Source organism: Sander lucioperca, chromosome 22 (genome assembly GCF_008315115.2).
Source record: "Sander lucioperca isolate FBNREF2018 chromosome 22, SLUC_FBN_1.2, whole genome shotgun sequence".
NCBI lineage: Eukaryota > Metazoa > Chordata > Actinopteri > Perciformes > Percidae > Sander > Sander lucioperca.
The window spans coordinates 8,296,623-8,584,980 of NC_050194.1; the positions used below are offsets into that span (position 1 = coordinate 8,296,623).

Genomic DNA, 288,358 nt, shown 5'->3' on the forward strand with positions numbered 1-288,358 from the left:
ATGAGAGTGCCAAAGTCGGCTTTGAAGCGGGGCGAGCCCGGGTAACCACATCGGCCACTACCGGGGTAACATTCGGCTTCGATAGGGCATTGAAGCGACTCGAGAGGCTGAGGGCAGGAGGCGATGGAGCCCTACCCGAGGCTCTCTTTCGGCCGCAAACCACTTCAGTCCAGGATGACCTGATGGCCGGTGTCGAGCAAGAAGATGGATGTGGGCAGGCGGATGAATCCCAAGGCGCAGTATACTGGAAGGCCGCTGAGAGAGTTGTGATTTGGAGTGATTGATTATGAGCAACGTCCAGTTAGGCGGTTAACAAGGCATCTTTGGTTTTTAAGTCCTCGGAGAGCCGACGAACTTCTTCCCTAAGGTCAGCAATTTCTTTGTTTGCATTTTCAAGCAACGAGGAAATCCTGTGGGGAAGTGGGGACTCGCCAGGTGTAGAGGTAGCCATGGAGCTGGCGTTAGCCTGAAGCTAATGTTTACTACTCGTAGAAAATGTGCGGTCCACCACACACAGGTATGTAGATTTGCGTAGATGCTGGCTCTTTCTAGAGACTAAAGGCTACCAGGGGGCTAAAAAGAAATAAAAAACTAAGCAACTAGTACAATATTTTTCTCAAAATAATACTATTTTCATCCATCTGTCTTCTCTCTCCCTTCACACTCTCACACTGCGTTACCTTCCGGTTACCTGGGACTAACCAAGTTGTTTAATTTAATGTTAAACATACATGTGGCACTGTGAATCCTTAGGAATAACTATCTGTGGATGGCCTTAGTGACTACCTTACCTATAAGCCAGTAAGCCTATCATCAGTGTTAGTTAGGACTTTTCTAATTTTTTTAAAAAACTTAAAAAATGTAATCATAATTTGGAGGCCCCCTGCATTGACTCTGAGGACCCCCTAGGGGTCACAGACCCCCTGTTGAAGATCCCTGGTCTAATTAATCCACCATACACCCGGTGACAACTGCAACTAACTGGTGAACATAGCAGAGTATATGTTACTACCTCCCTTTCCTAAGCATCTTTAAGATTTGCGTGCCTTGCCGTCTTGAACCTCACTATGAAGCTTATAATCATTAAACCAAATCAGGTAGCGCCATCACCTTAGTGGATTCGCTGTAAGTTCATGAAGTGCAACACACACGAAGAAGTCAGCAATTTCTGCTCACACAAATCAGACACATTAAATATCAAAATCAAAATTCGGTCTGTAGCCCATTTTTTTCATTTCTATTTTTGACTTGAGCATACAAATTGAAGTAAGACAAATAAATCGATATTCTTATTTTTTTGTTGTTGGTTGGATTCATAAATTAATAAGAAAACAACGATTTTGGATGTCCAATTGAATATGAAAAGAACAAATTTTACACGGATTCTCCCAGCTCACTAGTATCGTTCAATCATATTCACACAGGCAGGTGTCCAATGTGGCCATTAACACCTGATTCTTCTGCGTTCATGCACTATACTCCTCCTTATGTGCTAGGTTTTTGGTATTGTTGATTAAGCTAAGATTTGACATTGATGTATGTCTTTCTTGACATGCAATTAGCTCTCTCAGCAGAATCCCTGGAGCTGATTAGATTCTTTGAGAGCTCCCTCAAAGAGCAGAGCATTCTCTAACCATTTGCAGAACCATTTGCTATAATTGGCCAATTCCTTGACCCAAATGTCTGACTCAACTCACAAATGCTACTAATTGGTCATTTAACCTAATTTGCCACACCTTTGTAATAATGTTTACAACTGCAATGAAGTTATCTAGAATTAAAGTCCTCTCTCACAGTGTAATTAGATTTTTTTTTTGTATTCCTGCTCCATTGTGTTTGCTTTGCAGCAGCACATTACTGAAACATGTTTTTATCTGTGTCATCCAATGGACTATACCCTGACAGCTGTGCTTTTTCTGCTCATAAAAAGTATTCCCTTTGGCATCATTTGTATTACATTTCTTACTGCCTCGATAGTGCTGTAAAAGGATGACATTGCGGATTAAAGTTAACGAAGGGCTTTGTGGTGACTCATCCCAGGAATCCCCACCCCACCCACCCCCCCTTAGCTGTCTCATCCTCTCCCTGGTTTCTACATCGATGCCCAACTGAACAGGCTAATTTCTCATCACCAGTATTCGCTTGTCACTACTCTTCTCCCTCCCCATCACTCTTTACTCCCTCCATCCCCCACTCCTCCCTGTCTTCCCCCCAGCCTCCCACTCATCCTCGCCCACTCTGCTAAGCCCTCCCTTTCTCGTTTACCATCTCCTTCCCCAGTCTGGTGGTCTGTCTAACCAATCTAATCTAAATGCTTTTAAAATGTGCACAATGACTCATCACGTTTCTCCTGGAGGTCACTGGTAATGAATACCAATAGTAGAGGAGCCAGATGGCCGGTGACTGGGTAGGGAGGATAACATTAGGGCAACAGCAACGAAACCAGCAGACAGCTCTGCTTTTCCTGCAGTCGGGGACGGCAGAGAGGGAGGAAAGAGGGGCAAAGGTGGGGCTGGATAGAAAATAAAAAATAAATTCAATTGCTATGAATTGAGAAAACCAATTGAATTATTAAAAATAGAGCGTGAAACAAGTTGTTTTTGTTGAAAATATAACATTTAGGAGATACAATTTTTCCCACAGCAACACACACTTTTCTTTTACTAGTATATGTCCCATTGAGATCACCTATTCTCACTTGATAGCCTTCCATCCCTTGGACATAACTCACTGTAAACATTTTGGGGTGTCTGAGCAGTGTTTGAATAATAGAAGCATTCAGGTAACTTCAGTTGGAATATAACTTTCATATTCATCTTTTACAGTTTTTGAGAGTGTGCAAGCTGCGCCTCAGCAACATTGTAGTTAAAATGAGCCAAAGGAAAGGTAATATTTTGATTTGAAGCTGTGTTCAATGTGTCCAAACTGGGGCAACAAACACTTCTTTGTATTTGTTTACAACACACCTTTATTTTAATGCTTAAAAGTCATGAAATGTTTATGGTGTGCCACACTGATGTAGCTATCCTAAGTTTGTGACGTAACATTAGAGAGGTGTGATAGCCATCCATCTTCGTCCGCTTATCCGGTATCGGGTCGCGGGGGTAGCAGCTCCAGCAGGGGACCCCAAACTTCCCTTTCCTGAGCCACATTAACCAGCTCCGACTGGGGGATCCCGAGGCGTTCCCATGCCAGGTTGGAGATATAATCCCTCGACCTAGTCCTGGGTCTTCCCCCTTTTCTTAAAGAGTAACATCCTTTTTGTTTAACATGAAACAGCCTGAAATTGCTGTCGCCAAACCCACCAGACTATATTTAAATACGGAGTCATTTTATCATCATAAAACACACTTCAAAGTCGACAGAAACTAAATAAAACTATCAAAAGCCGTCTTGGTTCGTCTTTCCACTGTTCCAACAATCACCGCTCTTGTTTGGTTGAGATTAGTCTATATCCTTGATGTTTCACTTCCGGGATATCTCCGGTGCCGCAGTAAATTCCGCCGGATGCATGTCTTTTCCATTTCCTTCCGCTTTCTTTGTGTTGGAATTTTATAGTCGGTGGATTTATGAGGACTGTTATTAACTGCTCCTCAGTTTTCTGCAGGGTAAATCCAGACAGCTAGCTAGACTATCTGTCCAATCTGAGTTTTCTCTCGTATGACTTTACTGCAGCGGCTCTGTGCAGAGCTTAGCACCACCCATGATGATTGTGAATGGTTTAAAGAAATGCCAATGCACCAGAGCACGTTTTTTTTCCCATCTCACCATGCTATGTGGAGTAGCCAGACTCTCCTCTGCTTTGCAGCGAGTGGATGGTCTGGCAAAGCGAGACTAGGTTGAGATAAACCCTTAATTCATCCATTGACATGTGAAAATAGGCTGGCTCTAAACATGTTAAAAGTATTGTTTATTTAAATCGAGTCTGAGGCTGTCAATGACAGAAACAGCCCTTTTAGTGGATGGAAATTGACGATGCTCGTTCTAGGAGCGCCCTACAGGATTACATTGCAGCCTTGTTCACGGCTGCCGGTAACAGCGCTCTAGCTCAATACTGGACCAATTAAAAAAAAAAAAAAAGTTCTTCCTATTAGTCACTTAGACACAAAAACATGGTAAAATAGGGTCCAGGTTGAAAAATACTAAAAACACCCTGTACATTTTTCATTTTAGAATAGGCTACTGTGTGAGCTGCAGTGCAATGATGAAAATGGTATTAGGCCTTAAATAAAAAGCAATGCTAAAGAGTAATAGATACCAATTACAAAACATTTGTGTTCACATTAGTCACGTAGACACCAATGCATGGGAAAATAGGGTCCAGGTTGAAAAATACTGAAATCACCCTTTAAAGAAACGTGTGTTATCTAGGTCATATGATGCATTTGTCTCCTTAGCTTCTACTGGGCTCCAGTTGTAATTTTTGTTTTAATTTTGACATTTACAGGTTTTGGCACTTCATGTGGCCGACTGTGTTAAGGATAAAGATGGTAATGGCTCTCAGCTGTGATAAGGTAAGACTGTACAGTGTGTATCTTAAAGGCTTAAAAAATGTCCAATAAAAGCAATATTTTAAATCTTTTTATAGGCTGTTAATTAAAGGTATATTTTAACTCTTGTTCAGGCTGCTCATGAATCAAAACCTCGTGTTCAGGCAGACTCATTTCACTTCAGAGTGATAGTACACCACCCCCAGAGTGTCACTCGGGTAATATCACAGCATTTAAAAATTAGGATTTTAAAATTAAAAGGCTTTGAAAATGTCCAATTAAAGCTATATTTTAACTTTTTCAGGCTGCTAATTAAAGCTATATTTTAACTCTTTTTCAGGCTGCACTAAAGACGAAACCTCCAGTTTAGACGGACTCATTTCACTTCAGAGTGATAGTACACCACCCCAGACTGTCAGTCAGGTAATATCAGAGCATTCTGATGTAGGATTTGAAAATGAAAGGCTTCATTTTATATTTTCAAAGCGTTTAATTTTGAAATCCACATCAAAATGCTCTGATATTGTCGGGTGACAGTCTGGGATGGTGAACTATCACTCTGAAGTGGCATGAGTGAACAAGAGTTAAAATATAGCTTTAATAAGCAGCCTGAACAAGAATTAAAATATAGCTTTGGTTGGACATTTTCAAAGCCTTTAATTATAAAATCCTACATCAGAATGGTCCGATATTACCCTAGTGACAGCATGGGATGTGTAAACCATCACCCTGAGGTGAAATTAATCAGGCTAAGCAGGACATTTCGTATTTAGAGTAGCCTGAAAAAAGAGTTACAATATGGATTTAATTAGCAGCCCAAAAAAAGAGTTAAAATATAGCTTTAATTGGACATTTCCAAGATTTTGACATTTGTATTGCTAAAGTGCTTGACATTGCACTGGCCCCAAATGGCCAAATATGGTTCTCCGTTGAATTTGAAAGCCGATTCATGCAGTACAGCTCTTCCCCTTCCCATTGATGCCCAGCATGTCCATATCTACCCTGGAGTTACGGAGAAAACCCAGCTCCACCAAAATCAAGATTTTGACAATTCTATTGCTAAAGTGCCTGTCTTTGCACTGGCCCCAAATGGCCAAATATTGCTCCACGTTAAATTTCAATGCCGTTTCACGTACTACAGCTCCTCCCCGTTCCAGAGATGCCCAGCATGTCCATATCTACTGTGGAATTATGGAGAAAAGCCAGTTCAAACCAATCAATCATTTCCACAATTCTGCAGCTAAACTCCCTGACTTTGTACTGGCCCCAAATGGCCAAATATGGCTCCCCATTGAATTTGAAAGCCGATTCACGCACTACAGCTCCTTCCCTTCCCACTGATGCACAGCATATCCATATCTACCCTGGAGTTTCGGAGAAAACTCAGCTCCAACGAAATTAAGATTTTGACAATTCTTTTATTCAACTCCCTGACTGTGCACTGGCCCCAAATGGCCAAATATGGTTTCCCGTTGAATTTTAAACCTGATTCACATACTACAGCTCCTCACCTGTCTAGGAATGCCCAACATGTCCATATCTACTGTGGAATTATGGAGAAAAGGCATCTTATAGAAGCCCGTTCATACAAATCCCGTTTTTCGACAATTCTTTTGCAGAAACTCCTGACTTTGCGTTGGCTCCAAACTGCCAAATATGGATTCCTATTGAATTTGAAACCTGATTCGCGTAAAACAGCTCCTCACATTTCTAGGAATGCCCAACATGTCCATATCTACTGTGGAATTATAGAGAAAACCTATCTTATACAAGCCAGCTCATAAAAGTCCCGATTTTGGACAATTCTGTTGCTGATACTCCTGAATTTGCGCTGTCCCCAAACGGCCAAATATGGATTCCCATTGAATTTGAAACCGGATTCGAATACTACAGCTCCTCGCCTTTCTATAGATGCCCAATATGTCCATATCTACTGTGGAATCATGGAGAAAAGTCAACTCATACAAATCCCGATTTTGAACAATTCCGTTGCTGAAACTCCTGATTTTGTGCTGCCCCCAAACGGCCAAATATGAATTCCCGATGAATTTGAAACCTGATTCGCGTACTACAGCTCCTCACCTTTCAAGGGATGCACAAGATGTCCATATATACTTTGGAATTATTGAGAAAACCTATCTTATACATGCTAGCTTATACACACTCTGATTTTCGACAATTCTGTTGCTGATACTCCTGATTTTGCGCTGCCCCCAAACGGCCAAATATAGATTCCCGTTGAATTTGCAACCTGATTAGCGTACTACAGCTCCTCACCTTTCTATGGATGGCCAACATGTCCATATCTACTATGCAATTATGGAGAAAAAGCATCTTATACAAATTCAGAATTTTGACAATTCTATTGCTAAAGTGCCTGACTTTGCACTGGTCCAAAATGGCTCCCCGTCAAATTTTAAAGCTGATTCACATACTACAGATACTACACTTCCCATAGATGCCCAGCCTGTCCATATCTACCCTGGAGTTATGGAGAAAACCCAGCTCAAAAGCAAATCCTGATTATTGACAATTCTATTGCTAAAGTGCCTGACTTTGCACTGGCTCAAAAATGGCCAAATATGGCTCCCCGTTGAATTTTAAAGCTGATTCACATACTACAGATACTACAATTCCCATTGATGCCCAGCCTGTCCATATCTATCCTGGAGTTATGGAGAAAACCCAGCTCCAACCAAATCAACATTTTGACAATTCTATTGCTCAAGTGCCTGACTTTGCACTGGTCCAAAATGGCCAAAAATGGCTCCACGTCAAATTTTAAAGCTAATTCAAATACTACAGATACTACACTTCCCATAGATGCCCAGCCTGTCCATATCTACCCTGGAGTTATGGAGAAAACCCAGCTCCAACCAAATCAACATTTGAACAATTCTATTGCTAAAGTGCCTGACTTTGCACTGGCCCAACATGGCCAAAAATGGCTCCCCGTTGAATTTTAAAGCTGATTACCATACTGAAGATAGTACACTTCCCATTGATGCCCAGCCTGTTCATATTTACCCTGGAGTTATGGAGAAAAACCAGCTCCAACCAAATCAACATTTGGACAATTCTATTGCTAAAGTGCCTGACTTTGCATTGGTCCAAAATGGCCAAAAATGGCTCCCCGTCAAATTTTAAAGCTGACGAACATACTAAAGATACTACACTTCCCATTGATGCCCAGCCTGTCCATATTTACCCTGGAGTTATGGAGAAAACCCAGCTCAAACCAAATCAACTTTTGGACAATTCTATTGCTAAAGTGCCTGACTTTGCACTGGCCCCAAATGGCCAAATATGGCTCCCCGTTGAATTTTAAAGCTTATTCACATACTACATATACTAAACTTCCCATTGATGCCCAGCCTGTCCATATTTACCCTGGAGTTATGGAGAAAACCCAGCTCCAACCAAATCAACATTTGGACAATTCTATTGCTAAAGTGCCTGACTTTGCACTGGCCCCAAATGGCCAAATATGGATTCCCGTTGAATTTGAAACCTGATTTGCATAATACAGCTCCTCACCTTTCTAGGTCGGCCAAACATGTCCATATCTACTGTGGAATCATGGATAAAAGTCATCTTAAACAAATTCCGATTTCGGACAATTGTGTTGCTGAAACTCCTGAGTTTGCACTGCCCCCAAACGGCCAAATATGGTGCCCAGCCTGCCCATATTTACCCTGGAATTTGAAATCTGATTTGCATACTACAGCTCCTCACCTTTCTAGGTCGGCCAAACATGTCCATATCTACTGTGGAATTATGGAGAAAAGTCATCTTATACAAATCCTGATTTTCGACAATTCTATTGCTAAAGTGCCTTACATTGCACTGGTCCAAAATGGCCCAAAATGGCTCCCCGTTGAATTTTAAAGCTGATTCACATACTACAGATACTACAATTCCCATTGATGCCCAGCCTGTCCATATCTACCCTGGAGTTATGGAGAAAACCCAGCTCAAAAGAAAATCCTGATTATTGACAATTCTATTGCTAAAGTGCCTGACTTTGCACTGCCTCAAAAATGGCCAAATATGGCTCCCCGTTGACTTTTAAAGCTGACTCACATACTACAGATACTACAATTCCCATTGATGCACAGCCTGTCCATATCTACCCTGGAGTTATGGAGAAAACCCAGCTCCAACCAAATCAACATTTTGACAATTCTATTGCTCAAGTGCCTGACTTTGCACTGGTCCAAAATGGCTCCACGTCAAATTTTAAAGCTAATTCAAATACTACAGATACTACACTTCCCATAGATGCCCAGCCTGTCCATATCTACCCTGGAGTTATGGAGAAAACCCAGCTCCAACCAAATCAACATTTGAACAATTCTATTGCTAAAGTGCCTGACTTTGCACTGGCCCAACATGGCCAAAAATGGCTCCCCGTTGAATTTTAAAGCTGATTACCATACTGAAGATACTACACTTCCCATTGATGCCCAGCCTGTCCATATTTACCCTGGAGTTATGGAGAAAAACCAGCTCCAACCAAATCAACATTTGGACAATTCTATTGCTAAAGTGCCTGACTTTGCATTGGTCCAAAATGGCCAAAAATGGCTCCCCGTCAAATTTTAAAGCCGACGAACATACTAAAGATACTACACTTCCCATTGATGCCCAGCCTGTCCATATTTACCCTGGAGTTATGGAGAAAACCCAGCTCAAACCAAATCAACTTTTGGACAATTCTATTGCTAAAGTGCCTGACTTTGCACTGGCCCCAAATGGCCAAATATGGCTCCCCGTTGAATTTTAAAGCTTATTCACATACTACATATACTAAACTTCCCATTGATGCCCAGCTTGCCTATATCTACCGTGGGGTTATGAAGAAAACCCAGCTCCAACCAAATCAACATTTTGACAATTCTATTGCTAAAGTGCATGACTTTGCACTGGTCCAAAATGGCCAAATATGGCTCCCCGTCAAATTTTAAAGCTGATTCAAATACGACAGATACTACACTTCCCATTGATGCCCAACCTGTCCATATCTACCCTGGAGTTATGGAGAAAACCCAGCTCAAAACCAAATCCTGATTATTGACAATTCTATTGCTAAAGTGCCTGACTTTGCACTGGCCCAAAATGGCCAAAAATGGCTCCCCGTTGAATTTTAAAGCTGACTACCATTATGAAGATACTACACTTCCCATTGATGCCCAGCCTGTCCATATTTACCCTGGAGTTATGGAGAAAACCCAGCTCCAACCAAATCAACATTTGGACAATTCTATTGCTAAAGTGCCTGACTTTGCACTGGCCCCAAATGGCCAAATATGGATTCCCGTTGAATTCGAAACCTGATTTGCATAATACAGCTCCTCACCTTTCTAGGAATGCCCAACATGTCCATATCTTCTGTGGAATCATGGAGAAAAGTCATCTTATACAAATTCCGATTTTGGACAATTGTGTTGCTGAAACTCCTGAGTTTGCACTGCCCCCAAACGGCCAAATATGGTGCCCAGGCTGTCCATATTTACCCTGGAGTTATGGAGAAAACCCAGCTCCAACCAAATCATGATTATTGACAATTCTATTGCTAAAGTGCCTGACTTTGCACTGGCCCCAAATGGCCAAATATGGCTCCCCTTTGAATTTTAAAGCTCATTCACATACTACAGATGCCACACTTCCCTTTGATGCCCAGCCTGTCCATATCTACCTTGGAGTTACGGAGAAAACCCAGCTGCAAAGAAATCAAGATTTTGACAATGCTATTGCTAAAGTGACTGACCAAATGGCCAAATATGGCTCCTCATTAAATTTGAAAGCTGATTCACATACTACAGCTCCTCCCCTTCCCAAGATTGAAAATATAGCTTTAATAGGACATTTTCAAAGCATACATCAGAATGGTCCGATATTACCCGAGTAGCAGTCTGGCGGTGGTCTACTATCACCCTGAGGTGAAATGAGTCTGGCTAAACAGTAGGTTTCATTTTACAACAGCCTGAAAGAGTTAAAATATGGCTTTAATCAGCAGCCTGAAAAAAGATTTAAAGTTTTTTTTTAATTATGTCTATGAAAATACAAAATTCTGCAGGTAACAATTCAAAAATGTTAATATAATGAAATAATGCAGTAAGGAAAAAGGGCTTTCACATCCGACTACACTTGACCACATCGTCCAGTTCATTTAATTAGTATGACATAATGGTATTTTTTTTTCCCCAAGGAGCACGTTTAGCTCCTTAGTTGAAAAATGTAGTAGTGTCTTACATAAGGTAACTGCTATTACTGTTGTAGCTAAGTTGTACAATAATACAATACTGTTACGAATACAAAACATTTTGAAAAAAGTTGTCAGTGATGTTGCATACCCTATAGACCTACAGTAGTGTAATGGACCACCCCTACGGTTTGGCATGCATGTGAACCGTGGATTAATAGCAAATGTAACCATCATAGTGTGAAATACAGTTTAACTGCTGCGGTTACGTGAACGGGGCTCAGCAGAGCCTCTCTGCAGCTTGTTCATGGAGTCAGTGCCACTAAAGCACTCAAAACTTTGGTTGTCATGCATACTAATGTAGCCTACTGCTCACATCAGGTGTGCCAAAACACGAGAAAATGTATTTAATGCTCCTACAATGTGTTTTTACAGGTTATTAAACAGTTTCATTTTAATACTGATCAACGGCAGCACAGCCTGCCTCGCAGACAGATAGCTTTCGGTGCTCCGACGGAAGCAGAGTTCTGCGTCATTTCAGCCGCGGTTTCTCGCTGCGCTGCCAGTCCCTAGAGAAGCAGGTTTACGGAGAGAGTCCGGTACTGTCTGATACTGCAAACAAAAATACCATTTATAGTATGGGCCTGTTACCGGTTTCAGGTTTACCACAGTATGAAAAAGGTTTCAAAGCCAGTAAAACTTTTCATCATTCTGTTCCTGAGGTATGAGCTGGAGTCCCTCTGCCTGCCAGTGTGCAGTGTAGAGTATTAAACTATAGCCTAGTCTTGACATACTATACTTCAGATTTATTTCATCTGATACTGTATTATTATTAGGGGTCCAAGCCCGAGTCTGCAAGAACCGGCGGTAGCAAGAGCTACGCCGTTTGCACATCAGGGCTGTGGAACCCTATTGTTTTTCTAAGGATTATTCATTATTCTTCTCCGCCTAAAACTCCGACTACAGCCTAAACCGTACATGGTGGGGGGTTGCCATTTTCAGGACTGGTCCGAAACTCCGCAAGGACCTCAGGCGCAACAATTGACCCACTTCCACCACTAGGTCATCCACATCGTCCTTGAATCAAGCTGAATCACATGATATAGGCCACGCCCATTTCCGCTCAAAAGTGTTTTCGCAATATCACGCAATGCACAAAACCAACTTTTTCGAACTCGTCCTAGGCCATGCGACGGATCAGCATGAAACCTGGTACGTAGCATCTCCAGATGGACATGACCAAAAATTACTCAAGGAATTTTGCTACGTTAAAGTATGCGCATTTGACGACCAAACAAATTTTCATAGCTAGCTACCACACACGTATCATATCATATCTCGGCCAAATTAAATGTTATCAGGAAAGAACTTGAGATCATTGTTCAACATCCCACTCCGATGCTCTGTACCAAATTTGGTGAAGATTGGCCTTTACGGGGCGCTATAAGCAACGTTTATTTGTTTTGGCCAATAACTCAAGGCATTTAAATGGGAAAATTGCAATTGCAATATCTCTGCCACAGTAAATGCAATCAACATGAAACTTGTGATGCTCGTTCGGCATGCCGCTCCGAGGCTCTCTACTAAATTTGGCGAAGATCGGCCATTAAGGGGCGCTATAATCAATGTAGACGTGTTTTGGCCCTTTTACTCAATGTTAATGACATATTTGCAATGGGAATGTAGCACAGACCTTGCAGCTCACACTTCTCAATATTTACTGATGTTTGCCTCCTATCGTTTTTACTTTTGCGTGCTCCTTTGGTTTTTTACAATAAACAAACTTCTTAACCCACCTGACAAAGTTTCTACAACCTTCACAGTGGACAAATTCAACTCTTTTCTCTCACCTTTTCAATCCAAAAATCAATACCATTCATAGGCACCAATACCATGAAATTAAACATTGCAGTTGGTGCTAAGTGGAGCATCTGTCATAGTGTGAATGGTTATGTTGGTGTCATTGATTTTTAATTTCCCACGAAGCACCCACGGAGGAAAACAAATCCGCGCCTATGACGCCATTTACAACAACTTGACCACCTCCCCTGCTCCTTCAACCACCACACCTGCCTCCCCCCTCCACCCTCTCGGTCACTCTCTCATTTCTCTCTGCTGTTCCCTGTGGTCAGGGGGATTAAGAAGTTTATTTATTGTAGAGAATTGTTAAAGGTAGTCTGTATATGCGTGGAGGTGAACTGTTGATCACTACATTTGACGTACCGCAGACGTCGCGGCTCACACCTCTCCATATTTACCGACGTTTGCCTCCCCGCCGCCCGGCTTCGTTTTCCGCTTTCGCACGCTCCCTGGGGCGTCGGGGGCGACTGCCGTGGGTGGCTTGGGCCCCGTCATAACTGCTTGCAGTTCTAGTTAATATTGATATTGTTATCAATGTTATAAATATACTTTACAATATTGCAATTGATTCTTATGGTTTTGTGCTGTTCTCTTCTGTTATAATAGATTATATTTATTGTTTATTTTCCAGCTTTATTAAACATTTAGTCATTTAGTCTGAACAACTCAAAGCCTGAGCACGCTCTCTTTACTTTCATTATTTATTCATTCATGGATACATTCATTCACTCACTCATTCATTCATACATCTGAAAAAAACATTGCACCAACATTTATCCAAGCTGAATAGAAAGACGCAGAATTATAGTGATGACATGGGGGCCACGAGAGACAGATAATCAAAGACCGGTTGGAACGGCAGCCAACATGGATAAGGCGCGACAGCCATGACAGATAAAGTTGACACAGCGGCAAATAACACACAGGTGAATAAATACGACACTTACTTTTTGTAGATCTACCTGAAAAAACAATGGATCAACATTTATCCAAGCTGAATAGAAAGACACAGATGAATGATTGTGATGACACGGGGGCCACGAGAGACAGATAATCAAAGACATGTAGGCACGGCGGGCAAACACACCACATAGAATAAAATACAGATATAATGTTTTTAGAATGAAGAACTACAGTTTAACGGAAAACTGAACTGAAAGGTTTCTGAAGGTGGAAAATATGTGACTTTGTAGTAGACAGTGTGTGCAATGTACAGATATGACAGAGACAGACAGACAGACATGCCACGGCGGCCAATAACACAACACATGCTTAAAAAAAGGAATATGGCACTTACTTTTTGAAGATACACCTGAAAAAAAACACATTGCACCAACATTGATACAAGCTGATTAGATAGAAGCAGAGTGATGATAGATAGTCATGACTTGGCAGCCATGACAGTAGGGCTTGGCGATATGTATCTCTGTATTTTTCTCAATGTAACTCGTATTATCTACAAAGAGGTAACGTTCAGTTTTAAGTCAAAGCAACATCACAATTTCTTTTCAAAAACAGGTTTGCCTTCTGTTTGAATCCGACCAGACACGCGCAGTGGCAAGTCAAGTTAACTTTCAAACATTAAAAATCCACCAAAGCACTTTTACATAGTTTTAGTAATGTAGTTAGACTGTCTGTTATGTTTAATGTTACAGTAAATGATGATGTAGCTGAAATCATTCATTAAAGTGTCTAATTTCTAAATAACAACTTGGTAGCTAACATTAGCTCAAGTGCTAAGGGGTATGACTGTTGAAGGTAAATGCTGATTTTGTTTAGATGTGCCAAACTGTAATTATATAAGTGAATATTGGTCGGACCGTTGAAAATAAAGTTATACTAGTTGAGCTACCACTTGTTGCCATAGCAACTTTAAACACCCTGCGCTGTATCCGTCTCAAGCCAGAAGACACATTGTGTTTACATTACATTATCTGGGTCATATGACAGAGATATTACTAAAAGATTTTTTTCCGGGGATTAATTCAAAACTTACATCTTTGAACAACTAATGACTAAATAAAAACATGTTTATATATTGGACTAAAAGAGAAAATGATATTGTTAATCTAACTTTTTGTCTAACATAACGATAATCAAAGACAGTTAGGCACGGCAGCCAAAAACGTCGTATGAGCGGCGGAAGTTGGGGTGCTCAGTTCTGACCAGTGTGAAACAACAGACATGAAATAATTTATTTTTTTGTGCTTGTTTTGTTTCATAAAAGGTGACATTTTGCTAATAAAGAGTAAAACTCTGAACCTGAATGAATTGTTGGTAGTTATGATCAAGACTAAAGTTGGTTAACATTTATCTCAGAGAAAATGGAAAATGAAATATTAATTCATAACATACTATGGCCATTTTTTAGGTGGACATGATTGTCCTCCAATGACACCAGAGGAACTTTTTATTTCAGATATTTTTCTTTTGGAGTTAACTCTTTTCTTGTTTTCAGGTGAACAGGTTTAAAATACAGGATTCACCATTTAACTCAAAAACCACTACAGAACAACACTGCTACATATAGTCCATTTAATTCAAACATCACTACAGAATGCATGACATCAAGCAGGTGTCCTCCTTTAAATACCTAGGAGTTTATATTGATAATGACCTGAGTTGGCGTACACATGTAACAAATGTCTGTGCAAGAAATCAGCATCGCCACTTTTTGCGCAGACTTGTGTGACAGAGTGTTTGGGGTCTGTAAAAATATCATGTTAATCTTCTATAGAGCAACAATTGAGTCAATTCTTCGGTATGGTATTACCAGCTGGTTTGGGAATTTGACGGTCAAATCCAAAACTCAGATTTTCAATCTGGTTAATTAAGACGGCAGGCATAATTATGGGAACACCTGCACCCCTCAACCCGCAGGAACTTTTTGATCAGGCAACAATCAGGCAGGCTAAGACCATTCTATCTGATAACTCTCACGTGTTGTTTTCAGAGTTTGAGCTATTAAACTCAGGAAAGAGGTACAGGGTTCCTCTGTGCAAATATAACGTATAGGGTATAAGCACTCATTTGTTCCTCTCTCAGTCAAGCTCATTAATGAGCAGCGATGAACGTATGACTATGAATGCATTAATGTATATCTGTGACTGAATGTATGTATGGATATGAATAGAGGAATTAATGCATATTTATAACTGAATGTATGGATATTTATGAATGGATAAATTAATGTTTATTTTACTGTATATATAGATGCTTATGGACGTAGGAATGAATGTTTGTAAGGCATGTATGGGAGAACAGAAGAATGTAGGAAGGACGGCTTTTTTGCACAAGTATAGAAAATGGTAATTTGCAATTTGCATAACTCTTTGAGTAGCCCAAATGTTTACTGCACATTTGTCTTTTCATTGTTTTAACCTGTGTTTGTTTTGTGTCTCTGTTGTAACGCTTGCAGCAATTTAGCTCAGTGCTCAAAACCTTTCTCCTTGGAGAGACTAATAAAGACACTTTGACTTTGCTACATACAGTCCATTTAAAGGAGAACTCCGGGCAATTTTTACGTTAATCTTGATCGCTATACTTTTTTGAGTACTGTCTATAAAAAACTATGAGCCGAATTGGTGCTAGCAACATGGAGCTTCTGTAGCTAATGCCCAGAGCTCCCGTTAGCTAAAACGGCAGTACCTTTGTGCCTCTTAACAGACTCAAAATGCTATTAAAATGTCTGTGCAACATGAACAGGGCCCTTACATGACAACAAGATGCGTTTAGCAACTTAGCCATTGTTGAAATTCACATACCCTGTTAGCTGCTAGCTGCCGTCTGGGATGAGTGAGTGTGTTCAGCCAGGCTCCGGTAATAATCATCACGCTGCAGTCCCGTGTGTATTTGTAACATAAATATCCATTTAGTGGATAGACAGTACTCAAAAAAGTATAGCGATCAAGATTAACGTAAAAATTGCCCGGAGTTCTCCTTTAACTCAGACATCCCTACAGAACAACACTGCTACATACAGTCCATTTAACTCAAATATCACAGAACAACACTAGACTTTAGTCTCTGCAGTCTTTTTCTTCTGCTACTTACTCCCAAAACAGTCAATGATCTGATAGCAAACATATACTCTACAAACACCATAAAACTTCAAATAAAAGCAGAGTCCCAATTAATCACCATGGCCTAGTGTGGCTGCATGTGAGTCTACTCCCACTGGGTGCCAACTTGAGCTGCTTAGCATATTATTATACGTTTAAACTTTTGTCAATATATGCATGCAACTCTTCTTTATTTATTCTGTTTTCATGCAGAGCTATATATATATTTTTTATATTTATATTTATTTATTTAAGTTGTTGTAAGTTAGCTTAAGACAGAAATGAACAGTTTTTCTCCACAAAAGTTAACATGGAGGTGGAGGAATAGTTTTCTCCAATAAACAAAATAAACAAAAAACTATTTCAGAGCCATTTCACAACAATATAACCATACACTATTTTGACTCAAGAGTCTCTCTTTTAACGAAACAACAAACTGCAGCAGACAGGTGAAGGATTGATCCACAATGAGCAGGTAACGCTGATTGATTAATGAGCTGATTGCTGATTGAACTCAACCTGTTGTTTAAACTGTACACCAACAGTCAAACTCACCGGAACCGGTGTTGCACCGAAATCTGTGACCCGTCGTGATCTGTGTCCCTCCTGTTAAAAGCGTAGCGCCCCCCTCCGTGGTTAAGGTTAGGGACAAGGGTTTGGTTCAGGTTGTGGTAGGGGGACACTGATCTCGATGGGTCACAGATTTCGGTGTAACACCGGCTCCGTTAGTCTCTCCAGAGTTTCACCGCTCAGCGGCTCAGGATTTGGTCCCAATAATCCGATAACTCACGGAGGGAGAAGTGGAAATGTTTGTCTGTTTTACAGCTGCTGGACTCGGCTGCTGTCTGAGCTAAGGAGGCCTAGAGGGGCGGGGCTACTGATACTGAGAGGGGGCGGGTCTACAGATACCGGAAGGGGGAGGGGGGGGGGGGGGAATCTAAAGTTTAAGTAAAAGGGATTGTCAAAACATCTTCTAACCTCGTTTAAAAACTGTATGAAACTAACCGCATGTGTTTAAAACACTTTAAATAATGCTTTAAATTGGTTTTATAAATTACAAAAGAGTGACAAAAGTGCTTCACAGGGGCAGAAAACAGGAATCATAACATAGTCTATATCCACGACATTCCACTTCAGGGATTGCTCTCGTGCCGCTGGATGTCCCTCATTTGGGCCGTATATCCATCACCTTCCTCTTCTCCGGTGGGTTTATGACTTAATACATCCATGGTTTAAGACTATGGTTAACTGCTCCTCAGATCTCTGCAGGGTTAGGGTTCCAGCAGCTGGAAATCATTGTCTTCTTCTCACTGTAACATATAAGGTTCGAACATAAAACTTTCAGTCTCCCAATCACTCTCTAATCACCCTGAGCTATCTGACTTAGTACAGTATGTTTAAAAAGTCACAGTATAGTATGTTGAAAAAAGACATAAAAAGACATATTATATAGTATGTCGTAAAAGTTAATAAAAAGTCATAGTATAGTACGTTGAAAAGTCTGTACATGCCATAAAATGCACATAAAATATAGTTTCCATCCAAAAAAAAGGCACTAAATAAAAAGAATTAAATACAAATGTGCATTAATTTATTGTTTCTGTGATTATATTCCTGTATTTATTTCATTTTGCTCTGGTAGCAAGAAGGTTTGAACCCAACACGTGTACCTTTCATATCATATTTGACTTCTTCGTTCTGGGTTTTAGAAGTTAGAATGGTAACACTTTATTTATATGGTCAATCTGTAGATGCTCTACAAACTATCAACAGATTATCAGTACATTTCTCAACTGAATGTCCGCAGACTTTCAACAATTAATCTGTAGATGATCTAGAAACTATCAACAAAATATCGTACTTTCATAACTGAATGTCTGTAGACATTCTCAACTGAATGTCTGCAGACTTTCGACAATTAATCTGTAGACGATCTACAAACTTTCAACACTTTTTATTGTGATAATCTATATTATATATACAGATATATAACTGCTTGAAACAGCACATTTGTAGTGTATCAGTAATATATATACTGTATATACTCAACAACTTTGCTACAACACATTTGTAGCTTATCAGTAGCGTCTCGAAAGTATTTTTTAACCATTTACATCTACCGCAAATGTCTAAGTCTATTAGCATCACTAATGCATCTGTAACACCTTTACAACACATGTGATGTCATTCAAGTAACTTATCTGTAGGTATGCTTTGTGACTATCCAAATAAAATGAAACACAAGTGAAACTCAGTCGACTGTTTATGGCTTATCTACTTCGCATTAACTAAATATATATTGATCAACATGTTCAGTATATTCACAAACTCTAGAAATAATATATGATATGCCTTATGACTATCCAAATAAAGTGACATTTATTTGACTGGTTATGGCTTATCTACTTCACATTAACAAAACATCTACCAATCAACATGTTCAGTATATTTACAAACTCTAGAAATAATCAATAGGTGTGCCTTATGACTATCCAAATAAAGTGAAATTTAGTTGACTTGTTATGGCTTAGCTACATCACATTAACAAAATGTCTGCTGATCAAAACGTTCAGTGCATTCACAACCTAGTAATAATCTATATGCCTATGACTAAATAAAAAATAAATAAAAATAAACACAAAAGGGCCTGGGCGCCTCCCTAGGGAGGTTTTCCAGGCACGTCCAGCTGGGAGGAGGCCTCGGGGAAGACCCAGGACTAGGTGGAGGGATTATATCTCCAACCTGGCCTGGGAACGCCTCGGGATCCCCCAGTCGGAGCTGGTTAATGTGGCTCGGGAAAGGGAAGTTTGGGGTCCCCTGCTGGAGCTGCTACCCCCGCGACCCGTTACCGGATAAGCGGAAGAAGATGGATGGATGGAAAACAAAAGGGGAACTTTGTGGACTGTTTATGGCTTATCTACTTCATATGTATATATCTGCTGATCAACATGTTCAGTACATTCACAAATAACAACATTTTAATGAAACAAAAACTCACAGCATTGTATTGCCTGGTATATTGCCTGGTCTACCAAAATGTACACATCTTATACAAAAACAGAGCCTCTAATACAAACGACGCACCAAAATCTGCCGCAACATTGCTGAACATAATTTAAGAAATTATGTTGATCATTATGTTGAATGGTGGTTTCTGAAATTCCAGTATACCATGCAACACAAGTGCATATGTGTTCACCTCTACAAGTAACATTTGGAGGTCACACATAGTGGAGTGTTGGATGGCTAACCTTAACATCAAGAGATGTTAGTAAAAGAGGAGGAGAGTATAAACTTTACAATGGCTAATATCTACAATGTGTCTCCCTTTATGAATATCTTATGTCCTTAAAAAGTCTACCACGGATTCCATGTTTATGTCTTTTGCCCAACCAGTCGGTCCATTCTATGAAGCAGAGCTGCCTTTTCAGAGACTTTTCTGTTCGGTTTCCACGCAACCGCCATACCTCCTTCTTGTAGGTCTGCCATGCCCTCTCCGTGTGTGTGTAGACCTGTAGCTGGGTTTACATAATTTTGACTGTGGTTGACCTTCACATGTCTTTAGCCTTCCTGTGAAAGACTTGAATATGCTCTCCACTCATCACTTACTACCGTACTCTGAGGTTTTATGTGCTTCTTGATAATAGGAACCAAGGTAGCCTTGTTCCTCCTCTTCACAAGACGAAGGACGGGTCGTCTGGAGTTGCCCCGTATCTCCAACATCCCAAATACCCACATCTTTCTCCTCCATGTGTTACCAAAGCGTCCTCTGGCATGCTGAATTAAAATAATGTTTAAATATAATGAGTGGACAAGAAATCTTCCAACACTTTTTAGAGACAGTTTGCAATTAAAACAATACAAATCATTTTGTAGAAGATATTGAGCTGGTTTGCAAGATCAATTTGAATAGAAATGAATAGAATTGAATGAACCATCTTGTTCGTACAGATTTGTAGATAATGTTGTGTTGATATTGCAGATTTTGACTTAAAAGCTATAGTATAACTAAGCAACAGAATACATACCTTTCTTTTATGACAGAATTTGCTTTCATCAATGTGGATAAGGACATCAACACCTATTCTCTGCCCTTTTTGCTTCCGATGCTTTCTCATGCTTTTAAGACAGATGTGCCGAAGTTTCTTTGCCATCCTTGAGAGTGTGGCGCTACTCTTAGAAATCCCATCTTGCAGCATGTCCACTTTCCGCATACACAAACCTTGTGAAAATCTGGAAACATACATTTTTAAAACACAGCAAGTTTTACAGGTAATTTAGCATTATGTGGCTAATTATCAGTGGACATTATACAGTTTGTGTGAGCTCTTGTATAGTTTTCAGGAAAGAAATTGAGAAACACCTTCATTCATCCACTCAAAACAGGTCTGTATATTTGTTAAATTCACAGTTTCTCAACTATGGTTTCAACCATCTATAGTTAAAAGCACAACCAAATTCCAGCAAGTCAATACCCTAAAATAGATAAGAAATATAGCTGCATAGTTGAGGACCTCTGAACCAATGGCAGAATCAAAGTTCCATGAAGGTGTCGAACCTTATCTGCAGGACCCTCCCTGAAGCCATTTTGCACTCTTCTCCTCCTGGTAGTTTGGTGACAAGGGCTGTGATTTTTCCACCTAGGCCAAGATCTCTTTGTCTGTGTCCACATGTGCCACATGTGTGTCTTGTCTCCAGAGGTCAGTTTAATCTGAGGCCTTTAGGTTACAAATCAGGTTTAACACAACTACTGGTCCCAACAAGGTACTGTTTACGTTTAGTGTTTTTCTTTACTCTCTTGACCGTGAAGTGTGTGCTGTTTGCACGACACATGGATGTATAATAATAACAGCGCAACATGGTTTTTTATAATAAATCTGTGGTGAGCAAACTCGATCTGGCCCTAAACATCCAAGTTAGGGCGCTGATCAATCAGGAAAGAAAACAAAACATCTAGCACCAGGGCTCCAGACTGCGACCAAAATTTGAGAGTGTGCGACTGAATTTTACATCCAGTCGCACATGTGCGAGCAGTAAATTTGCCCCCTTTTTTACACGTTAAACGTCGAAATTTCGGTACCTGAGAGCGCGTAAGCTCAAGCTTATCTGTCCTCTCTGAAAATTGACAGAGAGCGGAGCTCTGACACAAACGCACGCACACGCATAGCTGCGGACGGTGCAAACTACGTCGGCTCTGCAGTTTTGTTGAAGTCACAGTGAGTCACGGAAATGCCGATAAAGTGGTTTCAAGTGTGGTTACAGTTTTTCAAAACTTCACGCAGACAGCGTTTGCTGCGATATGATATCAATGGAGAGCCGAAAGCAGTCGCGTTGCTGTAGACTTTACACTTCCTAAGCAGGCACAACGGTGGTTCTGTGCCCTGGTGAATGACTGACAGGCTGAGGTTGTAAGGCAAGGCAACTTTATTTCAACAGCACCTTTCAGCAACAAGGCAACTTTATTTCTACAGCACCTTTCAGCAACAAGGCAATTCAAAGTGCTTTACATGAAACATTAAAGAGCAATTAAAAACGGTCATGAAAATAAAACAGGCTAAAAAAGAATATACAAATACAAGAATAAAAGTTACAGTGAGTAAGAAATGAATAATTATTCAATTTAATAGGTTGTAGGGACGGGTTTGGGAGGAGAGAGGGAGGGGTTTTATTTTTATTTTTGTTTAATTTATTTAGAGTGTAACATATTCTAATAAAATAACATCATGTTCTAAGTACATAGGATAAATAGGTTTGACAATATTTTTTACAACTGAAATAATTGTTTTGTAATTATAGAGGGAAAGTACCAAAAAAAAGGTACCGTTGAGTAACGGAACCGAATTTCAGGTATCGGTACCGATATTGGTTCAGTAGTAGCCTAAACAATGCATGTTTAATATTAAGTTGAATTCATTGTAATTGTAGACTAGAGCTGGTATATATATATATATATATATATATATATATATATATATATATATTTTTTTTTTTTTTTTTTAACGATGGTGCTGTTGGTTAACCTTCTATGTTGCATCTTCAAAAGTGACACTGAATTTGAAACAGCACATTGTAATTTCTGCATCTATTATCAAAGTATTGATTAGTAATACAGTGGAAATTAGTAGAAATGTGAATATTTGGTTAGCATGTTGATTTACGGTGTGTGCCCCTAAATTTTCTGGTTGTGCCCCTAAAATTTTCAGTTGGGGGCCACTGTGCTCCTAGTGAAAAAAGTTAGTCTGGAGCCCTGTAGCACTATGCTACTAACAAGCTTACGTTAGCTCGTCGGTTAGAATGGCAAAGTGTCTGAAGGTCTGGCCAAAGAAAGAAGGACAAGTTGGCAGCAGTGGAGGTTCTAGACAAATTTAACTAGGGGGGGCAAGGAGGGGCCAGAGTTTAACCAGAGGGGCACATTAAAAATAGCAACAAATGATATTTAAAGATTATAAACTTTATTTTACTTTAAAATCATATAAACATTTATTTTGTACAAGCGTGAGTGCAGGTGCAAGAGAGGTAGGACAATAAAAAATGAAAAATGAAATACGTCTACATGCATAGCAATATGTAGAGTCCATCATGACAGAATACTCAAGCCATGGATGAAGATTATAGCAGTTTGGCCTGAAGCTCCGTCTTCTGTCCCCCATCAAAATGGTTGGGAATATATTCAAGTTGGGCTGTACTTGTACATCATAAACATGAGCACAACCACAACATTTATTTACGTATGCATGTATATCTGCATGTACTTCAAATGTACTTAAAAAAAAAGAAACATTAGAGCTATATTGACACAAAAAAGAATTTACAGCAGAAAGCATTATTTTAAGGACACACAGTAGGCCTACAATGAAATTGTAATTGCACTGCTTTGCAAATAGTAAGAACCTTTTTCATCACAAACCTGATGGTGCAGTACTTGATCCACATGGATCCACTTGCTGTCCCTCTGGCTGTTCCTCTCTCTGTCCCTGTATGCTTTTTTCCTCCTCACCCTCTTCTTCATCCTCCTCACCCTCTGGAATTTCCCTCTCTGTCAGAGCCCTCACACTCACATGCCCTCTGTCCAACCTCCACCGACTCCTCTGGCTCTCCCTCTTCCTGCTCCTCAACACCTTGATTTGTTTCTCTCACTGCTGTTTTTCTCACTTTTTTGTTTACTGGGGCAAAAAAGTACACTATGTCCCTTTCTTGTTTCATGATAACTATTAGAAGAAGAAAAATGTAGGGACATGCATTACATTTCGTTGCCTAACCATCCCTCCCTACTTAACACGGGCAGATAGCCTGTTGATTACTTTACTCAAATGTATTTGTTATCGCAATGCAACAGCCAAGACGGATGAAGTTACGTGGTTTACATCACAACATTGTGTAGACCTAGCAAGCATACTGACATTTGGATATTCGCTTCTGCTTCAATGAGTTTGCTTAGATATGATTAAGTTTCTAAACACATCGAGACCAGACATTTACAAACTTGATTTCATTATCAGTGTGAGGAATAAAAGTAACACGGTTATGTGCAAGAACAACAAGTCACTTAGGAGATGAAATCGTTTTGCTTAACAACAGGAGTAACTGTAGCTCCTCTGCTCTCTCCAAGAGTAGTTGCTGTCTCATTCACCGAGCAGCACGACAGGCATAGACTGTATATAAGAGTGGACCAACAGATCCCGTTGCTCTGGACGGAGACCAGTGAAGGCCTTTAGAAGCACTTTTCCGGTGAGCGCTGAGCGTTACTGCGCAGCCTCCAACTGAGAGAGATGACGTAAATGTGACGTGAGCAACGTGTCTGAAAGTTGTAAGTCTTCTGGTAGCTGTGCCAAGAGAAATCTCAATCATTCCCAATCTAGCAGAGACGGAGAGATTAGGTATATGTAAGGAGATAACATAGGCACAGGCTAATTATTGCTAACTAAAATGCTAGTTAACATTAGTAATTGCACTTAAACAGCTAATGTGAGATGAAACTGCCTGCGCGCTTCTCCTGTACTATACGGTAATTCCTCTACTATGCGACAGTAAGTCGCGTGGTTATGACACAATCGTATTTTTATAAAAACGTCTGCTACGGAGCCATAACGTGAAGTACAAGGTAATGGAGCCTTTTATACATTGTCGTGTTTCTTTAGAAATAAACAATGGACAAATAGAGTCTTTAAACGCTTCAGATGTAAAGTTATTCGCTGTCAAAGTGGCGCCAAAATGAATGGCAGTCAATGGAATGCTAACGGGGGGTGATCGCTTTGTAGCATTAAAATGGCGCCATAGGAGGTTCGCGGTCCGAGGAGAGGCTTACCCCCTTGACCACAGGTTGCAGGCTGCAGGCTACAGGTCAAGCCCCCAGGAAGAGCGCCATGTCTAAAAGCCACCATAGGGCTGGTACTGCACCCCATGGCCCAGAAAGACTTTTCACATAGATTTTGCATGGCGAAAGAAACGTCTATATTTCAGCGGATCATTTGTTTCGGGGTATATTAACTTACCAGCCCGAACACTTTAAAACGTCACGTTTTTAACATTTTTAACATTCACTAGTAGCGAATCCAGAACGCATAATGGACGCGAGCAGAGCCGCGGGACTGCGCCCGCCCACTCACATGACTGTTCTCCCGAGGTCATGTAGCTAGCTGTAATAATGGATATAGCTAATGGTTGTAATTCACCATGTGTTCTATTAATACGTCCATGGTATTATCTTATGAAGTTATGATACATCCGAGGGATGTATGTATGCTGTAAAGCCTGTTAGCTACGTGGATGTAACGTCATTAGCATTTCCCAAACTGGCGGGCTATCGCCTAGCTAGCTAGTTGCTAACATCAGGGGTAGCGAGCATGGCTGTATTAAGATCTATAGCTACATAGCTAGCTATATGCCTACATAACGTTACTACAGACATTGGCCCTCATTTATCAACCTAACGTAGAAACCAACGCAGATATGAGTGCAGAAATCATCTTATGACAGGCTTCACGTGTGAGTCATGAAACGTTCGTATTACACCAATCAGAGCGTAAGAATGGTCGTACATTGATAAATGCAGTGGCTGGAAACGATCGTAATTTAAATATCACGCCCCAATATATTCTCGGTTTTGAGGCCTCGCCCCTACAATTTACGACATGGAGATACGGATCCGGCTAAGAAGCGGCACTTTTCAGAGGTGGAGATTGAAACCCTGATATCTCAGGTTCACTTGCACTTACATTTGTAGATTTGGCAGCCTGAAAACTGGTATTAAAGGCTGTAGAAAGAATGGGGAATGGAAAGAGATCACTGATGCAGTCAACAGTGTTGCCGTGGTAAATCAGACTCCAGCTGAAGTTTATTTAATTTATACATCCTTGACATATGTATGCTATAGTCCTAATAGTAATATACAGGCTATATGGTTTACCTATATTTAAATAAACACACAGTAGCGGCGTTTATGCAGTGTCTTTTATTTTACTTTTACTGTTTTTTTCATGAGTCAGAGCCAGGCAACAGCTGTGAGGGAGAGCGTGTGTCCTCTGCCCCCCCGTGCTGGACCACCACCCCGACCCTGTCTCCTGACAGCAGAGGGGCTGGAAAAACAAGCCGAAATATGTCGGTCAGTGGCAGAAATAAATCGTTCACTTGTGGCCATTAACCACACTTTAAAAGAGAAACAAAACCTGAAGAATAAATAAAAATGTTGTGCATCGTCATGTTTCCTGTATTGAGTAGGCTATCATTGCCAAACATAACACCTTTTAAAAGCGAGGAATAATATCCTGTCTCCTTGGTATAGCCCCAGTTGGGGCTGTGATGGACACTGCTCTCTGGGCATCGGGTCATCTGGCTCCAGAACCCCACAGGCTAAAACAATGTTGCAGAATTTTTCTGCCGTGTATAGTAGGGTCCCCCCGCTGATGCAAGACCATGAGCCATCTGCCCTTAATCAATCCGATGGAGCGCTCCACCGTGGCCCGTGCGCGTATGTGTGTACTGTTGTACCGGCGAATAGAGGTCTTTTAAAAGACCCAGATCTACCATTGCTGATAAGTGATCAACTGATGACTTCTCCTTCTCCTGTTAAACTGATTATATGCTGCACCGCAAGTCCACACTGACTCGAAAACTTGCGTACACAAGTTCAGACCAGACGTGAGATTTTATCGCAGCCTACGCTCACGTTCAAATTGATAAATCCCTTGCTTTGCGTAGGAATCGGCATACGCCCGTCCTACGCATGTTTTTGGTCATACGCACGTTTCATAAATGAGGGCCATAGTGATTACATCGCCTTGGTTCTCTCTTATGATAGATCCGAGAGCCGTATGCTGTAAAGCTTGTAACGTGGATGAGAGCTGAAGCCATGGATGAGCTTTGTTCACGAAACTGCAGGCTAACTGCTAGCGCTAGTTAGTAGCTAGCTAGCTAGTAGCACAACATAATTATTAAATCTCCTTGGTTGTCTAGCTAAATACATCTATCGTTTATTTAGCTAAGCATGTAAACGATAGGGAACAACGAAAACACAATGTTTAACGTTAGTGAATATTTCAGACAATGAAAACGGCAAGTTCATGAGTTCGCCACTTGTAAGAGACACAAGAGATAAGCTCATGAACGAGCATGTTGCTACCGGTTGGTAAGACAACACAAACAAATTGTTGCTAGTGCGCGTGTCCATTATGACGTCATGGGCCAACAATACGGAAGATCCGAGCTCCATGTTTGCTTTATGCGCTTTTGAGCACTCTCATTGGAATGTACGGGGCTTCAAACCGAACACTGTATCCAGTTCTCTTAATACATCCATGCTACAGGCCATTGACATATATAAAATGGACCAACAGATCCCGTTGCTCTGGACGGAGACCAGTGAAGGCCATTAGAAGCACTTTTCCGGTGATGGTTAGCGTTACTGCGCAGCCTCCAACTGAGCTCGAAGACGTAAATGTGACGTGAGCAACGTCTGAAAGTTGGAAGTCTTCTGGTAGCTGTGCCAAGAGAAATCTCAATCATTCCCAATCTTGCAGAGATGGAGAGCGTAGGTGTATGTAAGGAGATAACATAGGCACAGGCTAATTTTTGCTAACTAAAATGCTAGTTAACATTAGTAATTACACTTAAACAGCTAATGTGAGACAAAACTGCCTGCACGCTTCTCCAGTACTATACGGTAATTTCTCTACTGTGCGACAGTAAGTCGCGTGGTTATGACACAATTGTTAGCCTATTTTTACAAAAGCGTCTGCTACGGAGCCATAACGTGATGTACAAGGTAATGGAGCCTTTTATACATTGTCGTGTTTCTTTAGAAATAAACAACGGACAAATAGAGTCTTTAAACGCTTCAGATGTAAAGTTATTCGCTGTCAAAGTGACGTCAAAATGAATGGCAGTCAATGGAATGCTAACGGGAGGTGATGGCTTGGTAGCATTAAAATGGTGCCATAGGAGGTTCGCGATCCGAGGAGAGGCTTACCCCCTTGCTACAAGCTCGTGTTTGGGTGCGCCGCTCTAATTTACCTGTGTAGAACGTTGCGTCGCACATTAGTTCCGCTTTTGGCGCTCGCGTGTAAAACCGTAATAAATTCATAATTTTTTTATTTGGTCAGCACGGGGGGGCCACAGGGGAGGCCAGGGACATGTCTAGGGAGGCACGGGCCTCCCTAGGCCTCTGTCTAGAACCGCCACTGGTTGGCGGATGAGGCAGAGGATAATGGTGCTGAGGTTAACACAACAAGCGGATCGGCATGCGAGTCAGTCCAGCGCTAATGAAGCGGCGGAGCTGGAAGACTCGCCTGCAGGTTCCTGATCAGCTAGCGACGGAGAGAGAGTTGTGTATAGCACGAGGATGGTGTTGGCATTGTTTCACCATTGTAGGGCATGTTGGAAACATATCCAACGTGCTCACGCACATATCACCAGGGTGAGGAAAAAAACAAACCGGAGCCCCACTCTTTATCCCCGCTGCTTTCAAGCAGCCTAGGCGCAGAAGCAGAACAGGATGAAACAATCACTGAAGCAATTGGTATTTACATTAGCATATTGTATTACATTATATACAGTTGTATCTTATATAAAGCCAAGGTAGAACTAATTGTAACACATTATAATGTAGAAGCAAAATTTTTTATTATCCTATTTATTTTGTATTTTTTTGTTTCATAGCATTAGAAGTCAAAACAATTATTGTATTATCTTATTATATATGTTATTATAGTACAAACCTTACCTTACAAACCTTACACTATTGGGAATCAAATATGATATTTTGAGTATTATAAAAAAAAACTTTAATTAAATTCAGGTAACGTTACATGGTAAATAATTATTTTCTCAGGCCTAAAATTCACGTTGATTTTCCATTATATCCGTGAAGTTGGCATTAAATTTCATCCTAGGTGGTAGTAAAAAGGTCTTTAAAACTCTTAAATTTAACCTGAAGAATCCTGGGGGTATCCTGTCTGAAGCAGACCCATGCGTTGCTTTTATTGAAATTTATTGAAAAATGTTCTGGTACAGGATATAAAATCATATTCCAGAATCAAACAACACAAAACAAATATATATATATATTCTTACTTTAACATGTTTTCAAAAAACACATTATTAACATATTTCATGATTAAAAATGACTAACAATTCATAAATAACTTACATAAATTACTGACAAGCTTTATAATTGTACATTACACCTTTTGACAGGCAAAATGCATCCAACCTATTCTTAAAAGAGTTAACTGAAGGGGAACGCACAACTTCTTCTGGAAGCTTGTTCCATGATTTTACCGCACGGTGTGTGAAAAAATTCTTTCTCTTTTCAGACAGGCATGTTCTAGGGTAAAGTTTTAAAGAATTACCTCGTGTCTCATACCTATTGCTCCAAAACTGAAAGATAGGCTCAACTGTTACATCATATATTCCCTGTACATTGGGAATACCTGTACTTTGTGTCAATTATCTGTAAAAAAAAAAAAATAGAGATGAGCAGTGGGGTCCTTGGTAGCACAGTGGTTAAGGAGTCAGACTTGTAACACGGTTGGATTTCTGACTGGGCCAAATGTCGTTTACACTAAGTTGCTTCAGATGATGTCCCTGTACTTACTGTAAGTCGATCTGAAAAATCATGACTGCTAAATGACAAAAAGTACTGTACTGAGAGCAAGAAACACTTCAGTTGTGTTTTATAAACTCCTTAATACACAAATTAAAAATAATTTACAGTTGCTTCATATAAGATGTGACTTGACATGTTGTTGACCTTTTTTTTTAATTTATTGCCACAAAAAAGCCAGTCTCTTCCCCACCTCCTTGGCGTTATCTCCTAATTTAGGCCCTTTACTTTTCCCTGACCTTGGTTCATTTCATAGCATCCTTTCCTACTTACTTGGTAGTTGGTAGGACAACAACTCTTTGGCTCTCAAAGGTCATGTGTTCTACAATAAAAAACAAATGCCAGAAATGTACAGTACATCTTCTGTATTTTTTTCTGTCTGTTGCAGCTCAAGAAGATAAACTTACAATTAACCAAGAACAAATTATATGGAAAAATAAAGCAAAGATCCTCCAGGATCAAGTGGAACAACTCAAGAATGCTAAAACGTTTCTCGAGCAGCAAATGGCTGAGATAACTGCTGAAACTGAGGGTAGGTAACCTGACCACAGTTTAATTTAGTGGGAGGTCGCACAACTGAAAGTAAACGTAAGCGGGAGGTGACAAGATTTGTTTTGGATTTGCCTGGAACACAGTATTCAGTAAAGCATTATTTATTGTAATTTTCCATACACTGAAATCATCATAAATGGAGAAATGATAAATGTTTGCCTAGTGGTTTCTTTAAAAATAATCAGGTAGCACTGCATATTACGGCTCAGTAATAAGATGGTAATAGTGGGGTAACAGTGAGATAATAAAGAGGTAATATATAGGTAATAACATGTAATTACCAAAGTAATAACGTGGTAATACATCACAGTAATAAGATGTAATACTGGGGTAATAAGGTGATAAGTTAACAGACGTAATAACATGCAATTACCAATGTAATAAGTAGGGAAGGGTTTGATAATAACCATATGTATATCTGGGTAATGGTAATATAGTTATATTAATAATGTAATAACATGGTAATAATGAGGTAATATGTGTTGATGTTTTCACAGTATTATAGGCTACTATCAGCGCAATACCTTCCAAATTAGATAAAACTTCTTGGAATTTAAAATTGGTAATTACCATATTATAATGCTGAAATTCATCCACCCTTTATGTTCCAAAGATTTCGCTTTTGTTTCAAGGTAATATGTTACAAATTATATTTTTAATCTTGTGACTTCTTACCTGGAAACACATCTGGTAGTTTCTGTGTAATAATCATGAATCAGTGCTGCAAAATGCAAAACTGACTGTTTCTATTGTATTACATGGTAAAAATAGAATAACAGAGGTGTAGAGATTACCTGGAAATGATTCTGGTAGTTTCTGAGTAACTTCCATGAATCAGAGCCCCAAAATGCAAAATTGCCTGTTTATATTGTATTACATGGTAATATTAGAATAACAGAGGTGTAGAGATTACCTGGATATGCTTCTGGTAGTTTCTGTGTAATAACCATGAATCAGTGCTGCAAAATGCAAAACTGCCTGTTTCTTGGGTTGTGCTACATGTAAGTATATTTTAGTTCATTGAGATAAACAATATAGGTTATACTATGTACACTGTATAAAAATACATTACGTATTTCCTTTATTTCAGCTTACATGTTAGCTACTATATATACTACTGCATTACACTGTTGTGTAGTTATATTGTTTTTATAATTATGATTGTATAATGTTTGTGACTCATCAATATGTAAGCAACTGGTCATTGTGTTTCATTTCCCAGTTTCACCCTTTCTAAGTCAAATAAATTGAGTTACGAAGGTGTTTAGCTGCTGGTCAGATTGCACAGGGTTATGTGCATGCAGGAAAAGACACATTTCATGGTAATATTAGAATAACAGAGGTGCAGAGATTACCTGGAAACTACCAGAAGCATTTCCAGGTAATCTCTGCACCTCTGTTATTCTAATATTACATGTAATAAAATAGAAACAGGCAGTTTTGCAATTTGCAGCAATGATTCATGGTTGTTACACAGAAACTACCAAAAGCATTTCAAGGTAATCTCTGCACCTTTGGATGATTTGTTTAATCTAATATTACCATGTAATAAAATAGAAACAGGCAGGTTTGCATGATGCACCACTGATTCATGGTTGTTACACAGAAACTACAAAAAGCATTTTGTGATGGTTGGGACATTTGTTACCTGTTTCTGTTGTCTGTATTATTTATTTCTGTGATGGTTGGGACATTTTGGTTACCTGTTTCTGTTGCCTGTATTATTTATTTCTGTATGTTCCTGGTTGTTGTATATTTTATTCTGTATATTTCTGCCCCTATTTTGTATATGTTCTCTGGTTTTGTATATTCCTGTTATTTATGTTCCTTATTCCCCTGTTCATTGTGTTTCTGTTTATTCCGCTTTAGCTGTGTTCTTTGTATTGTGCATTCCTGTTCTGTTTCCTGTTTTATTTTGATAGTCTGTTTTCTGTCTTGTCATGTCTAGTTTTACTTTCTGTGTTTCCCGCCTCTGTTGATTACCCTGCCCCGCCCTGATGTGTTTCACCTGTCGTATCACCTGTCCCTCATTTGTTCATTACCTCGTGTATTTAACCTCTGTGTTCCCTTTGTCAAATGTCAGATTGTTTTGTGTCCTTGTGACGTCAGCTTGTATCCATTTGTGTCCAGGTCCTGCGTATTTTGCGTTCCTGCCAGTTCTTGACTCCTTGTGTTTTTTCTGCTTTTTGGATCCTTTGTATCCTGCCTTTTTGTTAATTAAATCTTCGAGTACAACCAACAGGCAGTTTTGCATTTTGCAGCACTGATTCATGGAAATTGCACAAACTACTAGAAACATTTCCAGGAAATCTCTACACCTCTGTTATTCTAATATTACCATGTAATACAATAGAAAAAGGCTTGAAACAAAAGCGAAATGTTTGGAACATAAAGGTTGGATGAATTTCAGCATTATAATATGGTAATTACCAATTTTAAATTCCAAGAAGTTTTATCTAATTTGGAAGGTATTACACTGATAGTAGCCTATAATACTGTGAAAACATCATGTATTACCATGTTATTACAATATTAATATAACTATATTACCATTACCCAGATATACATATGGTTATTATTGAACCCTTTCCTACTTATTACATTGGTAATTGCATGTTTTTACATCTGTTACCGTCTTATCACCTTATTACCCCAATATTACATCTTATTACTGTGATGTATTACCCAGTTATTACTTTGGTAATTTTAGGCCTATCTCCAAATTGCCCTTCTTCTCTAAAATTTTAGAGAAGATTGTATATTCCCAGCTCATGGACTTTTTAAATGAACAAAATATTCTTGAAATTTTTCAATCTGGTTTTAAAGCATTGCACAGCACAGAATCCGCGCTTTTAAGAGTTTTTAATGATATCTTTTTAGCTACTGACTCTGGTCACTGTGTTATCCTTGTACTTTTAGATTTGACTGCAGCATTTGATACAGTGGACCATGACATCCTCATTGCTCGTTTGGAGCAGTGGGTGGGCGTCGGTGGCACAGCACTGGAATGGTTCAGGTCCTACCTGTCACATCGGACTTTCTGTGTCGGCCTTGATGACTTTGTGTCCTCCACTGCTCCTCTCTCATGTGGGGTCCCACAGGGCTCGGTGCTTGGCCCTCTCTTATTTTCTCTATATTTACTCCCACTTGGTTCCATTCTCAGGAAACATGGCATTTCTTTTCACTGCTATGCGGACGACAGTCAAATCTACCTTCCCCTTAAAAAGTCTGATTCTTACTCTGTTAACCAACTGCTACAGTGTTTACACGACATTAAAGCTTGGATGTCTTTAAATTTTCTAAATTTTAATGAAGAAAAGACAGAAGTCATGGTCTTTGGTGGCTCATCTGTGACCCCCTCCCCCTAGTTGATCTGGGTTCTCTTGCACAGTATCGCAAGCCAATTGTGACAAATTTGGGGGTAAAAGTGGACTCAGACCTCAAATTTGACAGCCAGATTAAAGCTGTGGTGAAGTCCAGCTTTTTCCAGCTAAGGCAGCTGGCAAAAATCAAACCAGTCCTTCAGAGACAGCATTTTGAAACAGTAATCCACGCCTTTGTGACCACTTGGCTGGATTACTGTAATGCACTTTATATAGGGGCTAGTGGGTCCTCCATTGCTCGGCTGCAACTGGTACAAAATGCTGCTGCACGTCTTTTAACTGGCACACGCAAGTACGAGCACATTTCACCTATTTTAGCTTCACTCCACTGGTTGCCTGTCCATTTGAGGATTCATTTTAAAATTCTTTTATTTGTTTTTAAAGCCTTGAATGGCCTTGCCCCACCTTACCTCTCTGAGCTGCTGCACCCCTACACTCCCAGCCGATCTCTCAGGTCAGCTGACCAGCTGCTCCTGACGGTGCCTAAAGCTAGGCTTAAGCTCAGAGGGGACCGAGTGTTTGCCGTTGCAGCTCCAAAACTTTGGAATGGACTGCCTCTGCACATTAGACAGGCCTCCTCTCTGTCTAATTTTAAAAATCTTCTTAAAACTCACCTCTTTTCTCTGGCCTTTTAACTCCTGGTAGAGTGTTGATCTTATGTGTATACTTGCATATTTGTATGGTGTTTGTCATATTGTATTTTAATTATTTTACTTATTTCTGTTTTATCTTTTTGTGCAGCACTTTGGAAACCTTGTGTTTGTTAAAATTGTGCTATATAAATAAAGTGGATTGGATTGTCAATATCGGGGCCAATATCCGATTTTAATATCGGATCGGTGCACTTTTGCTTGTGCATATGAAACTACAGAGATAGCGCTAGCCCGCCTGGCTGAAGGTAAGGTTAAAAAGCCTACCTTTGTCCTCGACTCAGGCGACGTTTTGACTGAGTCGAGGACAAAGGTAGTTAATAGTTTAGCTAAAGTTTCGCGTCAATAGCATTTATTTTGGCCGAGATATGGCAAAGTTGGTGTTTTCATAGTTAGCTACACAAATTTGTTTGTGCGTAATATGTGCAATTTTTATCATATAAAAATTCTTTTGATAACTTTTTGTCAGGTCGGTCTGGAGAAGTGTAATAAACTTTAGATTATCCATCGTATATGAGGTGGACAACACTGATCGAACCATGTCCAGTTTTTAAGAAAAGGCTGTTGGTCTACTGCGTTGTTTTGTTCGCAGCTGTTTATTAAATGTCGGCAAAGTGCAAATGGCTCTCCTCGTTTCCTCCTTACACAGACAAAAGGTCAAACAGTAGTAACGACTTGAGTTTCTCCATGGAATGTGCTCATATCGAAGGTACAGGCCAGTCTACGTCCAAGACAATGGTGATGATGATGAGGCTCTCTGGCAAGTCCACTGTGACCCGCTTTCTGATTCATAATAGCATCATCAGCTTGTTGTTTTTGCGAAGAGGCATACAGAGAGACAACACCTAGACAGCTTTTATTTTGCAAATTATTATTGTCCATGGTACACGGGTGTAGGCGCGAACACAACACTCAAGAGGTAGAGAGACAATAGCATCTGATATTGTTTTCTGTCTTTCTGTAGTTTTTTTTTTTTTTTTTCCAGCCCATGTAATTATGCTACAGCTCATTGTCTTATACTCCCTCAGGTGCCTGGCAACATCCTCTCATGTCTTCATGGGAACATACAGGAAGAGCAAATTAAAGGTATAGGGCTCTTACCTCCAGTATTTCTGCACTCCACTTTGCCAAAAGAAAACCACACTCTTCATCGCAGGAGATAGACACGCAGCACACTCTCATCGTCGCTTCCTTTCACCACAAACCACTTCTTCAAGCCCACTTTCCCCTAAAAAGACCAAAGACATGTTCGGAGCAGAGAGTAAACAACTGCACGTTTTTGAACACGTACGTCAAAGACACATTAAAAAAGCTGAATGTGATGCAACTCTTTCATTAAAATGTAGGAACGTCAGATCAAGCTGTCTGTCAAATATGATACAGTATTTTCTGCCATCTACAACACTGACAAAACCATTCATCCAGTGAGATGAAGGTTGCTTTCACACCTACCTCGTTTGGGCCTTTTAAAACGAACCCTGGAGTGTTTGGTAGGATCACACAAACATATTCTGAAACTCTTGATCTGGGTCTCGGTTCACCTCAAAGTGAACTAGAGTTGGGTTCACTTCAGGTGAGAACGCGATCTGACCCGAATACAGGAAGTGAACTAAAAACAGAGCATTTACTAGCCTGCAATTTCAACCTTGCACACAATTATGCACAGATTTATATATGATTTAAGGGATGATAACTTTCATAAGCTGTTCAGATCAAACATCACTGGTCACATCACATCATCATCTCTCTCTCCATGTCTGTCAGCTGCTCATTGTTCGCCGTCTTCTAAAATATTAGAAACACTAAAGCAGAACCAGAAAACCAAAGACGTTATAAATTTGATGTTTGCAAAATGTTGCAACTTCACCTCCAAATCGCACCGAGTCCCCTGAACTATAGGTCTGAAAGCGCCCGAAGAGATTAGGCCAATGTCCTTAAATGTCATCTTGTACACCACTTTTTTTAAAATTTTATAGAGTCTGGAGACAGGATTTGGATATTGAGTTCTGGATGTTTTCTCTTAAGATCACTGATATGACGTGGCATTTAATTTGTTAGAATAACTATTGCATCAGACAGTGACAGAGTGTCAATCAGGAGGGCTGGGTAAAATCCTAATCAACTGCTACCATTTTGGGCCAGCACAAAGACCTGTGTGCTCACGATCACAGGCTGTCTCCACATTCAAAAACACACACTGATTCTAAAGTATCTGCTCCCCAGATTGATACAGTCGTAAGGGCATCCTGTTGAATTTCGACAAAAAAAACGTATGCAAAACGGAAAGCAAAACGACAAAGGGTGGTGCTGAGAAAGTTTATTAAAAGAAAAAACAAGTTGGAGCAGGGGGCTGTCAAGTGCACTAACATATACATTGGCCCTCATTTATCAACCTAACGTAGAAACCAGCGCAGATATCAGCGCAGAAATCATCTTACGACAGGCTTCACGTGTGATTCATGAAACGTTCGTATCACACCAATCAGAGCGTAAGAATGGTCGTACATTGATAAATGCAGGCTAAAAACGATCGTAATTTAAATATCAGGCCCCAATGTATTCTCTGTTTTGAGGCCTCGCCCCTACAATTTACGACATGGCGAGACGTAATCCGGCTGAGAAGCGGCACTTTTCAGAGGTGGAGATTGAGAGATGAAAACTGGTATTAAAGGCTGTAGAAAGAATGTGGAATGGAAAGAGATCACTGATGCAGTCAACAGTGTTGCCGTAGTAAATCGGACTCCAGCTGAAGTTTATTTAATTTATACATCCTTGACATATGTATGATATAGTCCTAATAGTAATATACAGGCTTATATTGCAATCTCTTAGGCCTACATGGTGTACCTATATTTAAATAAACACACAGTAGCGGAGTTTATGCAGTGTCTTTTATTTTACTCGTGTTTTTTTCATGAGTCAGAGCCAGGCAACAGCTGTGAGGGAGAGCGTGTGTCCTCCTCCCCCCCGTGCAGGACCACCACCCTGACTCTGTCTCCTGACAGCCGAAATATTCCAATGGCAGAAATAAATCGTTGTGGCCATCAACACTTAAAAGAGAAACGAGCACCTGAAGAATAAATAAAAATGTTGTGCATCGTCATGTTTCGTGTATTGAATGTCATTGCCAAACATAACACCTTTTAAAAGCGAGGAATTATATCCTGTCTCATTCATATAGTCCAGCACAGCCCCAACTGCTGTGCTGGACTATATCTCTCTGGGCATCGTGTCATCTGGCTCCATCTCTACATTTATGGCACCCTGTTTTCCTGCTCGATTATGTGCAGAACCCTACAGGCTAAAACAATGGTGCCCCCCCGCTGATGCAAGACAGAGCCATCTGCCCTTAATCAATCCGATGGAGCGCTCCACCGTGGCCCGTGCACGTTACCGCCGCATAGAGGTCCTCTAAAAGAGCCAGATCTGCCATTGCTGATAAGTGATCAACTGATGACTTCTCCTTCTCCTGTTAAACTGATTATATGCTGCACCGCAAGTCCACACTGACTCGAAAACTGGCGTACACGAGTTCAGACCAGACGTGAGATTTTATCGCAGCCTACGCTCACGTTCAAATTGATAAACGCCTTGCATTGCGTAGGAATCGGCGTACGCCCGTCCTACGCCTGTTTTGGGTTGTACACACGTTTCATAAATGAGGGCCATTGAGTGCAGGTTGTCAAAATGCTAAAATAATTGTCATTTAAATTGACCTCAAACACTATCAAATAAATTGATTGACTTAAATTAGCTTTAAATGGTTGTCATAAAATTAAGCAGTAAACTTAAGGGGATGTACTCAATATTCAGAACATCGGTATGAACCGGCTCTTAGACCACAACAAATGGGTATGGCTGGGTACCGAATTCAATACTTTTTAGGCACTGACCGAATTTCCTCCTTAATATCGAGTATCGAAAAATGCCTTGTCATTCAATACCAAATTTCAATACCTAAGGAGTGTTGGCGCGTTCATGCCACCTCGGAATGACAGGGACCGTTGTTTTTCCGACCACCCGCGTTCACATGGTTAGGATGGTCGGGATGCGTGTTCTTCTTCTTCTGTTATATTGACGTTTGGCATAACAACTTGTTGCATGACTGCCACCAATGGTTGGCCGTAGCCTAGAGCATCAGGTGTGTGAAAACCTGGTGAAAACATGGAGGCCACAATAATTTGCTGCTGTTTTCTTATGCGAGCATACATACAGCACATCGTCAGGTGTTTGTGTTATCTGCAGGACAACGAACGGGAAAGGACACGGATAAGGTGTTGGGTTTTTTTTTATACATAGGCTATATTTATGAATAATTTGAAACATGTCATGTCTGTGTATGTTTCTCAGCAGAGGCGTTTGTCCACAATAAATAAGTTTATTGTCATTGAAATATGTTCAGTGAACCAAAGTCGCCTACATCAAACGTCAGTTGTCAACAACGCGTCACCAACTGGGAAACTCTGTTAGCAAAATCTGGCCCGAGTTTCCCACCTCTGATTCCCACAGGAAGTGACGTGAATGGTGACGTTTTCACTCGGAAAAATGTTTTTCCGATGTCCATGAACACACGGTAAATCTCATCAGCGTCAGTGAACCAATAAGCATGCAGCATGCTTCTACCAAGCTCTAATAATGTCTGTGATTGGCTGTCTAACATTACACACCGTAGAGGCAGGCAGGACAAATTTGAAGATTATTGCCGTAATGTTGTAATTTCTTTTTTGTTAAAATGGATTCGATGGTATCGAAGTCCCATCATTGGTATTGGTACCGGTATTGGAATTTTATGAACGATACACAGCCCTACAAATGGGAGACACACCATGGTAAAGTTTTACAAACATATACCATCTACCAGATTAAAACCAAATCGGACCAAATTAAATGATTATGGAGAGGTGTGGTTGTCAGTATAGTCAGTGGTGTAAGTGTGCATGAGTGATGTATGTATATGTGTGAGTGTAAAGTGCAAACAACACATAAAGATAACCTAAAACAAAGACAACCAAACCAAAACAAACCAAGGGAGAAACAGGGAGAGCTGGAAAAGCAGCAACTGACCGAAAGGCAGGCAGAGAGAAACCAGAGTAGCACTGCAGCCTGCCCTGAACACCCATACAGGTGTTTTCAGTGAATCTGGCTGATCAGATCTATTCCCAGGACTGTGTGGGTGTGTATAGACTGATTGATTAACATCTTCCTGAGCCTTTTGTTAGCTCTGTTGCACATGTAAGAGAAGGACAAATGACAGCTGTATCATTCTTGTTGGTAGAAAGGATCTGTGACCTAATGAACTCCCATCTAAGCTCCGGCCCACCTTCAACCTGAGCAGAGGTCTAATCAGCCAGAGTAACTGAAAACACCTGTGTGGGTGTTCAGAGGCTCAGGTGTTCCAGCTTACCCTAACGAGCACCTGCAGAGTCAACAGAGACACAGGTGAAAAAAATCGGAAAATTGTGAAGTACGTGGATGTAGGGAAACAGTAGAAAATGTGTTAATTCGGTGTAATAAGTTTGTTGTAGAAAAGGAAAGATTAAAAGACAGAGTGGTAGAAATGGGGAGGGAATGGAGTACAAAGGGAATATTAGACATAGGAGAAAATCTAACTGAGGTGAAAAGGTCATATTTCAAAATACAATACATAAATACAATATGAGTAGGTAGGGGGTTTTTTAAAAAAATTTTCCATTACAATCAACAGGGTCATGATGTTACATACACCGATACAGTAGGTGGCGGCATACACCTAAAAGTTAGTTTGTAGCCCGCCATTAAATAAAGAAGAAGAAAAAGAAGAGGAAGAAGACGACGAAACCGTTCCCTTCCCGGTATTTTATAGTGGACTATATAGTGAATGAAATGAACCGCAGAGAATTCAAATACGCTGTATAGTGCACTATGTCCGTACAGTTTCGAACACAATACATAAACACAGCAGGGGGGCATCACAACACTAATATAGCAGTAAACTATTTGCTTTTTATAAATATAGTTTAGTAATGGGTTTTCTGAGCAGAGAATTAAGTCACACTCCCTGTAGTCTACAGTATACCCACAATGTTCCACTTCCGGGATTGCTCCGTTGCCGCAGGAAATTCCGCCGGATGACACTCTTTTGGGCCGGATGCCGTTTTGCACGACTTTTGAATGTACACGTTCCACCAAAACAAGTTCCTTCCCGAGGCTATTTTGCAGCGGCACGGTGGCTCTGTCCATGGCTTAGCGCCGCCCAAGACGATTGTGATTGATTTAAAGAAATGTCAATAAACCAGAGCACGTTTTTCTCCCATCCCGGAATGTTATGTGGACCAGCCAGACCCTCCTCCACAGCGCTGTGGAGGAAGGTCTGGCAAAGCAAGACTACACTCCCTCTGCGTGTGTGCTGTAATCTGAGCTTTTTCTGTTCTTTGTTTTGATAGCCAGTCCGGCTGTGCATGTGTGTTAGTGCATGTGAGTGCCCTGTGCATCGGTATCAGATGCCGAGGGCTGTGGCAAGGCGCCGGTATATGGCGAGTTAAGGGGCACGGTCTGTGATAGCTGTGTGGAGGCAATCCCAGCCCAATTTATTTTTTAATATCGAGTGCAGCCCCTTTAATTAGGATTTTTAGCAAATTAAGAATTGGCGTAGTAGACTGATCACTGGTACAGTTTATTGGTGTGCCCAAACATTTTTTTTCCAATCCAACTGTCAACATTTTGTAGCAGATTTTACTTACCTTTGGACAGAGCCAGACTAGCAGTTACTCTGTTTCTAGTCTTTATGCTAGCTCAAGGTAACCACCTCCTGGCTGTAGATTCATATTTTACAGACAGCTATTTATCTTGTCATTTAATTCTCTGCAAGAAAGCCAATAACCATACTTACCAAAATGAACAACTATACTTGACAGTGAGACCCACTCCACCACTGGGCTCAGAGTTTTCCCATAGTAAGAAATGTGTAAGAGAGTATATTTTACATTTCATGCTGTTTCTATCCCAGTTAGAATGATGAGTCATTGTTTTCACTGAAACCCTGGATGTCCTTAGAGGGGTTACACTATAGCCCTAAGCTCTGATAAACACACAAAATTCCTGAAATCATTAGCCAGCCCCCAAAACAGACAGTGTGTTCAGAATTTAACTAGTGCTAACGGATGTCTATTTTTAGCAGTTTACTTTACGACAAATGGATTTTGAAGGCCATATTGAAGGCCTGCGCAAAAAACAGCAATATTCTGTTTTCTGCTGTGATTGTAAGAGAAACACTTCAATGCAGTCTTTTAATGAGCAGCAGTGGCGTTTTTTGGCATGGGCAGCATTTTTTCATGACTGATGTGGGGCGGCACGAGAACTTAAAAAAAAAAAAGAATTCCTCTGCGCCGCAAAGCGGTTTTCTGTTATCTATCATTTCACTGTGTGGGGAATTGGCAAATCGGCGCCCCCTGCAGCTGCAGGCGCCCTGCAGCGAGACGTACTTGTGTACAGAAGCCGTGTGAGAAAGGAAAAGGGCAGGGAGGCGCGGGGGACAGTTCACCTCTGGGTCTCGCAAATGGAACGGTCCGGACAAGGAGGGGAACGGGGGACCACGAGCCTCCTTGAGCTCATCACTTTTATGCATGATACTATCGGAGATCAACCCCAACTTTTGAACTGCCAGTCACTGTGGCTCCAGCAGATTGGAGCTTTTCAAAACTAAAGTTGAAGTCGTACTTGAGGTCAACCATGTCCCAGGAACGGCTCACTGGCCTTGCCGTCATCAATATCAATCACTCAATAGGGGAGCAGATTTCACATGATAACATCATTGATGATTTTGCATCAAGGAAGGCCAGAAATGTCAGGTTTTAGTTTTAGTTTGTGTTTTCTGTTCTTAGTGCTATAGTGTAATAAGTAAATAAATAATAATAAATAATATATATTATTGTTGCTCTCTGCTCGTTAGATTTTTTTATATATCTGATTATATATATTCTTGGCACATTTATTTATATATATATATATATATATATATATATATATATATACTGTATATATTATTATAACAACATAAGTGAAAGAGAAAAATTCAAAGGAGGTCTCGCCCTGGGTGTAATTCAATGTAGAACCGCCCCTGATGAGCAGTGCTACACATGCTGGACAAAGTTCCAACCTTTAAAGGTTAGGACTAGGGTAGTCTATATCCTTCACGTTCCACTTCCGGGATTGCACAGGTGCTGTAGGAAATTCCACCGGATGCATGTATCCTGTTTCCTTCCGCTTTCTTTGTGCATGGAATTTTAAATTTGGTGGATTTATGAGGGCTATTGTTAACTGCTCCTCAGACCTCTGCATGGTAAATTGAGACAGAGTTTTCTCTCGCACGACTATTTTGGAGCGGCTCTGTGAGAAGTTTAGCACCGGCCATGATGATTCTGATTGGTTTAAAGAAATGCCATTAAACCAGAGCATGTTTTCCTCCCATCCCCGAATGCTGTGTGGACTAGCCAGACTCTCCTTCAGCGCACTTTGGAGGAGGGTCTGGCAAAGTGAGACTAGGACTAGGGCTATCTGCAACACTTCTCCATGGATGACAGACGCTGTCTGTAGCCTGAGACAGAGCGTTGCAAGTCATACTTTGCTAACCAATGCCTATCATACACTAGAAGACACTATCTGTCATGATATCAGAGTTTTTAGTCACAGACTATAAGATTTTTCTACCAAGACTTCAAACTTACGATAATATCACTTTTGTCGGAACGTCGAGACAGGAAAAAGACTAACTTAAGACAGCTCGGAATGAGTTTTATGACCACCTTACACTAAACGATTGAGACAACGGAGCGCACCCCATCTCTAGCAAGACTCTCGATTTCAATCCAATATTAGAAACTTTTTTTGTATGGTTGGCATTAGTTGCTTCCTCTAAAAGAATAAAATAAAATTATAAATAACATTGTTTCACTGTCACTCCTCACATTGTTTCTTTATATTGTTTCTCTTTTTTTTTTTTTTTTTTTTTTTACAGATTGTAACGAGTTCCTTACCTTCTTTGTTATTAAGGTAATGGCTGGTCCAGTATTCATCTTGGGACTTGCCCACCCAGCTCTAGCCCCTCTCACCTGCCTACTGTTCTCGACTCTTTTCAGTTTACAACTTCTGATGGATTTGATTCAGAAAATTCTACTAGCCCTCTTCATGTATAACCATCCTCTCTATTTTTAAATGTTTTACCAATTATTGGCCCTGCAGTTTAAGCTATTGTAAAGTCTTCATGTCTATAGTGTCCCTTCCTATTTGTACACTACCGTCCAGCTGATATTAAAGAAAACCAACTTAGATATTGCTTTGCCAAATAATTATAGGCCGATATCTAAACTCCCAATTATTTCAAAGATTCTAAAGAAGGTTGTGGCCCATTAACTATACCCCTGTAAAGCACATGGTGACAATGTATTTGAAAGAAACATTATAAATACTAAAATGAATAAAATAATTGTACTTGCCGTACGGTTGCGAAGCTAACCTAGGCTTGTTCTTGTAAGGACCCACATACTAAAGGCTAGCCTAGCAGATAACAATCAACTGTCTCCTTTCCCGGGGTGCTTGCGGTTGACTTGAGAATGAAACCTAAGCTAAGCTTGGCTGAGTGAGTGTCTGAGAGGGGTTGTGCTGTGTTTGGGACTCACCCAGCCATTTCTCACCTGCGCTCCGAAACGGCCTGCTCGCTCCAATGTCTCGCCCACTCTGGGTCTAGTTGTTCAGTCTTCAGTCTTCTCTAGGTACATCTCACTTCCCTTTAATTGCATCCACGGCTCCTCCACTTGCCTCCCTTCCTCACATTTTAGCCCTTCCTACGAGGAAGCACGGGAGAGACACAAGGAAATCATGGGAGGAGAGAGGAAACGAGGAAATGTGTTTTAGAGGGATGAGACATCCTTTCCTATAAAGCGTCACATGACTCCGTCAGCTGTATGGGCTGAGTTAGCAACGGCTTTCAGATGCATGGCTTCCGGGTAGGCTGCGCTCGTGTGTCCTCGCTCATAGCTCTTCAGAGCTCTCTCCTCGATCCTAGCTCCTCGGAGCAAATATAAGAGCTTTGAGACGGCCTTCATGGAGGAGGGACAAAACAACTTCCGGTTCAACCGAGGAGCTATCAAATAACGGAATTAAGATGCATCTTTGTCTTCATCAGTGTCCTCTTTCAGTGTGTCAGCTGGCAGCTTGTTGGGCTTAATTGAGTCAAACATCACACCCCTCATATGTGCACGTCAGTCTGACTCTGGACTCTCAAGGCCATCACACGCATCATAGTCTCGCATTGCCAGACCTTCCTCCACAGTGCTGCGGAGGAGGGTCTGGCTAGTCCAAACATCATTCCTGGATGGCAGAAAAACAAGCTTTATTTATATAACGTGGTTTATTGGCATTTCTTTAAACCAAACACAATCGTCTTGGGTGGCGCTAAGCACCGGACAGAGCCATGGTGCCTCTGCAAAATAGCCTTAGGAAGGAACTTGTTTTGGTGGAACGTGTACGTTCAAAGGTTGTTTTAGTCGTGCAACAGTAAACTCAGATTGGACAGATAGTCTAGCTAGCTGTCTGGATTTACCCTGCAGAGATCTGAGGAGCAGTTAACCATAGTCTTCATAAATCAATCGGAGTTTAAAATTCCAACACAAAGAAAGCGAAAGGTAATGGACGTCCGGCCGAAAAGACTGACATCCGGCGGAATTTCCAACGGCACTCTAGCAATCCGGGAAGTGGAACGTCGTGAATATAGACTACACGCATCACAACCACAATAGCACAGGACAACACACACCAGCTAAACAGCCATTTCACCATTCTGCCCTCCAGGGTCCTGTACCCTGGCGCAGGTACAGGACCCTGAGGTGCAAGAGAGCTCACTATGGTAAATGCCTGGTGCCTGGAGCCAATGGAGCCCTTAACAAAACACACATATAAAACCAATCAGTGCCACTATGTCTGTGTTATTTTGTGTCATTCAGTTATGGTGTACTTCCGTTTTTGTGTAAGCTGTCCACAATGTACAGTGTTGTCAATAAGAAATTCCCCTCGGGGACAATAAAGTCCAAAGTCTACTTACTTTTAGCTTGAATCATACCTGCAAACTCAGAAGGGCTGAAAAATGTGACACAACCCATTCAAAACGGCGAAAAGCTACTAGTTTGCAGGTATGTTGAATGTCTCATACACACACAAACCATACCAAAAAACAAACTATACTTGTCAGGGCAGACACTTAAAATGAATGTATTCTGTCGTTTGAAACAGCTAGGAGACATTTGCTCTGTGTTACATTTTTGTGCTGAAATGATGTAATAAGAGTCCAATAAAACAGCACACATAAACCTTACCCCCACTTCGAGTGAGATGTTCTGAAACAGCACTTGTTTCCATAAATAAACAGCATGAGGCTAACAGTTTTAATAGGAGTGGGTAGGAGCAGTGGGATTAAAGTGCAGAGAAGCGAAGGGAGCCAAACTAATGTGATTGAATGTAATTAAGAAAGCAGTTGGACCAGACAGATGGAATCAGTATCAAGTAATTAAATCACAAAGAAGACAATGGTGTTGGTCAGCACTTTTTTACTGTTGTACATACAGTAGTATTTCTGATTGAATAAATACAATTTAATACATAAATAATTGCAATGCACAAAATATATAATTCCTACAAAATAAAGCCTGAGCAGCACCATACAGTGACAGGGGCGATTACAGGATTTTTAAGTGGGGTGGCAGTCCCAGGTGGGGGGTGGGGGGGAGATATTGGATAGGATAGAACAACATAATGTAATTTTGCTAAATAAAACATCACATTCATTATTAGTTTCACTTGATTTCATTTTAAACTAATTGTATATCCGAATACAATACACATTTTCTATAGGCTCAGTCTGCCACCTTTTAAAAAAAAATTATTCCAGTGCTGGTTCCACAGTATCAGAATTTTGGATAGTCATCATGAAAACATTAATTGGTCATGTGACAATGGCTGGGGAAATTGGCAGATCAGGCAGCCAAGTGACAGTTCTGATCCAATGGAAATCACAAGTCAGAATGGCAGCACTCTGTGGATTGGGGGTGCCCCCCTTCTAGCCCCGCCCCTGTACAGTGAGCTTTTTACAGAATCCTTATTATCATCAAGGTTTGTCATGGCATGCTTTGGAAAGACAGCGTCAAACAATAACAATATTTCATTCAGTCAGTGGACAGCATCTTCAACGTGCTACAGAAGTGGGTTTTTTATACCAGAAATCCAGCAAGAAAAGTAGGATCAAGAGAGGGTGATTTGGATTATTAATAAAAAAATAAATATCTTTGGAAAAAGCATCTTGAATACAAAATAATAAATATCTGCTCAATCTAAAAAGGCCAAAAAAAGGGAGCATACGGGGGCTGTGACAGATGGTCAACAGAAGGCTTTGCAAGCTCTGTGAGGCTGACAGCTGTTGAATTTTAAAGTGTCATCTTGGCCTGGGTGTTACATCTGTGAGTCGTTTTCATGTTTAACAGCTTCATATTTAAGCGACCGAAGAAGAGGCAAAGGACAATGACAATGGCGACATCTACTGGCTGTTTGGCAGAGCTGCAGTCATAAAAATCAGTGCATGAGTACACACAAAAAACCATTCATCTCAATTAGTAGAACTAGTAAAAAAGATAACTAGGCTGGGAGGCCAACTAATATAAATACAGTACAGTTGATGCAAAAAAAAAAAAAAAATGCATAAATCATAAAGGCTTAGTGCTGTGACACTAAACCTGAGTTTACATTCCCACTTGGATCACTGAACAGTGAAATGTAACAAGTATGGATCACTCGACTGGATAGGCATGTCAACAAAACAGTTTATAATTAGATTACGCAATAAACAGGCACTGTTATCTACCCAGTGCAGAAGTGTTGAATTAGAGTAATCCTTTAATACATGCAATTCAAATGATTACCCACTCCACTTAAATAAAAACCCATCTATATTATTAACACCTTCGGAGAGTTTGAGTGAGTGTGAATGTGAGTTATGTGGCTACATTTGACGTATATAATCTTCTTGACCGCTTCCCTGTAACTGGAACCTCACAGTGACAGTGCTTCAATAAAGTCTTATAGGCAATAACTTCCTTTCTGATTCTGAAATTTCTGAAAAAATTCGCAGAGGTACCAAAATTCATAATGTCAATGACACTGCTTTTTGACTGACTAAGCAGAGTGTACTGAATGAAAGGGAGATGGGACAGAGTTAAAAAATGACATGCAGTAATCCTCCCAGTATTCTACTTTTACTGGAGAATGAGTGGACATTTGTATGCTGGTTCTTGGAAAGGCAATTTCATATTGAGCTTGCGGTTACGGTGTTATGCTACGAAAGAGCCTTCTCGTAGAGAGAAGATCATCACGTCATCGCTTTAGAGAGCACCAATTAATCAGTCCCTCCAGGATTCCGCGGCCTTTTTTTTTTAGATTGTTGCGGCCCAAAATGCCTGAATTTGTGGCAGCTTTTGTAAAAAGAAATTTGATAAAATTTGCAATGCCTTTTGTATTTTTGTTGCAATGAAGTTGCGGGAGACAAAAAAAATGTGATTTTTTTTTTTGGTATACTTCTTTAAAAATAAAAAGGAAACTTGTTTCGGGCAGAATAAAATTACTCTGGGCTGAGTTTTCCTAGTAACCTTACCAAAAAAGCTCAGGATGCTGCAAATGTTGGTATAATATGAAAATGGCTGGTGGATTTCAGACAAAAAATAATAATTGATTGAATTAATGAAATTTGAACATACGTGTCAGTGGCTTGTTGATCTTTACATTGTTAGTTAATTTCCTATCCTGGCCTGGGACACACATTCATACCGTTTGATAAAGTACTTATTGGACTTTAACTTATCATTGCACTTACAATAACGAGCGTAGCTGTCCTCAATTTAGGTCATCCTGTACGTCTCATCTCCGGTTTTTCCTGCATCTACCGTGTGTGTTTGTGTGTGTGCGCGCGTCAGTCTCGGGGGGAACTGAAATGTTTTGCATGGTCTTTCGCTGTACGTTTTGTTGGTAAATGATGGTGGTGGTGAGATGTTCCGAGTCACACACCTCTGGTCTTCATATCAGAAGCAAGGAAATTAATTTGGCGACGTACGTGTGTTACGTCAACCCGTTCTAACTACCGCTTCGTCAGTGGCTCTCAGAGTCACAAACTGACACAAAGTCTGGTACGTGGGACTACTGGGATTGGTTGAAGTCGTGGCAAACTCCGGTTATTGGTAAAATTTGCGGAAAAGTTGCAGTGATTGGTCAAAATTGCGAGTCGCACCGAATTCGCGGTGATTGGTTGAATTTGCGTGAATTGTTGCGATCGCGGCATCGCGAAATCCTGGAGGGACTGATTAACTGTCAGGATGCCTTTTCTGTGGCCATCCTGGAGGTAATTAACAAGGAAGTCTATAAAAGAGCATCCTGTGCTCTAAACACAAGTTAACTCTCTCGCTTTGAGTGGGCCTAGTAAATTAAACACTTCTGCTTGAACAGGACATTTTAATACTTTCCAATGACTTAGCTTAAAGCTATAGTGCGTAGTTTCTGTCTCCCCCATGAGGAATTCTAAGTAATGACAACAAAACTGTTGACGCATCCACTTGATACAAGCCTTCCGTGATCGTGCAGAGCTGCCACCCTTCCTCCACGCAGTTGCCAAGTAGGACACGGAGGATTAAAAAAACATGATGGAGAAGAGGTCATTGTCTATATCTTATCTTATATATTTTCTGCGCGCAAATGTCGCCGGATGACACCAGTTTCTGAACATAGCCATACTGAGAAATACAGAGAGAGTTGTGTGGAGCTGATAGTCCTAATTAGCAACTCATTTGGCAATGGCTTGAATGTAACAGATGTTCATTAATATAATAAAGTTACGAACTAAAGCTTTAAATTATCCGTCATTACCAGGGCTGCCCCCTCTTAGTTTATTAGTCGACTAATCGGTCGTTTTGGTCAGAGGCGACTAGGATTTCTTTAGTCAATTACTTATGTTTTCATTCTATTTCATGCCAATGACTTATTTACGAGAAACTAATTAGCACATCTCCGGTAAACACAAGATTTAAAGTGGTGCTTTTGCATGATTCATTGGGGAGAAACTCCAATTTACAGATCTGTTGAATAATTAGTCGACAAAATCATATGAGTGTTAGTCGACGAAGAATTTCTTGGTCGAGGACAGCCCTAGTCATTACACAGAGATCACCTTTCATGAATAGGACACTTCAGATTTCCACTACGGAGTAATCCTTTCTACACTGTAAGTGCATAAAGAAACCACAAAGGCACTTTCACTGGACGTCAAATATCAGTCTCTATTCTGAGGCCAGGGTCAGGTTTAGCGTCAGGATCTTGTGTTAGGCTAGTGAAGGAGTAGGCATTACCCAGCTGGTAGTCCTCCCCAATGGGCTCCTCCACTTGCGTGCCCGACCTCTCCTTCTTCACGCCATTCTTGCTATCAAACTCTGCAGTGATCTCAGCCAGCGTCTTGCCTTTAGTCTCTGGTAAGGTGAGCCCCAAAAACAGAGCGGACACCAAACAAACGGCCAAGAACGGCAGGAAGCAGAAGTCCCCCAGGCTTGTGACGAAGAAGGGGAACAGCATGCCCACCAAAAACAGGCTGATCCACATACACGAGCCAGCTACCATGTACGCTGCCGGCCGTGCCGCCTGGTCAAAGATCTCAGCGGGTAAGATCCCCGTCACCCCTGCAGGGCCCAAGCCGAAGCTGAGAATGTAGGCGAACACACATGCCATACTGAGGTAAGCCATCTGGAGGTTTAGAGCTACGGTGAAGACTACAGTCCAGAAACACATAAGAGAGTACCCTCCCACAAGAAGCTGCCTGCGTCCCACACGTTCAATCAGCAGATTACTCAGAATAGAGGCAGTTAGCTCAGATGCCCCCGTGCCTATGGTGATGTATTGGATTTTCTCTGGAGGGATCCCTGCTGCGAGAAAGATGTAGTAAGCGTAGAAGTAGATGGAGTCATTGCCACAGAGCATCATGGCACTGCTGGCCGCCATGACTGTTCTGAGCTGGCAACGCAGATCGGGGTCTTTAAACAGCGTCCAGGGCGTCTTGGCAGAAGCCGCGTTTCCAGAATCCAAGGCTGCAGATTTTTGCTGCTGCTGCTGCTCCTGAAGCATCTCCTCCATCTCCAAGACAGGCGCTTCCCCACCCCGAAGCCTTCCGAGCGCCCGGACACACGCTTCCCTGTCCCCCCTGTCAATGAGAAGGTATCTGGGGCTTTCGGGGAACCAGGGTAGGGTAAGGAGCTGGATCAACCCTGGCAAAGCGTTACCAGCAAGTAAGTACGGCCAAAGAGGCTCTGTGCCCAACAGCTCAGTGAGTCCCACAATCTGACCCAAGAAGATCCCAAATGCAGTGAAAACAGCAGAGGAAAACGCCACAGCACCCCGGAGATGTTTGGGCGCGCTTTCCCCAAAGTACATAGGCTGGACGTTCATACTGACGCCCGAGTTTATCCCCACCAGGAAACGAGCAAAGATGATCATCTCGAATGATTTCGCCACCCTGCACGCTAGCACCAACACAGCACCAACAAACAGGAAAGAATTGTTCAGAAGCAGCGAGTTCTTCCTGCCAAAGCGGACGGCCAGAGGCCCTGCTAGCAGGGCTCCTAGCAAACCGCCCAGTGAGAAGGCAGACACAATCAGAGTCCACATTAAAGTCACCTGAGGGGCCTCCAAACTGATGCCCCAGCGCTCCATGTAGGTATCATTGATGAAGCTCTGGATGTAACTGGTAGGAGCGTTGATAATAGAGATGTTGTAGCCATACTGGAAGGTGCCTCCAATGGCAGCAGAGCAAACAGCCAAAACAAGTGTCCTGTCACCACCTGAGGGTTTGCTGGTTTCTTCTGGCTCCTCTGTGGAGTTCATCTGAAGCCAGGTTGTCCCAGAGGGGAAGAAGGCGTGTCTGTGCCCTTTCCTCTGTGTCCTACTCGCACTTAATATCCCTACACGCACTGCAGTTAGCTTTAGCTTAACAGATAACTTTCGTGTTTAAAAATATGGTATTTGGAGTCTTTGGTATTCTGTAACCAAGCTAACGTTTTGCTGTCCTACGGGAAGGGGAAAACTGATTTCTCCTGTAAAAGCCGGTTTTAATTGTGTATTTTTTCCCCCTCAGTTTACCTGTCAGGCAATCTGCTTCAGTGACACAGCCACAACAACCAAGCAAATTGAAACACCAAGCCAGTGGAAAAGTTCGAACGGTAAAATTGTTGCAGTGTCTAAATTAGACTATTACCATTAAACATTAAGCTGAGATTTCTACGGTCTACTACCTAACCAAAATAGGAAAACAAAACCTGGCAGACTTAATGGGGGAAAGAAAATTATGCTTTCGCATAGCTGTGCATGTGTACAGCCAGTCTTTTGATTGGTTTACATCGAACTAAAAACATTACGTCATCTCTATGCGACTGTCGCGAGTAGGTGGAAAGATGTGAGTAAACGTCAATAGTTCAGTACCACTTATCGTTGCTTACTTAAAATCTATATATGTATGTTTTAAATAGCAACGCTATCACGTCAGAGTCGTACTGCAGTATTTTGTTTTCAAACGTGCGCATCTGAATATCAGCACAACGTAATAAGTCAATATTAGCTTACTAGCTAATGCTAACATGAACAAGTGTTTGTTAAGCTAACATTGGTTACCGTTAAATCGTATTTAATCCGCTCCGAGTGGATTGCTGTAGTCAAGTAGCATTTGTATTCAGAGGAACCACTTGAAGAAAATGCACAACAGTATAGTCGAAATAAATTATGCCATAAGTGTATTTTTCGTGTGCAAAGTGATTACTTTTCGTTTAATATTGCCCTCATTTATTATATGCGACAAATCAAATTCTGAGCAGTCAGTTCTGGCTCTGAATTTTCTGAAACGACGAGTAGCACTGAGTGTGGTGCAAATTATTTCAAGTATTAAGTTATTTTCAGTTTCAGTGGTAACTGAAATTAATTATCCGCTTCATGTGCCAAGTGCCATCTGCGATGTCTTCTGACATTATATCTATTTTTAAATTAAACCTATGTTGTATGATTAAGCACAATTAATTTTGCAACCGTAATAGTGTTTAACAAATCTAAACAATGTTGACATTGTATTTATTGCTCAATGTTTTGCAACTGCAGTTATATTTGCTTTATTAGTACTGTTATTACTGTTGTACGCCGATAACTATGCATTTAAATCTTAGATTGCAACTTTCAAGATTACTGAATAGTCAGTTTGGAAGTTTTTGATGGAATTGTTTGCAAACACCATATAGGCCTACATTAGCTACCACACATCTATTCTTGCATTTTCCGCCTGAAAGTGTCAGATTTCTGCTAAGTGTTGTCTAGGGATGTAACGGTAAACCACGATAAAAATGTTGACGATAACAATTACCGTTTTCATTTAAAATATCATTATTATCGCGGTGGATTACCACGGTGTGGAAGCCGTGTGTTTAATCCTTCCCAGCTTCATCCAAGGCTCCTGTAGTTGCCACGCAGGCGCACTGCGTAGCCTGCAACATGCGTTACTTAAAGTTGAAATCATGGTGGAAGGAGGAGATGACAGCGCTCAGGACATTTGATGTTAAAAGTTGCACTTTTGATAAGGTTTTGCCTATATTTTTGTGATATAATAAACACTGTTACACTTTTTTAAACTATTCAGCTTGTGTAGACCCATCAGTGCTTTCTGAACATATTGAATACACTTTTAAAAATACCACAATAATACCGAAAACCGTGATAATTGTGGTCACTATAACCGCGAGGTTACATTTTTATACTGTTACATCCCTAGTGTTGTCCAATGTCTCAAATCCTGACTTTTGTTTATTTTGTTCTCCTCCCTCAGGGCGCCTTCCCCAACAAAGAGGAAGGAGGATGACAAGAGTAAACAGCGAGTTAAGGAGAAGTCAGGCACCACAAAAGAAGGAGCTGACAAAGACCGGGGCCGAGAGAAAAAACGCACACGGCGCAGCGCGTCCAGTCGGAGCAGCAGGTCAGAGGCCGCTCTCGTAACCTAACGCTAGATGCTGCCAGCTTCCAGTTTGCTGATTCCCTGTTCTATTTTTGCAATAAATAAAAAAATGTTTTCCATTGGATGAAAAGGAAATGTTAGGCAAAAGGTGGTCTAATTTCAACACTCGTTGTCTGTTTGTTAATATCCAGATGCTCTGCATAAGGGCTGCACAATATATCGTCTTTTTTATCGTCATCGCAATATCAACTGCTACAATAAACGCATCGCAAAAGACACTGAGAGATTTTTTTTGTTAGTAAATGTCAGTAGAAAACTGCACTTGGTTTCATTTGTTTTTAATTCAACAAGCAATTTGTTGTATTTTAGCAGAATACTGAAAGCAGCAGAAAGGCAGAACTGAGTACATTTTAATATCTCTATTTATCGCAAGTGCGATTAACGCATATTTTCCTCGTATCGTGCAGCCCTACTCTGTATTGTGTCTTATGTTCTGACTTTGACACAAGATCACAGTAGTGTATATAAGGTGTATCCATCTTATTTGCTTTAGACAGTGGAGGATGGACACAACACAAATTGGTTCAGCCGACGGCTGTGCAATATTAATATTATATCAATATACAAGACTAGATATCGTGTTAGATTTGGGATATCGTAATATTGTACTATGACACAAGTGTTGTCATTTCCTGGTTTTACAGGCTTCGTTCCAGTAAAGTGATGTCATTTTCTAAACTTACCAGACTGTTCTAGCTGTTCTATTATTTGCCTTTGCCCACATATTATATCCACATTACTGATGATTATTTATCAAAAATCTCGTTGTGAAGATATTTTGTTGAAGCACCAATTGTCAGCTCTACAATATCGACATCAAGGTATTTGGTCAAAGATATCGTGATATCTGATTTCCTCTGTATCTCCGAGCCCTAGTTCAGCCACTTGTTCCCATCCTATAATGTGCTCTCGTTAAGGTCCAGCTCCAGCAGCAGCTCCGGCTCCAGCTCGTCCAGCGGCTCCAGCTCCTCGGCCTCCAGCCACTCGGGCTCCTCCAGCCCCCGCTCCTCTTCCTCCTCCTCATCCTCCTCACCCAGCCCCAGCCGCCAGCGCCACAACAACAGACGACGCTCGCGCTCAAAGTACGCAATGAGTCACTGCGACTTGTTTTTAGGAAAATGAAGCGAGTAGTGTAGTATATTTTGAATTTGTTCTTGTATAACGTATGGATCTCTCACACTGCAGTCAGGGAACACTAGGAAATATTCTGGATAATAGCTATCTCGTTATGGACTACGATCTTAAAGGAGATGTAAATGTCACTCTAGGTCAAAATCAGCAAAGAAGGATGACCGGGACCGACGGCGTAGGAGCCCCACACCCAAACCCACCAAGGTCTACCTGGGCCGGCTGACCAGAAATGTTATCAAGGTGAATGCTTTTACTGAGCTACGGAGCCTGAGGCACATGTCTTTGAGCCGGCTCGTAGAGATGCTGCTGCTGTTTTGTGCTTCTTTACTGACTGACTGTTGTTGGGGGATCACATAAACCGTTTGAAGTCTTTGCATGATCCATAGAGGCATCGGGCATCAGGGGGCGAAAGGCAACAACAAGCCCCGAATACATTTCTAACAGGGTTTTTTCCTGCCATTATACGGCTTAGGGGCAGCACCTTAACGTTTTTGTTTTCTTAAGGTAAAAGGGGGTTAGCAGCCGAGGAGCTAGCGACAACTTCAGCACAAGCTCACAAACTTAAGGTGGGCTGGCTTTAAGGTGGACCAGCTATTTTCATTTAAATGACAAGTTGCTCCTCCAAGTTTTGCTTTAGTGATCTCTCCCTCGCTGCAACCGACAACCACTGAGCTTAATGCAAATAATTGTGCGATGACATCACTGATATGCAAATGAGCGAATGATGTCATTTGCGCTCTAAAACCCCTAAGATATAAAATTTTCTCCTCACACATTTAACGTTGGGTACCAAAACCCGGTGCTAATATGGCACCGGTGCCTAAACGACTGGTATCTACCGGACCGAATAGCAATGCTGATTTCGGTGCCTCATTTCGGTGCCACTGAAATGCCTGCGCTTCTGTGCTCCGAAACGGACGTTGCAGGCAACAGAAGCATCGCTGCATGTGACACTAGTAAGGGTTATACTTGGCAGCAGGTAACGTTTAGAGTAGTGACCGATTTTACCGATACCGATAGCTAGGTTGGGCCGTATTTGCCGATAACCGATTAATCGACCGATAGTATTTAGAATTGATACTGGATAAAAACAAACATGACACTCCAAGTAAAACAGTGCTGAACTTTATTATAAAAATAAAAAAAAAAAACTGTATTGAACCATGAAAACATTCATTCAAACTGAAACAAAAAGTAATAAATAACAAATAAAAACAGTTAAACTCAACATGTAACTGTTTAACTGTACAGCAATGCTACACAAGCATGTGTGTTGTCTAAAACAGTTCTCCTACATATTTGGAGTCATCCAGTGCAAAAATAAACATAATGAGCATTATAATTCATATAAAGGACAAACTATTTACATTTCTTCAAAAAAGGCCCAAATGTATGCCAAATCTCAAAACAGTGACGCCATTCTTCTCTGTAGAACGGTTTAGAACGGTAACAGACGATCTCTGACCTGGAGGGATCTATCTTTCCCACTATATACTCTTTGTTCTCGCTTGGATGCCCATATAAGGCGTAATGTGTGACGGACCTGCCTTCCCATTGGTTGAAAACATAAACAAAGGCATCATGGGAGATTCCCTTGTCGGTAGCACCTACTTTCTATGAGTAGCACGGAGTTAGCGGCAGAAATGACCGAAAACGTGATGAATTATGGACATCAAGTGGATAAATCTTGGATGTAACAGTTTGGATTTAATGCTCAACAACCCCGAAAAAAGGTACAAGTTCCAGGCTGGATAGAAAATCACCTGTAAAGGCTAGAAAGACACCAAAGACACCCCCATGACGGCTAACTCGTTAGTTTTTAGCTGCAGCAATCAGTAAGTCTCTACGTTGAACTGTTATTAAATGATCTAAATATGAATCAGAGGTGCCGTTTGGGATCGTGGACGATCCTTTAGGGTTCTGATTCTGACATTTGGGTCGGACTTGCGTTTATTTTTGTCAGTGTTTTAACCGCTTGAGGTAAGTTAGCCTACTACTAATGTTTAGCGTCATCTCAGCCTCGAAAGCAAACAAACATACTGTTGTGTTGTTCTTTCTCTACTAATGCAGCATCTATTCAACAAATTAATAACTTTATAATGATATGACAAAATGTACTGTATACATACCTTTTTGCTGTCGATGCTTTAAACGCGCATCTGATGTCAGCCTTCTCCGTACAGCATGTGCTCTCCGTGCAGCGCGCAGTAACACGTGTTGAAAATAAAAAACACGAGGCATCAGTGATAGTTTTTTATTTCGCCTCTAGAGGCCGCTATTGTAACGCATGATGCCAGCAGACCCTTCTCAGCTCTCGCGTACTGTGTAATGAATGACAGCGCGCGCTTCTCAGCCGCTCCAGCAACGGACACAACCAGGAAAAACGGTATGGCTTTTTGCCGATAACGATAGTTCCACCAATCAACTATCGGTGACCTCTAGTAACGTTAGCTTACTGTTAGCTAGCAGCTGGATAAAATTGCGATTAATGGTGCAGCCCTACTTGACAGGTGTGGTTGAGGCGTGGCCCCTGCTCCCGAACCCAAGTTAACTTCATAACTAGGAGCTGAAATGTACGGTATTCTACCCCCCATAAAAAGAGGCTAATGAGGATCCTGTTTATATGTGTCTATTTGTGTCAAAAGCGTTCAAAGCGTTCTCTGCTGTGCCTTTGCAGGAACACATCCAGGAGATCTTCTCCACTTATGGCAAGATCAAAATGATTGACATGCCCATTAACCGTGTGCACCCTAACCTGTCCAAAGGCTACGCCTATGTGGAGTTTGAGACCCCCGAGGAGGCGGAGAAAGCCCTGAAACACATGGACGGAGGTAAGCGCGTGTTGAGGAACATGAACATGGAAGATTGAAAGTGAATAGATTGCAAAAACGTTGTTTTAGAGCAATTAGGAAAGATGGATGGATGAATGATTGTATAAGGCATTGTAGATGATAGGGCTGGGACGGTGATGTTTTTGTCCCGATTCGATTCTTTCACAATACATAGGTGCTGAATATGGCTGTTATTAAGCTCCCCAGAGCCAAGTTAATAGATTGCATAAACATTGTGTTAGAGATATTAAGATTATAGAGATTATATGCTGACAGACTGCTCAGTGATGAGCATGTTTATTTGTGGCACTTTTATTGTAATATACATGTATATTATTCAGGGCTCCAGACTGCAACTAAGTGGTCTCATTTTTGAACATTTTTTGAGATAGTGCGAGTAATTTTTACAACTGTAAGCTGTGTTGAAAGACTATTTCTATCTAACTAAACTCAAATAGTGCTTGTGGAAGTGTCGTGAGCGCTTCTCTCTCTGACTCCCTCATCCCTCAATATTTCCCACGCTGTATTAGTTAGATACAGTACTCCCCTTTCCAAGGAAGCTTAATCACTTTAGATATGATTGCTATTTCAATGTTACCAAAAAAAAGGAGGAGGGGAGGGAGGGAGGGAGAACCTGTATGAGGCAGAGGCAATAATACAGTACACTGACAGTAATAATACTTTGTTTACATTTCTGAATGTGCATTTGTTACGCACCATTCAATTAAAATGTGACTGTGAACTAAAATAAGACTGTTTCTGTATTTAGTACCAAAGCATTTATCAGTAATACAGTTTAAATGGGGGGGGGGGTGAAAGATTGCATTGCAGGTCGATTTTAGGTGAGCGCCCCTACATTTTCTGCCTGTGCCCCTAAATTGTTTTAGTTATGGGCTGGTAAAAAAGTTAGTCTGGAGCCCTGTTAATGTAAATGAATGTACACTTTTTCAGTTATGCCAAAATGCCAAATCTTCATTATTCTCGATTTCCACGATGGTTTTTCTCCCAGGTCAGATCGACGGTCAGGAGATCACAGTCACAGCTGTGCTGTCTCCGACAGTGCGCCCTCCCCCCCGCCGGCTGTCCCCTCCCCGCAGGATGCCTCCCCCTCCACCAATGTGGCGACGCACTCCGCCTCGAATGAGGAGAAGGTAAGCAGCGCGGGATGAGCACCGGTGCTGGGAATGGTGCAGCAGTGCTTGGTTTGGGGGAACAATGAATGCAGATGATCCATTGGCTGCTACTCCTGGTTGTTGGGCTGGGCGGTATCCACTTTTTAAAGTACATCGATTAGGGCTGCACAATATATCGTTTTTTTTTTTTTGTTTTGTTTTTTTCGTTATCGCAATCAACTCGCGCAATAAACACATCACAAAAGACACTTTAAAATGTTTTTTAATGGTGCCTTTTATGTTCAATTTAATGTTCACTTTGTTCAATAAAATGTTGGACATTTACTTTTTAAATTCAACAAGGAATTTGCTGTATTTTAAGCAGAACGAAAGAAGAACGACAGAAAGGCAGAACAGAGTACACTTTAAAATCTGTTTATTTATCGCAAATAATATTGTTATCCCGATACTCAACAACGTTATCGCACATTTTTCTCATATGGTGCAGCCCTAATATCGAAATATTTTCAACCGAGATATGGGATGAGACAATACTGTTTATATGCAGTGTTGTAATGTAACAAAATACAAAAACTTTCATACTGTACTTAAGTAGAATTTTCACGTATCTGTACCCTACTTGGTTATTTATATTTCGGGACACTTTTACTTTAACTCCACTACATTTCCCTTAAGCATCTTAGTTACTCGTTACTACAAAGTAAAATCAGAAGAGATTTGTTACACTGGAAAAAAGGAAGTTTGGCGAATCATTGCTCCAAAAAAAAAAGATCATGCAGGAGAGATGTGACCTATGACAAGATTATCACAGTTCATAAAAATGCAGCACAGTGACGACACGCCGAAAAAGTTGTCATGACAACTATGACCTGCCGATGCGCAATTGAACCTGCGCTGGACCTGTTCATAATGAGTCAGCTGTCACTGTGGGAGTAGAGACTCCACTCTGCAGCGTAGTTCAGACACTTCCCTGATAAACCAGAGAACTGTACACTGACAGTCGGCTTCATGATCAAAGAACGGTTTTGTATCATACGCTTAAGTCCATCGCACGCTACCTCGCTCTCGTCTTTGAGCTCCATTCAGCCACAAAATACCGAGATATGATTTTTGGTCCATATCGCCCAGCCCTAGTTGGTTGCTATGATATTCAAACTCTATAATACAGTATGTAAAATGTGGGTGGTTTTTTCCCCCCACTCTTGTTCTTTCCGATCTGTTTTCTCACTCCCTCTTGCTGTCTTTCGCTCTCTCCTACTGTAGGTCTCGGTCTCCACGGCGCCGCTCTCCAGTACGCCGCAGGTCTCGATCCCCCGGCCGCCGCCGGCACCGGTCACGCTCTAGCTCCAACTCCTCCCGCTAGGGAAAAAGGACTCCCCTTCCCCTTCCTTCGTCCCCTCTGGATCTGCTCTGCTGCTGTGTTATCTATTGATCAGTGTGACCAAACCTTCCAGTAAATCATGAGCCATTTTAGTGATGACAGCATAGACACCAAATCATAACTGTATGCCTGAGTAAATGGTTTTAGCCAAAAAACAGGTGAAAGGAAATGCACTTTCCTGTTTTACAGGCACCCAGCGTCACATATTGACGTCATGTAACTCCTGGAATCCCCCAGGCGCGTCTGCGCTGTGTTCAGGTGGCGCCGCCGCCAATCGCGGCCACTCAAAACAATGCTTGTGATTCCACCAGCCGCGCGTCCCAGAAGCGGCTCTCCGCTGCGCTACAAATACGCACCTGGGCTGTCTTTGACGGAGCCTCAGGGCGTTGCAAAGGCCGGGCAGGAAGTAGAAGGGCTAGAGCATCCGGTCAATTTTCAGAATAAACAGCCTATGCGGACTCCTGATCGTACATCACATCACTGCACCGTTTTGACAACTAAAACACAGCCACAAATGTTTGATCTGCGTCGTTCTGAACTGGACTACGTTTAACTATGTAGACTACTTGCTTTTATGGCAGAAGCACAAATCTTCAGCAAAAATGACCAAAACAATGAAATCTGCGAGTCGGGCAGGCAAAAGCTCCACCTCTGAGTAGGGTTGGGCATCGTTTGGATTTTAACGATTCTGATTTCCAATTCCGTTTCTTCCTTTCGATTCCGGTTCTTATCGATTCGCGATTCCGATTCTTTGAGGAGTGGAGTTGAAACGGGTCACATGCCTATTTTCAAAAATAAGAGGAAAGTTTTAGTTTGATTCAGTGGTGGTTTACAGTTTTACCAGGCTTTTTCAATGTCAAATAAAGCCACACTAGAGCGCCGCTTACTGTGCTCCATGGCTGCAACACAACAAGCGCCTGGCCGCTTCGGAAACCAAAAACTTGCGCATATTAAATTGGGAAGCGATGATCGTATTTGAAACCAAATCTTCCAAACGATTCCAATAAAGAAATGATTCTACATTTTACATCATTTTTGAAACAATTCCAAGTAGGAATCGGTTCTCGATGCCCAATCCTACTTCTGAGACGCTCTCGCTGTGGGGGACGGGGGGAATTCCGGGATTGGCATCGAGCACATCATCAACTGGGATCACGCAAGTGATTCTAGTGTCTGTGTTCTCATCTCAACCAGTAAATTGACAAATGGAAAAAAAGTCCTAAAATAATCCCACAGTACAATATGGCAATCAGTGGTCTGGCAGGGGCCCAGATGTTTACTTTTAGTGCTGTCCACCAGTGTAATGAATTACTATTACTCACTGACAGATTTGAGATGGTGCTACTTGCTTTAATTTAGGTTTAAATCAGTGTACTGTTTTAAAACGGTCTCCTCTGTAACCCTCCTCTTCATTTGATTGTCCAGCATCACTTCTCACAGTAAACTACAAAGGCAGCTATACAAGTCAGTCACATTAAGTTAAACACCAGTCAGCAGTATGCGTCTGCTTTAATAGAAATCTGAAAATGAGTCATTATTACATGGTCAGTACATAAAGGTCAGAGGGTTATTGCACGGATTACTTAGTGCATCAGGATTTTACATTTGAAATCGTCCAGATGTTTGTGGTTTTAGTCTGTGTCGTAATTTTAGTTTTTCCCACAAATCATATTGTGTATAGATGACTAAGTGGTTGGGATTAAATTTATGGCGTGACAATAAAGTTCATGATTTGAACTGTAAAAAAACAAACATGTTTGTCTTTCTGTGACTCTAATACATTACACTATTATTAAACTCAGTGTCTACTTAAACTCTTATCTTTTCGGGGAGCAGCATTGAGCATCGTAATGTAATGTGAGGTCTTCTGACTGTGTTCTGGTTGGAAGTTGGTGTCTGAATTTGACCTATCCAATATAACCATTTTTTCAATATTGGAATTTTCTGCCAGATGTTATTAACCCTTAATAAAAAATGTTTTTAAATAGCTCAACTTAAATTTCACACTGGGTTAGTGTTAGCTCAGGAATTCAGACAGACAGGTTCAAAGTTAAATATTTCAGTGCTGTTTAAATAGTGGTATTTGTTTCAACATGAGGGAATTAGTGTTGGTTAAAAGTGCACAAATTAAAACTGCAATAGTCACATGTCACTTTTAGGCATTTTTCCTAGGAATTGTTATTAGGCGCCCTTACCGAACACACCCTAAAGGGCGAGAACACTGATGAAATTATTGTGTAACCTCCCCAAACAGACAGCTGTGCTCCTCTTTATCTGGAATAAAGAAGCGTATGTGTCCCCCCCCCCCCCCCTCCACATTAGAGTTATTTATATCGCACCTTTTCTCTGGCAAGTCAAAGCTTCACTGTTTACTTCACTGACAAGTGTTGGATTATTGGCTCTCCAGAATAGCGTTTTTAATTTTTCACTATAATCAGATTTCTACTGTACAGAGACGATCATTTTGGGACCCAGGATGCCTTTCTCCTTTCACTATGGACTGTCTCTCATGTGTTTAACCATGCTGGTTACACAAGGTAAATGTGGTCTTTCTCTCATGTCTGTACGGTGAAAGCTAGAAGTCAGTTTAGCATATAGCATAATAACAGACTAAAACTAGCCTGGCTAGCTCTCTAATTAACATGTTATATCTATGTAATATCCTAACTGCTATTCTTTGCCTTCTATTTGAATTTCTTGATACGTACTGAAACTGTAATACTTTTTTTTGGGAGGGATGGGGGATAAAAATAGCAACAAAGTGAAGTAAAAAAAAACAGATCTTAAAAAAACAATCAGCCTGAAAGAGTTTTTCCCTCACATTGATAATATGATTCTGTGTTGTGTGCGTTGTAGTGTGTCCTCAGTGTAACCAGACTAACGAGGGCAGTTTAAAGTATGCAGAAGGACCCTACCCCCCCTGCTGTATGACAGCCAACAATGCCACCATTAATGAACCTGTCAACGACTGCTTTGTACATTATGAACACACGTTTCCTCATTGTCCAATACATGCATACATGTAAGTAAAAGTACACTCGCACAAGCTTCATTTTGTGTCTGTGTTTGTGTTGAGTCAGGTAGTTCCTCCTACAGCTGATCCCGAGCTGACAAACAAGAGTGATGTGAATGAGAGAGAGAGGGGCCAGCAGATACCTTGGCACAACAGCAATAGTTCGACATTTTGGGAAATACACGTATTTGCTTTCTTGCCGAGAGTTACGTGAGAAGATCAATACAAGAGCTGCAAAGATTAATTGGGTTCGTTGTCAACTATTAAATTAATCGGAAACTATTTTGATAATCGGAGTCATTTTTTTTATGAATAAAAGTCAAACTCTCTGATTCCAGCTACTTAAATGTGAATATTTTCTAGTTTCTGCACTCCTCTTTGACGGTAAACTGAATATCTTTGAGTTGTGGACAAAACGAGACATTTGAGGACGTCATCTTGGGCTTTGGGAAACACTGATCGACATTTTTCTCCATTTGCTTCTTTTTTTTATAGAGCAGACAACTAATCGATTAATCGAGAAAATAATGGACAGATTAAGCGGCAATGAAAATAATCGTTAGTTGCAGCCCTAATCAATGTCTACTTTGTGTGTGTTTTGTCTCTTACCGGTCTTTTCACCCCTAAAGCCTTCGTACTAAGAATGATGACCGGTGTGTGGACCCAACAGCCTGGTGGCTCCAACAAAGACTCAAGAAGTTAGAGGCGGTAAGTCAGATTTCACAGCTTGTTTGTAAAAATTGTTCATGTTTTTTATTTTCGTATTATGATGCCTTATAATATGGGACTTCTAACTTAACTTTTTTTTACCCCAGAGAGGAATATGTTGCAAAATCCTCTGAATGGTCTTTGGCAGCCACAAGGAAGATAAAGCATCATGAGCTCCTATGCAGAAATCTACAACATATTTTCTTTCTTTTCTTTTTTTTTTAATAATTCAAATTAAATGATCAAGTCGCTCTTTTACTAAATACATGTGCAGTTGTTAACATTGTCTTTGTAGGAATCTGTATTGTCTTCATAACCAGGTATCTGATTTGCTTTTTACATGAGTACATGACAAAGACTTAAGACTGGGAAAATGTCTATGTGCCATGACCCAACCCATCTATGTGTGTCTCAGTGGCTGATATTTGTGTGGATGTATATGATTGGTTGCCTTTTATATTTTCAGTTCTTTTTCTGCTCCATACCTACCCTATTTAAATGGTCTTTGTGTGTTTTTATGATCAATCTGATGAAGGCCTCAAGCCAAAAGGTGTTGGTCTAACAATAAAGTTGTTCTGCATATTGCAAGTGTTACTGGAGTTTTACCTCTTCTGTATAAACAGATTCTTTGAGTTTTCAAGTGTTCAGTAAATATAATTTACTTGTAACACACAAGAAAGCAATGGACTTTAATCATTTTCCGACGCCATCAACTTGCATTTTAATATTAACTAGGGCTGTCAATCGATTAAAAAATGTAATCTAATTAATTACATACTCTGTGATTAATTAATCGAAATTAATCGCATACATAATTAACGGTGCCTGAACCGATACTTTTTAAGAAAGTAAAAAAAGAAAAGAAAAAAAAGGGTACTAAACAACAGTCGGTGACATTGAAGAACGGCTTGTTTATTGCTAAGGCCATATGGTGACAAAAACAACCACCAGATGGGAAATGGACATTTACAATAACTTCAAATGCACCACGACGCTGTAGTTTACCAGTTTCATTGAAGTCTGTGTTGTTTCTCCGACGGCAGTTGCAGATTGTTACATCCCGGTGGAATCCTCTACAGTAAAACAGTCAAACTTTACACCGTTCAGCGTTAGCTGTCAGCATTTTTAACCGTGTTTAATCCAGCTACTAGCTAGCAGTAGGCTAACGTTAGCTACTGTCGAGTGTAGTGTTAACTAGCTAGCGGTAGGCTAACGTTAGCTGCTGTCGAGTATAGTGTTAACTAGCGTCACGTGCGGCGGTGTTTGTGTTACCTGTATTGTCTGTTTCAGAGCATCAGAGAGAAGAGCAGACATATCAGTGTCACCAGATTTCGGTAGCCAGGGTTGGCAGGAAGAAGATTTTTACAAGTAAATGTTCCAGTTAATGATCCAGGCAGCACATTCTCGTCTCCCTCCTTCATTTTACAGTCCAATGGCGGCTAGAAGGGCTCCGGGTCAAACGTCAGTATGGAATAGATTAATCTGCGTTATTTTTTTTAACGCATTATTTTTTCTCAGATTAATTAATCAAAATTAACGCGTTATTTTGACAGCCCTAATATTAACCAATGCACCTTGCCACATCTGTCTGGCGCAGGCGTCAGCAACCTTCACTGTCAAATTAGCCATACAAAAATAAAAAATCTATGTGGAGCCACAAAACATATTTCAATGAAGCCTATTCAATGCAATTTTATTTAAAGTGTCAAATTATAACAGATGAGTTACTCTGCTCTGTTTTCTGCAGCAGTTCTAAAAGTTCACTCTCTTTTCTCTCATCCCCAGCTGGATACTTTTTGAGCAAATGCAGTGTGCTTGTTCTGAAAATGTCTTTCAATATAACTTTTTGGGATTTGGAATCCATAGCTTGTCTATGGAAACTCAAGATCGCTATTGAGGTTCTGAGCTGCAAAAAAAAAAAAAAAAGTTGCCAGGGGTATGTATATATCCCATGAGACCAGGTTGACATGGGCTGTGACGCACATTTTAGTTGACTGGAATGTTATGTAACCTCAATGGAGAATGTACAAATGACTTTAGGCCTACAACAATGATACATGACAAGTAACATATTAAAAAATAACCATTATTCATTTCCTTATATTTTTTTTGTCAAAGCCACAGGGAGCCACTGGAGGGGGGCAAAAGAGCCGCCGGTTGCAGACCGTAGGTAATAAATTCAGTGTAGTCTCGCATTGCCAGACCTTCCTCCACAGCGCTGCGGAGGAGGGTCTGGCTACACAGCATTCTGGGATGGGAGAAAAACGTGCTCTGGTTTATTGGCATTACTTTAAATCAATCACAACCGCCATGGGCATTAGAGTCATTTATTTATGAATAATCGTCAAATTCTCTGATTCCAGTTTCTTAAATGTGAATATTTTCTAGTTTCTGCACTCCTCTTTGACAGTAAACTGAATATCTTTGAGTTGTGGACAAAACAAGACATTTGAGGACGTCATTTTGGGCTTTGGGAAACACTAATCAACATTTTTCACCATTTGCTGTAATTTAATAGAGCAGACAACTAATCGATTAATCGAGAAAATAATGGACAGATTAATCGGCAGTGAAAATAATCGTTAGTTGCAGCCCTAATCAATGTCTACTTTGTGTGTGTTTTGTCTCTTACCGGTCTTTTCACCCCTAAAGCCTTCGCACTAAGAATGATGACCGGTGTGTGGATCCAACAGCCTGGTGGCTCCAACAAAGACTCCAGAGGTTAGAGGCGGTAAGTCAGATTTCACAGCTTGTTCGTAATAATTGTTCATGTTTTTATTTTTGTATTATGATACCCTATTGTCACGGTTTTGCTCTAGGTCAGCTGGCCTTTTGACTTTTAGTTTAGTGTATTTCATTTGACCATGTGACAGTTTTTGAGTTCTTTGTTCTGGTGATTACCTCATGTGTCTCTGTTGTCCTGCCCAGCATGTCTACCCTTGTCAGCCCGTCTTTGTGTTATGTTGTCTATTTATTCCCTGTGTGTTAATGTTTCCCTGCTGTTGGTGCATGGTTGTGTGTTACCCGCGTTCTCTCTGTGTTCTCTGTTTTTCCTTGTTCTATTCATGTGCATGTTTCATGCTTCAGTTTCCTGCTTTACTTTGTAGTGTCTGTTTCTCCTGTGTCGTGTCTTGTTTTACTTCCTGTCTTGTGTTTTTCCGCCTCTGCGATTGTCTGCTCTGCCCTGATGTGTTCTACCTGTTCAACAGCCATCATGTCACCCGTCTCTCGTTACTACCCTCGTTACCTTGTGTATTTAGTCTCTGTGCTTTCTTTTTGTCTCTTGTCCGTTCATCGTCTTCGCTCCCTGTGTTATTCTTTGCGTCGCTCTTTCCTTGAGGTTTTACCTTTTCTAGTCTTTAGATTTCTAGTGGTTGGATTTTGCATTGGATTCCTTTTTCCTGCCTGCCTCAGGACACCTTCTGTTGTAAGCTTTTTTTTGTTTAATAAACCTTTAAACTCTACCTGCTGCCACCTCGTCGCTAGACTCTGCATTTTGGGTCCAAGCCTGCTGTTTCCTCAGACGTGACACCTAAGGTACATCTAACTTTACTTTTTTTTTTACCCCAGAGAGGAATATGTTGCAGAATCTTCTGAACGGTCTTTGCCAGCCACAAGGAAGATAAAGCATCATGAGCTCCTATGCAGAAATCTATTTTCTTTCGTTTATTAAAACAATTAAGATCAAATGATCAAGTTCCTCTGTTACTAAATGCATGTGCAGTTGTTAACAATGTTTTTGTAACCAGGTATGTGATTGGCTTTTTACATGTGTACATAACAAAGACTTAAAACTGGGAAAGTATCCATCTGCCATGACCCAACCCATCTATGTGTGCCCCATCGACGGATATTTGTGTGGATGTGTATGATTGGTTGCCTTTTTATGTTTTTCAGTTATTTTTCTGCTCCATACCTACCCTATTTAAATGTTCATGTTCTATGTAAACATATTGGTCTTACAAAAAAAAGAATCTGCATACTGCAAGTGTAACTTGAGTTTAACTCTTCAGTATATACATATTTTACTGTAACCAGGTCCCTACAGTACATGTACATGCATTTTCTGATGTGTTCATTAGATATGACTTACTTGTAACAAACAAGCATTTTTACTAGGAATTTTTATTAGGCACCATTATCCAAAACGCCCTAAAGGGAGGGAACACTGACAGTCATTATGTAACCTCCCTAAACAGACAGCTGTGTTCTTCTTTTTCTGGACTGAGGGGGTGTACGTGTCCCCGCACATTGGCCTCATTTACGTATGTCGAGGACTTTTCCTCTGGCAAGTCAGAGCTTCACTGTTTACTTCACTGACAAGTGTTGGATTATTGGCTCTCCAGAATAAAGTTGTTAATTATTCACTATAATCAGATTTCTACTGTACGGAGACAATCATTTTGGGACCCAGGATGCCTTTCTCCTTTCACTATGGACTGTCTCTCATGTGTTTAATCATCCTGCTTACACAAGGTGAGAGTGGTCTGTCTCTCATGTCTGTACGGTGAAAGCTAGCTGTCAGCTTAGCTTGTAGCATAATAATAGAATAAAATCTATTTTTTCACTAGCAACATATACAATTTTGTGTGCTCTAAAAACATAGTCAGCCTGAAAGAATCTATAAAACTATAATTCTAACTTGTGTGCGTTGTAGTGTGTCCTCATTGTGACTTGCCTGGGCCCAGGAGTCCAGCAGGACCTATCCCTAGCTGCTGTATGACAGCCAACAATGCCACCATTAATGAACCTGTCAACGCCTGCTTTGTACATTATGAACACACGTTTCCTCATTGTAAAATACATGCATACATGTAAGTAAAAGTACACTCACACAAGCTTCATTTTGTGTCTGTGTTTGTGTTGAGTCAGGTAGTTCCTCCTACAGCTGATCCCGAGCTGACAAACAAGAGTGATGTGAATGAGAGAGAGAGGGGCCAGCAGATACCTTGGCACAACAGCAATAGCTCGACATTTTGGGAAATTCACATATTTGATGAAAATAATCGTTAGTTGCAGCCCTAATCAATGTCTACTTTGTGTGTGTTTTGTCTCTTACCGGTCTTTTCACCCCTAAAGCCTTCGTACTAAGAATGATGACCGGTGTGTGGACCCAACAGCCTGGTGGCTCCAACAAAGACTCAAGAAGTTAGAGGCGGTAAGTCAGATTTCACAGCGTGTTTGTAAAAATTGTTCATGTTTTTTATTTTCGTATTATGATGCCTTATAATATGGGACTTCTAACTTAACTTTTTTTTTTACCCCAGAGAGGAATATGTTGCAAAATCCTCTGAATGGTCTTTGGCAGCCACAAGGAAGATAAAGCATCATGAGCTCCTATGCAGAAATCTACAACATATTTTCTTTCTTTTCTTTTTTTTTTAATAATTCAAATTAAATGATCAAGTCGCTCTTTTACTAAATACATGTGCAGTTGTTAACATTGTCTTTGTAGGAATCTGTATTGTCTTCATAACCAGGTATCTGATTTGCTTTTTACATGAGTACATGACAAAGACTTAAGACTGGGAAAATGTCTATGTGCCATGACCCAACCCATCTATGTGTGTCTCAGTGGCTGATATTTGTGTGGATGTATATGATTGGTTGCCTTCTATATTTTCAGTTCTTTTTCTGCTCCATACCTACCCTATTTAAATGGTCTTTGGTGTTTGGTGTTTTTATGATCAATCTGATGAAGGCCTTAAGCCAAAACGTGTTGGTCTAACAATAAAGTTGTTCTGCATATTGCAAGTGTTACTAAACAGATTCTTTGAGTTTTCTGATGTGTTCAGTAAATATAATTTACTTGTAACACACAAGAAAGCAGTGGACTTTAATCATTTTCCGTAACACGTGTAACATACACATGGTTAGCCAAATGTTTGTTCAGTGAGTTTTCAGAATCAGGCTCTTCATTATTCACTACTACCACATCTCCACTATACTGTACAGAGACCTATAGTACCTGGAACTAGTGGTTGAATCCAACCAAGTACATTTACTTCAGTACTGTACTTAAGTACAAATGTTGAGGTACTTGTACTTGAGTCTTTTCTTTTCAAGCCACTTTCTACTTCTACTCCGCTACATTTCAGAGGGAAATATTGTTCTTTTTACTGCACTACATTAATCTGACAGCTTTAGGTACTAGTTACTTTACAAGTTAAGATGTGTGCACATAAAATACATGCAGTTCATAAAATACAATGTTTTACTATGAATCAAACTACCCAGCCATATACAGGCCTACAAGTCCAGCTGAAATGATTCGTCGGTTAAACACAGAACTGTTTTGATCGTTTCCAGTTTCTAAAATGTGAGGATTTTTCTGCATTGAGTACTTTTACTTTGAAAGGCCCTGAACACCCATACAGCTGTTTTCAGTGAATCTGGCTGATTAGACCTACCTCTGGCCCACCTTCAACCTGAGCAGAGGTCTAATCAGCCAGAATACCTGAAAACACGTGTGGGTGTTCATAGCCTTTAATACCATGTAATTCTAAATACATTTTCCTGATGCTACTTACATATTTTTACTTAGCCTAAGTAACATTTTCAACGCAGGACTTTAACTTTTAACGGAGTATTTTTACAGTGTGGTATTAGTACTTTTAAGTAAAGGATCTCAATACTTCTTCCACCACACACTGGCACCCAGGATGCCTTTCTCCATTAGCATTGAAGGGTGTCTCATGTATTTAACTATGTTGCTGATCCTCCTGAGTGTGGCTTTGACTACTAGTAGTCCTTTAAGGGCAGCTGAGAATAATATACTCAGTGTGAAATAGCATGGTTATAGGCACAGACTGAATTTAGAATGTTTATCACTCCAGTTATATCATATGAAATTGTATGATATAAAAAAAAAACGAATTGGGCGCCCGGATAGCTCAGTTGGTAGAGCGGGCGCCCATATATAGAGGTTTACTCCTTGACGCAGCGGGCCTGGGTTTGACTCCGACTTGCGGCCCTTTGCTGCATGTCATTCCCCCTCTCTCCCCTTTCATGTCTTCAGCTGTCCTATCAAAATAAAGGCCGAAAATGCCCCCCCAAAAAACTAATTGGATAATACATTTTATTTTCATACAGGGATAATATGTATCTACGCATTCTTAATACTTGTATTAAATGTTAATGGAGAAGATCTCTGGAATGGATAATGGAGTGCCCAGTGCGTTATCCACAAAACTTTGAGGCAAATTTAAAAACACATGCTGACTACCCTTTACAATAAAAGCTCACCTTAAATTCACTCAGATAATTTTGCTGAGAGGAAACTCAATGAAAAGCAATCGGCCTGTTCCAAACAGGCACATTTTGAACGGGCACTGTACTAGTGGATTAAATCCATCCATACAAATGCAACACCAACACATTTCCAGCAGATGTCACCATTTTTACTATCAAACGCCAGAGTCAATCTACGTGCACAGTTTAGTTTAAAAACTAAATATTTTATTCACATAAATATCATCTCCATATATAATACATGTTATCATATGTACACAGTACACTTCTTCTCTGCAACCTCAAACTTCTCTAAGGCCACAATGCAAACCACACTATCCTCTTGCAGGCCCACATTCTCACAGTCCTTGAAGCCATTCTTCTCAGCTCCGCACTCACAGCAGTCTTTGCCTTCTTAATATGCTTGTGTAGGACCTGTGTTGACATCAAAAACAAATAGTTTGATATGTTTCGTCCACAGTCAGCGACGCCATCCTTGCCAGTTTTTGGCACATCGGCTGCTGTAGAGTAGCGGGGTCAGGGTTTAGTGTCTCTGTCTGCTTGGTTGGGAGGAGGATCCATCAGGTCTTTGAAACCCAGTCTGGCCAGAGGCTCCTTGGCCATCAGCTGACTGGAAAACACAACATAACAAGGAAACTATCTAGAAATTATGAAAAATGACAATTTTCATTAAAAAAGGTAGGTCTGCAACAAACGATTCACTGTTGATTAATCTCTCGATTTATGTTCTCGATTAATCAAATAGTCGTTTGGTCTATAAAATGGTGAAAAATGTCAGTCGGTATTTGAAAAATGTCAGTCGGTATTTCCCAAAGCCCAAGATGAAGCCATCAAATTTCTTGTTTTGTCCACAACTCAAAGATATTCAGTTTACTGTCACAGAGGAGTGCAGAAACTACAAAATAGTCACATTGAAGAAGCTGGAATTATGGAATTTAAACTTTTTTTTTAAAATAAAAAATTACTCAAACAGATTAATCGATTATCAAAATAGTTGGTGATTCATTTAATAGCTGACAACTAATTGATTCATCTTTGCAGCTCTATTTAAAAGAATCGTTAGTGTGTTTAACTTTACAGAGTCACCACATAAGTACTATAAGATATGTATTAGGCTTTATTTTTAATGAGGTTTCTTACTTGTCCATGCGGCATTCCAGGTAGTCTTTGGACTGCAGTCGGCACTTGGAGTTGTCGAAGCTGTTGTCTTTCAGGCATTTCATGAACCTCTCCTTGAAGGCTTTACACTCTCCTGAAAATAAGAAGGCCCATTTCAGCGTGAAGGTCCAGCCACGGATCATAGCATTAGACATTATTGCTTGACATTAGAGCTGCTCGATTATGGGAAAAATCACAATCACGATTATTTTTGGTAATTTTAAAAACAGTGAAAACACCGTGAACTGTCAAACGTCCCTTAATACTTTTCCTGTTGAACTGTTTTTGAGTTTAAAATAAGAGTTTACTTTCAAAACGTAATGTGCAAAATAATCGTTTTTTTCTCGATTACATTATTATTGTGATCATTAGAAGCCAAAATCAAAATCGCGATTAAAATTCGATTAATTGCACAGCCCTACTTGACATATGTTTTAAAATGTCCTCTGTATTTGTTTATGTTGCTTATAATGGAAGATTCCCTTTGTACTCCTATTGGTATTATCTTGAGCCAGGCCTGGTTGTAACCACAGACAATTTCTTCAACGACACACATCCGAGTTTAATTCCATTGTGGTCTGACAAATAGCCAACTTGGGCTCAAGCTATGTAGGCCTACTAGAGATTTTTTTTTTAACAGGAGCAGAGTCATTTTGGAGACGTTCTCACAGTTTGTTGGACTGTGTGTAATGGTAAAGGGTAACTTCGTTTTGTTTTTTTTCAACCTGGACCCTATTTTCTTATGTTTTTGTGTCTAAGTGACTGAAGGGAACAACAATCTTTGACATTAGACTCAGGTATTAAGCAAGACCGCTGCTGTCGGCATTCAGCGAAACAAGCTACAATGTAGCTAACTTATTGGGCAATTGTGCAGCTTCAATTTACGTTCACAAAATTGCTCGTTTTCGCCATTGACAGGTTCAGATTAATATTCTATGTGTCTGACAACATTATTGAAAGGATTTCTAAGGAGGTCGACCTTTCTGTTAAAGAGTAAAATCCTTTTTTTAAATATAAAAACACCCGCGAAATAGCGTTCGCTAAAGCCACCAGACTCCATGTAAATAAACAGTAATTTTAGCATCGTAAAATAGACTAAATTCAAAGTCGACAGAAAGTAAATAAAACTATGAAAAGCAGTTTTGGGTCGTCTTTCCAATTTTCCAACAATCACAACTCTGGTTTTGGTTGAAATTAACACATAGTTTACCGATTTACATGTGAAAATGTGTTGGCTCTATACACGCTAAAAGTATTGTTTTTTTCTAAATGGAGTCTGGTGGGTTTAGCGCTAGCCGTTAGGAAACAGTTGGCTATCAGCTCCAGTTTGCGCCTGTCATGTCATGTAACGTTATTACATTGTCGTTACAGTCTCACAGCAGTATACCGTAACGTTATATCTGTATATTATAATGTGACGAAAAAGACTAACTAATGCAGTTTAACTCAATGCCATTAACGTTACTTGTCCTGTCTTTACCCGTAAAAGAGCAGCTGCATGTTTCCAAAGGCAACACCGCTGTTTATCAAACAGCTGCAGACTACAATGTCTGCCTTTGCTTAAAATCACAGATACTCCAAACTAACGTTATCAAGTTTGCTAAACATACAGTAGCCTACAGGAGCCGTTGGAGCATAATACAGTTAAACTACAGTGGGGCAAACACGACTGTCTGTGTCTTATCTTACCAAAATGATCCAGAGGGAACGCGCCTTTATCAGGAGCCCGAGGTTTAAAACTCTTCGTACCGAAATTCATGGCGTTAGACATGTTTTATTGGCTTTTGTTTTTGTTTTAAAAGGCTGCGAGTCTTCTATAAAATACATAGACAGTATATAAGAATAGGGTGGCAACAGTCGCGTACATATGACGTTTTGTTTCAGGGCCGACTCCGCAAACAGACATTACTAGTCGATTGAATCGCATTGATGATCCAAAAGGATTGATGGAAAAGTCCTAATAACTTCACAAAGAAATACAAATCGCAAGCAAACACAATATTAGCCCGGTATAATTTAATACACACTAACTAAACTGAGGTTCATTTTGTTCTTTATAAGTAATAATCTTATTGAGACACTTTTATTATTTTATGTATTTGTGATATTGAGCTAAATAAAATGGACATCTGCAAACATTCTGACAAGAGAGTAGGCTATCAGATAGCCTCAATAATGAAATAATAACTATGTATGGAGGTTATTATATAAGGTTAACATGTACAATATCACACCATATGGCCCAATGATGAAGCACCATAATACTGACTTAATAAAAAAGCATACACCCCTACTGTTGAGAACTAGGCATACAAAATAAAAGTACCTTGATAGTCTAATATACTCATTTTGTTTATATTAAAAACATAGTAGGCCTCTTATATATATTTCCCTTTTGTGCATGAATTCAGTCTGAAATGATTTATTGTTCATACTAGGCTATTGGCCTATTTTAAGTTTTAACACGGGTTATGGGGTTTTTAAACATTAAATGTACTGTAGGTCTATTGTTAAATGATGAAATGTGTTCTGGGAGTCCACCGCTGGATGTCTCACTTTCATAAGATATGATAAGGGGTGGAGGGGAAAGAAGACAGACACTAGGCGGGGGAGGGAGGGAGGGAGGAGGTGATGGTCACACATAGGCTTGATTTTTAGAGAGAGAGAGAGAGAGAGAGAGAGAGAGAGAGAGAGAGATCCTCCAGCACCGGCTCGGATCGTTCAGTCTCTCTCTCTTCACTTCAGATTGGTGGTGACTGACTGACTGACAGGTGACCGAGCAGTCCGGCTGTGTGTCTCTGTCTGTCGGACTCTAGCAGCGGATGTTCTTGGGCACGCTTCTTCCCACCGCGGTGAGGCTGGACGGATAAAGCCACCATGGCGCTGGAACCGGAGGGGAACAACCGGCTCCTGCAGGACGTGCTGGCGAGACCGGGCAACGAAACGTGCGCGGACTGCGGCAATCCAGGTAAGCAACCCCTCAACCAAGCCCTTGGTCTGATGTAGCCTGTGCATGCAGCTGCAGTTGCACTAATGCACGTAAGATGCTGTGATTAGGCTGGGGGAGGGTGCCAAATTGGTGCTTCAAAAACCCAACAAGTCTGAGAGAATTTGGTCCAGATATGATGACAAAGGCCTGGCAGGACACACCTGAAAAGCTCCCATTTTTGCAGGTTTAATACGCCCTAACAGACTGGACTCTGGACTCAGTCTGAACCATAAACGCATACAGCACTCCTATGTGTGGCTGTCAAGGTTTGTGAGGGTGCTCAGACATGCCAACTATCCCCTTCACAGCCATTTGTGTGTGTGTGTGTGTGTGTGTGTGTGTGTGTGTGTGTGTGTGTGTGTGTGTGTGTGTGTGTGTGTGTGTGTGTGTGTGTGTGTGTGTGTTTGTTTGCTGGTGTTGTGGTCTGGTGTCATCATGTTCTACACTGTCAGCAACACAGCTTGCTCAGTAATTATTGGTGTGTGCGTTTTTGTTTGACATGTTTGTTTTTTTCATTTAAATGGGGCTCAGTTTTTTAACAGGGTTATGTTCTTCTCTATTAAGCAGCTTCGTCCCTTTCTTTATCTCTCTATACCCCCTCCTTTCTTCTCACTGAAATGGCAATAAACCAGTGAGTGGCCACCGAGGCTCCAGTACGGGCCGTACGCCCAGTGTTTGGAGCTGAGCCCGCCCAGGATGCCTGTTCCTTGGCCCTGGTTACAGCTCCTCTGAGGACTGGCTGTTTGGGAGCAGCTTTTGGAGCCATAGGCGCTCTCGCAAAATTAGATAGCTTTGTTCTGAGCTTTGGACACTCGAAGAGGGATTTCATTTTGACCAGAAGGTGTTATCTTGTTGAGAAATAGGCAGAGAAATGGTTCTCTCCATGGTTGGTATATGGCAAGCAGCTTTAAAGTATTTAAAATTCCTATGTGGCCTTTTGCTTCTTAATAGCCCCAACATCCATAACACAGTTCAGCCTTTAGCCAGTTTACTCACACTTGGTCTAAAATATCTCTACAACTATTGGATAAGATTGCCATGACATTTCTTAAAGACATTCATGGTTCCCCGGAGGATGTATTCTAATAACTTGTAAGGTGATCCCTTAATTTTTCCTGTAGTGCCATCATCAGGTCAATGATTACCCCAGTACTTTGGTTTATGACCAAATAGCTGCAAAACTGATGACACTCATCAGCCTCAGTTGTACTTCATGTTTAATTGCTAAATAACAAATGTTAGCATGCTAAGACCAACTTGTTCAGTGGATCTCAGCGTCTGATACTGACACACAAGGAACCCTTTAGCGTCCATATGAGACGCACCAAGCTTTAACCGCTAAGCTAAGATGACGTAGTATAAAAAGTGAAAAAAAAGTCAGCAGGGTTGAACAGCGGGAAAGTTTGCATAGGGAGGAGGTCGGGGTCGATGGATGGGTCAAACAAACTCAGGACTTTTACAAACTCAGGAGACCGCTGTTCATGTGCTGTGAGACCAAAAGTCACCGTTGACATATTTAAACTTTTAACGTAAGTTCATTACGTAACATACTTAACTAACGCCTAGGGTTGGGCATCGTTTTGATTTTAACAATTGTGATTCATTTTATTTTCATACATTGGTGGTTAACAGTTTTACCGGGCTTTTTGTGCCTGGAAGTACGGTGGCCGCTATGGAAACAAAAACTTGTGCATGTTAAATTTGGAACCAAATTTTCCAAACGATTCCAATAAAAAAAAAAAAAATTCCATTGGAATCGTAATTTTTGTAACAATTCCAAGTTGGAACCAGTTCGCGATCCCCAATCCTATTAACGTCACATATGTAACTTATGTAACAAACATACTTATTTTAACCCAAACCATGATCTTTTCCTAAACCTAATCACATAGTTGTGTTGCCTAAACCTAGCCAAGTAGTTTTTCTGCATATAAACCTAACCCTACCCTGCATGTTGAAAAATGGCGCCAAAAGCGTTCCTGACCAAGGCAGTAAGTGAAGAGAGTGAAGTTATATAAACTTTATATAAATACTTTATATATTAACATCAGCCTGTTAGCATTGTCATTGTGAGCGTGTTGTTGATCTAGCATTAGCATTTAGTACAGCCTCACAGAGACGGCTGCAGACATGCATGGCTGCAGCCTTGTTTCGGGATAATTGGCACAATCTCTGAAAACATATGGCCTTATTTGACTTTAACTGTTCTGCAACGATCCACAGTGCCTAGAGGAAACATTGGCTCAGATTGTTCCCCTGCTGAGGTTGTTCATCAGTTTTGCCTGGCAGGCATGCATGCCGCTTTCACCTTTGCAATCATTACATAATCAAATTTAGCCTTGGTGAAGCGAAGGTGGGACAGACGTTCTGTGTTGAGCAGCAGTTGCCAAATAGTCAGAGAAGCTGGTAATTACAGTGACTGATGGATCACGACTTGGAAAATCTCAGCTGATGAAGTGACTCATATATGCTTTCTTTTCCCACAAGGGCTGAGATTCCATTTAGCAAGGCACGTAAACACAACTGCTGGTGAAGCTGCTTTGTGGTCAACAGTACGAATCAAACAGCTGCTTTCTCTCCGTTTTTGCATTGAAAATGCTGGGCTCATTTCCTGACATTTCACTAGAGCAGGCTGCACAGATGAAAAAGTGTTAGGATAGCCATCCATCAACCAAATTTATCTTTCTACATCCCTCTGCTAGCAGATCAGACATTCCCAAGCTCGTAGTTCATATCTCGTAATGGTCAAGATATGAATTATTGATGCCGGCTCGGCGGCTCCGTCCCAGATGGGGACAGGATCTTATCTTAGTGGCCTTTTCAGAAAAACATCACATTTTCATTACAGCTCAAAACACCACAAAGTATCTCCCACACAGCAAAGTAAACAGACAAACATGTATTGTACAGGAGAAGGTGTAAGGCTAAGGTTACCTAGGAGAATGTAAAGTCTATGACATTGCCATGTCTTCTCAATTACAGAATTACTTCTTTACTGGTCATTTCTAAATGTCACATTTTATATAATTCTTCTAGTCGTCTTTAATTGAGTAAATGTAAATCGACGTGGGACTGCAGGGCCAGGGATCGAATCACCAACCTTCCGATTGGCAGGCGACTGCTCTACCACCTGAGCCACAGTCGCCCCTAATGACAATTACCTCTGTTTGTAATTGGATTACATTACCTAAATTGCATGTGTATATTTAATAAATATATATATACATATATATATTATATAAATCAGGTACACCCCCACTTTGTCAATCAAAAAGGGATTTCAGCATTATGTATAAATATTTCAAGTTTGAAAATGTCTTTTCCATAAGTAAATTACGTGACATGGTAAAAACCATACCCTCCCATAATGGGGGTTGGAATCCCCATCAGGGGTCAAACAATGTACAGTTAGACAATTAAGGGTGTAGAAGACGAGAAAACAAAATTCTCATAGACAAAATGTTTTTTCTGTATCCTTGCTATTTCCATACTGTATTGTTTAGGACTGTAAACAAGATCCAAGATTCCTTTTATTGTCACTCAGCAAAACACAGAAATGTAAAGCATAAACGAAATTACGAGCATGGCTCCTTTTAAAAACAGGATAATAAACAGAGCTCTATGAATATACATCAAAAACAGAATAAATAATTTATAGCAGTACGACTATGTGATGTGTTGCACTTGTAAATGAATAAATAGTATTGCACATTTGCATAGTAAAGCATAGTTTAGTGGTGTTTGAGTTCAGTAGTCTGATAGTAGCCAGGTAAAAGCTGTTTTTGAGTCTTGTCATGCTGCAATGCCTAAGGGCAGGAGGGAGAACAATTGAGGCCCCAATAGTCCTCTCTGCTGACCTCACCACTCTCCTCAGGGCTTTCTTGTCTTATGCCGACCTTACAACCAAACGATTTTTCAACCGATACCACTGTCGTAGACAAATTTCCAATATCGGAATGAAATCATGAGAGTCTAGTTGGGTCGCGCTCCCGTCATCTCAATCATTTGGTGTAAGGTGGTCATAAAACTCAGTCTGAGTCAGTCTTTTTCCCGTCTTGACATTCCGACAAAATCAAACTTAAGTTTTATGTCTTGGTAGGAAAGTTGAATCATGTGAACATTGTCGACAACCAATGGGTGCGCTCCCTTCAGCTCCAAACAGGAAGCAGCAAACGGCTAGAGTCAATGTTGTTTATTGTTGCTATGGCACCGCGCCACAATAAGCGGTAAAGAGGAAGAGGTGCCAATTTTCATCCCTTCTGAAGAATATCATCCAATGGGAGTTTTACTGGCGGATAAACGAGGACCTCCGGGTACTGCCGGCATTCATCTGCATGTACGGCAGACCAGAAAATCTGCAAACTTTCCCTTAAGTTACCAGCTAACGCTAGCGGTAGCAAGCTCGCTAGGTTACATTTTTTCACAACGAATCTAGTTGTAGTCTTGCAATGTGTGACAGTCTTTAACGTTAAATGTTAGATGGTTGTCTTTAGATGTGAGATGGTGTCAGACTTTAGTTTTTTCAAAGTCTGTTTAAAGTCTTTTAGTGTATGGTAGGCATTAGGTGTTTGTGCTCTCATGCTACAGAGAGATGCTGGTCAGAACACTCTCTATGGTGCCCCACCTTTTATCAGTTCAGTTTTTGTTTTTTTGTGTGGATGGAGGGCTGAAACTGTCAGGTTTCACAAAATGGCAGGCAAGAACCCAATAGCACGACACAGAAAACAGTTTAGGTTCAGTATTTAATAAGCGGAGCTCAAACCAGGTAGTCAGTCAGCGTAGCATGCAAATCCAGTAGGGCCAGCCAGACAGGATCAGCAGGATCAGAATGAGCACTGGCGCGCTAAACGCACTAGACAATCTGGCAAAGAACTGAGGAAATGAACCGGTAAACCATATACTGAGGGGCTGTTTAGCTGTAGGGGAGCAGGTGAGTATCGGGGTGGGGCAGGCCAGGTGAAAGGAATCAGCAGGTAATGCAGAGCAGGAGGGAGTGGTAGAGTCGGGAATGACATGAGCGTTAGTGAGGCAAAACAAGAAACAGACAATGGAAAACTAAAGCCTGGCTAAACAAACAGAAACCGAGAGGAAAACATACATCATTAAATCTAACTGGCTAAATGTTTATGTGTACGATTCACTGCAGTTACCCCTAATCTTTCTTTCTTTCTTTCTTTCTTTTTCTTTCTTTCTTTCTTTCACTTGCGAACAAAAAATAACAATACAATAAAATATAAAGACACAATAAGTGCATTGCAACACACCAAAAGGAAAAACAACTATAAAGGTGTACAAACAATATGTTTAATATGTTCGAAAAGGAGCGGGACGAAGCCGAAGCTTGTTATTTTTTCCCACCCCGCATTCAACTCTAAATAGCAATCAGATGTGTTAAAACTAGCTAGCTGACATTATTTGCTATAGCTGACAAAGTGACATTACCTGGGCACAAATGCAGTCACATATATTAATAATATATTTTTCCCAGTCAAAACCAGCAAAAAAGTGTCCAACTATAAAAGCAATGTAAAGCTGAGGACCTCCAATATGGCTGCTGCATTACATCACATGACACCCCACTATATACTGTATGGGAATGTGCAGACTTACACAGTTTAGACCATCACAGATACAGCATTCATTAACCAGTCAGAAAGTCTGCTGTAATTGGTCTTAAAACACACAAAGTGGCAACACCGCTTGTGCGTTTTTAATGCTTAGTCATTCTTACCCTGCCCTTCCTTACCTTTGCGTTCCCCCCCCCTATCTTTTCTCTGCTGGTGTGCTCAGATGAGACCGCTGATAGGCTGAGCTGGGAGCTTATACGGCAGGGTTTCTCTGTAGCTCAGCAGCGTTGTAGTTCTGCCCTTCGCTAAGGACGTACAAATGAGTAATTCCCTCCAGAGAGAAGCCTCAGCAGTCTTCTGAGGTGTGAGGAAGTTCTGTGTTGAACAGCGAAAACAGCAGGAACTATGATGAGATGGGAGGGGGTTTAGGCTCCTATGACAGCCCGCTCATGGCTTTCCAGACAGTTTTTCAATGTTTTTAAGGGAAAATGAGAAAAAAACAAAAACCTTTCCGCCTTTCCCATTGCAACTCAGTGTCTTGATAAAAAATTAGCCCTAGCCAATTAAAGCAGTGGTAATGTGTTTGTTGCATGCAAATTGAGGCTTTTATTCTCAGGATCCTGCCTTCCCATAGATGTCTTGTTTTATTTGCAGTTTAATACAGAAATTCAATGACAACTTACATTTGTAGGCTTAGGTTGTTACAGCCATAGCACACCTACAGTATTCAACCTTTGTGTTCTCCCCATGCGTTAAATTGAAGGATACACCTCCTGCTCAAAGCTAGCATTTTGTACCATTATTATCCACTTAATTCCTATCCCCATGATCCCTCACATGCATTATGTAGCTAAATATGTACGTTACTAACCCAAGGCAACATCTTTGGGTCGCACTCTCATCTCTCTGTAGTGTAAGGCAAAGGTATGATTACGTTATCCCATTTATGGTGTGACTGGTTGTTTTCCCACATGCTTTATTTCCCCAAAAGCTTACTGCTAACTCTAACCCTATACTGAAGCAACGGATTTTACGTGGAAGCAAATGCACCAATCGTCTAAAGCATCATGTCAAGTTTTTGCCCCTAGCCTCAGAGACACAAAACTCATGGTACATTGGCGAGGCCCTAGTCAACTTATAAAGTAAAAGATTTTCAAGTTCACCACCAGGAAGTTGTCTTCAAATTGGCACTAAAGTGGAAACTCCCAGTGGGGAACTCAGGTGCACTTTTTATGATACGGTGGAGGAAGATTTTCCTGCTTGACATACTGGCAATCTCTTTCAGCAACGTCTTGCTTTGTACTTACACCCTTGCACATATGTATTCACATCTAGTAGCTACACAGTAAAATTACAGTATTTTAGCGTCATCCACCAGGCAACTCCACTGGAGTAATTTAGGGTTCTGATAAGTATAGTGGAGCAAGTCCTCAATACAATATAAGGGGCAATTTAAAATCCTCCCTAACATGGATAGGAAGGCACTGCAGGGAGGCTAATACTGGAGGTATATGGCTAAGCCTAGCAACTGGTTAGTATCCGTGCTGGAACCTTTTAAAAAGAGTATTAAAGTCAGAGAAAATGCCATTACAACAGACTGGTCAATAAGTTACAAAAGCATGTACTTCAGTAGCAGTATCCACCATGATAATAAACACTCTAATCCTTACCTACAGTGGTGAAAATAGGGAAATGTAGTGATATTATAATGTAATTGAAAGTTAGATCTGCTCCAAATGTTGGTCCCAGGGTTTTATTAAATGGGGAACCATTTAAAGTTCACATACATTTCAAAATGGAGTGACCTTTGTTTCTAAAGAAAAGCATTTCTGGTGTATCTAGGCCTACATTTAGGAGACAATGTGTCATCCAGCTTTTGACAGCTAAGAGGCATCTAAGTTATATAGCTTGGACTGATCCGCTGGACTGACAGTAGCGTTAAACAGAGTACCATCTGCATAATAGGCGAAATTGATGCTTTAGCTATTAAATTAGGTTACCAAAGTTGAGCACACTGTAAAAACAAGACAGTATCGTGTCCAGTACAAGCTCTCGAGGGATAAATACTTAAGTGTACGGATGAGCTGTTACTATTGCTAGCTTACGAGTAACACCGTTTTTAATAAGAAAAAAGGGGAATATGTTATTAAATGCTGCACTTTGGTCAAGGAGGTTGAGGTCCACCCACACTTTATCAACAGTTCCAAGATTCCATCCAGTGACCTTTAAACTGTTGTTTTTGGCAAATTCAGAGACACTTATGTCAAGCAATTGACATTTAATAGCACATGGTTACTTTTAGATTTGGTGGAAAAAGCTCTTCAATTTGAGAGAGCTCTCAAAGATTTCGAGCAGCAACAAGGGTCCATCTGGGAGACTAATACCCCCCTAATAATATATACATGCATACATGAACAGTAAATCTAAGTAAAGTCTCCAGTACCAAAAGCTTCGCACATAAGGAGGAGGTTGAGGTAGTGGAGGGAGCTGCGGTAGTTGAAATGTACAAATGAGAGTGGTCAGTGAGTAGTAGGTTATAATGACTGCTGTACACCTCTATAAATATGATTGGAAGTTTTCAGTTCACTGTTTGCCAAGGAGCTGAGATGAATGAGCTACTGAGGGTAAAGCATGAATGAAGTAGCTGATGCCAATCAGCTAATGCAAGCATCACTTCATTGCTCTGCCTGAACTAATGCAATGCTCCATTTAAGCATCTGACATTCTTTGAGATTGTATGATAGCATTCAGATGATTTAGTATTTAAATATACGCAACGTATCAAAAAAAAGGGAGTGTGTCTCTGCCTTACAAACCCTGTGGGGGAACAGTATTACAGTGTTTTTACGATTGCTAATGACAATTTTCTCAATACTTTTAACAACTTTCCTAAACTCTTAGCACAGTTAGCACAACACTTTATGTGTGTAGGCTATACAGTTAACACATTTCTTGTTGCTTTGACACAAAATGCATACAGTTAACACACATTTAAAATGCTAGAATGTTTTTTTACACACAAGCTCAACCAAGTCCAAAACAATGGATTTTTACTGCCACATTTAGAAATGCTTTCACACTGTATATCAGAACAGATAACATCATGTTCTAAACCTAACTTATAGGCTAAAGTTAAAGTGAACAGCTATTCATTTCCTGGATTGAAACACAAATATATCCCCTGCATTTCATTCCATTGCTACTGAGAAACAGCTGATTGAAGTTATGCAAATAGATCAATCACAGCTGATTCCCATCTAGGAAAGACACTCAAGCGTTGAGGTTCTTTCAATTGCATGACCGTATGGTAGTATATACTGTAAAAGAGGATGGGCTTGGGGGCATTAGCTCAGTCTGTGTTGGGTCGGGAACCAGAGGGTCGTTGGTTCAAGTCCCCATACGGACCGAAGTATGGAATGTGGATTGGTAGCTGGAGAGATGTCAGCACCTTGAGCAAGGCACCGGACCTCTCCAACTAGGGCTGCACAGTATGAGGAAAATGTCAAATCGCGATTATTTTGACTGATATTGCGATATGATTCACGATATTAGAGGGAATGATCATTTTTTTTGGGTCATCATTCTCATTTTCATTGAAACACAAATAAAAATTTACTATTGTCATGTAGTGTGATTTTTGGCAAGAATCTGTACCAAACAAAGATGTTTTCCTTTGGTCTGTAGGGTAGGATTTGTAGGCCCAGGACGTCTCTGCAGCCCCACAATACTTCATTCAGAATGGTTAGACACATATTTTGCCTTTGACAAATATTGCGCGCCCCCCCCCTGCGATTTGGATATTGCACTAGTCCATATTAAGATTTCGATAAAACTGTGATTAATTGTGCAGCCCTACCTCCAACCGCTCAGCAGTCGCAGCCCACTCATTCTGACATCTCTCCATTAGTGCATGTAAAGGACCTGAGCATGTGTGTGTGTGTGTGTGTGTGTGTGTGTGTGTGTGTGTGTGTGTATTTCAGGCCTGTGTGTAATAACAACAGAGTATAAATTGTAATTTCACCATTGGGGATCAATAAAGAGTATACATTATTAAAAATGCTTGTATAAATTATTTGGGCCGATCTTGTGTGGAAAAGGAACAATATAGATGAAATCAAAGAAAGTAAGAAAAATGCCTGCATGAGGGAGAGGAAGACGACTACCGGGACAATTCTGTCTCTGTCTTCTTTTTTTCATGTCAAACCATACATTCTATAAAGCTACTCTGAGATGGGTCATTCAATTTTCTGTATTGAATTTCTGCAGCAAAAGAAACAAAGTGCGTGCATTTACCAAACCCAACAAAACAAAAATCGAGAGATGCTTCAAGAGGAACTGCAGTGCAAAACACAATCTATGATCCATACGATAAACTATTGTCTATTGTATAAGGACAGACCTGATACATATAAAATAAAGTAGTTTCTGTAATTCCATGTGATGTTAGTGTTTTCTATGGCATTGTGTTATGATTAGGGCTGTCAAAATAACGCGTTAATTTCGATTAATTAATCTGAGAAAAAATAACGCGTTAAAAAAATAAATAACGCAGATTAATCCATTCCATATTGACGTTTGACCCGGAGCCGTTCTTGCCACCATTCGACTGTAAAATGAAGGAGGGAGATGAGAATGTGCTGCCTGGATCATTAATTGGAACATTTACTTGTAAAAATCATCTTCCTGCCAACCCTGGCTACCGAAATCTGGTGCCACTGATATGTCTGCACTTCTCTCTGATGCTCTGAAGACGATACAGGCAACGCAAACACCGCTGCATGTGACGCTAGTTAACACTATACTCCACAGCAGCTAACGTTAGCCTACCGCTAGCTAGTTAACACTATACTCGACAGCAGCTAACGTTAGCCTATCGCTAGCTAGTTAACACTATACTCGACAGCAGCTAACGTTAGCTTACTGCTAGCTAGTAGCTGGATTAAACACGGTTAAAATGCTGACAGCTAACGCTGAACGGTATAAAGTTTGACTGTGTTTTACTGTAGAGGACTGGGACTCAACAGCGGGATGTAACAATCTGCAGCTGCCGAGCTGCCGTCGGAAAAACAAGACAGACGGTGCGTTATTGTAAATGTCCTTGGTGGTTGTTTTTGTCGTTCAACAGAAATTTACTAGTGAAATAAGTTATTGTTATTGTTATACATTATTATTAAATCATTTAATTTTGACCATATGGCCTTAGCAATAAACAAGCCGTTCTTTAATGTCACCAACGGTTGTTTAGTACCCTTTGTTTTCTTTTCTTTTTTTACTTTCTTAAAAAGTATCGGTTCAGGCACCGTTAATTATGTATGCGATTAATTTCGATTAATTAATCACAGAGTCTGTAATTAATTAGATTATTTTTTTTAATCGATTGACAGCCCTAGTTATGATTGACTAAATGTTCCTGTTGGAAGAGAACACGTGTTAGTGTTCTTGGAAGAATTATTTGATTTTGAGACATGTATGCATTGTGTTGGTAGACCTATTGTGTTGTGTTAGTGTATTATTGTATTTTGAAATTTAGTGTTGGAGTTTAGTTTACAACGTGTGACTTTTAGCGTGAAATGAACTGTTTTGACAATTGTGTGATGTAGGTGTGTTGGTGCGTTATAGTTTTTTTCAACTGCTTACACACAAAATCTTTTCATGTCACACGATTTGTGAAACCTCTCACTCAAAGTGCAAAATTACACAGCAAATCTCCAAAACCATAAACTATTTCTCAGCTTTTCACTCAGTTTTCAATTGCATAAAACACTTTTTTTCAAAACATTACACACAGTTCTCTACCTAAGACACAAAAATCTAACAGGAAGTGACTTGCTTTCCTTTTCTAAACGCAACCAATCAAAATGCTACACTTATTTACCAGGGCACACACACACTCCTCACATTTGCAAACACATTATGTCATAACTGAACACTAAGCAATCACTGCTTTAGTATAGGCCTATACAGAGGTCAAAGGACAGATTACCTGTTTTGAACAATGGATGCCAACAATAGACAGAGAGCAAGGGGAGGAGGAGGGACAGACAGGGGATGACAACAAGGAGGAGGTGGAGGAGGAGGAGGAGGCAAGAAGAGGAAGAAGGAGAGCCATCTCTGATGAGATCAGGGCCACACTTATTCATCATGTGATCAACCACGGATTGAGTAGCTTTACAGTGGCGTCCATACTGCATGCAACTATCTAATGACTATTTCAGCATTACAAATCAATCAGACTTTGGTTTGCACAAAGTGCATACAATCCCACCCCCCCCCCCAACAATGTTTTGCCCAATAAATATTTTCAGTTTCATTGTAACATTACATTGTTTTTTACAGTGCACTTTTCAACCACTTTCAGCAGATGACTTTCTCTCTAGAACATTGTAAATGTAGATATAGGCCAATGAAAGACAAAAGAGCTTTAGATTTAGAACACCAGTGTGTACATGGTATATCCAAAAATGTACTATTATGAAAAAAGTGTTTGTCATTTGATGCAAATGCTTCATTTTGAGATATCTTTATGGTATTTTGTTTCATTTTGAAGGCAATGTGAGGCATTTTGTATTTTGTGTGTGCAGTTTTGGGAATTGTGTGTAGAGTTTAGAAAAAAGGAGACATAGTTTTGAAAACGTGTGTAAGCAGTTGGAAAAAACTGTAAGAGTGATGATCAGTGAAGAGATGATTTTCTTATTAAAGCATTGGGCATTTTCTACGTTTTTCAAAAGCCGAGGTCACGCTGAAGTTAAACAAAATTTAAGTAAGACTATAACCATTGCTGTAGAAAAAAAGAAAACTGTGCTATAGTGCCCGAGGGGTTCAGCCAAGACATGAGAGGGTCACAACCTGTGTGTGTACGTCCAGGCGTACAAATGAACTGCTGCAGATGCAGAAAAGTGCCTGCGAATGCTCCCAGGCACAGGGGCTGCCATTGTAAAAAAAAAAAAAAAAAAAAAAAAAAAAAAAATGCACCCTCATTCATTAATCCCACATCTGCCCTGCAGTAACGCCACAGGCACTTCTTTCTTCAACTTTGTGCGGTCGAATCAAAAGCTCTGTTGTCTCTTCACCAAACAACGATTGCTCGGAGACGTGTGTGTGTGTGTGTGTGTGTGTGTGTGTGTGCGTGACTGTGTGTTTGTTTTACTATATTCGTGGGGTCCAAAAACTGGGGAATACAGTATACTTGTGGGGTCTGCACAGCCTTGTGGGGCCCAAAATGCTGGACCCCACAAGGTTAAAGGGCTGTTTGAGGGTTAAGACTTGGTTTTAGGATTAGGGTTAGAATTAGGTTATGGTTAGGGTAAGGGTAAGGGTTAAGGTTAGGCATTTAGTTGTGATGGTTAAGGTTAGGGTAAGGGGCTAGGGAATGCATTATGTCAACGACGGGTCCCCACAAAGATAGTGAAACAAGTGTGTGTGTGTGTGTGTGTGTGTGTGTGTGTGTGTGTGTGTGTGTGTGTGTGTGTGTGTGTGTGTGTGAGTGTGTGTGTGGTTAGTCAGTCATGCGGCCACATTAATCTCCATGAGTGCTGTCTGCTTCTCCGTGAGGCCTGACTCAGACAGCGATGACCTCACTGCTGAATGGCTGGGTTGTGTGTAGGTGTATATGGAAAAAAGGAGATGTAACGAATGAAAAAAAACCAAAACAAAGTGGTTTGATTTGTTTACATCAAAGCACCAGGTCCAGTGCTTTGCGCTTGATCGCAATCCAGACTTTTTTTTAATCCAGAATTAAAAGATGAGTTGGCATTCATAAAAAAAAAAATATATTGACTGCTTGTCATGGATTAAAAGAGATAAATCGAAAGAAGATCATCTTAAAAAGGCCAGCAACACCATCGGGGGATATTGTGCGCTCACATCATCTCTCTGCAATATAAAGAACCCAGACTCTCTCTTGCTCTCTTCCCTTTCCTCCTTGCTTCCTACTTCTCTTCCGCCATCGCCTCCTCGTTTCCTCTCGCCTGCTGCTCCCCAGTCCGGCTTTGTGGCATCTCCATCTATGCTTTCTCCAGCCTCAAGAGGACAGAGAAATGCAAGAGTTGTATTACTCTCTCTCTTGCTCTCTCTCTCTCATTTGCCCTCTCATATGATTCCCTTGAGAATTACACACTCTCACTGCACATGCATGTGTGTGTCTTCACGTGGCTGCGGTGCGCCACGCTGAGGGCCTCCTTGTGTGAGAAATGGCAGCTGCAGAGAGAGCGAGATGGAGAGAGAACGTGGTGACTTTTGAGTGTTACCCGTTGCGGACATGGCACTCACGGTCGCTTGTGACCATGCATACACAATGCATGTTAACTAGGCCTGGGCAATATATCGATATTATATCGAGATCGATATATGCGAATAGATATTGTCTTAAATTTTGGATCTCGTAATATCGTGATATGACACAAGTGTTTGTCTTTTCCTGCTTTTAAAGGCTGGATTACAGTAAAGTGATATAATTTTCTGAACTTACCAGACTGTTCTAGCTGTTATTTGCCTTTACCCACTCAGTCATTATATCCACGTTATGGATGATTATTTATCGAGGACTGAGCCTCTGTATATGGGGGCGTACTTTACCAGGTGAGCTACCTAGGCGCCCGACAAATTAAAATGTTGAGCTGATGATGGCGCTAGATGAAAAATTGGAATCACCAAAGTAACAACAAATAACGGACACATGCATTGATAGTGGAAATCATCTTTTCAATTAGTTGCAGCCTTATACTTTCCGACATCATTAGTGCCATGTTATTAAATAGAAGAACAACCCATTTATATAGTTATTTATCAGGTTGCATGTGATTGATGAATGTGTTTATTATTTGTTTGATGAACAGATTCATTTTTCTGTCAGAGAATGGTGAAAAAGGCTTGTCACAATTTGTGTGAGTGCAATGTGACATCGAACCGACTTTCTAAAAGCATTTTTATGTCAGTCTCAGTCAGGGGCGGACTGGGCCCTGGCAATTTCGTCCCTTACCGGCCCAATTTCACATGGGGACATTATTTGCTTTATAATTGCAAAAACTAGGCTCACGTGAGATTATGGCACCAGCAGCATGAGGCCACTTACAGGCTTTCATAATTAAATAATACACACAATTCATAAAACCTACAAATAAACTACCATGCCACCATCGTAGAATGGAAATGCTTGCATAATTAAAAACATATTATTACATACTTAAACACCCAAAACACCAAAGTATGAAGACATAGCGGACCAAACGCAAGCTTTTATTTTAAAAGTAGAAGCCCGACGGCACCAGACGGGAGGCTCCAGGCTGCAGCCATACAGTCTTGCATATTTATGTCAAACTAGTGTGAAACGCCAGTGTTGCCGCATTTTTTTCTTTTTTCCAGCGGCCCAAATCGGCCCAAGAGTGCATCTGCCCTTCTGGCTTTTGCCAGAACTTCCAGATTGCCAGTCCGCCTATGGTCACAGTTATAAAAACATATCCAAACACAAGTTCCTCAGGGTTTCCCCCAGTGTATTGCAAGCTGGGCAACTGGGGATTCTTTTTTAATGTATTTTTAAGTTTGTTTTTTAAACTACAGTTACAGTGGGGCAGCTCGGTTGGAAACTTAGACGTAGTCAGATTTTCAAATCTCTAGGGCTGTGCTCGATTAAAGAAATTCTTAGTCGACTAACACTCATTCAATTGTATCGACTAATCGATTAGTTGATTTAATCGACAGATCTGTAAATCTGAGTTTCTCTGCAAAGAGTGATGCAAAAGCACCACTTTAATTCTTGTGTTTACCAGAGATGTGCTCGTACGTTTCTTGGAAATAAGTCATTCGGCATGAAAAAAGCATAAAACATGACTAATCGACTAAAGAAATCTAAGTTGACTAAGACCAAAACGACCGATTAGTCGACTAATCGACTAAGAGGAAGCAGCCCTACAAATCTCCAGTTATCCTTCAGCACTGACTTAATGTAGGGCCCTATGTAATATTTTATAGCTTTTTTTAAATTCAGAATTTCGCGATTCCATCCATGATTCTGTTATCACAGAAACTATTGGGCTCCACATTAACGCTGCCATCAGTCTGTGACTGGCCCCAGCTGGGCCCTCGTCGAAAAAACGACACTTGCCACTGGGCTAAACAACTTGTCTAGGGTAAACCCTGTTCCTCATACTGGAATGAGAAATGGTTTCACTTTTCTTTTTCTTTATATATAACTGTCGTTTATCTTTTAAAAGTTAGCTAACTTGGGCTCTTAAAATGCTTCTTTTTATATACCCACTAAGCTTTAATTTCCACCAATCAGAGAGTTATTTCTGCCTTTGTGTGCGAAAAAAACGTCTGCATTTTCATCTCAGTCATCTCCCTCTCTCTCTTCCTCATTTTCTGACACTCGGTGCTCTCTAGACTCTGGCTTTCTCTCTCTCTGTCACCGTCTCTTGACACTCTGCGTCTCTCACTTTGACAATTTGCATGGACAGAATTAAAGTCTGCGTGTGACTCAGTTGTACCTTTGCTGAACACCCACAGATGCTGCTGCATCACGCTGCAGAGAGAAAAAAAAGCTCTTTTTGTTTGGCACATTCTGTCTGACTGCTGATGAGGCTGTGGAGCTGTAGTCAAAGTGTGTGTTTAGCCACATGCTCATGTTGGTAATGGGGATTAGGGGTGGGAGAATTGAAAATCGTATGTATCGTGATTTTGTTGATTTTTTTGAGACTTATTTTTTTTACCAATAATTCACCTAAATATTTTCTGTCTACATGGTACCGCTGACTACATCATATGCTTTTCCAGCAAAACAGACTGAAGGCAGAAAATGCTGAACCTACATGTTATGTACTCCTTTACAAATGAAATAAATGTCAGACTGACTGACTGACATGTGATGTGCATTCTTCTTAGAAAACATTAGTTTTTAGAAATGTCTCATGATATATTGTCTCTAGAAGTGTTATTATTCAACTTTAGTTTTTGTTAAAGAAGGCAAAGAAAATCGCAATACTCAATACTATCGAATGGCAGTACTTCTAGAATCGCGATAAATGAAAATTGCAATACAAATCGAATCGGCACCTACAGTATGTATCGCGAAAGAATCGAATCGGGACAAAAGCATATCGTCCCAGCCCTAATAAGCGTATGGTCTGTTTAGAGCAGGGGTCTTCAACATTATTTAAGCCAAGGACCCCTTAACTGAAAGAGAGACGGAGCAGGGACCACCTACTACATATATTGTATAAAATTAGGTTACCTATTAAACTGGGCCTACAATAACGTGTAGGGCGGCCTAAAACCTTTACACATGCCTTTTTTTGCATAGAATACTAAGATATTAAAACAGCCTAATAATTGTTGGCATGATTTTATAAGTCATCTTTTACTGTTAAATATAATGTACATGTGACACATTGAATCCTTAGGATTTACTGTATCTGTGGATCTTAGGCTGCCTTACATATAGGCCAGTTAACCTATCAGTGGGGATTTATGTTTGCTTTTTAATTTTTAGATTAATTTTTGAAAAAAAATAATTTGGAGGCCCCCCTGCATTGACTCTGAGGACCCCCTGTTGAAGATCTCTGGTTTAGAGGATGCTGTGTGTGTGTGTGTGTGTGCATGCGTGCGAGCGTGCGTGTCAGATGTTAGTTCTTTTTTGTTTTTCTTGTGTCCTTTAAAATATAAGATTGCATGGGGCATACCAATGTGAGTGTGTCTTTTTGCATGGTGCATACATGTGTGTGTCTGGTGATACCTAACCTCATAATTACCTCGGCTGAGTTCTTATCAGATCTCAGGCGGTCTGTTTCCTGTCTGTACGCTAAATAGGATTTCCCCAAAATCATATTTGCCTGCCCTGCTCTCCTTTATGAGCAGGGATACACTCAAACAGAGTCCCTTGTAATATTTGCTTCATTTACTTACTTACCTATTACCCCCGTAACAGCGCCAGCACTATTCAGTATTCATAGCCTTAACCTTGAGCTGGTGTTCTCTTTGTTGCAGAGCTTTTATGACAAGACTTTCTCACCCCTCCTCCTTTATCTCTCTTCAACCCCGCCACCATTCTCTCTATCTTCCTTCTGTGCCGCTTTGCCCGGTTTCATTTCCTCCCTTCTCTCTTGCTGCCCAATCTCACTTCCCCTCCTTTCACCTCCATGCTTATTCTCTCTACATTCCCCCGGCTCTCCTTCCCTCTCTTTCTGTCTCTCTCTCTCTCTTTCTCTCTCTCTCCCCTGCAGAGCCGGACTGGGCGTCGCTGACTTTGGGTGTGTTTGTTTGCCAGGCCTGCTCACTCCTTCACCGGAGCATCCCCCACATCAGCCGGGTCAAGTCTGTCCAGGACACGTGGGACGCCAGTGATGTGGAGGTGAGGGCAATAACGGCAAACAGTACATCGTACTCGCAACGCAACACTTAGACCAACCCTTACTTAATATGTCAATCGGAAACATGTACACATTCTAAAGACAACAGCACTTCCCCCTTCTCTTTGTCAAAATTCATCCAGCTTGAAGGCACTATAATTATCAAGTTTGACAAGGTTTTTTTTTCCCCATGTGCAGAAAGACAGACTGTACATGGCTTGTACGACAGACCTGGACCACTAGGGATTCTCCTTTATACCTAAGAGAAGATTTTAAACACAAGTAAATTGATGAGTGCGTACCTTTTCTTAAATCACTCGTGCGTTCCACTTTGAGGTTTAGTTTTAGGGTATACGCCTAACTCGCTGTCTTGCATAAAATTAGATGAGGAGATTGATACCACTCTCATATCTGGTACATATGAAGCTATACATCCAGCTTCTGGTTATACTAGCTTAGCATAAAGATTGGAAACAGCCAGTCTAGCTTAATTTGAAGGTAACTACATCTGTCTAGCAGCACCTCTAATAGAGGAGACACACCAGCCCGATAATCGGCCATCGGACCGTTTGGCGAGGTCGTGACTCGAGTCTGTTCGGTGTGTCCCGTGCCATCGGCCGTCCGAGGAGCCGTCGGCCTTCATTTGGGGCGACCCGACGTGTTCAGTCTGGAGACGGGGCAGTCGGGACTCGCCCGGAAATGGGGAGCAGATGAGCCGCTCAAAATCTGACGAAAATCTTTTAAACTGACCTTTGTCAATCTGAAATGAAGACAGATTCAGAAACTGCACGGCCTATTTCTCGCTTAAAATGTTTTCAGAAACACGTTTCGGTGAACTATTTTAGTAAAATATGAGATCATGACAGTCTGGCTGTGAATTTCCGGAGAAAAAAGACCCACGTGACGCGTTCGTCCAATCAGCTGCTGGTTTTCATTTTCTGGGAAATAATCAGACTGTTAATGGAAACAATACAGAGCAGCGTCTCCTGCTGTTATGGAGACGTATTACGCATACGCTCAAGTCGGCGTCGCCTCAGTGTGTTCTGAGGTATTTTTTGGACCTCGGGGACCCGACTGATCGGTCGGCCCGCCTGGTTGGTGTGTCAGGGCCTTAAAGCTCACTACTTACCGATTATATCTTGCTTGTTCAATCCATACAAAATACATAGTATATCCCTATTCGCACAGGACTAGGATTACCTGGGGACCTCTAGTAAATTGTAATAATTATGGAGGTCCTCTGTGATCTTAATCCCGTGTGAATCTGCCATGCCTGTAATTTACAATATTTTGCCAAACGGATCGGCATCTCTGTGATTCGGGAGTGTATTGGCTCCGTTGGCAATTATAAATGAAAGTTTTGACTGAGCCTTAAAATCATATCCGGGGATAATGTCAGTACATTTGTGTAAAATACAGACTTAGCTTTTCCCGTGTAAATACGCAGCACAAAACAAAAACGTGTGGGGGGGGATTTCCGAATCGCATGAGGTCCCCTGGTACTACTAGTCCTGTGTGAATAGGGCTTAACATGATATTTAGTAGCTAAAACAGTATATGAGATTTGTAGTATGTCCGAAACCTTAATTTGAAACCAATAGTATGTGAATTTCATACTATTTCCAGTGAAATATTACAATATGCTAACACTGGATTCTACGCCCTCATGAATATCCCACAATTTCAATGCGGCAGTATCAACATCGTTCATAACAGACAAACGGACAGCGACCAAGGCAGCGCTGTAACATCAAAAAACCCTTGAATTTACATTTCTATTCATTAAAATCTGAGATTTTGTCACCTGCGACCATTTGACTAGTTTTACAGTAATTTTAGCATTATCTGGTGATGTCGATAGAGCTGAGGTCGGCACGGGTTACCGTGGTTATGCATCCCCAACCAGCAAGGAGGCTCTCAGGAACCGACGTGGTAATTACAGCTTAGTGCTTACTGTTTGTTCACTGAAAAATGGGTTAAATGACAGTACACATATTGAGTATGTAGTGTATAGTATGCAATTTTGTTTCAGTCAAACGTCCCCTCTTTTGTAGAGGGGTTTTCTGCCAAATGGTTTCTTGGGTGAGGCCAGTTGCTAGGCAACCAGTAGAGACTCCAGAAAGTTGCTGGTATTGATCTTCTCATTTAACTCTCAGCAAGAAATAAGCATATTTTCCAAAATGTTGGAACTGTATCTTTAAGAAGGAATCTGTTTGGTTCTTGCACGATCGAGGCCCAATATAATGACATGAACTGTGGCCAAATTCTTAAAATATGCATACTGATGGTGTGCAAATCCCAGTATGTTCAACATATGTATGCATATTTAATATGTGAATGGTGTGAATATGAATACAATACAGACACATAGTATGTATGGGGTCCATGGTAACTCCAGGGTCTAAAACTGTACCCTTCTTTTTTTTGTTTCTATGGAAACAACCTAGTCTTGTCAATTTCTTAGCAATATGAAAAGGATGAGCACGATGAGGAAACATATCACTGAAATAAAGGCAAATAGATGGATTTTTTTTTTTTTTTGAGCCGAAGAAGCTCTACTCATGCTGTCGCTGCAGATCTCCCTAAACGGAGTCAGCCCTATGTTCCTACGGCCCAATGGTCCCACAGCCTTATGTTCCCACATTTCTAAGATTTTTCTTAAAATTAGGCCCTATGTTAGGGTTAGGGTTAGGTTACATTTCATCTGTAGTCCATTGCTACTGGATAATAGGTTGGGTGTAACTGGCTACCAAATTGGGAGAAAGGGGGATCAAATCTGATAAAAAATTTATGAAAAAGGAAATGTGGCAACGTCTAACTAGAACTGTTGATTTTATTTAATGAAAGAGGAGAGACAAGCTAAGGCCTTACTTGAATGCTTCTTGTTCCAAAAATTGTATTGATTTACATTGCATAGGGCCTAATTTTGGAAAAACAAAATCGTAGAAATGCTGTTTCGTTCGCCATGGCTTCTGTTGTATGTCATTTGGTGTGAAAGTTTAAAATAAATCGAGTTGAAAAAAAGAAAGAAATGTGGGAACATAGGTCTGTTGGAACATAGGGCTTTGGGAACACAGGGCCTAATTTCCAGTGAAAAAAAAAATTCTTAGAAATGTGGGAAAATAGGGCTGTGGGACCATAGGGCTGTGGGAACATAGGCACGCTCCCCCTTAAACCATTGGCTGCTGTTTAGTTTTTTACACTGCAGATCAGAGATGGAGTTTTAGGAAACTGGAGAACAATAGATTACAACTGAAACAATGAACAGTTTTACCTGGCTTAATATATAGCCCATAACAATCAGCTAAAAATGCTTTGATCGGCTGATACCAGCGCCTCAACACATCTCAAGTGCCTGTCCACGACAATTAAATCTTATCTGCTCAAGAACCTTGCTCTTCAGCTGACCCTGACCTCGGACCTCCCTTTGGAAGAACATTTCCTCACAGGGATCAATAAAGTACCATTCCATTAGTCAGACTGTTTACACTTTCCTCCAGTGTATAAGGAAAAAGCTGAGCTGTTGTGTGCCTCGCAAATATACCCCATTCAGAAATACTGTATGTCAGCAAGAAATAAGATTATGCAAAAACAAACAAACACAGAAATACATATTTTAAGCTTGTCGTTTGTAGGACTAGTATAAAAATTGGCCTTTGCTCTGCTACAGAAGAATGAAGTTGTCCCTTGGATGAATCATGTCAGCGCTTTAACACCACCACTGGGTGACAAAGGGACTTTGAGGGAGATGATGCTGGCATGAGTCATGAGAAAAAAAACAGAAGGTTGGAAATGTGATAGGACAAAAATCGGTATGTAAACCGAATTCGACTTAAGAGGAAATAGAGGTTGTATAAGGCAAAATGTAAGAATAATTCTGCGGTGTGGTGGGTGTTTTGGAGGAAAAACCTAAACACAAGCAAGAGTACAGGATGATAGAATGAGTGGATTTGATTACAGTGTCGGAAAAAAAGGATGGGCTTTTTGTTAAAACTCCCCTTCTGTAATTGTAGTATTGGGAGACTTTAGAGGTAATTTAGAGATGCCTGCCTTGTATTGTTGAGACTTCTGGAGCTGTTGTGGTGGATATTTTTTGTTTTTAAAGATTATTTTTGGGGGCTTTTCCCTTTATTTGATAGTGACAGTGGATAGACAGGTGGGGTGGGAGAGAGATGGGGGATGACACGCTGCAAAGGGCTGCAATTCGGGCTCCAACCCGGGCCGCTGCAAAGGACTCTCACCCTCTTACTGGGTGAGATAGAGGTCGCCCAGATTGGCACGATATGTAACAGATATTTGTCAAATGTCTCTAGGATGACAACTGAAGCTATTGTCAAGTCCTTGGAACCATCTTGATATCAACATTTGTTAAATAAGCATTTTACTCAATCTTTTCGGGGTTCGTGTCCCGCGTGTCACGTTACCTACACCCAACCGGTCACTTTTTTCTTTTCCTAAACCCAACCATCCCGTTATTGTTTTCCTGAACCCAACCGTCCCGTTCTTCTTTTCCTAAACTCAACCGTCCGTTCTTTTCCTTAACCCAACCGTCCGTTGTTCTTTTCCTAAACTCAACCGTCCGTTCTTTTCCTTAACCCAACCGTCCGTTGTTCTTTTCCTAAACCCAACCGTCCCGTTCTTCCCGCGTTGAATTTTCTGCTGCTATTTGACCTTCACAATAAAGCACGCTGCATCCCTTCCCAGAGCCCTTCAGAGGATAAGCAACGCGTGTTGAGGGATTCAGCAAGCTGAATTTGAGCTCAGGGATTATCCTTGGATGAAATACACAATAGAGGAAAAGAGGGAAGAAGGCAGTGTAGTCCCAATGCAGTGTAGCCAATTCCACAATTTATCCAATAGCCGAAGAAGTTCTGTCATACTTAACATTTGTTATTGTCTCATTTAAAGTTTAATGATATTTTATTATTCCTATATGTAGATTTCCCTGAAATGTCATGGCTGCTGTTATGTGAATCTGCAGTAGCCAGCATGTGTTTCCTAATGGCATTTTATTTTATAAATTCTATTTCATAGCATCCTTAAAAGGCGTTGGTGTTTTTTTTATTTTATTTTATCAGATTTCATTTTGAAATCCAAGTGACAAGATGACATATTCAGTGTCTTTCTCTAAGATTGGAAACATATAGGCTATTAATATTACTATTATAGCTAGGATTGGGCATCGAGAACCGGTTCCAACTTGGAATTGTTTCAAAAATTACAATTCCAATGGAATCGTTTCTTTATTGGAATCATTTGGAATCTGATAATCGGTTCCAAATTTAACACACACAGGTTTTGGTTTCCGTGGTGGCTACTGTACTTCCAGGCGCTTGTTGTGTTGCAGCCATGGAGCACAGTATGCGGAGCCGTCAAGTGTGGCTTTATTTTACATTGAAAATGTAAAACTGTAAATTACCATTGAATAAAAATAAAATGTTCCCTTTTATCTGTGAAATATGCATGTGACCCATTTCAACTCCACCACAATTGTTAAAATCAAAACGATGCCCAACCCTAATTATAGCTCTGCAGTGTAGATCCACTCAGAATCTCTATGGCTGGTATGATAGATGGGTTTTCAGAATAAAATACATTTATTTGGCTGGTTAACAAGTTGCTTTGCCAGATCCTCCTCCACAGTGCTGTGGAGGAGGATCTGGCTAGTCCACACAGCATTCCGGGATGGGAGAAAACCGTGCTCTGGTTTATTGGCAATCGTCATGGGCAGCACTAAGCACCTGCAGCAGGCCCGGTGCTGTGGAAAGGAACTTGTTTTGGTGGAACACGTGTACGTTCAAAAGTTGTTTTAGTCGTGCAACAGAAAACTCAGATTGGACAGATAGTCTAGCTAACTGTCTGGATTTACCCTGCAGAGATCTGAGGAGCAGTTAACCATAGTAATTCCAACACAAAGAAAGCGGAAGGTAACGGACATCCGGCCGAAACGAGTGAAATCCGGCAGAATTTCCAGCGGCAACACAGCAATCCCGGAAGTGAAACGTCTTGGATAAAGACTAGTCAACAACTGGCTGGTTAACAACTGGTTAAATGTGGTGTTAGATAAAATATATCTGGCTTCTCATTCACCCTAACCATGTTAAATGCAGCATTGTGGAAACTACTGCATATTATATTAGATAGAAATAGTGAATATTTAACTGTGAACAGTATTAAGATGACCCAGTTGTGTTGTATGTCTCCCTTTCAGTTGATGGCGGCTACAGGAAACAACGCAGCCAAGGCCAAATATGAGCAGAAGGTTCCTGCTTTCTACTACAGACCAACACACTCTGACTGCAAGTAAGTGTTGTTCTTTCACTTTCAAAACACGAATACTTGAGGTGCAGCCAGTATGAAGCAGTTTGTCTGTTGTCTGAAAAGAGAACATATGTACTAACCGAATTAGCCTACTTGCTAGTTAGCTAACAGATAACACTTTGCTTAGGCTAACTGAGCATAGACTAGTGTTACAGACAATATATATACATTTTGTAACAGTATTAACTTTACAACTATCTTCTTTTTTTCCGCATGGTTATTAAATATTCTGTCTAAGTTTTCCACTGAGCTTTCATAAAGGCATCAGTGTCACTTAAAGGACAAATCCGGCGCAAAATGAACCTAGGGGTTAATAACACATGTACCGAGTCGACCGTTCGAACGAAGACCGCCGTGTAACCAGTAACCAGTAACATAGCTCAAGCACGGCGTTCTACGTTCAACTGATCGTGACTGTTTTCCCAAGAAGGCGCCTGCCTGTATACGTGAACAGTACTGTCTTTATAAACTATCTTTTTAATAAACTGTACATGTAGGGACCCTCATTATGCTACCGTGGAAGTGTGGTGCTATTTTGAGCCTTGTTAGTGGTATAGAAATAGTGATTTCTTTTTACTTTAGCCGTGCCCCGATGACTAGCGTTATAAGCTAATTAGCGGTTTGCGCTAACACTGGTCACATTTGATTAGCATGATTCCAGAGAACGGTTGACTCGGTAGGCTACACGTGTTATTAAACCCTAGGTTCATTTTGCGCCGGATTTGTCCTTTAAAGGTCAGTGTTTGTGTGTCAAAGTGTGATACAACCTTTATTTACAAAATATCAAAGGTGACTTGTAAGTTAATTTATTAAAAAGTAAGAGTGCAGTGTGTCCTTTTTTGATTGGCATTGCTAACAGGAGCTAACTGGGTAACGTTACAGCTAGGCTGCATGAGTGAGTGCCTTTTTCATGGAAGACACCTTGGCATGTATTTCATACTATGAAAATCACATCTGTAAATAATAAAATGAATAATGGTTGAAGAGAATGGAGCCATGGAGAGCTGGAAATGGTGCCGTCACTTAGCCTGCAACAAAGAAAATCCCCTGCTGCCCAAAAAGCATTTTCCCCATAGACCACCACTATAAAAGAGACGTCAGAAAAACTCAGACAGTAAAAGAATGGACAAAGCGACGCCGTAGACTTCCACGGAGACCAGTGAAGTCAATTAGAAGCACTTTTCCAGTGATGGCTGAACGTTGCTGCGCAGCCTCAAACTGAGCTTGACGACGTAGATGTGACGTGAGCAACCTGTCTGAAAGTTGTAAGACTGGTAGCTGTGCCAAGAGAAATCTCAATCATTCCGAATCTTGCAGAGACATAGATAGGTATAGAGCATAGGTATATGTAAATAAGGAGATAACATAGGCACAGGCTAATTATTGCTAACTAAAATGCTAGTTAACATTAGTAATTAAACTTAAACAGCTAATGTAAGTCGAAACTGCCTGCAAGCTTCTCCTGACTATACAGTAATTTGTCTACTATGCGACAGAAAGTTGCGTGGTTATGACACAATCGTTAGCCTATTTTTATAAAAACGTCTGCTACGGAGCCATAACGTGAGATACAAGGTAATGGAGCCTTTTATACATTGTCGTGTTTCTTTAGAAATAAACAATGGACAAATAGAGTTTTTAAACACTTCAGATGTAAAGTTATTCGCTGTCAAAGTTACGCCAAAATGAATGGCAGTCAATGGAATGTTAACAGCAGGTGATGGCTTGTTAGCATCAAAACGTCTCCATAGGAGGTACGCTTTGCGGATGCTCGCTGTTGACAAGACAACTCAAACTGCAAACCAGGTCCATTATTAATTGTATTATGAATTTTGAATTTATGGAGGTTTTGTATTTGTAAAACATCCCCAGAGCTTAGAAAAGCTATCTTTATGTGCTTGACGCCTCAATGTAATGTGTACGATTTCAACGGTGACCACCCACTTTTTTCTCCATTCAATTGCTCCATTGACGTTTCAGAAAATGGCTATATATAGAGTTTTAAGCCGGGAACCAAGCCAACCAGCTACAATAAATGAGATAAAACATTTGATTTGGCGCCAAAATAATTTTGAAAATGGAAAAAAAGGCAAAGGTACAAGACTGTGTACATAAAAAATAGACGCCGTTCGCTGGTTCGCGGTCAACATTTCCATGGTAACAGTGAGCTCCACCAATCAGGGATGTCACTGTTACGCTTAGGATTTTGGGTAGTGTAGTACTTCTCCATGACATTGTGAATAAAAATTTTTTTTTTTTTAAAAACATGGTTGATATCATATAGACTTGTGGCTTCTACAGGGGCATAAAACATTGTTTCACAACCTTGTAGCTCATGGTCAGTCTACCTTAGGTGGTTTAGACATCATGGCTAATGATCAAAATCCTTATGGAGAAAATGAATGGAATTTTCACTTCCAGAACCACACTGTTCCGTGCTCTATGTGTGGACGGGGTTAATGGGAGAAACATTAATGCACATGTGCCACACAATACAGAATCAAACCCCGAAGCCGGAAAACTTTTTTGGCTGATGCACTGGGTGAGCAATATTCATTCAATTGACCGTGCGCCATCTTTGAGTCTGCAGTATCCAGTTCTTACTGTAGAATTCATCCATACTATGAAATACTATCCATACTACGTTACAAAAGAGCAACACCTTTAATATTACACAGTCATTTTACTTATTGTTAATAATAAAGAGAAATATATTCATTACTGCAGCTTTAAAGTCTTATTTCTTTATGTCAAATTGGCCTTTGTTTGAGCTTCACAGTCCTACGTGAAAAGAAAATGCTGAATTACTGGAATTGTTGGGTCTTTGTAAATTATAGCGTGTGGTCTAGACCTACTCTTTCTGTAAATTGTCTTGTGATAACTCTTGTTTTGATTTGATACCATTAATAAAATTGAATTGAATTGAATTGAATGCAGAGGCGGTACTGATACTGCATGCTGATAAGTGCTAAAGTGAAGCAAACACTATGTTGTGCAGTGGGACACTCCTAGTGTGACTGAAGACATACTGTTTCACACCTCTCACTGCATATCACTTAGCACTTCCTCTTCCTTTGTGTGTGTACAAAAGGCCTATAAAATGTATTCACACACCCCCGTGGACTATTGACTCACATGAGATAAATTAAGGTTAGGCCTAAGCTTAACTTTACAGTTCTATATGCATACATGTGAATGTTATCTGGAGACTGCTGTATAGTATAGGCCTTTCTGTATACCAACATCTGCCTCTGGGAATACTTTGACTTCTTTTCTACCTTTTCCTACTTCATACACTTTGGTTGTAGTGACTTAGATTTTCTTGGACATTTTAGGCCTGTCCATGCATCTATCTTTGCAGTGGTGGAATAAAACTAAGTACACATTTGAGGTACTTGTACTTTACTTGAGTCTTTTCTTCTACTGCCACTTTCTACTTCTACTCCAATACATTTTAGTGAGAAATATTGTACTTTTTACTTCACAACATTAATCTGACAGCTTTAGTTACTAGTTACTTTACAAATTAAGATTTTTGCACACAAAACGCATGTAGTTTATAAAATACATTTTATTATACATTAAACTACCCAACGATGTACTGACCTACAAGTCCAGCTAAAATGTTAGCCAATTAAACACTTAAGTTAAAGGGTAACTTCCGTTTTTTTCAACCTGGACCCTATTTTCCTATGTTTTTGTGTCTAAGTGACTGATGGGAACCACAATCTTTGACATTGGTCCAGTAATAAGCAAGATCGCTGCAGTCAGCAGCAGCAAAACAAGCTACAATGTACAGTAAGTTAATAGAGCAATTGTCCAGCTTGTATTTACCTTCACAAAAGTGCTCGTTTTGCCACTGACAGGCTCAGATTATTATTCTAAGTGTCTGACAACATTATGAAAAGGATCGTTTCAGAGATAGACCTTTAAAACCTCTTTGATTTGTTTGTTTAACCAGAAACAGCTCTGAAGTCGCTAGCGCTAAACCCACCAGACTCCATTTAAAAAAGCAATACTTTTAGCGTGTATAGAGCTAACATATTTTCACATGTAAATCGTAAACTTTGTGTTTATTTTAACCAAAACTAGAGTTTTGATGGTTGGAAAAGTGGAAAGACGACCCAAAATGGCTTTCGAATGAAGTGTATTTTACAATTCTAAAATTACTGTTTATTTACATGGAGACTGGTGGGTTTAGTGAACGCAATTTTGCAGATGTTTTTATGTTTAAAAAAAGGATCTTACTCTTTAACAGAAAGGTCGACCTCCTTAGAATTCCTTTCCATAATGTTGTCAGACACTTAGAATATTAATCTGTGCCTGTCAATGGCAAAACAAGCACTTTTGTAAAGGTATACAAAGTGGAAAATTGCCCTATTAACTTACATTGTAGCTTGTTTCACCACTGCCGACTGCAGCGATCTTGCCTAATACTGGACCAATGTCAAAGACCGTAGTTCCCATCAATCACTTAGACACAAAAACATAGAAAATTGGTTGGTTATTGGTTGGTTTTCCCAGGTTGGGAAAAAAAGGTATTTACCCTTAAAGTTAAGTTAATTGACAGGACTGTTTTGATCGTTTCCAGTTTCTAAAATGTGAGGATTTTTCTCATTGAGTACTTTTAATATTTTAAGTACATTTTCCTGATGATACTTACTTTAACTTAAGTAACATTTTCAATGCAGGACTTTTACTTGTAACAGAGTATTTTTACAGTGTGGTATTAGTACTTTGACTTAAGTAAAGGATCTGAATACTTCTTCCGCCCCTGTCTCTTTGTGTCTGTCTCCCTTCAACAAAATCAGATTAAAATAGACAGAAGTAGAACTACGACAGTTAGAGTGAGAGAAAACTCCGATGGAAGAGAAGTGTCTTTCTCGGTATCTCTGCCATGGTGTCTGTTTGTGTTCCCTCACTCCACTCCCCCCAAGAACCAAAGGGTTTAGTTCCAATCCGGTGTCACAAGAAGGTGTCATCAAAGAGATATCTGCTCGGAGTACGGCCATTACCTCTTGATGCTGATAGAACGCTTGTTTGGAGCCTGAAGGGGAGACTGCAAGGTTGGGACAGGTAGAGAGGGAAACCAAATGAGAGAGATTGTTGGCATGGTGATGTGCTGACTGTTGCCATTTGTTTCTCCTCACAGTGCAGAGGAAGAAGGTCGGAAATTGAAAGTCTTGTAGAACGTGAGTTCAAAGACTATTCCGTTATTCAGTTTATTCAGAATCCTAAAGTAACAAGAGAGATAGTGTTCAAAATAGAAAAAAAAATGAAACAAAAATAATGCTCTGCCAATAATCAATACCACTCTCATATGTGTGTGTAATATGAAGCTACAACCGGCAGTCGGTCGTTAGAGAGATGGTCATCTTCAGTCTGTCGTCCCAGGTGCATTTTTACTTCTACAAATAGTATAAACGCAGACAATACACTCACAGCTTCGGATGATGTTAAGTCATATTTGACTAAAAGTTATCCTGGATGCCAGCTGAACTTAGCCCCGCCCACAACATTTGAGGTCGGGAAGTTCGGTCTGGACTTGATACGTTGTGGAGCAACTATGCTCGAACCAGAGCTGTTCGGACCAATCAAATTGTCAGGGCGGGCTTTATACGATGATGGACAGATGATCAACAGTAACGTAATCAACCACGTCACCAAAGAGCGCTTGGGTTGAATTTGTTTACAACAAAGATGGCTGCCATCGCGTCTGTTATAGAAGATATCGACAGCGCATTCGTTTTAAAAGAGGAACAGAGAACCACGATCACGTATGAATACACATTGCCACACCCGTCCTCAGGCTCTGTCAAAGCCTGCTTTTGACTTGCAGCTTCTGTGACGTCTGTCTCCGTTGCTCTGATTGGTTGTAGGTCTATCCAATTGAGTGCACAGGCATTTTCTTTCCTGGTTCGGTTGAAACACGCCCCATAATCACAGCCCAATGGAGCAGTATCAGACTTATATTCTGACTAGAATCTAAATGTGACGACGTCAGGCTAACTAAAAGTGCCATTTGAGTATACAATACTTTACCCTGCAGGGACACATCGCCATGTTGGATCCATGGCGACAGAAAGCAAAGACACTAGTACATTTCTATGTATTGTCAAAGAAGAAGAGATGATAATAATGTAACAATCCCTCATTTAATATCTACACTCATTTAACATTGTCTTGCTCCTCACAACTGTATAAGCACTCCTCTATCCACCTGCTTGTGAGGCCATATCATGACATAGTGTACTTACGTAGGTCAAATATACATGTTTTTTGACTTGAAACTGGGATATTCTTTCCGTTTCATAATTTTTGTGTAGTAAAAAGCAATACTGTGTGGAAAAAAGGTTTTGTGTGTGTGGAACGGGGCAGTTAGTGAGTGTGGAACTGAACTGTGTGTGTCTTTCTATGTCTCCAGGATGCTGAGAGAGCAGTGGATCAGAGCCAAGTACGAGAGGAATGAGTTTGAGTTTATCGAAAAGCAGGAGCCCTACTCTGCAGGTACTGACATGTTTGTTTGTACTTGTGAAGACCCTCGTCCAAGCTGATTTGTTTTCGAGCTGAAGCGAACACTTTAAAAACACCTCTGTGACAATTAAGTCTAAGCTAACCTTAAGAGTCATCACCAGCAACATATGGTAATAACACATTTACATTTTGCAGTATTTTCAGTTGACTGTTTTCTGTAATTAGCCTGTAAATATAGTGCAATATCTAATATAAATCATAACTTTTTGAATACAGAGACACCAAATAACACCAAATGGAGATGGAGTTACCGTCATGTCATTATCACCAATGTCTCCTAATGTTGCAAGCTGCAATTGAAACAAAAGAAGAAATTCTGTCATGTACCGAATTTTTTTTGTAGCTGTTAAAGCATTACAACAAGCAACACAACCCAAACAAACGTACAGATTTGCCGATTTCATTCATGCATAGAGCATTTAAAAAAGAAAGAAGCAAAACTGGATGGTCTCTTGTTGTGCCAATCTTGCGTTTTTTTACCCGTTAAGCACAACCTTGAAAACTCTTGGAGTTCAATTATCCTAAAACATCTATCACTGACGTTCAAACATTCATTTTCACCCTTCTTCTCCCAAGTGGTTGTGTATGTGTTTGCAGTTTAAAGCGCTGTTGTTATATTCAAGCGGTGGCACTTTAATTGTCAATGCAGGAAAATAGAGGTGCCATAAAAACAGTGTGTGTTTGGTTGGTTGGTTGGTTGGTTGGTTGGTGTTGTGTGTGTGTGTGTGTGTGTGTGTGTGTGTGTGTGTGTGTGTGTGTGTGTGTGCGTGTGCGTGTGTGTGTGTGTGTATGTGTGGAGGATGAGTGTGCAGTATTTGTGTGTATAGTGGATGTGTGTGTGTGTTTGTGTCAACTAGTATACATTTCACGTCTTGTTGAAGATAGAGCTTTCTGATTGGCTTGCAGTGACCTCATTCGTTTATTGTTTCAGTGGAGAACCGTGCACACACACACACACACACACACACACACACATGCACAGAGTGTAATAATATGACTCATTCTGTCATCTATATGTGCGTTAATGCTCTCTTCATCATTCATTGTGATGTGCATGATGTGTGTGTGTGTGTGTGTGTGTGTGTGTGTATGTGTGAGTGAGTGTGGGCAGCTGAGATTGACTATTGGCAGTAACCTGGCCTCCACAGTGGCCAATGTTAATATTGACCCAGTATGCAAAGGATAGGAGGAAGAAAAAGAGCGTCAGGGAGGGAAGGAAACAAGGGTGGAAACAATGAGGGCTATTGATCCATGAGGTAATGCCCGTGTAGGTAAATGGTTCATGTCAGAAAGTCACAGTCACACACACACACTCACACACACACACACACACACAAATACAGAGCAGAATGAGTGCAGAGGACAAGAAGACAGAATAGAGATAATCAATGGCAGTATGCATTTAATAAGGAGAGTGTAAAAGAGAGCAGTAGATTAAAGAAATTGGGTGTAAAGGATATCTTATAATACTTGAAGTATCATATTTTGGGTCAACAAACCCTTTAAGAGCACGTTACTTAAGATTTCCCCCTTATCCATTTCGTCCTCTTTTATACGCACTAGAAATCTTTCCTCTAAACTCATTGTTTAATTTATTTTATTCTGTACAAATCATTCGGGGCAAATTAAAGTAGCTCCTTTTTCATCCCTTACTTGTCATTTTTAGTGCAAGTTTATTCTACAATTGGTGCTTATTATGCAACACTCTAGATAACATCATCAGTCAAGTGGCTAACATGTAAATGAGTCACCTGATTATGCTTAGACGTCTTCTTTCCATTAGGGGACAAAAATAGATCCAGATTAGAAAGAAAACACATCACAGCGTGACGGAAATAGAAGAGAAAAGACAGAAAAGGAGTCTGTGTAGGCAGCGCTTTTTACCAAAATAGATTGAAGAAGAAGAAAAAGACATTGCAGGCTATAAATAGAACAGCATATCATTAGCATAGAAAAGGATATTCTTTGGCCTTTATAGACAATACAATCTCTCTGTGTGCTGTCTCATGCTGCATTTCCTTGCTAAAGTCTTCCCTCTCTTGTCTCTTGTTTGCCTCTTGGATGTTGTGTTTTATCTCTCTCTGTCTCCTTTTTCCTCCTCCTCTTCTAAATAAGATTTCAAACGACCTTTACTTGTTGCTAAACTGAAATATCGCGTTACTCCGACCAGTTACAACATTTTCACCATGACTGTTATACATGCCTTCTCCATTTAATCTCTCATCTGCTCCCAACCTCAAACACTTTTTTTTCTCCTCCCTGCCCAGGGTACAGAGAGGGGTTTCTATGGAAACGAGGAAGAGACAACGGTCAGTTTCTCAGCCGAAAGTTCATCCTGTCGGAGAGGGAGGGGGCGCTGAAATACTTCAACAAGCAGGATGTAAGCGAGATGATGCAGCTGATCTTGAAGGGTGTTTGCAGCAGAAATAAAATCACGTTGGTAAAAGCCAGCAATGCTCAGGAATATGAGACTTTAAAAGTCCTTGTTTGTTTTTCATGTCTTCTTCCACCAAGGCCAGGGATCCCAAAGCAGTGATGAAAATTGAGACCCTCAATGCCACCTTCCAACCGGCCAAGATTGGCAACCCCTGTGGCCTGCAGATCACCTACCTGAAAGACAACAGCACAAGGAACATCTTTGTCTACCACAGTGATGCTAAGGTACACCATCAAACACACATACGTTTGAATGATATTACAGTACACGTTGCCCTTTAACCCTTGCATTGTCTTCCGTTTTGCCTGTTTTATAAAGCATAAAGTATACATTTTCAAATTCTGTTACATCTTCTAAGCAGACTTCATTCCAACTTGTCACCACTAGTTTTACACTTATGTTTGGAATTCATGGTCAATAAACCTCATTCATATTAAAGGTCCAGTGTGTGTGTTAGTTGTTCATTATCAAAATCTGTGTTGCCCGTTCACAAACTTGTCCTTCTCCATGAATATTGACCACCACCATCAATTCTAAGTATTCCTATTGGCTTGAAAATTTACATTTGCGTTTGCATGAACTGGGGTAGACGCTCCATATTCATGCTCCATCTTGAAATACGTTAGCCGGTAAGGGACATACAGGACGTACTGCTCCGCCTTTCACGTTTTTGCTGTCACATGATAAACTCACAGGTGCTGCTAATGCTGCTAATGGGTATCGTAGCTTCCCGGCCCCGGCAAGTTTGAAGAAGGAAACATGGAGGACCACATACATGTGGTCCTCCATGTTTCATTCCAATCCATTCCAATCCAAATTTCAGGAACAGGAGTCTTCTTCTTCGCCCAGAAAAAAGAAAAATGATATTGAAAAGAGCAATAGGGACCGGCTTTTTGAAGCGTGAAGGCTACCGTAGCTGTAATACGTACTTTGAACTGCGTGGCGCGAGAGAGTTGATTGCGATATATGATCTCAACTCTAGATGGGAGAAATTCCCACACATTGGACCTTTAAAATATGCCTAATTTTGAGTTAAAAAACCCAGAAATGATGAATTACTTTAGCTAATAATTAAGATCAGAGGAACATATGTTGATGCATTACAGCCTGTTTCGTGTATGGAACCATCCATGTTATTTTTGGGCAATTTGGTTGAAAGAAACACATATTTTTAGAAAGATCTTTGACAACTTTGAACCGAGGACCACATAAGGGTTAAAAAAACTTTACAATTACGTTCTGTACAATGCAGTGCCCGTCTTCTTGTACTGTATGCTCCATGTCAAGTCTTAAGCCCCGATCAGGCAGCGCTTTTTAGCAGCCTGGGGCTGCTTTTTCTAATTGTTTTCGATGAGAATTAAACTTTTTGCTCCCTTCTTTTGTGTTGCTGATCGCCCCTGTGTTTTTCCGATCTATGCCCCTTTGCATTTCTGCAGAAGCGCTCTGAACACCTGGTGTTGAAAAAAACTCCCGGAGCAGAAAATCTCCCGACGTCATTTGCGTTTTGTCCCATTGTCCAATTGGATGAATTGAGATGTAGTTGCCTAGCAACAAATAAGAAAAAGCAGTTCTTCTTTTTTAAATTGTAGGGTTCAACAAAAAAAAAGCCAGTGCAGTGTGCCTCGCGTTTTTGCAACCTGCAAAAAGCACTCTGTCTGATTTTGGCCCTAGAATGCAGTAATACAGGGAACTAATACAAGGTTAGTAGTATAATATGCATGCTGTCTGCGCTACCAAACCCACTTGGACTTGGAAATGTCCCTTTAATAATTAATTTCCTTTTGGCTTTTTTTCCGTAACTGTTCACTTGTAGTATGAGTGGCTTCAGTAGCTGCAGTGCAGGCAGTTAGTATTTGGATAGTGGCACAGTTTGTGTTGTTTTGGCTCTGGAACATTGACTACAAGGGTAAAGTGCTGACTCTTAGCTTGAATTCAAAGGTGTCTCCATCCACATTCAGGGAAAAAGAGTAACTTAGGGCTCCTGCACACTGGCTGCGTGGCGTGAGCGTGGCGTTTCTATTGCGTGGCGGCTGCGTGGCGTTTTCTATGTCTTGGCACACCAGAAACGTGTCTTACGCGGAGCTGCTGCTCAAGCAGTAGTGTACTTCATGTTAAACATAAATATATACTGATTTGATTACAGCAAAGACAACGTCGGCAGTATTGACGGCAAAATATGCTACAGAATATTTCGTTCTGTATTGACAGGTGCAATATTTGAAAATCGATAATTATTTATTATTAGTTTTTTAAATTACATTTCTATCTGCATTCATGTCAAAACCTAGAGACTTTCAAACATCAAAATGTCATTTATGAATGTGTATTCGTGTCAAAATGACATATAAACATCTTTTCGTATTCTATTTTGCCTGGAAACGCTTCCAACACGTTTGCGTGTCGCGTGAAAAATAGGCGTTGGTTCTATTTCTAGCATGCACGCGTTTTCGGCGTGTCACGCAGGCAGTGTGCAAGCTCTAACCTGTTAACATGGGAGCCGAAATAAAAACGGACACGCCACGCTGGCAGTGTGCAGGAGCCCTTACTCTTTAAAATTGGAGGGCTGTGGGAAGAAGAACTGTGATTGCTACGGTGTGTACAAGCAGTATGGATGTGAGTAACTTCAAACAGGCTTATTGCTAAAAGTAAACACTTTTACCTTTTATAGGCATTGTTCCATTTCAGGCTCAAACTCAATACAACACAATAGAAAATCTGTCTGCACTGCATGTTTAATGTGAAATATACTGTTTTACCCAGTTTTGTTGCATTATTTTGGCTCTGTTTTCTTAAATGGATTTGAATTTAATCATAGAAAATCTCCCACATCCACCCCAGCATTTACCTAGTAGTGTGTGACTATACTGTACCTTCCCCCTGGGGGGAGGGAGATTAACGTCACACCCCACTCCCCTGCTGTGCTCAGCGTGGCACTTCCTTGTAGGGAGCGATGAGGTCAGAGCCTAGACACCAAATGTCAGTGCTGTATATATTCACATATTAATCTATTCCACATGAGTGGACGGAAATCCAAATACATGCATCCTTGTGTCAAGTGTTTAATGTTGTTTAGTTTGTAGGATCAACAGCAAACCCTTTTTGCTGAAATTATGTGTAAATACACTTCGTTTTATGGGTGCCATCATTTCCATATACGTCATTTAGCACTAATGATAGGGAAATCCAGATGGATGATTTGAGTCAGCACACTTACTACCCACTCGTTTATTTGGGTTTTTGAGAAATAGTTTCTTAGTTATGTAGATTTCATAAACAGAATTATTTGAAACCTTTATATCTATATGTGCATTCTGTCTTTTCAGAGAGAGACAGAGAGAGGAAGGAAGAGTTAATGACAAAGGAAAAGATTAGAGAGAAGAGAGAGACGGATATTAAAAGTCATTCAGGAGAGTTAGTGGAGCATGAGGCAGAAGTGGCGCTGCTCCCTCTGCTGGCTGAGTAGTGTCACTGAAGGCTGAGACAGAAAGAGTTCATCGGGTTCATCCAGTGTCACTGTCACTCTTGTTCTGTGGAGTTATCGACAGCACTGCAGCATCCACACAGCACAGGTGCCTTCAACTGCACCTTACTGATACTATATACCAGTGTTTCTCAAATGGGGGTACGTGTACCCCTAGGGGGTACTTTGGAGGACTGCAGGGGGTACGTGACATTTTTTACAAAATGTTTTTCAGTTGCAAGGCTGTAGTTACTTCTACTGTCTTTTTTTTCTCCAAGTTTGTCGCTTTTTTCAAAGTTTTTGTCACTTTTTTCGAAGTTTGTCGCTTATTTGAATTTTTTCAAACGTTTTTATTACTATTTTCGACCTATTCTTGCCTTACTTCCTTCTTTCTACCGTCTTTTTCCAAGGTTTTGTCACATTTTTTCATCAGCATTTCAATGTTTTCCAGGTACAAGGCTGTTTAGTAAATCTATCTAGCTGACATCGCTGTATTGTTCCTCTTTATATAGACTTTTTTTTTTCTACCAAAAATTATCACGCTGGTTAGAGGGTAACATGGTATGAGGGTACATGGCTTAAAAAAACTGTTCAAAGGGGGTACATTATTGAAAAAAAGCTTGAGAACCACTGCTATATACTGTATTACGAACCCCGAGCCCAAAATGCATACTGTGAAGAGCTACTGTGTGAATTCCAGCAGGACGTGTTGCCACTGAGGGTGTTTGTTTTTTAACAGGAGATGGTCGACTGGTTCAACGCTATCAGAGCGGCCAGGTTCCACTACCTACAGGTGGCCTTTCCTGGAGCAAGTGACGAGGAGGTGAGGATTCAATCGCACAACACACCGTTAATGGAAGTCGTTGTCGAGAAAAGAATTGTAAAAGGCAGGGTGCGACATCAGACATTCCATATTTATTTATGTGTGTACCCCCTCTCAAAGTGATCACTGCTACTTCGCCAATGGACCTTTTTCACAGCAGACATGTTGACTTGTCATAGTAGGAAAAGCACAGCTGAAATTGATAACCTTAACGATGGCTCAATTCCATCAAGTGTCCCAGTAAGCTATTTCAGTGAGAATGGGTAAAATTCGGGACGGACGAGACAGGGGGGGGGGGAGACATGAATTTCAAAACTCCACACCAAAATGATTTATTATTTTTATTCAGGAATTCAACTGTCTGTCATGTAAACCTGAAAATACAAATAAAAACTCAGCTCAGCAGCAGCTATTTTATTATACATGGAGTCATCCTCCCGCTTAAAGAAGGATGAGACCAAAGTGTTGGTCTGTACAGTTGTGCTGTTAGTTATATGTAGTTTGCTGCTAGCATGCAGCCTGACGTCTGACTCCCCCCCCCCCGTGTGAAATACCAAACTCCTTCCTACATACGTTGCAAAACGCTTTGTTTGCATCACGTAAAACTGCAGTAATCCAGGGGTATTTCCCTACCCAGTCCTCCTGGTACCTGCAGAGACGTTTTTGCTTTTTAGCTACGTGTTCATTAGGTCCCGGGACACCAGCCTGAGCCTCCATTTGAACAATGAATGAATGAAAAATAGCAATGCCTGTTATCAAAATTCGCACCTAGCCGCCTACGTACTGTTGCAGCCAATGAGCCGCAACAGTTTTTAATGTTCTATCAGACTATAGCTACTCGAGAGTCTGCTCTTGAGACTTTGCTCTAATTTTCGGGACAATTAGGGCAGGATTCGGGATAACTGCTTGGATTTCGGGACTGTCCCGAATTTTTCGGGACGTCTGGTCACCCTAGTGAGTCAGCATGCACAATACCAGGGCCTCTCCTAAGTGGAATGCAGCCACCATTAATGGTTTTGAATACACCTGTGCTGTTCCTACTATGACATGTCAACATGTCTGCCGTGAAAAAAAGCTCTGTAGATCACTAAAAACTTAAACAGAAGTATTTTAAACTAAGTAAAGCGCAGTGACGTGAACAGTCTATAGTGCGATAGAACAATAAATTCTGAGCGGCAGTTTCTGGTTGGATTTAGCCGCTACAGAGCTCAGGGACGCCGGCAACCAGCGGCAGTTGTTTAGCTGCCAATAGGCGACGGTGAGCCGGGTGCAAGGCACCGCCAGATGATGGTCCTTTCCGGTTGCTGTGGTAGTGGAGTTTAGCCAGAAAAAAAGTGAGTGTCATGGCGGTGATGACAGTTAAGTTTAGGCACCAAAATGACTTGTTAAGTTTAGGGAAAAAGAAGTGGTTTGGATCAAGACGTTCCCGAGGAACAAACGAGCGTTTCCTGGGTGAAGGTATTTTGTTTTCGTCACAAAGTGAACTCTGCCTCAAAGGCGCTGTATTTTCCATTGAATATTGAAGTGCATATTTAAGTGTTTTGGCATGGCTGGCCGAGTGGCTCTACATCCAGGGTATTGCAAGGGCGGATTTCATTCTTGCATGTTTTGTTTTGTTGTGCATGATCAAACCCCCACCTGCTTTAAGATAGATTTCTTTCAGTGGTTGACATGTGCATCTCAATCATTATTATTTTAAATGTTACATGCATGCTTTTATTTCATTTCATTCTCTTTTGTCTTTTCTTCTCCAGCTGGTGCCCAAACTGACCCGAAACTTCATGAAGGAAGGATTTATGGAGAAAACGGGTCCAAAGGTTTGTGCTGGGGTTTCACTCACTTGATCCTACCACCCTTACAAAGTCAAATCAGGAATAATTATAATGTTACACTTCAATTTCACAGTTACATTTGCCCAAATTCGACCACATCTCTGCAGGACGCGTATAGTGTAATGTGTTTACGTATGAGCACTTAAAATGGAGCAATGTCTACTTGCAACCCCTCAACCCATTGAGTTGAATGATTGTTTTTGTCTCTGAATGTTTGAATAATAATAATAATAATTAGATAAATTAATTTGAGTAATTGAGGCCTGGAAAGTAAAAACAATCTGGTATTTTACAAGAACAAATAAAAAAGATTAGGGATAAGTCAGAAATAATATATCATTTGGTATATCATAAACTTTGTTTTTTTCTTTTCTTTACTCTTAATCACCAACCCCTCCAAACCCCTCAAATGTATCTTGTAACCCCCCCCCCCCAGCTTGTAAACCAATGCAATATAGAATATTCAATACTAAGGCTAGGTATGCACATTATTTATTCAGAATTTAATTTATTTTATTTGATGTTATTTTAATGCTCATTTTAGTGGCCAAGACATTCTTCCATTTAATTCTCACCGGTGGCCCTCAGAGGCCACTGCACTGCAACTTATGAAAACGCACGCAAATAGACCACAACACGGAACATTAAGACAACGCACGCAAATAGACCACAACACGCAACATTAACAAAATGCACGCAAATAGATTGTTGCATCTTGTGATCTATTTGTGTTCTCTTATTGTTGCGTGTTGTGATCTATTTGCGTGTGTTCTCTTAATGTTGCATGATGTGATGTGTTTGCGTGCATTTTCTTAAGTTCAGGGCCACCGTACTGTAGACCTCTTATGACAAGTTACACTGCCTTTTTTGTTGTTTTCTCTCTTCTAAATGTAATTGTCTCTCTTGGTCTGCCACAGCACACAGAGGGCTTCAAGAAGAGGTGGTTTACAATGGATGACAGGAGACTCATGTATTTCAAAGACCCCCTGGTAAGAAGAGCCCTGCGCCCTCATGACCTGTCCTTTTGTTCTGATTGGTCACTAAAGCGCCGGGTGTACTCGAGTGCGACACCTTGCACAAGCCCCCGTAGATGGCGCGCGTGCGCTACGAGCATGCACGGAGACGTTTATGCTCAACGCACTGTCCGTTGCAGTATTCTCCGAAACACCAGAGGGCATACAGACGAAATAATCTTTAAATAGCAAGAAGCAGTATAGAAGAAGAGAGCGGAAGTAAAGGGAAGCAGGCTGCCTGGCAACAAGGGGGTAAGCTTCTCCTCGGACCGCGAACCTCCTATGGCGCCATTTTAATGCTACAAAGCGATCACCCCCCGTTAGCATCCCATTGACTGCCATTCATTTTGACGTCACTTTGACAGCGAATAACTTTACATCTGAAGCGTTTAAAGACTCTATTTGTCCATTGTTTATTTCTAAAGAAACACAACAATGTATAAAAGGCTGCATTACTTTGTACCTCACGTTATGGCTCCGTAACAGACGTTTTTGTAAAAATAGGCTAACGATTGTGTCATAACCACGCGACTTACTGTCGCATAGTAGAGGAATTACCGTATAGTACAGGAGAAGCGCGCAGGCAGTTTCGTCTCACATTAGCTGTTTAAGTGTAATTACTAATGTTAACTATCATTTTAGTGAGCAATAATTAGCCTGTGCCTATGTTATCTCCTTACATGTACCTACGCTCTCCGTCTCTGCAATATTCGGAATGATTGAGATTTCTCTTGGCACAGCTACCAGAAGACTTACAACTTTCAGACACGTTGCTCACGTCACATTTACGTCGTCTCTCTCAGTTGGAGGCTGCGCAGTAACGCTCAGCGCTCACCGGAAAAGTGCTTCTAACGGCCTTCACTGTTCTCTGTCCAGAGCAACGGGATCTGTTGGTCCATTCTTATATACAGTCTATGTCTGGCAACAGTAGTAAACACATCCATGTTAAACACAGACGTACCGCCACAGACTTCCCGGTCGACCGTGTTGAATTGAAAGCGCAGCGCGCGCAATGGGCGCATAGTTGCAAAAATTCAGAGGTGCACGACCACGCGCCGCGAAAGATTGCGGAGCCTTCATGCTGGAAACGACCGCCGTGGTGGCGTAATTTTATGGCGCACGCACCTCGCGCCCAGAACACCGTAAATTAAGCTTTACGCCGCATTCACACTGGCACTTGAAATCAGCTCCGTAATACGCAATGCGCCCCCAGTGGACGTCGTACTACGCCATTGAAAGCGTCGGAAGCTAGTAGAAAAAAACCGACTCATTCTGTTAGTGTCCCAAATGTCCAATTCTCTATGACCTCTCATCTGAGGGCTATAGAGATATAAACAGAAAGGCTGCTGCGTGGAGAAAAGTTGCCCAGGATGTTGATATGTCAGGTCGGTTAAATGTGATAGTTTGATGTCTGTTGCTAACCAACTTAGCCATAGCCGGTTTCCTATGCATTGTTTATGCACGGAAGACCTTTTCTCATACTTCATGAATCGTCATGAAAAAAAAGATGCAAATTAAAAAATTACATGACAACATATCCTTATGGAATCATTATTTATTTTATTAAAAGTTAAAACAACACTAAGTAACTTTTACCACTTCGGTCCCCCCTACAGGTTGGAAGCAGAATTGTCCATTACATTACATTGTCCAGTTCAATCGAACTACAGATCCGCTACCCGATCTGGCAAACTTGCATAATGTAATGTAATGGACAATTCCTCTTCCAACCTGTAGGGGGACCGAAGCTGGAAAGGTTACTTAGTGTTGCTTTAAGAATTCAAATTTGTTTATCAGTACCATAGCAACACTAACTTCTGCTTGGATTGTCGGATAGGAACCCTCCGTTGCCTGTCGTACGAGTTCAACTTTTTGAACGCATCTGGATGACCAACGGACCCCGATTTTTTTTCGCACCGCACTCGTGCTCATCGGTTCGGGCCCATTCGCGGTCTGCGAATCTCCATAGGAAATTAATGACTTCCGGTTGTTTCGCAGCCGTATCTACTGTGCCAATGTGAAGGCGGCGTTAGTCTGTTCACAGGACTTCCTCTGTCTCTGTCTGTGTCCCAGGACGCCTACGCCCGTGGTGAGGTGTTCATCGGCAGTAAGGAGAACAGCTACACTGTCCTGTCCGGCTTGCCCTCTTCCACACAGGGCTACCACTGGAACCACGGCATCACCATTGTCACGCCAGACAGGAAGTTCCTGTTTGCCTGTGAAACCGAAGCTGAGCAACGGGATTGGATATCGGCCTTTCAGAGGGTCATCAATCGACCAATGAGGCCGCAGGAATATGCAGGTGTGGAAAACATTTGAATACTGTAGGGTTTTATTTGCATTAAGGCAACCCTTTTTCCCGTTTTATTTTTTAATGTTTACGTTTCTATATTTAAAGGTACCCTGTGGAGTTTTCTGCTTTTTCAGCGGGTCACTGTAATTTAGGAGCGTCAAAAATTGGCCCAAAAAAAATGACATTTAAATATTCCTTCTAATAAAACACACGTTTGAATATATTGGAATATCTAGGTATTTTTATTTCAACATAAACATGGATTTTAAAAGATATACACGGTGAGGTCACTGTGTCCATCCGATTCTTGTGTAGGTGAAGTGCGTTATGAATGAAATGTATTTCTTTTATTATTATTATATCGTATTATTACAGGCGATATCTCTGGATGCCTGGTGGGAATTTGGAATAAACGTCCACTTGAACTCAAGGATGAACCGATTTCGGAGGTGAAAGGTCAAGGTCACTGCTAATTTGAGTGTACATACAATGTACCCTACATTTTACTCCCGTATACCACAATGCAACGCGGCCATGTTTTCCTGGAGGAAAAGTAGAAACAGAAGTCACCGCGAAAACTGAAAAGGAAAAATGGAGCGGGCTTTCATTTCGAAACAGTGGAAATGTAACATGCAACGTATATATATAACCTTTTACTATTCTTCTGAGTGCTCGCTTTGTTTCAGGGACATATTAGAAGTATTTTTGTCTCGGTTTGTTTACATGATGACCCGCCTCCGTCACACAAACAACGGGCGCATCTACTGACGCAAGTCACGCAACGATGTGTTTTCAGTGAGTTTCCGAAATCTCGTTTGGTCGTTCCCTATATAGTTCACTATTTAATAAACACTATATAGGGAACAGTGAGTGAGTGAATGAGGGAGCAGTTTCGAACACAGCTAAAGCGTTAGCTCTCAGCAGCTTGTTGCCCTTTCGAACAACACACATCAATTGAAAGACATAACTATCTGTCCGTCGTTCTGTATAACGTAACCTTTTTCTGTGTCTCTGCAGTGGAGGCCCATTTCAAACACAAGCCTTGAAGACTGCAGGAAGCCACAACTCAGCTGGACCGGCCCAGTCTCATTCAGACCTGAGACAATCCCAATGTGTGACCAGAGACCGCGGCGGGAGGCGGTTCGGGGGGGGGGGGGGGGGGGGGGGGGGGGGGGGGGGGGGGGGGAGGGGTTTCGGGATGAGAAAAGATGAAGAAAAAGAAGAGAAAGCGGGACTTGAGCCTGTCTACGTGTAGAAACATCGAACTCTTAATAGGACCGAAGGCCCAATCATGGGGTGAAACGTCAGTGATCAGAAGCCAAAGGGTAGATGATGTCATCACTATTGCGCCTACCAACTTTTGTGCTATACATTATCATCCTACCTTTCCTCAGCCATGTGGACCCTTTCCCTGCAACAACCTTTTTCTCAGATTCCGTCTTGTGAATGGTTCATTCTACCTGTAATCTAATGTAATTATGTAATCTAGAGTCATCTCACTGGTTGCTTAACAAAGACAATGCATTGTTAATTTATTGAATGTACAGTTTTGATGACAGTGGCTTACTGTGTGTGTGTGTGTGTGTGTGTGTGTGTGTGTGTGTGTGTGTGTGTGTGTGTGTGTGTGCGTGCGTGCGTGTGCGTGTGCGTGCGTGTGTGCAGTCGTGATGTTTTCGTTAAGGACGCTGTGAGGTTGAGCCTCTGGCACTGAGGAACCTGAACCTACAAAGTGCTGTTAACAACAAATTATGCATAAAAACGCACACACGCACAAACTCTCAGTGATCACCGTAGCTGTTAGCGTAGCTTGAGGTGGCTGATAATATCCAGACAGGGTTCTTTTACGACCTCAATCTGACAGCTGTTCTCTTATTTATTTGTACTGTTGAACGTACGGAGTCATCGTAGACGCGTTATTGCTGCTTTAAAGGATTGTAATGTGACAGGATTGTAATTTATACAACACTTTACTCTACAACTGTTTAATTTTACGTTTTGCATCTTGTTTTAAAGACACATTGTTGGGTTGACCCTTAAATCACAGTGATCGTTTGTTTCATTATGAAAAGAAAATCTTAACATGAATACAGATGAACCTGAAATCAAGTGGCAGTGTTTGAGTTGTCCTCAGTGTTTAAGATATGTTTGCATATCGGTGTCTTCTTTGGGACTACATACTGTACTAATTAGGGATGCACCGAATTATCCAGGATTCGGCCGAATATTGGGCTTTTTGACGGGGTTCGGTTTCTGCCGAACCTTAGAATTGTTTTCCACCGAACCCTACGCTTGAACTACGCTGGTCGCCGTAATGATGCCGCCGGTGATTACGGGAAGGACCGTTCACTGCAGTAGGCTGTGAAAAAGTGAAAATGGAACTCGTGAGCAGAAAAAAGTATTGTTTGGCAGTACTTTCAGTCAAAAGAAGGCGATTCAAGTCGAGCTACATGTTCAATCTGTAATGCCGATTTGTCTCGTGGTGGCAAGGACCCTAAACAATACACAACATCGCCGCTGTTAAAACATTTGCGTATGAAACATCCGAAAGAATACGAGTTGTGCATGAAGGAATCTACAGACAAAATGCAGCAACTTCAGGTACGGCAAAGGAAGGACAGTCATGTTGGTTATGTTAACCAGACGACCATTACCAGCTTTGCTAGCCCTACACCACTGCTGTGGACATTGTTTACTTCATTAATGTGTTTACTGTGTTAATGGACTGAGGATGGGAGTAGGATTCGGTATTCGGTTTCGGATTCGGCAGCATCTTAACCAGTGGGTTCGGTATTCGGTCGAACCCCAAAAATCTGGATTCGGTGCATCCCTAGTACAAATATGATACTTTTCAACTTTAGGTAGGTTAAATCAAGGATTATTCTGTTTAATTAGAATTTGGGTCAAATTTTCATACTTTTGGCCCCGATTCTAATTGGTTAAAGGGGACAGTATGAAAAACACAGCTTTTCAGTGCTTGTGCACATATATTTGGGTATCTGGAGTCCCTACAAACAAAAAGTAAGACAACCTAATCAGTTTTTTTGTGGGCTGCCTAGATCAAAATGTACCGCCCCCTATCTGAGTGACTTGTGTCCAACGTCTTGAGAACTACATTTGCAAAGGGGCGCCATATTTTTCTCGTAAGCCAATCAGAGCAGATTGGGATTTTTTAGGAAGGGGTTTTAAAGAGACAGGAGCAAAAACAGGAGCGTTTCAGACTGAGGGTGAATACAGGTATATTCAGACAGATGGTATGAGAAAAACATACCATGTTTTTTTTTAACATTAAAGAGTGTAAACATGTTCTAGTAGAAACCCAAATTACAAGTATGCACCTGAAAATGAGCAGGATATGTCTCATTTAAGTTCATTTTGAACAAACACCCCAGGTTAGCTTTGTGTCTCTTGCCTGGTCAGGCTTTGACGCTGTAGTGACGCCATTCCCAGATCTCAGAAATGAATTTGGTTCGACACCCAAGTTGAAATAAATCAGAATCCCCCTTTAAAGCCCCTGAGAACTTCCCATTGTTTTACAGCACGAGCACTGTAAAGGCAATGCTATAATAAAAAGTGCAGTTACTTCCATTTATCCAGCAGATGGAGCTCTTCTGTTACTTCAAAAGGGATGTTTTTTTTACTGGACAGCGATGCAGACAGGTGACAAATTAAACCCTAAACGGAAAGACTTTCTTGCAAGAGATTAGATAATAATAATAATAATAATAATAATAAAAGACTACTAAACTGATTGCGCTCCCATGACATTGTCAGACTCACAATGGACAATAAAAAAAGTATACTAATCGATGCTGCAGAACCAGGATTATCGTCTGCCCTGGTCTTATTCCACACATTCTTCTTCCCTGTCCAGGGTTTCTGCGGGGTCTTAAAAAGTCTAAAAAAGTCTCACTTCTAAATCAAAATTTTAGGCCTTAAAAAGTCTTACATTTGCTGAAGTATTGTGTTCTAGGTCTCAAACAATTTTAAACAGGTCTTAATTTTCCTACGTCCATGTAACGCTACCTCTAATGCTCATTGGTTTTGTAGTTCGTTCTTTCTTTCGCGTGTCCAAATATAATTATCATTATTACTCTGTGTCACTTTTATTCAATTGTAATGATTTTATTTACTTTGAAAGTACTTTTGCGACTCTGCATTTCGGTGTACTTTTACGTTATGTTTACGTTGTTGTAAATTTCACATAGGTTTACATGGTTTAATTTTCAAAAAACACCATATATTTGTTGTACTGCACATTGCTGCAGCTCCTCTTTTCACCCTGTGTGTTGAGCTCTCTGTTTTAGCTACAGAGTGAGACATCTCACTTCTGTTCCATCTTTGTTGGGAGTTACCTAGGTAAGGACTACTAGCCAGTCAGAAGCAGAGTATGAGGGTGTGCCATGCTAGCAGCTAGGCGAGCATTATAACGTGTTAGAAAGTGACGAGTGTTCGTCTCTGAAGTAAAGGCTGGACTACAATAGAGCTGTTTGGAGCAGTTTGTGAACAATGTTTTCTGTTGGAGATGGTAAGTCCCTTTGGGGTGGACTTTGGGCTTTTTTACTTCGTACACCTATAAGTGAGTGTAGACATAATAAATGTAGGTGTTTCCATACAGGGCACAAGGCAAACTGCAACACTCCTTGCAGAAAGGTGCAGTATTTTCCTAAGTTGGGAATACTGTTCACTTGTTCTATATGACAGTAGATGGCGCTCATCAGTCACTTGTAAAAGGAGATCACCATGTGTAGGGTTGCACACTCATAGTGGGACAGAGTGTGAACCGGTCTGGTGGTGTTAATGTCACCTGATGATCTCGCCACTCTTACACAAACTTCCACATAACACCCACTGGCTCTGGGGCCTTATGAGTAAATCAGTGTTCCTTCTGTCTGGCCGTCTTGTTGTCGTTGGCAACCAGGTTGTCACGGTAAATGTTCAGACAAGGGAGCCACTGAGCTGCAGCAGGCGGGTCGGACCCACACAGGAAGTGTTTAAAAGCATGTGGAACGTCAGCTCAACAGCCACCGTGTTGGTCCTAAAGATAATACGGTCGGTGAAGGTGCTGGCACGCGTAGCAGACATTTATTAATAGTAAAGCTGCTGCTTCAGTATACAGTAGTTTGGCCTGAATATAGTCTCGCATTGACAGACCTTCCTCCACAGCGCTGCCGAGGAGGGTCTGGCTAGTCCACATAACATTCCGGGATGGGAGAAATACGTGCTCTGGTTTATTGGCATTTCTTTAAACCAGTCACAATCGTCTTGGGCGGTGCTAAGCACCGGACGGAGTCACGTTGCCACTGCAATATAGCCTGGGGAAGGAACTTGTTTTGGTGGAACATGTGTACGTTCAAAAGTAGTTTTAGTCATGCAACAGAAAACTCAGATTGGACAGATAGTCTAGCTGGCTGTCTGGATTTACCCTGCAGAGATCTGAAGAGAACGGGAGCAATTCCGGAAGTGGAACGTCATGGATATAGACTAGCCTGAAAGAAGCAGGAGTAAGTTCTGTTTTGGTTATTTCTATGTTTGAACATTACACGTTCATGTGTGTTTAGAAAATCACCACAGAGTGTAGGACATGTTCTTTATAACTCAAGCTTTAGATCAGGGGTCTGCCACCTGCGGCTCCTTAGCCTCTCTCCAGTGGCTTTGACAAAAAAAATTATATGGAAATGAATAACGGTTCTTTTTCAAACATTTTAGTTTTAATTTATCAATGCTGTAGGCCTAAAGTGATGTAATGGTCAAAAATGCAACAAACACTCCATTTAGGCCTATTAGTGATGTTGATAGGCTAATTTTGACTCAATAGGCTGTTACCTTCATCCTAAGGCTCAAATATGTTTTGCAGCTCCAGACAGATTTAATTTTTTGAGGGCCAGAAATGGCTCTTTTGATACTAAAGGTTGCTGACCCCTGCTTTAGATAATTTTAAAATCTCATTAGTCAGACTTTACTCGTGACAACAAGTCAAAGCTTTTTTTTCTGTGCCATAAGTCAATGGAGCATTTCTTGTTACAGTGCATGAAAAAAATCCAACCCAGCTGTCCAGTCCATCAGGCCATGCAGCCCGACACTCCAGCCAGAGCCGGGACTGTGAAATCAGCTAATCTCCTCACAGGAAACCCAGCAGGAGCAGCTGTTGGATTGGAAACCAACTGGAAATGCAGCAGGAGAGCGGAACAGGCCCGCAGTAGGAGTGAGGATACCAGATATGAATCCATTGTGTCTGCTGAGTGTTGGGACTCTGACCCTTACATTCCTTCCTTTTAGCGGCCTGTCGTGTTGTGAGCTACAGTTTTCCGATTATTCTACATTTGCACCTAGGGCTGAACAATTTGGGAGAAAAAAAATCGAATTGCGATTTTTCTGCCAGATATTGAGATTACGATTTCTTTTTTTTTTTGAAGCTGCATATTGCACCTTCTACAATCATGTTAAATAAAGTAATAACTAATAACATGAAAAATTCCACTAAAAATAGGACATTCCTTTAAACAATCTGGGATATGTAACATTATTACAGCATGTATCTTATGAAAAAACACTAAACATAATAATGAAAAGACAAATAAAAATTGTTAAAACAAATGTTACACAAAAACATTCAACTAAATATTTCACATTCGATTAATCGCGGTCTCCACGATTGGCTAATCGCATTCTTTCAAATTGCGATTTCGATTTGAAAACGATTAATCTTTCAGCCCTAGATTGCACCTGATGTAGTCTCGCTTTGCCAGACCCTCCTCCAAAGTGCGCAGAAGGAGGGTCTGGCTACTCCACACAGCATCCGGGGATGGGAGGAAAACGTGCTCTGGTTTATTGGCATTTCTTAAAACTGATCAGAATCGTCATGGGCGGCGCTAAGCTCCGCACAGAACCACCTCAAAATAGTCGTGCGAGAGAAAACTCAGATTGGACAGATAGTCTATCTAGCTGTCTGGATTCTCCCTGCAGAGATGTGAGGAGCAGGTAACAATAGTCCTCATAAATCCACCGAATTTAAAATTTCAACACAAAGAAAGTGGAAGAAAACGGAAAATACATGCATCCGGCGGAATTTCCTGCAGCACTGGAGCAATCCCGGAAGTGGAACGTCAAGGATTTAGACTACACCCTGTCACCTAAATGTGTGAGAAACAGAACTGTATTGCGAAATAACTGGGATGGTTAAACATCATCCTGTCATGGTTGTGGTTTTCAGTTGTAGTTGTTCCTGTTTTATGGTGTTAATTTATTCCCTGTTTACTTGTTGTTTACCGTCTCATGTGTTTTTGTATTCTCTGTGTTTTACCATGTGTGTATGTTTTATGCTTCAGTTTCCTGTTTAACTTTGTAGTGTCTGTTTCTCTCTGTGTCGTGTCTTGCTTTACTTCCTGCCTAGTCTTTTTCCAGCCTCTGTGATTGTCTGCCCTGATGTATTCCAACTGTTCTTCAGCCCTCATGTCACCTGTCCCTCATTTTACCCTCGTTACCCTGTGTATTGATGCTACATTTACACGTGGCCGGCTATTTTCATAAACGGACATTTCAACCTCTCCGTTTTCAAAAATAACATCGTGCACAGCTGTCAGTTTTCAGAAAAGTGTTCGTTTACACGTACCCATGTACATATGCCGTCAATGCCGTCAAGAGCATGCCAAACTTGTAGGTGGCAGTGTAACGAGAAGCTCAAGCCCACGTTAGCCAATCAGAATCCCGAAAATAGCAACAACAGCAACGAATCACTTCCTCTTTCTCTCTCTCGGCTGACTAAACCTCCATTTGTCTCAGTTTACATGCAAACGTGCAAACGAAGATTTCCAAAATCTCCACTCTGGCCGGAGTTTTTAGACAGAATCGTTTTCAGAGGAAAATTCTCCGTTTGTGTGTAAACGAAGGGCCCAAATGAAGCGAAATGTCTCTGTTTTTCAAAATAACCATGTACGTGTAAACGGGGCATTAGTCTATGCTTTCCTGGTTCTGTTGTCAGATCACTGTGTATTTGTAGCCCCTGTCTCTGTGTTCCTTGTGATTTTGATGCCCTCTGTCCTGTCTTTAGTTTTCTCAGCGTTTTTTTAAACTCCTTTTGCCTGCCTTACTTTAATAATTTTTTCCTGCCTGCTTGCTTCAGGACTCCCTTTGTTGTATCCCCTTTAGTTTATTAACGCTATAGTGCGTAGTTTCTGTCACCAACATGAGGAATTCTAAGTAATGACAACAAAACTGTCGGCGTGTCCACATGATACAAGCCTTACGTGACCGCACACCGCCCCCACCCCTCCTCCACGCAGTTGCTAGTAGCCAAGGAGGACATGGAGGATTAAATAAACATCATGGACTCTTCAGGAGAGGTCATTATCTTCACTCGAGTTTCTGCGCGTGGAAGTCGCCGGACAACACAATCTTCTGAACATAGCCATACTGAGAAATACAGAGAGAGTTGTGTGGAGCTGATAGTCTTAATTAGCTTTGTAGCAACTCATTTGGCAATAGCTTGAATGTGACTGACGTTCATTAATATCAAAAAGTTACGCACTAAAGCTTTAAATCCTCAAACTTTCCACAGCCTATCTGTCTCTGCACTTTCGGGTCCAAGCCTGCATCCCCACACGAGACAGATCCCATTATGTGACATTTTGATGGCGTTTCTCCTAGATACAGAAGAGAAACATTTTTAAATACTAAAAACACAACACTTGAAAGACGTCAAAGTGCTGAAAGGGGTTGTACACGATGAGCTCCATTTCCCCCTCAGAGGACTTAGATGTAGGTTCAGGTTATAACAAGACTCCAGGAAGTCACTACATCCGGCCAAGAAATACCCTGGCACATTTCGTTTTTTTTATGGATTAAACAAACAAGATATGGCCTGTTAATTAGTGAGCTTAAAGTGGCTATAATTGATATTTGTTATAATAACAATGTATCAAATGACGATGTGGAAACCATGTGTAAGGGGTCTCTTGTAGTGATGAACCTACAGAGAATTATCACCCGGATCTGCAGCTCTCCTCAGCTTAACGGAGCTTTATAGTGAGTTTCGGCCCGTTGTTTAGCCGTCCAGCTGCAACTTCACTGTTTTGGTTCACTTTCACCACTCTCATAGTGTCGTTTCGGCTGCAGCAGACAGACAGCTGTTTTTTTTTTTTTTTAAACTGTTATGTTGCTCCATTTCTACCTTCCCATACAACTGAACTGCAGTCTCAATGACATTTTGAGGGAAACGTTTTTGTCCCGGATTACATTTGTTTTTGAAGTATCGCAAATACAGTTTTTTTTAATCAAGGTCCACGTTCCAACAAACACAGGGACTTTCCCTCAGAAGGCCGCTGTTCGTGTTCCGTGTCAAACTAAAAGTCAACGCTGTCTCATTTTCACTTACGTACATATTTTAGGTTGCGTAACCAACGTACGTTCATAATATTTACCCATATTATGAACCCAAATCATGGTCTTTTCTAAAAAACCTAACCAAGTAATTTTGTCTTAATTGAGGTTAACCACGTGACCGTAATGTCCGCCTCACGCTGGTACTAGGATGTGTAATCCGATACAAAACATGTTTCCCGAAAAACGTAATTGAGAATGCAGTTTAGTTGTATGGGAACATTTAAAGTGACTATGTGTTTCAGTTTGTGTTGATTCTAGTGGCCCCTTTGGACAAAAGCAGTAGTGTTTTTACCACACCTGGTGTCGTAAAGGTCTTTTCTTTACGGTGCTGTATTGCCCACTGTATATTACTGAGTTAGCGTTACCGGGAGGTCATATGGTCGCGATGAATGTTTTCCTCAGACAGAAAATCATTCATTTACAATAAGAGAATACGTTACAGCTTTTCAAGTGTTGCATACGGTAACTTAGCCTACTTTGGATGTCTCGTGAGATATACCGGGGATCACTGTCACTGTGTCACGAGCCAAAGCATTAAGAGGTTGTTGTAGCAACCAACGTAGTAATAACTTAGATTAATATAGCACATTTCATGAAACCCACGGACGCTTAACACAAGTACAGGGGGACAAGGAAAAAGAAAATAGGTCAACACAAACACGGACTAAAAGAAATAAAAACAAAACAAAACAAAAATGTTGTGACTTTGCGGGGAAAAATCACCGGGCAGTGGCATTAATAAAAACTATTAATAAATAAAACAGCGTTCTTTTCACTGTTAGTCTCGTTTGCAGTTACAGCTCATTTATGATCATCAGCTGAAAAATTATACAGTTTCAGAAACATTTTAAAAGTTACATATAGTCACTTTAACTTAAACAGTGACGATATGTCGAAGTTGTGTTCCCAACTTGTTTCTGCTGCGCTAAAGTGGTCACAAATTTTTTTTTTGGAATTGCAGGTCAAAGACTTAAGACTAAGTTTAATTAGCTGGTAGATAAATGGTGTTACCTTTGGACTGAGCCAGGCTAGCTGTTTCCCCCTGCTTCTAGTCTTTATGCTAAGCTAAGCTAAGAGCCTGCTGGCTGTAGGTTCACATTTAGTGGACAGACACGAGAGTGGTATAAATGTACGGCAACAAAGTGTGTATAAGTATTATTCCCAAAAATGTCAAAGGATCGGGGACACCAGTCTGGGACACAAACTAAAAATTCCATAGCTCCCATAAGGTTATGCCTAGAGGTCTGAAACTTTATAAATGTCTTACTGACAAGATGTAGAAGGTATGTGCGGTGTTTTGCAATTTGTGGCATAAAGCATGTCCTAGTTATTGTTATTCAAATATAACTTGTTTTAGGCGAGGACCAAAAAAAAATGTTTTTGATCTACGTTTGAACTGATGTAGTGTAGGTTGTGTTTTACCTACATGCTAAAACAGCACATATCCAGAATTTAGAAGATGTTCACTTTCAAATGAAGCCTCAGACATGCATTTTGGCCTTGCAGGTTTTCTGTTATAAGCTTTTCCATTTGGGTATAGCAAAACAAATAGAGGTGGATCTGAACAAGTTAACAGACACAATCTTTTTTATCAGGCTGCTGAACAGAATAATGTAGAACCTTCACATACATTATGCACTATAAAAGGAAAAAAAGGGAAGAACCTTCAGAGTTAATCAAAATGTAACACAGCTGACTTTGGATCCAATCAATGTGAAGGTTGAGAGTAAAGCAACTATTTTACTCAGCCAGTATAAGTGGAAAAACTGCTATTAAACCTGAAACTCCCTGTCTTAAATAGGTGCTACTCACATACCAAAATCTCATTAGTGTGGAGTTTAAATGGAACGTTTTAGTGTCCAACGCAGGTTTAAATGCCATGCCTCCGTCCTTTTCACTCAGAAAACAGTCAAAACACTGAATCTCAGCCAATCTTGTGAATTTCTCTTCATAAAAAAAAAAATAAACAAATGTGGGCGCCTGGGTGACTCACCTGGTAGAGCATGTGCCCATATACAGTAGTTCAGTCCTCGAGGCAGCGGTCGCAGGTTCGGTTCCGACCTGCGGCCCTTTGCTGCATGTCATTCCCCTTCTCTCTCTCTCTCTCTCTCTCTCTCTCTCTCTCTCTCTCTCTCTCTCTCTCTCTCTCCCCCCCCCCATTTCATGTCTAAAGCTAAAAAAAAATAATCTTAAAAAAAGAAACAAATGGAACTATATAATGACGCACAATATGACGCTTTGGCCAACAAATATCAGTCTGGTCAAAATCTTTGAAATTAACATCTTAAAGTGCATATTATGCTCATTTTCAGGTTCATAATTGTATTTAGAGGTTGTACCATTATAGGTTTACATGGTTTCATTTTTGTTGTACTGCACATTGCTGCAGCTCCTCTTTTCACCCTGTGTGTTGAGCTCTCTGTTTTAGCTACAGAGTGAGGCATCTCACTTCTGTTCCATCTTTGTTGGGAGTCGCACATGCGCAGTAGCTAGGTAAGGACTACTAGCCAGTCAGAAGCAGAGTATGAGGGCGTGCCACGCTAGCAGCTAGGCGAGCATTATAACGTGTGTTACAAAGTGACGCACGTTCATCACGGAAGTAAAGGCTGGACTACAATAGAGCTGTTTGGAGCAGTTTGTGAACAGTGTTTTCTGTTGGAGATGATAAGTCCCTTTGGGGTGGACTTTGAGCTTTTTCACTTTGTAAACCTATAACATGCACAAAAAAGATATATGACACAATAACGGAAAGGGAAAAAGGCAAAAAGCATAATATGAGCACCTTAAGTCATCAAATCTCCGAACATTATCTTATAAGTCATTAAAGCAGGCCACTGTTCTGTCCCAGTCTGAGTAGTCATTAATGTTCGTGTCCATATCCACATTTTTGTGGGGATTTGTGCCTCTTCAAGGCCTGGAGAGAGTTGTGTAGAGAGGCTGCTCCCAGCCAGACTGACTGTGTGGAGGTGGTGCCAAGGCCAGGCTGTTGATAAGAGGCGTGGCATAAGGCCTGCGAGACGAGTGAAAGTACGGGTACTGATACAGACCGGCAGGGTACCCTGGGAAGGCGCTGAAGAAACTGGAGCTTTGGAGGTCAGTGTAGTCAGATTGGTTGGTGGAGGATGGGGAGGAAGTAGAGGAAGGGCAGACGCCCGAACCGAGGGAGGTGTACTCCGGTTGTGGCGGTGGAGGAGTGGAGGAGGAGGAGCTGCTGTAGTGACCTGGGCTCATCTGCTCTGTTTTAATCTGAGGTTTTTGGCTGGTGTCCTCGTGGAGCCCATGCGCATCACGATTGCAAGAGGAAGTTGCCGTTCCAGTGGAAATCCCACTTTTGGGTGTCCAGGTGTGGGAGTGGGAGTGGATGCTGGGCAGAATGAAGGACCCAGAAGGGTTGTTATGTCCGTGGCTGCTATCTGGTGGGGTTAGAAGAGCGGAGGCGTGGCCGTTGGGAGGGAGGTACTGGTCCAACTCGTGGACGTCAAACCCATCGATGGTGCTGATGACTTCGGTGCTGAGCTCTGAGATGTCCACGTTGCTGAAGTCGATGTTCTGCCGGCCGCTGGCAGGAACGGGGCCGGTGCTGCTGCTGCTGTCGACAGGCCGCTGGGCCTCGTGTTTGTTCCCCATGTGGAGGTCGGTGTTAGGGGTGGTGGGAGGTGTTGGAGGTCCATGAGAGTGACCTGGGAACCAAAGCCAAGGAAGCACTAATCAATAGGGATGTAACGATGCACTCATCTCACGATTTCAATATAATTCACAACTTTAAGTTCACGATGCAATGTTGTTGTTTTTTTTAACCCTTGTGTTGTCCTCGGGTCAAATTTGACCCCTTTTCAAAGTGTCTATATCAAAAATATGGGTTTCTTTCAACCAAATTGCCCAAAAATAAAATGGATAGTTCCGTACACGAAATGGGTTGTAATTATGCATCATCATACGTTCCTCTGATCTAGTCTTTTAGATCTAGTAGCTAAAATAATTCATAAGGGTCTTTTAACAAAAAATTTAGGCAGAATGTAATGAATTAGTTTTATTGACCATGACTTCCAAAAAAAAGTGTAAAACTAGCAGTGATAAGTTGGAATGAAGTTGGCTAAGAAAATGTAACACAGAATTAGGTGATAATTTATACTTCATGCTTAATAAAACAGGCAAAACAGACCAGGTCAATGTTTACCATGGTTGAAGACAACACAGGGGTTAATGAGCTGCAGACGAATGACTGAAAAATGTTCCTTTATTTATATGAACTGTGCAAAACAACAGATGTGTCCTATTATCAAAGTGCAACTGACATTGTATTTCATCTTAAATAACAAAAATTAAATACAAATTAATGATTAGAATTTTGTTTTTTTTAAATCCCACACCAAGATAACTAAATAAATAGAAAAAAAAATCCCTTTGAATCAATAAAGTAAGAAGACGTAGTGGCAAGTGAAATCAAAAGCACATTACGCCCTAGGTTGTTTCGCAATTGCAGCGTGATTCATTTTTCATCTCAACCGGTTGTAATCTTTACACATTTATATAGATTTTTAACCAATTCCTTCAATATCTCCATGCTAATAAAGGTTAAAAAAGGTAAGTTGCAACAGATGCCCTGATAAAAAAGTGTATTAAGATGATTTCTCACCTGTCCTGTCTGGATCATAATGACGGTGCATTTCCCCTGTTCCAGCCAGTCTGGCCACCCCTGGTTCTGTCTTATACAAGCCCTGCTGTTGCTGCTGAACTAATCCGGGTTTGCAGTCCCCTTGTCCCGATTTGGGGTTCTTGCGCCTCCGAGGCTGGTACTTGTAGTCCGGGTAGTCTTTCTTGTGCTGCATCCTCAGCCTCTCGGCCTCTGCGACGAAGGGAAGCTTCTCTGTTTCAGACAGAAGTCTGAGGAAGAGAGGAATCAGTCATTGGGTTAATCAAAGGTCCTTTTTAAACACTATAGCAACATTGGATATACAACATGTGTTCATTCCAAAATGGATACACATGTTGCCTTACGTTCTGTGTTCAGCACTGGAAAAAACAAACAAACATGCGAGTTAGAAAGAATTCTCTAAAACACAGGACAGGAAATGACAAATTATTACTCTTATTACTTGACAGCGGGACATTTTGTGCACTTCTACAAATCTACTCCAATACAATTCAAAAGGAAATATCGTACTTTTTACTTCACAATCTGACAGCTATTGTTACTTTACAGATGAAGACTTTACACACAAATGCATAATCACAAAAGAATGATGCAGCAGTTCGAGATTAAACTATCCAATAGTGTATAAAGTAGTTAGGAGTGCCACCTTGACAACAGCAAAATGCTACTTACACAATAATGCATAAGTAATACTAATCCAATATAATAATAGGCTATACACAGGGTCTATTTTCAATATGAGTACTATTACTTTTGATACTTTAATGTGGATAATAATACTCTTAATACTACTTGAGTGACATTATCAGTGTTTTTTTGTATTGCACATGCAGGAAAAAAACACAAAAAACACTCTCGTCTGTATGCCTTCTAAGTATACGTATCACTTTTTGCAAGCACTTTCCTTTCAATCTTTTTACTTGAATTTATGCAAGATTGTAGCTAATTAATAGTTATCATTTGAATGCTTTATGAGTTTATTAATAGTTAGTTGTATTGCTTATTGCTGTCATTTTACAGTGTGTGTATTGGCTGCAGTGATGTATGTGTGACTAATACTACTAAATAATATTTGTGGTACTTACCATTATAGCTATAGGATGTGCAATGCCTGGTAGGGTACTGGTGCAATATACGTACATATATATATATATATATGCTATGTTATATTTGATATGGTATTATGCAATTGGGCATTGTGCAATACAGAAGTTATTGACCACAGCATAAGTTAACGGGAAATGTGCAATCATTATCACAATTAAGTGCAATACGAGGGGAGGATGTGTTGTGGGTTCTCTTCAGTTCTTCTGGAGGTATTGTGTGAGGTTTATTAGATGTTCATTGAAGCAGTGGATGAGATAATGTATGATTATGTTCCTATGTAGGTTAACTGTATGTTTATTGTGTGTTTATGCGCGATGTGTCGCCATTTCGTTCTATCGAATGCCCAACAAGATGAATTTCTCCTATAGGAGACAATAAAGTCGTATCTTTATCAGAAAAGTTGTCACTTTTTTTTAAGTGGAGAAACCAGGATTTGGGCTTGGGAACACTCACTGTGGTGGTCTTTAGAGTTGCACACAACACTAACTGCTCATTGGATTAAGTTGAGACTCTCTATGGCTTCAGTACCCACCGCCACAGTTTGCCCAGCGTCTTGCTGAGCTCCGCGTTGTGCAGATGAGGATACTGGTCAGCCAGCTTCCTCCGCGCCGCCTGCGCCCAGACCATGAACGCGTTCATCGGCCGCTTCACGTGAGGCTTGCTCTTCAGCCCTTTCTCCCCGTGAGAGGGCATCGGCACCAGCGACCAGTCGTAGCCTTTCAGCACTTGCGACACCGCGTCGCGGATGCAGGCGGGGAAACGCTCATCCTCCGCGCCGCTCTCCAGTTGGTGCGTCATCCCGGGCGGGCGCGCTGCCTCTTGCGCCTCGGACCCCGCTGGAGAGGCCGGGGACTCCGAGCCCGATCCATGCTGGGACATGGAGCTGTCGCTGCCCGCTGGGCTGCGCGGAGTGCCTGCCAGGGACTTGTTCTCTTCTGTCATTTCTTGGCTGGTTAAAGAAAAAGTTATATGGCCCGATTCCCGGAGAACTCTCCAAGTGCGTAAATGCGCACGGCTCTGTAGGAAGACTGTTTCACCCCGAAATCAAGTAAAATCCGAGTAAAACCAAGGGGAAAATAGGGTTCTTGCCTTGAATCAGTCCTTGGTGTGTCCTCCGCCACAGCCAGGCAAAGTCTGACGAGCCTTTATTTTCTTTTTTCTTTTTTAAAGAACTTTAACTGTCTTTAGTAGCGACTTGCATCTCTCCTCCCCTCGTGTCCTATTGGCTTTTGCGAAGTTTTACAAGCACGGTTCCTGCTGGCTTTACGAAGCAGGAGGAGGCAGATTGATGGTCGACATTACATTTAGAATTGGAAACACAATGATGGTTCGGATAGTAGGCTATTTAACACAATACAGGTTAGATCCTCTATTATTCATCGAAGTTCTGAGGCAGAAATTAAAGTATTTTTAATTTCATGCCATTTTAGGATATACTTAGGCCTACTACTCACTACACTTCACTTCAGACAAATATATTTCTACTCATGTAGGCTATTCAGTTTATTTTTTTTTTAATTTTATTTTTTTTACTATAGATATACTGTACAAACAAGGCACATTAACAAAATTCACTTAAAAAATAGAGCTTTTGCCTCGGGTCGAGCATAGAAATAACAAAATCTAGTACTATATATATATAACAATTAAAAAAGAAAAAGAAAAAAAGGGCTATTTCTAGGGCTATTTTAGCTAACCTTTGTGTTGTCTTCCCGTCGACCATGCAACTTTTTGTTTTTCTGGGTCAAAATTTAAACTTTTTTTTTTTTTTTCAACGTTTTGGTCGTCTTTTTCGATCACTTTTGTTGCTTTTCCACCGATGTTTTTTTTTAAATGCTATAAAATGGAATAAATCTTGCGAATTGCGTTGTAGGGAGCACGCTATTTCTTTTGAAAATTTGGTATAGAAACTTTTTGAAAGTGGGTCAAATTTGACCCGAGGACAACAGGAGGGTTAAGTGTAAAGGGCTTTTATTTTTATAATACAATAATAAAAATAACTTCCGCGTTTGTTTGAAGTCACGTGACCGTGAAGCGCGTGAACATGGCGTCCACCGGTGGCAGTTCGGCGAGCTCTGTGAGGAAAAGACGTGTCGACGGCAGAAAGACGGAGGCAGAGTGTGCTGACAGCGGCGGAGAACATGGAGCGGACAGCAGCGACGACACGGAGAAAGGGAAGAGACGTCAGCCGTTACAAACCGGGACCTACTGGCTCACTCGGGTCGTGCTGCTGCGGTCCGTCGCCTTTATTTACTGTAAGCATGTTGACTTTCACTGCTGACGGTTTCTCTCTCAGTGAGTCCACCGAAGTCTAAAAGAAACGTGGCGTCAATATTTTGTTTATAGTCGACGTTTAAAATGATAGCTTTCTTGTTCGTATTCTCTGTTTAGTGTTCTCGTTTTGACACAGTCTGTAAAAAAAGTGTGGTTACACTTTACTTGAAGGTATCTACATAAGAGTGACATGAAGGTATAGAGTGACATGACACTGTCATGAACGTGTCATAAACATTATAAACAAGTCATAAACGTTTATTACACAACGCTTCTGTCATTAAGTGTCATTCGGTTTTTGTCATGACACGTTATGGTTAGGGTTCATGTGTCATGACTGTGTCATGTGTTCATGACAGTGTCATGTCACTCTTATGTAGTTACCTTCAAGTAAAGTGTTACCAGAAGTGTTAGCATTGTGGAATTGTCTTCATTTGTAGCCTTTTAACGTTAACATTTTGTCTGTAAAATCTACAAAATAGCATCAGTGGTGGAATGTAACTAAGTACATTTAACTCAAGGACTGTACTTAAGTACAAATTCTAGGTACTAGGTAGTCTTTTCTTTTCCTGACACTTTTTTTTACTTCTACCCCACTACATCTCAGAGGGAAATATTGTACTTTTTACTCCACTACATTAATCTGACCGCTTGAGTTACTTTACGGATTAATATCTTTGCACACAAAACACATGTAGTTTATAAACTGCGATGTTTTATTATAAATTAAACTACCCAACAATATTCATGCCTTCAAATACAGCTGAAATGATTTAGCTTTAGACCCATTAAACACTTAGTTGATTGACAGAACTGTTTTAATCGTTTCCAGTTTCTAAAATGTAAGGATTTTTTCAGGCTAGGCTACTGTATATTTACACTGTGGTGTTAATACTTTTACTTAAGTAAAAGATCTGAATACTTCTTCTACCACTGAATAGGATAAGACCTTTTTAAGTTAGATATACGTTATATAAGTTGGTGTAGGTGTTACTGGTGGAAAATTTGCGTCTGCCCATGTTCTGAAATGACAGAGTAACCATTTATTATCTGTAAAACATCTTTATTAAAGTTAAATTATTGTAATTTAGTGCCACTTAGGCCAGAAGTAGGTCTGTCTAGTACCGGTACAGTATTATTATTGTTGATGTTGATTTGAGTGCTGCAAGTATTGATTGGGATTAGCTTTTGCAGTAAAGTAGTAATACCTCAATGTAAAAGTTCTGCATTTAACTTACTGAAGAAGAAGTACAGAACTTTTGGCAACAAAATATAATAACAGTATCAAAAGTACTCACTTGGTAGACAGAATGACCAATTTCAAAGTTTGATGATTATTACTGATCAGGGAGCATTCAGTAAAGGATTGCCGATACCCAGTCCTAGCATTTAATCCCTTTTGTGTTTTTTGCTCTCCTCTTTTCTGTAGTCGTGGCGTTCAGCGTTGCTTACAACCAGAACAAGCAGCTGATAGGCGAGCACGGCCTAATGCCCTGCAAGAAGTATCTGGACAGCGTGAAGCGCTACGTGGGAGGAAAGATAGGCATTGCCGCCTTGGCGTACACACCCTCCATCCTCTGGCTCTTAGACTGGAGCGACATGGATGCCAACCTGGATGCCATTGCCCTGGGGGGGATGGCACTGTCTGCGTTGGTCCTAGTGACGGGAATGGCCAATATGGTCATCATGGTCACACTGTGGGTGCTTTACCACTCCCTGGTCAACGTGGGACAGCTGTGGTGAGTCTAGGATATACAATACACACACACACACACACACACACACACACACATACATACATATACACACACACATACATACATACATACATACATACATACATACATACATACATACATACACACACACACATACATACATACATACACACATACATACATACACACATACATACACACATACATACATACACATACATACGACCATACACACATACATACATACATACATACATACATACACACATACTTACACACATACATACATACACACACATACAACCATACATACATATACACACATACATACATACATATACACACACATACATACATACATACACACACATACTTACACACATACATACATACATATACACACACACATACAACCATACATACACACACATACTTACACACATACATACATACATACATATACACACATACATACTTACACACATACATACATACATACATACATACACACACATATATACACACATACATACTTACACACATACATACATACATATACACACACATACATACATACATACATACATACATACATACACACACATACTTACACACATACACATACACACACATACTTACACACATACACATACAACCATACATACATATACACACACATACATACACACATACATACATACATACATACATACATACATACACATACAACCATACATACATATACATACATACATACATACATACATACATACATACATACATACATACATACATACATACATATACACTAGGGCTGAACGATACATCGAATTTCCATCGTCATCGCGATATGAACTAGCGCGATGAACACATCGCAACAGACAGCCTGACACGATGAATAAGGGAAAACAGTTTACACACTGAGACAACGCGAAGCGTAATACGTCTCCATAGCAGCAGGCGGCGCTGCTCTGTATTGTTTCCATTAACAGTCTGATTATTTCCCAGAAAATGAAAACCGGCAGCTGATTGGACGAACGCGTCACGTGGTTCTTTTTTCTCCGGAAATTCACAGCCAGACTGTCATGGCGGCTTGTTCAGAATACGATCTCATATTGTACTAAAATAGATCACCGAAACGTGTTTCTGAAAACATTTTAAGCGAGAAATAGGCCATGCAGTTGCTGAATCTGTCTTCATTTCAGATCAACAAAGGTCAGTTTAAAAGATTTTCGTTGAATGTTAATTTCTTATAGTTATAATGCCTCATTTATGTGTAATTTGTTCAATAAAAGCATGTCAAAAATTATCTATTTGATTTCTTTATTCAGTGGGAATAGGCTATTCAATGTTTAAATTCACAAATAACCTATTAAAGCACTAAGACATGGGAACAGTATAGCTAACATTCACATTTGAATATTTATCGCAAGTCATATCGTCATCGCAATATTAAACAATGTTATCGCACATCGCAGCTTTTCCTCATATCGTGCAGCCCTAATATACACACATACATACATACACACACACACATACACATACACACATACATACATACACACACACACATACACACATACATACATACATACATACATACAACCATACATACATACATACATACATACTAGGCATGGGGCGATTTCCGGTTTCAAGGTATACCGCGGTTTGAAAAAGTCAAGGTTTTAAAACCACTAAAACACACACACACACACACACACACACACACACACACACACACACACACACACACACATACATACATGTGGAATGTCTAATGTCTTGGAACAAACTAACAACTTTTTTTATTAAACTTCAAAACTGTGAATTTGTTAACATGATCACCGGGGATAAAAAATAATTCAGCAGAGGCAGGGATATGTAGACCAGAAAGGGGGAAATCCCACGCATCTCATAACCCCTTACTGTCCTTTAAATGTTGTGCTTTCATTTCCTTATATCATAGTATTTTTTTAAAGCTGCATTAATCAGGATTTTATACATTAACAGATGTGAAAGGAATTTCTTCTATTTACAAACCCACAGAGCATTATCAACCAACTTTGCAGCTGTCCTCAGCTCCTTGGAGCCTTTTAGTCTATTTCAGATCATTGTTTTGGGTTCCTGGCCAAGAACTCTGCTATCTTCAACATTGTTTACAGTCGCAGAAGGCACTTTTTTACCGAAAAATACTCCTATGGATGGTACTATACATATATATATACCATACTATGGATGGTTCCATACGACGTTCTTCACATGTTAAATAAATGATCACTTCACTACTTTCATTGAATTTGGGTGTTTAATTCAATTTTATAGCATGCAAAGAAAAATTGATAATAGAACGTTGAAAAACTTGGAAAGAAAATGTCCAAAAAAGTGACAAAAAACTTGGAAAACAGTGACAAAAACATTGGTAAAAGTGACAAAAACGTCAGGAAAAGTGACAAAAACATGGGTAAAGCTTAAAAACACCCTTAAAAAACGTGTATGACACGCCAATACATATGCCATTATTGGCGTGTTGCATACTCGCTTTTTAGCGTGTTTATCAACGCCGTTTGGCCTCCATTGACTTACATTACCTCGCGATTGTGTGTGAATTGACGCCGTAGGGAGTAGTATGAAAGGGCGACTCACCGCACAGGTAGGTAACACGTTACGTGGCTTTAGAAAGTGGCACGTGGCGTGTATGTCAATATGTGTATATTGAAAATATATAAGTTTCTTTCATTTTCCATGTCCTTTTTTTCTTTTCTTCTTTTCTCTTTCTAGGTACTCCTTCGGTAAGTGAACTTCACCGTCGACCGTCACAGTTTTCAAACTTAAACACAAAATCCAGGACCGCGTCCTTTGTCCCCTCCCACACACACATCAAATAGAAGAGGTGGATTTGAGGCAAAGCCTGTACGTAAGACCCTCCAGTTTGGATGCCATCTTGGTGTGTTTACGGTGAAAGCAACGTGGTTACGTCCCTCAAACCAAACCGGCATATGACTGACCTCCTTTTGACACATCTGATGCATACATATAGATATTTCAGACTGGTGTTTGTAGATTAGAAATGGACATTTTTATATTGTAATACAGAAGCTATATCTATCCAGTCCTATTATTTCAACGGCGGAGGATATTGGGAATTAATCTCAAACTATAAAAATAAATCTTATTTTTGAAGGGGTTTCATCCATGGGAAGCATGCAGCTGTAGAGTCATGGGTCATTCTGGATTCTGAGTCACTGTCAACCTCCTCTTGGTTGTTTCCCAAATAGTTCACAGCTATTTGTATGGGTTTAAAACACAGTCACTGACAGAAAGGCTTACTAGGTTTACTGATGTGCAGTGCATTGCCTCCTTACTTGAACCCAGTAAACTGCCATGAACATAATCATAAAAAGAAAGGTAATATTTAAGAAAGTCTAAACAGTAGCTTGTAGGGCTCTGGCCCAGATAAGTGGCGAGTGGCAGCTCTGTGATTGGTTAATGACACTTTGAATTCAGCGACGCCAGGCCAATGTCTGTGGTTTGGAGTTGTGGCTTCTGTTTCTCTTTTTAAAAAAAAAAAAAGTCTTTCTTTTTCTCCCACTCTCACTGTCTTTCTCCCTCACTCTCTGTTTTTTTTGGACCTATTATTACCCCGTAGCTGACAGTGGAGCGTTACGTCTGCAGACTAATCTCCTCTGATTGTTCCCAAGTCTAGACAAAAACCAGAGGCCATTGATTTTCGCTGTTAGGGGGCCTTCGGCTCTGGAATAGCATGCCTGGCAGACATTTTAATTTTTTTTAATTTTTTTTTAAAAAGGAACTCTTTACACAAGGTCCTCACAAGGTCCTCTGGAGCTTTTGACCATATAACATGGTCTTCATAAGTACATGATGTTTGTTCAGTTGTTACCAAACTGCAGATTTCAAACTGTCCATTCTTCTCTCCATTGAGCGTGATTTTTTTAGCCAAGCTAGCAGCATGGCTATAGGAATGGCAATGTTGCTGAAACCTGTGAAAATATCTTACATAACATCTACTGGATGGATTAGCGCACAATTCTGTACAGACATTTATTGTTTTCTTCAGGATGTATCTTAATGACTTGGATGATCCCCTGACCTTTTCTCTAGCAACACAACAAGATTGCCATTTGTGGCTTTAAGTCAACAGGTGTACGATCGGCATGATATTTGGAACACACATTCATGCCCCCCTCAGGATGAATTTTGGTGATCCTCCTAAAGGGATCGTTGAGATTTTTTGAAGTAGGGTTGTATAAGGTACTTATACATAGTCAAGTGTATTAGTCCTCTGTCATTGCCAGACCTTCCTCCACAGAGCCGTGGAGGAGGGTCTGGCTAGCCCACACAGCATTCTGGGATGGGAGAAAAAGGTGCTCTGGTTTATTGGCATTTCTTTAAACCAATCACAATCGTCATGGGTGGCGCTAAGCACCAGTGCCGCTGCAAAATAGCACGTGTGTACGTTCAAAAGTTGTTTTAGTCGTGCAACAGAAAACTCAGATTGGACAGATAGTCTAGCTAGCTGTCTGGATTTACCCTGCAGAGATCTGAGGAGCAGTTAACCATAGTCCTCATAAACCCACCGGAGTTTAGAATGCCAACACAAAGAAAGAGGAAGGTACCGGACATCCGGCAGCAAATGAGGGACATCCGGCGGAATTTGGGCTGACCCAAATACTTCGAAGCTTTGATTGTTGCCATGGCAATCAACACCCAAATCAGTATTCAAATGCTTTGTTCTTTTTATTTTATTTTTTATTTATTATGAGTATTATATATGCATTACCCCAGAAAGCCAGAATAGCCCGTGAAATAAGAAATAGTAATCCCAAACTATGTATTTATGCATTCAGTATAATCAGTTATTCTCAGATGTGTGTGTGTGTGTGTGTGTGTGTGTGTGTGTGTGTGTGTGTGTGTGTGTGTAGGCCTAGGTGCGTCGCTCTCCCGGGTCCTGAAATTGATAGATTGCGGGCAGATAAACATGAGATGGCCTGCCTCACTTCATCCTGGCATCTGGCCTGAGCTATCATCTAACGTTACCAGCAACCACACTGAAAGTTTGACCACGTGAGGGCTAGCAACCTGGCTGCAACTATTGGCATGCAAGATGTCAAAAAAGTCCAGCGTCTGGAATATTTCAAAAGATGACCCCCAAAAAGTCAAGAGCCCACGTCGGCTCCGTGGGAAGAAATCGACAGAAGAAATCCTCGCTCACCTGCTGGCAAAGGTCTGTAGAGTAGATGACGCAACTGGACCCTCCCCCATAGATATATACCCTCCCCCTGCCCGTGTAACTTCAAATATCATACAAATACTTTCCACCGAAGGTTCAAAGCCCCAAAAAGTGATATTCTGAGGACAGCCCTACTAAATATAGCATGCACACTTAAACTGATATTGATTTTTTAAGGTGGGTCTTCCAGCAGTACATTGCTTAGCTTTTGTGTCGGGACTCCTGCCTGCTTCTCCAAACTGGGGGCGAGCCGACCGCCATCTACTGTAGCCACTACACAGACTATGGAGAAGTACCTCATACAACCCCACTTCAAAATATCTCAACTATCCCTTTTAACTTTTTTTTTCTAGAGCCATCTAGTGTTTATTAGCAGATGTTAGCATACTTACACTCTGAACTAAGATGGTGACCATGGTAAACATAAACATTATATCGGCTAAACATGCTAAACAACATGTTTCTAAATAGCATTGTAGCCATGCTAGCATGCTGACGTTAGCATTTAGCTCTAAGTAGATGTCTAAGGAAATATACCTTAAACAAGCTAGTAAAGCACCTGTAACCATGTTGAATGATTAACAGTTTTAAAGCTTTAGTGCGTAGCCTCTTTATATTAATGAACGTCCGCTACATTCAAGCCATTGCCAAAGGAGTTGCTACAAAGCTAATTAAGACTATCGGCTCCACACTCTCTCTCTCTCTCTCTCTCTCTCTCTCTGTATTTGTCGGCATGGCTGTGTTCAGAAACTGGTGTCTTCCGGCGACTTTGTGCGCAGAAAATCGAGTGAAGATAATGACCTCTCCTGAAGAGTCCCTCATGTTTTTTTGTTTTTTTTTTATCCTCCGTGTCCTCCTTGGCTACTAGCAACTGCGTGGGGGAGGGGTGGGGGTGGTGCGCGATCACGGAAGGCTTGTATCATGTTTTTTTTTTTGTCATTACTTAGAATTCCTCATGGGGGTGCAATTGGTGAAAAATCTCAAAATTAGGCTGTTTCAGAGAGGTGTGTCCATCACTGCTTACCATAGAACAACAATTCAAGATTGCAAAAATTGTATTTCACACATCCATTAGTGCAAGACAGAAGACTTCAAATTATAAGCTCATGAATGAAAGCACTTAATGAATAAACTAAGATTACGCTGAAATAGAATAAAGTATAAGCTGTTGACCTAAATAAAAACACTTAATAAACAAACTAAGATTATGCTAAAATAGAATAAAATAAGTCGTTTTTAATAAAGTATTTTAGAGGAACAGTGCGCAGTTCATATTCTCTGGTTAAGCAGTCTGACTGCTGTTAATGAAGCTGTTTAACAGCCGAGTAGTCCTTAATCCGATTACTTCTGTATCTTTTCCCAGACTGCATATCCTGTTAACTGACACCACCTCATATTCTAGTGGTTGATATGAACAACCCATAGCCCACAAATATACCGTTTGTCTATGATTTAGCTTGAGTGTGATGTGTGTAGCTAATAGCATTAACTATAGTTTGCTCTTCTGTGACAAATTGTCCCTTTTTAGTTTAGAGGAACCCTTTTTTCCCCCCACAAATGATACTCTGATGGTTGTTGTCCAGGTTGGGAGAGTCAGCTGTTGGAGACAGGATTTCTGGCTATTTTCCTCTGTCCGGTGTGGACTCTGTCCCAGATCCCCCGCCGCTGTCCCCCCTCCCTCATCTGCATCTGGACCTTCAGATGGCTCATTGTTCGCATCATGCTGGGAGCTGTGAGTAAAACACTCTTCACAAATACATGCAAGGGCTTGCTGCATCTCTCGGACCACCGGGGGAAAAAAACAGAGTGCAACTGCTTTGACAGGAAACAAAAACAGCAATGAGATCATTTTTGGATATTTTTTTTTGCATAGAAATTCTCCTAGTGGCTGTTTAACTTGTCAAACACAATCAAATCGTATTGATTGGAATTGACTTAGAACCTGTCTTGGGCCACCAGCACCTTGACTAACGCATTTCCTGTCGGGAGAACCTGAACAGACATTGCTGATATTCCTGTCTAGGAGGAAACAGATATTGTAAATTTAAGCAGAAAGGCATGTACTGCACATACACACACCTGAATACATCCAGCAAGGAGAAATAAAACCATTTTGCAACAGTATAATTTCCTGGCATATTCCAGTGTTTGTCCTCCTGATTTTAGTTGGTTACTTTTGGAGCAGTGCTTTGCTGTAAAACCACCGCCAGTATTTTGAAATCCAACCCAAATATATGGTCGGCTAAACAACATGTCTGGTTGTTTGACAGTTTCCATGGTGAATTTTAGACCACCGGCTCAGCTGTATCTGCCAATCACTGCAGTTGCTGCAAATCCTGCAGGGTTTTTCCTATTAGGGCTCCTGCACGCTTCCTGCGTGGCGTGAGCGTGGCAGCTGCGTGGCGTGTCCGTTTTTATTTTGGCTCCCATGTTAACAGGTTAGAGCTTGCACACTGCCTGCGTGACACACACGTCTCAGGCGCGGCTCACGTCTAGCCGTGCGATACGCAAGCGTGTTGGAAGCGTTTCCAGGCAAACTAGAATACGAATAAAAAAAAGATATGTCATTTTGACACAAATACATTTAATAAATGACATTTTGATGTTTGAAAGTCTCTAGCTTTTGACATAAATGCAGATATAAAAGTAATAAAAAAACAAATAAATTGCACCAGTCAATACAGAACGAAATATTCTGTAGCCTATTTTGCCGTCAATACTGCCGACGTTGTCTTTGCTGTAATCAAATCAGTATATATTTATGTTTAACATGAAGTATACTACTGCTTGAGCAGCAGCGCCGTGTCAGACACGTTTCTGGTGTGCAAAGACATAGAAAACGCCACGCAGCCGCCACCCAACTGACACGCAACAGAAACGCCATGCTCGCGCCACGCAGCCAGTGTGCAGGAGCCCGTAGGGCCATGAAGAGAGCTGAAACACAAGGGGAAACACCTCGGCCCTGTTTCCCTGTAAAGACCTCATTTCATTCAGCAATATTATATGCAACGTCACTACAATGTTGAGGGTTCTGCTGTAAAGTCAGATAGCACCCAACTACACCTAACACCTAAACGTCTGTACTCACTGTTACAGAGTTGGAGATTTCGGAAAATGTAATTTTTTCATCATTGAATTGTGGCTTGTTGGACTGCTCTCAAGCTGTGGTTCTCAACCTTTTTGAGTCGCGAAATAATAATTAATAATCTTTTGCAACCCTAATTTTTTCCAGCACAATATTCACTTAATCAGTTTGTCATTAAATCTAAGGATTATTATTATTTCACATCTAATGTTCATGACAGTTGCCTACTATCCCACTTGTTACCTACTTTGAATGAAGCCCAACATCATGTTTGTTGTGTTTCTGCTGCTTTTTTATTTTTGAGTGGGTTCATCTCCTCTGGTGACATTAGCAGAAGGCGTTGGTGTTACTCTGTCAGACTGTGTGCGAAGTAAAATTCTAAAATCTGCTGAAGAGATCACTTTCAGCCCAATTGAATCAGCTGATTAGGTTTAGGTGATAATCCAGATCTGAGATTTTCATTTTTTTTTTTTTTATAACAATGCTGCATTCGAGTGCTGGTAAGAATGTAAGACATCTAGAAAGTTGGTCACTTAGTCAGAAAATCCAATCCAGACGTATAAACAATAAACAAAGAAAAAAATAAAAAATGTCGCAGAAGCTACGATTTTTCAACTACCCGGCTCTGTCTTTTACCAACTCTGCGTGAGATGTTTTGGGAAAAAAACGTAAATTCAGAAGTGTAAGGAACGTTCCTAGGAATTGACATTTGCATATACTTCACAGTGACCAATTCACTACAGATTACATGATTATACGGTGTGAGAGCCCAAGCTGTTTGAAACTAGGAAGAGCAAAGACTCCGTCACACAGTGATTTGTCTGCTTCGCTCAGCAGCGTGAAGTGCAGTACGGCTGCCACGGTCCCTCAGTGTTTGATCCTCCCCGGTCACACTCATTCATTTATCTGACAGCCGGTGGTTCACCGCTGCTTTGCGTCTGCTTCACAGTTTCTGCTTGTGAAGACAACATGGCTTAGCACACGCTTTAAAGGACCCCTGAGTCATAAGAAATGAGCGGGAGATGGTGTGTATGAGCCCACCCGTCATGTTTGTTGAGTGTATTTTCGCACGAGACACGTCCCAAATGGTCATGCTCTGATTACATGCTTTTATCAGTGATGTAAAGTGATGCCCCTTTTTTTCTGCCACCGCATCATGGTACATGCTGTCATGGTGGCATATACACATATTTTCTAAATGCAGTAAGATGGGTAACTTATACTAATGCCGGGGATGGGCTGATGTGCTTTCATACGACCATTACTGATGTTACATTTTCCACTTATTATCCTTTTAACCAGATGTTGCAATAATTTCAAATACTCTATAGCTTTTAAGATGTCTTTCTTTGGAAAATATAAACATTATTGAGAGTGTTGTGGAAAGGTATCCCATTAATTTAGAAGGAATCAAATGCTCCTGTTTCCTTGGTTACCTATGATAATAATAACAACAGACTCCACTAAGCTAGATAAAGCACCACCTCATATGGCAAGTAATTGGCTCACTAGAACAAACAGAACTTCCAACACACACACACACACACACACACACACACACACACACACACACACACACACACACACACACACACACAGAATCCGTTCCAACAAAAAAACACAAATGTCAGATATAATAGATTAATTGCCTTTTATTACTGTGGCCATAAGCAAAGCTAGATGTGTTCAATGTACCCTGCAAATTGTGTTGAGACATTAAGCAGCTAGTGTGATTTGAGCTTGTTTACTACAGCAGCCTGGGCGGGTAATCAGCTCCAAAAAGTGTAGCTAATGTGATCTGATAGGACCATGTTAGCTCACAAACTGTGAAATACAGTAAATATTCTGACATACAGTTAGCCGTGTTTACATAAGGGCAGAGCGGAGAAGTACTACTGATTGATATGCAGCCCTTTTTAATTTCCTTTTCTTTACTTTACTCTTTTCATAATCACATAACAAGGTATATCAATTTTATCTTTCTTCATCTAGTTCAGAGATATGACCAGAACGTGGTTCGCATTGTTGTAGCCTGGCACAAAGATTGGAAGCAGTTGGGAACTGCTACACCTGTTGTGTTGTTATTAGCAAGCAAGCTAGTCACTTGGCTGAAGCTGCCCCCTCTTAGTCCATCAGGCGACTAATCGGTCGTTTTTATCTTAATCGACTAAGATTTCTTTAGTCATTTTTTAAATGCTTCTTTCATGCTGAATGACTTATTTCCAAGAAACTTATGAGCACATCTCTGGTAAACACAAGGTGCTTTTGCGTGATTCTTTGTGGGGACACTTAGTATTACAGATCTGTCGATTAAATCAACTGTGAGTCGACTAAGAATTTCTTTAGTCGAGGACAGTCATGGGTGTTGTCCATGGTAGAGCTCTACAGTGCTTCTCACTGCGGGTGTTTTGGCTTTAATTTTATCTTAACGAAAACCTGTTAGCTGAATCATGTTGTTTAATAAATAATAATAATAAACCCAGTGATTATGGGGATTTTGATATTCAACGTTTTATCACAGAATGAGTTGCCGGTACATTTCTTGTGAAGGAACTCTGAAATGATTAATTTCTCAGGTTTTCTGCTGTTCATGAGCTTCCTGTTTAAAGTGTTGGCACGGAGATTGGATTTCACATTTCACTGCCGTTACGCTATTAAACACTTTAAACAGTTGGAAGTACAATGCTAGGTGTGGAGTTTGGGGCATCAACTGGGATTAGAGTTAGCCTGAGAATGTGTTTTGGGAGTGCAGATCATATTGGTTGGTCTGTTTTTGGATTTTGGGATATAGTGTTGCCGGCATGCTGACCCGCCTGTCGTCCAGGGTGTTGGTGTGCAGCTGGCCGACTGGAATGGATAGTTTTGTCTTGACTGTTATGCTGAATATCTGGGGTGACTGTGATTTTCAGGGGTTAAGTGTATTTGATGATGAGGTCCCTATGATAATATATTATTATTTAGTTTATTACTTATTTTCGTAACAATCAAGTTGTGTCAACAAACACGCTGTTGCTGATGCTGTCCTCCTCTCCTACTTCAATGCCTAACAAATCTATCTCTCTCTCTCTCTGTCTCTCCCTGACCCTGTCTTTCACTGGTTGAAGCCTGAAAATATTGTAAACAAATTAATGACATAACTAATTACACTGGTCAGACTGTTGAGCTCTGTTTCAGACTGATACCTCCGGTTCAGGCTGGTCCTCATCCTCATCACGTGCCTTTTTCAGTCGCGGAAAATACTTTTCAATACTCATCCGGATTGAAGCAGCAAACATTCAGTGTAAGAGTAAAAAATGACATAACATTATTTATAATATGTTTATTTGATTCACAGCTGCTACATATAGTGTTTTGACCTCGACAACCCAACTGCATTTTACCGCAAACTTGCGACTAGTTACAGGGTTCATACATTTTGAAAAAACCTGGAAAAGTTATGGAATTTAAAAAATGCAAATTCCAGGCTTGGAAAGGTTTTGGAAACATAAAAGGACCCAGAAAGTTTTGGAAAAGTCATGGAAATTTTTTTTTTAACACAGTATAATAATATGTGATTAATAAATGTTTTTCACGTCGTCCTAACCTCGATGTTCTATTCGGGGCGCGATAGTACCAATCCCACAATGAACAGCATAAATTGTCATTCATTTTATTGTTAAACCTTTGAGGGTAAACTTTAACACAGATTTTTATTCTTATTGTATAATGTTGACTGAAAAAAAAATAAAAATAACGAAACGCATTGTGCGGCGGCCGGTGCTGATAGTGCGGCGCACCGCCACACATTAGTCTGTGTGGGAAACACTGGACTATAGTTAACTGCTCCTCAGATCTCCGCAGGGTAAATCCAGACAGCCAGCTAGACTATCTGTTCAATCTGAGTTTTCTGTTGCACGACTAAAACAACTTTTGAACGTACACGTTCCACCAAAACAAGTTCCCTCCAGAGGCTATTTTGTAGCGGCACCGTTGCTCCGTCCGGTGCTTAGCGCCGCCCATGACGATTGTGATTGGTTTAAAGAAATGCCAGTAAATCAGAGCATGTTTTTCCTCCCATCCCAGAATGCTGTGTTGACTAGCCAAACCCTCCTATGCAGCAGCGCTGTGGAGGAAGGTCTGGCAATGCGAGACTAGTATCGGCTCAGCTCACTTGGAACCTTGACTGAGGTGGAACCATAAAAAGTACCAGATACTATCCACAACTGTTGCTAATGGAAAACCAGATAAAGAGTGAGTTGAGAAAAGTTGAGCCATACCACGCAGTGGAAAAAACGGCATAAATGAGACCCTGCTGTGGTGCTGCCAACATGGTTCAGGCTTTCTTTTTAAAACCCTCTTTTCGTTTTTTCATTGTTGGGATCCAGGGTAAACCTTTGCTTTGCCAGTCTCGTCTATTAAAATTGTGCGGTTTACCTCATGTCATATGCATTTTTGTCCGTCTCAGTGTACCTGAAAGACAGACAGAACTTGTGGTCTTTACCTCGGCCGTTTTGGAAGGGGGGGAAAGTTCCTGTTTTAGCAAGTCAAAATACTTCTCACCGTGACTTATTGGTAGAACATGCTGACAGAATATGTCATGGTCTCCTTTTAGTGATGAAGTTGATGGAGAATTTACCCTTTGTTTTTTTTAGCAAAGATTTGCAATGTTTTTTTTTGTTTTTTTTTAAGTTTTATATACATTCTGAGAGTATCGAAATAGAGTAGAAAAGTATTTCTTACGCTCTTCAATTAAATGTCCGTGTTCTTCCCAGAAATGTTCCACACCTGGAAATGTGCTCAATTCACATCAGTATCCTTTCAACAGGGCTCTGAACGATCCAGGCAGACTGCTCTGATTATGTCAGAGGTCTGTATATCAGCTTGTAATTGATGACATTTCAGGATCTCATGACTGAATTGGATTATCGGCGACGTCTTCGGTCGCATCATCTCAACAGCCAGCAGCTGCAGTCAACAGCCAAGGCTCATAATCAGAGTGAAATGTCCTGCTTTTTCTATATCTGGTTAGAGAAGTCAGCGGACGATTTATTCCGCATTCCATTCGGCGGGCTGAGATGTCAATATTGACCGTCTTGTGTCCTAGATAGAGCCCTGTTTACTTAATTTGGTGAAAAAAAACTCGCTAGGAACGGAGGACACATTCCTCTTGTGAAAGTGTACTTGCATGAAACATTGTTTTATCATTTATTCAAGTTTTGATTACTGAATTACATGGTGCATGGTAAAGATTTGAAAAAAGTTCGGACAGAATTCATGGGCTCTTTCTACATAATGTGTATTCTATATTGAGTTGTCAGATGATGTACACATGACCATATTATATCATATCATATCCTACTTTCCTACAACAATCATGGGCTTGTTCTGAGGAAAATAAATGTGTGTGTGAATGTTTATCTGATGAGTAGGTGGCACCTTTTATGGCAGTGTTGGCCACCAAGGCTGGAAAAGCGCTATATAAATCCAGTCCATTTACCATTCTACTAATATTGCACAATAAAAACTATGACCATCAATCTATCAGGGTTGTTGAGCATTATTTATGCTTGTTTGAGTGCTTTACGATACATTCAAAGACACTCGTAGTGTTTTTTGGTCGAGTTGAGTTTTTTTTTTTTTAGCGTATGCGTCATCTACCTCAGTTAAAGATGTCCTTCATTTCCCAAAATGCTTTTGTCTTTGATAACAGAGTACCTCCTCATTTATTTAGGTCAACAAATCCTACAGCTGCAAAAGCAATTCTCTTTTCACATGTTGCATTTTTACAGTAGGAAGAGCATTCCTGTTCAGTTCCTAACACCCTTTATAGTTACATTTATTAGTGCTTATTGCCAGTCTTTGTCAGAAAACCTAATGGTGTGTACAGACGGCAAGCACATTTGATTTGTTCTTTTAGATTTGATCTTTGAGGCAGTCCATTTTGTAGAGTACAGTTGACTGAAGTGGAGTTGTGTGTTTAGAGTTGGTGCGCCAATATATCCTGAAGAGGAGTGGTCAACAATATACTTCATTCCTCAATGAGACAAAATTATCTTTCAAAACGGCCTCAAGTCGGCGTAGCTTTGGTGTGTTCCAAGGCACTTTTTTGACCAACTCGAGGAGGCAGTCAGTCCAACTGCCTTTTCTGCCGATGGTCGGCCGTCGGGTTGGTGTGTGTCAGAGCCTTTAGTTTAAATGGAGATTAGTACTTCTACTGGAGCTAAAACACTTGTGTGCACGGAGATCGCTTTTGGCTCAAAACTCTGCTTACGTACAGAAACGTAGCAATGTCAATGTAGCCTTACTTGCAGGTGATGGAATGTCATGTTTTTGAATGTTCTGGGGTCTCATTTATAAAACTGTGCGTAGGATCCTTACTATAAGTGTACGTACGCCCAAAATGGCGTACGCCAAAAAAAAGTCAGATTTATAAAACCGTGTGTACGCATATCTGTAAGCAATGTTCCCTTTATAAATCAGAGATCACCTACAAGTGTGCGTACGTGGATCAGCCTCTTATCCCGCCCTGTACACGGCCATTTTTAACCATAAATAGTCAATGCAAACACCTCGTGAATGCTGATCAGTATATGAATGACACTATATGGCAGTTGTTACACCGAATCATGATGACTGGCGGAGAAAAAGCAAAACACTTCTCAGACGTTCAGGAATTGCTGCAAATTGATTTATAATTTTGGCCAGTGTAGGGCAGTGGTTCCCAACCTGGGGTCCGGGGACCCCTCAGGGGGGCGGCAAAGATCACAGGGGGTGCGCAAGTCTTTAACTGGTTTGAGGTTGAGGTAAAAAAAAAAATATTTGCACATGTTAAACAAATTATGATAATACACTAGAATATATAATGTATACAAAAATCTGTATAAAAACTATGTATTTTTGTTCTCGCTTAAAATTGTAGGCAGGCTACTTAGTAGGCCAAGCCTCCGGGACCTCTTAACCTATGGACCTTGCTGTCATCAAGTCAGCTGCTAGCTGCTATCATCCTCGTTTTTCCTGCCGCCACAGCATCACTATTTTATGAATGAAACATGGCGGAGAAACGTAAAAATGCTGATAACTCCTCTGTATCAAAAAAGAAAGTAAGGCTCTATCTCGAGAGTTACCTCAACTTCGGTTTCGGAGGGGGGGCTCAGCTTTTCTTAGACATAAGTAGGGGGGGCGCCAAGGAAAAAAGGTTGGGAACCACTGGTGTAGGGAAACCTGATCTATAACTACATGTATTAATACGTCCAAAACGGCAGGCATTACGGCACTCGGGGACAGCTTCGATATACCAGACGTATATTTTAAGATTTAACAGAAATATATATTATATCCAAACAAGCCTTAGTGATAAAGTTGAAGATTATATATAATATTTATATAAAAAACACTTAGCTGTCTTTTCCCTCTGGAAACAGACAGTTTCTCCCAGAGTGGCGAGTACCTGTATTTGGACCGGGATGGCACGGTTCCGGCGCATTGCCCTCTCTACTGGACCCAATTCAGTTCATTCAGAATTTAAATCGACATATTAGCCAGTCATCGTCATGGTCCCTGAAGTCTCTTTTTCTCCTGATTCTTCCATTAGCGTAGTCCTCCTGCAGGGCCAGCAGTGCCATCATGCAGTATTACGCACGGAGGGGTCACCGCAGCATTTATATGTTTACAACAATTTGTGATTGTTAACACCTTGCCAACACAGCATCAACTAGTGGTATCCCCCACCCCGAGATACAATTTGAAGACGAAAGAAAGTGTAATAGGTAGGGGTGGAACGGTACACAGAAGTCACGGTTCGGTTCATACCTCGGTTCAGACATCACGGTTCGGTTCGGTACAATGGAGGGAAAAGCAAAACAAAAATGCAGAAGGCAATTTTTTTATTGTGCATGTCTCAGGCTGTCCACTGAGCTAGCTGTAACAGCTTGAAGTGTATAAAGTAAGATGTAAACAGTAAACAATAAGTAGCCTTCCCTGTATCATCTCCAGACTCCATCGTTACTTGTAGCCTAAACAAAATAAGACAATCAGTTACTAGTGTGATATGGGAGACAAGCGCTGCTCTCATATGTGAATGCACAGAGCAGGGGTGTTAAAAGAGCAGCTTCGGTTACACAGAGCAGTTGGCGAGTTTTGGTGTTAGCTTCACACGCTAACGGTGAAGCTAACAGCTAACGGCGGAGCTATATAACAGCTAACGGCGGAGCTAACCGCTAATACCGGAGCAAACAGCGAAGCAAATGGGCCTGGAGGCCATTTGTGGTCGAGGCGAGAAGGGATACAGCCACGTCAGTGTTTGGTTGTATGGGACTAGTTTGCTTCATGTGGACTCACTGGACTGACTGACTCGACATGTAGGCGGCGGAGCTCAGGAGCTTCCGAGCTAAGGGCAGGGCTACAGATTAAGTGTCCCTAAAGAACCGCGTGTCTAACAGTAGTTCTGCATTACATTAATTAATTTGCACGCAAGTTTTATTTATTTTTATACCGTGTATTCTCCGTGTAAATTCATGGACCGAACCAAGACGCCTGTACCGTTTCGGTTCAATACGAATACATGTACCGTTCCACCCCTATAATAGGCAAACACACTTTTCTTCATGCAGGTTTTTGTCACGGACAGTATTAAAGTTAGGACCGATAATGAGGGCATTAAGGGTAACGATTGCGCGAGAGCTTAACGGCTGTATTTCCAGACTTTGACATTTGATGATATATGCGCAGTATTAAAGACAGATATTTAGTTATTTAGGCTACACTGTGTTCTGCCGTTATCTAATGCTAGGGTATTTAAATGTAATCATGTATTCCACGGAGTCGGGCCGTCTCCTCCTCCTGCGCGCTCTGTAGCGGACAATGTGACGGCGAGACAGTGCCGATTAAACATTGAGAACACATTTTTATTTAAGATTTGAGTTGGAGGTGTTTATAGAACAACTATCACTCAGTACGAGCGCAAATAATACTGCTGGATTTAATCTTCATGATAACGTGGATGATATGGAGTGAAAAAATGTGCGTGAGGCATCAATACTTGAAAATATTACAAGTAATCCTTATTCCCTTTTACTTTCTGCAGTCTGACTTCTGTTCACCACCTCACCATCTGCATCAGCAATTCCTATTTTGTCTCCAAAATGTGCGTACGCATGGGTCAGAGTTTGCGTAGAGGACCGCACACTCTCCCGTCAAGTTAGTTTTTTATAAATCACAACCTTTGCGTGGGAAGTGGCATAAGCAATATTTTGCTTTTTATGTTAAAGACACTATTGATACCGTGAGAAATTTACATTCTCAGGAAAAAAGCCGCTTATCAGTTAATCGTTAATCGATCGATAAAGTCAATCAACTAATGATTAATGAATTAATCGATAATTTGCATCCCTACTTTGGAATGTTACAAACTCCAACACAAAACTTTGTTTAAATGCTTTAAGCAATTATTTAATAAATTAGAAACTTTCAACATAATACACAGTAACAGATAGTCAGACAGTGTTGTGGGCAGGACATTAAGTCAGACTCAGTGGTGAGTGAAACTGAAGCAGAGGGACAGACACAGAGCTGTAGCCGAGCCAAAGTAGCCCACTTTTTAATGAATTAACTTTATCGGTTATCAGGCAAATAAAACGCCAATACAGATAATCTGCAAACTGCCAAAAAAACGGCCAGATTATCGGCCTGTCCCTAGAACCGGCCCACAGACTGATAAGGTTTTTATAACTTTGGCAGATAATCATTTTCTAATAGGTCCAGTTCTCTAATTGTATACAGAGTGTGTGCACGACATTACTGTAACATGGAGAAAACACATTCAAAACTCATTTACAGCTGTCTACTGTCAACTGTGAACTAAAAGTGTAATCAAGAAAGGGACACGGAATTGCAAATGTCCTGCAAACCAACGTTTTAGCTCTACATTTGAAAAACTGTAGAGCATTGTGGGAGAAGAGCGAATTAGCAGACATTTTGCGTGACCAGAATCACATTTCTAGCTATTATTGGATTATATATAATTTATAAATGCAAGAATGGTGACTGATTGAAGTTGCACATGAATTGGCTCTGAACATTATCACACAAGTCTGAGGCTGTATCCAAAATCACTCCCTTGTTCACTACTCCCTAGATATAAGGATATACTGACACTCAGTCATGGACTGTAGTCTACAGTGAGCAGTATATTGAGATTTTGGCCACTTATAAGAATGATTGAACAAATTATATTTTATTTATGTGTCCATAAATGGGCCCATAACACCAATGCAAAAGTCATTTCAGCCACAGTGTCTACTTCTACTCACTCTACTTTGCCCAAAATAAAGAATAAAGAAAGCATATTACAGCAGCCACAACACAATAGTGTAACTCATAAATTGTCCAACTAGAACTAAACATTTTACGCATAAAACAAAACTACAGCCACACAAAAACAAATAAGTAAATAAATAACAGGGAATGTCACTTCCAGACGGAGAATAAATTGTCATTCACAGGTGTAGTGTCGCATGACTGTTATTTTAACACCTAAAAAATGCGATGAACGGACATAACGGAACATCTTTTATTTAAACTTGTCATTATATGCTGGTAAGTACTAGTGTACTGCTTGATTAAGACCAGAACGAACAGCACAGACACACTGCACTTCTTCCCTTTCTTCTCTTCATTCCTTTTACGTTATGTCCTCTTAATTCATTTGATCTGTTCAGCTTTGATGTGGTTATCTATATGCGTTACAGACTGCTATCTACAAATGATCATGCCATGGCTGTCTGCTCTATCTTGGCTATCTTGGGAATTGAATTATTTATTAGGAGAGGTTGATGCTTTTATAGCTCCTCGTGCCTTCAGTGACCGTCAGCCTGCAGTTATGTGCTTTTGCCAAACTGTGCTCCTCTCATGAATGCACCTGGACAAGGGGGAAACCTAATCAGGTTTGATTCCCTTTGATCCGTTTCAGCGAAAAAGACGGGATCTGAGTGACTGCAGTCTGTAATCAGATTTTCTAATGCACTGTTGATGGTTGCTTATTTTACTTTTATTGACAACAGCACCAAGTACAGTGCATTGTAAACTGTAACGTGTTTGTGTGTTTTCTGTCTTTTTCAGGGTCTCATTAAAATCAGAGGAGACAAATGCTGGAGAGACCTCACCTGCATGGACTACCACTATGAGGTGGGTGTAAACAATGCTAGTGGGATTTAAAAAAAACACCGTGTCGCTTTGGTCTCTCTCCACACTTCCTGCCTGTCAAGGTATTGGGTAATACAGGTAGACTGACATACTATGTAACCAATCAGAAAGCCAGAATAAGCAGCTATGCTGTGAAGAACTGTCAAAGCCCTATCTTGTACCCGGCGCAGCGCAAAGCCCAACCCAAGTGTCTTTGGTAGTTTAAGACCGACGCAGTTATCAATTTCCCGCCCAGCGCCCACATCGTTTAAATAGCAAATGCACCTGCGCCCATCTGTGCGCCTGATGCAACAAGGAGTCCATTCCTTACTACTGCTTTCCTGCTTTCAACAGAAAAAGAAACCAGAATTTGCATAAGGGCTGCAACCTCTGATTGTTTTCATCAATGATGTTATAAATCATTTTTTTTGTTCTGCAAAAGAAAACGGTGATATTGTATATGCTCATTTTTGCTCACTTTGTTTTGTCCGACCAACAGTCTAAAACCCAAAGATATTCATACAGTGGTTCTGTATATAACGGAGAAAATCCGAAATCACATTTGAGAAGCTGGATGTTCACTCGCTAGTTGCTAACTTAGCAGTTAGGGCAGGTTGTGTACAGACTTAACCAAAACAGTCAAGTTGCGGGCTGTAAAACTAAAACATGGAGCTGAAAGGTGTTAAAAGGGAACTGCTGAGTCATGCCATAACTGTCTTTGGGTTCATCACTACAAGCAACATATTTCACAATAAACATAGTCGTCTGACCCATTGTTAATTTACGCAGCGCTAAGATAGCCTTGAAATCTAGACGCACCCTAGCGGCAGCAAATGTAATTTGCAGCCAGGGTCGTCTAGCAACTCTCCGTTGGCTTGCGAGCTGGAAAAACCAAACTCTAGTCAGGCCAATCACATCGTGTATAGAGTCGGTGGGCGGGCTTAACATGACAGCAGAGTTGTGACGGTTCCGCGTGAATTCCCTGCTTCTTGAAAACAAAGAAGATGGCTGCAGCTGCTGCTGGCGAACAGCGGTCTTTCGAATCAGCTTTGGCCGCGACTCTGGAAGACTTGGAGTTAAGCTTTTCTTTGAGAAAAGAACAAAGAACAGCACTGAAGTCATTCTTAAAAAAGAAAGATGTTTTCTGAGTTTTGCCGACCGGATACGGCAAAAGTTTAATCTATCAACTAGTTGTCGCTCTGGTTGGTTGTAGCGCTATCTGATTGCGTGCAGAGGGAATTTGAAAGACAACCATTTATCCTGCCCCTCGGATTGAGCCCTGTCAATGCTGAGTTCCTTGGCTTGTCAGGCTAGCGCTAAGATTTACTTAGAACGTGTTTACGTTGTCTGTGCAGAACACTTAGAACTTGGTTGTTCTTTCAGGGGGGAAAAAAATCTGCAATATGCGCATATGATGTTTTGTAGCTGCAACAACAGTGAAAGAGGACAGGGTGGTTAGCATGAAAATGACAAAGGAAATAAGAGGAATTAGCATCAAATCTCAAGGCTCTTTGTTGACTTCTGGGAAGAGCAGTGCAGAAAGCAGCACACAGCAGTGAGCCCTGAGCACCAAAGAGATCATGAAAGCTATCAAAATACCAATTTAAGAGGGCACTGCATCGCAGACTAGGCTTATTTTTTAATCATTCTTGTGGGCAGATGGCCAGCATAACTTTGTTAATTCCCCCCCCCCCAAAAAAAAAAAAAAAAAAAAGAAGCCTGTTTTCATTGATAATCTTAACATCTGAAGACTGATCCAGTTATGCAAAAACATTGTGTCATCATGGCTTTGTCTCCTGAACTCCCATCGGGCTAACCACACCAGGGCAACACATTACAGGAACCACTGTCAGGGGTTTCAGTAAATCAGCCTCTTATGCAAGACCATGAGGTTGTGTTTGTTTTTCCCCTGTGGGACGCTCAACCGCTCTGACCCACACCGCTGTTACCAAGCCGCAGAGGGAGAAGGGCCGTCTTCTGTAATTAACATAGACAGGAATACACTGGCTCCTATGGGACTGGATGACTGGAGATGACACTCACACACACACACACACACACACACACACACACACACACACATATCAAAAATACAGTATACTGTAGATAATCACACAGTCTGTAATACAATGGGAATGGAGGATGGACTGTAATATGATGGCTCCCATGGGACTGGGTAACTGGTGCAGAGATTATGTACCCACGGATAGCTAAAGGAAGGGAATCAGAAATGATATACTCCAAATATGAACTGTCGCAGTTTCTGGCTTTTTATTTAGTTTGGAAAGAAACTGCATTTGATTTACTGGTTCACTGCATTGTAAATTCACAGTCATTTATCCCCCTACACTTAGTTCCCAGGGTTAGAACAGTTTTAGCATTGCTAATGCCATGGAAATCACTGAGCCAGTGGTTGTCAACCCAGGGGGTTGTGAAATGAAATATGAGATAGGATATTTTTTTTTCACTGCTCTAATTCATCATCTCTATTTCTTGTAACACATCAAACGGTCTCTGTCCTCTCTGATAATTAATCATACAAAACGGGCTGAACAGGGGCAATCATTCTTTGGTTGAACCACTGTGCATTATGTAGAATATGATTTTATGTCACAAAGTCAGTACTTTTGCTTTGTTGTAAGGGATTATAAGACATGGGTTCTCAAATTTTTGACGACTATGATATCTATATAAGATTATGTTTTGGAGCCTTTTTCTTTATTAGATAGTATTGACAGATGGGAATGGGGGAGAGAGAGGGGATTACACGCAGCAAAGGGCCGCATGTGGAATTCGAACCTGGGCCGCTGCCAAGTACTCAGCCTACATGGTGCACTCCGACTGATTTTAGGGAGGGCGGTGAAATGCACCGCGATGCAAAGCAACCCCGACGCAGAACTCCGAAAGGGTCACGACGCCGTAGGAGCGACGGCGTAGCTATGGCGTGGAGTTGACGCAGAAGCATAAAACAGCCTTAACTTAGCAATTCACTGATGCACTAATTCCAAAATCCAATGGAAAAAAGGAACCAAAAACGTAATTATATTGTCTGTACTGTTCATATTTTAAATGGAGCAAAGGAGCAGCAGTAGCAGCATGTGTACTTGATGAACTTTAACGAGGAGAATCATGTGTGACATCAAAATGTAGGCTGGGTATTTTCACATGGAAATCAGCATGGTGTGGCTTCCAATGTACACTTCTGTTATTTTTATATATATATATATATATATATATATATATATATATATATATATATATATATATATATATATATCTGTGTCTCGTGACAGCCTTCCTTATGCTTGTGTGTGCCCTTTACGCTTTAAACCAATTCCTTTTTTGCTGTTCTTTTTGTCCTTGTGCATTTCTATTTTTAATCCAGCTATATATCATCGGGTGTCTATAGGGTTTTGTGGGGACAAGCTAACAGACATTTGCCTAATTATACATTCAGCAGGTACAGCAACAGCAGCACGTCCACCTGACAATTGCAAGTCCCATAATCACTGATGCAATAATGGATGCTTTTGCAAACAATTATGACCCTCCTTTACGCGTGCAGCTATTACTCTGCATTTCATCATTAATTACCCTTATCCTTGAATTCCGATGTGTACGATCCATGCGTGGCCAGTGGCTAACAAAAGTTTTATAATCTCACTTTAATTAAACTTTGAATTCAACTCTAAAATGGGAGAAAAAGGTCGCAAAGGGGATTCTTTTAGTTATGGAACTTATTCCATACTGGGTTAGTTTCTCTGACCTGCTCCAACCTCAACGGTCAACGACCTTACGGGTGTACACACACACACACACACACACACACACACACACACACACACCAGAAGCCACTGGCGCCAGGTGAAGCCTTATTAACCCCCTCTGACACACTGCTCCCTTTCAAACCTGCAGTGAAAGTGCAGATCCCCTCCTGTCCTGACTCCCCGGGGGCTGTGTAGGTGTGTTTCGGCATAGTTGGTGTGTTGTTTGCTTCGGTTTGTGTGTTGTAATGCAGCTTGCTTGCAGGCCAGGTGGGGTTGTTTGGTTGTCTGAGGTTGCAGGCTCCTTGCCTTTGGATTTCCTGGGATTTCCAGGGGTATTTAGGTAAGCTACAGGTTAAATACAGGTTTCTTCTTCCATTCCATAAAAACAATAAGAGTATAGACTAGTGTGCCAGCGTCTTGTTTTCTCCCTCCCCCTCCCCCCACCTATTTCTGTGCTGTATTTATTTTTCACCACCTCCCCTGACACTATTTGCATGTTCAGCTATTACACAGTTTAACATCCAACCACCTCTCATACACACACACACACACACACACACACACACACACACACATAAACACACACACACACACACACACACACACTTAATCATACGTACACAAACACTGCACAGCTCTGTATGTCTGTGTTTTTTTTTGTAGGTGGGATTGCCTTCATTTAAATAAATGTTCCACCTTTATTTAGACATGGAAATGTTTCCCCCCAAGGCACGGCATCATAAATTACTCTCTATACCGGGCTCAGACAAGATTTTAGTGCCAAAGTCAAGCAGGGAAAACATTTTAAAAGCATTTTAAACAGCGGAAGAAGTCTGTTTTAAAGAAAATGGTTGATACAAGTATTGGACCTTAATGGATACATTTATGGAACAAAAAAACAATTGATTAGCGGTCACGTTTATCTTGACAAACCCCTCTTTTCTGACACCTTTCGCTGCTACAAAGCACAGTCTCTGAAATTATAGTCTGGAGCTCACATTTTCACCTTTGTCTCTGCTCCTTTTTATTCTCTGCCCCCCTCCCCAAAAGACCCAGCCAGTTCCTAACCCTATGTCCTACTACATGCATCACTCTCCATGGTGGTTTCATCGCTTCGAGACGTTGTCCAACCACCTCATCGAGCTCATCTTCCCGTTCTTCACCTTCTTGGGCAGGCGAATGTGCATGGTCAACGGAGCCTTCCAGATCCTGTTCCAGGTATCTCACACACGCGCTGTTAGCATCTTGTGAGGAAAGCCGGTATTAGCCATAGCATTATTATTATTATTATTATTATTGCATTAAACCTGTTTACTGGCCTATTTAAAGTGATGTTCGATTCCCTTGATCTGTGTTTTATTGCATTATGTGTCACTGTGCACTTGAATTTAATTTGTGCATCATTTGCAATTGGCATCAGAGAGCTCATGTTAGTGTAATTCAATTTTGCGTGGCTGAAAATAAATCCGTACTCGCCGTCCACATGTTGGTTGAACTCCTTATAGTGCCTCATCATACTAAAGTGATGTAATATAATCAATCCAGCTGTTGTTTAATTATGATATCTTGTCTTTTGTGCTGTATAGGTGGTTCTGATAGTGAGTGGGAACCTCAGTTTCCTTAACTGGCTGACCATTGTTCCCAGTCTGGCCTGCTTTGATGATGCATGCCTGGGCTTCTTGTTTCACTCTAGAGGTGGAGCCAAGAAGGCAGTGCTCGAGATACAGAATGAGGATGCAGCCGGACGCACCCCCACTCCCACCAAAGGTACTCAGGGGCTGTGTTCACAAAACACCCTAATGGTACGTGTCCATATAGGCGTTGTTTTCAAGGCAGGGATTGCCCCGCTTTCCGGCATTGCACGCTAGTGGGCTTGACACCAGCAGTTATTATTTTTTCTTCACTGACCAATGACAAGCAAAGAAAATGGGCTACACCCTCATACAACCGAACGAACCCGTCCCATGGGGCTGTCTGCTCCCAGACTTCAAAACGGCCCACAATGGCAGCTCGTTTGGAATACAATCTCTTATTTTACGAAATTACGAAATGTGTTTCTTAAAACATTCTATACAAGAAATAAGCTATACAGATGCTAAATCTATCTTCAACGATCAGTTTAAAAAGATTTAAATGAGCTTTTGAGAGGCCACGCTGCCCACTTCTCATTTGCATAAAGTTGCCTGTATTTAACTTTATGCAAATGAGGAGCGTGGAAATGACGCTGACAGTGGATATGTACTATAAGGCTAAAAGTAGAAAGACAACTCCATCCATCCATCCATCCATTCATCTCTTTAACTTTGTGCTGTCAATCGATTAAAATATTTAATCGCGGTTAAGCGCACAATTGTCCGTAGTTAACTCGCGATTAATCGCAAATTAATCACACAAGTTTTTAATGCTCTCATCAACATGGAAGTGGATGAATATGCTTGCTTTATGCAAATGTTTCTTATTGTATTGCAACAATCCACAACAATGACAAATACTGTCACTGTTGAAAGTTTGTTGCTTGCAGAGTTGTCCAGGCGTCTCCGTTGCAAACTATTCAGCGTGGCGTGCCTGTGGCGAGGGGAGGAGAGTTCCCTGCGTCCGCCCGTATGCTGGGCCAGCAAGCGGTATTCTGAGACTCGACGTACTCCGGTGGTAACTCGGTTCACATCGACCGTACACGCAAATAACTTTAGTCTTGTCAGGCGATCCATCTGGAAGGGCTCTGAAACTGAACTTTCCATTCAAAACACCCTTTTGCTTTATGCATTTCTTCCAAGGAGCTTTGTTTCTGCTAGCCACCCACAGGGTTACTGCTGCATCGCTTCCTGATTTCTCCAAACTACGGAGCGGCCCGAGGCCCAAATCGCAGAACACGTGCACGTGTTAATCGCGCATCAAGAAAATAAGTGGTGTTAAAAAGGAATTTGCCTAAACCTTGTTATTATCACGTTAATTTTGACAGCCCTACTTCAAATCAAACTTTGAATACACACAATAGGTCCAGAGACTCTCAGTAACAGTGGAGGCTAATGGGTACAGGAGGAAGGGAATTATGGAAGAAAAGGGGAATTATGGGAAGAAAAGGGATTAGCACTTGGACAGCTGAGAAGCTGGGAAAAGTTTGACATATGGTTTATTGGATTTTAATGTGATGTGGCTTACATTTTTACAATACAGACTGCTTAAAATGTGGTTAAAGCACAAGTGGCCCCTTTCTAATTGGTCTCATTGGACCCATTAGTGTCTTTGCTTTATCGTAAGATGTGGAATATAAAATAGGCTTGTACCTGGAGCGTAAGTGTGTTTTAATCACTTCAACAGACCCAGAAGGTCTTTTAGTGTGAAGAGTTTTAGTTTTGGATTATGTTGATGTGTTTAACATGCGTGGGATAAGCAGGCAGACGCAGGTAGGAAGGAAGGAAGTGATGTGGACTCAGCCAACATTTGTCAGCACCAGCCGTCCCATGATCTAACAGGTCAAACTTCTTCCACTGAAGTCATCATACGCACATATACACATTCGACTTTAACATTTAATAGCACTAATCCTGTACCAGGAAACATGTCGTCCTCCGTACATGATAAATCGCTTTCTAGGCCTAACACTAACAAATATGTCACCTTGATTCTCTCATTTTGAGATCCAGGACAACTGGAGACATGAAATGCATTATTTCTCTAAAAGTCAACTAACTTTAACAAGTAAATAAATGCTGTATCTGCTCCTTTTAGGCAAATCGGGAGCGATTCCATTAAATCTGTCTAAGAGCAGTGTCTAGATATCGTGTAACGAATAATCAACGACTGGTATTGCAGTTTTCCATTGCTGTGCTGTTTTTCAGGCTAATTCACTCTATTTGTGTGAGTGTTGACTTTATGTGGTCTCTCATTGCCAGACCTACTGTATCTCCACAGTGCTGTGGAGTAAGGTCTGGCCACACCACAGATGCATTCTGGAATAAGAGGAGAAAAAAAAACGCTCTGGGTTGTTTGCATTTCTATAAACCTCCCAATCGTCTTGGTTGGCGGCACTACGCTCTGCAAAAAAAGTCTCGGGAAGGAACTTGTTTTGGTGGAACATTTGCAACCCCCAAAAGAAAACGCCACATAACAATATTACATGAAGATGGTTACACAATACTGTTCACAAAATACAGTAACATGAGGTATTTAGCTGGATACATGTGTAGAGGCTAAGCCCAAGCTTTAAGCCCCTGAGGTGCTGTTCCACGGGTAGAGTAATTGACGCACTTTTTACTTTTTTGATCAATGAAAGTCCAAGTCATATTTGCAGTTAAACCCTTTGGTTCCATTTATTTCCATGAGATCTTAGTTGGGTTTCCCAACAAATCACTGCTCGTATGTATGCCTGTGTAGTAGGGATGTCCAGATCCGATCACGTGATCGGAAATCGGGCCCGATCACGTGGTTTCAGACTCGATCGGAATTGGACATTACCTCCCGATCAGGACTCGGATATATATGTATATATATTCTGATTATTTTTTTAACACATCTATAGTTATGCGGTGGCACAGAGTTAGACCCTTTTGACTCCACACAGAAACAGCAACGCGTGCGGCATGACATCACTTTGTTGCAGAGACACTATTGGTTAAATGCCGGCAAAGTAGAACATGGAAGCAGCTTGAAGCGGAAAGCGCAAGTATGTCTGCGGTCTGGAGGTATTATAAAGTTTAATTATTATAGAAGTATCGGAACGGGACTCGGTATCGGTAGATACTCAAAATCAAATGACTCGGACTCGAGGGCAAAAAAACCTGATCGGAACATCCCTACTGTGTAGTGTTGTTGGTGTTGTGATGTTGGTGTGCGTGTGGTCAAAAACTGTATGTGCTTCCGGGTTGCACCCGAGGAACCAAAGATCGGTTCCTATTTATACCAAGGGCACTAATTGGCTCTTCCAACATGGTTTAAAATAATTAGCTCTTACCAGTATATCGCCGTGTGTACTTTGTCCATAACAATTCTCTCCAATCGGTCCCAAAACGTCCCAGTTAGATAGTAAATGCCGTCAAAATATTCAGTGTAAATCTCTACAATCGTTCCCTGAAAGAACCAAGCAGGCTATTTTCAGCGTGTAGCTTGCTAGCTCGAAGGTTGTTGTTTCCCGTAGCGAATGCATTTTGAGAACGGCAACACACAGAGAGCGGAATGTGAGGGGGAAAGCCTGTCACGCCTTATTTTTTGGGCATTTTTAGGCCTTTATTGACAGGACAGCTGAATAAATGAAAGGGGAGAGAGAGGGGGAATGACATGCAGCATAGGGCCGGAGGTCGGAGTCGAACCCTGGCCCGCTGGATCGAGGAGTAAACCTCTATATATGGGCGCCCGCTCTACCAACTGTGCAATCCGGGCGCCCGGGCCTTATCCTTTAAATTTCAAACTTCTGTTGATCCCGACTATACTCTATGCAATGCAGGTATGTGGATACGTCGGGTGATGAACATCGCTTTGGGCGTTCTGATTGGCTGCCTTAGCGTTCCCGTGGTGATGAACCTGTTCAGCTCCAGGCAGGTGATGAACACCTCCTTCGACCCGCTGCGTATCGTCAACACCTACGGGGCCTTTGGCAGGTACAGTACGGTCAGGGCTCTGATGATATCCGTGGATCCTTAAAACAGTTTAAAAACACGCCTAAATGGAAGGTCTTAAGATGTTTTAAAAATGCACTTTCAAGATAGCAAAAAGCACCTGCACTTTCAAATCTAGCACTCTCATATTATGTCTGCAGTTTTGCATTTGTACACATCAACTCAGCAGCCTTCAACCCTCTTTCCCTCCGCTTATGAAGCATTTGGTTTGTTTGTTTTATTGGGATCCCCATTAGCTTCAGCATAAGCTAAAAGCTATTCTTCCTGGGGTCCTGATATCTGTCTTGTGACCATACAATTTGCAACATCACATTAAACGTAATACACACACACAGACATTATTTCACATTACACAACATTTCACGAAATACAAATCATATTTAAAATTGACAGCTATTAATCATAAAAAAATACATTACGCTACTCCGAATGAATCTATTTTAACCACCCACCTCTGTCCAGCATTACCAAGGAGCGCACCGAGGTGATATTCCAGGGCACTCTAAGCCGGGATCCCAAGGACCCTGAGGCGCTTTGGGAGGAGTACCAGTTCCTGTGTAAGCCAGGGGACCTTTACCGACGACCATGCCTCATATCACCGTACCACTACCGGCTGGACTGGCTCATGTGGTTTGCTGCCTTCCAGGTGAGATGCTGAACAACCGCAGGGGATGATGTACGGACGGAAGTACACTCCCAGTCTCGAAACATAATAACTTGTCTTCATGATAAATGTATTTTTGTGTGTGTGGATATAGGATTTGGCTGATCTTGGTGCCAATATCTTTAGATGTACGATTTGCATTCCAAAAAACAAGAGCATCCTGTTGCCTCTGATAATATGAATCTAACTTGGGCCAAAACTAGGGCTGGGTACCAAAAACTTTTTAGGCGGCGGCCGAATTGCCTCCTTAGTATCAAGTATCGAAAAATGCCTCGTCATTCATTACCCAATTTCAATACCTAAGGAGCAAATCTCATCAACGTCAGTGAGCCAATAAGCATGCAGCATGCTTCTACCTATATCTAATAATGCTGCTGATTGGCTGTCTAACGTTACACGTCGTAGTGACCCGCAGGAAAAACTCTACGTTAGGCAGAGACGGGGCTCACGTAGCTGAAAAAAAGAAGAGAGATTTGTGCCGTAATGTGTAATTTATTTTTGTTAAAATGGATTTTTATAAAATTGGTATCGAAAAAAAGTATCGTTGAAGAACCGTTATTGAAGTCACAATATTGGTACCGGTATCGGAATTTCTTTAACGATACCCAGCCCTAGCCAAAACACAAATAGAGACATTAGCAAATGGTGTAAGAATTCACTGTCCCCCCCCCCCCCTCCTTTTTATCTGGTTTATCAACAGAAATCACTTCATTTTTAGGGCTTGTGTGCCAAAAATGAGTTGTGATCCTTAGCCGTTGAGTACTGCATGTGGTATTAAGTGTTTCTAGCCACTAGGGGGCAGAAGTCTCATGTACTTAGCTCCAATTAAATAAAATTACTTTTGGTATAGTCCGTCTCCATTAATCTTTTTATCTCTGTACATGTGTGTTTCTGTCTTTCTTGTCTTCTGTCTCTTCTGGTGTTTATTATCTTATTGTCTGCACACCTGTCCCTCTTTATGCCACACTCTTTTGCCTCAGAGCCTCTGTATCCACATTTACGTCTCTTTCACACCCTGTGTGTGTGTGTGTGTGTGTGTGTGTTTTTTTTCTCTCCTTTTCTTCCTCTTCTCTTCTCTTCCTTTCTAACACCTTGTCCCCATGTTTTCATCCAGACCTACGAGCAGAGCGAGTGGGTGATCCACATAGCAGGACGTCTGCTGTCCAACGACAGCACAGTTCTCTCCCTGCTCGACCACAACCCCTTCCAAGGCAGAGAAACTCCCAGGTAAACGCAGAGCACACAGTCACAGCCAAGACCCTCATACTGTATGATGAACTTTGATTAGCGTAAAGCACTTTATGTCGATATCAACCTCACCGGAGCACATCTTTTTCATATTAAAGATCCAGCTCTAGTTACAAAAACGTATCTGTCATCAAACGTGTGTTGGCAGTGGCCAATCAAATGACAATCCCATACTCCCCCTGAGTAGTTTTTCTCTGTGCTATAGCCCCCTCTGCTGCAGCAAGGAGCACATAATGTCTGTCTGTACTAAAATACAAAATCTGAATTATGTATTTGTTACGGTGTCTCACATTGAATTTATTAGGACAATATATACCTCTAATGAAAACTATTAATAATAGTATAATTATTATTATGATAACTGTTCCACCACTGTGACAAAGAGGAGTGAAGTGCAGCACATCTGGCTGATTTTATTTTTTATTTATTTAGCCTTTATTAATACAGGTAATCTCATTGAGACACATGGCCTCATTCTCAAAAGAGAGCTGTTTGGGACAGTACACAACATCAGTTACAGACAGGCAAATGGATTACAATAGTATTCACAAGACTTACCAAATTTCTACAATATTTAAACAAAAGTGCCAAATAGACTCAAAACACTAAAAGTACTAAAAACAAGAACAAGATTCCAAAGTTGTTGTTTTTTCCTAGTGCCCTTAAAATAAGTTTAAAATCCCCAATCAAGTTGGACCGTTTTAGATCCTAGTCCATGTTGAGGGAGCAGAAAAAGAGAAGTCCTGGGAGCGGAGGCGGTGACTGTAAATGGATAAATATGTTGGCAGCAAACCAAACCAAGGATGGATTTGTAGATGAAGTTTTTACCAATGTAAAAGTCTACGTATGGATAATGATTATGGTTGGGTAATGATTTGATTTTTAACAATTGTGATTCCACTTCCGATTCTTCCATTAGATTCCTGTTCTTATCGCTTCTCGATTCCCATTCTTTGAGGGGTGGAGTTGAAACTGGTCACATGCTTATTTCGTGATAGACATCGTCCAAACATCCGCCATTTGGGCTTTTGGAGACGAGACGCTTGACATTTAAAAGTGCCTTTGTTTCATGGGACTCCACTCCTTTTTGTGTCTTCGTCCCTCTCAGGTGGGTTCGAGGGGAACATTTCAGGTACAAGTTCAGCCCGCCGGGCAGCAGCAGCGCAGCTCAGGGGAAGTGGTGGCTGAGGAAACGCATCGGAGCCTACTTCCCTCCTCTGGACCTGGAAGGACTCAGGGGCTACTTCCAGTCCAGGAACTGGCCCCACCCTCACATCCAACCAAAAAGGAGCTAAAGCCCTGATCTCTGACTACAGGCGTTGAGGTTGGAAAAGACGTCACTTTAAAGTCGGTTTCAGTGGGATGCTGCTGGGGTTGAACACGGGTAAAAAGGACCAAGGATGCCTTCAGGTTTTTTTTTTAGATTGCAATGTTTCCTGAAGAACTGCGTGATAAAACCTGAAATCAAACATCTTGTTACTCCCAAACAATGTGATACTTGTCATGGTTACATTGAGTGAGGTATCTATGTATCACAAATGAGGTGCTTAATTACTGTACTTTGCATCTCATCAAACAACCTCAGTGAAAGTATATCAGTATTGTTTATGGCTGTCAACTAAAATATCAACATTAAAACAGTTTCCATTCAAATTTTGTTTTTCCTTCTGTTTTTTCCCCCAATGTCATTTTTTGACCGACAGAATTTTTGGTTGTGTCACTTAGCATTTGACTAGCTTAGCTGTAGCTCACTTGTGGTGGTTTGAAGTAAAACACATACTTTGTTTAAATAAGCCATACAAAAAAACAAACATGCAGAAACTGTGTCAGCCTTACTTGTTCTTCGCAGGGATAGAGGAGTAACGGACTAAAATATCCCCTCTCTTCTTCCACTATTTAAGACTTGATGAAATTGTTTAGCTACTCAGTGAGGTTAACAAACGGACATTGTGCATTTTGAGGATAGGTCCTCGAAACAAGCGTTTCCCTGGGCTGAAGACTATATTGGAAAAAGAAAAAAAAATCTGGGGGTGTCAAGTTAGAAAGAAGTGAAGTGAGCTTAACAGACCTCTGTAGCCTGCTAGCGGCGCAAAGGCTACATTAGCCGCTACTAGCACAACACACCAAAATGGTCTGCGGTCAAGTTGCATTTTGATAAGGTAGAAAAAAATGGTTAATCTCTCTCCCCCCAACAATATCATTGTATTTCAGACTTTAACAAAAACATTGAAGGAATACTTCACCCCCAAAGTGATAATTTGTGTATCAATTACTCACCCAATGTTACCTTGAATTCTAGAAAACCATGAACGAAGACTCAAAAAATGGAGAGACACAATTGTAGTGACAAGGACGTCATTCATCAGTGCAAGGTCAGTTGAAAACAATTCCAATAATATCTGGTGAGATCACATTCAAGCATTACAATTCAAATCAAATAAGACCTAAAAAAAAAATTGTAAAGAAAATTAAATTAATTCAGCAAAGTGTTTCCATGGAGGTTTACCTTCTGGAGGTCCAGCAGCTCTCACCTCCCCAGCTATAAACACATAAAATATACAACTATATGATTATATATAAATAAATTAAAAGATTGCAAAAGAGTTAGGCTGTCATATCATTTCAGTTTAAGGTTGAGTTTCTAACAAGCATCTAATGCTGCATTACAGCATTAACATGATGCGTTAAATAACTAACAGTTGAAGTTGAGATGAAGGAAAACCATTAGAAATGCAAATAAATTAAAATGTCTTCCTAAATAAGAAGAAAATAGGTTGCTGAGCAGATCCAACACTGGATATTACAGGAGCCGGACACAAACTTGTCTCTATGGCTCGCTGGTAGGTGTTATAGTAACAACAAAGAGGCCACTAGATGGTGCTGTTCTCCAGGTTATTCATTCTAACTGGGCTTTGTGCTTACCCACATTCACCACTTCAGCACAACACTACTCTAAATAAATGATCAGTAATAATCACTACTCAAAAAACACACATTGGTACAGGTTGGATATCTTTGTGTGAGTGAAGGACATCCCTTCAAAAGTTTTTCAGCTCCTAATGTGCGCGAGGAATTCAAAAACACAGAAGATTGCCCATAGTGACTGTGCGTATGCTCACCAAAAATGTGTCAGTGACTGACGATAAACTTTTTTTGGGCCAAATGTGTCTGCAAAATGAATTGGAATACATTTAGATTATTTTTCTTCCTAATTGATCCAATCCTTCACTGACTTTTGTATGTCTTGGATTAATTGAGTCTGTTTTTGGCTTTGGATCCTACCCATCTGGTGAAGATATTTCCCAAAGAGCTGCCTGAAACACATACCTATTTACGACGTGCAGTGCATCTCAAATATGAGTTATTCTAGTAGTTGCCTAGTTCCTTTCTCATCTCTTGTGCCACACATCACGCTGCGCAAAGAGAGAGTCGGACATTTATTGACCTCCTCATGGTCCAGTTCAAACAGCAGATGGAAAATCATTCAGCAGTCTTATTGTTGGCTCTAATACCCAGAACCAACCATGTGAGTGTCAGCACAACAAACCATCTGTCTCTACTGATAAAAAAATAACGAAATGAACCTGGTGATTTGTGTGACAGAGTGGATCTGTCTTTTTGAAGAATGAGCATTCACACGGTGTTGTTATATAGACAAAGGGAGGGGGGGAGAGTTTACTGTGTCTGTGTACTGTGTACTCACAGCAGCCTCACAGTTGATTCAGAACTTCTTCGACTCCAGCTAACAGGAGCTAACTGGCTAGCCATTGTCGAGCTTGCTTGGGGAGAGTTTGGATCTTTTAGGCAGGAGTACCGACACGGAAGCTTTTTTTCAATGTACTGCTTTCAACGGGTGCAGCGGCTAAATGTATTTTATCGTCCCAAAACAATCAATATCAGTTTAATATGCTATATTTGGAATATTTTCACCGCTTTACCTTGCAGTCAGACAGCCCTTTATGACGAAAAACTGCGGCCGCTAAATTGTTCTCTTCAAGCCACCAGACTCCTTTGACAAAAACATTTAACTCGCAGAACATGCAGGTTGCTGGTCTACCTCTGCCTTTATCGGTTGGCTTAGTTCAGCTAGTTCCTAACCCGTTTTAATAGACCAAAGTGTCGCAATTACACAAGCAAACGGGAGCATGCCTATGTTCCCACAGCCCTATGTTCCCCACATTTCTAAGAATTTTTTTTTTCACTGAAAATTAGGCCCTATGTTCCCACATTTCTAAGATTTCTTTCAAAATTAGGCCCTATGTTCTCACATTTCCTTTTTCATAAATTTGTATCAGATTTTATCCCCCTTTCTCCCAATTTGATAGCCAGTTACACCCAATGTATTTTCCAGTACATTGGGTGTAACCCTAACCCTAACATAGGGCCTAAATTTAAGAAAAATCTTAGAAATGTGGGAACATAGGGCTGTGGGAACATAGGACCTAATTTTCAGTGAAAGAAATTCTTAGAAATGTGGGAACATAGGGCTGTGGGAACATAGGGCTGTGGGAACATAGGGCTGTGGGAACATAGGGCTGACCCCCTAGCAAACTATCAGATCAAGGCAGCGATAGAGCAGGTGCGAGGTAGAATGACTGTTTTGCTGGCTTTGAAGAGACCAAAGATGGAAATAATGGCTTGTGAAAGGGTTGTCGGCAAGGTAAAACTGTGAAAATATTTAAAATATAGCATACACTTTAAAGGCAGGGCTGGTAACTATTTCCAATGTACACTTTTTAATATAGTGTTTGAAATGGTCTTTATTCCCCGACAGTAATGAAGAACTTATGGGCTCTGAAAAAGGAACGGAAATTCGATCCGTCATCTGTAGCTGCTGTAATCCTGTAAAAACGCACCCACCAATCACTGCCTCGAGGTCCGCTTGGAAAGAACCAATGAAATGCCTCCTTGCCCCGCTGCCCGTACTCTACCCCTCCTGTTTACACATGGCTAACAGTAGTCATGTTTGTTTTAAACATTCGGTATGATAGTATTAGGTGTTTGCTTACCAGTGAATGATTAATGGAGTAACATTGCTGTGGGTTTAGATGGAGCCCCAAGGAAATGCTACTTTCAAATCTTGCTAGCTTGTACCAACCCTGCCTTTAAACTGATATTGATGCTTATAGGTTGTCCTTTTTTAGATGCTTGATTCTATCTGCTTCTCCAAACTGGGGGCGTGCCAACCGCCATCTACTGTAGCCTATACACTGACGATGGATAATTCCCCGATACAACCACACTTCAAAAGATCCAAATTATCCCTTTAAGGCTTTAGTGCATAACTTTCTGATATTAATGAACGTCCGTTACATTCAAGCCGTTGCCAAATGAGTTGCTACAAAGCTAATTAAGACTATCCGCTCCACACAACTCTCTGTATTTCTCAGTATGGCTATGTTCAGAAGATTGTGTTGTCCGGCGACTTTCGCGTGCAGAAACTCAAGTGATAATGACCTCTTCTGAAGAGTTTTTTTAATCCTCCGTGTCCTCCTTGGCTACCAGCAACTGCGTGGAGGAGTGGTGGCGGCTGTGCGCGATCACGGAAAGCTTGTATCATGTAGACGCGCCGACAGTTTTGTTGTCATTACTTAGAATTCCTCATGGGGGAGACAGAAACTACACACTATAGCTTTAAGAGAGGCCAACTTAAATAAAATTGTTAATATAAAAACAAAATTTAAAAATCTTTGGTAAGAATGAGGTTAAGTTTTGATGATTTTGTTTCACAATTTATTGTCCCATTTATAGAACTTACACTGTTTACTTATTGTTTCTAAATGTGTTGTTGATTTATTCAATATTAATCCCTAGGGCTCCACAAATATGTGCTTTCAGTAATATGAAGTCACAAATTATATATAAGGGTAAACAAACAGCTAGGTGGGATCTCTATTTCAACATCAGTGGGGGATGTGTGTGTGTGTGTGTGTGTGTGTGTGTGTGTGTGTGTGCGCTCCTGTTGTTTGCGGCTCATTGGTTTTGACGATGCACCGCTCACACAGCGTGGGCCTTTTTAATAGTCTCCTCATCAAACGTATCTGCATCCTGTTTGTTGTGTTCCCCCCGCCTTCGGACTGCAAATAAATTTCCCCGCAGAATCGCTTTCGCAGCTTTTCTTGCACTTTTATGTGACTTCTAGTGTTAACTTACAGATTATACGCTGGATCACATTTTTTTTTGGTGCTCTGATTGTGTAACAGACAGTAGGGACATGTGTCTGTCTCATCTCTACAGCCCCAGTTTGGCCATTTTCCGCGTTGTTCCTCTGATATAATATTAAAGCGGGTGAGGCAGCAATGCTCAAAGACTGGTTATGACCAAAAGCGTTGTGGGTTTGTCGGTTTGATTCCCTGCTGGGAACGCCTGGACGGTAGAAGTGAGTGAATCACATCACAGCCAATGGCTACTGGTTGTACTGGGCAGCTCTCGGGTGTGAACGTTTCTCACTAAAAATGATTGTTGCAGAAGAAGATGCTCAAGTGAGTCACCAGTGGACAGATCATCCTCTGTTCTTTGTCACGTAAAATGCTTTATGGAATATGTATCGTCACAGTGAACGCAGGGAAATGTCTGTTTGCTTGCTATTTAAGGTAAAGAGCTGTATGACATAAGGAGTGAGTCATGATCAGTCTCACATTGCCAGTCCTATCTCCACAGTGCTGCGGAGTAAGGTCTGGCTACACCACACATACATTCCAGGATAGGAGAAAAACACACTCTGGGTTGTTTGCATTTCTTTAAACCAATCACAATCACTTGTTTTGGTGGAACATTTGCACTCCGCAAAAGTGCCAGACGCCATTGAATGTGAACATTTGCCCACTCAAGTTGGTTACGACGACGAACTGCAGTCAGGTCGAGAGAGAGAGAGAGAGAGAGGGAGAGGGAGAGGGATGAATCCTAACCCTAACCCAAACACCAGATACTGACTGGTTTTTGGACCCCCCCCCAAATATAGTAAAGCTGCACATTTTAGAGTGGCCTTTTATTGTGGCCAGCCTAAGGCACACCTGTGCAATAATCATGCTGTGTAATCAGCATCTTGATATGCCACACCTGTGAGGTGGATGGATTGTCTCGGCAAAGGAGAAGTGCTCACTAACAGATTTAGACAGATTTGTGAACAATATTTGAGAGAAATAGGCCGTTTGTGTACATAGAAAAAGTCTTAGATCTTTGAGTTCAGCTCATGAAAAAATGGGGGCAAAAACAAAAGTATTGCGTTTATAATTTTGTTCAGTGTAGATACAAAGAAGCTTGGATTACAACACACAAAGAGGGAGTGTCACTTCATTCTCTGCTCACGATGCCATTACTCCACTATATCTTTACAATGCAAATAATTACATTAACATTCATTTGGTGTCGTGTTTCTGTCCACCTGTTAAATGGGAGTCCAGGATTCACTCTTCTTTCAAGCTCTTTTCAAATATCGGGCTCTTTAGCTGCTTAAACGTTCCACTATGTTCACCAGCTAACTGTGTCTGTCTGCTGTTTGCTACTGGTCAGGTAGTGTACAGTGTTTTTGTGTGTGTTTTTTTTTTTACATCTTTACGCTAATGATAGTGGTAATGGTGAAGCAAAATGCTAATTCTACTGGCAGGAAAACCACAACAATGAGCTGAAAGATGAGAACTGCAGTCAGGTCATAATTATCCGTGGGTTTGTCACTGTATGCGTGGGATCCATTGCTAATATAAAAACATTGATTATAGCTGCTTTAAGGAGACGTAAATAAATAAGAATGAAATGCCTTTGCTGGATTGACTGATGTATTATACTTGTGTGGTGGTTTTTGCTTGCTCATCGCACCTCATTTCCTCTCAGGCCAGTTGTTGCTAAACCTTTGGTTTATTTTTTTATTTTTTTTTTTTTTACAGTGGACAAAATTATTTAAACAGACATAACAGATGTGGTAACCTTCTGCTCACTTGAAATTTGCCTTAAATGGACGCTTATATTTTGATACCACCCGGCCTCTGTCCCAGTTTTCAATACTTTCCCACAGTCCTCTAGTCCTGTGTAGTGGCCATGCATGCCTACCCCCCATTTCATTTCACCTTTTCCCTGGGCTTCAGTTAGAGCTGCGCGATATGGAGAAAATCAAATATCACAATATTTTTTACTAAATACATCGATGTCGATATTGCAGCGGTGACTATTGGTGCTTTCACAAAAGATTTACACAATGAGATTTTTGATAAATAATCATCAATAATGTGGATATAATGAATAAGTGGGTAACAGAAAATAATAGAACAGCTAGACTAGTCTGATAAGTTCAGAAAATTACATCATTTTACTGTAATGCAGCCTTTAAAACCAGGAAAAGACAAACACGTGTCATATCACGATATTGAACATTTAAGATGATACGTAGTCTCGTTTGTCGATAGAATATCGATATATTGACCAGCCCTAGCTTCAGTCACATTACCTGTATCAACTGAGGCTTAACCAATGAGATTTATTTCTTCTCTGGGAGCAACTCTGAATCCCAAATGCTTTATGTGAAACATGCACCTGCAGGTCACACTGTGAAAACGCACTCTATACCCTTTAAAAGTCCAATATGTAATATTGACAGCTAGCGTTTGAAATGGTTACTGTAGTCCAAATTCAAAATACTGAAAAGAGTCGTCTTCCCCGGCCCCTCCTCCCCAGTGTCGAAGTTCATGGGAGTTGCAAGATTGACAACGCTAAACCCAACGTCACAAAATGTCAATGTTAGCTTGATGCTAGTCTCGCACTGCTAGACATTAATCCACAGCGCAGCGGAGTTGCTTGATGCTACTATGTTGACAGTCATAAAAGCCCGTGCTCTCACGGAGCTCCGAACCCGGCTGAAAGTCATCTTTTAATCGACTAAACGTGACAACTACGGCCGCTAAAAAGACCGTGAACTTGCGGAGCTTTGTGCGTGACTGGCAGCCACCTTTTCTCGGCTTAACGTCACTGCAACAGCCGCTAGAAAGACCACGACCTCACGGTCGTCTGAACCCAGGGCATAGTCACTGTCTGTCGGCTACGCCTGCTGAACAGAAGCGGGGAGACAATTTCGGCAGGGGGGAGATTGTCGGTACTACTACTTCCAGCCCTGTTATACAGCTTGTCTATACACTGTACAGTCAGTACATTACACATTATGGTCGCAGGCCAGTTTGTAAGAAAGTGGGAATCATCTTGCTGTCCAACATATAACCGTGAAGCTGGCGATGGTAACGTTAGCCACAATAACATAACGTTATGTACATTACAAAGCGACCTGTAGAGAACACTGTTGTACAATCCAATAATTCAGGCTACGGCGTGTTTTGCCAAAGTTAAATTGCATGTTTCCATTATGAGGAAGTCAAACTTGCAGTTTCTGACATATGTCATGGCTCCTACGTTAGCAGTTTGCGTGTATTAGCATGGCGGCGTTAGCACCAGTCAGGATCACTTCACCAGCTGTGTCTCATTTTCTTTTAAGAGTAACTAACTGGAGTTCTCTATATAATTTAATGCGAGCACATGAATGTTGAAATGAATGAAAATGACTATCCCTACGTTAGCCGTGATATAAATGAATTAAGATCAACGCTTACCTGTTTAGGAGGAAATTAGTCAACTCGTTGTCCTTTAAGGCTCTAATCTGTCTCCGTCTTTTAAATGCATCTGTACTACAGCTGTAGCACGCTGGGTTTTCGTTTTTTACAGGTATATCTGGCAACCTGGCCCGGCTGTCTAAATGGGCAGTTAATACCAACACACAGGCCAAAACACAAACAGACATTCCGTCACGGAACGGAAATTTCAGAAGGAGAAAATACTTGCTTTAGCATTGATGTCAGAAAACAGTGTTTCAACTTAGCATGTTACATTAATATCTGATAACACATTGTGATCATTTTTTGATTAAATACAGTACATATATTACATATTGCACATTAAGTCCCACATTGTACAGCATGCCTGCTGAACGCCTGCTTGCACGTGTGCACCATCCATAACTGAGCGGTCTGGATACTGGGCGGAGTGATTCAGCCTTCAAATTGAAGGTGTCTGTGGAGAAAATGTGATGCTTCCCATTACAAGCTGTCATACAGACCTGCACCTTTAAAAGAAAATTACACCCTAAATTACAATTTGTCATTTCTACTACACTGTACAACTCATTTGTTTCATTATACATTGGCCCCATTCAGTCTCTCCTTAAGATGAACAGTAAAGTGATAAATGATGTGATCTACAAACAGATCCTGGAGCTGCCCCGTAGAGTACACTGTGATGGGCACTGAAGCCCCGCATTCAATTGATTTGGATTGAGTATTCAACATTTTTTTCTCCAGAATTACTCTCAGTGTAATATAATCTTTAATAATCATCAAAAAATGGCTGCGTCACATCATCACTTTGAGGAGTGTTCTCATTTCCAGCTTAGACAGACTGCTTTTGTTGACATCAACTAATGTCCCACATTGGGCTGGGCAATATATCAACATTATATCGATATTAATGTATAAGGCTAGATATCGTCTTCAACGTTGGATATCGTGATATGACACGTGTTGTCTTTTCCTGGTTTTAAAGGCTGCATTACAGTAAAGTGATGTCATTTTATGAACTTACCAGACTGTTCTAGGCTAGCTGTTGTATTATTTACCTTTACCCACAGTCATTATATCCAAGTTATTGATGATTATTTATTTTTTTAAATCTCATTGTGTAAATATTTCATGAAAGCGCCAATAGTCAACCCTACAATATTGCGGCAATATCAAAATATTTGGTCAAAAATATTGTGATATTTGATTTTCTCCATATTGCCCCAGCTCTAGTCCCACATAGCCTACAGTATTGTAACGGACGGTGTTATTTCTATAGGTTAATGTGTTCGTGTTAATGTTAAGAGTATCACTGTTTAGAGGCAGTTGTTTGGGCCAGATTAGTGATGTTGAGGTAAACTCTGAGATTTCCTCCTGTCAGTGAACTAAACATGTGAGTTTAGATGCTGTGAACCCTGTTTACATGTCATCTTCCTATGAGAGCGAGCCACGGGAGATTATACACCTGTAGTTGGCTGAGAGCTAAGGGGGGGACAGAGAAAAAGACGGCTGTTATGTTGTGCAAGGAGGAGCTCAGTTTTTGGAGACGGGGAGCTAGCGAGTGGCTAACGTCAGGTAGTTGACTTATTTTTGGCGTTGGCAACGGCCCACGGTAGCCTGTATTCCTGTCAGTAATACAACTCAGTAAACTGGCTATAACGTCTCACTGACTGCTCATTGAGGGACGTCACAGTATATTGGAAATGTAGCCTACATTATTTCAGTGTTAGGGTGGATTTTCCTTACAAACGCACCGAAACAACCATGCCTTCACGCGCTCCCAACATCACAATACGAGAGAGGGAGGAGTGAGAAAGAGAGAGAGAGCTGTTTACATTGTAAGCCAGAGCTCAGACGTATCCAGCTACAACACCGGTACGACAACTGTCTCGCTTTATAGCCACTTTGTGTCCGTTGAACCGCTTCTAACTGACGGTCATGATTTAGACGCGCAGGTGAACTTCCTTCGCCACAACGCTCTTCGACCACAAAAAAAAAAAAAAAAAAAAAAAAGTGTTTTAAGACTGAACGAACCCCCAATATTTTAAACTCTCCTGCTTTTCGATTTCTTCGACCTTAATTGCTGGGAGCTTAACAGGTTATCACTAGTCATTATGTCCAGGAAGAAGGCAGTGAAAGGCAAAGGGAGCGCCAAGAGCCCCAAGGCGTCGCCGAGAAGCGGGAGGACGGGGAAAGGTCTGGCCGCCGCTGGCGCTCCGTCCTCCGGACTGGTTTACCCCAGCAGACCGTCCATCAGCAACAGCGGGGAGTTTTACGACTTCGCCTTCAAGGTAAGCCGACAGCTCAGGCTTATAATGAGACATTCTACAAGCGTGCGTTCAATTAAGCAATCAATTAGAACGTTAAATGACCACAGGTGCGAGGTTTGAAACAGCCAGAAAACGCCTTTCAATTCCCACTTTTTTAAATGAGGTAGAATCCCAGGTTTTAAATATCTTCTTGTTTCTTGGAAGTTTAAATTATACTTGTTTGCAGTGTCGTTTCAAAAAAATGTTAAAAACCAGAGTAAATGTGTGTGTCGCTGAATTTAAGGAAATGATTGAAGCAAGATCACTTGAAAGCAGCAGCATGCCCATTATAACTGTCTTTTCATAAAATAAAAGGTGTGTTAGGTTTCACATTTAGTTGTCATCTTTTGAAACTTTGTAGACGTTTTCATGGACATGTGAGACAGCCAGGTATGGAAACCCATTTCCGCCCCCACATTTTTTTTTTTTTTGCCTAGCTACATGAAAATTTGGCATGATAAAAACAGAAGTTGCTATTCATGGTAGCCTAATGTTGGGTGACCATATACGCGTTGTTTTCACGGATGGGATCGCCTTTAGAACACAATCTCGTATTTCACGAAAATAGTTAATCGAAATGTGTTTCTGAAAACATTTTAAGCGAGAAATAGGCTAAGCAGTTGCTGAATCTGTCTTCATTTCAGATTGACAACGGTCAGTTTAAAAGATTTCCGTCAGCTTTTGAGAGGCACCGAGCCGGCTGCTCCTCATTTGCATAAAGTTGGCTGGATTCAACTCTATGCAAATGAGGAGCGGGCGACTCGACGCCCCGCTTCGCCAAAGTCCCCGCGACGCTACCAGAATACATTGCATGGCTGCTCCCATAGACATGAATGGGAAGCGTGGAAATGACGCTGACAGCGGACACACAGCATAAGTCAAGTTTTAGGCAGACCGAGAGTTTCACGACATCGCCTTCAAGGTAAACTGGCAGCTCAGCTGGACTCGACGCAGCTGATGGTTTCGCCACGACTCAGTTGTTCAAGTCGCTGAGGCTGGTTTTAGAACGTAAGAGACGTCACTTGTTTCAACAGCCAATAGAGAAGTCAGCTGGTAAAGTCAGCTATAAACTATAGAAATAAAATAAATCCAACACAACTTTTTCTGCATTTCTTTCACATCTACTGCAGCCATGTTCACTGTGTTCACTCGGAAGGAATCAGTTCACGTGGGTAGGCACTTGTAATGACATCTCGAACATGTTAAGAGGCTAAAAGCACGTTTAAAACCTGCCCCGTTTCAGCGGCCTCGGTGCGAAAGCTAACAGTAGCATAACTCGGTGTAGGCAACAAAGATTATTTTTGTTTTTCTCGCTACTGACAGCACATCGTGACAACAAACAACATAGCTACGTGTTGAAGTCGACAGGAATTCTTCTCTTTAACTAGGGCTGAACGATTAATTGCATTTGCGATAATATCGCGATATGTTAAAACGCGATTTCCTAATCGCAAAGGCAACGATTTGGTCACATGACTCGCGAGAGCAAATCAGTCTGCACTCCGCAGAGAAAGCATCAACTAGCACGCTAACGCTACGCCGTACCTTAAGCTGATTTCTGTCATTCAAACAACTCTGAGTTGTAGTTTAAAACTTTTACAGCCATTTTAATAAAATGAAGGGTTTTATTCGGGCTCGAGTCCATACATGCAGTTAATGGATACAGACACACAGAACTCAAGGCTCGGTTGGCAACGATTAGCTCTGATTAGCGGTTAGCTCCGGTTAGCGGTTAGCTCCATTATAAAGATATGAGTGGAGGAGCTGCCACTGAGAGGGGTAACAACCAGACTCTGATAAATGACGTTCGGGGAGCTTTCACAGCAGCGTTGCAGGTGTTTCAACAGTTTTATTAGTACAGTTAATCCCACGGCAAGAACACCAGCAACTAGCTAACGCAACGATAGCCTCTCTGAACAAGTGCACACGGCAGCACGCAACTTCACGAGGGGGAGGGGCTGGAGGCAGCTCCTCTCTGTGCACTGTAAAAAAAAATACACTGTTGTGTGTGTGTGTGTGTGTATATATATATATATATATATATATATATATATATATATATATATACACACACACTATATTTTTACTAATTTAACTGTCTAGTGTGTAATTGTGTGTTCATACTATAAAATGATTTATTGTTTGTCTTTGTTGAATAATACAGAAGACAAAGAGCTTAAAAAAATAATCGAATCGCAATTAGATTATTTTCAAAAATCGTTCAGCCCTATTTTTAACAAGAGTATTTTTTCATTCCTAATAATGCATAGCTTTTCATATTTTTCTTTTCTTTTGGTGACAGAAATGGGCTCCCATAAATATGCCTGTGCAGCGCTACAGTATGTCATAATTGGTGGATAGTGTGCATATTTTTCTGCAGGCTTGCAGAGAAACGTTCATTTCCTCCATTATTTATCATTGAAGGCACAGTCCAGAAATGAACAATAAGGTAGATTGTTTTGTCCATAAAGGTAAAATCCCCGGCTGTGTAATTCAATCATGTTTAATCCCCCAAAGTCCTCTCGCATGTATAAAATACAATAAGCTATATCCACTGGTTTCTCTACTCTGGTCCCTGCAAATGCAAAAAGTTTAGGAACTGCATATACGTATATTGGCCAACAGAACCATTAAGTGGTGTGTGCCACAGCTATTTAATTGTCCAGTGCAATAATGTGAAAGAGGTGGGGTTGTATGAGCTCAATTCCCAGCAGCACAGGAGGAAGCTTTTTGTTCAGCAGGAGTAGACATAATGACAAAACATCTGGCTGTTAATACACAACACATTCCAAAATGCACCAGCCAATTTCCCCTTTTACCAAACCAACGCATTTCCAGAACTTTAAATTAGGGGTGCACGATTCAGAAAATGTCACGATTCGATATTGATTTTTAGGCTCAAGATTCGATTTTCGATTCAAAAATGATTCTCGATTTAAAAAAAACGATTCACAGTATGTAAATGTAGTTACTTTTACCATGTGATTACAGTAGACATACAATTAAAAATAAAAAAAATTAATTATATTTTGAAATTCTAGGAATCGATTTTGAATCGGTAGAGCTTGAATCGCGATACGCATGAATCGATTTTAAAAAAACATTTTTTTTTTATGGAAAACGTCATAAATTAAAGTAATCCTTTACTTGTTAGAATGTTAAATACCTACACATGAAATGGATCAAATAGTGTGCGTGCGTCTCTCCCAAGTCAGAAATGTGTCCTATCCTTTTTGTTTGTATAGCTTACAAAATACTGTAACAATTCCAAATTTCACTGTACAAGTAATTGTCTCAGAAATAATTGCGATTTAGCAATATTATGTCTCTTTCAGTCAATTTTTAAAAAAATATTTATTTAAGTATTACTTTTTCAAACAAATAGAGTTTTGAATGAATCCTAGGATACGTCTTTTGGTTCCATCACTGTCATGTGACCCAGATAATGTAATGTAACACAGGTACACCGCCTATGAAGTGAATCACGCCTCTTATTAATTTTAAAACATTGTATTTTCCTCTTAAATGACTAAACATCAACAATTACCATCAACAGTCATACCACTTAAGACCTTAGCTAACGTTAGCAGTTAATTGCGGTTAAACAAAGAAACGGCGATTGCGTCAAATATTTGCGATTTGACAATGATGTAATGATTGTTACAGGCCTACAACATACACACTTTGTCTCTGTAGGACTATTATAATGTTGTAATGTTGCGACCCGTAAAACATTTCAAAGTGTTAACCAAAACTGCCAAATATTTCCTGGTCCCCTTGGGCTTGCATTTTTTTTTTTTATTAAACTTTTTGTCTTGGTTCATTTTTCATAGACCAAAAATCTAAATGATTGAATTTGATGAATAATCGACAGATGAATCAATAATGAAAATAATTATAAGCCCGACTGGCGGTACAGCACTGACACATGAAATATAATTAAAGTGAGAAATGGAGTTGATAAATACTAACGATAATTTGCATTGAGCACATGCAAATCTCAGTTCTCATGATGTGGGTGGCATCTGGTGTTAATTCTGCACCCTGATTAAGTATCTCTACGTGACAGGCTTGCCAAAACCACTGCTCTGTGACTTTATAGACACAACCGTTCAGTGTCACACATATCAAACAGTGACCTTTTATATCACAGTATATTGCTGCTAATTTTAAGTTTAGGCTTGTCTGATGGGGGGAGGGGAACGAATAAACTCTGGGTCCCACATCTCTCTCTCTCTCTATCCCATTGGTCTGTACAATCTGCTCTCTCCCTCTGGAGTGAGTGTGACGCTCTGTTTCCTCTGTAGATTGGAGTTCGGGGAGTGTGTGTTACATTGCCTAAACTTCTGTGTATTTGTAGATAGATTCCCAGACACAGGGTTTCATTAAAACGTCTCTGTCTGTCTGTCTGTCTGTCTGTCTGTCTCTCAGGTGATGCTGGTTGGGGATTCAGGGGTTGGAAAGACCTGTCTGCTAGTTCGCTTCAAAGATGGAGCCTTTCTTGCCGGGAGCTTCATTTCCACTGTGGGCATCGACTTCAGGGTAAGCACGCACGCTCTCTGAGGAAAAGTGTACAAAGCCCGAAATGAAGGTGTATGAATGTTAATGTGACTTTTATTGTCTCCCTTGGGAGAAAGGGGAAATTGCTGCGTCAAGACCAGACATCTCAGTAAAACGCATTAAATACAACGCGTGCAAACATCAACCTGAGATCAAATGTTTTCATCATTGCTGCTCAAACCAACTGCATGCTTCGTCGGCCCCAAGTTGCAGCTCAATGTAACTGAAAGATTGAAACGTGTAAACTTTCACAAATCCTTTTAGAGTATGGAAGACATGTTATTGTTATCCTCAAAGCTGGATTGTGCTTCTGCAGAGATACATGTAAACGACCTACGGTTACCCATGACACCCTCCTCTGGGTAGGTTTGCACATGAGCCGACCAGCACAACCAAATCTCAAAAACACATATCCTGTGTTCCAATACCCATACTACCATATTCATTTCAATCACGACAGTCCTCATTTAGAATGAATAATCCAATTTTATTCAAGTGCATAATTACGAGAGTAGTGGAGCCGTGATTAGATCCAAATATTTTCCCCTGGGGGTCTAGACACTCGACTCGGACTCGAGATGCGGGACTCGTGAACAATTTTTTATTTTTAGGAAATGTCTGATGAGCTGACCGTAACCTATATCCTACCTACGTAACACATAATTCTACCGCCACACATGAGAGAGGACTACAAACATGTCTACTGCACCGACAGCTGCTGTGCCATTCCTCAGAAGCTTTGGCTTTAAAAACTTTAGACAACAAGGCCCAAACAAAAGAAGCGCTGACTTAAGACTTGACTCGGACTCTAGCTTAGAGACTTGAGACTTGACTTGGACTCTAGCTCGGAGACTACTTTACTCAGACTCTAGCTCAGAGACTTGAGACTTTACTCAGACTCTAGCTCAGAGACTTGAGACTTTACTCAGACTCTAGCTCAGAGACCTGAGACTTTACTCACCAGAGGCTTGAGACTTTACTCAGACTCTAGCTCAGAGACTTGAGACTTTACTTGGACTCTAGCTCAGAGACTCGTGAGTATCTCTGCTCTGATATGATGAAGACTGGAGGTGAAGGGGTTGAGGATGGGTCGCATTTGTTCATACTGAAATGAAAACTGACGGCAACAGATGAGAACAAATAAACATAGCACAAAAAGTAAGGAAATTAGTGTTTGGTAGATTATTTGTCTGTGGTAACAATGCTTTTTGGCAATAAATCTTATATCGTTGGAAAGCCTGTTTAGTTCCCTTTCAAATGGTGCCCCATTTGTAAGGAACATGCATTTGTGGGATGAGCAGCAGTGCTGAGTATGTGGGTTGCGCCCATGAAAAATTTGCCAAATCTTCTCTGCCATTGCCAAACAGCTTATTCTGCCATTGACTCGTTTGGTGGATTGGATGTTTGAAGTTTGAAGAAACAAGACATATTGGCAATTTAACAATTTATTCATTTCACAAACAGGAGCCTCAGTAGCGTGTGGAAGAACCATACACAGCCACAACAGCCTGGCACCTCCTCCTCATGCTGGTCACCAGCCTGGTCACACACTCCTGTGGGATGGCATCCCACACAGTCCTGACCTCAACCCCATTGAACACTTGTGGGATCAGCTGGGGCGTGCTGTTCCTGCCAGAGTGACCAACACAACCACGTTGGCTGACTTGCGACAAATGCTGGTTGAAGAATGAGATACCACAGCAGTGTGTGACCAGGCTGGTGACCAGCATGAGGAGGAGGTGCCAGGCTGTTGTGGCTGTGTATGGTTCTTCCACACCCTACTGAGGCTCCTGTTTGTGAAATGAATACATTGTTAAATTGCCTATATGTCTTGTTTCTTCAAACTTCAATCATCCAATCCACCAAACACCAAACGAGTCAATGGCAGAATAAGCTGTTTGGCATTGGCAGAGAAGATTTGGCAAATTTTTCATGGGCGCAACCCACAAACTCAGCACTGCTGCTCATCCCACAAATGCATGTTCCTTACAAATGGGGCACCATTTGAAAGGGAACTAAACAGGCTTTCCAACGGTATAGGATGTATTGCCAAAAAGCATTGTCACCACAGAGAAATAATCTACCAAACACAAATTTCCTTACTTTTTGTGCTAATTTTATTAACGTTTGACAGCAAGGATATGATTGTGAAGATCTGGTTGGAGTACTTGGAGTGAACACCCACAGAGTAGAAGTCGTTGGAGAGAGAGATTGCGGAGAGAGATAAGAATGAGTGAGTAAAGGGAGTCTTCCTGATTGGACTTTTGCTAAGCTTCATTCCCACACGCTCGCTCACGTGCTCTGATGCTTGTTAGAGGTTACTACTCTAGGTAGTACGCTAGTTAGCCAGGCATGCTAACATCTGCAGCTTATATTAGAGTAGATACACTTTTAGGCTTAATAAAAAAGACACCAGCCTCCAAACTATACTGTACAAGGCTTCAGCATGTGGAGAAACCCAAAGCTTGACAAGCCTTCTGTGCCTAGTTTCAGTTGCTAGGCTATGACTGGCCCAAAAAAAAGAAGATATTAGGTATCTGTTTGGGCATTAGCACAGCACACTCATGTTTCCCAACATGGTTGTGCGTCAGTCTGACAACTTATGTAAATAACGAAGCTTAAGACAGATGGAGGAAAAATACAATCTGGAGGTAGTGACTAATAACTGCTGTTTGACTTTGAACACTTCTTTTTGGCACTGTACTACACTATACTGATCGTAAAGAGATTAATTTAGGCTAACAGGGCAACTGGACAACATGGGTACTTTTATACTCTACTTTTATACTCTTCACATTCGAGGTGACGTACAAGGTGTTTAAACCCTGTCAGCAACCCTAGATCTTCCCTATGGGACACAACACATTGGAATTGTATTAAGCTAAATGAAAAAAGTAATTTAAAGTGAGGTTATTTATTTACGGCCTTATCCTTTTTCTTCACGGCTAATGGCTAACCTATTTTCCTGAGGGGAATTGCAGTGGCAGAAAAAAATAAAATAAATAAATGCCAGCCTCACTTTAAGTGTCACAGCAGTGCACTAGAAGCAGTGACCCTTTCAGTCTTTTGCTGTCTTGTTGCTCCCCAAAGCAAGTTTACTATAACTGCAGAATCTGATACAGCTGTGTGGAAAGCCCTTCCCGCAGGGAGGCATTCTCGGCCCTGTTTCATCCACAGCAACTTGCAGCAGAACAAGTTTAAAAAGGTTATATTCCAGGATATTAACTGTGTGAGTGCGAGTGCTGAAAACACAGTGTTGATGCAGCCCAGCAGGATGTCTCAGGATGTGTTAATTGACACCCGTAGCACAAATGGGAAGCATCGCGGCGTAGTACGTTAACAGGACCACACTGTATATGAAACATGCAACACAACAGCACATTCTCATGAAAGGGTCCGTATGATATCTTATGAAATTAGTCGACCGCTGGCTACAGAGCTCCGTGAGCTGTTGGTCCTATCAGAGGCCGTTGCTAGTTGAGTTTAGCCAACTAAATGTAACTTTGAGCGGGTTACAGGGCACGGTGCGATGATGGTCCTTGGGGCCGTGGCAGATGAGTTTAGCCGAGAAAAGGTGAGCGTCACGCGGCGACGACAGTTGTTTAGGCACCAAAACAATTAGTTAAAGCTTTAGCACATGACTTTTTGATGATAATGTACGTACTTACATTCAAGCCATTGCCAAATGAGTTGCTACAGGTAACAAAGAAACTAATCTGCCTACCAGCACCTCTAAAGCTCACTAATGAACCTGTTACATGTTGTTTTTTGAAGCTGTACTGAATGACTAAACTGTCACTTTTTAAACCTTTGGGCTGAGTCAGGCTAGCTGTTTACTAAGGCTCGATTCTTTCGCGATTCGATTTGTATTGCTATTTTCATTTATTGTGATTCTAGAGTAGTAGTAGTATTGCAATTCGATAGTATTAAGTTGAATAATACACTTCTAGAGACAATATATCATGAGACATTTCTAAAATCTCATTGTTTTCTAAATAGACTGCACATCACATGGCAAGTCAGTCAGTCTGACATTTATTTAATTTGTGAAGAAGAACATAGCACGTATTTTCTGCATTTTCTGCTTTCGCTCTGTTAGTTAGAAACGGATATGTAGGCGCCGTCAACGGTACCATTCAAACAGAAAATATTCAGGTGAATCATTGGTAAAAATGAAAAATATTGATTTTAGGGAAACGAAAATCATGATACATAAGATTTTCAAATGTTTTTACCCACCCCTACTGTTTACCTGTTTCAGCCTGTATCCTGAGCAGATCTAACTGTCTCCTGCCTATAGCTTCATATTTAGCCTACGGATATGATGATGGTATCCATCATCATCATCATCATCATCATCATCATCATCATCATCATCATCATCATCATCATCTAACTTTTGGCAAGAAAGTAAAAAGCAGGATTAAAGTGTCTTTACTTTCAAGGTCTAAAAATCTTAATATAGGTTCTCAAAATGATCTAAAAACAAGAGTGTATATACACACACACACACACACACACACACACACACACACACACACACACACACACACACACTCATCTCCTGCTTTGTATATATGTTTTTGATGTCTACAGCTCTTTGTAACAGATCTGTTGGTTGAAAGAGTATTATTTGACTGGCAGTCTTGGAATGAGTCTGCGTCGTCAGCTTACCTAATATAGGATAAGCACATTATGTACATGGTCATGGTAATAATTTAGCAGGGTTAATACATCAGTATGCACTTTGTTTTGAGATAATAATTTTGGAGAATGATATTATTGCCAAAATGAGTGGAGTTAGTACTTCACTGCTAAAGGCTTGTGTAGAGGATGTTACATGCTATGATGCTATTTTTAAATCGCAGAAGCCACTTCTCTGTGTTTCTTTAGAAAGAAAAGGCAGTGGACGATTAGAGTGATCAACACGTCGGGTTTAATCATTTGCTGTCATGAGTGCCCCATGTAGAACAGATGGAACATTTTCATAGTACGTTACCTACCTACCTTGAGAAAGATCATGTGTGATGGGAACGTTGACAAGCTGCACACGACTGAAATTCACCACATGGTGAATGTGGCTAATCTTCTGTGTACAATAAACCTGGCTACATTCGTTTTGTTGAGTTACAGTAAAGGGATAGCCTAGAAATCTAGACACACCCTAGCCGCAGCAAATGTAATTTGCAGCCAGGGTCGTCTAGCAATGTTGGCTTGCGAGCTGGAAAAACCAAACTCTAGTCAGGCCAATCACATCGTGTATAGAGTCGGTGGGCGGGCTTAACATAATGAAGGCAGAGTTACGACGATTCCCTGCTACTTGAAAACAAAGAAGATGGCTGCTGCTGCTGGCGAACAGCGGTCTTTCGCATCGGCTTTGGCTGCGACTCTGGAAGACTTGGAGTTAAGCTTTTCTTTGAGAAAAGAACAAAGAACGGCACTGAAGTCATTCTTAAAATAGGAAGATGTGTTCGGAGTTTTGCCGACCGGATACGGCAAAAGTTTAATCTATCAACTAGTGTCGCTCTGGTTGGTTGTAGCGCTATCCGATTGCGTGCAGAGGGAATTTGAAAGACAAGCGTTTATCCCGCCCCTCGGATTGAGCCCTGTCAATGCTGAGTTCCCAGACCCAACATCTTGATGTGGGCCTGGCTTGTCAGGCTAGTAAAGGGACAGTTCACCACAATATAATGTACGTAATGACACACAATGGCTGGCTTTACACTGATGGGAGATGTGGCAAATGGAGACCGACAGCAAGAATACTTGCTGGCAAACGAGGAAGCGTGGCCTCAGAGCCGGTTCCGACTGCCTCGAGCTGTCCTGTTGGATCTCTGTGCTGTTTTGGGCCCAGCGTTACAGAAGTGCGCTCGGAAAAAACCACGCCGTGCCTGTCCCAGTTCAAGAGGGGTCAGCTCCGGCGTCCCGTGGCAGAAACACTTCCTCTGTGTAGCACTTGGTGTTTTTCTTTGCATCAACTTCAATATCGGACCATTTCTTTAGAGGTGCAACGATGAATCGATTAATCGATTAGTTGTCAACTATTAAATTAATCGCCAACTATTTTGATAATCGATTAATCGTTTGAGTCATTTTTTTATTAAAAAAAATTAAGATTTCTCTGATTCCAGCTTGTTAAATGTGAATATCTTCTAGTTTCTTCTCTCCTCTGTGACAGTAAACTGAATATCTTTGAGTTTTGGACAAAACAAGACATTTGAGGACGTCATCTTAGGATTTGGGAAACAGTGATCCACATTTTTTACCATGTTTTGACATTTTTATAGATCAAACAACTAATCGATTAATCGAGAAAATAATCGATAGATTAATCGACTATGAAAATAATTGTTAATTGCAGCCCTACATTTCTTTTTAATTTTGGGCCGCGGTCCGACCTCTGAGGCTGTGGCATTAACTGCGTCTGCAACATGTTGTCACTCTACAGCTTTTTTGGCATTAGTAATGCCCACACTGTGCCCTCCGGACATATTTTCCTCTTTTCACCTCTCTAACAAGAACAACAACTTCACATTGAGTGAAAGTCCTTTGCTTTGCTTGTTTTCCTCTCTGATCATGATGTCGCTATGAATGAATATTAATTTGACGCGTTTCACTGACTATTTAAAGGTCCCATGGCATGAAAATTTCACTTTATGAGGTTTTTTAACATTAATATGAGTTCCCCCAGCCTGCCTATGGTCCCCCAGTGGCTAGAAATGGTGATATGTGTAAAGCAAGCCCTGGGTATCCTGCTCTGCCTTTGAGAAAATGAAAGCTCAGATGGGCCGATCTGGAAGGTTACTGAAGGTTACCTCCCCTTTCTCTGCTTTGCCCGCCCAGAGAATTTGGCCCACCCATGAGAGAGAGGTATCATGGCTTTCAAACGAGCAAAGTGGCAGTTGGTCAAGGCCACACCCCCACTCTCCACCTTGCCCCCCACCCCTCTCCTCCTCAATAGCTACAGACACAGAAATGGCACATCCTAAGTAAAGCTCATTGTGGGACTGGCTCTAGTGGCTGTAATTCTGCACCAAGGCTGAATTTTGGGAAAGAGACTTCAGATACAATATTAGAGGACCACTAAGGTCTATATAAAAGAGACTTCAGATACAGTATTAGGGGACCACTAAGGTCTATATAAAAGAGACTTCAGATACAGTATTAGGGGACCACTAAGGTCTATATAAAAGAATCCAAAGAGCACCATGTCATGGGACCTTTAAGGGCAATTATGGGCGCGACATGAAGCCGTCAAAGCTGCGCCACATTTAGAGTCGAATGTGATTTATAAAGGGAAACCGGTGTAGGATGTGCGTGCTACATAAATTCAAATATTTCTGTGCGTACTCACGTTTTGTCCGTACGCCACTTGTGACGCAAATTCGCCGCACAGTTTTATAAATAAGGCCCCTGGTTGTGAGCAGTTTCATGGAGGAACTATTTTCTTTCTACCAAACTACACCCGCTAACCGTATCACTGCACAGAAGGAAGCGTAGTCATGGACGAGAGGCCTCTTTTTTTTTAGATAATCCTAGCTATGTATCAGTCAGTGTATGTCAAAACGTTACTTATTCTATTAAAATAATAACTGGGGCCGGACATCTTCCTGGGTCTCCTGGATGATGCTGAGTGAATTTCTGTAATTCACTCTAGTGATATTTGAAGAGATGTTATTCAATTTTGGCAGTGCATTTGCAACTTGCAGCTGGCACAGTGTAGCAGAGTTCATCTCAACTCTTAACTCTGTGCTTAATTGAGAAAAAAGTATTTTTTAATATTTTTTCTTTTATATGGATAATGTTCATATAGATACAATGTTACAAAGTCAACATCAAGAAAAGGCTAATTTAATGCTTATGAAATGTTGGTGTAAAGTTATAGAAAACACTAATTGAATCAGGATGTACATATAACTTTTGTTTTAAAGTTTTTGTTTTAAAGTTAAGGATGGACAGTTCTTCCTTATGTTGTTAAATTACGTGGGCGATAGTTGTCACTGTTTGTGGGCAGCGAGAGAAGCTAAAGCTACAAAGTTCTGACGATACAAGAGCTTATCAGAAGGGGAACAAAACAAGCTTGTTATCCGTTCACACATCACTACCCAACTGTTCAGCTGTGTAGGAAACAAACGCACCTCCATCCTGATTTGATGTTTCTCCCAGTGTTGTGGGGTCAAATTTAATTGCTGAAGCTTTTGTGTCCATCAGGCACCTTTTCTTTATATTTTTTTAACCACTGAGCAGATACCAGGACAGAAATGCTGAAAAAAAAGTGCAGGAATGTGCTGCATTTTAGCTATAAGTTGATATATTGTAGTAGTTATTGCAGTTGTGAGTGCAGCAGCGTTTAAAAACCTGCATCTTTCACAATGTCAGGAATGTGCAGCAGTGTGACTTTTACACTTTTGCAGATAATGAATAGGAGTCAGCACCCCGTGGAAAAAAAAAAAAATAAAACTTTGGGGGAGGGGGAAAAGATTAACCAAATTTCAGCCTGCTTTTCTCCATCTATTTATATTTCATTCAGAATGAAATGATGAGTCAGAAAACAAACTTTAAACTCTGCTCTTAGACTCTCCTCTTTTCTGTCTCTTACCTGGCAGACATCTGAGATTTGTCTCTTTCCACATAATTAGAATAGCAAGGTGTATTTCCGCTTCACCTTCTGTGTGTGTGTGTGTGTGTGTGTGAGATTATGTGTGCTACCTCTTATTTCCATAGTGTAGCTTTTCTCCCTTTCACCACCTATTCACTGCTTGAAATGATGCAGCTCAGCACCGGACCGGTTAATCATTAATTCACAGGTGTGTGTGTGTGATTAATTCACAGGTGTGTGTGTGTGTGTGTGTGTGTGTGTGTGTGAGTGTGTACTCTTGTATTTAGATCTTTTTGAGAACCTATATTAGATTTTTAGACCTTAAAAGTAGGGCTGAACAATTAATCGCATTTGCAATACTATCGCGTTATGTTAAAACGCGATTTCCTAATCGCAAAGCGGAGCAAATCAGTCTGCACTCCGCAGAGAAAGCATCAACTAGCACGCTAACGCTACGCCGTACCTTGAGCTGATTTCTGTCATTCAAAAAACTCTTAAAACTTTTACAGCCATTTTAATAAAATGAAGGGTTTTATTCGGGCTCGAGTCCATACATGCAGTTAATGGATACAGGCACACAGAACTCAAGGCTCGGTTGGCAACGATTAGCTCTGATTAGCGGTTAGCTCTGGTTAGCGGTTAGCTCCGTTATAAAGATATGGAGGGGTAACAACCAGACTCTGATAAATGACGTTCGGGGAGCTTTCACAGCAGCGTGGCCCTGTTGTTTCTACGGTTTTATTAGTACAGTTAATCCTACGACAAGAACACCAGCAACTAACGTAACGATAGCCTCTCTGATCAAGTGCAACGTTGACGCTGTCATGCACACGGCACGCAACTTCACGAGGGGGAGGGTGTGTGTGTATATATGTATGTGTATATATAGATATGTGTGTGTGTGTGTATGTATATATATATATATATATATATTTCCATAATTCCATTCAAAACGTTAAACTTCCATAGATTCAGGGCCCACAACTTAAACGATTTCAAGTATTTAGTTGTTTATTTGTACATAATTTGGGCTTCCAGCTCATAAAACCCACGAAAACAGGATTTCAAAAAATTAGAATACTGTGAAGAAATCACCATTTACTTCTCAGTTTTTGCAGAAAAAAAGTAATTAGGATCACATCAAATCAATCAAAATATGGTACTTTCAAAACGATACGTCAGTCTTCAATACTTGGTAGGGAATCCCTTTGCCTTAATCACTGCCTCGATGCGCCGTGGCATTGAGGCAATCAGCCTGTGGCATTGCTTGGGAGTTATGGAAGCCCAGATTTCCTTGATGCTTGCTGTCAGCTCTTCTTTGTTTTTGGGTCTGGTGCCCCTCATTTTCCTCTTGATAATACCCCATAGATTCTTAATGGGGTTTAGGTCCGGCGAGTTGGCTGGCCAGTCAAGCACTGTGATGGCATGGGCATCAAAACAGGTTTTGGTGCTTCTGGCGGTATGGGCAGGGGCCAGGTCCTGCTGGAAGATGAAATGTGCATCTCCATACAGATCCTCAGCAGAAGGAATCATGAAGTCCTCTAAAACATTCTGGTAGACTGATGCGGTAACCTTGGATTTAAGAAAGCAGAGTTTACCAACACCTGCACTGGACATTGCACCCCAAATCATGACTGACTGTGGATATTTCACACTGGACCTCAAGCAGTTTGGGTTCTGTTCCTCACCCGTCTTCCTCCAAACCCTTGGCCCTGGATTCCCGAATGAAAGGCACACTTTACTTTCATCGGATAAGAGGACCTTGGACCACTGGCCAACAGTCCAGTCCTTCTTCTCCTTGGCCCAGTTGAGACGCTTCCTACGTTGGCTCAGACTCAGAAGCGGTTTGACCCGAGCAACCCGACAGTTGTAGCCCATCTCCCGGATGCATCGGAATGTGGTGGTTTTTGAAGCTGTGACTCCCGCCTCATTCCACTCTTTCTGGATCTCTGCCAGATTCATGAATCTTCTCTGTTTGATAATCCGCTGAAGCCCACGGTCAGCTCTTCTGCTGGTGCATCTTCTCCTGCCACATTTTGCCCTTCCACTAGACTTTCCATTGATATGCTTGGACACAGCACTCTGTGAACAGCCAGCCTCCAGCTATGAACTTTTGTGGCTTACCCATCCTATGGAGGGTATCAATGATGGTCTTCTGGCCAGTTGTCAAGTCTGCAGTCTTCCCCATATTGATCCTAACTGAGACAGTTGAACCAAAGTGAAGCAATTTAATGACACCTGGGAAAACCTGTGCAGGTGCTTTGAGTTTAGTAGATGAGTAGTGTGTGACACTCAGTTTAAAACGTTCATGCCCTGTAAAATTTGGGCTGATTTCTTCACAGTATTCTAATTTTTTGAAATCCTGTTTTCGTGGGTTTTATGAGCTGGAAGCCCAAATTATGTACAAATAAACAACTAAATACTTGAAATCGTTTAAGTTGTAGGCCCTGAATCTATAATCTATGGAAGTTTAACGTTTTGAATGGAATTATGGAAATAAATAAACTTTTCCATGATATTCAAATTTTTTGGAAAGGGTCTGTATATGTATATATACAGACCTTTGTATATGTATATATGTATATATATGTGTGTGTGTGTGTGTGTGTGTGTGTATGTGTGTATATATATATATATATATATATATATACATATATATATATATATATATATATACACACACACACACACACACACACACACACACACACACACACACACACACACACTATATTTTTACTTATTTAACTGTATAGTAAAGTTCAAAGACAGTGTTTAAAAAATGCAATCCACATGTTTACATATGTTTATTACAGTAAATAATAATTAAATAATCTAAATACTACTACTACTAAGTGTGGTAAAGCCACATATTTGTTTTATATTTCTGCAATCTGCACTTTAGTTTGTGTGATTTGTTTCTGACTTTCGTATGAATGTTTACACCAGGCTTGGTCAGTGCTCAATATACTACTCTGACTGAAGTAGTTAAATAAAAGATGTCATTCATATAAATTCATGCATCACCTAATTTCATCATCACATACAGGCCTGGCCTCCAGAAAAAAACAGTTTGTTTAATCTATCTAATCTTGTGTTGTTCATCCTATACAATGATTTATTGCTTGTCTTTGTTGAATAATACAGAAGACAAAGAGCTTAAAAAATAATCGCATATTGAATCGCAATCGCAATATTTGTGAAAAAAATCGCAATTAGATTATTTTCAAAAATCGTTCAGCCCTACTTAAAAGTAAGGACACTTTAATCCTGCTTTTTACGTTGTTGCCAAAAGTTTTATGAAGATGGATACCATCGTCATATCTGTATGCTAAATATGAAGCTATAGGCAGGAGACAGGTGTGTGTGTGTGTGTGTGTGTGTGTGTGAGGGTGGGTGGCCTGGAAGGAGCATGACAGGACGATTATATTGACCACCCTCACTGCCCTTTAGAGCTAATTGCCATGTGACAAATATGAGATTTGTGTGTGTGGCTTCAATTTATAGCATAATTAATGGCGTGTCGCTTTGAGTGACGGGGGTGATGTCAAAGGTGGCCGGCTTTAACTTCTTGTCCAAATATCACTTCTGGCTCCAAAAAACAAGATGGCGGCAGCCAAAATTCCAAACTCGAGGCTTGGGCGGCTGTGGCTCAGGAGGTTGAGCGGCCGTCTATTAATCGTAAGGGCGGTGGTTTGATCCCCGGCCCTGCAGTCCCATTTCGAAGTGTCCTTGGGCAAGATACTGAACCCCGAATTGCTCCCGTCTTCGGAGTGTGAATGTTTATCTGATGAGCAGGTGGTACCTTTTTAGGGCAGCCTCGGCCGCCAGCGTATGAATGTGTGTGTGAATGGGGTGAATGCTGCCTGTAGTGTGTAAAGCGCTTTGAGTGGTCATTAAGACTATATAAATGCAGTCCATTTACCATTCAAAACGGTAGTCCACAAACCAATGGGTGACGTCACCGTGGCTACGTCTACTTCTTCACCTCTTCACTAACAAGTAAGGGCCGTTTGACAGTCGCCGCAGCCGAGCTCGCGCTCGCCAATGTAACATCAAAATGACGTAGATCTCGCTGGCACGCCAGGATTTTGAATGTGCGACCAGAGGGCATGGACGAGTTCGAGGGCAACCGGATGCCAGGACTCTGAGTGACTGCAAGTCTCTCTTGCTGGGTTTAGATGAGTTCTTTTATGGCAAATGAAAGGCTTGATCCGACGAAGTAGGTCATCAAATCAAATCGAAACGTTGACGTCAATGCTGCTGCCAGTTGTGCCGTCGTTTACCTTTTTCTTCTTCTTCTAGTCCGTAGAAATAGCGAAGTTGGTAGCCTTTCCTCATTAGCGCCATCTCTGTTCAGGAGAAGACTGCAACTAATGTCGCAACCACCACGCGCGAGTTTAAACAGTTACGGCGCTCCCATGACGTCACACTGGCGCTCGACAGGTCGGCTGCGGCGAGTATACCGCACGTTTAACAGAAACTGTAAACATTTCTCCTAAACTACTCACCAAAATAGTTTTCTAAGAAATCGGAGACATGACAGTCCACCTCTTTTGTGCATTTTTCTTTGTGCCCAGGGTTAGATTTGAAGAAAAATATGCTTATGGCACAAACCTGAAAGAGGTTGGACTTCCTTCTGAGCAAATATTGCTAAAGCTTTCAGATTTTGTGGTGATGGCGTAAGTGGGATAATGAAGAAATCACTTCCAACATGTTTATCCTCTCCGGTAAAGACAAAGAGGAAAAAACACTCGGTGACAGGCTGCTCTGGAAATGATCAGAAAACATCACATTCCTTCTGAACTGAACTGAACTGAAATTGTTTTTCTGAAAACGTTGCGGCATGGAAAGGCAATGATCAATTTTAAGGTCTGCAAGTTTAATTTCCTATAGTTTATGATGAGATTCATGAGATTTGAGAGGCAGTGAATTCAGTCGCCTGTTGTCATCATCCAAACTGTTCCCCATAGCTCCTTGATTAGTCTGGCTGCCGGCCGCAGTAGATTCTCAGTGGATGTTTTCAAGAATAAAATGTTGCAGTGAACATGAAGCTTGTGAGATTTGCTCTTGCTTTACACGACTTGGAAGCAACAGTGTTCATGGGAAATGTGTCAATTTTAGAGCTGGCAATACTACTGGTGTGAGATGGAAGGACCTTGTCCTGGCAATGGGCTCACTAATTAAATCATTGGGTTAGATTTTTTTTAAAAATGATATCTTTAGCACATGCACTTTGCTTAGATAACTACCCCCCCACCCCCCACCCCAACCACCACCACTCCAAGATGAAGGTCAATTTAAGTGAAGACTGAATTGTGTGTCCGTCGACCCCCCTGTACCTGCGTGTGAATCTGCATTTCTATAGATTTTTATCAGCCCCCCCAAGGACGCTCAGCCCTTCCGCCCAATGGTTTCCAGTGGCCACTCGCGGTATTGCAATGAAAAATCCCCCTGCGGCCCAGAAAGGATTTTCCCCATAGTCCATCATTGTAAAAGAGAAGTCTGTAAAGCTGCTGCCAGGACACCTCAAACTGGGAGCAAGGTCAGTTATGACTCTTTCTATTCTGAAGATTTAATTCATGGACTCGGACTAGCTGAGTAGAGCGATCTAAAAACCTGTGTCATCACCACAATGTAAAGTCTATGTGCCAGCGGGAGAAACACTACTGTGCACATTCAGTGGGCCCGCATAGCACTGGAGTAAAACCGAAAGCTTAGAAACTTTTTTTTGGCGTATGTGCCACTGAGCAACTCTCATATGAATGAATGGGGCTCCGCCTGGAACGCTGTATCCAGGTCTTATATTACATCCATGATTGATGATTGACGTACAAGTGTAGGCACATGTGTGTGCCTGTTAGAATGATGATCGACAGACTGTAATCATCCAGCAGAAGGACTGATGATGATTGCAGTCCCTCAGTGGCTCTTCAGGCTCTCATCGATCCTGGAACAACTTTTTCTTACTGTAGTGGATGTGAATCCTAATTCCCCTAGTAAAGACTGAAGCTATGCTAACACTGCAGGCAAATCTAATGATTTCTTCTAAAATATCCTTATGCTTGACTGTCCGCTTTGTAATTCCCTGATCACACTGGACAACATTGGTTGTCATCGTAACAATGTACAGGCAACACCAAAGGCAATTGTCTGTCTACAATATGAAGAGAGTCAATTGTAGTCTACATTACGCGTGCACTGGCACAGACACTCACACACAGACATTCACACACAGTGGAAATGCTCTTCTGTCATCAGCTCCATATTGTTGACTTGGTTTATTTGTTAGTGTGGGATGAATCATTGACATCTTCAGGGCCACGCTGTACATCTATGTTTTACGTAAGTGTATTGTTGGCATTGGGAACAGTTGTCTATGACCTGCTTTAACCAGAATCTACTCACACTAGGGATGTCACGAGAACCGTTACCACCGACACCTTCCGGTTCTAAAATGACAAAATGCCGACGATACCCATATTTTTGAAGCACCGTAGGCACTGTTAGCAATGATGCCAGTGTTAGCAGCATCGGTGCTGCGCCTCTTCCGGAACTGATGGGGGCAGTATACGCTTCAGAGTGTTCCAGTCGATACATTCAGAAGAAGGAGGTCACGAAGAAGTGGCACTTCCAGTATATATTCTTTCTCCTCCAGTAACGTTAGCCGTTAGCAGGGTTAGCATGGCGGCGTTAGCCATGGTTAGCCAGGCCCTGTCGGGATCACTTTACTGGCAGTGTCTCAATTGTTTTTGCGAGTAACCAACTCGGGTACTCTAGCTATATAATTCAATGTGAGTACACAAGTGTTGAAATGACATAAAATGCCCGTCCCTTATAGCTGTGATAAATTCGCCTGAAGCTGATGCTTAGCTACCTGTTATGGAGGAAATTAGCCAACTCCTTCAAATACATCTCCAATATTTACCCGGGATTTGTAAAGTCTCTGGTCACGCAACTGTTGTTGTTTTTGCACATTACCTTTTTGAAAAGATGCCTGGAAGTCTGGAATATGTCTAGGGACACTAGTTGTTGCACTATGACCATTAATTGCACTTTATTATGTTGTTCTATGCTCTATTGCACATGTTTTGTATGTCTTGTTATGACATTTTGATATTTTTCAAATATTTTAATAAAGAAGTTCATGTTTCAAGTTAAAGTACGTGGAATCTTAGAAAATCCTTTTTTTTTTTACCGTGGTATCGAAATCGGCATCGAGGAATCGTATTATTTCACTGGTATTGGCACCGACTACTGAATTTTTGGTATTGTGACACCCCTAACTCACACAGCACTTCTGGCATAAGGACGCTTATGACTTTTGGCGCTTACCCACTGCTAGTACCAGCTCGGCTCAGCTCGGCCGTGGTGCCCCCTCTTTAAAAATGGTGGGTTTGTTCAAGACGGGGGTGTCTTGAACAAACCCGCCATTTTTAAATAGTTTAGCCAGCGTGTTTTTTTTTTTTTGCTGCCTCCAGCTTCTTTTGAAACAAAATTTGTCTTCTGGCTGTGGCAACGGCCACATACCAAGAATGAAAAACAACACACCTTCGACGTTCTGTGTGTGCGTCGCAATGACGACCAGCCACGCTCGCCTCTCGCATGAGGCGGTACTAAATCTGCAATCTCTCGTCTGTCGCTAGCAATGATGACGCAGTGATTAGTGACGATTCTCTCCGACCAATCAGTAGTCTGCAGGTTTTCACGTCACCTTTTGGTATCGCCTCAGCTCGCTTGGAACCTCGACGGAAGTGATAACCAGGTACTTTTTTTCATAATGGATAAACAAAAATGGCAAACGGAGGCGAGTTGAGCAGGTAGCATGTAATGGAAAAACGCCACACGTTAGCTTACGTAACACTGTGTAAGCTCTCAGTGCTGTGAGCTGGCACAGGGTGGTGTGAAACAGGGCTCTCTGAGATAAAGATGATGGTAATAAAGGTCTCCACCTCAACATAATAGAAATAACCTTACATGTATACTGTATTTCCATATAGAAGTAGAGTAGAGTTGTACCGATACCAGCAGGGCTGTACCCAAATCCAAATTCTGTCAGTCAAAATGGATTTGGCTGTTTTTTTAAAAAGGCTTTCAAAAGTGGTGATGGAAGTTGGCAATCTGTTAAGTGTTGGTAGAAGTTTCATGTTTGTTTTTTTATCTATCATCATTTTCCTTCAGCTGAACTTGACACAAAAGACGAAAACCTCCAAATGCTCTAAAGTTAAAATAAGAGCAAATGACAATCAAACTTCACTTCACCAGTCATGAAAGTACAGAATGGATCATTAGCATCATCAGGCTGTCAAAAGCTTCCCGTCTGTCTGCACCATTGTCTCTTACTGATCTTCTCCTGCGGTGTCGGCTAAAAAAAAAAAAAAAAAAAAAAAAAACGTGTGCAGATGCACTTCAGTATTCATGAATAAGCAAAATGATGAAACACATTCATGCTAATAAGCCGCCACGGGACAAACAACACCAGGAACAGTACCAAGTCAAAGTCCCATTTTCTCTACTCTTACATAACTGAGCATTCCTCTTCCCTTTATTCTTATTATCCTTTCTGCTGTAGGATTTCATTTACATTTATTTTCGTTTTGAGCTTGGTAAAGTGCTCTTATTATGTAATATGATCCAGGTTTGTTAGCAGTGAAGTGGCCCGGTAGACCTGAAGACCTGCCGGCGGATATACAGTTGACTAAAGCACTTACAGAGGAAGGGGAGGCGTGTTGGTCTGCTTGGTTTTACCTTTTTCCGTTTGCGTCATGCGACTCCTCAAGTGTTTGTTGGGTTCCCAGGAAACGGTTGTTATGGGCCAGTAACCACGACAACGGTGCAAAGCAACGGACGTGTGGAAACCGTGCCTACTAGATTCCTCTCGCTTTTGCTGGCAGATGGCTTTTAGGCTTTTTTTTCCCCGAGCTTCAAGGTTGACTTCAGCTGGGTCCTCAGCTGGGTACAGGGAAGGTTTAGTTGTTTAGTTGTACACAGAGCAAGCCATGGCCAAAATCTGCATTTGATGACACATTTACCAGATGGGTTTTAAGACCATTCAGGGCATTGCTTTGCTTCACACTCTCACAGTTCAATGCGCTCAGAATGGGGAGCATTCCAGTTCAATCACAATCCTCTGCTGAAGGCCACAAAACCGCTCCACCGGAGCGAGTCAGGGTGCAAGTGTTGATCTGTGCACCACGCAAGATTTCACACGGAGACAGATTTCTTTCTATGACAACATGACGAGTTGCACATGGTGAGTTGTTTAAAGTGTAACTCTCGCCAAAATGCAACCTAGGGTCTTTTTGTGAATGTTCCTGAGTCAAACTTTTGTTTAAAAGCATAATTAGGACGGAAACGCCACTTTTAAGATTTACCGTATTTTCGTTTTTCGGTCAAATGGCCTTTTGAATGGGAGTGCTAGGGTCACTTCTATAATAGCATCAAAATCATTATTTTGAAAACACTAAGAAGACTCGACACAACATGAAACTTTGCTTTAAGTATCACCAGGGGCTCTACACATGAACTCCAGCATTGAGAACATTGTAGAGATGTTCCGATACTGATACCGGTATCGATGTCGGCTCCGATACTGCCTAAAACGCTGGTATCGGGAGTACTGGAGTTTATGCACCAATCCGATACCACGTAATAAAGCCCTAAAGAAAATCTAAATTAAAGTAGTTTATTTATGTTCTTTTTCCGTTATAACTGACTGTCAAACTGCAGAATAAAAGAAAGTTCTGTGGCGTTCATTGTTTGTGTTTGTTGATGTTTCACAAAGAGTTTAACCTGAGCCAGACTGACAAAGATAGAAATAATATCACATCCATACAGGGATAGTAGTATACAGTTGTTAAAACATAATAAAATATATGACACACTGGTATCGGATTGGTACTCTGTATCGGTCGATACGCAAGTTCAGGTATCAGAATCGGTATCGGGAAGCAAAAAATGGTATCGGGACATCTCTGATTGTTTGTGTACACAGAGTTTACTAAAAAAGTTTTTGAACGACTCACTTTAGCAGTTGTTGTTTCCGCTCTTCGCCATCTTTTCAGTCAAAAAGTATCGAACTCCAAATGCGAATGAATGGACTCCGTAGAAGGAAATGTCATTCTTATATGAGGCTCCTTTTTCAACTACAAGGTCAATATTGTTTTTCACTAACGACAAAACAACGAATTATCCGTGCATTTATATGGAACTAAGCTTTAGGAGCTTTCCATCTTTACTCTCCTCCCTCAACTATTTTTGACTGGCTCAATAGACGGTGACCGGAAGAACAACAGCTACAGTGAGTTGTTAAAACCTTTCTTTTTAGTAAACTCTGTGTACACAAACAATGTTCTCAATGCTGGAGTTCACATGTAGAGCCCCTGGTGATACTTAGAGCAAAGTTTCATGTTGTGTCGAGTCTTCTTAGTGTTTTAAAAATAGTGATTTTGATGCCATCATAGTAGTGCCGCTAGCATTCCCATTCAAAAGGCCATTTGACCGAAAAACGAAAATACGGTAAATCTTAAAAGTGCCGCTTCCGTCCTAATTATGTTTTTAAACGAAAGTTTGACTCTGGTACATTCACAAAAAGACCCTAGGTTGCATTTTGGCGAGAGTTAGGCTTTAAGGCTAATTGTGATAGAGCAGATATTTTTAAATGTGATCTTTTTACGCCAAAAATATAATAAAATAAGGTTGGTTTAGTACTTCCTCACCAGAATTATATTCCTGGCATTATTAGGAAGTAGGGCTGCTCGATTATAATCACGATTACTTTGGTCAATATAGAAATCACGATTATTTAACACCATTACACATTGACTTTTGAAAAGATGTTTACGATTATTGAATACCCCCCCCTCCCCCACTGAAACAGTTCAACAACAGTGAAAACACCTTGAACTGTGAAATTTCGTTTAATACTTTTCCCGTTTGAACCTTTTTTTCTTCATTCAGAACACTAGACAAAATGAGAGTTTACTTGCAAAACATAATGTGCAAAATAATCATTTCTCTCAATTACTCTGCATTTGTGAGTCAAAATCATAATCGCGATTAGAATTCAATCAAATGCATAGCCCTATTAGGAAGGCTTTGAAGCTGCATTTAGACAACCATGCGGGAAGATATTATTTACATAACACATATTTAAACAGTTAAATGAACATAGAAACTGTAAAGGGAAAGATGATGGTCAAAATGTTGACTTTTGCGGAATGCTATTCAGCAGACAAAGATAAACTTTAGCATTCATTTTGAGTTGTGTTTGTGTCCACCTGAAGAATTTTAAGTGCAACATTCATGCTTCTATTAGCTCTGCGTTAGTTCTCCACTAACTCCTGAGGGAAATATCTGTATCTTTAGCTGCTAAATGCTTCACTATGTTCACCAGCTTGGCGTATATTTTGTCTGTCTGTTGTTTGGTGATGGGCAAGTAGCATACAATGAGGTTACCGGAGCTTTTTAAATTGAAAAATAAATTGCCTACTGCTGCTGGAAATGAGATTGGTGAAAGCAGTGAGACTGAAGCAAAACATTGGGTCATGAAACCAAAACAATGAGATTGTAAAATGCTAAAAAAGTACTTAGTATTAAAGGGGCAGTTCAACCCCAAATCAAAAATGACCAAGTCCTTATTTTGTTGTAGCCATAATGATAGTATCATATGCATACATTATATCCACAAGTTTAATGCAACTATCGTGGTTTATCTTACCTGTAGGGCTATTTATCAATCTAGATTGTTTTGGTGTGGGTTGCCCATTGGAAGTATCACCTGTAGATAAGTCTGCCTTCTCTCTAATATAATGGAGCTAGATGGCACTCGGCTTTTGGTGCCCAGTGTGACAAATTAGTTTGTGTGTTTGTTTTTTTTTTTTAGTTTTTTTAACACAAATCGCAAGACTACAACTAGATTATTTTTTTAATTCAACCAAACTAGCATGCTACCGCTAGAAAGTTTGCAGATTTTCTGTTCTGCCGTACATGCAGATGAATGGCAGCAGTTCCTGGAGGTCCTCCGCAGGTAAATCTCCCGTTGGATAACGCGCTTGAGAAGGGTTGAAAATCGGCGTTTAGCTTTGTGCGGCGCCATAGCAACCATAAGCAACACTGGCTCTAGCAGTTTGCTGCTTCCTGTTTGGTGCTGGAGAGAGCACACCCATTGGTTGTTGACAATGTTCACATGATTTAACTTCACTACAAAGACTTACAACTTACGATAATATCAAACACGTTTGATTTTGTCGGAACGTCAAGATGGGAAAAAGACCACCTTGGCCACTTTACACCAAACGATTGAGACGACGGGAGCGCGCCTCAACTCTAGCAAGACTCATGATTTCATTCGGATATTGGAAATTAGTCTGGGACAGTGGAAAAATCATTTGGTGTAAGGTCGGCATAAGATGACTAAACGTTTATATCTTTATGAGAATCATCCTGCTTTCTTTTCATAGAGTCGGGGAAAATGCACATCTGGTAGATTCAATTACACAAATCCATGCCTTGACAAAAAGCACCACAACGATTACATTTTTGAAGTAGAGGACCAAACTGCTCGTTCACTGTCCCCATACACCTTTTCTCTGCCGGTGCAGGGATCCAAACTGGTACCTGGCAGTCCTTCATGCGCCTGTGAGTGTATTGGCTTCATACGATCTTTGATCAAGTTGCTCAAATGTGTTTAAAAAAAAAAGAAGAATTTAACTTTGAGAAGTCTGCTGCTGCCCCTCAGGTTACTGTCGTCACCGATGAAGATGGTATTTATTTTTTAGAAATGTTAAAGCAAGCTGGTGAAAATATATCAGAATGAATAGCTTTCCAATTTAACAATGCTGTGAGTGTGCAGTATTGTTTGCCACTTGCTCTGCTTAAAGATGACAGCCGATGTCTTTGAGTGAATTATTGAAAGATGGATGGATGGAGAAGGGTTGTTAACGAACTTGTTTATTTAAAACCGTGTGAGGAAAGAATTTGTCTCAGTCTGTAATTTGTCACATTTATGGAGAATAACAACACAGCTGTATTCACTTCTATCCTCCCCATCTGGGTTGATCTAATCTGAATTTGCCGCTTCGTCTCACCAGTTCAGCTTCACACTACAGTTCTTTCATTTGGTTTCAACAAATTAGTTTCACAGACTTAACACTTTCAGAATATTTGGGGAAGTGGTAACCAAGGCCTTTAAGGGACACGAGTGGCAAATTGTATCACATTTCCTCCCATTCAAAACAAAGAAATACCAGATATCAGTCCATAGAGAAGGACTTCAGTTATCTTTTAAATGGGAAACAAGATTTTTTAAGATAATTTTTTTGGCAGCTTTGTTTTTATTTGACAGTGTCGAAGCAGGGGCTGGAAATGGAGGCAGAGAGAAGGGCATGACTGAACGCAGTAAAAGTCCAAAAAGCTGGTATCAAACCCCGGACATTGCAGTAATGTGGCATGCACTCTAACCACTCAGCTTCCAAGGCACTCCTGGAAACAAGGTTTCTTTTTGAATGATCACGTTACAATAGGCTGACATAAGTACATGAGAGAAACTGAAAGAATCACAAACGGTAAAAAAAACAGCCAAAATCAGTACTTACAAAGAAACTCCTATGACAAAATTGACAAAAGATTTCTAACATAAATTGGTGTGCTTTTAATAAGGTTTCATCACATTAATAAAAAAAACCGTTGACAGTTAATTAACTGTATTTTATCTTATGTTTTCAAATATGTCAAAACAGGAGAAAAGAAAGGGTTAGCAGTAAGTAAGGTGATGAAGTACAAGAAATTGTATAATAATATATAAATAAATGTAAGAGCAACAAGTGAGGATGTAGGTTGTGGTGGGTCAAACAAACACAGGACCTGAGTCCTGTTTGCAGCAAATTTTGTTTTTAACTTTACGGAACAAACAGAGTTGCGTCACATTCTGCATCACCTGCATAACCGGAAATGAAATGGTGTCTGATTGGAACCCAAACCACAATCTTTTTCTAAACTGAACTCATTAGTTTTGGTGCCTAAACATAACCAAGTAGTTTTTGTGCCTAAACCCAACCAAATTGCGAGCGCTTTACAACATTGACATATTTTAGACCATAACGTTGCATTATGGTTTACCGCTAGGGGTGCTCATTTATGAAACGCTCCTGTAGGTCGTATTAGGGGGTAGAAATAAATGATCGATATCGTTGTATGCTTTGGAGGACTTAAACGTCATGCTTGTTAAAAGGCAAATCAAGGTGATGCAGCCACTCTGTTACTCTACTCTGTTATTGCTGCTATAGATTTTTATGGAAGAATCCCCCAATCCCCCTATTTTCCCAACTGAAATTGTAGTGTCAGATATGCACACTGGGGTGACGTCTAGTCAGTACACACTGCCTTATTCCGGTATCATTTACATTTGCGATTCGGTCTCAAATGAGAAATTTTACATTTCTTGCCAATAAATTTTGAGAATTACCTTGACTAACCCCCAAAGTACATACAGCATGTTAAAATTACACAGAACACTAGCAGACCTGTACGCGAGCACCTGCACATGGCCTTCATGCATATTCATAGACTTGCAGAAACAGATGTTTCAGGCTTTAAAAGGAAGAAAAGCAGGTATGCAGTTTCATCAATCAGCAAACTCCTGCTTGGAAAGCTTTATTGTACAGCGGTCAGAGTATCCACTGATTAACTGGATACAAAACAGTGCCAGAATTGGGCCAGTATTCACCAGTACTGAGTACCGGCACTGATTTTTGTTCCACATGAGTACCCTTAAATCTAGACATTCAGCAATGCCCAATGCAATGATCCTTTGTTACAAAACCACATTTTCAGGCACTGTGACGATTCGAGATTGGTAGTCAGTTCAGACTTTGCACTTCCTTAGAACGAATCATCAAATAGTCGACTATTTAGGGTCACCCCCTACAAGACATACGTATCAATATAAAGTTATCCTAGACACGTGATGATCACGTCATGCAACTGCTAAGTTAGAATACTGGCACTTTGTTTGGTCCAATTCAGGCACTGACGCTAAAATATAGTGTGCTGGGATTGAACGTTATCACCATGAAGTACTTTATACTGAGAAAGGGAGGAGGCAGTAGACAATATTAAACCAGTATGTATTATACCACTTAATTCAATGGAGCGAGAAGAAGCAGAAGTGTGTGTTGTCTTACCGCTCCTGCCCTTTTCACGTCATAGATCAAACTCCCCTCATATTTAATACGCATTATTAACGCGGTGGAAGGGCGAGGTGCTACCTAGGTGATCAATTAACGTCTCCGCTGGAAATAATGTGTAGTCACCATTCTGCCCTCCATAAGGAATCAACTGAAATCAAATCCCACAACAATGATATTCACAAATCAGGGCTGTGGACAAGCTCTGCTGAAGAAGGCGGCGGGGTTGTATTTCTTTTTTTATGTGAAGGTGATTCTGAAGTTGGCACAGATTGCATTTTTAATTTTCGTTCCACCACTTAAGGAGACCACTGTGTCTATACCACACACTCACACACACACACATGCATAGGCAAAATTAATTATGGAAAAACTTTGTTTATGTAGTATATTGATGTGTGGGGTGTGCTATATTTCTTTATGTGCATGTGTGCAGAGTTCACTTTTTTGTCTTTTGCAGGAAACATAAATAGTCGGTAGGACATATTTGGTCAACTTTTGAGTGAAGTGTACATTTTTTAATACCTTCTCAGCATAAAAATACAGCTGTAGCCATCTTCGATGTAGATAGTTGGTATTGTTACATTCACAGTCAGGTTTAGCTTGAAAAGAGTAGCTAAAACATCAAATAACGATATTCCTTTAGGGAACATCTAGGGGAAGATTAATGTAGGCTACATCAACCTATAACATGAAACCTAGTCAACTGAAAGTACCGATTACCTTACCTCCACATCTACAGCTAAGTTAGCGTTAGCTTACCTTTTTATGAATGTTTGCATGGTTTTGTGTTTTGAGCAGTTAAACTTAGGGCATTTTCAGCCTTTAGTTCAGTTGACTCAAACTAGAGATTGTTTGCCGTTTGCTTCCACTTCCATGTTGTGTTATGTTCCTGCTAATGGACACATCTTTACATCAAAAATATGTAGTGCGGGACCCGACCATTTGACTATTCAGATCTTTGTTCGTTGGGTAGGTATTTGGTTTTTAATTTTGGGATTTGGATATTCTTTTGTCGTTTGCGTTTTTTTCTTCAGTAATGTAGAACAACAAAATCTTTTTCAACCAAAAGACACATAGTGAATTAAGGTGAACACAGAAACGGCCATGTGCAATGCCACCACTGGCTGCGTCAAGCTGTTAGTTTAGGGTCTAGTTTAAGTCTCAGTTTTCATAAACTGGGTAAACAGCAGGTTGAATCACTATTGTTATAGCTTTATTACAATTTTGTTATTTTATTGAATTATAAGCTGCTGCTCACCAAACTAATTCATGTATTATTACCTTTTAAGATCTCCATGTCAGGATATGACGTCCTGCAAGGTTATGATCCTTAATAAAAGTATGGAGTAGCAGGAAATGGCTTCGCACCGAATGTTTGCAGAGTAGTTGACACTGATTACAAGGATGAGAACACCATGTTGGAAGGATGACAAGACATTATTGCGTCTTCCTCGCTCACATACTAAGACATTTTGAAGTCTATGTAATGCTGGGTTTGGGATTCTGTAACATTATCCTCTTTGCCATGTTATAATATAATTAAACCAGTCTCCCACAGCACAGAACAAAAGAGAAAAAAGTAAAACAGTGTAACCTTAAAAAGTTATGATAACATGATAGCGTGGCTTTGTAAACAATGATTTATACCTCACACTGCAGCAACAGCAAGTACCTTTTCACAGCTGAGTGGAACTCGGTAACAAAAGAGTAAAAGGTATTTGTTCTGAACAATGACTACTCAAAGCTCTGCCATGCCCATCAACCTACTGCTGAAAATAGTTTGCTCTGCGTTGTAGCTATTTCAAGGCTAATCTAACACAGAACTCTGTCAGTGCTCTGCAAATCACTGTTTCTGTACTTTGTAGCTATAGCAACATCATATGTGCCCTTCAGTCCATGTTTCACATGTAAAAAAAAACAAACATTTGTTTTCATTTTTGAACTTTTAACCCTAATTATGATTTATTGACTTTCAGTAGAATCATATTGGGATAATATAAACATATTCTGGTATCATTTGACAAAAGTATGTAATCTACAGTAATGCTTCTGCGCACAATTTAATAACAAACTACCCAAAGGAGTTCATTTTATTGAAGTTTTGGTTTTACATTTGCAAAGAGCTTGTGTGTTTTGCCTTAACACTGGAACACAGTTCATTGCATCGAACATAATTTTGAGTATTTCATGATTTTTGCTTACATTTGCTGTATTTTGATAATTTAATTTTATATACTTTATATTGTTATTATATATATTATTTATATATTATATTATTTATTATATTTTTGACTGGACAGCTAGGTGAGAAAGGGGAGAGAGAGGGGGAAGACATGCAGGATATTGTCACAGGTCGGATTCGAACCTTGCACCTCTGCGTCGAGGCATACACCTCTCAGTATATGTGCGCCTGCTCTACCACTGAGTCAACCCGGCCACCATTTGCCGTATTTTGATATGCTTACTGAAAATAGTGAAAACAAACCTACATCACAACATCTGTTATGAACTGCTGGACTAATTGTCGGGTCCATTAACTCCCTTGACCTGGGCTAGTTGCCGGACAACTGGTCCTGACCAAGCAATAGTGTGACACATAATCTCCCAACAAATGGCAATTGCAACGGTTTTTACTTTAAAAATGTTGAACTTTTCCTTTGAATTATCTGGTCATCCTTCCCCTATCTATATGAACACAAGTTGAATGAAACCACATTAGCATACCAGACAGTAAGGTCATCCTGGATTAGTGACTAAGGACAAAACTCTGAAATAAAAAGCTCTAAGGACTCGTTTTAACAATCGTAAGAGGACCTCAGGAGGTTCCTTGGTGAACTCCTTCATAAAGACTTCAAAAACCTACTGGGTTTTTAAAAAAAAACGTTGAAGTGCTATTTAAAAAAAAAAAAACCTTTCAGATGAACTCCAGGTGGACCCCGTATGTTTTGAAAAGTGATAATACTGCACCAGATTTTGGGAAACACGCACATGCAGAAGTAGTTGTATAACACAAAGTTTGCGTGTGTGTTGACCGTGTAATGCTATTCTGGCTTCTCTTTTATCACAGCGCAACACTGCCTCTGACTACTGACCCTGGAGAGTAAGGGATGAACAGCAAAGCTGTGGGGTGGACACACAGACAAATACATACTCTATACACACACAAGGGAGCAAGGAAGCAATTAACTGCATGACTGCACGTACAGAAAAAAGATTCCAGACACCATTTCACTTCATATCTTCACTTCCATCAACTCATTTTCCTCATCCCCCGCCCCACACACACACACACACACACACACACACACTTGCTGCCTTTTAAGCTGTATCTCTATATCTCTCCCGTTCCATCCTTTCCTTGTTCCATCTTCTATAACTGTGATGACAAATGTCAGCACTGCTCAGTAATGGCAACAATCAAACTCTAGACATAAAGGCAGAGTGGATAAAGCAAGGCAACAACTGCCAAGATGCACTACTTGGTTAAACTAATTTATTCTCCAGCAAACACTTTCTCTCTTACAAAAACAAGCCAGGCAGGACTGCACCTAGAAAACAGCAGCCCTTTAGAAAACTCCCTCATCTTTGTCAAGCCACAGAGATACACAGTGACTATTCATCAAGCTGTCAGCCCCTACTTTCTTTACTAAACCATATCAAAGCCTCAACAAAATGCTGCAATATCACACTGTGCTCCTAGAATACTTAGAACAAACCAAAAGAGCTGCCACACTGTGTCCTTTAAATACAGAGGGATAACACTTGAGCTTAAGCAAAAAAAAAAAATGAAAGCCCAATGAGACGTATTGGAAGTAGGCGACATGCCCTAATAGGATTCCCTGCCTATTGTTTGGATTATACTATCATGTCTGGGCAAGGATTGAATGGTTTAGGGGTGTTACATGTTTTACATTTAAAATAAGGGATTCTGTTTAGTGTTGGTTTTACAGCCCGCAACTTCACTGTTTGATTCAGTGTCACTGCTCTCATAAACCAACTGCCCAAATGGCAGACCGACAAAGTCGGAAACAGAAAAATGATTCACCGTTGCAATGTTGTTTTTAATCGCTCTCCGCCAAGAAACAATACAAATTCCAACGCACAGTGGATTAGGCAAGGATTTGCATTAGTTTGTTTAACAGACCAGACCTAGGTTACATCCCATGACAATTATGAACATGCCCGCAGCCTCAAATGCAATTCCTACTTAACCATTCCCACTTCCTCGTTCCAGTCCGTGGTTGAGAAGCACGGGGGGAGACTTTGTTTTGCCCCGAGGGCCAAAGTTGACTTTGGCCATGGAGGCGAAGCTTACTTCAATGCTAACCTCTTCACTTTATCCTGCATTTGGGAAGCATGACACAGGAACTTTACTTGGTCTGTGTGCAGTGTTGTAAAATTATTTTGAATATTTTAGAGCTCCCCCTACATTTCTCAAAAGACGCTTTCATACAAATGATCATGCCGCTAATCACAAAGCACCATTACATGTTTTTCTCTACGATTGAAACCATGGAGAAAAAAAACTTCACACTCACTCCAGGGCTTACATGCTCAATACCTACTGCATATATAAGGAACAAAGACATAAAAAAGAAAGACTGCCGACTTTGTGATTACCATAATCGTTGTAATGGAGGCCCATAAAATACAACTGTGCTTTGTAAAATTAGCATGGGTGGGATATCATGATATAAGTCCCCATTCACATTCTTTCACTGCAGCAGGGAGTGCTTTCCACTGGCACCGTGTGTAAAAGCAGAGGTTAGGGGAATGTTAATGCTCTCTCCTGAGATGGAAAGAGAAGACAAGCAGCACAGACCAAGTTTTAAAGTGGACAAGTCAGACTCGCCATGGTTGGCTGCCCCCGATTCTAAATCTGCGTTGAGATTTGAGACAGTAAGACAAAGAGGGAAAGAGAAGGAGAGAGCCCCCATGGGTCCATGGCTGTCCAAACCTTAAGCCAGACTTCTAAGAGACAGCCAGAAAGACATACTTCATATCAGGTACAGCTAGACTAGTCTACAGAGGGAAAAGTCAGTGTAAGGAGGGGTAGGACGTGGATTGTAATATGGACTGACAATATAAATAAAATGGTAAGGGAATATTCTTGTCTCAGGAGTTTGATGTGTGAGCAGCAACACAGTCTCACTTCTAGCGCATCAAAAACCAACGCTTGGTCAGGGGCTTTTGGCGTTTCTGATGCAAAAATTCTCCTTTAGACGCAGGGGGCTTTCAACTTATTCCAATGTAATCCCATCCGCGACGATATTGGACGCTCTGGGTATCCCTTTGGCGTTATTTTTCTTGGTCGGGACCCCTTTGCGTCACCTTTTGACGCTCTGGGCAGGCTGATCTCATTAAGTGGTGTATGTATGACACGCCAATCCGTATGCCATTTTTGCGTGTTATCAAGACGCATAAATGCTTTTTAGCGTGTTTATCAATGCCGTTTGGCCTCCGTTGACCTACATTACATGTGAATTGTCGCCGTAGCGAGTAGTATGAAAGGATGGAAGTCTGTGGAGGATGGTTGGGGTGGTGGATGGGTAAAACACAGGACTTTCACCCAGGAGAGCCAGGATCGCGTCCCGCGTGTGGTGTTTATTAATCATTCTTTTTTTTTTTTTTTTTTTAAGCCTTCCCAAATGTTCTTTTCCTAAACCCAACTGTTCATTGTTTTCCTAAGCGTGTGACGTTGGTCACTGTCGTGTTTTTGTGTTACTAAAGCCTTTCCCAATGTTCTTTTCCTAAACCCAACCTTTTTTTTTTTTTTTTTTTTTTTACACGTGTGTGACGTTCTCGCGATAGCACGGCACGTTCTCGCGATGTATGTTTACATCCGCTGTATACAGCGTAGACATACACGTGGATAGCTCAAAATGCGCTTTAGGAAAGTGGCGTGTATGTTTACGCAAAGTCATGATGCCATGTTGCTCTGGGTCGGGACCCCTTAGTGACCACTTAGTGTTAGGGAAAGATTGTGGTTGGGGTTCAAAAATGTATGTTTAACTGACACGTGGGACAAGAACGGGACAGTTATGGTTAGGAAAAGATTGTGGGTGGGGTTACAAAATGTTTGTATACTGACACGCAGGACAAGAACGGGACACGAACCCCGGTCTCCTGGGTAAAAGTCCTGTGTTGTTTGACCCATCCACCACCACCCCTACTCGCTACCGTTGTCGCTCTTCATACTACGTCATCTGCTACAGCGCTGCGGTCAAGCTGCTCCTAACGGTGCGTCCCATACGGACACGAAAGGGTGCCTTGTGCATCGGTATCTGACGCTGAGAGCCACTGACCAAGCGTCAGTATTTGACGAGGGAGTGAGAACGGCTTGTGAACAGGAACACAAGGTTAAAGATTTCAAGACTTGATCGACAGATGGAGCGGCACAGATATTACAGAGGTCAGGCCAGAGCACAGCATGAGGGAACAAGAATCTAGGGTGGGCGGGAGAGGGAGGAAGAAAGGAGGCTGAGCATGGAAGATGACATTTTGAAAGGGAAGCTGGCGGTTATGAGAATACAAATTAAAAAAAAAACATACAGGAGAGAAATAGATTAGGGAGAATAAGTAGTGGGAAAGAAAGAGAGCCACAGAGGGTGACAAATCCAGGATTAGCTGGTCTTATTGCCAGATGCAGAGTGTGAGCCATTCAGCGCTAAACCACTGCATTGTGAGTGGAGAGGAGAGGAGGAGGAGGGGTTAAGAAGACTAGGGCTTCCAAATTACAATAGGCCGTGGCCTAAGATGGCTCAATGTGCATTTCCCTAGGTTAGGTAATTTCAGTTGACTGTGTTAAAGCGTAACTCTCGCCAAAATGCAACCTAGGGTATTTTTGTGAATATACCAGAGTCAAACTTTCGTTTAAAAGCATAATTAGGACGGAAGCGCCACTTTTAAGATTGACCGTATTTTCGTTTTCGGTCAAATGAGCTTTTGAATGGCAGTCCTAGGGTCACTACTATGATAGCATCAAAATCACTATTTTTAAAACACTAAGAAGGCTCAACACAACACTTTGCTCGAAGTATCACCAGGGGCTCTACACATGAACTCCAGCATTGAGAACATTGTTTGTGTACACAGAGTTTACTAAAATGCAGTTGGTTTTTCCACTGGCCGCCATCTTGCCAGTCAAAAAGTGGCGATCTCCGAATGCAAATGAACGGACTCCATAGGAGGAAATGTCATTCGTATATGAGGCTCCTTTTTCAACTACAAGGTCAATATTGTTTTTCACTAACGACAAAACAACAAATTATCCGTGCATTTATATGGAACTAAGCTTTAGGAGCTTTTCATTTTTTACTCTCCTCCCTGTTACGTTGCATTCGGAGATCGACTCTTTTTGACTGGCACGATGGCGGCGAGCGGAAAAACCAACTGCTAAAGTGAGTTGTTCAAAACCTTTCTTTTTAGTAAACTCTGGGTACACAAACAATGTTCTCAATGCTGGAGTTCATGTGTAGAGCCCCTGGTGATTCTTAGTGTTTTAAAAATAGTGATTTTGATGCGATCATAGTAGTGACCCTAGTACTCCCATTCAAAAGGCCATTTGACTGAAAATGCAAATACGGTCAATCTTAAAAGTGGCGCTTCCATCCTAATTATGCTTTTAAACGAAAGTTTGACTCTGGTACATTCACAAAAATACCCTAGGTTGCATTTTGGCGAGAGTTTCGCTTTAACTGAAATTGATTTGTAGCCTATTAGATCAGCCTTTAACCAGTTTATTGAATAAGTGTCGACTGTCAATCTGGACAGCAGCTCTCTTAACTTAGCCAAAAACATGAACCTACAGTAAATGCACCACTCACTTGGCTGCCTTAGCATTCATTTTGAATTATCCTGGGAGCTTCACACCTTCAGACCTTCACATTTTCGATATACTGTATATAGAAATATTCTACTACTATACACTATTCAGTCAGTTCAGTAAAATGATCTTGAACAAAGCTAAGAGTTCACAGCCACTTTGGAAAGCTAACATTATATCCATTTGGTAGACAGTTTGGTCCAAAGTGAATTATAAAGGGCCTTCATACTCCATTAGAACAAGAGCTAGATGTCATGAACAATTGGAAGTGAACAGTCGTATCTTGAGCTCAATGCTAACATCCATCCAGTATGTATTTGTTGAATTATTTTAGTGGATAGTAAGCATGAGCCGTGATAACACCATGCTGAATAGATAAAGAAAAGTGTGCCACCTACAGAACACAACTACTATCTACAGCAAGTCCAAGAGAAAGACATCCCAATACCAGCATGCAGCAGCAAAGCATAGTAGGTGTCAACACAACACGGGGAACTGCTTTAACCCTCGTCAGTTGTTGCACTGCTATACACAGTCTCCCAGTTAATGATAAACCAGAAAACAAATATACACGCATCTGTATCTTTCATGTGCTGCCTTTCGTCTGAATGCGCTTTCCTTGTTGACTTCTGGCTGTGTCGGCTTTCCAATCAAGAAAAAAATTCTATTTCCTCAAGACTATAAGGCTAACAGAGCTGGCTGCTCCTTCTGTTTGATAGGTCAGCGTGTAGCAACGCCCTGAGGCATCCCCTGCTTTATGGTCTATTTTAAATAAAATGGGACCGTAATTTACAGAATGAAGACCAGCGATTGAGACCATAATCTTGTTAGGAAAATGTTTACTCAGGTAATAAATCAATTGGGAAGTAAAGTCATTTTCTAATAGACTTCTGTAGAAACATAGTGGAGTCTCCACCTGCTGGAAATTAGATTGAGAATTGGCTTCACTTTTCAGGGCCCGGAAGTTTCCACTTGTTTACATTGCAACTTCTGCACTTCTGAGTCCAGAGTAAAGGTTTTATCAGTTGGTTTTTAATCGGTGGCACATGAAGATAAGGTCATAATATATTTTTATGCAGGCTTTCTCACGAACCATTCATACATACAGCTACGAAAAGTAATGCACCGCAAATTGTATGTATTACACGTATTTTTTGCTGTATGCAAACGCAACTGCTGCTGTATAAGGCGCTCTGGACCACGTAGGGACCAGGTCGGGGTGGGTGGCTGGGTCACAAAACACAGGGCTTTCAAGCCGGGGAGCAGAGTTAACTCCCCAGGGAATACAAAAGACTTTCACCCAGGACACGCGTGTTCCTTGGGAGTGTGTTAATCCAATCCACAATTTTTTTCCTAATCTTAACTAGTCGTTTTGATGCCTAAACTTAACTGTCGACGTCGCGTGACGCTCACTTTTTTCTCGGCTAAACTCAACTACCACGGCCCCTCAAAGGACCATCATCACACCGTGCCCTGTAGTCGGCTACCTAGTGTTAATTTCGTCAGACGAGACGAGACTAAATATGTTTGTCAACGACCTTTTTTTTCATGACTAAGACGAGATGATGACGAGACTGCACCAATGTCCAAAAACGCTGACTAAGACTAAATTAACATGCATTATTGTTGACGAAAAAAGACGAGACTAAAATGTTTTGCATAAAATAAAAACTAAGATAAAATCTCTCTTAATTTTCGTCTACAATCGTCTTTCATCATGAGATAGAATGTTCAGCTGTTACTAGGGTTGGGTACCGAGACCCTGTGCTAATACGGCATCGGTACCTTAACGACCTTATCTACCGGACCGAATAGCAACACAGATTTCGGTGCCACTTAAATGCCTGCGCTTCTCTCTGATGCTCCTAAACGGACGTTAGAGGCAACCGAAACATCGCCGCATGTTACGCTAGTTAACACTACGCTTGGCAGCAGGTAACGTTAGCCTACCGTTAGCTAGCAGCTAGATTTAACACGGTTAAAATGCTGACAGCTAAACAGTGTAAAGTGTGACTGTATTTCACTGTAGAGGATTCCAACACCGGGACGTACGACAGTCTGTAGCTGCCGTTGTCTGAAAAACAACACAGATGTTGCGTTCACTTGAAACTTGCCTCGCCAGCCTCGTGCTGCATTCAAAGTTATTGTAAAATACCCTTTTCCCATCCAGTGGTTGTTTTTGTCGTTTAACAGGAATTTACCGGTGAAATAAGAAAGAGGCTCGATATTTGGTCGCATTTTACGTACAATGATATTGACAAAAAATCTGAATGTGTCATTGTAACTATTTGACAGAAATGGTTGGCAGAAATAATCTCAGAAATAATTTGTTATTTAAAAAAAGACTAAAATGTTTTGACTAAAACTTGACTAAGATATATTGAGTTTTCTTTTGACTAAAACTAGACTAAAATGACGAGACTTTTAGTCGACTAAAACTTGCGACATTTGGCACAAGACTAAGACTAAATTAAAAAATAGGTGACAAAATTAACACTGTGGCTACCAGTAACTTTTTGTCGGCTAAACTCCACTTCCAACTGCTGCTGATACGAGCGACAGCTTCTGGAGCTCTGCAGCGGGCGTCACGTGACGTATGATGTCGTACGAACCCGTCCATGAGAAGGCGTTGTTTTATTAACTATAGTGCAACAATGAAGCAGTTAAGAGAACAAAGTTCCCAATCAAAATCAGCAGGGTGTATTATGCTGATTAAAGTGTGATTTTCATTTTTCTCTCGTCGGTGAAGTAGGTCCTTCATTAACAATGCTTCTGTGCAGTCTTTGTTTCTTTGACAGAGGGGCATAGTGGGTGTTCATGCTACAGTGCTTTATTTGAACCCAAGGCCAGCGAGAGGAAATTACTACCTTTTATTTCCTTTTATTTCTGAACTTTGGATTGCAGTAACAGCTATTGAGCACATCTGTCATTGTCAAATAAGTGCCTACAGTCGTTTCTGTATTCATCTATCGAAGAACCACTCAGGGTTTTCTTTTAATTTGTGTTTAGCCAAAGTCTTGTTTCCACCTGAAAACTTGAAGAGTCAGCATACTGAAATAATAAACTCTCATTAAGTCAGTGCTGATTAGACAGAGCACTGTTGAGACATCCATGGATAATGTATATGTGTGTGTGTGTGTGTCTGTGTCTGTGTGCACGTGTGTGCATTGGTTGGTTTGTTGTAAAAGATTTTTGATAGAGCTGGCTGGCAGGTTCGCTGTTGACCTCCCAATAGTGAAGTGTGAAAGCCCGGAAGGGAATTAACAGCAGCTGAAAATCAAATGCTGACAGTTTTGTTTGTGTCTGTAAAGTTTGTCTGAACTGCTACTTTTTTTTCTCCTATAAATATCTACAGTACAGTGTCAAAAGATGGAGGAAAAAAAACATAATGCCACAGCATTAGTGTTGCATCTGAAATGGATTGATCAACACCAGCGAGTCAGCTCTTATTACTTCGTGGGTTGTTGAGCAAGTAGTTAAAAAGAATCAATGAAACTATCACAACCGTGTTTTCAATGCCAAGACAAACAAAGGAACACCATACTACAGTAACAGCCTTTGGACATGAAGGCCAATACAGACTGCATTGATGAATACATGTTACACTGGAGCAGCAACTGTGCCAATGCCTCTGCCGTTTACTGTTTCTCAAAGCATGTTATCTGACTATACAGTGGCACTCATAAGTTTATGAACCCATGCTAAAGTTGACTAAAAAGAGGAATAAAAAAATCATCTTTTGGAAATTGATCTTAATGCCTTATTTAAAAAAAAAATAGGAAAAATCCAACCTTTAAGGACACCATTTTTTTCCTGATAAAGTTCCCTTGGTCTTTGGAATTAAAATAGTCCCGCATCATCACATACCCTTCGCCATACCTAGAGATTGGAATGGTTTTATTTCAGTTAGCCTAATAGCTGGTTTGATTTGCATTGAGAGATGATTTTATGGAAAGTACCCCATGCCAATATCTAGGTATGGTGAAGGGTATGTGATGATGTGGGGCTATTTTAATTCCAAAGGCCAAGGGAACTTTATCAGGATGTATAGTATCCTGGATCCATGAAATAACTGGATAATAATAATAAAAATCTGCCTGCCTCTATGGGAATTCAACATAGGGCTGTACTTACTTATGCCCCCTGTATTTTAAGGAAGAACAATTATCTATTTACGATACATTATTCATTCACAAAGAAAATTGGTGTCCTTAAAGGTTGGCTTAATTTCTTCCATTCCATGTCCCTTTCAGTTTTTGTAACAATAATAATGATGAGACGGCACCATTAAACGCTGACTGTGGCGATATCAACATGCGATATTGTTGATGAAAAAGACCACACTAAAATATAGTTAAGCAGCAATACTGGAGGCTAAGCAATCAGCCCGTTCCAAACAGGACACTGCACTAGTAGATAGAATAATACGATTATAGTAAAATATTTATATGTATGATGAGAGTCCTTTTTGAGGTGGAGGACTTCTTGTGATGTGAGCTCTTGATTGCTCATATATATTCAAAGTCAGTGCGGGTCAGGCTGGCAGGTTGATCGACGGATAGCTTCGAGATGTCCGACTCTTAAGGCTGCTAATGAATATTAATGGTCGTTTGTCAATAGCTCAGCATTGTGTGTATGCGTCAGTGTGGTAATTTTTAACGTGTGTGTGTGTGTTGTCTTTGTGTCTTTGTAACTGTCTAGGGTTTTTGTGTTTTCATCATTGTCCAGTATGCGTGGCTGTCGTTTAATATAAATCCGTAACCGACGGTTTAGATATGAGGGCGTATTCCCGCCACCTTTCCACCACCGCTAGGGGCGCTATTTTATGATACACTCCCGTGGGTCGTATGAGAGGGTTCAGAACAAACAACGCATGTCCTCCTGTGGTTTGGAGGACTTGTTGGAATGATAGAGTGTATGCCTGTGGGGCCCTACAGGGTGATCTATTATGCTCATTTTCAGGTACATACTTGTGTGAACATTAAAGCATGTCATTGTTATTTCTCTGTCTGAAATGCTCTGTTGTTAGTAGGCAGAATTGCCCCTGTAGGTGTTATATTATATTACTGGGATATTAATACTGATGCATTAACACAAGGCAGTATTTTAATGCTGTAGCGGGTTGAGGTGGACTGTTTGGTGTCTATCGGGTGGTTTAATCCATAACGCTGCATTGTATTTATAAGATTATCATATATTTTGTAAGTACTGTAAAATAGTAAACAAGTGAGTATAGCTGTTAAATGTAGTAAAGTATTTGCCTCTGAAATGTAGTAAAGTGGAACTATAAATTGGCATGAAATGGGGATAATTAAGTCAAGTACAGTATTACCTCAAATGTACTTAAAGCTGCAGTGGGTAGAAAGCAACAACGAAAATGGCAGAGTAGAAAGTAGAGTGAGATCTCTTCCTGTATCTCTTCCTCTCCCCTCTTTGTCACATATGCATGCACAAAACAGCCAATAGGAACGCTGTCTCTCTCTGAAATGGCCTGTGATTGGCCAAAGTCTCCCGTCACAGGCTAGATTTCCTAAAGCCTCAAAACAGAGCCAAGCAGATGTGCAAGTTTAGTAATCAGTCCTTCCAGAAAAATGTGGAGTTTTTTTGTGATTGTTGCGGGCAAAAATCCTTGACTATGCGGCACGTTTTCTTAAAAAATGCGATGCAATATGCAGGATATTTATGCAATTTTATGCGATGAAATTGCGGGAACTTGCAAAAACTGCGGTTTCATCATGGCTTCATCACGGGGTTTGCAGCTTTTCAATGATGTTCACGTCACTTCATAACGTCACTTCATAACGTCACTTCATAACGTCACTTCATAACGTCACTTCATAACGTCACTTCATAACGTTCCCATGACAACAGAGGAAAATGGCTGCTCTTGTGTGAAGTAAACGCAACATTTTTCAACTTTCTGCTAAGATATGTGACTTTTTTGCCACAAAAATGCGGGGATAATGAAATCATGCAAGCCCCGCAAATTTTTTTGCGCGGAAATCGGCAATTTATGCGACGAAAGTGCGGCGTATTTCAAAAAATGGGGCCCCCACATAAATATGCGGACTTTGGCTGATTATGCATTTAATTATGCGATCGCATAATCACGTTTTTCTGGAGGGACCCGCAGAGGTGCAGACGGAGCAAACTACGTTGGCTCTGCAGTTTTGTTGAAGTCACAGTGAGTCACGGCAATGCCGATAAAGTGGTTTCAAGTTTGGTTACAGTTTTTCAAAACTTCACACAGACACCATTCACCGTGATATGATATTAATGGCGAGCCGAAAGCGGTCGCGGTGCTGTTGACATTACACTTCCTCTGAGACGAGCAGGCACAACGGTGGTTTCTGTGCCCTTGGGACTGACTGACAGGCTGAGGTTGCAAGGCAAGGCAACTTTATTTCTACAGCACCTTTCAGCAACAAGGCAATTCAAAGTGCTTTACATGAAACATTAAAGAGCAATTAAAAACGGTCATGATGAAAATAAATCAGGCTAAAATATAATAATATACAAATACAACAATAAAAGTTACAGTGAGTAAGAAATTTATAATTATTCAATTGAATAGGTTGTAGGGACGGGTTTTGGAGGAGAGAGGGAGGGGTTTTATTTTATTTTAAGTTTTTGTTTAAATTCTGTCAGTGTAAAATATTCTAAATAAATAACAATGTTCTAAGTAAATAGGTTTGGAATTATTTTTACAACTGAAATATTTTTTTTTGTAATTACAGAGGGAAAGTACCGAAAAAAGCACCGTTGGGTACCGGGAACTGAATTCCAGGTACCGGTATCGGTAGTGGTATTGGTTCAGATGCGAAAGGTACCCAACCCTACTGGGACTGTAGCTTTCTGGTGTAACAGATGGCTGTTGAGAAGTTATTGTACATGGAGAGAATAAAGAAAGACAGTAAACGTTTTTCATTTAGAACCACTTTTATGTTTTTGAACTTGTCTGCTCTTTCTCAGTCTTCCTTTCTACTGGTCTCTGCTTTCATTACTTTTGGTTATTGAGCAGCTCTGGCAGACCTCATCATAATATAAGAGGATGGAAGGGAGAGAGGGTGGAACAAGGGAGAGTAAAAAAAAAAAACCCAGAGAGAGTAAGCGACGAGGTCGAGGGGACAATGAGAAAAAGAGCGGGGATAGGAGAAAAGATGATATGGAATTGAAGCCTGGAGTTATTGAAAAATCGTTACAAGAGCGGCCATGCAGATTGGTGCTTATACGAGAGGGCAAGAGAGAGAAAAAGTGTGTGTGTGTGTGTGTGTGTGTGTGTGTGTGTGTGTGTGTGTGTGTGTGTGTGTGTGTGTGTGTGTGTGTGTGTTGTTGCAGTTGGAGGTTTGCGTCTTCACGGTGAGGCAGCCTTTTCAACGGAAATGTTTGGATTTTAAATTTGGGTTTAAGTTGAATAAATCTTGATTAGAATTAGTATTTGGTTCATGACTTTAGGAAATGAATGCAATCATTAGGAACTAAAGTTCAAGTGTGTGAGCTGTTTTTTAAACCTCGAGAACCAACACCTACAACACCTACAAAGTCTGCTCCACACTGTACTCCCTCCCAAAAATCCTGTTATGCTTTAACAGGGGGTAGTAATTGGATTTGCAGCTGCAGTATTTGCATAGACAATGTTGTGGTCAAGAATCAAACATTCCTGAGGTTTTTGGCAAGACTTGTGAACCATTTTCAGAAGCATTGAACAAAGGAGGTGGGACCTGGGCCCTTATTTATACAACTTCTCAGAATCAGTCCCAGTATTTGCACTGAAAGTTAATCTATGACTAAAAACACTCATACTAGAGTTAGACTTAAGGGTTATGTATACCTGTTACACTTACTTCCGGGGCTAAGACTATTCCTTGGAGAGAGTGTGACATCACTGTTCTGTGACAATCATAAGCCGTGAACAGAAATGAAGCTCAGCGGAAGTTCATTCCTGAAGACTACTATGCTTCACGTTTCTCTCTCTCCCAACCCAATCAGCTGCATTGTCATCAGCTGAATCGGGCCTACACGAGCACAGGTGTGTGAGTCACATACAGTACGTGTCCATGTATGTCATACAGCGGGGGGAAAAAACAAATGTCCAGCTTCTGTTAGTTTTTTTCCAGGTCAGCAACACAGCAGACATGAGCCATTAGATTTAGTGTCAAATGAAGCTGATTCTAGAGAGCCGAAGTCACGCCCTTCTACTTCAGGTCCATGGGACCTATCTTTGGAAAAAAAATATGAACGGGAGTCAATGTGGAAAGACAAAATATTTTTTGATCCTGTTTGAATTGAGCCATGAATTACACATATGATGTTCATCAGTTTAATAGATAATTTGGCAAGTCAAGAATGTCTCAGTTTATTGTTAAACTGTTGAAGTATAAGACTGTGAAAAGACGTAATTAGAAAGACTACACACTTCAAAGTCGCATGGATGACGTCTCGCTGAAGCTACGATGTCTGTGTGTATCGTACCGGGGATGTAACGTTACTCAAATGAGCAGAGGATCTCGCCTGTTCTTTTGCTTATCTGCTGAAAACACTTCCCTGGATAAAACACATCAGGTAAGATAACGTGACGTGTTGTGGAACAGAGCTAAGCTAGCTAGCTAGCGAGCAAGTTGAGCATCAAGCTAGGTGACGTAAATTGTGTGAGACGAGAGATGTAGTTCACTGAGCGGTTTCCAACAAAACTAAGTGGTCATATGACAAACCTACGGCTAACTGAAACTTTCTTCGGCTGAAAGATTATCTTTTAAATTGACGAACATCATATTTGTAATCCATGGCTCAATTCAAACGGGATCAAAAAAGAATTTGCCTCTCCCCGTTCACTACCGTTCATATTTTTTTTCCGAATTAAGGTCCCATGAGGTCCACCGGAAGGGGAGGGACTTCACCTGTCTATTAAATGTAAAAAAAAAAATTTACTAAACGGCTTTTCACACGAGGAGCGACACTAGTCGCGTGGATCCGCGGGGTCTCGCTGCGCTCCTCATGTGAAGGACAACGCTCTGCGATTAAACGCCAGGCGATCAATGTGTGGTAACCATGGAGATTCTGTGCACTACTGTATCCCTGCTGGTACAACTGAATGAGATCAGCTGACCGTGGTATCAGATATCACAGGTCGATTTATAACAAATGGTGGTAATCCTAGTCTTTCCTAACCACGGACTGTTATCGTTGATAGCTAAAGTTAGCTAAATTAGCTGAGTCATAATTACTGACATTACCCGGTAAATGCAGTCTTGTGCCGATGCTCTGACAAGCAGAAGCCCCGCTGTCTATGGCCTGATAACTGTTTAGAAGTCAAACTTCATACAGGTTGCCTATTATGTGGGATGTTAAAAAAAGGATTTGAAGCAAACACAAATGTAGATAATATGACGAGGATTTATCTAAAACAGAGATTGCCATCTGCCTATTTCTTACTCAGGACGACTACAAGAATATCACTACATGTACAAAACCATTATTTCCTGTAATTTTTTTAATTTCTTCATAAAACCTGCTTCACATATCTACTGCTCATCACAGAAAGCTGATAGATTTCACATCAAAGCTGAAACATTCTGCCGGATGGTGTTGTGGACTCACAGTTATATAACACCCAGCCTACACAATGTGTTGCTAACATCTTTACTCCGGTGTAAAGTAAAACATTAGTAACACTGTGTGTCACTGTAACCTTCCAGCTGCTTCCATCAGACATTAACACGGACATTTCGGTTGAGGCTCTTACATAAAAATAACCAAATAAACGGCTTATTGGTAACAAACTCACAGTGACTCTACATAACCCTTACTGGTTACTTATAATGGTTGAAAGCCTTGAAACATCTGCTCCTAGGCAGCTGAATTAGAGTGGTGGTGGTGGAGCCAAAGTGCAGCATCAAATGGATTTGCACTGACTGTACCTGTAAATCCCCCCCCCCCAGTGCGTCATTTTTACTCAACTTCAGCTTACTCCTCCATCAGTGCCAAACATATTGCTGTTTGGTTGGTGCAATTTAGCATCATGGTTGTTATGTCTAGTTTTAGAAATGAAATTAAAATACTGAATTAGATCCCCATAGGTAAGTGACAAGTTAGCACGGCTAACCCCAGGAAATATCTCTTACACCATGGCTATGTGCTGGCTGGCAGGATGGATGGAGTATTTTTTTCCTGGGTGGAAGCCCACTTTACTACAATGTTGGTAGAAGATAGCCACACTGGTATTCTGATGTACAGTACATTATACCTCTTTGATTTGTTTACCTCTAAGGTGTTTCTGGAACTTGGACTGTGCTTGGTTCAGACACTTCTTACGGACACGCCTCCCCTCTCTGGGAGTCAGGCATGGGGTGTTGTGTGGGCCAGTCGGTGGCGCACTGTGAGATCAGCAAGGCTAAGACCAAGTGGCCTTAACCTCCTGACCCTGTTGGTGAAGGGTACATTGGTGGCCTGCATTTTGGTCTGACCCATGGCCATGGCCTTGTAGTTGGATGGTGGAAGGGAATTCAAGCATCTGGCCTGAAACCCTAAAGCCGAAATGATACTGTGTTTGCGAGGGTCCCTCCTCCCAGAGCCAGCAGGGCAAGGGTCTGCCGGAGTGTGCGTGGCATAAATGTCGCCATCAGAGTCCACGCACCGCCAATTTTTAGTGACCACACGAACATGTCGGCGCAGCCACTCAACTACCAGTGGTAGCGTAGCGATCTACTGCGCATGTGTAGTACACATCCTCCAAGCAGATAGTATAAACAGACCTACTATGGGCATGTGTGGTCCGCAGCTGTCCGTGTAAGCCTCTGTTACGGGGTATAATCAAGCCTTAAGTGGGCTTTCAGACCCCGAAAACAGCCCTGTATTAAAAAACGGTACCGGTGATATAGTGTAAATTATGTATAAAGTTCAGTTTTAGTAGCAGGGCATGAGTTTAAAGGTTTATCAGATGCCAAAAACACCGCAGAGAATTTTATGAGTAAGGATTTCACAACTCTGGAAAGTTATCGCAACGACAATTATTTTATCTTTCTTTCCCATTACATACTGATTTACCCCAATGTTTGTGCTTGTCTTATCTTTGGTTTGTCTATGCCCTCTAGAAACGACACATGGAGGTGGTTTTTTATCTGCCCTATCAGCAGGACAATATACTTTGTCGGTACCTTTCAAAAAGTTTACAAGTTTACACTTAAGGTTCCGTTAAGTTTAGGCACAACAACGACTTAAAGGACATAGGGGTTAATAACACATGATTACCGAGTCGACCGTTCTCTGGGACATGTTTTCATGCTAATCGAATGTGTCTCTAGCTACAAAGCTCAAGCTACCGCAAACCGGTGGTTAGCTCATAATGCTAGCCTTCGGGGCAGAGGGTAAATCACTATTTCTACACCACTAACAAGGCTCAAAATAGCACCACACTTCAACGGTAGCATAATGAACCGAAGCATTGAGAACTTTGTAAGTGTACAGACAGTTTATTAAAAAGATAGATTATAAAGACTGTACTGTTCACTATACGCTTCGCCTCAGACTACAGCGGCTTCACGGTCAAGCGGCGCCAAGCCTTCTCCCCAGTCATGGATTCAGCGCGAGCCAAAGGCTTGGATTTTTTCCTGATCTATCCAGCCACTTTGAAGATAAAAGACGGCCCGCGATACAGAGCTTTTACCTCCGCTAAAGAGGCTGAGGATTATGTGGCACGCGCTACTCTCCTTCGGACAGTGGCAGCAGAGACGACCAGCATCGCGGAGGACGCTGTGGAGGAAGCTCACGCTTAAGACGGCTGCCTGATGAACTTGGACTCTCGGTTTGTGTTGATCTCTTAATGTGAACTGGTTTTATTGCGCTGTTATCTGATCGCACTGTTGTCTGATATAATTATAGAGCCTGTGTTTCTGAATGACATTTCTGTCTTGTTGAAAAGTGTTCGCCATTATCTGTTTTTTTTGTTTTTGTTGATGAGAAATGTGGTTACTTCAAAGCTAATTTTGTATGGATCCAAATTGATCTTACAAGCAGGTTAACAGTGCCCATATTCGCTATTCCTCTGTACTGCCCCGTGTTTGACCTCTGATCACTGACCTAGTTTTAGTGTTAGCCTGGCGGCTTCCCCCCCCCCCCTCTCCGTCTCCCCCTCTCGTGTCACTGTCTCATGTGTTTTTGTCCTGTGTCTTGCATGTTTTGTGTTGTGAGGGACTTTACTCTGGATGCACTGTTGTTGGGATTTGACAAGGTGAAGGGCATCAGCATGTTGCTTTTCCACATCTGTCTTCATTTACAACACATCTTTTTTGATAATGGGCGATCTTACATTTTTAGTTTGGAACTGTGGTGGTTTGAATGCACCTCACAAGCGCGCCAGCACCCTGGCCCTACTTAAAAAGAGAAATGTCGACATTGCATTATTGCAGGTGCAGAGTGATGCCGACCGCGTAGCCAACAGATTCTATTATACGATCGCATCCTCATCAGCGAGCTCCAAAACTAAAGGAGTGGCCATTGTTGTTAAAAGGAATCTCCCGCTTAAAGTTTTGTCCTCTTGGTCAGACAATACAGGCAGAATTGTGGTTGCTGTAGTAGAATTGAGTTCTAGGAAAATTGCACTTGTGTCAGCCTATGCTCCTAATGTTTTTGATGGCGGTTTCTATGGTACACTCACCAATCAAATGCTGGAGTTAACGGACTGTTCTTTAGTTGTTGGTGCGGACTTCAATGCTGTGTGGGACCCAAATATTGATCGGTCGAACGCAAAGGTCACTGGGGACCAGGCTGAGGCTACAAACGCTCTGAAATCATGGGCCAGCAGCTTGGGCCTTATAGATATTTGGCTTACAGTTAATCCCACCTGTAAGGATTTTTCTTTTTTCTCAGGTAGACATAAATCTTTTTCCAGGATAGACTTTCTTTTTGCATCCCCCCCAATTATTTCATTCAATTGACAAAGCGGTGCTGCTCCCAATGGCATTGTCTGACCACAAAGATGTTCTTTGCGCCACCACCTTAGACCGTCTGTCTCAGCGTGCTGTTAGATGGCGCTTTAACGCTTCCTTATTGAAAAATGAATCCTACATCATTCAGTTTATAGCAGAGTTCCAGATATTTGCGGACATTAATGTCGGCTTTGTAGAGGACCCCAGAATATTGTGGGATGCGATTAAGGGATTTATTAGGAGCAACACCATACTGTTCTGCTCCAATACGCGCAAAGCTACGTCACTGAGACTGCAAAATCTTGAAGCTGAGTTCACCAGTTTAGACTTACTGTTACAAACTAGTTTTACGGACCAAATAGCTTTAGAGCAATCTCTAGTCAAGAAGGAAATAAACATTCTGAAACAGAAGTCTGAATTTCTAATTCACAGAACAAGGCAGCGCTATTACTTTCAGGGTGCTAGACCTAGTCACCTTTTGGCAATGCGGTTAAGATCCAGTGATTATTTGGCAGATATTCCAGCTATTAAATCTTCAGATGGTAATATTAGAACTGACCCTGTCGAAAAATAAATAAATCCTTTCAGACATTCTATTCCAATTTATATGAATCGGAGGTTACTTTGGATAAATCTTACTGCGACAACTGGTTGAATCAGCTTGATTTGCCTCAGTTATCAGCAGAGGAATCAGCTAGCTTGGACAAATTGATTGCTATCGAAGAATTAAAGGTGGCAGTACAGAATACGCAAAAAGGAAAATCACCGAGCTTTGATGGGATTCCTCCTGAATTCTATGCAACTTTTTGGGAACAGTTGGGCCCTTTCCTTCTGGACATGATTAACTTCTCTATTGAAAAGGGCAAATTCTCAAGGGATGTTAACACTTAATTTCCTTACTCTTGAAAAAAGATAAGGATCCTACAGAGTGCTCTAGCTATCGACCTCTGAGCCTGCTTAACGCTGATATAAAAATCTTCGCAAAGCTCCTAGCCCGTCGTTTGGAGTCTCATATGGCTAAATCAGTGAACCCTGACCAAACAGGATTCATAAAAACGAGACTAGCAGCAGATAATGTTAGACGTCTTCTTCATATTGTTGATGTGGCGGAGGACAGTAAGACCCCAATGTCACTTCTTTCTCTTGACGCTATGAAAGCCTTTGACAGGCTTGAGTGGCCATTTTTATGGTCAGTCTTAGAGGTGATGGGCTTTGGTAAAACTTTCATTGGTATGATTAAAGTTTTGTATTCTAATCCCTCAGCTCGAGTCTTAACCGGACGCACCTCCTCCTCTTTATTTCCTGTTTCTAGATCCTCACGACAAGGCTGCCCCTTGAGTCCTGCACTATTTGTCATTTCTCTGGAGCCTCTAGCTCAAGCTATTCGCCAGTCAGTTATGGTGTCACGATAAGCATTCGCAGTACACAGCATCATCTCTCACTATTTGCGGACGATGTTTTGTTTTTTTTAGAGAACCCCTCTCGATCTCTTCCTCACCTTCTAAGCTTATCAGGCTTTAAAATTAACTGGTCAAAGTCCACACTACTTCATTTAAATGACTCTGCCCGCGATTCAACCATTCCTGCTAACATCCCCATTGTTAAGCAGTTTAAATATTTGGGCATTGAGGTCTTCCTCTGCTTAAACCAGATTGTGAAATATAACTATTCGGTTGCTCTAAATAATGTTTTGAAAGATATAGAAAAGTGGATGAGTCTCCCCATGTCAATTCAAGCCCGTATCTCAGTGGTTAAAATGAATGTGTTACCCAGGATTAATTTTGTGAGTTCTATCCTACCTCTCTCCCCTCCTGCTGACTACTGGCGTAAATTACAATCAGCGATATCTAAATTTATCTGGAAAGGCAAGCAGCCGCGACTTAAGATGTCCACTTTACAGAGGAGGAAAGAAGATGGTGGCCTTTCTGTTCCCAACTTCAAACATTACTTCTGGTCCTTCGTGTTGAGGCCCCTTCTAACTTGGTTTAGCCCAGATGTGTCTGTCTGCTGGCGTGCCTTAGAAAGTGCTATTATAGAGCCTTGGTCACTCCATGACGTTCTTTTTGCCAATATTTCTAATAAACAGTGCCAGCTACGCTTTGGCCCCATCGTCTCACATCTTATCAATACTTGGAGATTGGCTGAAACACACTGCCGTATAGCTTGTAACTGGCACACTTTTTCCCCTATATTCAATAATACAGCACTCCTGATTGGGGGGAGGCCAATAACAGCCCCACAATGGGAGCAGAGGGGACTTCATTGTCTAAAAGACATTGTTAGCGAGGTTGGCTTACTGCCTTTTTCTGACTTGCAGAACGCATTCGATCTACCACGTTCCTCTTTTTTCTTTTACCTTCAATTAAGATCAGCACTCAAGGCATACGGTGTCCCTTGGCAGAGGCCGTTGCCCATCCATCCTATCCGAAAGTTATTTACTGTGCACCCTAAAATCTGTGGTATGGTATCTAAGCTTTATCAGTTCTTAGTGATATCTGGCCGCTCGGCCCTCCCTATTGAGAGGATCTGGGCACACGATTGCCCAGGCCTGAGTATCAATCTCGACTGGCATGATGTATGGTCTAGCATTCCAGAAGTATCACGCAATCCGGACCACCAGCAGATTCACTACAATTTTATTCATAGGACATATCTCACCCCTGTGAAAATGCACCACATGAAAATAATTAACAGCCCGTTATGCACCCTCTGCCCAATAGAAGCACAAGGCACATATTTCCACATTATCTGGTAGTGTTCTGTCGATTTTGAATGATCTGTCAGCCATTCAACTCTCTGGAACTCAGAAGCGTGCTGTATTTGCTGGACTTACAGCTGCAAAGAAAATGATTGCAGCTCGTTGGAAACCACCTCACGACCTGTCTATCCGCACATGGACCATTTCCTACTTGGATGTAGTGTATATGGAGCTGTCCACGGCACGTATCAATGGAGCGCCAGGAAAGACCCTGGACACTTGGGTGAACATTGCTGAGGCTGTGAAGTCCGGGCTGTAGCCTTGTTAGATTCCTTATCTTGTGTCTGTCTGTGTTTGTGTCTGTTTGTGTTTGTGTATGTCTGTTTCTGCTTGTTGTTTTTGTCTCCCTCCCTCCTGTCTTTCCTCTTCGTTTCCCCCCCCTTTTTTATTTTTTATTTATTTTTATTTTTTTCTCTTTGTGGCCCTGGGACACGTTCTCTGTCTCGGTGTATTGTTTGTAGTTTGTAGTTGTTTATTTCCTTTAATAATATAAAAATAAAACATTTGATCACAAAAAAGAGGAATGTCTGTAGTAATATTCTACATATTTGTGATTTCGGGTACATTTTCTGAACCAAAAAGATCTGACTGGCTGACACAGCTGCCTTCTCCAGGAAACAGCAGGCGTACAGCGCTGCAGAGAGCCGGGGATCAGAGCGGGCGGGCGGGTGTCAGATCTGTGCAGAGCACCGGAAGAAAAACACCGACCGTATGATAATCACATCTAAAACACAAGATTCACTCTCAGTGTTTTCTGTGACATGACTAGGGCTGCAACTAACGATTATTTTCACAGTCGATTAATCTGTCGATTATTTGCTCGATTAATCGATTAGTTGTTTGATCTATAAAAATGTCAAAACATGGTGAAAAATGTGGATCAGTGTTTCCCAAAGCCTAAGAGGACGTCCTCAAATGTCTTGTTTTGTCCAAAACTCAAAGATATTCAGTTTACTGTCACAGAGGAGAGAAGACACTAGAAGATATTCACATTTAACAAGCTGGAATCAGAGAAATCTTATTTTTTTTAATAAAAAAATGACTCAAAAGATTAATCGATTATCAAAATAGTTGGCGATTAATTTAATAGTTGACAACTAATCGATCAATCGATTCATCGTTGCACATCTAGACATGAGAAATACTTTCAGAATACTGATGAGCTAAAGGATCGAAGCCCCACCGAGGGCTGTCAGTGTTTCTATCGTTCATCAAATCGCTCTGAAAGTGATCCCAACGATATCGTTCTCCACTGTCGTCGTGGTGTGGACTCCACCATCCACTTGAGTTAGAACGATTTTTAAAACTACAGATTTATAGTTATCGTTATAGTTAACCTTCTTGGTGTGGACGGCCCTTTAGGATTAGGGAAAGATCATTGTTTGGATTGAAATGACTACTCGGTCAAGGTTTGGGAAGCTTTTTCGGCATGATTACAATAATAAACACTTGGTTATGGTTCGTGGATAAGCGAGGTCATGATTAAAAGAAACTAGGGGCTGTCAAACGATTAATTCTTCTTAATCGCAATTAATCGCTGAAGTTCTATAGTTAATCTTGATTAATCACGTTTTATCACATGATTAAAATTTGATTATTTTGCATTTCAGAACTGTTGTTAAGTACATATTAACAATGGAAAGCCATTCTTACCAGTGTATCTTCATTGGGAATCAAGTGAATGCAAAGAAAGTTACTTTATGAAGTTGACTTTAAGATTTGTATTTGTTTATTATTTATTTACTGTAAACAAAAGAAAAATGTGTGAATCTAGTCACACATTTGAATCTAGAGTCAATATAGTGTGCAGTAACTCCTAAATAATTTTGATTACTCTGATGTCCAGTGATCACCGGTTAATGAGACAGCGTTTGCACTTCGCAGCAGTTCCAGTTTGGCTGCTTTCTCTGTGTCATACAGGCTGTGTGTGGTGAAACTACTGTCCCCCTCGACGGCAATGAGACGGGTCAGAACATGCCAACCGTAGTCTTTAAGACCCGAGTCTTCTACGATGCTGACAGGTCTGCAGTTAGTTGCCACCCATTTTGCAAGAGCTGTAGTAATTTTTTTGGATTTGGTTTCATCCACAGGTCAGCAACTACAGTAGTAGCACTCTCCAGTCACGTTAACTGTACTACTATGCTTAGCTCGTAGGTGGTAGCTCAAGCTTGACGTGCTTCGGTGATATTTTAATTCGGCTTTACACAATGTGCGTATGGCTTTCGACTTCTGAGCCGTCCGGGAGTTTTGGAAAATAAAAAGAGCCATCTCATGTCTTTCTCCATCATGCCTGCAGCCTGCAGCAGCAGGATGTGTTACGAGGAAGTATGGCAGCTTGATGATAAGTAACGGTGCGGCAAAGGGTCAAAATAGTAGCCTGTTAGGCACATGCGATTAAAAAAAATGAACGCGTTATGCTCTGCCCTTAATCGCATCGCGATTAACGTGTTAATGCTGACAGCCCTAAAAGAAACCTACCGTGACTGTCAGCTGGAAACAGGAACGAAGCAGAGGTCTCCCTGTTAAAGTCCAATGTTTTGTCACGTCATAATTCCTACGGCTGCTAGAGGGCTTTGTCACTTGAATGTAAACAGATGCCATTTTGTGGCATTTGCCGAAACGATTGTTTCTGTCATTCTTCTTGGGAGGACAGTCTCTTGTTTTAGCAAAAGTTGAGCTGTGTTCAACTTTTTCGCTGGACGACCCTTAATGCTGTTGCACTCAGCCTCATTAAATGCATGAAGAGGCTGTGCTTTTTCACGCAGGCCTGTTGTCTGTCTAAAAGCAGCATAAGGCTTATGGAAAAAGATTCCTCCCGAGCTTCTGTGGGCATAAACTGTTCTGCACTGCAAAGCCTCACTGTATATTTCCAGAGGCTGCCTTTGAGTAGTTTCTCTTTCCAGGTATATTCTCCAGTAAATATATCGCAAATGAGGCTTTGGAAATGTTAAGTGTTTCCTATTTGTAAGGTAAAGTAACTATAACTCACAATACCCCATGCAATATGGATGAAATGCATTAAGAATGAGGGAAAGTATGTTGTCGGAGTGTGGGCCAATGGCTCAAGGCTTTAAACCCCACCAACACAGCCTCTGGATCTCCAGTTTAACTGCAAAGCAGAGGACTGGATGTAAACCAAAAGGAACTTTTGGTGCAGGTGATGCAGCATCAAGCCGAGTGACCAAAGAAATTAGGCTTCATTCGCTCTTAGCTTATTTCCAAATGCACACTGTACAAGTAGGGGTGGAACAGTACTCCGAAGTCACGGTTTGGTTCATACCTCGGTTCAGACATCACGGTTCGGTTCAATACAATTTTCCCTGGCTCAGGATGGGCCTTTGGGGGGTGGGGGGGGCTATGCACGGCAGTAAGAATTACCGGTCTGCGTACAGTTAAGGAAATTAGTCTGTGTTACTGTGAAAAATGGGCCTTGCAGCCCACGTCCACACAGGATGGTGGCGACAAGGACACACTGAGGTTGGGTGGTGATGGGGTGAGGGCACAGCAAACCGCAGACGTGGATTGTGGTGAAAAGTGCAGATTTATTTACAGTGCTATAAAATACGTGATCCAGCACACTGCCAACAAAAAAGACTTCCAAAAAAACAAACAAAAATGAACCCACAGCTTTCTCAATTTATATAGCACAAGCAACAATTCTCTCTCGCAATAATTCTCCGTATACAACCTGTCAGCAAGTTGACCCTCTCCAGACCCTTCCCTGAGGGCCAAAAACCCTCGCTTTAAATAAAGCCCTTCAATTAAGTTAATTGGTAGAAACCAACGTGACAGGGTGTTTTGCTATGTATAGATATTCAGCAGATATTCTATCTATCACACACATACATTGAAATACAGTTCATCACACATTTGAGTACTAATAATAATACTAACATTATTATTTGCCTATAATTGAATAATAATGTGTGTGTGTGTGTGTGTGTGTGTGTGTGTGTGTGTGTGCGCGTGTAAGATAAGGTGGTCAGTTTAAATGTCACGGGGAATGTCAGGCGAGTTGGGGAAAAGGAGGGGCTCTACCTTTTCACAGTTATCTTATTTGACAAAACTCTATGAATGTACCTGTTATTTCTGACAATTTAATAAACAAATATGTATCAGTTAACAAAGCTTATGTGCGTAACTTTTTGATACTAACAAACGTCCGTTACATTCGAGCTATTACCAAATGAGTTGCTACAAAGCTAATTAAGACTATCAGATCCACACAACTCTCTCTGTATTTCTCAGTATGGCTATGTTCAGAAGATTGTTTCGTCCGGTGACTTTCCCGCGCAGAAACTTGAGTGAAGATAATGACCTCTTCTGAAGAGTCCATCATGTTTTTTTAATCCTCCGTGTCCTCCTTGGCTACTAGCAACTGTGTGGGGGAGGGGTGGGGGCGCGTGTACGATCACGGAAGGCTTGCAATCGTAACGTCAATGTATCTGCCGTTGATACTGGGCCAACAGATCAGACATTTGCCGACTTCTTTGCTGTTTGTCTTGGAACCCAAAATGTCTGGGATTTTGATGCAGTTATATTGACCAGCCATCGCTTTTGGTGCAAGTGAACTATAAACTGCTATTCCTGTCACATTCATCTTTCCTGTTGTACCAAGTTCTTTCCAATATCAGCAGTAGAGATGTCTGCCTTCTCTCCAACATAATGGAACTAGATGGCACTCGGCTTGTGCTGCTCAAATCGCCCCCAAAAAGAAATCCATTTAAAAACCTCTACAGCAATGTCTCTTTCCACAAATCTTGACCCGGTTACTTAAGATAATCTACAGAGCTGGTTGTGAGCAGTTTCATGGAGGAACTATTTTCTTTCTACTGAACTACACCCACCAAGCGTATCACCGCACAGGAGAAATCATACTCATGGACGAGAGGCTCGTCCTCCTCGGCTGAGTGGTTACTGTAGCTAACTGATACAGCTAGCTCACCTGAGCTAGCTAACGCTACAGCTACCTGGCTGATACCTCCAACACTGGTAAACTCGCACCAAAATACTCTAGATCGTTAAATAATATACTACAGGTAAGAGGAAAAATATATATTTTTGATTTTGGGGTGAACCATCACTGCAAAGCTACAAATATAGAGGAAAATGCCTTGGTGGCTGTTCTGATCAAAGATTCTTACGTTTTTGCAGATAAACAACTTGTTTAATTGCTCTGGTGTTCTTGATTCTATATAGCTAGAAAAAAGGCTCCCTCTGAACTGATACAATGGCGAGTATCACTCTTACTAGAACCTGAAACTGCTTATGCAGTAGAAGAGCTCTCCAAGGTCTTTCGCCCCACAAAGTCCTCAATGCATGTGATTGAATTGCAAATTCTGTGCTCTCATCAAAAAGCGGGACAGTCTATGCACCCTTAGCATCTGCATGCTAAAATGTCCCCATCCTGTTCTCCTTTTATCCCAAAAGACTGTCAGGATGGAGCAACCGTATCATGTGTCCAGGGATTATCATCGTCAAGGCGCAGACACAGCAATAACATCCCATCAAGCATTTTGATGGACATTAATGTGTGTTGGATTTCAAACATTTCACAACAGGATAAAAAGTCATGTTTAAAATGCAAAGGAAAACTAGCTTTGCGCTTGCACCAGCTGGAAACTATCTCTGTGAAACACATTACACAGGGTTGCTAATATTCTCACTGGGTCCTGACCAAGGCTGTGTGCTCATCTTTCTTGTTTGCCAATTGTAACACATCCCGTGTAATGATAGATGGCCAAGTTAGATCTGCCTTCCATCTAGTAGAATAGTTGAAAAAGATGCAGGAGCTGCTGACATTTTGATAAGATCCCAAAACTAATTATATTTGTGTGTGTGTGTGTGTGTGTGTGTGTGTGTGTGTGTGTGTGTGTGTGTGTGTTCTATGCTAGTTGCGGTGTTGGTAAATGATGCAACTCCTTGAAATCTTCATTTCAATCTCTGCATCATAACAAAGGGTGTGTACATTTGCAACCCGTTCTCATTCCCAACTCGTAAAATACAGACGCTTGGTCAGTAAGTAAGTAAAGTTTATTTGTATAGCACCTTGAATTGCTTTTTAAAAGATTCGACCGAATTCACACAACGTAGAAAGGGAGGCAAGACATTCCACAGCCTAGGAGCCACTGCTTGGAATGATCGATCCCCTCTTATTTTAAAATGAGTGCGGGGAACCACTAATAGCCTCTGACCTAATGACCTCAGACTACGGGTGGGAGTGTGAAGCTGTGGCTCTCAGCGTCGGATACCGACGCAAAAATCACCCTTCAGCGTCTGTATGGAACGCACCGGGCAGAGCAGCAGCTCGACCGCGACGCTGTAAGGTGACGTAGTATTAGGAGCGACAACGGTAGCGAGTAGTATGAAAAACCGAAAATGCGCGTAAAAAGGGAGGTTGGGGGGGTGGGGGAATGGATGGGTCAAACAACACAAGACTTTCACCCAGAGGACCGGGGTTCGTGTCCCTTTCTCGTCCCGCGTGTCACTGAAACGTACATTTTGTAACCCCACCCACCATATTTTATTAACCCTAATTGCCCCGTTCCTGTGCCGCATGTCGGTTAAACGTACGTCGTGACCCAGAGCGTCAAAAAGTGACACAAAGAGTCCTGACCAAGTGGTCTAAAAATGACGCCAAAGGGCTAGACGCTACAGGAGACTTTTTGCGTCGGTAAGAAATGCCAAGGCACCTGACCAATGCCTCGCTTTTTGACTCGCTGAGTGGGAGAATATGTTGACATTTGCATAGAACCATAGATAGTACAGCGTGCTGACAACATCACAGTATAAAAGAGAGCCTCGCAGTAGAGGTCGAGCCCTTAGTACGACAACTGTGGTCACAATTAGCCAACCATCATACAGCTATACGTCACTGGAATTGCTTTCCAAACTCTGTTTCCTTTTAGAAAAGAGTATTGGCAGCCCATGAAATCCTCATTTACTCTTGCCTCTGTAATGTTTTCAATAGCTGTTTTTAATCACTTGTATCAAGTGTGTATCACTTTCTTACTTCTTTGTTCTTATTGCCTTGCTTTCAATGTCTGCAGATTTGCAATTATGTTTTTTTTTTGTCTTTCAGAATAAAGTAATGAGCATTGATGCTATGAAGGTGAAACTGCAGGTAAGAACAACAATGCATCTCTAAGAATCTTGTAGTCTCTGTTTAAATTCTTAAGAGTCTACTTTCATTTTGTCTAAGTGAGGATTTACAGTATGTGTTCTATTTAATAACAAATCACAAGCAACTGTTTTTCACGGCGTACACACAACCCATACATCTTAATTGTCTGCTGTGGGAGGGCGAAGAGAAGACGCCCAAACGATGACTTAATGAGGCCTTAGTTAATCTCTATCAGTCAATTAGCCTGCTGCTCTGCCTGACTGAAGACACTAGAGGGAATAACAGACTTTCTATCAGGTGATCAAGCCTGAAAGTTATCAGCGAGAGGCAGACAGAGATGCCGATGAAGCCTCGTTCAAAAACAGCATTAGATACTGTCTGATGAGTTTTTCGCCTCAATTACACAACACTCACGCTCTCTCTCCCTCCAACTCTCATCTTTAATGGATCTGTGTTCATCCTTCATTCTATCTGTCAAACGTGATATTTCAGGTGATTTCCCATGAATGAGCTTAATGAAAGTTGCAGGCATGTGTGCACTTTTTAACTTCTTAAAGGTCCCATGGCATGAAAATGTCACTTTATGAGGTTTTTTAACATTAATATGCGTTCCCCCAGCCTGCCTATGGTCCCCCAGTGGCTAGAAATGGTGATAGGTGTAAACAGAGCCCTGGGTATCCTGCTCTGCCTTTGACAAAATGAAAGCTCAGATGGGCTGATCTGGAAGGTTACGATCTGGAGGTTACTGAAGGTTACCTCCCCTTTCTCTGCTTTGCCCGCCCAGGGAATTTGGCCCACCCATGAGAGAGAGAGAGAGAGAGAGAGAGAGAGAGAGAGAGAGAGAGAGAGAGAGAGAGAGAGAGAGAGAGAGAGAGAGAGAGAGAGAGAGAGAGAGAGAGAGAGAGAGAGAGAGAGAGAGAGAGAGAGAGAGAGAGAGAGATCATGGCTTTCAAATGAGCAAAGTGGCAGTTGGTCAAGGCCACACCCCCACTCTCCACCTTGCCCCCCCCTCTCTTCTCCTCAATAGCTACAGACACAGAAATGGCACATCCTAAGTAAAGCTCATTGTGGGACTGGCTCTAGTGGCTGTAATTCTGCACCAAGGCTGAATTTTGGGAAAGAGACATCAGATACAGTATTAGGGGACCACTAAGGTCTATATAAAAGAGACATCAGATACAGTATTAGGGGACCACTAAGGTCTATATAAAAGCATCCAAAGAGCACCATGTCATGGGACCTTTAAAACCTGCAAAACACAATGGTTAAATTAAAACAATACAGTGTGATACGTGATAATGTTTTTTTATGTCTTCAAGATGCTGCTCCTATTTTGACCAACCTTAGAATAATTATGCATTTCGAATTTCTTTCATGTGTGCTGTAACCAAAAAATAATGACATTACATCAAGGTGGGTGCGTGACCTACGTAAGGGTGGAGGAGTGCTGGGGAGAAAGCATTTGAATAAATCTTTTCGGATTTAATCAGATGATGACAGCGTGCCTAAATTGGGTGGGGTCAGGGTAGTAAGGAGCCCTTGAGGTGACATGGATGGATTTTTTTAATAGTTCAGTTTAAATGCTCAGTTAACTGCGGTCAAATGAGCCATTGTTTAGATATTGATGAACAACAAAGAAAGATTCACATTACAGCAATCATAAATCAGATAAGTCTTGTAAAATATGTGACATTACCAACATTTTCATCAATGTTTTTACAATGCATTTTAAGGTAACTTTCCCTATAAATTTCTGAAAAAGTAAAGTGCAGTAACATTACTTGAAATCCTGAGTTGAAGACCATAAACTCTTTTTGGATTATCCTTTGAGAGTGACTACAAATGTGTCACTCAGAATGCAACTGACAGTAAAAATACCTCTGGGCCCAGCACGCTTCCGCTGCGCCACTCTGCTGAAAAGCACCCCAGATGGGACTCGAACCCACAATCCCTGGCTTAGGAGGCCAGTGCCTTATCCATTAGGCCACTGGGGCTTTACATCGAATAGGTTTACCAGTTCCGGCCACATACAGCAAATGCCACCATACAGCAACACTGTGGGAGGCAAAATGACATGAGGTAAAGGCCAATCAGATTCGATTTAAAAGATTCTTAGTCTGGAACACCCCTAGTTGCGTCTGGTTGCTGTAATACGGAATATTTGTTGAAGTAAAAATGTCTGCACAAGGTAGAGTACTCGCCATACTATATAAGATGGACCACGCATCTCCACTTCCTCGCGAAAATATCCCGTATATGGATGCTGCCATCTTGTTATTTTGGAGCCAGAGTCTGCACAGAAGGGATCAGGAGGAGGACCCGTGGAACTGAAGTCCCACACAAACAACTCAAAGGATTTGATCAAAACCTGAACACAGCCCGACCACTGACCAATTACATCACTGGAAAGGCATCATTCCTACAGGATCCTGACAGGATGTTAATTTGTCTTAGAATATGGACAGTAAACGCCAGGAACATGATTCACCACAATAAGATCACTTTCTGCTGGCGCTATAATCTAATTTCTTTGCGGGTATATTACTGGTCCATCTCATCACATACCCTTGGATGAAGATCATAAACTCTTAACCCACTGACAAAGTGCCTTTCCCAAACAGTGCTGTCTGTTGGTCTAAAAGCAACAGTTAAGAGAGGAGGTCTTGCGTGAATCGCGGGATCACATATCACACGAAAATCCATCTTGACAGGCTTCAATCAGCGACCAGTCAGGATCCTGACAGGGAAGTGGATGCTAATTTGTCTTAGAATATGGACAGTAAACCCCAGGGCACAATAATATCACTTTTTGCAGGTGCTATAACCAAATTTTCCTTGCGGGTATCTCGCTGTTCCTCTCTTGTAGGATTACCCTTCAGAAGGACTACAAATATGTCACTCAGGGGCCATTAAAAGTCCGTTAGCAGAGGATGGTTTCAATCCATCGACCTCTGGGTTATGGGCCCAGCACGCTTCCGCTGCGCCACTCTGCTGAAAAGCACCCCAGATGGGACTCGAACCCACAATCCCTGGCTTAGGAGGCCAGTGCCTTATCCATTAGGCCACTGGGGCGTTACATTGAACAGGTTTACCAGTTCTGGCCACATACAGCAAATGCCACCATACAGCAACACTGTGGGAGGCAAAAAAAACATGAGGTAAAGGCCAATCAGATTTGACTTTAAAGATTCTTGTTTGGAATCAGGATCAGGATCCTGACAGGGAAGTGGATGCCAAGTTGTCTTAGAATATGGACAGTAAACCCCAGGAACATGATTTGGCACAATAATATCACTTTTTCCAGGTGCTATAACCAAATTTTCCTTGCGGGTATATCACTGTTCCCCTCTTGTAGGATTATCCTTCAGAAGGACTACAAATATGTCACTCAGGGGCCATTAAAAGTCCGTTAGCAGAGGATGGTTTCGATCCATCGACCTCTGGGTTATGGGCCCAGCACGCTTCCGCTGCGCCACTCTGCTGAAAAGCACCCCAGATGGGACTCGAACCCACAATCCCTGGCTTAGGAGGCCAGTGCCTTATCCATTAGGCCACTGGGGCTTTACATCGATTAGGTTTACCAGTTCCGGCCACATACAGCAAATGCCACCATACAGCAACACTGTGGGAGGCAAAATGACATGAGGTAAAGGCCAATCAGATTCGATTTAAAAGATTCTTAGTCTGGAACACCCCTAGTTGCGTCTGGTTGCTGTAATACGGAATATTTGTTGAAGTAAAAATGTCTGCACAAGGTAGAGTACTCGCCATACTATATAAGATGGACCACGCATCTCCACTTCCTCGCGAAAATATCCCGTATATGGATGCTGCCATCTTGTTATTTTGGAGCCAGAGTCTGCACAGAAGGGATCAGGAGGAGGACCCGTGGAACTGAAGTCCCACACAAACAACTCAAAGGATTTGATCAAAACCTGAACACAGCCCGACCACTGACCAATTACATCACTGGAAAGGCATCATTCCTACAGGATCCTGAAAGGATGTTAATTTGTCTTAGAATATGGACAGTAAACGCCAGGAACATGATTCACCACAATAAGATCACTTTCTGCTGGCGCTATAACCTAATTTCTTCGCGGGTATATTACTGGTCCATCTCATCACATGCCCTTGGATGAAGATCATAAACTCTTAACCCACTGACAAAGTGCCTTTGCCAAACTGCTGTCTGTTGGTCTAAAAGCAACAGTTAAGAGAGGAGGTCTTGCGTGAATCGCGGGATCACATATCACACGAAAATCCATCTTGACAGGCTTCAATCAGCGACCAGTCAGGATCCTGACAGGGAAGTGGATGCTAATTTGTCTTAGAATATGGGCAGTAACCCCAGGGCACAATAATATCACTTTTTGCAGGTGCTATAACCAAATTTTCCTTGCGGGTATCTCGCTGTTCCTCTCTTGTAGGATTACCCTTCAGAAGGACTACAAATATGTCACTCAGGGGCCATTAAAAGTCCGTTAGCAGAGGATGGTTTCAATCCATCGACCTCTGGGTTATGGGCCCAGCACGCTTCCGCTGCGCCACTCTGCTGAAAAGCACCCCAGATGGGACTCGAACCCACAATCCCTGGCTTAGGAGGCCAGTGCCTTATCCATTAGGCCACTGGGGCGTTACATTGAACAGGTTTACCAGTTCTGGCCACATACAGCAAATGCCACCATACAGCAACACTGTGGGAGGCAAAAAAACATGAGGTAAAGGCCAATCAGATTTGACTTTAAAGATTCTTGTTTGGAATCAGGATCAGGATCCTGACAGGGAAGTGGATGCCAAGTTGTCTTAGAATATGGACAGTAAACCCCAGGAACATGATTTGGCACAATAATATCACTTTTTCCAGGTGCTATAACCAAATTTTCCTTGCGGGTATATCACTGTTCCCCTCTTGTAGGATTATCCTTCAGAAGGACTACAAATATGTCACTCAGGGGCCATTAAAAGTCCGTTAGCAGAGGATGGTTTCGATCCATCGACCTCTGGGTTATGGGCCCAGCACGCTTCCGCTGCGCCACTCTGCTGAAAAGCACCCCAGATGGGACTCGAACCCACAATCCCTGGCTTAGGAGGCCAGTGCCTTATCCATTAGGCCACTGGGGCTTTACATCGATTAGGTTTACCAGTTCCGGCCACATACAGCAAATGCCACCATACAGCAACACTGTGGGAGGCAAAATGACATGAGGTAAAGGCCAATCAGATTCGATTTAAAAGATTCTTAGTCTGGAACACCCCTAGTTGCGTCTGGTTGCTGTAATACGGAATATTTGTTGAAGTAAAAATGTCTGCACAAGGTAGAGTACTCGCCATACTATATAAGATGGACCACGCATCTCCACTTCCTCGCGAAAATATCCCGTATATGGATGCTGCCATCTTGTTATTTTGGAGCCAGAGTCTGCACAGAAGGGATCAGGAGGAGGACCCGTGGAACTGAAGTCCCACACAAACAACTCAAAGGATTTGATCAAAACCTGAACACAGCCCGACCACTGACCAATTACATCACTGGAAAGGCATCATTCCTACAGGATCCTGAAAGGATGTTAATTTGTCTTAGAATATGGACAGTAAACGCCAGGAACATGATTCACCACAATAAGATCACTTTCTGCTGGCGCTATAACCTAATTTCTTCGCGGGTATATTACTGGTCCATCTCATCACATGCCCTTGGATGAAGATCATAAACTCTTAACCCACTGACAAAGTGCCTTTGCCAAACTGCTGTCTGTTGGTCTAAAAGCAACAGTTAAGAGAGGAGGTCTTGCGTGAATCGCGGGATCACATATCACACGAAAATCCATCTTGACAGGCTTCAATCAGCGACCAGTCAGGATCCTGACAGGGAAGTGGATGCTAATTTGTCTTAGAATATGGGCAGTAAACCCCAGGGCACAATAATATCACTTTTTGCAGGTGCTATAACCAAATTTTCCTTGCGGGTATCTCGCTGTTCCTCTCTTGTAGGATTACCCTTCAGAAGGACTACAAATATGTCACTCAGGGGCCATTAAAAGTCCGTTAGCAGAGGATGGTTTCAATCCATCGACCTCTGGGTTATGGGCCCAGCACGCTTCCGCTGCGCCACTCTGCTGAAAAGCACCCCAGATGGGACTCGAACCCACAATCCCTGGCTTAGGAGGCCAGTGCCTTATCCATTAGGCCACTGGGGCGTTACATTGAACAGGTTTACCAGTTCTGGCCACATACAGCAAATGCCACCATACAGCAACACTGTGGGAGGCAAAAAAAACATGAGGTAAAGGCCAATCAGATTTGACTTTAAAGATTCTTGTTTGGAATCAGGATCAGGATCCTGACAGGGAAGTGGATGCCAAGTTGTCTTAGAATATGGACAGTAAACCCCAGGAACATGATTTGGCACAATAATATCACTTTTTCCAGGTGCTATAACCAAATTTTCCTTGCGGGTATATCACTGTTCCCCTCTTGTAGGATTATCCTTCAGAAGGACTACAAATATGTCACTCAGGGGCCATTAAAAGTCCGTTAGCAGAGGATGGTTTCGATCCATCGACCTCTGGGTTATGGGCCCAGCACGCTTCCGCTGCGCCACTCTGCTGAAAAGCACCCCAGATGGGACTCGAACCCACAATCCCTGGCTTAGGAGGCCAGTGCCTTATCCATTAGGCCACTGGGGCTTTACATCGATTAGGTTTACCAGTTCCGGCCACATACAGCAAATGCCACCATACAGCAACACTGTGGGAGGCAAAATGACATGAGGTAAAGGCCAATCAGATTCGATTTAAAAGATTCTTAGTCTGGAACACCCCTAGTTGCGTCTGGTTGCTGTAATACGGAATATTTGTTGAAGTAAAAATGTCTGCACAAGGTAGAGTACTCGCCATACTATATAAGATGGACCACGCATCTCCACTTCCTCGCGAAAATATCCCGTATATGGATGCTGCCATCTTGTTATTTTGGAGCCAGAGTCTGCACAGAAGGATCAGGAGGAGGACCCGTGGAACTGAAGTCCCACACAAACAACTCAAAGGATTTGATCAAAACCTGAACACAGCCCGACCACTGACCAATTACATCACTGGAAAGGCATCATTCCTACAGGATCCTGACAGGATGTTAATTTGTCTTAGAATATGGACAGTAAACGCCAGGAACATGATTCACCACAATAAGATCACTTTCTGCTGGCGCTATAACCTAATTTCTTTGCGGGTATATTACTGGTCCATCTCATCACATGCCCTTGGATGAAGATCATAAACTCTTAACCCACTGACAAAGTGCCTTTCCCAAACTGCTGTCTGTTGGTCTAAAAGCAACAGTTAAGAGAGGAGGTCTTGCGTGAATCGCGGGATCACATATCACACGAAAATCCATCTTGACAGGCTTCAATCAGCGACCAGTCAGGATCCTGACAGGGAAGTGGATGCTAATTTGTCTTAGAATATGGACAGTAAACCCCAGGGCACAATAATATCACTTTTTGCAGGTGCTATAACCAAATTTTCCTTGCGGGTATATCGCTGTTCCTCTCTTGTAGGATTACCCTTCAGAAGGACTACAAATATGTTACTCAGGGGCCATTAAAAGTCAGTTAGCAGAGGACACATACAGCAAATGCCACCATACAGCAACACTGTGGGAGGCAAAAAAAACATGAGGTAAAGGCCAATCAGATTTGACTTTAAAGATTCTTGTTTGGAATCAGGATCAGGATCCTGACAGGGAAGTGGATGCCAAGTTGTCTTAGAATATGGACAGTAAACCCCAGGAACATGATTTGGCACAATAATATCACTTTTTCCAGGTGCTGTAACCAAATTTTCCTTGCGGGTATATCACTGTTCCCCTCTTGTAGGATTATCCTTCAGAAGGACTACAAATATGTCACTCAGGGGCCATTAAAAGTCCGTTAGCAGAGGATGGTTTCGATCCATCGACCTCTGGGTTATGGGCCCAGCACGCTTCCGCTGCGCCACTCTGCTGAAAATCACCCCAGATGGGACTCGAACCCACAATCCCTGGCTTAGGAGGCCAGTGCCTTATCCATTAGGCCACTGGGGCTTTACATCCCACTGATTTACCAGTTCTGGGAATATCTGGTGAATGCCACTATAAAGCAACAGTATGGGAGGCAAAATGTGTGCTTTTAAATTAACACAACAATGGCCCCTGATTCCACTGTTACGGACCCCCGGGAGGGACAAGGTCAGATTTTTTCAGGCGACTACTTTTTCGTTCCCTCGCAATAAGTTTTGCGTTCCCTCGTAATTCTTTGCGTTCCCTCGCAATATGTTTTACGTTACCTCGCAAAACCTTTCTTCTTCCATTCCTTCTGAGCCATGTGTCTATTTACACTCAGCTGCCCAGCACAATGAATCAGCTCGTTGCATTTTACTTTGAGCTGGGAATTATGCTGATATAGACCTTCTGCTCAATGGGTACATTCAAATCTCATATAGGGTATAATGCAGCTCCCTAGTAGCGTTACAAAGAGAGAACGTTAGTTCAGAGACAAAAACGTGAAAATACAGCCTGCACTGTGGTTACAATCAACTATGGCTACAACCCTTCCAGTCGCCTATATGTTCATTTTCTACCTGTAATATATTACAGGAATATAGTAGACTATAGTCTACTGTACTGTGTGGGACAAATCCATTTAATCACAACAGATTTACATCAACAATTACATCATGGTCTGGTGTCTGCATGTGGGCTGTAAGGAAAGTGTGAAGTAGCGACCAGATGTGAAATAATGAAGCAAGAAAACAATGATGGAGCAAGTGTACCAAAGTTCCCACGACTGTAGCATAAAGGAATAACATTGGGGATAAGATAAAACCATAAATGCCCTTCATAACATCCAGTCATTGTTACATACTCTGCCATTGTGAAACCATGCAATACAAAGCACAGGTGTTTCACACAGTCTCAGTATTGTAAGTACCATAAGGAAAAATTTCATGTCAGACCGTCGTTTTAGTCTTCCACAATCCTATTTGGCTGCTTAGCTTACATTTTTGCATTTATATTTTCAAAGAAAAACCCTTTTAATTAAATGGAGAGTCACTTTAACTACAGCACCACAAACACCTCGTCAGCGTGTGTAAAAATGAGTTGTAATAGCTGGCTAATTGCTTGGAGGATGTTTTAGAATGTTTTTGAATCAGAAAAAAAGTTGGCGGACAGAGACATGCTCACTATTGTGGTATTTGATGTTAATGATAACCTTGTTGTTCTTCCTGTCTAGATTTGGGACACTGCTGGACAGGAGCGTTTCCGGAGCGTCACACATGCTTACTACCGCGATGCTAACGGTAGGATTCCATCATGTTTGTTTCTATGAGCCTGTTTGATTGTGTCTGACATCTTCCCCTCTACCTTACCTATCTTTTAATTTCTCCTGACACAGCCAGACTGTGTGACCGATGGTTCATTGCCTTTTGTTGTCTTCAAACGTATGTTTTTACCCTGTTGCCCCCTCTTTCCTGTTGGTATAGCAAAAAAACACCCCAAATGCCGCAGCTGATTTGATAGTGACTAGTGTGTGTGTGTGTGTGTGTGTGTGTGTGTGTGTGTGTGTGTGTGTGTGTGTGTGTGTGTGTGTGTGTGTGTGCGCGCAGGCATTCGCTGGAGGCTTTGTGATGTGCAGGTGTTCGCTTAAGCGAGAGGCTAACCATTGGGTGGGAAAATGAGCCTGCCTCTCACACAGCAGGTGTGGGACAGCTATGAGCTATTCCCATGTGTGCTTCTGAGTTTGTGTGTGTGTGTGTGTGTGTGTGTGTGTGTGTGTGTGTGTGTGTGTGTGTGTGTGTGTGTGTGTAGCAGTTATATCTCGAAAACAACCCCACTGAGCACAGATAGCAGTGGGCCTCAGGCCAACCTGAATGGGCAGGCGTTGCGGAACAATGAATCTATACAGCTGCGTACAACATAGCATTGTAATGAGTGGTTGTTGTGTATGTGATCCCATTGTACCTTTACGTACGAGTGTGTGTGGGATTCCATGTGTGTTCTTCAGGTTTGTATAAGTGTGAAAATATGTTTTGAATGGGTGATGTACATAATTGTAATTGCATGTGTATTCACGTTATCTGTAACTACTGTGTGTGTGAGCGTGTGGCTGGCCAGTTGCCCGGTGTTATTCGGATCTGTCAGTGCAACAGTTTACCCTCACTGATCTTTAACAAGGCACCCAGGGAGCCTCGGGCCAGTTCCTGCAAGTTGTCCGTCTGTTACTGTCTTTTAAATTAAGCTCATTCAGTCTTGACATGCAGGACCAGGGGAGAGGAAGCAGCCCCAATGCAGCTGTCACTAAAGCTGTCAATTCTAACGGACGGTTTTTCCGTGACTGACTTTGAAATGTAAAGATCCGACAATTAGAGGGCTCTGCCTCATTTCTGAGCATCAACAGGTAGAAGTGAGCAAGTCCGATGTCTTAAAATAGACTGAACAATTTACAGTGCCTTGACATTTAGTCTTGCATTGCCAGATCTTCCTCCACAGTGCAGCGAAGCAAGGTCCGGCGAGTCCACACAGCATTCTAGGATGGGAGAAAAACATGCTCTGGTTTATTGGCATTTCTTTAAACCAATCACAGTTGTCTTGGGCAGTGCTAAGCGCCGTACGGAGCCACGGTGCCGCTGCAAAATAGCCTCGGGAGGGAACTTGTTTTGGTGGAACACGTGTACGTTCAAAAGTTGTTTTAGTCGTGCAACAGAAAACTCCGATTGGACAGATAGTCTAGCTAGCTGTCTGGATTTACCCTGCAGAGATCTGAGGAGCAGTTAACCGTAGTCCTCAGAAATCCACCAGAGTTTAGAATGCCAACACAAAGAAAGAGGAAGGTACCAGACATCCGAAAACGAACATCTGAAAAGAGTGACATCTGGCAGAACGAGAGCAATCAGAATCACTAATTATGTAGATTTACATTTTGCTTTCTAGTATTTTTCATCTCCTCATCAAACATTAGCCAAGCGCATATGCTGAGCTCTTTCAGTTACAGATATTTCTTTGGAGACCCTCACTATAGCCAACGTTTTCTGCCACCGAACAGCTCCACCGGCATCTGCTATTAGTTGAGAAAAAGATTTGAGCACATAAGGTGCTAAACTGAAAAGTCACCACAAGTGTCAATGTAAATGTCAAGTGCACAGGCTGCTAGCAACAGGAACATCTCCAGACTGCCGGTTATGTCACTACTTAAGCTAAAATAGATTCTTCTACAGCAAATGAGTCACAATCCATCGTCATGAATACATGTCTGCTTTGTGGGCTGCTTCTCTCTCTGATATATATCCCGCATCACCCTGTATTTAGTAACTCATACCTGGCATGAATCATCTGATGCAGAGAGTGAGTAAGAAAAAAAACCACCGCACCGAAAGATTGGCAGCAAACATGGAGACAAACAGAGATTTCGGATGTTACTGGGAAATTTCAGTTTCAAAAATCTTGGTCTTTTTAGTCTTGGCAATCATTCCTGTTAATTGCTCTGATGTGGAAATGCAGTACCATTTCTAAAAAAAAAAAAGAAAGAAAGTCAAATAGGGCAAGCAGGAGAAGTCAATCCTACAAGTTTTAGAGAAAAGTTAAAAACCAAAGTAAATGTTAAAATTACTGCCCAAGCTGTTTGTTGTACGTGTTCATCAAACCGAGTTTGTGATCCAACTTTGACCTACTTCGGTCAAAATGTATTATTACTTTCATTATTTGCAGATCCACACAGCTGAAATGTATTTTTCGCGAATCCCCTTTTTATACACTCACAAATTCAGGGGGTAGCGCAAGGTCAGCTATGGTATAGTTTATATCGACAAATTGTTCAGGTCCCGCCGGGAGATTCGCTGGATGTTCATCACCTTCAGCTTTCTGTGTGTTGTAATTCTAAACTCTGGTGGATTTCTGAGGACTATGGTTAACTGCTCCTCAGATCTCTGCAGGGTAAATCCAGACAGCTAGCTAGACTCTCTGTCCAATCGGAGTTTTCTGTTGCACAACTAAAACAACTTTTGAACGTACACGTGTTCCACCAAAACAAGTTCCTACCTGAGGCTATTTGTCAGAGGCACCGTGGCTCCGCTCGGCGCTTAGCACCGCCCAAGACAATTGTGATTGGTTTAAAGAAATGCCAATAAACCAGAGCATGTTTTTCTCCCATCCCAGAATGCTGTGTGGACAAGGTCTGGCAATGCGAGACTAAGTATGGTACAGGCACCGCAGTTTCAGCAACTTTAACATGCTAACATGCTCACTAGGCATGGGCCAATTACCGGTTTCAAGGTATACCGCGGTTTGAAAATGTCAAGCTTTCAAAACCACTAAAATACCGTCATACCGTTCGTAAGGTATGAGCTGTTTTTTTATGAATGGTCAAGTAGAGAAAGTGCAGTTTAGTAATCTGTCTCCCTGCCAGTGTTTTGAAAAATAAAATACATTGTGTTCCATGGAAAAAAAAATTGTTTTTTACCCAGACATAAAAAATAAAAAAATAAAAAATAAACATTTTAAAGCTGTAATTGCAATACCGTGAAACTGTGATATTTTTGCTGAAGGTTATCATACCGTCAGAATTGTATACCGGCCCATGGCTATTGCTCACAATAACAATGCTTACATGCTGATGTTAAACAGGTATATAATTTACCATGTGATCGAAGTGATCTCAAAGTGTCTTAAACTTTGCCCATAGACAGCTTTTGATTATTTTTTTTCAGCTTTGGCCTAAATCTTGTCATTAAACCCTTAATGAGAGAACAGGAAGATCCAGACAATCAGTGCTAATGAGCTGCTGGTTGCAGTGAGCGCAGCGCGATCTGCCTGGCTCATCTGGTGTAGCCTAGACGGCGCCGCGAAGGTCCGGCTGGGTCCAGAACCGAGCCGCCCCCCCCCCCCCCCCCCCTTCCCCCCAGTGGAGCTGACAGTTTGTCATTCCCACAGCATGGAGCGAACACCACAGGGTGCTAAAAAAAGAGGAAAAACTGACTCAGTTCGGGAGACAAGTAACGAAATGGGTAGACAGGAAAGAGAGGGACAGCGATGTAAAATAAGAGAGAGGATATTGAGAGATTGAAACCTAATGCAGGGGTGAGTGGTAGAAGGTGAAATATGGAGACATTTTAGGTTAGATGAATTTTATCAAATCAAGTAATGAAACAAGATATCCAGAGGAACAAAGTAGTCAGACCGGTTCAAATATGCAAACAATCAGTCTTCAAACTCTCCAGGCTGGCTGAAGCTGGAAGCACTGTAGACAAGAAGCAACTGGCACGAATCAGCCAATGTATAGAAGGGTGGATAAAAGGCTAGAGAGAAATCATTGCACAGCTTGCTTGCTGTAAAGATGTGGCATTATGCCTCAATAGATGGCAGCGCCCTACAATGAGTACAGAGGAATTTAAGAATAGAATTCAAGGTTGTTAAGAGTGCTCAGGTAATGGAAGAGTGAGCAGCTTTATTCTATTCCCTTCATGCACTCATCCTTTATGACCTTTATGAGCTAATCCACAGGGGTCCATGACCCCTAGGGGGTTGTCAAAGTTAGTGCAGGGGGGCAGCCAAATTAAGTTTACAAAATTATTTTTCGAAACTTTCTTTTTTCAAAAATGAATATACTGCATGTCTGAAAATATACAGTAACATCAATCTAACTAAGAATTTCTCCCATCTAGCAGTGAAATTGTATATGACAACCAACTGAATATTACTTTCTAACCCTTCCCATTCCGAGGACATTTTAACTCCTACAGTGGCCAAATCCAAAATTAGCTTTTAGTATCTCCATCGTTTACACGCAGCTGTTCTAGCCACTCCAATATTAACTTTGGTCTTGTTGCTTTGCCTGTCGCGTTGTCATTTTAATTCTCTTTTTCGCTTCCCTGGCGAATAATCTCCCCCTGGCATTCGTCACGGTGCCACTGAGTGTAAGGCCGGTTACACACTGGATGCGTCGAGCGTGGCGTTTCTGTTGCGTCTCAGAAGCGTGGCCGCTGCGTGGATTTTTCTGTGTCCTACACACCAGAAGCGTGTGTGGCACAGCGCTGCTCCTGCTGCTAGGTACAGGGAGGGCTGATCTCGGGACTTAGCGCCGACACGGGTGTCTAACTGCGTGTCAATCACTGCTCAGGCACACGCATTCATTCTCCCTTGTGGGGGGAGGGGCTTAGGAGACCGTTTTGGGCTTTAGCGGAAAGGGGGGAGGGACTGAGAAGTTGTCGATGTTCAATTTTTTGGCTAAGTCCTGGATCTTCCCAATCCTACCTACAGCACCTTTAATGTAGATGTGTAAAATGATTGTATTCCTAAGGAATGACTAGTGAACCATCCCTACCGTTAACTCTGTGTGATCAGTCACTTTGTAACATAGATGTCACATTTTCAAATGATGCACATTTCGGCTTGAAATGGAACTCCTCCAATGTCCTTTCCCAATACCTAATCGCAGAAAACAGACCCGACAGGATGAATTGAAAGGAACAGAATGACCGAGTAAATACATTTAATGGCACAGGTAATGGCTGCCTTACACATGACAGCTCCTAATGGTGGTGTATGATTAAAAGGGCTGTTCAGGGATGTATTGTTTAGAACGAGGAGCTTTGGCTGCTTCATTTCCCTGTAATGGCTTTTATCACCTTCTCTTGGGGTGAGGAGGGGGTTATGGCTTTAAAGCCACATACCAGGTTTTTTATTTATTAGTGCTGTAGAGGTGTGGCTATTTAGTTACGTTGAATATTCATGTCACTGTTACCAAATTAGAGAGTAACTGGTGTGTTTAGGGAAATTGTTTCTCTAATTTCAGACTACATTTTCCATAAACACATACACATAAACCCAGTTGTAGCAAGAGTCTCCAATCTCTAACTAACTTCTGATCCACTAGCATCTGTAACTCACTGAATATTGATGATTTCTTTTATCATCTTACTGAGAAAAATGGGACATATTTGTTGTTGTCTATATCGAAACTTAAGCGGGAATTTGAAGTTTGAACCAAGATGAAATATCAAATAAAATGTTGTTTAACCCGCTAGACAGGTGCATAGGAAATTGAAATTTGACACAAAAGAGACCTAAAAACCTGATCAATGTCAACGACTAAATTGTTATATTTTCAATATTTTACAACTACAGCTCCCATTATGTTCTTACAGTGTGCAGTGGCTAAGAATCATTGGTATTGTATAGGGCTGTAACGGTTTGTGTATTCATGCCCAACCTTTATGGTACAGGGGTCACAGTCGACACGCACAATACAGATTGATGCACGTAATGCGAAATCAAAGTTCACAAGCGCAAGTTCCGCGCAGAGACCTTAAGATCTATAAGTTGATTGCTGTGCGAGTCAGTCACACTATGGCGAGGGCAAATAAAGCGCTGGAGCTTGGGAGACCCGTCTCCCTGTGTGCTACAACAGAACCTGAGAGAGAGAGAGAGAGAGAGTTGTGTGTAAGACAGGGACGGCGGCTTCGACGTTGCTCCACTGTTGTAGCACATTCGGCAGCATCACCCAGATGTGCCAATCACCGGGATGATAAATGTTTGGATGCTTACAAAGTTTAAATATAGCCAAGGTGTAATACAGAAATGTCTAAAATGTTCCTTTTTTTATGACAATAGTTTTCCAACGTTGCCAGTAGGCAAAATGTCACCAGTCCCCAGCAAGAGGATTAAGTCTTTGACACTTGTTGTTCAAAATAAATGAAAAGAAACGCATTCTTATTTTTTTTGCGACTGTACCATACTCGCACAGAACCGTGATTTCTAAACCAGGGTATGAACCGAACCGTGACTTCTGTGTACGGTTAGACTCCTATTATTGTAGTAATTACAACGATTCAACATTCCAAACTGTTTCTGAACAGAAGAACTAAACTCAAGAACTGTTAATCCTAAATCTTAAAGTGCTCATATTATGCTCATTTTCAGGTTCATAATTGTATTTAGAGGTTGTACCAGAATAGGTTTATGTGGTTTAATTTTCAGAAAACACCATATATTTGTTGTACTGCACATTGCTGCAGCTCCTCTTTTCACCCTGTGTGTTGAGCTCTCTGTTTTAGCTACAGAGTGAGACATCACACTTCTGTTCCATCTTTGTTGGGAGTCGCACATGCTCAATAGCTAGGTAAGGACTACTAACCAGTCAGAAGCAGAGTATGAGGGCGTGCCACGCTAGCAGCTAGGCGAGCATTATAACGTGTGTTACAAAGTGAGGCACGTTTGTCTCTGAAGTAAAGGCTGGACTACAATAGAGCTGTTTGGAGCAGTTTGTGAACAGTGTTTTCTGTTGGAGATGGTAAGTCCCTTTGGGGTGGACTTTGGGCTTTTTCACTTTGTAAACCTATAACATGCACAAAAAGATATATAACACAATAAAGGAAAGGGGGAAAGCCAAAAAGCATAATATGAGCACTTTAAAATGAATGCTGGTAGGATTTATTGAATAAGGAAGTCATAAAAATGGGAAGAGGAGTGGAGTTTAATATTTCAGTGTCTCATTTAAATTGGTCTATCAGAGGTTTTCAAACTGTCAGGCGAGTATTCCCAGGGGTTGCGTGGAGGAGAGCCATGAGGCAAAGATAGTGCGTGAAGTGAAAGGGTCAGGCGTGTGCCAGTGTTTTTAAAAAAAAAACATCGTGAACTCAGTTATTGTAGTTTAGCCTGATGATTTGGCTTTTGGTTAAAAATAAAAACACAGATTAACATTATTAAAAATAAGAGAGAGGTGAAATAAAATGGAATGAAATGAAATGAAAAAGGAAAGAAAGTATACAGAGAGAGCACAGTGTAAAAACTAACTACGAGAGCAATATTGTTCCTGAATTAGCCACAATTTGGTATAATAATAATGTGTGTTATGTGTGAACACAAAAGATTATGTGGAGTTTCAGTATTTGGGAAATGTCTGGGTGTAGAAATGTGACCATGGGAACTGTGGTTCCAAAACTTGGTTAGATCCCTGGTTTAATTCAAACCGATTACCAGGAGCTGCCTACTCCAGGTTCTTCACATTTTATGGGCAGTGCTCTACAAAAAAATAGTTACTCGCCACTCAGTGTGGGTTTTTACCTGTTCTTGATTCTGAGTGCCACAATGCCCCCAACATGGCGGAAATGAGCTATAACAGGAAGGATGCAAGAACATAGAGAATTGGAGTGACAAATGACAACCGTCGAACCCACAGAGACTACATCCGTTGCATATGAAATCAGCGTCATTACCTTATTATTTCGGCGCTCATTTTTTATTCCCTCTATTCCGTGTTCTTGGGTCACTGCTTTCATCACTAATGAGCGACTGGAGGCCTCGCTCACTCAGCAGCAGCTTGTGGGGGCGAAGCCTGTCCCGTCTGAGGCAGGAGGAATGGACAGCGGCAGAGGGAACGCTGATCAAGAGTTGAGCGGGGAAAGTACGAAGGGATTGAGGGAAATGATAGAAAAGAAAAGATGGGAGAAAAGTAAAGATGGGAGGAAAAAAAGAAGGGGAAAGAAAAGAGGTAGATGGATGGACAAGAGGGAAACGGCAATTGGAAACAAAACGCTGAAGGTACTGCTCCACTATAGGGAGAGCCGTGAGCTGTGCCATCCATCATCAAACTCTCTCTCTGTCTTTTTCTTTACACGCACACACACACACACACACACACACACACACACACACACACACACAAACACACACACACACACACACACACACACACACACACATATATATCTTACTAGCTTCCTGCATATTAAAACGGATGTGCAAGGTCACAGCCAAATGCATTTTCGCAGGCTTTATTCTCGAGCACATCAGTGTAAAGTGAGTGGAGAGAAGGCTCAAAAGGGTGTGTGTATGCGTGCAAATGTACAGTATCTCCCTGCTTATAGCCTACTCTCCATTGAGCTTATTGTCTATACACTATAATATCTGTCTCACTTTATCTTCTTCAAATATTCATCCAGCTATCATATTCCACATGCTTTACCTGTTCATTTCTCTTCACCGTTTTATCTGGGAAAAAAAGGGGTTTTAAATATTAATGCACTCAGCTGTCACTACGCCTGGAGCATTTAGTAATCGCTGGTCGTCGTGAGTGATCCACCGCTTTCAAAAATGGAGCCCCGCGGGTTGTGCTTAGCTAGGAGAAGAGGTAGAAATGACAACTGCTGTTGGAACTGTCACAGGAATAATGGACGTGATGGAAGGAGGGGACGCTCACTCTCATTTTGTCATACTGTAACATCAGTGCAGGGGCAGCAACTTTCCTGAGGGAACAGAGTGAAACTCATCAGTCACATACACACACAAACACACACACACACAAACACACACACTTTTCAAGGCAGTAATGGAGCAGAAAGGGGACTGTTTAAATTTAGCTGCCATTTGCAAGTTGACAGAAATATTCTGGCAGGATTTTTTGTGTGCATGTAAATCAATCTGTGAATGTCACCTCTGAAATCCAACTTACTTTTTGTCACAATAGCTAAAGTACATAGGCTTTGTCAGCTAAATGAATAGTTAGACATAGACATTTTGGGAAATATGGTAATATTTAGTTTCTTAACGAGAGTAAATACTGTACACTAGATATGAAGCTGGAGGCATCAGGTGAATAGCATAGCTTAGCACAAATACTGGAAGCAGGGGGAAACAGCTAGCCTAGCTCTGTACAAAGTTTTCCAAAATTGCAAGCCATGTTTTTTTACAGGGAGTTATGTGCTGAAACATCCAGTACGTTTACATGCACACCAATATTCCACTATTATTCTGAATTTGATACATGTCATGTAAATAGCATATTCCGGTTGGATATTCTGAATAAGGCCTTTTTCCGAAATATAGCATTTTCTGATTAAGACATGTGGGCTCTTCCAGTATTATTCGGGTTTTAGAGGCATTCTTTGGACATATATATGGCGCATTTGGAATATGCATCTCAATCTGGGTTTTTACCACAGTTTACGGCCTCTTGCCTGTTTACGGCTTATGGTCAGCTCTCTGAGTTGCTATGGTTGCTGTACACAAACCAACCAGCCAACAGTTTGCAAGGCTGCAGACCCGATGAGAAGGAGAAACACATCTACTTTTAAACATGATCAAATACTTGGATATCAACAGGTTTTTGGATATGCGCACACATTGCTATGCCGACCTTTTCAAGAAGCCGGTTGAAGGAATGAAAGAGGGACGCTGTGTTCGCACGGTCCAACAAGTCCGCCGCCGCTGGTAAACTTAGAAAAAATCCTGTTTTGCACGGCTACATGTAAACGGGAATATTGGTGGAATACTCACTTTCATTAGCCACGTAAACAGCTTAGTTGAAATATCTTCTTTTTTCGGAATTAGGGCAAAAACCGGAATATTATGTGCACGTAATCATAGTCAATGTTTAGTGCCAAACATGTTCCTCCATAAAATCAGAACATGTGCTATTTGTACAAACAATATACATTAATTCTTGAGCTTCAAAGGTGATGAAACAGTGTGTTGCAGGCCTATGTATTTGCATTTGTATGCATGTCTGCGTGCATTACTTGTTTATGTGCCTTATATTCAAGTGGAAGGAGAGCAGCCATTAAGGTCATTTCTGACACAAATTATCATCAGAGAGATGATGGATGGCAGTGCTCTTTATGGATCACTTAACTCCATCCCTTCCTGCTTAGGGTTTCCTGCACAAACTTTGATAGTCAATGTAGTAGTGGCTCAGATAGTTGATATTGTGAGTAATATTGGTCTGCTGGCGGGTTGCATTTGGGTCATGCAGGGAGGTAAAAGTGTTATTCTGTTTCAAATAACAGGGAGCAGAAAATAATGTAAATCAAACAAAGTAATTCAGATTTAGTTTCTGGGAACCGCTAATGTCTGTACATACATGTACTATCATAGCATGTCATGCTATAAACGTTATATGTATATATATGCGAGATTACACAGAATAAATGAGAGGTTTGACCTGCTGGTAGTGCTAGAGTCGGGATCACCAAAGTCTGTAGGAATCGCCCACTGGGCAACGTGGACGTCTGTTAAAAATGTCATGGCAATCTGTTCAACAGTTGTTGAGAAATGTCAGTCTGGACCAACGTGGTGGACCGAATGACTAACCAATAATGCCTAGAGCCGTGCCGATTGCATTGGCCAAGTTTAGGTGATGTTCTTAGACTTCTTAGACATGGTTAAGAAACTACTAGGTTTGGATATGGCTAGGTAAAGTACGTTCTTGCTTGTAAGGTAAGGGGAAGTTCATGGTCAGAATTGATCTGTCATTGATCTGATCATTGAACAGCGTCTTAAACCTGACATGGGAACTGGAGGGGCTGCGTACAGTCCAACAAGCATGGCGGCTTCAGACTTCACGCAGTGATTTGCAGGTGTGTATGTCCACACACCTGATAAGGATGCAGGATTTGAAATTCTCTCTCTGACATTCTTAACACAACTTCTGTCTACCTTCCGTGTGTACAAATGAGTGCAACACCATGAATGCCTCCGAGGAGAGACAGTTCCAAAGTGCACCTCTCTGATGGCGCTTACCCACTAGTACCAGCTCTGCTCTGCTCGGCTCGACTCGGCCGCACTTCCCCCGTCCTCCATTTTCCATTGCAGATTTAGTACCGCCTCATGCGTGAGGCGAGCGTGGCTGGTCGTCAAAGCTCCGCCGCAGGAAACTGCCGTGACCTAACGCGACACACACACAGAACATCGAAGGTGTGTTGTTTTTGATTCTCGGCATGTGGCCGTTGCCACAGCCAGAAGACACATTTTATTTCAAAAGAAGCTCGAGGCAGCAAAAAAAAACACAGCTGGCTAAACTATTTAAAAATGGCGGGGTCTGTCGCTAGCAATGATGAGGCAGTGATTAGTGACGATTCTCTCCGACCAATCAGTAGTCTGCAGGTTTTCACGTCACCTTTTGGTATCGCCTCAGCTCGCTTGGAACCTCGACAGAGGTAATACTTAAAAAAGTACCTGTTAGCTTAGTACTCTGTACTTTTTTTCATAATGGAAAAACAAAAAAGGCAAGTAGAGTCGAATCGAGCAGGTACCATGTTATGGAAAAATGCCATGAATGACTGCAGGTGTGGCCTTTCTGAACAGACTTCAGTCTCATGATTGGATCATAATTTGAATGAACTATAGTAAATTTAGAGAATACCCTGGCTTCTGCCTTTGCTTATCACAAAACAGCCATTATTGGCACAACCAACCACAAGTGGTTGCTTGTCAGGAAAACAAATTTTGTTTTAGACCACTACTGCACTTTTTATTGGAGGACAGTTCCATAAATTCTGCTTTTGGTCAGCACATGGTGCAGTTTAACCCGAAAACTAAAATGAATCATGTTATTTTATCATGTTTATTTTTTTTTGCCCGGCTTAATCACATTATCAACCCAGTGTGCGTTTTCACCCTACTTCTAAAGACAGCCATTATTACCAAAAGCTCGAAGAATACATTTTGTATTCTCTGTCAGCCTCTCTCACTAGCATATATTTGTCTTCTCATTGTGGTTTCTTCTCACAGTTTCTTGATGAGGTTATAGGTCAATCCATCAATATGTCTGTCTTCTGCGCTTGGCAAGACGTAATTGGATTAGTGGAGGGTGAAAGAAAGCAACTTATTGTGGTTTACTCTGGTTTTCTTGTATCTGATAAACACAGAAGCCATGTGAGAGGGAATTAACTAGTGGGACAAATCGTTCTGTTTGTTTTTTTTCTCCCCCCCCCCCCCCCTCTCTGTGTTTGCTCAGTTTGACAGGGCCAAGCCACACTCACGGTGATTACAACTCATTAAACATCCTTCACGGACTTGTCTGGCTGGAATAAACAAATAGAGGATTTAATCCAAAATATATTGGTGAAAATGCGGCCACAGTAGGGGGAGAGGGATCTGGGACAGAAATTGATGAGGAGGTAGGGGTTAGGCTACATCTACACTACTACGTTTTGGTTTAAAAAATTAATATCTTTTGCTAAGCTTGCGCTCACGTCCAAAATACTTCCGAGGCCCTGAAACAGAGACATTTGGAAACACGCCTGCCCCCGTTTGGTTTGAAAACTCCAACTTTTTAAAAGTAAACTTTCCATTCAGAATCTTATTGGCATCCATTTCGGCATCTCACGCTCGCCATCCACTCAAAACTTAACGTTAGCCTACTACTCTTTGGCTGGCTCGCAAGCCCAAACAAGTGTGTGCGGTGATTTTCTGGTCTAGCTAGATCCGGTGTGGTGTTGTAGTTTTTCTAACGTTACTAGTTGTTGCAACAGCATGTGAAAAAAACTACAAAGTTTGGTAGCCAAAAAGAACGTTAATCTCGCGATAAAAAACGCCGTTTAACTGACAGCACTAGTATATACATTTGAGTAACAGTTCCACCTTGTCGTCAGTCCAAGCAAATAAATCCATGCTCTTATTTTTCACCATTGTTGTTCTTTCTCCAAAGTATTTTCTGGAGAGTTGCTGTGGAGGTAATTAGCTTAGGCTAATTATTCCAAGGGAAAGTTGATCTGGCTGAGAAAATTGCCCTCGTAGGTGTTCTGAGTATTTCTGTCTGACAGTGCTTTTTTTAATGCACACCCTGCAGGTTGTGCTTAAAAAAAATAGCTGAGGTGAGATTATCTTGCATGGCAGCATGGTGCAGTTGAAGGTAATTAGAATCCACACGCGTGGTTATGCTGTCAGGTGTGATACAGCTGCGGTGGTCAATGGTGGCGCTCAGCACTTTGCTCAGCTGACAGTGGAAGACATTATGGAAGTTTTTCTTCATGCAGTTCTCTTGTCTAAGATCCAAAAACTCATGTTGAACATCACACAATGGAACCATGTTTTGACACAAATCGCTACCAGATGAATTTTAAAGCAAGAAAAGGTCGGATAGAAGAAGGGGAGGACCTGAAATCAACCTACTCATGAATGTCAGTAAGACTAAAGAGATGATAGTGGACTCTGGGAAGAAGAAGGGAAGGAACTACGCCGCCCCTTAATATCAACAGGTCCCTGGCGGAGATGGTGGACGGCTTTAAGTACCTTGGTGTCCACATCACCGAGGGTCCAACCTGGGTATCAGTGTTGTAGTACTCGAGACCGGTCTCAAGACCCCATTTTGAGGGTCTCGGTCTCGGAATCGACCACATTTTTTGTGATGGTCTGGCTGTCTCGGAGATCTCAGCCAAATCGTCGATTTTATTTATTATATTTTTTTTTATTGTTTATTTGCAAAACAACATCTAAAACAAAACACACAGCAGTGTGTAAATTCTACAATGTTTCGCTAACCGACACAGCTTTTCTGCACTTAGTAAGGAAGCATAAAGAAATGTAAGCTAAGTGTAAGTAACGCTAGAGAAGCTAGCAAGCTAAAGTTATCTATTTGCCTCTGTACCAAAACTCTTGAGAAATCTCGTCATCCCTCACCCAAAGGTATATAGTGATATGGGATATTAGCTATTTGTGTAAATACTGTATGTTTAAGTAGTTTGGTCTGGTCAGTGGGGGACTCCATAGTCCTGCTGGGGGACTTCAACGCGCGATGTGGGCAATGATGGAGACACATGGAGAGGCGTGATTGGGAGGAACGGCCTCTCTGATCTAAACCAGAGTGGTTGTTTGTTGTTGGACTTCTGTGCTAGTCATGGATTGTCTATAACGAACACCATGTTCGAACATAGGGATGCTCATAAGCACCCTAGGCCAAAGGTCAATGATCGATTTTATAATCGTTTCATCTGATCTGAGGCCGAGAGCTGTGTCTGGGTTCTTGGCAGTAAGTCGGACTCGTTTCAGGTGAGGGTTGGCCTCCGCCAGGGCTGCGCTTTGTCACCAATCCTGTTTGTAATATTTATGGACAGGATATCGAGGCGTAGTCGGGGTGGAGAGGGGTTGCAGTTCGGTGGGCTGGGGATCTCATCGCTGCTTTTTGCAGATGATGTGGTCCTGATGGCATCGGTTCGCAGCCGAGTGTGAAGTGGCTGGGATGAGGATCAGCACCTCTAAATCTGAGGCCATGGTTCTCAGCAGGAAACCGATGGAGTGCCTTCTCCAGGTAGGGAAAGAGTCCTTACCCCAAGTGAAGGAGTTCAAATACCTTGGTGTCTTGTTCGCGAGTGGGGGAACAATGGAGCGGGAGATTGGTCGGAGAATCGGCACAGCGGGTGCGGTATTACATTCAATTTATCGCACCGTTGTGACGAAAAGAGAGCTGAGCCAGAAGGCAAAGCTCTCGACCGGTCAGTTTTCATTCCTACCCTCACCTATGGTCATGAAGGCTGGGTCATTCCCAAAAGAACGAGATCCAGGGTACAAGCGGCCGAAATGGGTTTCCTCAGGAGGGTGGCTGGCGTCTCCCTTAGAGATAGGGTGAGAAGCTCAGTCATCTGTGAGGAGCTCGGAGTAGAGCCGCTGCTCCTTCGCTTCGAAAGGAGCCAGTTGAGGTGGTTTGGGTATCTGGTAAGGATGCCCCCTGGGCGCCTCCCTAGGGAGGTGTTCCAGGCACGTCCAGCTGGGAGGAGGCCTCGGGGAAGACCTAGGACTAGGTAGAGGGATTATATCTCCAACCTGGCCTGGGAACGCCTCGGGATCCCCCAGTCGGAGCTGGTTAATGTGGCTCGGGAAAGGGAAGTGTGGGGTCCCCTGCTGGAGCTGCTCCCCCCGCGACTCGACACCCGATAAGCGGACGAAGATGGATGGATGGTCTGGTCTTGGTCTTGTCTCGGTTTCGATACAATCTGGTCTTGGTAATGACTTGGTCTCGGTTTAGGTGGTCTTGACTACAACACTGCAGGGCGCTGCATACTGGCTCTGGTGGTGAGAAAGGCAGGGCAGAGGCTCACTTTAGATGCCCGAGGAAATTCTCGGTATCCCCCTTTTCTACTTCCTACTTCTAATCATTGAGAGCGTTTCATCTTATTCAATTGTGTCCATTATTGTTTTGTTGTACAGCTATCTTTACTGTGCAAGCTACCTTAATGCTTTAAGCAGGAAATAAAAAAGCCATTAGACACTTTAATCATTTCTAATAGTTGCTCTGTGATGCTGGATCAAAAGCTATTCATGAAATTACAAGGAGACTGAAACGAAATGGATTTGCAGGGTTGCTGCTTATGACAAACAATGGCAGAGATGAAAGACAGAATTACAGAGCATTTTATAAAAATAAAAATCAGAAGGTGTTGTTTCCACATGCCAATGTGCCGATGGAGCGGAGGGGGCAGGGCTGGAAACTTTCAGTCATTTTGGTTGGCTGACCAGTCACGTATGCAGTTCCTGGACTATGACACAGCTTTATTTGTTATGTTTGTCATGCCATGATTCATCACAACATTGAACACCATTATGTTGCACACATTTTCCATTTTGTTCTTCTCTCATGTTCTTCTCACTCTGTGTCAAGTCTTATGTAATTCCCACATTAGTGCCTGTTTCAGGACACTCATGATCTGCGAATCTAAAGCAAAAAAAAAGAGAAGAGGATTCTCATCCAATGGTTTAATGACAGCGTGGCACTAACACTAGTCATGATCAGCGTTGATGTAGTTAGTCACAGGCTGCACTGACACGACTGCAGAACATTTTTGACAACAAGAATAATCTGCACTTAGTAGTGAACACTAGTAGTGACTTTATGGGAAGACATGTTTGTGATTTAATGAAACTAGTGCATTGCCCGTTTTGAGCGCGTGCCTGTTGGGGCTGATTGCATGGTTCCCAGTCTTTTTTTCCCCACAACTTTATCTAACGATAAGCGTGGTTCAATCATAGTCATGTGACAATAGGAATTGTTTGTGGTGTATGTGTTGCAGCACGGACTGTTTTAGAGGTTGCACCTAGAGGTATCAGAGTAGCCATGTGTGTGAGCCCACTTGTATGTTTGCCAGCAGAACGTTTAATAAACTATCACCCGTTGGGTGACTAAACTGATATTCCGGAGTCTTTGTGAGTGTTAAGACCAGAATATAACATGGTGGCAGCAGTAGTGAACTTTGGCCGTGTTGTGACAAAGTAACACGGCCAGACTCAGCTAACCCCGGCCCGGCTGCGGCTCATCTAGAGATTCGGCGTGTCCCCTTTTTTTCGTCTAGCCGTCACACATCCAGATTAGCGGTGTGGCCCGGGCATGGGAAGGAGGGAGCCCGGTTCAGCCTGCTGGAGAAGCAACCACAGTGCGTAGCGACATGCCCCCCGGCCCAGGCCAAGAGGCAGGTGGGAGTCTGGCTCAGCCTTAACCAGCGTGCAGAACGGCTGGAGAAATTTACACAAGAGCCCTGGCGTTCATCTAATATGTGTCTCTATACGATTGTATTTTCATGTAGGGTAGACCGCAATCAGTTTTTGGCAGATGATCACTTTTTGGCTGATTGATTGCCCGGTGATCAATGAGACTTCTAGTTCTAGGGATGCAGCAACTCCCCGCCTCCGCTGATGTACTGCGCATGTGTGGGGACACACGCACAGAGATATCCTGATTTATAGATAGATAAACTGCGGATTGATAATCCCAAGCACGTTCCCCTGAACATTCAACATTCAAATGACTCTCGAAATCCGATTTCTGAATGTGGTTTGTTAGAACAGTTGAGAACAGGATCATTTCAAATGTTTGTTCCTCTCTCTCCACAGCTCTGCTCCTTCTCTATGATGTCACCAACAAAGCATCCTTCGACAACATCCGGGTAAGAACAACCACACTCAGACTTGTCTGTCATCCACTAACCCCCCCCCCCCTTCTTCCCTTCTTTGCTATAACTCACTGCTGTTGGTTTTTGTCTTGTGTCAATCCCCAAAAAGTGGTTTCATGAAGAAATTTCAGTTATTGAATGTTGATTCATTTATACCACATCTCCGGGTTGGTAACTCATTACCGCCCAATGTGAAGGAGTTTAAGTATCTGGGTGGCCTTTCTGCGAGTGAAGGTAAAATGGAGCATGAGGTCGACACACGGGTTGTTGCGGCATTAGCAGTCACGTGGCCGTTGTATCAGACCGTTAAGGCGAAGGCCGTCAAATCTACTTTCCAACCCCTCACCTACCTTTGGCCATGAGCTTTGGGTAGTAACCAAAAAAACGAGATTGCAGATCCAAGCAGCCGAAATGAGTTTCCTCCGTAGGGTGGCTTGGCTCACCCTTAGAGATAGGGTAAAAGAGCTCAGATATGCAGAGGGAACTCGGAGTAGAACCACTGCACCTTTGTGTCCAAAAGAGCACGTTGAGGCGGTTCACGCATGCGATTAGGGTGCACTGGAGGGATTATACTGTATATCTCATTTGGTTTAGGAACGCCTCGGAATCCCCTGGGAAGAGCTGGAAGACGTTGCTGGGCAGAGGGACGTCTGTACTACCCAGATATAGGGCGGAACATTTAATGGAATGTCTATTTTGTATATAAACAAGATTCAGGAGTTGAATTGAACTCTTCATACCAGCAGTACATTGGCTGGTTGCCTGAATAGAAGGGTGTAGTGATTCATTGATGCTTGAAATCACTGTTGATCCCTCTGGAGGAACAAATTCAATGCCACTTGATGGAATAAAACAAACTCACACATCCTCTAACATAGACATGAAGGTGCATGTTAATGCTGCTGCCTGTTTGACAGTTCTGTAGATGTATATTGCAGTTGTTTAACACAAAGGATGGGTTAGCACAAACCTTTGGACACCTACATTGGGATTTTGTAGGAATACTTTCCTTAAATGATGGCACAGAGTAGTGTAACATCTAGTCGTATATTGTTGAATGCTTCCCCTTCATGCTGCACAAGTTAGGGTAGTGCTCACTAAAAAATCTCTTTTCCACAGAATGTGTGTTTAAATACAGAAGTTCTCAAAGTAATGTGTAGAGGTGCCCATATGCTCATACTCACAGCAGGATGGGATGACGAACGATGAGGACAGTAAGTGAGGAAGACCACAGGGGCAACCAATGATTCAATCAGAGCTCACTTTTTTTCCGACAAATGGAGCCATCTCTTTGTAGTCACAGACTGTCTCAGCTCCCACTGTGATTTTCCAGCCATTTCCTGCGCCATTTGGTGCCACTACCCTCATCCCTTGTAGGTGCATCCTTCTCCTTTGATTAACGCAGAGTGGAGTTAAAAGCAGAATATGGCCATTAGAAAAGTGTTTGTCTCACACATCAAGGATAGGACTGGCTCCTAATCCATCTGTTAGCATTTATGCATTCACATCTGGAGACTGTGTGTGTGTGTGTGTGTGTGTGTGTGTGTGTGTGTGTGTGTGTGTGTGTGTGTGTGTGTGTGTGTGTGTGTGTGTGTGTGTGTGTGTGTTCGTGGGTATGCCTGTGTGGGGTGCCTGTGTGACCTTAATGTGCATGCGCGCTCAGGTGTTTGTGTTGTGTGTAACTGCCTGTATTAAGGATGGAGAACATTCCCTAGAGAGGGACACAGACACAGCTGAGCTTCTCTACAAACAGCTGGTTACCATCATTATGCTTTCAATAGTTTGCATTATATCACTCTAGCAGGTATTTATGGCCTTCATTCTATTGGGGATGGATAACAGAGGACAGACAGGCAGAGTATGAACTTCAATGCAAGTTCATTCAAAATTAAAACGTGGCGCAACCAAACATTTCAGCTATCTTACCCTCATCAGGTTGGTTTCGGTCACCTAAACTGTTGATCATTATTGACACTTCATTTTGACACTTTACTGTAAAGTTTCTTACTACTTTAATAAAGTCTCTATCCACTACACAGCACAGCTAGTTCCCCTGTTACTCTCGTTATTTCCTTCTTCCAGTGGTGAAGAACACCGGTTTTCATTAAACCAAAATGATGACTGGTGTGGTAACTGCATGTCAAAATAATCAGAGTACACAAGGCCAAACTGACTCCTAAGTTACCGTATAACCGGTTGCAAAGGCTATTTATTAAACGGCGTCCGACACAGTCACTCCAGATAAACACACCGGGGCTACATTCACTTCCAGCTAACTTCACGAAGAACAATGAGGGCAGAACATCATCATTGTTCTATTTACACCGAATATTCTTAGGCTAGCTCAGCTAAAAACACACGGATCTGCAGCACAGTTACCGTGTCGCACACTACCGAGCCTGTTTGTAACCTGTAGGCTACTGACAACGTGGGCTTCATCTGTTGAACTAACTTTACCAGTAGTATGCGGCTGTCCTGCTTTTATTACAAACATGTCAACTAACCACGAACACTTGTCTTGTGCATGGACTCACGACGGTGCGCTGCTGAGAATGAATTGGGGAAACACTGGAATGGATATTTGGCGTTATTTTAAACAAATGGGGAAACACTGATGTATGAAACTGCCGATTTAGATTCATTTACTTCTTAAAGATGCAGTAGGTAAGACTTATAAAATTAACTTTCTGTCATATTTGCTGAAACTGACCCTATGTTCCAGAAGAACTACATGAAGCAGTTAATTTAAAAATAAATCCAGCTCCTCTGGCACCACCTACAGCCTGTAGTGTGATTTGCAAAAATCCACCGCTCCCTGTTCAGATGCACCAATCAGGGCCAGGTGTGGTGTCTAACTGCGTATCAATCACTGCTCATGCACACGCATTCATTCTACCTTGTGGGGGGAGGGGCTTAGGAGACCATTTTGGGCTTTAGCAGAAAGCGGGGGAGGGACTGAGAATTTTTTTGGCTAAGTCCTGGATCTTCGCAATCCTACCTACCTACCTACCTTTAACCAAAGATGCCTAAACACTGTTCCGGATAGTTCCGGCCCACTTTAACCCCTGCTTATAATTACAGGGGTTACCGGAAAAAGACAAGACAACTATAAATGACCAAAATCCAGAACATGCTAATACCACCAAACTTTTAAAATGTGTTCTACCAAGTCCAATCTTTCATCGAATTCTATGAATGGGTAAAATCTTCAGAATGTTCATTTTTCAACACAAAGCGGCGCAGTGTGTACTCTTTCAGCCTCATTTCACAGAACACAGCACTGTGGAACAAACCCCATATGTCTCTTAATATTTATCCACAATCCTAACCAAGACATTTAGCCTCCCACATGAAAAACTAATAGAGCTCAACAGCCTGGTTCTGAACGTAAAACAAACAAACATTTATTTTCTCCAGTTATCAGCCATAATGTCTTAACCATCCAAGGTAGACTGACCACGAGCTCCGAGGTTGTGAAACAAAGGTTCATGCCAGTTCATGCTAGAAGTCTGTGATATCAACCTTGAGAAAAAAAAAAGTTTTATTCGTGATCTTATGGATAAATACTACACTACCCACAATCCTAGGCTTAACAGCCACTTTTCTGTTTGGTGGAACTCGCTGTTACCATGGAATTTTTTACTGAACCTGTGAACGGCTAGAGCGAGCTTCTACCATTGATTGAAGTCTCTAATTGTTTCTGTACACTGAGCCTGCTGCTTTGCTGTAAGGACTGACTCTAAAAAAGGGTGACATACTTTGTCCCACAGCCACAAATGGCACAAACAGGTCATGGGTCTGTGCATGTTAGTATTCCTGAGAACCACAGGAGCATCTCCAGTCACACTGCCAGGTATCAATCCGAGAACACGGGAACAGGAAGGAGTGCAGATCATTTGAAATCGGAAAGCCTGTTAAAACCAGAAACTGGGGATTGAACCATGTGAGGGGATGTATAGATGGAGCATGTACCTGCAGCACACACACGGTTTGCTGATCGATTTTTAGCTTAATTTGAATGTATGAAGCGTTAGCACACTCTGTAGTCTCTGTATTGCATTTGTATTACTTCACTTTTTAAATCTCAGAATCTGGGCTCTGGAAATAAATCTTCCTTATGCTGACATGATTTTTCTCCTCCAATGTCCCTTTTGTCATTTGTCTTCATTATATGTGGTATTAATCATATCCTCTACATGTATAAAGCATCCACCCTGCCCAAGTTACTGTACACTTTGTATATTTCTCTATGTATGAGGATGTTAGCCTATTGGTATTAGTCACACACGACAGTATTAGCATAAAAATAGGCTAGCTCGAATGCTCCAGAGCAGATGCAAACTCAGTGGGAGGCTAGTGGACTGTGTGTGTGTGTGTGTGTGTGTGTGTGTGTGCGTTGTAATAGTAAGCTGTAACTTACCCAGTTGTAACTCCAGGCTTCTCAGAAAAAACCCTTGAATGTTTGTGTTTTACACGCCATCTTGTCCTGTTTAGTAGTTTAGTAGTGTCAAGGTTTGTGTGTATGTGTTTCTAGGTGCATGTGTGTGTGTGTCTGTGCGTGCGTGTGTGTGTTTGTGTGTGTGTTTCTAGGCGTGTGTGTGTGTGTGTTTGTGTGTGTATTTCTAGTCGTGTGTATGTGTGTTTCTAGGTGTGTGTTTCTAGGTGCATGTGTGTGTGTTTTTTCTAGGTGCGTGTGTGTTTTCTTGGTGCGCGTGTGTGTGTGTTTTTCTAGTTGCGTGGGTGTGTGTTTTTGTAGGTGCTTGTGTGTTTCTAGGTGCGTGTGTGTGTGTGTGTGTTTTTCTAGGTCCACGTGTGTGTGTGTGTGTGTTTTTCTAGGTGCGTGTGTGTGTGTGTGTGTGTGTGTGTGTGTGTGTTTTTTCTCTAGGTCCGTGTGTGTGTTTTTCTAGGTGCGTGGTGAAGGGGCTCTAATTCCTTCAGAGAGGTGAGAAGGCCCACGTGTTCAGCCACAGTGCTGACCTACAACCTGCGAGACACAAACACATGCACATGGAAGAGCATTTTGGGCTTGTTAATGTTGAGCAATTGTAATTACAGCTGAAGCGAGCTTGTGCCGGTCTAGTCCCGCATTGCCAGTCCTATCTCCACAGCACTGTGGAGTAAGGTCTACACCACACATACAGTACATTCTAGGATTGTGGTTTGTTTGCGTTTCTTTAAACCAATCACAATTGACTTGGGCGGTGCTAAGCTCCGGACACAGCGACGGTGGTTTTTGCAAAATAGTCTTGGAAAGGACCTTGTTAACTGTTCACACAATACAGTAACGTGAGCTATTTAAATTAGCTGGATGTCTGGCTTTATCCTGGAAATGTACTTCCATTGATCCAGTATAGTGCAGGCCTACTTATATGTGCGTACGCACACGCTTATTTTATATGGGTAGCATATAAGGTGGAGCTTTTTCCTGAGGTGCAGCAATGATTTCCTTCGACTCACCTTTCACCTGTTTGATATATGTGGTGGCTGGTCATGTGTCGCAGTGGCAGGAGAAGCACAGTGGCACACACTGGCAATCCAGCAGTGCACTGTTTTGTGTCAAGATTCACTGCATGTTGTGCTGTCCTCTACCCACCTGCATGCATATTTTGTATCATTTTTGTCACTTCAGTATATGCAGCCAAGAAGAACTTTCCAAGTTCCCAGTTTGGAACTCAGTAAATTTATGTAAGTCATGTAAATAATTACATTTTTTATTTGTGCTACCTCATACGCCTCAAGTGAAATATAATCTTTACTCCACTACTTGTGTTTCACAGCTACAGTAACTGGTTAAGTGGTTTAGATAATGATTTTACACGTAGTGAAGACCTGGGGTAATTGTAACAGGGGGTGATTGTAACATCTAAAACTGCGCCAATCAGAAACAAACAGAACCATGAAAACCAGCATGCATATGATCTGTGATGATCCCTCTCTGCCTGCCGGAGGACAAACTGATGTCTCATGCTTATCAAAGTTTTTCTGCCAAGTCATTTTTTTTCATCTATCCTCATACTGTCTTAACCTGACCTTAACTTGAAATGTCTATGAATTTAAATCTGTCTAGTAGAGCCCGACCGATATATCGGCGGGCCGATATTAGGCATTTTCCAAACTATCGGTATCAGCATTTATAATGACCGATAAATGAATATTTAAAAAATAAAATAAAAACGGACGAAACACCCTTCAACCATGTTATGAGTGTTGGCGTTGCATAGTTTGTCCACCAGAGGGCGCTCTACAACGTCCCGAGTAAAGTGAAACAGATAGTAGTTGTATGAAAAAGGGTGCATATAAGACATTTGAGCTTTAGCCCAGACGAGTGTGTATACATGTGGCACACACAGTTCTCACTATATACATGCACATTCAAGTCTACTGCAGCACACTGTACTGTATGTGCACACACCGATGTCTCCCAGAGTGTGAATCCATTAGCAGCAGGGCCTCAGGGTGAAGGCAGGAGAGCATCCAGATGATAAAGAGATGGAGACACTGCCCAGTGCTTTCCATCACTCACTCTCTCTCATTCTCTCTTCTTTCTCTTTCTCTTCTCTCTTCACTCTCCATACCATCTGTAACCATGACCACAGCCAGCACTGCTTTCTATCTGCCCTTTCTCCGCCTCTATTTAACTCCATCTATATCTTCTGCTGCCTTTCTGTTTCAGGAGTCCGCTTAACATTTTATTTTTTTAAGAGCAGTACATTTGCAGTTATTCTGATGAATGCAGACAATCATAGTAAAAGTACGGAGGGAACAAAAATAATGAATAATCAATCAGTCATCCCGCATTTGGCTTCAAACCCCTTTCAGGCGTTGTTACGTAAATGGGCTGGCATTTTAATTTATAGGGCTTATGTAGGAATAAGCCCCGAGTCACTTCTACGTGGTCAGAATGACAATTTTATTAGGTTGGAATTGAATCCTGTGAGATTACTGTAAAGGCTGCTTCGACACAGAGAGATTAAACACAGCACTTGCTCTGCCTTTTTAAGAGCACATGTATGTAACAAACGTAGGCTACTTATTTCAACCCAAACCACGATCTTTTGCTAAGCCTAACCATGTAGTTTTGTTTCAGTTCAGAGCCATGCCTTTAAACCCTTGAACCCATATCAGGGCTTTATAGCTGCTACTTTGGCACTATACATCATGTTGTCTCAAGAAACTCAGTTGCAGATTTGCACTCACTCACATGCCAAACACACAAATGAATACACGCCATGGCACACACACACACACGCACACACACACACACACACAGATTTTATTGGTATTGACCAGCAGCATGCTTGGGAGCAGAGGCCACAGAGAAAAATCATTACATCGTTACATCACTGAAAGCCTTCTCACAGCAGGGAGGCTTTGTTGTTCAAAAGCTTCCCACAACAAGTAAAGTAAAAATCAATTTTATGTACACCCGGTGTCAGCTGGCACATGGCCAGCTTTATGGTTGCAGCAATGGAGCGGACTGTAACGAGCAGAATTACAGCGTGTTTCGGCAAATATCATCAGTGGACATTTTCTTTTTCTTTTTATGTAAAAAATGCAGTTCTTACAATTGAGGTCTTGAAAATATACCCCAAGCCCCTGTTTATGTTTTCCAAGTTAAAAAAGAAGAAAAGATTAACATCAAAGGCAGAAAAGGGCAGAGCTCTCTTTAGTAAAGATGCTAATACAATATTGATGAAGGATGATGTCTCTATAAATGGGATTATAAAAAGGGTTAGTTTGTTAATAACCCAGCCATTTCTGCAGAATTTTTACTTAAAAAAAAATACTAAAACCTGAAATAAGATAATGTTCCTGAAGATGGGATGAAAAGCAAATGTCTGGATTAAAATCAGAGCAACATTTGAAGCTGTCGCTAATTTGAATCATACACACATCAGAAAAGCTTTATTGCCAACACACACTACGTACACCATTGGTAGCATGTTCTTAGCTAGTCAGAGCAGTCTGTACTGTTAGCTGGGCTGACCATTTCTGCAAAAAAAATACTCCAGCGGTAAGATTTGCACAGATACACAGATAAGATCCGGCAACAAACCTACAAGCGAGAAGAGGGCATTCTGTACTAAAAACATGATAAGATAGCCACTTAATCTCTCCAACTGAGAGTGATGAAGCCTAACTTCTGCTGAACTTTAGAATTCCTTTTGCCACATTTTACCACATTCATTTTGCATCAATTGATGGCCGATATTAGCCTAGAAATCTAGACGCACCCTAGTGGCAGCAAATGTAATTTGCAGCCAGGGTTGTCTAGCAACTCTCCGTTGGCTTGCGAGCTGGAAAAACCAAACTCTAGTCAGGCCAATCACATCGTGTATAGAGTCGGTGGGTGGGCTTATGGCTGCTGCTGCTGGGAACAGCGGTCTCCTGGAAGACTTGGAGTTAAGCTTTTCTTTGAGAAACGAACAAAGAACGGCACTGAAATCATTCTTAAAAAAGGAAGATGTGTTCGGAGTTTTACCGACCGGATACGGCAAAAGTTTAATCTATCAACTAGCTCCGCTACCTTCTTCGTTGCTCTGGTTGGTTGTAGTGCTATCCTATTGCGTGCAGAGGGAATTTGAAAAACAACCGTTTATCCCGCCCCTCGGATTGAGCCCTGTCAATGGTGAGTTCCCAGACCCAACAGCCTGTTGATGTGGCTCTGGCTTGTCAGGCTAGGCCGAGATGGACATCAGGAACAGCCACAGCCACTAAAACCACTTTAGACATACATATATCAACAGGTTAGTATTCCGAGTTCTGATGCAATGGACTTGAAAAAAATCCCAACCTGGCCTTCAACCAATAAATTAATGTTATGTTAGAAATCAAATTCGGACACATGGATCGTCTGTAAGTTCATATGAATCACAGTAAATTAGACTTACTAAAACAAAAACAAAATGGGAGGCTGGCTTCCCATGAAAAGAAAAACCAACAATCATTTCCCAGCACAGCCTCATACCAACATAGACATTGATGAATCTCTGTGCCAGTTTTCCTAATTAAGCTGCAGGAACACCAGAAAGATTTGGGGTGAACAAAAAAGCCCCACAGTTGATTGGCAGAGAGGGAGTGGCGAAGCTTTACTCACCGAGGTCCTTTCCCAGTAGAAAACCAACGATGCGAAAACACTCTCCAGCTCTCTGCCTGTTTTTTTTTTTTTTTCAGCAAAATCATATCATGTTTGTCCTTGTCCTGACTCCCTCCTCTTTCAGCTTCTCAATCTGTCTCTCTTTTCTACTCACACAAACTCATGAGCATATTTGTTTATTTTCTCCATCTACCCAGCGATATCCCACCAGCCCTGACACTTTCTTCTTCTCCCTCGGTTTATTTTCCATGCTTTTCTCCCTTCTGTCGACGCTGCATATCTCTAAAACCAAGATGCGTTCACCCTCTTCTCCAATGATAACACGGGCATTTTTCAATTGACTTTAAACATTCCCAGTGACGCAGCTTATCAGACAGGAGAGAAAACGGCTTGAAAGGGCCAACGTGCTTCTCATGAATATGTAGAAGACAAGGAGCAGGAGATTAAGATGTAAAAGTCTTGTGTTAGTTGAATGCTAATTAGTTATTCAGCCTTTCGGGGGATTTGATTGCAACTTTAATGGCCCCATCTGTAGTTGGCTTGTTGCAGTGTGTGAAGGACCTGGAAAGAGTCGACACACATGCACACTCATGCTCTTGCATGCGCGGTTGCCCTTAAAGCTATAGTGCATAGTTTCTGTCGCCCCCATGAGGAATTCTAAGTAATACGACGACAAAAATCTTGGCGCGTCCACATGATACAAGCCTTCCATGACCGCGCGCACCCCCACTATATATATATATATATATATATATATATATATATATATATATATATATACAGTAAAGTGAGTGCAGCAGCAGGCTAATAAGTGTTCTGCCTCGCTCTGAAGGAGGAAAAGATCTCTTCTTCTTTGCCTTTTCATCTTTCCTCTCCTTGTTCCTCCTCAGAGTTGAAGTGCATCCCACCCTCTCATTTCGACTCCTGAGAATTCTGCTTCTTTTTTTACATTTTCAAGCTTTAGTTATTAATCACTGAGTTTGAAGGAAAGCTTATATCTGAGGGTTTATTCACACCAAGCGTGTTTGGAGCGTTTGATCTTGGTCTTTTAAGCTCAGGTGGCTCTAAATAAAACCACTAACATGCCCTAAAAAGTATTTGCTGTGGTTTGTTGTATGTAGGGGTTTACCAAACCCACTTTTTCTTTCCTGATACCTACACTCAGTACTCCTCACTGTATAGAACTGATTGGGATTTTTGCTGCCATTTGTAAAGTAACACAAGCCCGTAACTGCACATCCCTTCCTAACTATAAATTGAGATGTTCTTGCACCAACTTTCTTTTGGGGCTGGTGCATGTGTGTTTTGTTGTGTGAGGGTATAAAAGAGACTGTCCTTCCCCGAAACAAGAAGAAAAAAAAACGCTCCCAGACATTGTTTGTATGAGCAGCAATTACTTAACTTATGCTGTATTTAAGTTTGTAGTGGCGGCGCCCTCTGGTGGTCGCAGTCATTATGACCAGAGGCAGAGCAGGAAGTAATGTGACAAAATATAAGGGCGGCAAAATTTCCACGTAAAGAGGCAGGTTGGGGTGGTGGATGGGTAGAACAAACACAGGACTTTCAACCGGGAGACTGGGTTAACGTAACGAACGTCGCATTCAGGGTCACGTTCATAACCGGAACCGAAGTAACTTCTGATTTTAACCAAAACCACGATCTTTGGTGCGTAGTTTTGGTGCCTGCAACAACACCAAACTGCGACCATGGTTAGTTTTTTTTCTTTTTACTTTATGAATGTGGCGAGTTAACTTAACGCATGATTTATACTAGCATTCATGTTTACAGGCAGGCGCCATCTTGAAAAACAGTCACGAGCAGTCGAATCACGAACGCCGTGCAACCAGTAACCAGTAACATAGCTCAAGCACAGCATTCGTGATTTGACTGCTCATGACTGTTTTCCAAGATGGCGCCCGTATGTAAACATGTAAACAGTTCTCAAGCTTGGGTTTATATATAGGGACCCTCATTATGCTACCGTTGAAGTGTGGTGCTATTTTGAGCCTCATTAGTGGTATAAAATAGTGATTTACCATCTGCCCCGAAAGGTAGCGGTAGCTTGTTTAAAGCTAGAAACGCATTCGATTAGCATGAAAACATATCCCAGAGAACCTTTGACTCGGTACACATATGTTTTTAAACCCTAGGTTCATTTTGTGCCAGAATTGTCCTTTAATCCTGGACCAAAGTCAAAGATTGTTGTTCCCATCCGTCACTTAGACACAAAAACATAGGAAAATAGGGTCCAGGTTGAAAAAACGGTAGTTACCCTTTAAGTCATGGGGTTTGTATTGCAATGTGTGTCAGTGTGTGAAGTTCTTGTTGTTGTTGTTTTTTAAACATTTATCTAGTTAAAGAAATATTTTGTGGAATAATTCCTCTTTGCTGGCCCTCGCTTCTTAGAGAGGATTAGTTCAGTGCAAGGTTTACATTTCCGATTAAGGGCGTTTTCACACATACCTCATTTGGTCCAGACTTTCGGACTTTTCAGTTTGATCCGAACCAAAATTAGAGGTGTGAAACCTCCCCCGGACCACGGTCCGGATCAAAAGACCAAATTTTGGTCCGACCAAAAGAGGTGGTCTCGGTCCGGACCAAACTGAACCATGGTCCGGTTCGTTTACAGTGTGAAAGCATTTTTTGGATGGTTCGGACTTTCGGACCAAATACAAGGAGCTCTGGCAGGCTCTCCTTGTGTTACAAGACCGGGGAAGCTCCTTTAAGGAATAGCTCGGTGCTGAGAGAGTGACGGTGACTACGCTCAGAGGAGACAGCTGTCGGCTATCAGAGCTGAGAATACATCAGCAGTTTATTTGTTAAGTGGTAGTAAATGTAGGCTACTGTGTAGGTTTCCGTTTGTCTCTGAATAAATTCTCCAGAAAGTTCCAGTGTCTTGCTTCTCAACATCACAACAAAACAAAAAGAGCCGCGGCAGTAGAGGAGAGCAGCAGTCAGTTGAAAAAACTCCGACCCAGAGAGAGGATACGAGAGGATGGGGAGGCCCGTCAACAAACCAATCAATTATAAGTATCTGGAGACGCAGCTCACGTATGTGATGACGGCAGGACGTAGTTTTGTCACGTATAGATCTTTAGTGCGCTTGCATAACTGCAGTGTGAAACCAAAACTTACCGGATCAAATGTATACAATGTAACAAAAACATGAACCTTGGTTCGGACTTTCATGTGTGAAAACGCCCTAAGATTGGGATTAGATTTCAGTTAAAGGAAGATAACCAACTGTAATTCATGCAAGCAGAACTTTTCCTTCATTATTTGTAGTTCTGTAGTCCATATCGACAACGTTTCATTTCTGGGATTGTTTAGGTGCCGCTGGAAATTCCGCCGGATGTCCCTCACTTGACCAGATGTCCTTCTGCTCTCTTTGTGTTGGCATTGTATGTACTATAGTTAACTGCTCCTCAGACCTCTGCAGAGTAAATCCAGACAGTTAGCTAGACTATCTGAGTTTTCTCTCGCACGGCTAAAACAACCTTTGACCATACACATGTTCCACCAAAACAAGTTCCTTCCTGAGGCTATTTTGCTCCCTCTGAGCTTAGCGCCGCCCATACACGATTGTGATTGGCTTAAAGAAATGCCAATTAACCAGAGCATGTTTTTCTCCCATCCCGGAATGCTGTGTGCTCTAGCCAGAGCCTCCTATGCAGTGCTGTGGAGGAAGGTCTGGCAATGTGAGACTAGTAGTTCAGTAAATGTAAAAGTGAACCAAGGAGGAAATATAAGATGCAGATGCTTCAGATTTGCATGCCCAGGGTGTGTTATAGAGTGTGTGTATGGGTGTGTGGTATCTGCATGTGTTCATGTGTATGTATGATGATCTGTGGTCCCACTGCTCACCTGCCTGCAGCGTTGCTTTAAGCCTACACTGTAGATCTCTCTCCGCTTGGCTTGACACTCTGCAGCTTATCTCAGCGGACCAAACCCAGATTTTCACAACTGACTCCATCCAAACTTCTGTCTGCATCTTTGTTACTTTTCACTCATATTAGAACGCTTATAGATTTATTTGCACTACAGTATATCCTGCTGAAATATGACCAAATATTTCAGTATGAAAGATATTTCCATTAGGTCACTATAAATAGAAGGCAATGTCTGATTGGGTTGCATTAATCAAAAGTGTACTGAAATGCGGTTAAAAACTCTGAAAAAACGAAATGGACCTTGAGTTGAGATTGTTTTTTCACTCAAACTATCCTATGCCAATAATGAACTTTTATGCTCAAAATACTATATTATAGTTAAACAAATAACCATGATGATATAATAATTATGTAATGTTATCTTGGCCTGGCCTTGATATTTATTTATTTTATAACTGAAAGCCTGCATTACAAACTGGATGTTTATAGGGTTTGAAAGATGTTGGTAGTATTGTGTTGCATTATGGGAAATGGAGGATCCGGTGTTTTCGGAGCGTGAAACCATACTGTCAGGACATCTCGGTCTTTCACGAATTCCCTAACCTTATGAAACAATAATTAATCATTGAAATTTTCCTTTCATGTTTAAGAAAACCCAGAACCAATGAGAACCAAGGAAATATATTAGTTTGGTATTGAAAATGTATATATTTCCAGTTTAATCATACACTTGCCTTGGATTTACCACAAAGTCAAATTTTACATTTGCATGTGTACTAAATCAAATACTCTTTAAAGCTACATTGTGTAAGAATTTCTCCCATCTAGCGGTGAAATTGTATAATGACAACCAACTGAATATTACTTTCTAGCCCTTCCTCCTACGGTGGCCGAACCCGAAATTAGCTCTTAGTATCTCCATCGTTTACACGAGGCTGTTTTAGCCACTCCAATATTAACTTTGGTCTTGTTGCTTTGCCTGTCGCGTTGTCGTTTTAATTCTCTTTTTCGCTTCCCTGGCGAGTAATCTCCCCCTGGCATTCGTCACGGTGCCAATAGGTATAAGAGGGCGAAATGCAGAGGTTGGTCCCTCTTTGGCTAATGTACTTTAAAGATGGAGGCGCTACATGGCTGCCGTCATATTCAAACGAGTCGCTCGTATGTATTCTGAATGATTCTGAATGTCAGATTCTACGCTTACGAGAATACTTTGATTAGTTGGTGGAAGTAATTACACATGAATGAGTACATATTTGTGGAAGAACAAAGGGGTTTTTGCTAAGCATCAACTCAAGAAATTACACAATGTAGGTCTAAATTACATGAACAATTGATTGGAAATACATAAGTACACTGTCTCCATTTTCCGTTTAATAGTACCAAATGACATACTTTTCAGAAACCTTCCCAATTACCTGGTCAGTTCCTTTCTAGGAGAGGAATAGAAAACGTTGTGACCCGTAAAAATGAAGTGTTACCCGTTGGTTTAGTTTCCTGCAACCTTTAATTCTGTCTAAACCTATTCCTTTTTGTCACATGTTTATAATGTAAATACATGGTAAGTCTGCAAACCTGGGCAGAGGCAGCAAAAGGCAAACAAGCATTTGCATGGCCTTTGGCTGCTACTTACTAGATTTAGAACGATGTTTTGTCATTTTAGCATTTTCTTTTGGATGCTCTCCCAGGTCCTAATTGTAAATTTGCCCCTGCTGTTGTTGCTGTAAAAACACAGCATGTGTCTGATGCGCATTACTTGGCATTTGTAAGACTGCTATTGTTTGTAGTTGTAACCAGTGTTTTCCCATTGATAACATAGTTGTGTTTTGCAATGTTCCCAGTGATTTTTGCTGTCTTGAGCCCATTTTTCTGTTTATAAGCAGGAAGATTCTCAGCCCTTTGCACCTGTGTAAAGTCGGCATACTCTTTCAGTCATGTTGCACTAGTCTCGCATGGCCAGACCTTCCTCCACAGCGCTGCGGAGGAGGGTCTGGCTAGTCCACACAGCAATCCGGGATGGGAGAAAAACATGCTCTGGTTTATTGGCATTTCTTTAAACCAATCACAATCGTCTTGGGCAGCGCTAAGCGCCGGACGAAGCCGCAGTGCCTCTACAAAATAGCCTCGGGAAGGAACTTGTTTTGGTGGAACGTGTACGTTCAAAAGTTGTTTAAGTCGTGCAACAGAAAACTGAGATTGGACAGATAGTCTAGCTAGCTGTCTGGATTTACCCTGCAGAGATCTGAGGAGCAGTTAACCATAGTCCTCATAAATCCACCAGTTTAAAATTACAACACAAAGAAGGCGGAAGGTAACGGACATCCAAAAAGAGCGACAACCGGCGGAATTTCCGGCAGAACGAGAGCAATCCCGGAAGTGGAACATCGTGGATACAGACTACGTTGCAGTAACAAGCAAGTTAGATTTTGCTGCTGCACAATGTGTGTTTGTGTGTTTGTGCGTCGGTCAGGCAAACACACCATTGTATTGTTTGTGCTAAGGGCCTGCTAAGCCTGAACTGGAGCATAGCAGTAGAAAGTAATCTGGTGGCAGAGTCAGAGACATCAGACCATGGGAATTTCTGATAAAAACAAGCAAAAGAAGCACGAGTATTTCACAACATCATTCTTCCACTCACATGGCTCCAATCATTTTTAGGCCTGTGGTCATTATTTAAAGCTTAAATCATCTATAAAATATCACAAATAATGACAAATACCACATACATTACCAAAGACCACAGTGTCAGGTCTCTATTAATAATATTGTATTCAACTAACAATGATGGAAAACCAGTAAAATCATCCCACTTAGGAAGCTTTAACCAGAGTTTTTACTTTTATTTGACAGAAGGAAAGATGATTTATTTTAATCATCTCATATCTGTTATTATAGGTAACCTTCAGTCAACAGAGCACATCAGGCAAATTCCACACACTGCACAGGAAAATATACAGTAGTTACTTAAAGGGACATATGATTTATAATCTCTATTAGCTGGAATTGCAACATCTGCAGGGTTTGTGTCTTCCTACACTACAGCAATGCAGCACTACATGCCGAAAGCAACATTTGCATGAACAAAGTCATATTCCCACAACAGAGAGAAGTTAGCCAAATATTTACAGCAGATATTCAACAGGAATTATGGCAGAGAGATTGAACATCATGCAATACTGATGGAAAAACACTCATTTTGTGTCGGAGGGCGACTACAAAAGTGTGTCCTTAACTTTAGACCTTTAACTCAGACCTTTGAGTAGAAAATTAAAAAATATACACCATGATGTCCTAATAGAGTTAGGCGATATGGAGAAAATCTCATATCACAATATTTTTGACCACATATACATGGATAACGTTATTGCGGCGATATTGTAGGGTTGAGTATTGGTGCTTTCACAAAATATTTACACAATAAGATTTTTGATAAATAATCATCAATGACTTGGATGTAATGACTAAGTGGGTAAAGGTAAATAATAGAACAGCTAGAACAGTCAGGTAAATTCAGAAAATGACATCGCTTTACTGTAATGCAGCCCAACCAGGAAAAGACAACAGTTGTGTCATATTACGATATTATGATGTCCAAAATATAAGACAATATCTAGCCTCATATATCGATCAATTGATCGATATATTGCCCAGCCCTAGGTCCCATCCCCAGCCCATACAGTATGTACTGTAATCTGTACAATAGTTCCTGGTAGTTAGCGGTGTTGGAGGTTGAAGGAGTCTCCTCAGCCAGGAAAGCGGGGGTTGGCCCTCTCCCTGTCGCAGCTGGTGGCCACACGCAGCCCTGCTGAAACACAGAGAACACTGTTACTATTGACTGACACTGTAACGCCTTGCATCTTCTCTCAGCACGCTGTAAAGGAAATCAATCAAAAGCTAATCATTGTGAAAGGCACTCAAGCATCTACAATTAGATTTTCTAGTGTTGCGCAAATGTCTTATGAATGTGTAAATACAGTTTGTGCAGAGAGGGACACCAGCAGTGTTACGTAAGTCTGTTAATTATTTCAGTTGATTGCATCACCATCACCACCCCTTACAGAACATCCTCTGTTGCCTGCCATGCGGAAACCTTGTATGTCCAAAACCGTTACTTTTCAGGATTTAGAAAAAAAGGCGAGATTGTAAACGTTTTCTTGAGCTATTTACTCACCAGGGACAAAATCACCTTGTCACAGCTCTGCTTGTGTGCGGCACTACATTCAAGATGGGGGCGGGGTGGAGTTATGAGGTTTTGCCGACAGTTTGAGGATCCAATGGAGTTACAAGATTTAGTCACAAGCTCTTTTACTTACTTCTTTTCATTGGTTAAATATTTGCAAAACCCACAGACAGACATAATGGGTGACCAATAGCAATGATTTATGAACAAAAAGAAATGACAAAATATGGAGATACAAGGTTTCCGCCCGACAGCTTCTTGTGCATATGCTATTTCTACCGTACAGTGATGTTCTATGACAAGTTATTCTTCATGCTTGTGTTGAAAATAACTACCTTTTCAACGAGGATGGCCATGCACACCATAGGGCCTACACTTTTGTAATCACTTACGAGCACAGTCTGCATGTCCAACTGTGCCTTTAAACTACATTCCCTTAGCTGTATTTGTATTTTGGTTCAGAGCACCTGAATATGTGAGTTAATGATCCTATATCATAATCTGGACATTGGAGAATGCCCAAGACCCTCCTACAAGTTTACCTTCTTCTCACTCTAAGTGCAATGCTAAATTGCTGGATTACCCCTTTAAAGGTCCATTGTGTGGGAATTTCTCCCATCTAGCGTTGAGATCATATATCGCAATCAACTCTCTCGCTCCACACAGTTCAAAGTACGTATTACAGCTACGGTAGCCTTCACGCTTTTTTCTGATGACGCCGGTCTCTTGCTCTTTTCAGTATCCTTTTTCTTTTTCTGGGCGAAGAAGAACACTCCTGTTCCTGAACTTTGGATTTTGAATACGTGTGGTCCTCCATGTTTCCTTCTTCAAACTTGCTGGGGCTGGGAAGCTACGATACCCATTAGCAGCATTAGCAGCACCTGTGAGTTTATCATGTGACAGCGAAAACGTGAAAGGCGGAGCAGTACGTCCTGTATGTCCCTTACCGGCTAACGTATTTCAAGATGGAGCATATATATATATATATACATATATACATATATATAATATGGAGCGTCTACCCCAGTTCATGCAAACTCAAATGTAAAATTTCAAGCCAATAGGAATACTTAGAATTGATGGTGGTGGTCAATATTCATGGAGAAGGACAAGTTTGTGAACGCGCAACACAGATTTTGATAATGAACAGCTAAACACGTTACACACTGGACCTTTAAAATAAAACCATAGTAGAACTACAGTGTGTTTTGTAGTTTTTTTAGGTGTTAACCTAGTCTATATCGACAACGTTTCATTTACGAGTTTGTTCCAGTGCCGTCAGAGCGTCTGCCAGATGTCCCCCCCACCTTTTTTTTTTTTGTAAAATTCTCATCGCACACTCACAGCCATTTTAATTCCAGAGCTCGCCCTCCCAAGTTCCCTCCCGAGGCTATTTTGCAGAGGCAGCGTACCTGCGTCCGGCGCTTAGCGCCACCCAAGACGATTGTGATTGGTTTAAAGAAATGCCAATAAACCAGAGCACGTTTTTCTCCTATTCCAGAATGCTGTGTGGACTAGCCAGACCTTCCTCTGCAGCGCTGTGGAGGAAGGTCTGGAAATGGGAGACTAGTGTTAACCCAACTTTATTCTTTTTTCTCAGGGATTATTAAGAGATTGTCACAAGTGTTTACCAGTTGTCCTAGCATTCAGGGCGCTGTGTTCCTCCGTCTGGTGTGTAGGTTTTGGCTTTATAACCCTGGTGTAAATGATTTCCCCATTAGCTGGAACCGGTCTGCAGCGTCGGTGTGAATGAGCCATCAGTTGTGCTATTTGTCTCGCCATGGCGGTTTTCTCGGGAACAGGTGGCCCTATTTTGCGCGGCCGAGTGTTCACCTTCACCTCCTCCTCTTCATCCCCCCCGCCGAAGACATCGTCGGACTCATCCAAAAGGCCGGCGGGGCGGAGACGCATGGCGGAGAGCTCCTCGAGCGTCACCACGGGCAGAGGGCTCGCCAGGGATCTGAGGAAGGCGGAGGAGTCGGAGTGGCGGCGACGGGGTGGCTTGGGCCTGACGGGGGGTTTGGTTGTAGGAGAGGGATCTGGAAGAGCTGTGTTGACTGATTGAGAGTCAGCAGCGGGACTGGACTCGGGTTCATGATAGATGACTGGGAGGGGGATCTGCAGAGACAGCCTGTTAGCGCGGGCCAGCGGGGAGGCGGCGCCGTACTTGGGACGAAGCTTCCAGCCTCGAGGGTCGTGGCCTGTGATGACAGATGTCGGGACAGGAGGAGGAGAGGAGCAGGAAGAAGTCGAGGACAATGAGGAGGTAGAGGAGGATGGGCGACTTGGTGAGCTACAGGCACCGATGGGGGGGCAGGAGTTGCGTTTGGCTGAATAACGGGAGGCTGTGTGGGGTCGGAGGAGGGATACTCCACGCTGAGGAGGCTGGGGTTCCTTCTTGTTCTTGGTCACAGTGATGACAGGGGACGTCCCACACTTGCAAAAGTCGGCTGACCACCTCCGCTGATGGGAACGCACGGCCCCATTCGAGGTGGAGGCGGAGGAAGGTTTCTCTCTGGGCTCCTGGCTATGTGTCGTGACGTGTTCCGGTCTGTGTCTGCTCTTGCAGTCTCTGTTCTGTGCTCTGAGACTCACAGGGTTAGATTCAGACACTTTTTCACTCATCTGGCCACACTTAGCATAGCTACCGTTAGCACGGGCTGGGCTAGCAGTGCTATTAATAGCAGCGGGACATTTGTTCATCTTGCGTGGAGTGTCTGTCACTGCTGGTGAGCTTAGATAACCCTGTGAAGAGAAACGTGTACAGAGTGAGGGGACGGAGGGGGGTCAGGATGTTTTCATTTTGAAAAGAGGAACAGGAGACGCCCATCTCGACTTCTCAAATACAGTTTCATAGCCAACGTCCTATTTTGAAAGGACATTGTTGAACTGAAAACCACCGGTTTGAATTAAAAAGGCATGACATTTATATTGTTATACAGTACTGTACTGTTGAGCTTTTAGCTAAAATGCTAAGCTATTATTACTGTGGTGCAAGTGGACATGAGTCATAGAGTCAGCAAACTGGCTCAGTTATGTCCTTTTACACAGCTATATATAATAATGAAGTTGGCTATCATTAACAATAATGCAACAGTGCAACATAAGCTAACCATACCAGACCAAGTGAGGCATTAGCAGCATTGACTTTTGTCACTTATGAATTCAGCTTTGCATTTGTAAGAGGAAGTTTGTGTTGTTTCTTCTCTCAAAAGTCTTGCTTTAAATTATATGAAAAATCAGTTGCTTTGAAAATGCTTAAAAACTTTAAAAAACAAAACAAAGACTTGACAGTGAACGCTGACATGTTTACAATGTGAACACCTTTGTGTCCACGATGTGAATGTAAAATATAAAACATTGTTTACCTGCAGAGCGGTGTTGATCTCAGTTCCTATCAAACCTGGACTAATTTCTTTCTGTCATCTCTCTCTTAATATCATGCTCCCTCTCTGTATTTCCACACCCAGCGCCCCACTCACATCTGACCACAGCTTCCTCAAACTAACGCCCAGAAACCCATTGAGTACACACACACACACACACACACACACACACACACACACACACACACACACACTAGTCAGGGTTGGTTAACAGCTGTACTTTTAGAAAAACGTGAAGTAAGACCAGCATGGGAAAGTAGATGTAGTGATGTAAGTGTACATTTAGATGTAAGTGTTCACGAGAAACCTCTGGCCTGTTCATTAAAAAGGGAGTCCACTAAATCATAAGAGAACTTATTCTCCCACGCAGCTTATTTATTTCTACTGTGCAATATAACCATGTGGCAATAAGAAATCCTGATGCTGTAACACAACTTGTGCACTTATGGTTAGCTCCTACTTATATAATGTTAGCTTTTATTCATACTGTATATAAATATCATATACATTTATATATTTCAGTACTTAACTTTTATCTAATATTTTCAGCTCATTTAAAATATTATCTCATGTTATTTTATAGTATATGTGATTCTAGATAAACTTACATTTATTTTATTATTATTAGACTTATTTATATTTATTTAATTGTTCCAGTACTATCGAACATGTATTTTATCACTTTTAGCGTACCCTTGGGCTGTCACAAAGTAATCTCGTTGTGTTACACAATGACAATAAAGTGTTTGAACTTGAAACCTAGCCCAGTTTTTGACCAAATACATATTTACAAAAGAAAACTGTCCACAGTGAGGTCTGAGTAACCACAACATAGTTTATTAGGGGAAACGTTGTTGCGATCCCTGTTGCGCCATGATGAGGTTTCTTTATTTAATTTTCTAAAGATCATTTTTGGGGCTTTTTTGCCTTTTAATTGATAGGACAGCTTGTCAAGGGTAGATGTAGATGAGTAGTCGTGAGCAGTTGTAAACACTCAGGATGAGTCGGAGATGAAGTTGACAAGATGGGATTTTTATTGTTTACCCCAATTAAGGCCAAATGAGGCAAATCGTGAAATAAAAATTAACAAAACAATTAAAGAAAACAGAAAAATATATACTTTCAAGGAAATAACAAATTGACTTGGGAGTCAAAACAATAAGATAATATAAATATTCAACTGTTCACTAATTAGACCTTAACTCAAGTCCTCACTCTGAGGATATGCAACAGACTTACGTCCTACTCCCTCAGGTGTTCCAACAGCTCTTCCTGAGCAAATACTACTGCCACTCTATATAGCCTGAAGCATGGAACATACCAACACAATACAATGCAGGGGTGTCTCAGGTGAAGAGACAGAAACGGCTACATACAGCCAAAATTAATATATCTACGAAGCTAGACATTTATAGCATATCATTTATATGATTCACATTCAAATTAGACAAAGCCCCAAGACATCTTGATGGCTACAAAATGTAATACTTAAAATGCCGGTTAACTTCCTGTTACCCCGGAAGTCATAGACCCATTTAAACCCGAGGATTGCGGCAAACTTTCCTTTAGAACAAAGAGAGCACATGCTGGTAAGACAAATCATGTTACCCTCTGTTAGCTTTTAAACTCAATAAACGACACTAGTTAACAAAGGAACAAGTGTTGTGTGATTATTGTAACTGAACATGTTTGTGAAATAAACTGTAGGGTTTTAAACAATAGAAAATTATGTATTGATGGATGTTGCTATAGCATTTAAATCACTGCAGTATTAGATGTTAAATGTTAAATGTGTACACAAGAAAGCTACAGGATAACTGAGGAATTTGATAAATGACTAGGTTTACAGATTATTTGACAACAGTGTGTGGTAATTAACAGAACATATGAACACGCTAAATAAACCTATGCAGGCAACATTTACATTCAGTCTCTGAGAGAAAAATAGGTAGCGCATCGCTAGCGTGACGGCAGCCATGCGCCCCGTCACACAGCTGTAGACAGGAACGTGGGGAAAGGGAGGGTGGACGACATGCAGCAAAGGGCTTCAGGTTGGAATCGAAATCCAAAAAATGGTTTTACCAAAGTAAACATGATGCACCAGCATGTTAGCATTAATATTGTGTGCATGCTAGCATGCTGTTGTTAGCATTTAGCTCAACACACAACCAATGTACAGCCTCAAAGACTGTAGAAGAAACTTTTTGAAATCAGTGGGAGCAAGGTTTATTTCTTGACTTGTGGGGCATTTGGAGACACATTGGTACTACTAATGAGCTAATCTGTTTTGAAGAAACCCACAACGTCCAGAGAGCTGTAGCAACTATGCAAATTAGGATGTGACATTTTCTAGTGACTCCAGTGACCGCTGCAAACACTGTCTATAATTGATTTGATAAAACGTTTTTACTTGGCATAGGTTGCACTCTTGTCACATTTCTAAGTTGTTTGCTGGCCCTCAGGAAGTACCGGGCTGTAAAGCAAATTGAACGTAGTGACCAAACAGTGGAACTACTTACTCCCTTACACTTACTACCATAACTCCCAGCCCGTCACTTGATGCCATCTGACATTTACCCATAGACTTACATGGTGAAAGACAAGTCTGTTTTTCGAGCGTCACAACCTCTGCGAAATCCACCCGTTTCACTATCAGAATTTTATCCATTTGGTTCTAAAGATTTGCTAAACCGGAAGTAGCCGGCCAGCTGAAGTCTCTAGT

At 41.3% G+C, this 288,358-nt stretch overlaps 9 protein-coding genes, 3 long non-coding RNA genes and 12 other non-coding genes across 37 annotated transcripts in view; 6 read left to right on the top strand and 18 right to left on the bottom strand.

Annotated features, from left to right (window-relative positions):
• Nucleotides 1-22,391: 22,391 nt before the first annotated feature.
• Nucleotides 22,392-37,309, top strand: LOC116046892. Its single transcript, XR_004104254.1, has 3 exons — nucleotides 22,392-22,402; nucleotides 25,918-25,927; nucleotides 37,224-37,309. It is a non-coding gene; the product is annotated as an uncharacterized LOC116046892 (long non-coding RNA).
• Nucleotides 37,310-49,321: 12,012 nt separating this feature from the next.
• LOC116046876 (solute carrier family 2, facilitated glucose transporter member 11-like) lies at nucleotides 49,322-51,610 on the bottom strand. The gene has a single exon (XM_035997822.1). It carries the CDS (start codon nucleotides 51,230-51,232, stop codon nucleotides 49,628-49,630), a length of 1,605 nt encoding a protein of 534 aa, XP_035853715.1. The 5' UTR covers nucleotides 51,233-51,610; the 3' UTR covers nucleotides 49,322-49,627.
• A 118-nt stretch (nucleotides 51,611-51,728) lies between these two features.
• LOC116046884 (RNA-binding protein with serine-rich domain 1-like) lies at nucleotides 51,729-60,479 on the top strand. Of its 3 annotated transcripts, XR_004896375.1 has the most exons (8): nucleotides 51,729-51,800; nucleotides 53,211-53,357; nucleotides 54,314-54,478; nucleotides 54,665-54,767; nucleotides 57,205-57,358; nucleotides 58,368-58,509; nucleotides 59,755-59,964; nucleotides 60,007-60,479. XR_004896375.1 is itself a non-coding variant. In XM_031295354.2 (7 exons), exons 1-7 carry the CDS (start codon nucleotides 51,772-51,774, stop codon nucleotides 59,852-59,854), a joined length of 840 nt encoding a protein of 279 aa, XP_031151214.1. In that variant the 5' UTR covers nucleotides 51,729-51,771; the 3' UTR covers nucleotides 59,855-60,479. The 3 variants fall into 3 exon arrangements, 2 of the variants coding, with proteins under 2 accessions (XP_031151214.1, XP_031151216.1); XM_031295354.2 differs by having other exon boundaries at nucleotides 59,755-60,479; XM_031295356.2 differs by having other exon boundaries at nucleotides 54,320-54,478; nucleotides 59,755-60,479.
• A 1,691-nt stretch (nucleotides 60,480-62,170) lies between these two features.
• On the top strand, nucleotides 62,171-69,341 carry ccl34b.8 (chemokine (C-C motif) ligand 34b, duplicate 8). Of its 5 annotated transcripts, none has more exons than XM_035997616.1 (5): nucleotides 62,171-62,292; nucleotides 62,326-62,409; nucleotides 62,729-62,894; nucleotides 66,246-66,324; nucleotides 67,164-67,343. In XM_035997616.1, exons 2-5 carry the CDS (start codon nucleotides 62,349-62,351, stop codon nucleotides 67,188-67,190), a joined length of 333 nt encoding a protein of 110 aa, XP_035853509.1. In that variant the 5' UTR covers nucleotides 62,171-62,292; nucleotides 62,326-62,348; the 3' UTR covers nucleotides 67,191-67,343. The 5 variants fall into 5 exon arrangements, with proteins under 5 accessions (XP_035853509.1, XP_035853508.1, XP_035853507.1 ...); XM_035997615.1 differs by lacking the exon at nucleotides 66,246-66,324 and adding an exon at nucleotides 63,515-63,593 and having other exon boundaries at nucleotides 67,164-67,340; XM_035997614.1 differs by lacking the exons at nucleotides 66,246-66,324; nucleotides 67,164-67,343 and adding exons at nucleotides 63,515-63,593; nucleotides 63,701-64,187 and having other exon boundaries at nucleotides 62,172-62,292.
• A 1,634-nt stretch (nucleotides 69,342-70,975) lies between these two features.
• On the bottom strand, nucleotides 70,976-73,894 carry LOC116046891 (cytochrome c oxidase assembly protein COX19). The gene is made up of 3 exons (XM_031295366.2): nucleotides 73,692-73,894; nucleotides 71,985-72,096; nucleotides 70,976-71,454 (listed from the first exon to the last, which is right to left on the bottom strand). Exons 1-3 carry the CDS (start codon nucleotides 73,771-73,773, stop codon nucleotides 71,361-71,363), a joined length of 288 nt encoding a protein of 95 aa, XP_031151226.1. The 5' UTR covers nucleotides 73,774-73,894; the 3' UTR covers nucleotides 70,976-71,360.
• A 775-nt stretch (nucleotides 73,895-74,669) lies between these two features.
• Nucleotides 74,670-119,674, top strand: LOC116046883 (arf-GAP with dual PH domain-containing protein 1). Of its 3 annotated transcripts, XM_035997728.1 has the most exons (13): nucleotides 74,670-74,970; nucleotides 92,771-92,898; nucleotides 99,108-99,199; nucleotides 105,642-105,724; nucleotides 108,019-108,131; nucleotides 108,266-108,412; nucleotides 112,388-112,471; nucleotides 114,226-114,288; nucleotides 115,221-115,292; nucleotides 117,390-117,618; nucleotides 118,627-118,736; nucleotides 118,784-119,185; nucleotides 119,272-119,674. In XM_035997728.1, the coding sequence occupies exons 1-11, from the start codon at nucleotides 74,880-74,882 to the stop codon at nucleotides 118,653-118,655; spliced, it is 1,131 nt and encodes a 376-aa protein (XP_035853621.1). In that variant the 5' UTR covers nucleotides 74,670-74,879; the 3' UTR covers nucleotides 118,656-118,736; nucleotides 118,784-119,185; nucleotides 119,272-119,674. The 3 variants fall into 3 exon arrangements, with proteins under 3 accessions (XP_035853621.1, XP_031151213.1, XP_035853622.1); XM_031295353.2 differs by having other exon boundaries at nucleotides 118,784-119,674; XM_035997729.1 differs by lacking the exon at nucleotides 92,771-92,898 and having other exon boundaries at nucleotides 74,678-74,970; nucleotides 118,784-119,674.
• A 10,039-nt stretch (nucleotides 119,675-129,713) lies between these two features.
• Nucleotides 129,714-134,028, bottom strand: LOC116046879 (transcription factor Sox-8-like). Its single transcript, XM_031295349.2, has 3 exons — nucleotides 133,281-134,028; nucleotides 131,624-131,871; nucleotides 129,714-130,667 (listed from the first exon to the last, which is right to left on the bottom strand). Exons 1-3 carry the CDS (start codon nucleotides 133,688-133,690, stop codon nucleotides 129,895-129,897), a joined length of 1,431 nt encoding a protein of 476 aa, XP_031151209.1. The 5' UTR covers nucleotides 133,691-134,028; the 3' UTR covers nucleotides 129,714-129,894.
• A 744-nt stretch (nucleotides 134,029-134,772) lies between these two features.
• lmf1 (lipase maturation factor 1) lies at nucleotides 134,773-169,177 on the top strand. Of its 2 annotated transcripts, XM_031295341.2 has the most exons (11): nucleotides 134,773-135,003; nucleotides 136,452-136,761; nucleotides 139,522-139,532; nucleotides 143,575-143,723; nucleotides 156,171-156,236; nucleotides 161,051-161,218; nucleotides 161,587-161,767; nucleotides 165,441-165,594; nucleotides 166,075-166,258; nucleotides 167,391-167,503; nucleotides 168,633-169,177. In XM_031295341.2, the coding sequence occupies exons 1-11, from the start codon at nucleotides 134,793-134,795 to the stop codon at nucleotides 168,817-168,819; spliced, it is 1,734 nt and encodes a 577-aa protein (XP_031151201.1). In that variant the 5' UTR covers nucleotides 134,773-134,792; the 3' UTR covers nucleotides 168,820-169,177. The 2 variants fall into 2 exon arrangements, with proteins under 2 accessions (XP_031151201.1, XP_031151202.1); XM_031295342.2 differs by lacking the exons at nucleotides 134,773-135,003; nucleotides 136,452-136,761; nucleotides 139,522-139,532 and adding an exon at nucleotides 141,674-141,985.
• LOC118494254 lies at nucleotides 138,687-149,263 on the bottom strand. Its single transcript, XR_004896372.1, has 3 exons — nucleotides 149,208-149,263; nucleotides 142,449-142,454; nucleotides 138,687-138,697 (listed from the first exon to the last, which is right to left on the bottom strand). It is a non-coding gene; the product is annotated as an uncharacterized LOC118494254 (long non-coding RNA).
• An 8,072-nt stretch (nucleotides 169,178-177,249) lies between the features above and the next one.
• Nucleotides 177,250-288,358, top strand: part of LOC116046887 (ras-related protein Rab-26) — a 132,956-nt gene continuing 21,847 nt past the window's right edge. The window contains exons 1-6 of one of the 4 annotated variants that reach the window (XM_035997491.1): nucleotides 177,250-177,572; nucleotides 179,229-179,405; nucleotides 183,855-183,965; nucleotides 238,358-238,399; nucleotides 247,671-247,737; nucleotides 265,028-265,080. In XM_035997491.1, the coding sequence (XP_035853384.1) occupies nucleotides 179,229-179,405; nucleotides 183,855-183,965; nucleotides 238,358-238,399; nucleotides 247,671-247,737; nucleotides 265,028-265,080 (450 nt within the window). In that variant the 5' untranslated portion in view covers nucleotides 177,250-177,572. Of the gene's footprint in view, nucleotides 177,573-178,813; nucleotides 179,406-183,854; nucleotides 183,966-238,357; nucleotides 238,400-247,670; nucleotides 247,738-265,027; nucleotides 265,081-288,358 lie in introns of those variants that run through there. The other 3 variants (XM_035997490.1, XM_031295360.2, XM_031295359.2) reach the window with 3 other exon arrangements.
• On the bottom strand, nucleotides 202,594-211,429 carry LOC118494243. The gene is made up of 4 exons (XR_004896354.1): nucleotides 211,418-211,429; nucleotides 206,836-206,847; nucleotides 203,919-203,924; nucleotides 202,594-202,821 (listed from the first exon to the last, which is right to left on the bottom strand). It is a non-coding gene; the product is annotated as an uncharacterized LOC118494243 (long non-coding RNA).
• trnar-ccu lies at nucleotides 240,321-240,393 on the bottom strand. The gene has a single exon. It is a non-coding gene; the product is annotated as a tRNA-Arg (tRNA).
• On the bottom strand, nucleotides 241,399-241,471 carry trnar-ccu. The gene has a single exon. It is a non-coding gene; the product is annotated as a tRNA-Arg (tRNA).
• Nucleotides 241,810-241,881, bottom strand: trnam-cau. Its single transcript has one exon. It is a non-coding gene; the product is annotated as a tRNA-Met (tRNA).
• Nucleotides 241,888-241,960, bottom strand: trnar-ccu. Its single transcript has one exon. It is a non-coding gene; the product is annotated as a tRNA-Arg (tRNA).
• Nucleotides 242,963-243,035, bottom strand: trnar-ccu. Its single transcript has one exon. It is a non-coding gene; the product is annotated as a tRNA-Arg (tRNA).
• trnam-cau lies at nucleotides 243,373-243,444 on the bottom strand. Its single transcript has one exon. It is a non-coding gene; the product is annotated as a tRNA-Met (tRNA).
• trnar-ccu lies at nucleotides 243,451-243,523 on the bottom strand. Its single transcript has one exon. It is a non-coding gene; the product is annotated as a tRNA-Arg (tRNA).
• Nucleotides 244,527-244,599, bottom strand: trnar-ccu. Its single transcript has one exon. It is a non-coding gene; the product is annotated as a tRNA-Arg (tRNA).
• Nucleotides 244,938-245,009, bottom strand: trnam-cau. The gene has a single exon. It is a non-coding gene; the product is annotated as a tRNA-Met (tRNA).
• Nucleotides 245,016-245,088, bottom strand: trnar-ccu. Its single transcript has one exon. It is a non-coding gene; the product is annotated as a tRNA-Arg (tRNA).
• On the bottom strand, nucleotides 246,331-246,402 carry trnam-cau. Its single transcript has one exon. It is a non-coding gene; the product is annotated as a tRNA-Met (tRNA).
• Nucleotides 246,409-246,481, bottom strand: trnar-ccu. The gene has a single exon. It is a non-coding gene; the product is annotated as a tRNA-Arg (tRNA).
• Nucleotides 281,666-285,737, bottom strand: LOC116046882 (protein transport protein sec31-like). 2 transcript variants are annotated; one of them, XM_031295352.2, is made up of 3 exons: nucleotides 285,619-285,737; nucleotides 283,882-284,995; nucleotides 281,666-281,872 (listed from the first exon to the last, which is right to left on the bottom strand). In XM_031295352.2, the coding sequence occupies exons 2-3, from the start codon at nucleotides 284,951-284,953 to the stop codon at nucleotides 281,814-281,816; spliced, it is 1,131 nt and encodes a 376-aa protein (XP_031151212.1). In that variant the 5' UTR covers nucleotides 284,954-284,995; nucleotides 285,619-285,737; the 3' UTR covers nucleotides 281,666-281,813. The 2 variants fall into 2 exon arrangements, with proteins under 2 accessions (XP_031151212.1, XP_035853381.1); XM_035997488.1 differs by having other exon boundaries at nucleotides 283,882-284,976; nucleotides 285,619-285,716.

Excerpts from the sequence above, each read along its gene's own strand:
- LOC116046891 (XM_031295366.2), bottom strand. The coding sequence starts at position 73,773 with ATGTCTAACGCCATGAATTTCGGTACGAAGAGTTTTAAACCTCGGGCT. Across the intron at positions 72,097-73,691 it reads GTTCCCTCTGGATCATTTTG|GAGAGTGTAAAGCCTTCAAG; the intron begins GTAAGATAAGAC and ends TCTTATTTTCAG. Across the intron at positions 71,455-71,984 it reads CTGGAATGCCGCATGGACAA|TCAGCTGATGGCCAAGGAGC; the intron begins GTAAGAAACCTC and ends TGTGTTTTCCAG.
- LOC116046884 (XM_031295354.2), top strand. The coding sequence starts at position 51,772 with ATGCGACTGTCGCGAGTAGGTGGAAAGAT. Across the intron at positions 51,801-53,210 it reads TCGCGAGTAGGTGGAAAGAT|GGCGCCTTCCCCAACAAAGA; the intron begins GTGAGTAAACGT and ends CTCCTCCCTCAG. Across the intron at positions 57,359-58,367 it reads CCTGAAACACATGGACGGAG|GTCAGATCGACGGTCAGGAG; the intron begins GTAAGCGCGTGT and ends TTTTTCTCCCAG.
- ccl34b.8 (XM_035997616.1), top strand. The coding sequence starts at position 62,349 with ATGCCTTTCTCCTTTCACTATGGACTGTCTCTCATGTGTTTAACCATG. Across the intron at positions 62,895-66,245 it reads TGTCCAATACATGCATACAT|CCTTCGCACTAAGAATGATG; the intron begins GTAAGTAAAAGT and ends TCACCCCTAAAG. Across the intron at positions 66,325-67,163 it reads GACTCCAGAGGTTAGAGGCG|AGAGGAATATGTTGCAGAAT; the intron begins GTAAGTCAGATT and ends TTTTTACCCCAG.
- lmf1 (XM_031295341.2), top strand. The coding sequence starts at position 134,793 with ATGGCGTCCACCGGTGGCAGTTCGGCGAGCTCTGTGAGGAAAAGACGT. Across the intron at positions 156,237-161,050 it reads GCATGGACTACCACTATGAG|ACCCAGCCAGTTCCTAACCC; the intron begins GTGGGTGTAAAC and ends CCTCCCCAAAAG. Across the intron at positions 165,595-166,074 it reads ACCTACGGGGCCTTTGGCAG|CATTACCAAGGAGCGCACCG; the intron begins GTACAGTACGGT and ends ACCTCTGTCCAG.
- LOC116046876 (XM_035997822.1), bottom strand. The coding sequence starts at position 51,232 with ATGAACTCCACAGAGGAGCCAGAAGAAACCAGCAAACCCTCAGGTGGT.
- LOC116046882 (XM_031295352.2), bottom strand. The coding sequence starts at position 284,953 with ATGAACAAATGTCCCGCTGCTATTAATAGCACTGCTAGCCCAGCCCGT. Across the intron at positions 281,873-283,881 it reads CCTGAATGCTAGGACAACTG|GGCTGCGTGTGGCCACCAGC; the intron begins GTAAACACTTGT and ends GTGTTTCAGCAG.
- LOC116046879 (XM_031295349.2), bottom strand. The coding sequence starts at position 133,690 with ATGACAGAAGAGAACAAGTCCCTGGCAGGCACTCCGCGCAGCCCAGCG. Across the intron at positions 131,872-133,280 it reads ACGCTGGGCAAACTGTGGCG|ACTTCTGTCTGAAACAGAGA; the intron begins GTGGGTACTGAA and ends TCTCTTCCTCAG. Across the intron at positions 130,668-131,623 it reads TTATGATCCAGACAGGACAG|GTCACTCTCATGGACCTCCA; the intron begins GTGAGAAATCAT and ends TTTGGTTCCCAG.
- LOC116046883 (XM_031295353.2), top strand. The coding sequence starts at position 74,880 with ATGGCGCTGGAACCGGAGGGGAACAACCGGCTCCTGCAGGACGTGCTG. Across the intron at positions 99,200-105,641 it reads CCAACACACTCTGACTGCAA|GATGCTGAGAGAGCAGTGGA; the intron begins GTAAGTGTTGTT and ends CTATGTCTCCAG. Across the intron at positions 115,293-117,389 it reads TGTATTTCAAAGACCCCCTG|GACGCCTACGCCCGTGGTGA; the intron begins GTAAGAAGAGCC and ends TCTGTGTCCCAG.